The sequence below is a fragment of the Accipiter gentilis genome, chromosome 26 (assembly GCF_929443795.1).
Source record: "Accipiter gentilis chromosome 26, bAccGen1.1, whole genome shotgun sequence".
NCBI lineage: Eukaryota > Metazoa > Chordata > Aves > Accipitriformes > Accipitridae > Astur > Astur gentilis.
Window position 1 is genome coordinate 261,828 of NC_064905.1, and position 256,106 is coordinate 517,933.

The window sequence follows — 256,106 nt, forward strand, 5'->3', positions numbered from 1 at the left end:
TCCCCTAACAACTTGCCCATTGTTTATTTTGGCTGTACTGAGAACAGATCTGCTCTGCTCCAGCAACTCTTTCCTCCACCACAAGAAGGACACATGTTTCCTTCAGTCAGATGCTGCTGGGAGCACATTACCTTGTTCCTTGTGCCCTGAACAGGACCAAAAAGGGGAAGAGCAGAAAAACATTTTTCCCTCTTGTCTCCAGTGGGATCTCGTAATGAACTGAAAGTACTTTTGTTTCATTCTACCAGGAACATGAGGGCCACCCATAGACGATCTTGCTCATCAGGCCTTAGGCAGCTGCTGGCAGGGCTGACTCAACCCAGCCACTGTAAAAGCTGTATTTCATTTATTAAGGGAAGACATCAATCGACAGGGACTTTCAGACAGCATCTACTCCAAAAGCAACAGTGGCAATGTAATTTCCGAGGTCTGACAAAATTGTATTTTCATAAGTCAAGGGTCATTATACCCCTAACAACAGGCAAGATGGTACCTGTTAAATTTATTCCCACCAAGAACATCGGGCTTCTGCTGAGAACCTCATCCCTCAAAGATGCTGAGACCCTGTGCTCCCCAACGTCCAAGACAGACCAGCCAAAGGTGTCTCAGGTTGGCTACATATGGCAGGGAGAGCAGAAAGGGCCCAGCACTTCAGTGAGGAGCGATGACCATAGCCCAAGCAGGAGAAGAGAAAGCACCTGTCCCTTGCAGAGAGCAGCAGCCTAAATAAGTCACACTGAGTGTCACTTTATTAGTGAAAACAGGCTGCAGAAATCATGCCAGTGACAAACTACCCACAAGAAAAATGTCAAGTGCTTGATTTTTCCTTTTCCCTCTGACTATCAACCTGTCTGCATGGGCTGTTTTAGCTGTTGCTTGCTCCCACCCAAGGATTGAGCAGGGAGCACACTCACTCCTGCTTTACTACAGCAGAAGACTGGCTTTACTGGTCTTACACAGAATACCCCTGCTAGCCAGCTGTGGAGGGTTTGTCACACTGCCCGCACCCTCAGGAGAAACAGGCAATCTGCCCTGTAGTCAGTGCTGTGAAGGGACAGTAATAACGTCAGGCTCTGGATCAAAAGGGACTGCAGTTAAAAAGGAAAACCAACTCTTGAAGGGGAGTTTGCACTGCAGAGCTGCCATGTAGACAGCCTAGATAGACGCACAAGCTAGAGAGGGCTCCCATCAGCCTTAGCTAGGGCCTGCTATATGCATTTAAGGAATAAGTGCTATATGCACATGTGTTTTTTTCCCTCCCCATCTGAACAGCAAGAAACAACTGAGAGCAAGGGAAGGCCATACTTGTTCCTACCTCTCATTTAAAGAAGTGCTGAGAGATCCCCCTTGTATTGTGAACAGATCTAACTGATAATTGCCCTAGGAAGATAAAATTATGAGTCAAGTCAAGGAGAAATCTTATGCCACCTATCCAGGATTTCATTATTCAGGGCAGAAAAAAAGAGTTCTAGTCTCTAGCCCAGCACCAAAAATGATACCTGCCACTCTATTTCATCTTCAAGCACAAATCAAACCAAACAAAACCCAGACCTCTCTATCTTCAGGGCCAACAGCAGAAAATTATGAGAGCTCTAGAATTACTAGATGTCAGCTACCTTTCCCTAAGGAGTATAAGGGCTTTCCTTATACTGCCTCCTATGAACCAAGGAAAAGCTTCCCCTAGCTCTCCCAGGTAGCTGGCATTCAGCATTTGTCAGCCCCAGAGCCACACAGCATTGCCTGCTGCCTGAAGACAGACAAAACAATGCTAATGTAGGTAATCAATGCCTGCTTGAAGAGGTAAACCAACACTTCAGCAAAAAAAAACAGAAATAAAGGCATCTGTGAAGAGTCTGGGCTTTGCAGAGCTGAGATCAGGCAAAACTGCAGTAGAGCGAGTCCTGCTTCAGATTCCCACTTGCAAGACCCAGAGGCATTATTGGATGATGGCCGGAAGAAGCAGGGGCAGAGTGGTCCCCTCTCCATGCCACCCCCCAGCTCAGGTCCCAGCACAGCATCACTGCTGGGGTTGATGCAGGGCTGCAGCCAGCATGGACAAAGCCAGGCTAATTTGGCTTGATGGCCTAGGAGAAGCGGGGACTGCGAGAAGCCAGTTGTGAGGCTGACACTGGGGTGCACTGTGCAGTGTGGGCAGGGAACTGTGGGCACACTCCTCCATCACTGCCATATCCCTACCCTGCACACATGGGTCTTCATGCAACTGGAAACAGCTCCTAGCCAAATCTCATCCCTCTGATTGAATATTCAAGGAAGCACCCAAAGAGCTGAAAAAAAATTCAGCAAGACATTAAAATCATGAAAGATAAAGTTTCTTAGGGTATTATTTACCTCCAAGTTGATGGAAAGGCTATCCTGCTCATTTGGCCTCATTTGCCATATTCCCAAGGAGGTACATAAACTGCGCAATGCCCCACTTCACAGACTCACCGGGATTCCTCAGAGACAGCAGCCCTCTTTTCCACTACACTGACATCTGAAAATACACTTTTCCAATGCTAAAGACTTGCCTCTTTGTTTGGGGTTGGGAATGGGTTTCTTATTAGACAGAGGATCATACCCTTGCCCCCACCGTCTCCAGCCCACCCCAAGCCCAGACATTGAAGTAACACACCACAGACCTCTAAAATGGAGACCCCAATTTTAGGCTTACCCCAGGCATTAACAAAATCAGGACACATTACATGGCAAACGACTTGGGCAGCAGACCATCAATTTAAGCCATGGTTTAAGGGGTTTTACCTTAGAGGTAACTGAGTCTGGTGAACTGTAGAAACCAGGGCATGGCCCATCCCTGATTCTGCAGAAAACACCTGGGGAAACCTTGCCCAGGGTCTTCTTGCCTGTCCCGTGCACTGGCTGGTCTACCTGGGAGATGGCCAACCACCCATGCATGTGTGCATGCACATTTACAGACTCTGAGCATGGGTTTCTGGTGGCCAGCACCCAGACCCTCAGGTCCCTCACACCGTACATGGCTTTGCCGTACTGGGCATCAAGATCTCTTGCCCTACTGAGCAGCTGGTTCAGTCTGAGGTTCACCAGCTGGTCAAAAACACAGGCTTGGAATGGGGAGCACAATCACACAGAAGAAATGTGATTTAATAAGAGTATAGGACAGCCTGCAGTGATGAAACAAGATGCTTAGGCAGGCAAGTATATCTACCACTGTTTACATGCCACCGAACCCTTTTCTCCCTTTTCTTTCTGTTTTCCCATGCTTGTTCCTCCCCTGACCCCCCCCCCCTTTCCCTTCCTACATCTATTCCCCTAAACATCCTATATGAAATTTCATACATCCCCAGGTTCTGCTCTGCACCATCCCACCAACCCCAAATTCTCCTCCCTTTGCATCCCACCATAAGTCTTATATCACTATAGGCCATCATTGCCCTTAAGCTTCATGACCATTATGGGTTTGTGTGGCAGGGGTTTTGGTAGCGGGGGAGGGGCCGCAGGGGTGGCTCCTGAGAGAAGCTGATCGAAGCTCCCCCAGCTCCCAGTTGGACCTGCTGCTGGCCAAGGCCAAACCCATCAGCAGTGGTGGTAATGCCTCTGAGAGAAGGTATTAAGAAGGGGAATCCCCAGTGAGTTGGGGGAATGGAATGTGAGAGGAGCCCCTCTGCCAATACCAAGGTCAGTGAAGAAGGAGGGGGAAGAGGTGCGCCAGAGGAGGGGATGCCCCCGCAGCCTGCAGTGAGGCGGCAGGCTGTCACCCCCAACCCGTGGAGGTGAGCGGGGGAGCAGATGCCCCTGAAGATGGCCATGACTCTGTGGGAAAGCCCGCACTGGAGCAGTGCATGGCTGAAGATCGGCCCGTGGAAAGGACCCATGCCAGGGAAGTTTGTGAGGAAATGTAGCCCGCAGGAAGGACCCACGTTGGAGGAGTTGGTGAAGGTCTGTCTCCCACAGGAGGGACGGACCCCACAGCAGAGCAGGGGCCGAGTGCAGAGTCCTCCTCCCCCTGAGGAGGAAGGAGCAGCAGAGACAAGGGGTAAGTAACCCACCCCAGCCCCCGTCCCCCGTTCCCCTGTGGGGAAGAGAACAGGGAGTTGGGTGAAGCGGGAAGGCAGGAGGGCTGGGGGGAAGCTCTTCTCAGGTTGGGTTTTACTTCCTAATATCCTTGGTTTGATTTGATTGGTAGTCAATTAAATTGATTTTGTTTCTTCCCCAAGCTGAGCCTGTCTTTTGCCCATGACCGTAAGTGGGGAGTGATCCCTCCCTGTCCTTGTCTCAACCCAGGAGCCTTTCTTTATATTTCCTCCTCATCCCACCGGGGCCGGGGATGGGGTGGGGGAGGAGTGAGTGAGCAGCTGTGTGGTGCTTTGTTACTGGCTGGGCTGAAACCTGACAATGGCATTGCCAGGAAAGAGAGTTGCCTTCAGTAAGTCACCTTGGTGGGCTTTGCTGAGCAGGAAGAGGAGTGGGAACAGTTTATGTCAGGGTTGCTGCCTCCTGCCTGATCAGCCAAGCTCAGTTTTTGGAATTGAAATGCATACTGAACTAAGGACAAGGAGACAAGTGTGGCAGAGGATGCCACAGTGTTACAAGTCACCATAAGGTTGTTCCTGGTAGGGGCGAGCTCACTCCTGGGCACTGGAGAAAGGAAGCATCACTTGGTATGGGCAAAGCAGGGGTCAAGGTAAAGCCCACAACCCCCTCTGACTCCCATCGCCTCAGACAAGTCTGAATGCAGGAAGCCATGGGTTAGGCAAAACATGTCCCAAGGACACGGTGCTTGAATAGGGTCTCAGAAATCTGACTAGCTCTGGATGGATGCAGAAGAAATAGCTTGTAGCCAAAAAAGCAGATGCCAACAGAAGATACAGAAATGATTGTGGACAACTACAAAGTTGGACTATGCAGCTGGTGCCTTTCTTAGGCCAGTATATGTGAGCAAGGTTAAAACATGGGTAGGAGGGAAGGGTGTCTCACAAAATTAGGGGCATGTTAGCCCACAGAGCACATAAATGAGGCCAAGAGGCAATGCCTCGCTGAAAGAGAGGAAACAGGCATGGAAAATTCATTTTGCACTTCCAAAACCTTCAGTCTCTGTGGACAACTGTGCATGGAAAGAAGCAGGGCAGCTGAGGTGGCATGGGAGGCTTTCAAGGACACAGGCTACATCCAGGACTACTAGCTTCTGGCTCTGAAGAAGGAAAGGTTAAGTGGCCATGATGGACTTTTGGACATGCCACAGATAGCAAACCATCTTGGAATGGATAGCAAACCACAGGTTGTCAGGCACCTGTGCCTTGGAAGGACTTTGTCCCTAGCAGCACATGGGGAGCTCCATGAGGGAACTGAGGTGTACAACAAATGTCTTCAGAGCTTCTGTCCCTGGGTAGAGCACCAACCAGGATTGTCAGCTCAAGGTAGCACAGAAAACAGAAGTCTCAAGCTGGAGATGCAAAGCTCTCAGCCTCTGGTGAGAAGGGGAAGATGACCAGCATGCACGTTTAGGTGTCTTCATACTGACTGAAGGAGGTTGGACTGCAGGTGGAGGGAAATGGGAGGACCTGAGCATGCGTGGAAGAGAATGAATGTGGAATAAGCGTGGAGGTGGAGGACTAAGGGTGGCCTGTGGGGAATGGGAGGAGAATGGAGGAAATCTAAGGGTGCGTGGAGGGGGAGGGACCAAACCTAAGGGCTCAAGGGGCTGACCTGGACCCGCTACTGCAGTCGGAAGCCTCCTTTCCTGCCCCCAAATGCCCCTTCCCTGCTCCAGTGTCCCATTTTCTGCACCGAAACGCCCAAAGGACCTCACCACCCCTCGGGGCTCCGGTAACCCCGCCGGGCACCCAGACACCCAACACCGCCGAGACGTCCCCTCCCGCACTCTAGGGCTCCAGCTCACACCCACCCCCCTCCTCGGTCCTTTCCCCGCCCTGGCAGCCCCTCCCGTTCCCGCCCGCCGCCCTCCCGTCCGTCTGCTCGGCGGCCCGCCCCGCCCCGCCCCGGCCCCGCCCGGGCCCCTCCCCTCCCACCGCAGCCGCCGCTGGGTCCGGGCCTGGGGAGGCGGTGGGCCGGGGGGGCCGCGCAGGGGCGGGCGCCGGGGCCATGCTGGGCAAGGACTACATGCTGGCCATCGTCCTCGTCAACTGCGACGGTCAGCCGCACCGCCGGGGGGGGGGGGAGGCTGCGCTGCGGGGTGCGAGGCCGGGGCGGGGGTGCGGGGCCCGCGGGCTGAAGCGGCGGCCAAGTGGGGGCCGGGGCCGGGGCCGTGTGCGGGGCCCGCGGACTGAAGCGGCGGCCGCGCCCCGGCGCTGTCCGCGGTGCTGAACGCGGGCGGCGGCGGCCTGCGCCGGGGACGCCCGCCCGGCCCGCGCCGCCTCCCCGCCCCTCCCAAGGTCGCAGGGGTGCCGCCGTGTCCCCGCCTAGCCCCGCCCCGCCCTCCCGCCCGCCGGGGGTCCCGCGGGGCGCGGGGGTCGCAGCCGTGGACCGCCGCAGAGCGCCCGGCCCCCCCCGCCCCTCCGGCAGCACAGCCGCGGGGGGACGAGCACCCACGAGGGGTGCGCCGGGCCCTGCGGGTTTCGGGCTGCCGTTCTCGGGAGCAGAGCTCGCCGCTGCGCTGCACCACGGGCTCATTTCCGTGCCCTCTCCGGGGCTTGGGGCGCAGGGCGGAGGGGGTTAATCCGCCCCTCCTAGCTGCAACCCTCCAAGGGTGCTTTCCTCCTGCCCCGGGCCCTTCCTCCCCCGGCCGAGCTGGGAAGAAGCCGGTCTCGGGCACCCTGGGGTGTTGGCAGAGGGCTGGGCACCGCATGCTGGCAGGGGGAGCTCTGGGCTGGCAGCCCCGGGCCCTGCCTGGGGCACGCAGCAGGGTGCCTTCCTTGGCAGGCTCAGGCTGCCCGTATTCTGGTGCCCCCGCCGGGGCCACCCCACCCCTCCGGGGAGCAATGAGGCAGCTGCCCACACTGATCACCCGCCTGGGGTCCACCACTACCGTAGCCTCTCTGGCTTCTCGCCAAGCCTACCCTGGCCCCGTGCTTCTCTCCTGGGCTGCGTGCCCAGCCGCGCACCCAGAGGCAACCACAGGACCCTTTCACTGATGGGTGAAGCTGCTCACTTCTCAGGGCACCCTGCGGCTGGGGGGACCTTCCCCCCGCCCCTTGTCTCACACTTTCCATCTGCACAGACAACCTCTGGAGCGACCAGAGCCTGGAGACAGACCCCGACCTCCCGCCAGGCTGGAGGAAAATCCATGACTCTCTGGGCACCTACTACTGGCATGTGCCAACTGGAACGACGCAGTGGCAGCACCCCACACGCACCAACACCGGCCCAGGAGGGTGCACGGAGACTGATGGAGAGGAGACACTCCAGGGAATGGTAGGGGATGTGGGCGGGGGGGAAGGGGCTGTGTGCTGGTATTGGATCCCAGCCTGCTGGCAGGAGCCTGCTGAAGGGCCCTCTGGGCATCGCTGGTCCAGCCTCCCCTTGGAGCTGGCCTGTCTCTGTCACTCCAAAGTCCTGCTCAGCCCATTCCTGGCCAGGGTTAAGCTCCTTGAAAGGCTCCAGCAGGCCCCACACTGGCCTCCTCCTGGCTACATGGGATGCCCACTGCTGTCCTGGAAGGCAAGGGTCCTACCTGGTGCCTCCTGTCAGCCTCTCTGCTGCCCTCACCCCTTTCCTCTTCTCTCCCAGGACTGCCAGACCCCCGCGGCCAACCACGCGGCAAAGGACAGGCCCATTCCCAGCCCCATGGCTTCACTGTCCAAGAGGTAGGGTTGTCCATGTGCTGGCTTGTGGGGCACTGTTGACCCTTGACCACTGCTGGGTGCTGGGCCCCCAGTGCCCCCCACCAGAGCAGCCCCACACATTGAAGCCAGCAGGACCATGCTGGTCACCTCCATGGGATGCTTCCCAGCTGGTGGCATGGGAGTCTGCTGGTGGCGCTTCCCTGGGTGGCCCAGGTCTGTGCTGCTGAGTGGAAGCCGTCCCCTCACCAACCCATCCCTCTACAGGACCTCGCTGCCGTGGCACGGAGATGACTTTCAGCACAGCACAGAGCCTGGCTCCAAGGTACCGCACCCAGGGGCTTCACTGCGGCATTGTGGGCTGGTGCTGGCAGAGGGGGCAGGCAGCAGCTGGCAGGGACAGGGGTGGGAGCAAGAGCAGGGGTGACCACAGTGGCACGGCGAGGGGCATGGGATGGGTGTGGCTGTGCTATCTGGGCACCGAAGCCCTGTATGTCTCTGCTCAGTGCTTTGCCGTGCGCTCTTTGGGCTGGGTGGAGATCCCTGAGGAGGACCTGGCACCCGGCAAGAGCAGCATCGCCGTCAACAACTGCATCCAGCAACTCTCCAACAGCAAGGGCGAGGGCTCTGTGGAGAACCGGGGCAAGGTGAGAGCCTGGGATGGTGCTGCCAGGCAGGGTCCCAACCCAGGGCCACTGCTGCTGAGGCTGGCTGTCCCCACCGATGGGGACTATGCCTGGGGGAGAGGGCAGGGACCAGATCCTGTGGCAGAGTCAACTCTCTGCACAGGGCATCCATGCAGTGGTCCCAGCTGTGCGGCAGGTGGCTCTGAGAGGGCTGCCCCTTGGAGACAGCGCCAGGGGTGCCTGGGTGGGCTGTCGCCATGCTCAGGGCTGAGTAGGCTGGGGGGACCTGGGTGTCCCTACATGTGGGCTGGATGCTGGGGACGCCCAGGCCGTCTGCTAGGCTGAGGGAGCTGCTGACCCTCTGCAGGGCCAGGACCTGGTGATGATCCTGAAGAAGGACACCATGATCCTGGTGGACCCCCTCGACCGCAGCCTCATCCACCGCCAACCCATCCTCAACATCCGCGTCTGGGGTGTTGGCTGCAACAACGGCAGGTGCCGGGGGCCGGGGCAGAGCTGGGGGCTGGGGGGTGGCTCTGACTGCTGAGGGGCGAAGGCACCCCAGCAGTAACCTGTCCCCTCTCCTCCCTCCCCGACTGCTGCCGTGGCTGCAGGGACAGGTAAGTGGGTGAGGGATCAAGAGTCAGCGCAGAGATGGGGGGCTGCCTCAGCCAGGGTCTTACTCTGTTGCTTGTGGCCTTGCAGAGACTTCGCCTTCGTGGCCAGTGACAAGGACACCTGTGTCCTCAAGTGTCACGTCTTCCACTGCAACGTGCCCGCCAAGGGCATCGCCAAGGCCCTGCACGAGATGTGCTCCAAGGTGGGATGCAGGGGCCCTGGCGGGTGTGGGCACAGCCCAGGAGTCTCGGGGGCAAGGGGAGGCACTGGGGCCCCCGTCTCTTGCAGATTGTGGCTGAGCGAGCCATAGCGAGCAGTGGACTGCCACACGCTGCCACACTGGAGCCCGTGTCCACCGAGGACCTGCCGCTGCAAGGTACCGTCCCCCCGGCGCTGCCGGCTGCTTCCACTGCCCACGGTCCACCCTCAGGCAGTGGGATGCCCAGCAGCCAGCACCCTTTGGCCTGCCCAGCTGTGTCCCCGGGGTCCTCGGAGATGGGGGCAGGGGGGGAGGACGTAGTGGGGGTAAATGTGGCGGGGGACATGAGGGGGTCCTCCCCACCTCTCCTGTTCCGGCAGTGGATATCCTGGAAGCGGTGAGGCAGTCGATACAGACTTATGAGGCGCTGTACATCGGCAGCCTGCCTGTGCCCAGGGCCATGGGTAAGTGCCGCCAGCCCCGCCTCAGGTGGGGGATGCCCGAGAACCCTGCGCTGTGGGGCAGCCAAGCAGCCCGTGGGGCTGGCTGGCAGCACCCTGCCTGCAGCGTGCCCACAGCTGGGGCAGGGGCCGATGGGACGGGGTCTCCCGCTCCCCAGGGATGGACGTACTGAACGAGGCCATTGAGAAGCTGACGAGGGGCCCCGGGCGGGAGCGCTGGACGCCCTCCCTCATCCGCGTGTCTGACACGGCCATGAGGGTGCACCCCGCACAGGTGGGGAGGGGGACAGGGGGCTCCGGCCGAAGCAGGCACCCTGCTGCCGCTGCAGTGGGACAGGCTCCTCCTGTGGGGGGCCCAGCCTCCCAGCAGAGGGGACCTAGTGGGGGTGGCAGGGCCGCCTGGGCCACGGCCAGGGGTGGATGGGCCCACGGGGTCCCCGCAGGAGGACGAGGAGGAGGCGGCGGCGCACATCTGGGAGTGCCAGGTGCGCTACGTGACCTTCCTGGGGGTGGGCCGGGACGCCCACACCTTCGCGCTCATTGTGGACACGGGGCAACGCTTCCAGTGTGCGGCCTTCTGGTGCGAGCCCGACGCCGGCACCATCTCGGAGGCGGTGCAGGCAGCCTGCATGGTGAGTACTGCCGGCGTGGCCCTCGACACACACCCCCTCCCCCCGGCTTCCCGGCCCTCCGGGGGTGGCCGGAGGAGGTGAGGCCTGGCGTAGGGGGAGGGCGAAGCTGGGCCCCCGGGTGGGACGCCCGACCCTGGGGAGGGCAGCCGGGGCAGGAGGGAGCTGACCCCGCGGGGCCGCGCCCAGCCGCACGGCCGCGCCGTGTCCGGTCACGTCGGAGCCCACGGCCGCGCCGTGTCGCGTCCCACCCCGCGGCCGCGCCGCGCGTCAGCCCCGTGCCCCGCTCTGTCCCCTCGCGTCCCCGCAGGTGCAGTACCAGAAGTGCCTGGTGGCCGCCGCACCGGGGGCCAAGGCGAAGGCTGCCACAGCCGGCGGCGACGCTGCCGGCGGGGCGGCCAAGGCGAGCGGGGGCAGCGGAGGGGCGGCGGGGTCCGGTTCCCGCAAGCGGGGCCTCTTCTCCTTCCTGGAGGCCTTCCGCCTCAGGCGAGCCCTCCTCCACACCCCATAGGGGGCCGGGGCGGGGGCCGGGGCCGAGGGCCGGAGGTCCCGGCCCCGGCCCCCGGCCCCCGCCCCGGCCCCGGTCTCCCCTGCGGGGCGGGGACAGGGGAAGCACCGCCCCTTCCAGCACCGCCCCGCCCCGCCCCATCAGGCGGAAGGGGCGGGGCCGGGCGTGACGTGGCGGGATGGCGGAGCTCTACGTGAGGCCGGGTGAGGGGGCGCGAGCGAACTTCCGGGGCGGTGGGGAGTGGGGGGGCGGGTGCAGGGGCTCGGGGGGGGGGGGGGGAGCACTGGGGGGGGGCGCGGGGCGCGCCCCGTCCGGGCGAGGGGGCCCGGGAGGGCCATGCCGGGGGAGGGAGAGCCGCACCCTGGCGCAGGGGCCGGGGTCCCGCGTCCGGGGGCTGGGGGGCGTCCCCTCGCCCACCCCCCTCCCCCCACCCAGGGGTCTCACCGTGGCCTTTGCTGCCGCAGGGAACCAGGAGCGTGGCTGGAACGACCCCCCCCAGTTTTCCTACGGGCTGCAGGCGCAGGCCGGGGGGGCCAGGCGAACCCCGCTCACCCGCCGGGCCCCCCCTCCGGCTGCGGGGGCCCCCCCAGGTCAGCACCCGCAAAGCCTTCCCCGCCCAGCCGGGGGGGGTGGGGGGGGAGGACCAGCGGCAGCCCCCCGGGCTGCTGGCGCCCGCGGGGACCCCCTCCCCTCCTCCGCGGGCTCGGCCCCCCTTCCCGCTCGGGCCCGGTGGGACCCGCGGGCCGGCGCCGGGCTAACGCGGCTCTGCGCCGGCGCCTCTTCCCCACAGGTGCTCTTGCAGACCCGGCCGGAGCCCCCGCCGGCTCCCCGGCGCCGCCCCCCCGGGCGCTGGGGCCGCCCCCCCTCGGGGCCGTCGGCCCTGCCCCGCGGGCGGAGGGCGGGAGGCCGAGCGCCGCAGCCAGGCCGGAGGAGAGCGGCGTCCCCGCCGCCGCCGCGGTCCTCGCCCCGCTGCGGGAGGCCCTTGCCGCCTGCCGCCCCACGGTGCAGGTGAGGCCCCGGCCCCCGCCGCCAGCTCTGCCGCGGGCGCGGGAGGGGCAGCAAGGCGGGGCCTGCCTCTCGTGGGGCGAGGAGAGCCGCCCCTGGCCCCTGGGGGGACTCCCCGCTGCTCCAGCTCACAGCTCTGCTTCCAGAAACAAGTGTGCGACGACATCGGGCGGCGGCTGACGGTGCTGGGGGACGCCTGGGCTCAGGGAAAGCTGTCGGCCCCAGTGAGGAAGAGGATGGGCCTCCTGGTGCGAGGTGAGGGGCAACGGGGGGGGGGGGGGGGGGGGGGGGGCTGCCTGGGGGCCGGCGGCAGGCCGTCGGGCAAGGGAGCGCCGGCGGGAAGGCTGACCCCGCGCCACCGAGGGGGTCTGCTGTCCTGGCAGAGCTGCAGCAACAGCACTGGGATGTGGCTGACGAGATCCATCGCTCGCTCATGGTGGACCACGTGAACGAGGTGAGCCAGTGGCTGGTGGGCGTCAAGCGCCTGATCGCTGAGACGAGGAGCCTGCCTGCTGCAGAGTCGGCTGCGGTGACGGACGGCAGCACCGAGGACGGGCCTGGCCAGGAGGACCCCTGATGCCGGGGGCGGGGCTGCAGACTGCGAGCACAGCAGCCCAGGCCTGGGGCCACCGACAGGAGAAGAGCCCCTCCTGCCTGAGTGGGTCTGGGCATCTCCTTTGCCTCCCAATCCTCACCCAGGAAAAGGGGATTTTAATCATTGTGACATTTTAGTGGCGATTTACTTCATGACGTTTAATAAAACGGCAGTAACCTGCCTCTGGCTGTAGCCTGCTCTGGAGTTCTGGCACCAGATGGGTCCTGGTTCTCTCCCAGGAGCAGCAGGAGACGGGATGGCTGGGCAAGGCCACAGCAGTTTTGGGCTTGGCCAAGGGGCTCTGGCCCTGGCAGGGCATTCCCAGCACGCCAAGCATGAAGGGAAGGTATCTCCCTGGCAGCACTCCCAGCATCACCAGGGTCGAGGGGGCGGCAACACGTTTCCTTGCTGCACCAGTTGGCAGAGCCTGGCCCCCTCCAGCCTTGCCTTTGGCAGTGGGGGGGAACCCACGGCAGCAGGCACACGGCCCAGCTCCTGTACAGCAAGAAACAGCCCCCTGAGGAATTCTTGGTTGGCTGGGAAGGCCAACCTGCCACCAGCCCAGAGGAGCCTGGCAGGGCCAGGGTTTGTGCTGCAGCTGCAGCCTGTCCTGGCACAGTTCAGAGCAGAGTTTGGGACCCAAGAGACCCAGGTGGCCTCAGAGACAGGGAGATCCAGGGAGAAACGTCATGGTGCTAGTGAAGCTCACCAGGTCAGGTAAGGCCAGTGTGGTCACGCTTACCCCAGACAGCAATTGGACTGCTCTGTGCTGCTCCTTCCCGCATTCACAGAAGGGCCTCACCAGCCATGCCCCCCCATGGCTGGGGCAGGCTGGATGTGGCACCCCAAGCCTTGGAGCAGGCCTTGAGGCCCTGTGTTCACTGCCCCAGCCTCCAGCGTCCCAGTGCAGGAGGGAGAGATCCTCTGCACCCTCTTAAGGGCCCGTGGTGCTCCTCAGCTCCTTTTAGCTCCCCTCCCTGAGGCTCCGAGGACCCAGCTGAGCCCCAACATAGAGATGCACCTGGTCAGCACAGGGGGTTCATGGTGTTTATTGATCAAGCATGAGCTCCTAGGCAATTGCACCAGCCAGTTGTGCTAGAGCCTGAGGTGTCACACATCCATCCCCAGCATCAGCGAGGGCTGCAGCCAGCTGGTCACGGTGCCAGCAACTCCACGAGGCCCAGAAACAGGCCCAGCCATGGCCTGGAGACGGGGAGCTGGAAACTCAGATGTCCATCTCAAACTGGTCTTGATCTGCAAGGGTACGGAGGGATACAGGGCCAGGGTTAGGATGGGGCTACCTTGGGAGAAACAGGCAAAGGAACTGGAACTGGGGCTGAGCCGGGATCTCCCCTTGCCCTTGCAGCCAGGTGGGAGCCCCATGCCCCAGGCAGCGTGTAGGCAAGGGGCTGCCTGCCTGGGCTGCTCACCTGGCATGGCTTCTTCGCTCTCATTCCGCTCCTTGAGCTCCTCCAGCTTGACGAGGCTGGACTGGGCCAGGGATGTGACACCGGGGATCTGGGGCAGGCAGCAGGGAGGGGTCCTGGCCACGGGCGAATTCTTGCACTCCAGCAGGAACTTGCGGTCGTAGATGATGCGGGTACCTGCCAAAAGCAGGGGGCTGTCAGGCACTGCCAGCCCCTGGCCTCCCCCGTCTCCGAACACCACGGCCTGAGCCTGGAGCAGGGGGTGGAACCCAGCGCTTGGCCACAGCTTGGGGACACGGCTGGCTCTGGAGCCACTGTGGGACTTCCCACATGGCAGACTGTGACACCTGTCCTGCCCAGCAGCTCTTCCCCACATTGTTCCTCCCCTTGAAGCTCCTGGAGCTCTGCCAGGGCACAGCACAGCAGGTCCAGCCTCGATGAGGTGCCCTGCGGCAGCTGACACCACAGCCACCCCTGTGCTGTCTGGAAGGCAGGGCCAGCCCTGGGGCACTCGGCGCACAGCCCAAGCCCAACGGCCAGGTAGCAGGCAGGTCCCCAGCGCAGCCAGCCCAGAGGCAGCAAGCTTGGGGGTGGCTTCCTACAGCTATCAGAACAGCAAAAGCTGGGTGCCTCCCCATTGGCACCGAAGGGAGATGTACCCAGGGAACTGTTCCCATCAGCTCAGCCAATGAGCTGCCCGGCTGTGCCCTGCATGAGAACAACACGCTGGCTTCGATGGGACACCTCCTCTAGTGTGCCAGCCTGCTGGGTGTACAGCCTCAGGTCAGCGCGCAGCCGGGGCACACGCTGCCTCCCCAAGTGCCTGCCAGCGATCCCCAAGATCATGCCAGCCTGCACCCTGCTGCAACAGGTCCGGGCCTGCCTTCCCCTGTCTGGCTGTCTGCAGCTGAGCAGCGGTTCCCTGCCAGGCTCCAGCAGCGAGCACAGCCCAAGCGGCAGCGAGCCCAAAGCTCCTGCACCAGCCAGGCCCTTCCCAGCACCACAAACACATTATGCAACCCGTGCCTGCCAGGGCCCTGCCAGCACCGGGCCAGGCTCCCACACCCCAGATAAGCTTATCAGAGACACACAATGGAGCCAGCGCCCACAGGGTGGGTGCCTGCCGCTCAACCGAAACATGCCCAGGGCACACACTACCCTGAGGGCAGCCAGCAAAGGACCTGCTCCACAGCTGAACCAGGGGCTTTGGCGGGGGGCTGTAAGGGGGGCAAGAGGACAGGCCTAGGGTACCTCTGGAGGGAGCCGTGCTGCCCAGTACCTTTCCCCAGGGCTGGTGAACTCAGGCAGGAGCAGACTTCTTGCACTAGCCCCCTGCACCTGCACCAGCTCCAGCCAGCCGTGCCCAGGCATGACCTACCCCCGAAGGACCAGCACTGCATCCACCACCCCAGCAGCACAAGCACCAGGCACTGCTTCCACCTGCTCCCCTCGGTATCACGGGGCAATGACAGCCCTAACTTCTAGCAGTATCTTGCCACAAAGCTTTGGTGTTCCCTTTTCCACTCCAGCTCCAGGCTGCCAGGGAAGCCACCACCCTGTGGGCCTGCCTGGATCTGGTGCCCAGAGCAAGTGCCTGTGCTCCCAGGGACCAAGCTGCAAGGTGGAGAGCCCAGGAAGAGACCCACTCAGGAAGGAGCTGCCTAAACTAGGCAGGGATGGAGTGGCTGAGCCCACCGTTCCATTCAACAGACAAGCCCATCCCCATGCTGGGTCTTACCCCCTGGCGTGGTAGAGTAGACTGTGCTACCCGGTGTGGAGCTGTAGCCCTCCGGGATGAGGAGATGGTGGCTCCCCGGGATGGGGCAGGAGGGGGTGGTGGTGCCTGTTGTGGCCATGGAGCCCACAGGGGTGGGGTAGGGGAGGGGCAGGGGCAGGCCCTTAGGCCCCTCCCCTGCAACTCACCCCAAGAGCAAACACCTATTGTACTACAATACCATTTGTTTTCAATACAAATACTGTTAACACGAGTGTTTCTCCTTTGGCATTTCACTATCAGGCAGGGAGCAGCAGTTCAATGTTTTTTGCATTTCTTCCTCAAATACTAGAAAAAAATATCTGAATATATCATCCAGTAGCATTTCTGAGGTTTATCTGCCTGTAGTACTCAGATGTTGCTTGTGCACTTTGGGTTTTCAGTACTCCTTCCTCATGCCTTTCCTGGGGAAACTCTGCTGCTGCTGCATGTAAGGATTTGTCTGGAGAAGGTGGAGGAGTCTCCATCTGGTCCAAGAGACCACCAAAAGTGGTCTGTTAGATTGGACACTACATGCACTGTATGTAGTTACCTGCTTGAGGAATGGACCAAATATTCAGTGTAGTTACTGCATCACCACTGAGCTAAAGCAGAAATAAGCATAGTCCAAGTGCAGAAAGTGGAGAACTTCTGCACCTGGGTAGAAAATGAATGTTCATCTTAAGCAGTATGCAAAAATCCCCTTCCTCCTCACAGAAGGGACTTGAGGAGCTCTTACCAGATTTAAAGGGTAACAAGAAGCTTTGAATTGAATATAATACATTTTTCTCTAGTGGGAAGTGGTCTCTGCTTTCCGAAGATCTGCTTCTAGGCAGCTGGTCACAGCAAGTCAGGTGAAGAAACCCTGCATTTACCTACAAGCTACCTATTTACCTTCCACAAATCAAGGTGCCATCAATTGCCACATTGTCAGCTCAGCCCTTATTTCTAACCCCTGAACCAAACCTGACCTCTCAGGCAACCCACCTAGAAAAGAGTGCTGCAAGCAGCAGAACCAATCCAGCAGGAAAAAAAACTCCCAAAAGATGCACAACCATGTTCACACAAAAAAATAAAGGCTAACAACTGGCAGGGGGAAGGACTCGGCAGACCTTGTATCACAGATGACTGCAGATCAAAACCCTCCCCCAAACCCTGACTGCATCCACATGCTAATTACGTGACCCTGAAAAGATGCATCACTGGGCATGGCAGCAGCTACCGATGACAACAACATACAGCCTCTTCCAAAATTCTCACACACAACCTATAAATACTATTTGCCTTTTATTGAATATTCAGGTAAATATTTCACATTAATACAGGCTACATAAAGTAGAGCCACTATACGACATGAAATTTACTCAGCTTTTCCTTTTAAGTATGTAAACAATTATACATGTATTTACCACCCTAAAAGGTTGAAATCGTGTAATCAGCTAGTTCTCTGCTGCATACAAGGAGCATTCAGTAGTGTTTAGCCAAAAGCACTAGTTTTGTCTGATTTTTAAGTTCAAAATGGCTAAACTAACTGGAGAGCAGAATCAGTTTGTACAGGTAAATCAATTTGTTCTTATACAACGGGCAATCAAGTTTCCATTGTTACAGCCCACAGAAAATTGCTTAGTTAGGCACATTAAAAAAATCCCCAGGGTTCTTCAAGACCGTAAAGATTCCCAAACAAGGCTAAAAAAGGATAGACCCCCTTAAATCAGTTGACGTACTTGAGATGCATGTTTCCAATGTGAGGTGCCCAGGTGCCAGGCCAAATCTACAGCAAGAAATAAAAAGACAAGTCTATTATGAAAACAAATAGACGTTCCTTTAACAGAGCATTTAACCACTAGAGGGCAAGCTTAAGGCTTCCCCCTAAAACACAACCAGACTGTCCAAAGGCTGGGAAGCCCTCTTCAGCTCTGGCAAAGGTTTGACTGACAACCTGCAAGATGCTGAGTATGGATATAAACCCTCTCACTTACAGCGAAGTCAATTACCTGGCTGAGCAGTCTTGAAATGGTGCTTATTTTACCTGAATGGTTTGGTACAGATAGTGTAATATATTTTTTTATAAACACACACAAACCGTAGGGGAGAAGTCATGCAGACAATCTCAATTCCAGTATCAAAGAACTGAAAAAACCATCACCTATCCAAAAATGAAGAAAACCAAAACAAAGCACAACACCGTAAAAAGCCCCAGGTAAGCAAAAATGGAAAAAGGCAGCCACACTACCTGCTGAGCATCAGTACATTCTGTTGAGTTCTGGACAACTTTGATCATGGGATTCCAGGCAGGATCTGGAGTATGGAGCCCGTTAAAGAGGGGGCCTCCTGGGCCATCCGCTAGCTGAGGGTGTGAGGGTATTAGAGTGCCACCGTACATGGAAATCGGTAGGCCCTGAGGGAACAAGAGAAAGCAGTCAGTGAAGGCGGCAGTGGTTGTGAAGGATGACGGTAATACCTTGTTTGCCAAGATTGACAGAGGCAGTTCACATCCATACGTAACGTTCACCAACTGGCAAATATCTCAGCACTGTGAGGAAATGGGGCATCGCTGCACACCTAGGCAGAGTATGGAATATGGTCGCTCTTCAGAGCTTGAAGACTCAAGTCAGTTTACCCATTTTTCTGAAATTACACCTCACCAGTATGCAGCAGGCTCTGCACAACTCTTTCAGACGACCCCCATAAAGCCAGACACCGCAACTGTACAAAGTGATCTCAGTGCTCCTTCCTCTCACCTCTGCAGCACACGATAAATTTGGTGCAGGCTGGGCTGCAGCCAGGGGCTGCACTTCAGCAAAGCCCGTATACAGCTTGAACCTATAGGACTCCGAGTCGAAGATTTTCCATAGATTACTAATGGCCATCTAAAATATTCTTCCAGTTCAGAAAGAGCAAGTTACGGAGCAGCTTTTTGCAATTAAGAGATTTCTTCCCCATGTTTGAATGATTGCTGGTCTGCAATTTAGAAGACCCAAGAGCACATGCTACAGCTACTTCTGAAACATGCTGTGAGCAAGTCTGCTATTGAGCACACTGTCCTAGACGTTCACCCAGTGGTGGCTGAGCTCACTATGGCTTAGCTACATCCGTCTGCCTCAAGCTACTTTCCAGCATTAACATACAAGGCACAGGCTTACATGCGGTCCTCTCATCCTGCCACTTTCTGAAGAAAGGCATGTAGTATTCATGGGCACGATTTGTACTGAAAGCATTAAGCTGACCTTTACTCAGCCTCAAGAGCTGAGCAAGCCTTATGAAACGTTTCCGAGCGACTGAGCCTTTGAGAAAAGAAACACAGGAGAGCATGGAGGCATTCAGCTACTTGACAAGAGAACATCTGCAATCTACAAATTCTGGGTTTGTTTAAACGCACCACCAGGCTTGGACACCCTTTCTAGTCAGTACTGGGATAAAAGTAGGTTCAGGACTAGATGCAGCAAGCAACGGTGGAAGAGACATACACAGTGTAAACAGGCCAAACAGGAGACAGAACAAAGAAATTCCTTGGTCATTTTATAGACTAAATCCAACCCTCTGTAACTTACTTTAGAAAAATCCACAAAACTATTTGGCATAGGTTGGTGGAAAATATTTGAGGGAGCCACTATTCCAGAATCATCTCTCTCCATTGGCTGATGCTGAGAAAACGTGCCTGGGTCCGACAGCTGCTGATGCATTGGATGATTTCCCATGACAGGCTGAGACCAACCTGACAAACCTTCTGGAAAGGAAGAGATTGAAAATGGCTGATTACAATTCATTGAAGATACTCTGGAGTAGAATTCAGCAGCTGCACACATCCGCATACATCCAAAGGCTCCCCAAAAACACACAGCCGCAGAAGTATCCAAGGGCTCTGCTCTGAGCAAAGGCAGACCTTCCACAGCCTACACAAAGCAGGAAGATACCTACAGTTTTTAGGCTAATAACCCATTACAGACAATGCTAACACACAAGTCTTATCTGTAGCATCAAGGCCTCTCACAGAGAAGCTGCAGCAGGCAACACTATAAGGCCGGCTACACGCACACACACTTTCTTTCCCTCCAGCTCCCACATCCTCTCATATACCATGGGAACACAGAAAAAAGTTACACTTATGACAGGGGCAAAAATAGGTAAAATAGAGAGACTGGTGAGGCCAGGGAAGCTTGGCCAGGCACATGCTGTCTGCATGTATATTCATCTTGAACCTCCACACAAGTGTGGAGATAATGGGGACTACTAGTAACTGCAATTTTCAGGTGTCCACAGCAGAACAGCTAAGATCCAATAAACCTCCCAGCACCGTCTGTGAGCACAAACAAGCTTTTCCTGAAAAAACACAGTAATGCTGAGACACTAAGTTAACCAAAGTATGGAAGCCTTCACTGAAAAATAGAACAAATACAGGAGTACTAAACATTTGTCTTTAAAGTTACCAATGGAAACACTTTACACCTCAAATGCTGCAGCTCCTCCTTTCCACAGGAACCTCACACTAACAGGAAACTGAACATAAAACTTCAGCTGTTTCAAAGTCATTCTTTTGAAACTGGGGCCACCTGGAACAGAGGTTACCCCATACTATTCAAGAGTCATGAGGAGATCAGTGCAAAAATCAGCATCCACAACTATGTGTTTCTGGATGCATTAGCTCCACCACAACTAATATTTTAAAATGTTAATAGAAAGCAAGCTAGAAACTTGGATAGAGGAAGTTGTCCTTTTAGGCCAAGGGCCAGACTTGGAAATGGATGCCCTTAACATACAAAAGTTGTTTACTTTTAAAATTCTGTACCATTCAATAGACTTAATATGACATTTCTGAACTCTTCTCAGGGTTTACAAGTGTAAATTGACAGATAATCTAGGTTGGGTGAGAGCCACCTACATTAGGAGAGAAAAAAGCGGTGCTTTCATTGATGCGCACTCTCCCACCACTGACACCAGTTTTCCCTTCAGAATGTACTACATGAAAGTTGATTACAGACTGTGGAACTTTATTCCTCCTCCCCAACTTTCTTTTCAAATGTAGTACTTCCAAAAGGCCCTAGAAGTTTCTTTAGGCTACCCCAGGCTGTACAACAGACTTACCAGACACACTGTTAACTCCAAAAGACCAAATACCACTATGACCAACAGGAGCTGTGAAGTTGGTTCCCAAGGGTGTAGGAGTGACAGATCCTCCCTGTCGAATTCTAGCAAGCCTTTCTGTCCCGATGGGAGGGGGTACCTTTCGATCTTGATTGGCGTTACCCGTTTTTGGCTGGCCCAAGTTAGAAGGTGCAGAAGCAGCTGAAAGGGGTGAAGATGATCCTGAGGAAACTGATGGAATAGGAGATTCACCTGCTGAAGAGAATATTTCTCTTGTTTAATTACATGCAGCACACAAGCTAGCAAGCATAAATGCTAGCCACTTTATCCCCCCCAAGCAAATGATAAACAGGTTTTAAATGCTTTTTTTGGCAAGCATTCTTCAAGTCTTTCACAGAAATTCTGTTTATTTTAACTCTAAAATCAACATTATAAACACAAGTGCTTTCAGCCATCAGAATTCATGTGATATTCTCATGACATAGCAGTACATCTAAATTAATTACAAGAAAGAATAAGAAACATGGAAGAGTTTCAGGAAGAGGTGAAAACATCAGCCAAAATACCATAAATATCTAAACAGCCTGGTTTTGGTATCCATCACTTCCAGCAGAAGAGAAATTAGACAGCTTCCCAAAGCCACATGTGTAACATAAGAGCCTAAGTCCCACCAACTTCAGAAGTGTCACTGACTCTTCTTGGGAAATCCAACTTCCTTTGGGCACTCATTTAAACGTTTTGGTTCTTAAGCTCAGAGTGGCAATGAAGTTGCATGCAGTGACATGAAAAGCCTCTTCACTTAAAATTCTGAATCAAAGACCCATATTTTCTGTAAAGCTACTTCCATGTTCTTTCCATTAGGAGGAAAACCCACTGTTACCTCGGTTGATGCTTAAAGATTTTGGAACATTAAGTAACATGAAATAATTCCAGAATCCCAATTTAAAAAAAAAAGGCAAGTATAACTTCAAACCATGGCAAACATGATATTTTCACCTAATATTACACTCATACTATTTAGAGGGGAATCTTTAGCTTGGTGTAATCACCTCCACTCCCCCACAGCTTCATGCCCTCTCCTCTTGGAGCCTACGATGACTGGGGTTTTTTTTGCCCAAATATGCCTTTAGTAATGCTACCAGAACTAATGGCATTTTACATGGGAAAAACCCCACAAAATAGTACAGCTTGGGATTTGCACAGCATCCTCACAGCTGTTAAAAACAATTGGAAAGCATTTTGTGCATCACTGGGTAATTTCCCCTCAAGTTACAAATCTACTAAAGACAATAGCTATGAATTTATAGTTAACTAAGACAGACCCATGAAGTTCCTACATGAATTTGTTGCGCTTGTCCAAGGATGTGGTGAAAAATGCTGTCTGTTAAAGCTGGGAGTCCCAACAGGCGCTGGCCCTTGAAGGTAAACCCGTGCTCCTTGTATGTTTGCTGAAAAGCCTGTCAAAGGACCTGAAGAAGAAGTTGTAGAGCTGTTGGATGGATCTAGAGAGGGTAAGCCTGAAATAAACATAAATTTGATTAAATATCTCTCTTTGGGAACCTGCTTCAAAGCACCAGAGAGAGCTAATGCTCCAAGTATAATTAAAGCATCTCATCACCTTCAGGGGTATCTGCACATGGTAAGTTCATTTTACAGGTGCACGATTCTCCCTTAGAAACCAACAGAAGGCATTTCTGTACACTCTCTGTTTTGGCCTGAAGTTTTAACAAAAACAGGCATCCCTTCAGTCACTGAAAGGAAACGATCTTAGCAAGGAGGGCAAAGGAGGAAAGCTGGGAGTGGCAAGGATCTTTGCTTACAAAAAAGCCACGCAAGTCAAACAGGGATACAGGGCTCTGTGAAAGTCCCAGGGGAATCCGGCACCAGGGAAGCAGTTCGCTGCAGTATGGTTTTTGCTATCCTATAGGTACATTCACATATAGATTGGTCAGAGCATGCCGTGTCCGGAGCAACGGGGCTGACAATGCACAGCACAATAGGTGAGGGGGCTGCTTTCTACAGGGATGCGTGAGAGGAAGGGAGAGATGGAGAGAAAGTTCAAAGTCCCACAAAAATTATTAGCAAGGGAGAATTACAGTTTTTTAATAAGCCAAAGCTTTTAAGTACTTTTCCAAAATGTTATAAAAGGTCTTATCACACATTATTACCTGAAAGTAGAAATGGGCATGGCCATATATTCACCTGAGTTTTGGGTTTAGTTTCAAGGGCCTATTAAACAAGAGTACTTTCAAAACCATTTAAACATTTTGAAATGACCACAACCAGGACCAGCCTATATTGCTGCAGGGCAAGGTTGAAAGTTGTACCTACTTACACCACAGCAGTCGGCAAACAGCAGTGGTGACAGGCAAGAGCTTAGGTCATAGACTAGATGTGCACCTTTTGTTGCCTAGATACGTTCCTGAAAGCCAGGTCCTTTTCCCCCAATATTATCAACCAAGTCAACCTGATTTACTGCTTCCAGAAGTACCACATCCAACCTGCTCAAATTGACAGAAATGACTCACTGGATTTGAAGGAGGTATTTTTCTCATTAGCCCTACACCAAAGGTTAAAAAAGAGAAGTCTCCATTACAGACAAGGACAAATAAATCACCACCACCAACAGAACATGGGGTGCTCAGATGAGGAAACCTTGAGTGCCAGAGGACAAACTTTCAGGGTTTGTCACAGCACAAAGTGCAAGACTCTGTGGCTATGAGGAGGATGCTAATGTCTGTGCAGGCTGCCTGTAAATGCAGTTTGATTGATCTGTGTTTGTCTAGAGCTGCAGACTGGCCTCCAGCACAAAACCTAGCTGTAAGCAGATTGCAGTACCTCCAGCTGAGGGGCCCTCCCTGGGTATCCTCCATAGAGCTACTGATGGGACACTCTTGCTAACCCTCCATCCACAAAAGTCAACTCAGAGGTAGTCAAAAGGCCCCTATGGTGACTGATTCCACCACACACCAAAACCAAGTTTCCAGCTGCTGACACACCACTGAAGTTCCCAAGTCTCTGCTCTATACAGATGGGGTAACAGAGCTGCTGCTGCCCATGGGGACTGCTGGTTTCCTAAACGGAGAACAAAGCAGAGATTATGACAAAAATAGCCCTTCTACAGAAGAGAGATGCCTTTTGAAGGCTTCGTAGGATGGGTACACAGTTTTCAAAGTGCAATGACTGTACAGCCAAGACTATTTCAGCACTGTTGTGTATTTTCTACAGGCTGAAGGAAGTGTGACAGCCAGAGATGCACAAATTCAACAGAATAGTCAGTTTTCAGGTTGTAAAGAACACTTTTTATCATTAACTTGCCTTTCATAAAAGCGGATGAAAAAACACCTTTGCTCAATATTAAAAATGGCTTTTATGAACAATGACTTACAGAATCCAGATTTCAGGAATGAGCTTCCTATTTATGTACTTACCAACAAAACCAGGTTTTGTAATACTAAAGCCTTTTGCAATACCATACTTGGCAGTTACTTGGGCCATGAGTTCAAACTCTTCATCATGCTCTGAAAGCATAACTGAGCTTTCAAGACTGGTGTATCAATCTCATATGAACTCTGCTCAAAATTCAGTTTACCAAACCCCCAGGCACTTCTGAAGAAGCTGGTTACTGCAAAGGCGACCTCCACCTTTAGAGAAACAGCTGCAACTCGGTCACTCCATGTAAAACAGGGAGCCCAGCCATTTCATGCAATTTCATACTCTTGTGCTGCTTCCTAAGCTGGCACATTTCACATTTGTGATACCTTTTAATGCCATGTGAGCAAGGCCTCAAACCCCTTCTTAAAATGCAGAGGAAAGAAGTAACAAATAGACTTCTTTTGGTCTTCTCCACAGCCTCCCTAAATGGTTGGGCTAAGTCTGCCCTTAATCTGCAAGCTGCTGGGACAAGAGATCTGAAGACATAGGTGAGACAAAAGGCCATTTCCAGAACAGATCCACAGCTGGTAAGGAGATCTGAATGTGTACCTGTGCCTCAAAGGAACTGGTGAAATCAGAGAAAACCCAAACTGCAACTGAGCTTGCCCATGAACAGGAAAAGCAGAGTACCCAAACTCCACCCTGAAGTGACAACTTCTTAAGAAAAAGCTGGTTTAGTGCACAATCAAGTTATATTAAATCTCCACCAAATTAGCTTAGAGGTGATCACCAAGAGATGTTGATTTCTGGAAAAATTTGCCACAGCTCAACTGTTCAAGACAGGCACAAAAGACAAACCTCTGGTCCGTCAGGTATAGTCACAGCTGACATTAAAGGATCAGTGTCCACCTGCTCTGACGGCCATTACTACTCCCTCTCACCACACAAAGTGTACCAGTGAATTGCCAGGCAAGGCCCAGACTGTCCCTTGTCCATCGCACTGCTGTTGGCCAAAGCGTAAGCCAGCAGTGACCAACTCTTTTTTCCCCCCTTTTCAACATCTCATGAAACCTGCCACCAAACCCTATGCAAACAGCCAAGGTAGTCCCCAGTTCAACCCACCTCAGAGGCTAAGAGCAGAAAGGTCTGTTTCCCTGGGAAGAGCCAGTGAATAAGATGGGTGGACAGACCACAGGACCACACTTAGGCTCCAAGGGAAGGCATCAGAGAGGTCCTCAGCCTACCATTCCCGCTCCTTTCCTCACTATCACACCTTCAAAAGACCCCCTTCTCCCCATGCTCCCCTAACCTCCCCCTCCTCCTGTGTGACAGATTATTTAGATTCTTAAACAAAGGTGTTCAAAAGCTGTATTAAGTAGAATGATATTAAATGAATCAACTAAGGACCAGTCACCTCCTGCCAGGCAGAATTTTAGTGGCACATGTACCTATTTGCAGTTTTTCTTCACTTTGCAAGATCCTAATCAAATTCCAGCTCAGAAAAAAATGTGTTCTGTCCAAATATTTTTGTGCTTCAGTTAAGAACTTCATACTTACCTCCCCAAAGTCAGCCTCATGAGCTCTCCTTGGGTATCTACCTAGCTTTCTTAATTCAGGGAAGAAACAGGTTTAGACTACCTTTTAAATACTTACAGTCATTTAAGGAGATATAAAGGACCAAGAAATTTTTCCCAATGACAAACAGATGACCTTAGCATAAGGCAACAGCAAAATGTTTTGCTGCTATGGGAAGTCCCAGTCAGCCATCTTTGCATACACAGGATGCAATCATTAGAAAAATCAGCAGATCCCATTTGGCATAAGCTTCCTTCCCCAGGGATTATTCCAGCAACAGCCAACTCCGAGTTTAAAGCACTGCAGAGAAAAAGCTGAGCCAAAGTAAAGTGCCTCTAGAGTCTGCTGAGGAGGGTCTGGCAATTCTTTTATGAGCTGCCTATCTGACAAACAAGGTCCAGTTACTTTACTTTCCACAGCCTTAGTTACATCTGGTTCTGCTTACTGCCCTGGGACTGGATGTGGCACAAGAGCTCTAGGTATTCACTCTCTTTGCAGAGCTATACAGCCCTATTTAAACTATGAAGAAAACTACAATCATAGCAAACATCCCAGTTTTGTGGTTAAAGCTAGTCAGAGAGAAGTGTTCTGGTTTTCAGAAGTCCTACACATTTGTAAATCAACCAAGAGGAATGGGAATGCTGAAAATCTTTTTTCCTCACCACCACGTCTTCCAAATGCCCCCTCCTCCTTTAGTCTGAAAGTCAAAATCCAGCATTCAAGTCCTGAAGCATTAGCCCCAATATCTAACATACACTGCAGGGGTAAAGACAACTTCAAAGCAAGGCTCTCTAGCTACCCAGCTGCAAGGCACCATAAAGCCATTACAGCAAGAATGAAGGGGAGAACGGGGTGACACAAACTAGATCTCTTGTGAGTCCCTTCCAGCCAAATGGGTGCAGCTTGTTGCCTGCAACGCAGTTTGAACACTAAGATGGTAATAATCCTTTAGGCAGGGCACAGCAAGGGCAGGGACCTCACTGTAAGTGTTCCTAACCCATTTCAAATAAATGCAGATAAGCTTGAACTGCTATATTTAACAGCAGAAGGATTGTAACTTCCTAATAAAACACCATGCAGTAGCACACCCATTTCCCAAAGCACAACATAAGCTTATTAAAACCTCAGAGCCATATCAAGAGACAAAAAGTACAGTGAGTTTACCCTCACTGAGTCAAGCTGCAGTCTCAGCTAAAATATTGAACAACTGCATGCAGTCACTCCTGCAGCTGGAACCTGTCAAGAGTCCTGGCCCTGCTGCTTCAGGTTTGGTATCACCCGACCCCATGTTACAATCCAACCCAAAAGCTAAAATCAATGCTACTCTGAACTCTACAAACAGGTGGAAGCATTCCTGTGTCTTACAGAGGACAAGCAATGCAACATTTGCAATGTTCCCAACGCCTGACATCATAAAAGAACTGAAAAGAGGGAAAAAATGATCATCAACATTTTAAAGAGGCCTTGGAAAAAATAGGCCATCCTTATTACATCAGTATTCTCTAACTGTCATTTGTAAACTACTTCTCAATCAGTTTGAGATGATCAAAGCGTAACAGTTGGAGAAAGAATTCTGACCAGTGCATGATCTTAATGACTTACCTACAGGACTAGTCGAAACTCGTTGGGAAGGTGGCCTGAAACCAGGAGCCTTGGAGTTGTCAGGATGCACGTTTTCCACGTGTCCTAGCACAGAGTTATTCAGAAAGGTAGACTGAACAGTGAAAGATGGGTCAGCTGCTGCTCGGCTAGAGAGTGGACAGTCTCCCCATCCTTGGTTAGCTGGCACCTGGTTGCTATCAAAAAGACTACTAAAGTGATTGAAGAGTGTTGCTGGCCCAAAGGTCGGAGGCAATGATTTGTTTGTTGGGTTAATGTGCATCTGAGAACCGTTCATAACGTTCATGGCTGACGAAAGCTGCACTGCAGCAGGTGGACCTTGAGAAGGTGTTAAAGGAACTTGATTCGTAACAAAAATAGACTGAGGATCTTGATGGAGGTTTGCATTTGGTACCACTGAATAGAAAGAACCTCTGGACTGCATCCTGTGAGTAACTCGAGGTGCTGGTACAGCTACTTGAGGTAAGTTACTGTTGTCCTGATTATCTGCAACAACTGACCTGGGTGACACTAAGCTTAAAGGAGCAGTTTCTGAGCTGGATGAAAAAGGCATCGACATGGAAGGATTGATCTCTGACATGCTGGTTGGCAGTATTTCATCTTGGACATTATTTAGAGGTGCAGGGCTGCTCGACGGGCAAGTTTCGGTGACTCCTGAGTTGCTGCTAGCTGACATACTGCAACTACTTGCAACCGAAGATGGTGCACATGCGTTTGCAGCAGGCTGGTCTGGTGTTGACACCTTCTCTTTGGGTGCTGAGACAGCTGAGAAAGAGTCCGCTTTAAGTGCAGAATGCTGTGTCTGTGGAGCATTAGATGACAGAAATGCTGCGGGCACTTGCCCATTGTTTGGGGTGGCAGAGGAAGCTGAAGGCAGGGTGCTACAGGTGCTTGTCACAGTTGAGATGGCTGTTGCTGCAGCACTTGTCTTGGGAACGCAGGCAAACAACTGCTTTCTGACCGAAGAGGGAGTCCGATTACTGGTCACACACAGCGGTTGGGTAGAAGCAGCTACAGAAGAGACAGTAATGGGACAACTAGAAGTAGCTAGTCCGGGAGACTCCGTCTGTAAAATATTTCCATTCTGACTACCTACACGACTTGAACTATTATGCTTTGGAGAGCTGTTTGTGCTGCCCGGATTAACTGGTCTCACTGGGAATGGTCCCCAAGTGTTCGGTGAAGGTGAAAAAGTTCCTCCAAATTGGGCCATAGGTAAGCGAGGGTGCCGGATCTGTTGCATAGTTTGGGCAGCCAGCAAGGCAAAATGGGGGTGAGAATAAGCTAGAGGAAGAGACACCGGAAAAGATGAGCGCACGTTTGCTGGGACATTCTTGTTTAACTTGTTAGTAGGCTGGAAAGTAGATAGTGTTGATGACTGTGATGTGACTAGGGGTGGTGCTCCAAGAGGAAAGGAGTTCTTGTTTGAAGCAGTCGCAGTGCTGACTCCAGATGAAAAGTTTGCATGGATTGATTTAGTACTTGAAGCAGGTGTTCTTATATGAGTTTTAGGTATCAAGTCTTCCAGTTCCTTGGCAGGATCTTGAATAAGGGCATTGATGAGTTGCACTGCGTATCGTGTCGACTCTGTACCACCCCTAGATTAAGTACAAAAATATTTGTCTTTTGCAAAAAGAAACCCCACTTTGTACAACATTCCATATCCTCAATTTTATACTGATCTGCAAGTCTATTGCATGTTCACTCCAATAACTTATTTCTTGACTTTTGTGTATCTCAAGGATTATCTTTGAAGAAGTAGACCTTCAGCATATCTTGGCAGCAGTAGTATGTTCTATTCTAGTACCAAGAAGCTAAATACGTCCCGTCTTAAAAAGCAAACAAACTTCTTAATAAATGACATTGTGGACTAACTCAAGATTTTAATTTCTAGATACTGTACCTTATAGTGATCATTCTCTCTCCATTCTTATCTTTTTGCTTATCAACATCAATATGGGCACCAGTGACATCTTGAATTGCTGTGATGTTGCACCCACCTCTTCCCATTATTCTAGATACGACAGAAGCTGGGACAGATAATTTCTTTGACCTATATCACAAAGATCACAAATCTGTGAAATGTATTCAAACTTTAAAGGCATACAAAAATCCCTTGCTGCCTAACAGGTGGCTGAAGCAATATTCTTAAGTTTCAGGGCAACAAGTAGTTTTTCTGCTGATATTTTCTTCACCCTTTGAAGCCTCTCTAGAACTTCCCCACTTAGATTACTTATCATCCTCAGTACATAAAGGATTCTCCAGAAGCATTTATTCCACCACTGTTGTAACACAGGTAAATGTGCCTTACACTGCTTCAGAAACGCTTTTGGATTTTATCTTATCTTGTGTACCTTCAAACTGAGACAAATCCTGAGCTTATCAACCTAAACTTACATAAATAGCGCTGCTTCAAATATAAAAGCCCATGGCTTAGCTACTTTGATCGTTTATAGCAAGGAGAAGGTGGTTTTTCAATGTTTTCCCAGCAATCAGCTCTGTAATACCACTTACATTCACAACCCTTTTAGTATCTGTCTCTCTGAGACCTTGAGATCTGAAAGTTTATTGGTGACACAACAGTGGATGGCAGATGGTTAAATGGTGCAGTTCTGTGATTTAAGGAGCTGCTGGAAGCCACCATGAAGGCAGCACAGATTTTCAGAAGCAGACTTACTGTCAGGCCGAAACACTAACCCATGTGTTCAGCAAAACAAGTCAATTCAGGATTTTTCTAATTCACACGGTATTGGTGGGTCAGTGCAGGCATACAGTACTGGTAAGTCTCTGAACATGAGCTATGCTTGCATCCAGACCCCAGCCAAGGTCTTTCTGGGCCACCACTGTCCCCAGATTTTAAAGGTTGGCCCTCTTGAGCCCACACACCGCTTTCAAGCTTGCCAGTGATGTGCAATAGTTCAACACTGAACAATTAGAGAGGATTCAAAGGGGTTTCAGAAACCACTGTGATCACAGTGCAGGCGCCTCTGAACACTGTACAGATCACCACCACCCCGTGAAAAGGCTGCCAGCTTCACCTAGCTATTCCAGTCTTAGAAACTTTTAAGTAACTTGATCCTCAGGAAATTGTTTCCTACTCAATAGAACTTAAAGGAAACCCACTTTATTTTAAACACATTTAAATACATGGAAATGTTCTAAAACATCACCTCATTGCCAAGGTGTTTTTTCTTTTCCCCTGTCCTGCCAGGAGAGCATGCTACAATCCTCCCCATCCCCAAAACTCAGGTCCTTGGAGCATGCACCCAGCTCTCCTCCCAAGGCTGCTTCATGCTTTGGGCTTTCTTCCCCACTCCATCCCCCAGGCTCCTCTCTCAAGCTAGACATTCCAGTCACACCCTCCCCAAACCAGAGCTTCCATCATCACTTAACTTTCAAGACACGTGCACATTACTCACAGGGCTCCTAACTGTACCTTGGTCTGCTTCCACCTCAGCCCAGTAGGAACCCCGTGCCACCACCCGTGGAGGCATTCCTTCTCCAGGAGAGCTCACCCCAGCACCCAGGCCCCTGCCCACCCATCACCCACTGCCGTATCCCTCCCTACCCACTGAGCTCAATGGTTTTTACCTTGAGAAGTGCCCAAAACAGTACCTTTTTGCTCCCGAACAGCAGCGCCCTCCTCTCTGCAGCTGAAATTGCTCAATTGGTGTTGGCTGCAGAGTGTTGCTAGGGGGAGGGTCTTTCAAAACTCTGCCTACTTGCCTGTCAAGGGCAGAAGGGATGTTTTCATTGGTTACTTCTTTGATAGACATCCCTTCTTAGCCAGGGGATTACTCATGGGGAGAGGGGAGGAGAAGAATTCTTGTTGAGTCCAGGAGAGACTTTAGGAGAAGGCGGGCATGCAGCTCCCAGGCATTTTGCATACTCATCTAAAGTTGCCAAAAAGCTCTTTGGCAGGATACATGCTTCGATCAGTCAGGGCATAGTGAACACCAGTGCAGAATGCTTTATAGATGCATTCTTTATGACACAAGGCCTGATGCCTCAGGGATGAAGAAAGGTCGGATTTTGGATGCCATCTCTAGAACCCTACCATCTCCAGCAGAAGAGTAGACAATACCCAACCAATCAGTTGACTTGAGCCTATGACACTCAAGAGACCCAGGAGGAGAGATGGAGCAGCTCCAGGGTCAATGGTAGGGTCTGTGTGCAGCCCTGGAAAAGTCAGCTGTCTGTTTAATGGTTTCATGCCTGCATGACTCACCAAGTGGTGGGCAGTCTGCAACCATATATTTAGCAAGGCCATGTCACAGTGGAGAACCCCATTTGCGAACACAACAAAAGGCAGTCACTCAAACACCTCTCTAAGGCTTACATTTTCAGATAAAACTGCCTTTTTAACCTTTATTAAGGACAGTCTGTGGCTTCCACTAATCTGAATGCATTAAATCCTCCATACAATTACATTCTTTGCACATAGCCTAAAATTCTCTAAAATGAGCATATTTGGTCACTACCATTGCAGAACACAAAAGGAAGGCATTGCAAGTGCACCCAAAGCATCTGACAGTTGTATGTTCATGTTGTATTCCTTTTTGATAAAGAGAACAAAAAAAGGAAAGCCAGATGATCACTTCTAGTTTCAAGTAGTAGACATCATAAAGCTTACAGAAAAGATACTGGGGTGTTAATGGCCATATAATAAAACCCACTACATTTTCAATGGGAAAGTTTGCTTTACAGAAAAATCTTTAAATCTAATTGCATGTCTAGCACTCACTTCAAGATGACAAAATTTTCCATAGAATCAGCAATCAAGTTCACCGCCCAAAGCACAATGAAATTTAGCCTTTAAGAGATCATCCACCTCTCCTCTACTAATGTCCATCCTGCCTTTAGTTCATGTGCAAGCAATCATCTGCTGTAGGGCCTTTTCACTGCCATCTGCTCCCTCCCCCTTTTATCTTATCCCCACATCCTTTACTCCACTGAAGTCACAGGTAAAGAAAACCCTTGTGCCAAATAAAAAGTTCGTATCATATCGACATTTAGTTAGTGAGGAGTTACTATGAATTAGGACTGCAATTTGTTTTCACAGCACTGCAAGAGTAAGGGTGGTAGATTTTTTATAAATTAATTATACAATTAAATTAAATAAGCTCTCTGGACAGTCTATATTTGAGAATAATTTACAAGCTAGAAAGCTCACAGACAGTTTTTAAACATAGAATAGCAAGTCTTTACCTTCTAACCACTTCTTTCCAGCCTTCTTCTCTTTTCTGGCCTCTTTTTGGACTAGTCAGATTCAGCTTTACATTTGGAGAGGTCAGAGGCAGGGAAACAGGCTTATAAGTAGTTGACAAAGAATTTGAATGACCTTCACCATCAAGTCTGGAAACAGAAATGTACGGATTACAAATTACAGAATAAAATGACAGCATTACAGTATACATTTCTGCAGCTTAAAACTACTACCATGAACCATTTCCATTCTTATTTTCTACCTGGAACAACTTTTGGGTGACTTCATAGGTAGTTTTTTTTAACCTTTTAGTCCACAGCCTATACCCTTCCTCCAAAAAGTGTAGAGCTAAACTGAATGAAGTAATACCAGAAGCACTAAGGATATCAGATTAAAACAGTTTATAATAGGCAGTACACAGCCACTTAGGCACATCTTGATTACGTGTCTATACTGTGTTCTCCTTTTTAAATAGCTTTTTAAGAAAAGGTACTTTGGTAATAATGTCTCTTTCTTAGTAAGTACTTGAAAATGTGTTTTTCAGCTTTTGCTGTTTGAGATTCCCTGGAAAATGCTTCTACACCTCACCCCCTATTTTATGAATGGGTAACTGAGGTGCAGATATTTGAGCATATTTGTGTATTTGAATTCCAGTGACATCAGTTTGTGAGCAGGTGCCCAAGTATCGTTACCTGTACTAATACAGCTGTAGCAATAGTCTAGTGATACAAAGAACACAAAGTTTGGGGGGGGGGGGGGGGGGGGGCGGAGGGGGGGGCAGAGAGAGAGAGAGAGAGAGAGAACAGGCAATCTCTTGTTAGGCTAATTGATCCAGGTGGAGGTGAAAAAAAAGCAGCACTGGGAACTCACAAGTTCATCTGCAGCACTGAAACATTGGCAGCAATCTTCACAAGTCATTGAAAAACTAGCCTTGTGTGATTTGACCCAGAAAGTTTATGGCATAGCTAGTAATTTTACAGAGGACCTCATGCTTCAGCTGTCGTGCTAAGCATCACTCCTTCTCTTCACTATATGCAAGTTTTTACTCATTCATTTTATTCCCCATTCTTTATAGCATTTTCTGTTCATTGTGTCTTCTTGCAGGCAAACTGTTTGTTTATACTACACTTTATACAAACTTCAGAGATCTCTCCACATTTAAGTATCCCAAGCACACCGATCATATGAAAAGCAACATTTGGACGATATGCCTTTTAAAATGGCAGCATTTTCTCTCTTTACCTTAGTAAGTACTAGCTCTCTGATAATACACCTGCCCAAGGCATTTCAAAGTTCTATGGAGAATTTTAATTGTCCTCAGATAACTGTAAGATTGAGGCAAAGAGAACAAGAAAATGCATATGAAAGAAAAGAACAAAGTCCATTGTGGAATATCAATTCCAGAATAGACTTTAAAAGCTTTTTTCTGCTTTAACTGAAAATGTCTAGATTTGTTTTAAGAAAAGCATCATTATGAAGCCTGAGTTCAAGTTTCAATTACAGTAGCCTTGTCATTGGCATGTCTATAACTAAAAAGAAGAGGATTCAGGAGGAACAAATTTAGAAGTGATTTTCAGACAAAGTCTGCTTAGTGCAAAAGCCAAAGAGCACCTGCAGAAGTTAATATAATATACTAGCCTCATTTTGACATTTATATACTATCTTGTTTCTTAGGTGTACTTCATCTAACAGAAGCACTGCTTCTAACAAGGAATTAGAAGTATGTGTTTAGTTAGTCCTGCTGTAGTGAACTGCACAGGATTCCAAGGCTTTTGTAGGAGACCTTGGACGAAAGGTCCAAGGCAGAAACAATTTATGTTCATAAACCAGAATGTAGACAAAATCCAATTTCTGACATTCCTAATGGTAATCCAAAATCCACTCATTCTGCACCTATCTTTAATCTGGACTAAAAAGAAAAGAAAACAGAAAATCCCAACTCTCTTCCCACTCCCAGAGAAGTGCCTCAATCAGTCTAGCAACAGGCCTCTCGTTTGCTGCCCTTTTTGATCCCACAACATTTGCATTCCTATTGAAGCTGGGTTCTCAGTCAGTCAGGTGTCCTGTAGATCAAGCCCCATACCCTCTCCCCTCCCTTAATGTAGGAAAAGAAAAGAAGAAAAAAGAAAACTACAGCGGATCAGACTCATACTACTTATATGTAAAAATAAGCAAAGACCACAGATTCAGATGGGATCTAAACTATTTGATTTAGACCAATGACCTGTTAAGAAACTGGTGTTAGAAAAGTTATTAGCTCATTCCCTGGCAGCTGATATTCATATGGCTCCTGTACATTCACCAAGTTCTTTTGACTCTCACCTCTGGCTCGACAAGGTTAAATCAAACTGGCCATCAACCTGGCAGGTGAAATGCTCAGAGTCATCAACTTCTTCCCTCCTTAAAACAAAGAGATTGCAATACAAACGAGTTAACGACAAAATCATAAAATAACCAAGAGGTAATGAAATCACTTCTGTAAATAGATTTTAAGTGAAACTGGCACTTCCTTTTTAAATTCCCAGCATATTCACTTTAAAATCTATTCTAATAAAGTTGGCAACGCAACATGGATGCTTAAATGGCACAAAACTGGCTGTTTTGCTAAAGCAGTATTAAAAACTAGCCAGGAATGAAAAAAAAAAATCTTATCTTTACCATTTTAAAGAGATTACGTTCAATAAACTCGACAGCATTATTTAACAGCTACGCAAATAAAGCAAACTCAGTCTCTCAAGACTTTGGGAATGTACCAGCTCATATAAAGCTTAAGCTGCAGAAAATTTACATTGGCATAGGTAAAACCCTGTGAAACAATAGGGAAGCAATATGGCAGTCTCACCTCATCGGTGTTTTTGAAGCCGAGGTGCTTGTTTTTTCTTCCTGAGAGGGGATAAGCAATGAGGCATAGCGCCGCTCAGAGGAATTTGTATCCATTGTGAAGTTCAACTCTTGGCTTTTACCTCCACTGCTACTTTCGCTATTGCAATCTGTGCTATCCAAGTTATCTGAATCACTATTCCCACTTGCACCACCACCTCTTGGCTCTCCATTTATTTTATTTTTATCTGCTTTTTGCTGTGCTAGAGATATATGCTGATCTGGCAAAATTATCTGCATATTCTGAGGAGTCTCTTTTGTTTTATTTTTCTTATTTTTTCTATTTGTGCTGGGGGTAGTCACCACATTAGCTCTCTTCTTCCCAAAGGCATTTGTGAAAGTAGTTGAAGTCGCAGAAATTCCAATTGTAGTTGTAGTAGTTGCACTAGGAGGCTCTATAGGAACTTCTTGCTCCACTGAAAGAAAACCAGTTGATAGACAATCAAAAGCCACAAAATACAGAAATCAATGCCCTGACTGAAGACACTACAGCTGAAGTTATCCTCCTGGCTGAGCTATCAGACTATGTGCACCACATTCAGCTATAAATCTTCCAAGAGTGAAAGACTTTGGGGGGGGGAGGGGGGGGGCGAACAAAGAGGGGGGCAGAAGCAAACAAAGGAGTTTTGCCAGGAACTCTGACTGCAGAGGGAAGAACCAGGGCAGAAGCTATGTGACAACGTCACTGTACCAGAGAAGCCAGCTTTCAAACAGATTCCCTTATCTAGATGGTTAAAAAAAGGCACCCCCACAACTACACTGGACACAGAAACCATTGTTCTTTACCTTCATCGTCATTTTCTTCTTCATCATCATCCTCTTGCAGTTCCAGAGTTTCTTTAGGCTTGTTTTCTTCATCTTCTTCTTGTTTTCTTTTTTGTTCCTCTTTCTTCTTCTTTCTCTTTTCCTTTCTTTTCTCCCTTTTAGCTGCAAGAGCTTGTTTTCTGCTCTCCTCTCTTGACTATGTAGGAGAAAAGGATCCATATTTAAACATTTTCACACAGACTAAATTATAAGTATAATTCAGATCTTCCCTAGAAATCTGGGGGGAGGGAGCAAGAAGAGAGCACGATGAACTAGAACGATTTTGTCACATGCTGAATCATTACGCAGAAACTGGGCAGACCTTATGGAACAACAGGACTACTTGGTCCCAAAACTTCTAAGGAATGACAACAAAACAGCAACCAAAACAGAGGTGGTATAAAAATATAATTTTACTGGAAAACCAGCAAAATCTCTCATCATCTCAGTCCTTCCTCAAAAAAACATTTAATAACCTTATTAATATTTCTGCAGCAATGTTCACATCTTTGACTCAAAAAGATCTCCCATGGTATTTTACAGAAAAAGCTGCTATCGTTTCAGCCGCTTTTGTGTAATATATGGAATGAATCAAGCCAACTATGCAATGCTGTAGCTTTGCACAGCAACTTATAGGTGTTTAACAAGTCAGCAACCTGGAAAATTTAATAAGCTAATACAGAACTTGTTTGTCAAAAAGTTTAAAAGCCTCCATTAAGAGAGCCCACTAAAAAGTGCTTAAGAAGTGTCTGCATTACTTTGGGACACTTCACAGGATTCTCAGTGAGGGAGAAGTTGATTTTCCCCACTATCTGCTCATCTCCATATAGCTCATCAGGCAGTTTGTAGGCTCTCCTTTGTAACACTGAGTAGAAGTCCACAAAGTGCTTAGGGACTACATCTTACACAATATATAACATCGAGACTGAAGACCTCCCTTATTCACACATCATCTGTGCTGAAGTAATGCAAGACAGCTACTACCTAAGGTAACTATTGCCAAGTCCAAGCTTTCGTAAAAAGGACAACACAGTGGCTGAAGAAGTCGGTTCTAATTTGCCATCCTCAGTATATGATTCAGTTTTTGTATATTAGAGGAAGGAAAGCGCATACAGTCACAGCATGAAGAACTACTGCCCCAAGAAGCGCCAAACAGGAAACACAACCTATAGATTAATACATAGTTCAAACCATTACGCTATGACAGCAATTCTCTACTCACTTTTTCCAGGTCTAGCTCCTTCAGCAATATAGTTGCATTCTTATTTGCTTCTGCAGCCTGCTGGTCTTTAGCTTTCACAATTGTCTCCACACACTGGTGACACTTTTTCAACAGGTCCTAGAATGCAAACTTGTCTTATTACCTCCACAATAAACTGAAATTGAGGAGTGAAGCTTGGTCTACAAACATGAGATTAGCTTCCCTGTATTCACAAACATACAAACTATTTCAACAGAATAGGACTCTAAACGTTGATTTATTTTAAGTTCTGTATTAAAAAGGAGACATGCACAAATCTCCGAATCAAACGTACATGAGCAAACATGTACATGAGTTTTTGAACACTTAAGAATTTCTCATGCATATTTTCACTGAAAATAAGGGGCAGAGTCTTTTCCTGAAGTTAAACTCACCTTGTCAGTGATAGTCGCTATGTATCGCATGCATTCAATATCCGAAGGAAACTGGTTAACTTCTTTCACCAGGAACTGAACTACTTTCACGTGCCCCTAGAGTAGCAAAGAAAATTCTAATCTCTTGTATACAGTTGTCAACATTAGTCATAAAAACACAAGTTTGATATCTCTTAGTCCAATGCAAAAGACTAAAAAATAAGCAAGAACATTTCTAGTAAGCTGCTCTTTGGAAAGAAAGGTAGTTACTGTTTGCTCAGTGTTGACAGCATGTCTGCTGTTGTACATCGTGGTGGCAAAGACAAGCTCTCCCACAAGTAATTTTTTATTTTAAAATACAAGGACCAAGCCAGGCCCAAGAGCAGAGGCAGCTGTTCATATTTTTAGTAAAGACGACCCTCTTTAGACCCCATCTGTTACCCCAGCCCACTCTCTTTTGCCACTCACACCGCAGAGCTAACTTAGATTGTTCAATTACAACGTAAGTCTGATCAGGGAACTGAGCCACATGTTCCTCTGCTGCTAGATCCACTCATTGATGGGGTACACTGTGCAACCACACAGCAACTATCCAACTGTTGCCTCTCAAATTATTTGAAAGCAATAGAGGGACAGCAGTGGCAGGCTCAGTATTGCTGTTTGTTCAAAAAAAAGCGCTGTATACTTATTTGATATTTTGTTGATATTTGTTGGTATTTGTATCAAAGCAGCTACAGTTAATAAATTCCTCTGCTATAGCTATGCTTCTTGCATCCAACAACATAACTGATGAAGCCATCACAAAGTAATGTTCTTCCTGTCACAAAGAGAAGGCTGTGACAAAAGAGCCAACTACACAAAGCGTCCCACTGAATAACAAATTGGAACGGAGCAGGAGAAGCACAAAGTAATCAAGACAGATTATTACAGACTGGTATTTTGTTCATCTTAAAAGCAGGACTGAAACAAGCAGTAGAGTCTGCAGAAATTTAAAAGGGACTATGGTAATTTCAAGACAGTGAAATCTCAAACAGAGAAAGGTTTTTTTGTACAGTGTATAACTGGAAATAATAAAGTTAACATGGTTTATGCAACAAAGTTTTTCACCTCTCAAAAATGAGATCTGTGTGAAGTACACAGATATAATTACTTTAAAGCAGGCATTTTATCAAAATAGTAATTTTGCTGTGTTATATTTGATTCTTCCAAACCCAAGCATTCAGATTTAAAACCAAGTAAGAAACTGTTTTGAAAACATTTAGCATTGAAACATAAAATTAAATTGGTCTCCTACCTTGCGAAATGCTGACATGAGAGGTGTAATTTTCCGATTATCTGCAGCATCCACATCTGCTCCTGCTTGCACAAGCAACTGAACCACATCATAGTGACCACCATTAGCTGCCAACCAGAGAGGTGTGTTTCCTTTCTTGTTACGAACATCAATATGTGCTCCTCTAAAAAAGTACAAGTGTAATCAAGTGAAACAAGGTATGAATAAAGGTGGAAGTCGGGAAGTAAGATCATGAAAGATCAGAGTCCAATTGGATATATGATTTTAATTACTGGAATCTAGTGGCTAGGTAGAGAAATTCTGTCCCTGAAATCTGCTGTTGAAGTTGCAATGTAGTGATGCAGGAATTATTTAAACCTCCGTCCCAGAAACACTCACTTAATGTAGCCTACTGTGCCACAGCTATGCAACTAGCAACCATGGGTCCTTTAAATTATCATTAATGTGGTGACTACCTGTAGGACAAAGCAGCCCCTTGAGATTTTAGCAGCGCATAGGGTTATGTTTAAAGAGCTCAAGAGCTACTTCCAGGCTTTGCCCCCCAGGTGACAGTGGGAAAATGCTCATGTGGGAATTGCTGGATTAATACACAGCCAACAAAGCTGCCAAGCCAGACACTGTTTGCTTATCTCTGGTCCCAGCTGCCTGCTTAGCTTAATTAACACTGGCATAGCAGGATACTCCAGGATAACACTGGAGAGTAGGGAATAGATACAACATTCTACTTCCAAAGCTTCCCGCTCCCTTTGCTCTCAGGTGCATAAGGCAACGTAAACAAGGGCACCCTTGCCACAGAGGAATACAGCTACAGAACAAAGTTAACGCTAATGAGGAGAAATAATTTACCTATTAATCAGGAGCTCACAGAACTTGTAGTGACCCTTATCTGCTGCAATTGTTAAAGCTGTATCTCTTGAGGAAGGCACAGGTGGAGCATTAACATCTGCCCCTTTATCAAGGAGAACCCTTCCAACCTCTGCATACCCTCCTGAAGCCGCTTCCATCAGGGGTGTGAGACCAGTCTGTGCAAAGAGAAGGAGTTACACAGTGTGAAATTTGTACAATATACTTTGGATAAGACATAAATGATTTCTACACAGGGAAATAAAGATTTTTTTTATTTAGCTGCTTATATTTAGTTTAGGAGCCTAACTTCAAGCACTCTCTCTCAAAAAAACAAAGAAAACAACAAAAAAACCCCAATACCAAACCAAAACCCAAACAAAACAAAACCAAACCGAAATACTCTTGGGCTTCGATTTATACAAACCCAGGCAAACTGTTGACTAAGTACCACCAGACACCTGTCTCAAAAGCAAAAACAAAGTCTACAACAGGATCTCTAAAACAGAGGTTAGAACAGATCCAAATGAAGACACAAGTGTTTCTATGAAAATGCTCAGAAACTGGCTTAATAGATTTTCTCTAGCCTCCCTTAGCACTGAGACTGATCTGGGCCCAACTTAGTTGCCAGGCTAGACTGTTAAATAAACTTATACCAGCTGCTAACATGCCCAACTGACCATTTGAGAGCTGGCTTTTATCCATATCCCCTTTTCTCCAGCCACAGTCATTCCAGAAGCAGACGGGGTAGACAGACACAGCAATTATTTCAGCAGCCTTAGGAGTTACCAAAAATTCCTTTGTGCTGGGGAAATCAGTCTGGCTGTCTACACAAGCTTTAAGCTTGCTTTATGGCAGGAGACACAAAGCTGTCCCAGAGTACCAAAGGATGGGACCTGTGGAGCATTTCAGAGGCACAGAAAGTCACAGTACTGAAGCCATGGGTTCTACAGCAACGTAAAAGCTTTACAGTTTGATTGCACTACTTCTGTTGTAGACAAGATATCTGTTCTATATGAGAATCACTAAAAGCAATGCTATTCTCTTCCTGCCTAGACTTCACTCATGTAAAAATATATGTATCTATCTGTACTATCACGTCAAGCTTAAACCTGAAAAGTTTCTCAGTACTACAGAATGAGAGTCAAATCTAAGTTTCATTATGAACTCAGAAGGACCAGTCAGCTTTTCCCTAATGCAAAAAATTCATCAAAACTTTTATTTATTTTTTTTAAGCCAAACTTATTTCAGAACATTTAATACATCCTCTGATTAAATAAGTCCTCTGACCCTGAGAGGCTCAAAGTAAGAGGAAAATTTGAAGAAACTTTGACGACTCAGAAATCACCTGTTAGAAATAAGTCATAAGCAAAGGTGATTCACACACTTACCTTTGCCCTATGCTCAACATTGGCCTTCCTGTCCAAAAGCAGGCTGACCACCTCTGCTCGGCCCTGGAAGCAGGCCAGGGTGAGGGCTGTATTCCGGTTGGTCTCAATTTGGGCGTTAATATCAGAACCCATATCAAGCAACAGTTTCACGGCAGGTACATGACCATTCATAGCAGCCAGCATCAGAGGAGAAATACCTAGCTTACTCCCAGTCCTAAAGGGAAAGAAATAAACTGCAGTTCCCAGAACTGGAGGAATGCTCTGGGAAATGTATCTAAGAGGAACAAAACGTTTTACTGTAAGCCAGAAAGGAACATTTAACATGTAAATACAGACACTGACCTAAAATACTAGCATTTTTTAATTGATTAGGAGAAACCATCAGAGTAACTACATGCAATAGACAACTGCAATTTATAAACAAGGAAAATACATTTCAGCTTTTAGACATTCAGATGGCTGAAGCACACATAAGCTTTAAACTGCATATTCTAAAAATCAAGGCTGCATCTAATTCATTCAGAAAAACATGCTTCTAGTACAGCTACAGTTTGAAGTTTCTCTAGTAATAGAATATACGTTAAGTTTTCTTAAAATTAATAAAGAGGAGGCTTAAGAGACATAGCTGTGCAATTTTGTTCATCTTACTGCAAAAGACATCTTCAAACACATAGAGCTGCCCTGAGTGCTTTGGCTCATTCCTTTACTTGGTTCTGTTGGAAATAGTTTGACTTCTAGATCCCAGAATGGTGGAAAAGGGAAGGAATAGGTTAGCAAATTAGAATAATCCCTTAAAATTTAGGTATAAGGGAGATGAGGTTTGTGATAGTTAAAGGCAATTTAAGAACACTAAGATAACATGAACATAAAGGATAACATCAGTGTAGAAAGGCTGCAAGGTAGAGATTCCAGCCTATGCCTCAGTACATAGCCAACAATGGAGTGTGTGTGCTATAATGCCGTTCATATGGTGTACATAGTACATTACCTTGAATTAATTTCTGCCCCAGCATTGAGAAGAATCTTGATGATATTAACATAGCCACCAGATGCAGCAAGGCTTAATGGCGTATAATCAGACACATTCCTATGTTCTTTATTTGCTCCCCGGGCCAACAGCAAATCAACAACCTGAAAAGACATCATGGACATTAAAAGACGTATTGTGGCCTTCGCTATCATCCAGGAAGTGAAAGGATGTTATCACGTGTCCAAACCTTCCAGTATGCTACCAGTTTCCATCATCAATAGATAAGATTCTACATGAAAACCTCTATCCTCTTTTGCTTTGTTTTTGCGTATGTGCTGTACAGACTTAGCAACTGATGAATACATCAGTTAATCTGCGTGGGTTGTAGCAGTGCAGCACTTGTCTTCCAGAAAGATTATTTTACCTAATCAAAAATGCAAGGCTTTAAAGTGAAGCTCTTCCTGTGAATCTTAAGTTTGCAAACAAGGGCTCTATTCCACTCCCATAATGTCTCACACTACTTGAGCGTCTCTTTCAAACTCCCACAACTTTAATTCAAATGACACTTAAGCCAAGTTTGACCATCTGTATTATATGGTCTTTCCAACAAAACACACAGTAAAAATCAGACCAACTGATGTTAAGGAACAAGTATGAGGAAGGACTTCTCTCCTCTATCAGAAGCTGCTTAAGAGAAATAAAAGGGGGAAAAACTGAAACATTTGTGGTGATGTACTGCACTTTAGTGGGCCTCATTTTATTACTAACGTAGGCTAGGTGATTTTCAAATAAGCCAGAAAAAAGGCTGCCTCACAAGTTGCTAAGCCAGAAACAAAAGAGGTAGATTCTGGCATATGGGGAAAAAAATAAAGAGGAAGAACAAAATACTTAAGTAGTTCAGTAAGTAATGCTATCACAGGCCACATTGATCTCTCCTTTTATTTATGAGCAGCACTTTTACTGTTGAAGATCTGCAATTCAAAACTCAAAGTGGAAACTTTCCAATTTTGGCCAACTGTTTTAATCCTCAGAAGTTTCAAAACTTACCACTCCCATATCTGGCACAGAGCCCTTTGCCATCTCCATGCCATCTTCTAAGCTAGTATGCCCATGACTAAAGGAGGAAGGATTTAACAAATCTTATTTGGAGGGAAAAAAAAAAAAAAGAAAAAAAAGCTGACAGAAAACTGAAACGTCCTTAAAAGACTAGTATAATGTGCCCTGCATTGCATCTGCACTTACCAGCCCTGCACACTACCACTAAAACCAGGTACCACCAGCACAAAATTCTAGTTTGTCCTTGTGTGCCTGCACCAGCTGTTTTAGTTTTGAGAGCAGGGAGGATGCATAAGGGAACTGTTCAGTGAATGAAGTTTAATGAATAATTTCTCTACCTCCCTCACAAAAGTACCTATCTTGCAAGGATACATCGACAGAAGAATGACCACAAGTTAAGACAACCAGTAGCTAACAAAACTGGGATAGCCAAGGGAGAAAAAAAAAAAATTCCCTTTCCTCCTGGAATTAGCTACACTTATACGGGTTAAAAACCTTCCAGAAAAAGGATGATTTATTATACCATCAACAACAAAAAACCCCACTGTACAAAAAAACTATCTACAAAACCCATTCAAACCCATTGAGGACAAAAGTGTCCGTACTTCTTGGCGTCCACCGGAGCATGCCAATGAAAGTGGAGTATCCTTTGTGCGCTCAGACTGTGCTTCTATATCCCCACCTTTGTCTAGAAGAATTTCCACTACACCAACATGTCCAGCAGTTGCAGCCAGAATCAAAGGTGTAAAACCTAGTAACAAGAGATCATGTTAAAAGCAACCTTGAGGACCTCAAAACCATTATTAAGGAGCAGAAATGCACAAAAGGGTTAATTTACAATTACTTCTATTGATCAGTCATGTCTTCCTCAGACTGGGGGTTTCCTGGTATAGGCCACAATCTCAGAGCCTTTCCTAGCCCTCTTCTAACCCTGACCCATCTAGGCTCTGATTCCAGCCAAATATAATTAAAGGCTCTTCAAAAGAAATCTAAACAGTACTTGCACTTATCAGTTTTGAATAAGTTCCAACCAACTCATCTCTTTAGAGAAGTCACAGCTTTCCACTTAATTCCTATTTAATAAAGCTCCATCAAGTGAACACATCTGGACTGCGTATGTTGCTTATTTCCAGTGGTCAATGTGAATTCCAAGGAGAGAGGCATGGTGGTTTTGTTTTCTCACCTCTGAAAGATTTTGCTGAACTCTGTTATTGGGAACAATATGATATACAACCTGACAACTACTCCCCATTAGCTTTGTCAGCCAAGATTTGATATTTGCCCCCATCAGCTGCTCTATCTAATAAGCTAAGGTCTTTTGTAGAGGGTGAATCATAAGGACACATTTCACAAATCTGCGTAAGATACCACTCAGATACACTTCCTTTCAAAAATACAAGTAAGAAAGGCATGCAATGTTACTGGCTTTATACGGCCAGTATTTCTACATGAAATGCAAGAATGCAACTCTACATTTTTGCAAGCTTTGGTAATTTTCTGAAGCAAAGAATCGCAAATCCCAGTTTGAAATTTGCTGTTTCAAGTTGTAGTTCATAGTCAAACTGTTTTACTGTTTTAGCTTACCCTTCTTGTCTCTGTGTTCAATATTGGCACCACGTGCTATCAGTACAGATACAAGTTCTTCATGACCTCCTGCACATGCAAGGGTCAGAGCAGTGTCATGATTACTTTCAGTCTTCACAGTTGGGAAGAAAAAGAAGCAAGAAGCAGATATTCAGAAATTAAAAATACTTTAAGAGAACTTTAACATTTTTAAGACAGTACTAGATTATTTTTTTTTCCTTTCAGAACTTATCAGAAAGCAAACCAACTCAAAACCAATTGCAGTTAATCAATTACTCACATGTGCATCGATGTCAACTGAAGGATACATAGGGAGCACTGACTGTGAGGGCACATTGCTTGATGCCTGTGAACAAGGCTCAGGTGTAGGGGATTCGGTAGTGTGCGAGGAGCTGGTGGAGCCACTGGGCACTCTGCTATTCACAGCTGAAAAGTAACACTGTGTTATTAATCAACTCTTAGGAATGCCACATTTTATATGAAAAATCTTTGGTCCCGTAAAACTGCAACGGTCTAACATCAAAACAGTAATGGGGGGAAACAAATTAAGTGTTCCTGAAAACAAACAAGTTGGTGTCTTGCGCAAAGAAGCTTTCCAGCAGTTAAAAAGTGTAAGCATTGTCTCCAAACTGTGTTAAGTTAGAAAATAATTTTATGAATTAGTCTGTATGCATTACGAGTATGAATTATGAAGATATTAGTTATCCTTTTCAAGTTGTAACCTTCACTGTTAGAGTTCAATCATATGCTCAGTCTAAGCAGGCAAATGATTTATTGCTAAAACATAAACCTATGTTCAGAAATACAGTCTCATTCTGGAACTCAAAAGTTTTTCATGTAAAGGTTAGTGCACACCTAGTCTCCAGAGAAGGTTTTCAAAGCAAGATGACCGACAGCAACTTACGCCATTAATCACGTTTCAGAATTAAAACAACCCAGGAAGGGTGGAAGAGAAGCAGACAGGAGGGGGCAGTCAATAAAAATAAGAAAGCTGAAAACTGTCTATGCTCCCTAAAATTTATACTCATTGATCCACAGTCTGTAAAAGATTTCACCCTGAAGATCTAGCACAGTTCAGGGACACAAGGAATGCAACTTTATCTTCTTTTTTTAAAAAAATTAAATAAAAATAAAAAATTAAAAAATTTATAATTGAGAATCAGATATTATTAAACTAGTTTTAAATGAAGTTTTACCAGAACTAGCAGAGAAATATCCCTGCACATATATACCGCATGGCCAAGATCTCTGGCTGCCTTATTAACCAAATGAGAGTCCAAGGGGAGCCCAAACAAGTCTAAAGCTCGCCTGGGATTACTCAGCAGGAAGGTCTAACAAACCTGTGCACTACCTATAAGTGCACTTTAACTACTGTAAGCCATGCTAATACAGCAGCTGGATTTGACAAGTATTGTCACTGCTGGGTTGCCACATTTCTATACTGTGCAGCCTCGTTAGATGGAATACCTGGTTAGCTTTAATTATTCCAAAACACACAGTATTTTGTATTATTCCTAGAACAAGCAACCGATAGAAAACACTTACAACTGCAGGTAAGAAATAAGCAGCAGCATTCTGCTTTTGTCCAAGTGTTTCAAGCAACAAGGGAAGACAAAGGATAAACTCAAACCTGTGTACAACTCGAAGAGAAATTTTGCAAACCCTTCCCAGCTCAACCTTCCCGATTCCATTGACAAATCACATACCAGCAATTACTCATAGGAAAATGGTGCAGACAGAAAAGTCTTAGAAAAATCCTCAACATGACCACTAATACCCCTAATTCACCCTATAGAACTGCATATGTGCAAGAAAGGAAACAGACTGGAGCAAATTTAGATGGGTCACTTCAGTTGGGTTCTGGAAACACAGAGGGGAGGTGTGTGGGGGGGATGTATGCCACTGAAATTTTGGGAGGTGATGGTTTTCAGTTGTATTTTTTTAAATAAAGCATTCTCCTTGGCACATAGGCAAAAACCAGCATTAACATTTGGCTACCACATTTAAGCAACAAAGTACTGTATCTGAATTCAGAGTTGACTTTTGTTTCACATTACAACCTTCATGAGCAAACCAGGTTTGTATTAAAAGTTTCAAATATAAAAGCTCCCACACTTCATCTGCTTACTATGGATTCCCACTTATAGCAGCAGATCAGCATTAATTAATGCAATACAATTATTTTCTTGCTCAATGCACTGAAGTGCAAGATACTAACTAGATTTCTGATGATGATTATTCCTTCCAACATACAAGACACTGAATCACTCTGTTAAGGACTTTTATTAAATCAAACTGGTCCTTCCTCATGAAAGACACCGGCTCAATGCTTTCAGATCTTGCAACTATAGATACAGCTAAAAACACGTGCATGTGCTGTGCAAAGCAGGGGTGTGCAGAGGAACTCCACTTGAGCCAGTTTAAGGGTCCTTATGCAATATAAAACAGGTTCTACAAATTCTCTACATTTCAAAACAATGACTGAAGATATCCAAGTACTTCTTGCACACTTTAGACTTTCATCATGTGCTTGAAACATATGAGTGTGCGCTAAGCAGTTCACATGCACAGTAACAGCGATGTCAAATGTGAGAGGGAAGATCACAGGCAGCAGAAATGCAGATAAACCCTGTACTGATAGCCCAAACTCTTGCTTAAGATAAAATTTAACAAGCAGTCCTATAGCACCCAGTGATTAATCATCCCCTCTATAACTACTGAGTTTACAAAACTGCAGGATTTTTTAAAGTGTAATTTTCTTATTGTAGCTGGCAAGCTGGCCCAATGGACCATCAATGTAACTCATACTCTGTGGAGCAAAACACATCAGAGAACTTCTACCTCCAGTTTCATGGGGCTGATTTAGCTCCACCTAAGTTACACAACATCATATAGATTTTTAACTCAAAGATGACCTTGCAAAAATGGTTCCAACATAACTTCACATACATTTGTACGAAATTGGAATTAACTTGTACTTCCCCAAGTCTGTTTCCAGACTATCAATGTCAATCATGGGAGGTGGGACAGCTACTGCTCCTGCGAATCACATCCAGGGAGACACGGTCATCCTACTGACAGGACACAACAGGAGAGCCACCTCTCTGCTTCTGCCTCCTGCTACCAGGAGAAGCCCAACCGTGTCCTCAGGGATGGCTTCATCAGTCTGACACCAGCCCCAGGGAAGTCGAGCCCATCACTAGTCTTTAGCAGGTCATACTCACAGGGCCAGAAGCTAATGTGCATTCTCCCCAAGGAGGAATACCACCATACCCACTCCAGACTTTCATCTCAATAATTGGCATTAATGCCCCACAGCTTGGCAGTGGAGAGCAGCACTGGCACTGCCCTCTAAGGGGAAAGGCTAGCTGGAGGGCATAAAGGCAGCTGTGGGGGAGGATCACCTTCAGCATCTTTACGCCATGCCACAGGATTTTAACAGTCTAGAAAAATGTGTGGCTTCCACCCTTTGAGAAGACAAGGAGGAAAACTTTCCACCATGCAGATTACTTCCTACTTAACAGGCGTTTTGTCTTTTCACCAGGAAGGGTACTGATAAATACACTGATAGCCAGGCATTGACTGGAGTGGGGGTGTGGGGGTGTGTGTGTTTTAAAAAAAAAAAAAAAAAATCAAATTTCACAATGTGTACCTCAGATCTTTATAAAGTACCTATTTTGTGACATAGGTTTTGGACATTTCCATAGACTTCGATATTCAAAAGACTTGTATTTAAAAAAAAAAAACTCTACACAGGACAAAAATCCAGGTTCCTCACATTTTAAGAAAGGCTTGCAACTTTCCAAAGGAGCTTTCTTTGAATCAGTGTGAAGTTGAAGACAGGTCTCCAAAGACATGGGTGACTATTTTCCAAAGTTATGAAAAAATATCAGAGGAAACATGAGTAAGGCAAAAGGAAGCAGGAACTTGGTATTTTATCTAAGTATGACTCTGGAGGCATTAGCAGAACCTTGAGCAAGCAGCTCTGGATAGGATTGCAGCTGTAGTCCGAAGCTGCATCTTTCAGCTCCTGTTTCCTCAAAGGAACTGGGATTTTTCAGGACAAAGAAAACAATCTTTTCATGACTGAGCAGTCTTTCAGCCTGTCAGTGCAGCTTCTCAGTAACATGTCAGCTGCACAGAGGCTTTTGCACATTGGTAACTGACTCTCAAAGGAGTCACCATTTCACACTCCAGATTATCCTAGTAACCAGTTTTACTCTGAACAGCAATCCTAAACACAGTAACTCAGATGTCACCTTCCAAATCGTTACCTTAAAAGTACCATATTTCTGTATAACTGACCACAACCAGAATTTCAGAACCAACCAAGAGTTAATAAAGTTTGTCAAAACACACCTGGAATCTTAGTATACAAATGGGAGCTCGGGAAGAAAGTCAGACAGAAGCACACAGAGATGCCACCTCCTGACTTAAAATACCAGCCGAGTAGAACAAACAAGAATAAAAATATTCCAACTAGAGACAAAACCTAGCAACAAAGAAAAGGAAGTTCCTCATCTTGAATACCCTAAAACAGCAAAAAAGCCTCAATTCAGATACTGCCAACTAAGACATCTACTACAGTAAATGCATAATGTGAACTGAAATGACACTCCAACTATGCAAGACAAGATGCTTTAAGAAACCAAATGGGTACTGGGCAATGAAAATTAGATCCAAAACATCCTCTTCCATTGGAAAATGTGATCCAAAATAATTTATTGCTTTCCCACTCTAAACTGCACAATGTCTGTATCTCTTTTGTAAACCCAATTAAAATTTTGACTGTAACAAGTCACACCTTCAAAGATAGGATTAGTTGCAAGATTTTTGCTTCAGCACATCTAAAAAACTCCTTTACAAACAGAACATTCTGGAGTGGAAAGAACTGCTTCACTTTCAGGTTTTACCTGACTTTCCAAAGGTTACTCAGTTACTTCTGCATAGCTTTATGAAAAAGGGGACTCAGGTACACATCTACCAGTGACCGACTGCCAGCAAGACTTCCAGCACTTCACACCTTGACATCAACCATCTCGGCACCCATCAGCTGACAGATTATGCCAGCAGACTGGCAAGATAAATACTCCATTTATGTATGTTGTCACAATTAAGGTAGTCAGCAAAATAAAGATTTGAGGCTTTGCAGAAATGCAAGTTTTCCCTTACAACTGAGGCTTTGAATAATTTGCCTCTTACATCGCCACTGGTAAGAGCAACAGTAAAAGATGTTTCAGTGCAGAGGGCAAAAAGCCGATTTAACATTTCTCTTCTTCTGAAGTAGACCTAATACAAACTGGAATACTCAGCAGGAATAAAAATGTTGATATCTCTTCTAAACCAAGAGTCACTCACCACCATTACTGCAGCTCCGCCAGTGGTACCATGATCAAGGGAGACATCAGCACACCCGAGTGCAAGACACAACTTCTCTAAGAGACAGACTTCCCATGCACCAGGTAAAAGCCCCTTAACAATTTTATCTGGCATCTGTAGTACTCATGTAAAAATCAGTTCTCATAACCGTTTTTATTGCTCAAAATTTCTTTACAAAATTAAGGACTAATGGGCAAGTTTGTGGAAAAAGGTCAATTGCGGTTTAAATACAGATCAAAGAGTTTGGAGTATGAGTAGGTAGATTTACATTTTCTTTTTAAATGTACATAAATCTGAGACATAGTAGGATTATAATTTATGCTGGGGTGACTTTTACACAGTCTGGATTTTAAAAGTGAGCAAAATATCCAATTGTTTTCCAACATTTTGTTGCGGAGAGGGAAGTAAAACTAACTTACAAATTTCAGAAGAAAATATATTTCAATAAAAGCAACATCAATACATTTTTTCAGGAGCTTCCGGAATTGGGCAGCTAATGTTTCCCTGAGTTGCATTTCTGTAAATATAGTTTCTAATAGTTGTAGAAGAGCATGCTTTTTGTATCAATTTTTGAAATGAGTAAATCTCATTTCTTAGCAAAAAATGTCTTTAATTACTTAGCAAAAACAGTAAACAGTTTCAGAAAATGAATCAGTGTCTATTCATAGGGGTTTTTCAATTATCTTTAAGATAAAGTTTTTTTGGTTGTTTGCAATCTTTTCGCAAACGGCACAGTTCTCACAGTCAGCTGATGGCAGCAGTTTTTCATTTTGGGTGCACTGAATATTTTGGATGTAATACGCAGCTGCTAACCATGAAAGGGTATATACTACATGGCCTTGTGCTAGATATGTTAAACTGTCAGCAACAGGAACCACTCCAAAGATTAAGCCCTTGTTGATTATGTTTTCCACTAACCGTTCAAATTTTCCTCCTCACACCCTCCAGTACTAAATCTTGAGTAATAAAAATCAAGAATAATCCAATTGCATTTTTGTTTTGATGTTGGCTGAACACTCTGATGACCATCGTAGAGTGGGGGAAGCATGCCATACCAGAAAAGGGGGAACTAAGACCAATTCTTTATAATACAAGAGGATTTCTTTGAATTACACTGTATAGCTGAAGGGAGCTGGTACAACACACCCCACTATTCCACCAACTATGGTTTCCATGGGAGGTTGCAAGTTGCAGGTAGTCTTGACTTGCATGAGCTTGATGCAATTAACATTCTAAAAGTTCACAGGAAAGGCTAGGCAAAAGGTCTTACCAAACATTTTTACAACCTTGAAATGAACTGAAGAGGACAGTGCAGTGACTATGAAGAGGGTGTGGGAAGACAGGAAAATAAGGGCTGAAGGACAGACACAAGGTGCAAATAAAAGTTGAAAAACACTGAATTAAAAAAAACTACAGACCAAACAACACTGACTATATCCTACATACCTCCAGCAATCCTAGTCAAATCCATGAAACGAAGTCAACCAAAACAATACCTCTTTTTTCCACAAGGGGACTCACACAACCCAATGTGTGGGAACTTCCATTCCTCTTCACATCGTTATCAACAAATGGAAGTATGTTTGGATTTTTGCTTTTCATCCAGATAACAGGACACATTTTTGCCATATGTTATATCTAATAAGCAGATATTCCTGTACAACAACCAGGGTTTAGAGGGCATTCTGAAAACACAAGCCATTACAGAACTGAGCAGTTGTATGCGGATTCCAGGTTGTGTGTAAACCATAGCAGCACCTCGAGCAGCAAGGAGAGGGACACATTTGTCCATTCAAGCGACAATAATTTGGCTTTTTCTAGAGATGACTATTACACCGAAGAAAGTCACTGAGGTATAAGCCTGTACAGAAAATTCTAAAGAAGATATAAAACTGTCACGCTTTCAGGTTTCCTAATGGGCACTACTTATCACTCATGACAAGGCTTTTTAAAGAAGCACAGAAAAAGATGAGGCCAAAGGGGCTGAAACAGGTCTCCAGTACAGGAAGTTTTGCACTTTGGAAAAAAGATATTTAAAAGTCTCATGTTAGAATTGGAAGTCACTGTTAGGATTAATAGCACTAATCAGGAACTTTATTCTTAAGCAAGTATTCCCAAACTGGAAAACCCCAAGATGTTTTTGAAGGGAAGGAGAGAGAGGGAAACTGAGCACACAAATTAACGCAAAAATAGGTATATTTCTTAACCCACCTGCTATTAGGTCATCAAGAGTGTCGGTAAGCGTCTGTGCTGGAGTGGCAACCATTAATCCGTCTGGTTCTTGAACTAAGAGCCCCTGCCCAGCAATTTGCTGCTGCTGTCCTACATTGTGCTGATTCCCTAATGCTTTCTGAAGTTCAAGAGACTCTGTCCCATTATAACCTAAATTACCAGAAAAATTACATTGCGGTGCTGGCAAAGGCTGGATAGGGACAAACTCTATTTGTTCAGCAGGTGGTGGAGACTGTTGTTGCTCGTCATCTTTAGACAAGATTGTGTCAGCCTGAGGTAACCCTGAAATGTTATCCTCTGGCAGACCCTTATCAGCTTCCACTTCTGGGAAGACACCTGTAAGTGGGCACTGCTGCTGCAGGGGAAGTGGTGTGTCTGTCTGACCTTTGGTCTCCAAATATTCTTTGGTAAACTGCTGTTGGGTTTTCATCTGCAACTGCCTTTCCACCTTCTGCAGCTCCTTCAATATTTTCTTCTTCTTCTGTACTTGTTCTTCTCTGTTCTTTTTAAGTTCTTCAATCTTATCTTTATTTAAAGGTTCACCTTGAATTAATTCCAATGATTTAAGTTGTGCTTTTTCAATAGCACTAATTCTCTGTCCAAGTTCATTCAGCTTGCCTTCAGTCTCTTCTACTATGCATTCCAAAGGCTGGTATGGGTGAAAAGGTGGCAGTAGGTCCTTATCTGCTACCTGCAGGGAACTTGACTTCTGCTTGGATGCACCTAAGCACATGAAAAATGTTTGAAAAAATGCCATGCTGAAGATACCCCAAACCTCCCCTCGCACCCACCAAAAAAAAAAAAAAAAAAAAAAAAAAAAAAAAAATCTTTACAGCTAACACTGCACATCTGTCAAACCAAACCACAGAAAGGTAAACCCTACACTCCATGTTAAGACAAGAAAGGACAAAGCATATAGCTGGAATTTTCAATATTGATCCTAATATCCCTTTGGACACAGCTATTTTATTCTTAAGGAATAAGGAACATTTATGGTTTCTGACATACACGACAATGCATATCTGGGAAGTGAAATCAGCAAGAAGAGCAAGGCAATTTAAATAATTTAATGAGTTCCCAAAGTTGTTCTGGTGTGCAGAGCAATTAAACTATTTTCCAGAGGCTAACTTCCAACAGCAAGGTTACAAGCAAAACTAGTCTCTATTTGAGAGAAGACTAACTCTACAGTAAGATCAGTATTTTGAACTAGTATTTCTCTAAAGACTATAGCATTCCACCTTTACATTCCAAACAGAATCCTACCAGTGTAGAATTAATGTAAACAAATGTATTTTGAAGCTCTAGCATGTTTTTTAAAGTTCTGAGGCAAAACTAACAGTTTGCTTGCCTCCCTCTCTCCAGTAACAAATTAACAATTCTGCTCACTATTAAAAAATAATCTTCAACATGAATCTAGCAAGGAACACCAAGCCAGGACAGCACTTCTCTGAGTGCTCACTGCCATCAAACAACCCAAGGCTGCTTTCCTGAAAGCCAAGTCTGTGAAACGTCCAGTCAGATCTTAGGAATCTATTAAGTGCTGAAATTTTAATTATGATGTCAGTGTAAGAAACTTTAATTAAAAATATGGAAGGTTTTAGCCTGATCAAATAATTTTCTGCAATAACACTCATTCACTATACCCAAACAGTAATATATGTATATTTAAAAAAAGAAAAACCACCAAAAAAAATCCAAAACACCAGCCAACCAAAAAAAAAACCCTCAAATCCAAACCTTGAATATTTACAAAGCAGACTCATACAATTAATCATTAAAAAGGGAATTAAAACTTGTACACCAAAATACTAACTCACAAGTGACTTCATTTTGCATCGCTGTCAAAACAGGAGTCACATACACCTCACTCTGAAATGAATCTTTTTTTGAGGAACTAATTGAAAAAGCAAACAAATGTGAGAATTTTCTCTTAAAAGATAATTTTCTCTTATAAAGAGGAACAACAGATATTAAAATAGAATTGAACCAACTCTGTGCTGAATACCTTCACTAGACCCTCTGGAGTGAAAGCAAGCCATATCTAAATTTAAGGAAAACAGCAAAAATCTTAATGACCCCAGGAAATACCCCAGCATTCCACAAACACTGTGGACACCCTTCAGTAAGCCCTTTCTCCAGCTCAGTACTTTACACAGCTGCCTTGTACAGGTCAGTAGTTCCAGCGGAACACCTATTCCAACCACTACTGTTATTTTGTCTCTAAACCATAAGTGAGTCCCAAGACAATTTCTTGGAAGACAATAAAGAATTTGACTAAAGTTTACCAATAACTTGCTTTGTGCTAGCTGGTGGATATTTAGCTCAAGTCTGCTATAAGCTGCTGGCTATTTGGCTTTGTAGCATACTTGGGGTTTATACAGTTATCCTTTCATTTTAAAAAGTGTGACTTACAATGTAAGTTTTGCAGATTACACTTGAAAAATACATTTGCACTCACCAAAAATCTCTGAAATGCTTGTCTATATCTTTGTTAGAAACTAATAAAAGTCACTTAGTGTCTTTTGAAACTAAGTTGCTCCACTGTTGAAGTGGCAGAAACATTATAGTAACCTAACTGCAAATTAACCCTGCCTTTAAGACGTGACTAAGATGGGAACCCTTTGCACTGCTCTGTTTAATGTCATTCCATACACAGGTTACTGTATCTCATTTCCAACCTAACACAAAGCATTCCCACGATCTGGCAGCTCTGGACAGCTTCCATCACTCTGTGGGAGAGAAAAGCTGCAGTTCAAAGAGCCCCGAAATAATACAGTACCAATATTGTCACTCTCAATTAAGTCCCACCTGGGGAGACAACAAGCCTGTCATAGCAAAACTTTTCTACAAGCACAAGAGAAAGTAAAGAGCAGGATTACAGCCTCATATCAAGACCTGGACTGGGTAGAGGAGCCCAGGGCTGGTCTCACAACAGGCAGCACTCCCCAGACAGTGGCTCAGATCAGAAATGACCACGGAAAGTTGGGACAGTTTCTGAAGACAGGCATTAGGAAACCAGCAAGTGAAGAGCTGGGCTCTCAAGTTCCAGAAGAGGTACAGAGATTTACTTTAATCAGCTTCTAATTAGTTAACAGGGTCACTTTTCAGGTTCCAGATCACCCCCTTCCATGCCAGAAAACAGCTGCAACTGGTAATTTTGGGGATACTGGAAGAGGACAAGGGGCAGGAAGAAAGATCTGCTAAACATGACATGTACTCCTGAACAGCCATTTCAAACCAGAGGTGGAGAAGACACTGTTGGTAGCTTTGAATACATAAGCACTATAATATAATAATATTGGAAGTATTTAAAGTAGCCATTTCCTGTTTTATCCAAATCTCATCTATATTACAGTATCCTGAAAAATACTGTGCCCATTTTAGTAAATAATTATGAACAAGACACTACTTTATACTTTCACTTTTGAAATACAGTGCAGTGAGACTTAAAAATCCAATCATAGGCCTGATCATAATTACTTCAGCTTCCCACCCCCTCACTCCCTGCCACCCCTCCAGTTTATCTTTTTGGTGGAGCATCAATCTTCTACACAATCGACTTACTACAAAATTAATTATTAGCAATATTAAGTAGTCAATTTAGCCTGTAAAGCAACTGTATTGGCCACTTTTAGAAGACTTGTTTAGTATGAAATGAAGAGCCAAGATCAATGAAATCCAGATGTTGCTACACAAATACCACCTGCCATCAGGTAATCACAATTATAAGGAAAAAGAATTGCTTGGTTGACAGAAAACCCAGAGTGGTTATGGGCACACCAGAAAAGCCACAGAGTAAGGAAACGACCATTTCCCGATTTTGTGAACAGTAGCACCAATTGCTCTTTTACTTATATTTCCATATTCCCACAGGTTCTGGTCCCTAACCTGACCAACTCAGCCTTCACCACTATTCCTGCAAGGCACGCACATGTCTTCAGCAAGGTTTCTGACCCACACACACAACTTAGGGCAAGACCTACTCTGCACAAATACATCTTCCCATCCATTTCTCTGAATTCTTATTCTCTCCAGGAAATGAGTGCTAAATATTTCCTACAGAAATCTCCTGCACTTCTCCCGTACATTGTAGATAATCTCCTAAGTCCCTCAGTTGCAATAGTCCGTTCACCCAAATGAGCATCCCTCAAGCACCATTACTGGTCTCTTGAGCATCCACTAATATGCAGGGAGGAAACCATTACCAGTTTTTAATGTCTTCTGGCTGCAAGTAACATTTAAAGGTCCTAGATATCTAGACACTGTGAGCAAGAGTTTGGAAAAATAACCTTCATAGTTATAGTCCTCAGGTGGCTCTCCTAAGCAATTAAACACTTCTAATTTAAGTTTGCTTAAAACACATTCACTCTTTATAGGGTTGCTGCCTACAAACAAGTCTGATACCATATTTCATCCTGTGTGCTTATGGTTCTCAAGGAACTTGCTCTTCTAGCCCTGACTTCTAATCTATAGGATGTCATCTTCTCCCAAGGAAGAAGTAATTTATATGCCCTTTCACAATGAGTAGAGCAGCACAGATGAGATGCTGTCGGTCCAAAATAAACCTACCTAAAACTAGCTTATTGACCCCAATGACACTGTTATTAGATGTACCGTCTACAGTTGCTAAGACCCAAATGACAGCCTCGTACTTTAGAGCAGTAGCACAGACAGGTACTTGCACTGTCCTCTGCAAGTCTGAGGACTGAGATATTTACTCCAAGGAAGTCTCTGAGAAACATGAAGTAGATAAGTAATTTTCTAACCTAAACGAAGCCTAGTTCAGATCTTACCCTAGAAGCACTAACTGATGAATTAGCAAGGACAAACATTTGTTGTATTTTAAAGCAAGCAATGAAAGTTTAAGAAAAATCACTACTTTATTTTTAAGGCCTTTTCAGAAAATTAAAGAGACCAAAGGTTTGTTTTTACAAACCATTATACTCTTCAGGAAGTTTCTGTCAACACAACTTGCATTTCAGCTTAGTGGTTTTCATCTTAGCTACCACCTGAAACAGTTATATTATACTTTACTTTTTATTAGATGAAATTCTGGAACTTGTTGACAGCTCCTTAGAGTTGTTAAATGGGGAAGAAAAAAAAAAAAAGAAAGAAAAAAGAAAAAAAATAAGAAGAGTGGATCAGAATCAAAAAAGTTAAATTCTAAAAGATTTTTCCAGTATAAAAAAATTGGCAACAAGGAAAAAAGTCAACTGTGTGATACACATTTGTACATTGAAATACATCTCTGCTGGAAGCAATGCCTAGCATATAAAGCTGTATGAATCACCATGTCAACCTCATAGGTAATATTACCTAGAACTTAAAAACAAACAAACAAAAAACCACACCCAAAAACCCAAAACAAAAACAAAAAACACAAACAAAAAAAAACCCAAAACAACCAACCAAAAAAACCTAGATTCAGCCCGTTCCTCACTTCACAAAAGACAGATGTCAGGAAGCATAAATCTATACTAAGATCTTTATGCTTTGTTAACAGAATTGCTTTTCCACCGTTCTTGCACTTTAGGGTTTTTTTAAAAATCTGATTTCACCCAGAAATCGAGAATTAGATTTGCAGTCTGCAATTAAAATTCACCAGCCTCATCAACAGGAATAAGATTAATTCAATATTGAATTTTCATGAAAATTCGATATTTAACTGTAATTCAAAACAGTAAGAAATTCAGCTCTAAGAACCTGGGGAAACAATCAGTCAATCCATATACACACAAATGCAAAGTACAGTATTATATAATCTGGCTAAGTGGACAATAAAAAAAAAAGCCTACTTTTTCCAAGTAAATTCATCTGCTACATTGTTTTTAATACATACTCAGTTCTTCTTTAAAAAGAACAGGACAATTTGTGGAGGGCTGAATGATGAGATGAGTTTGTATTTTCACTACATTCCTCCTGTGAACCATGCAGTATTTCTGCCAATCTTTATCACTCCTGCAGCTGTTTCTATGGAAAACTTGCAGGGAAGAGGTGCAATGATATCCAACAGGCAATGGTTACATGGCTGAAACCAAGCCAAACTTTCTGACAGTCAAAAACATGAGTTACCTTCCAGTATTAGTTGTCTTCCCAAGTTTCCTCTGGTGGCTTGACACTATCTAACTGGAAAATTGCCAAGTTGTAATTAAATTAGTTGGTGGCAAGCAGGTGACTGAAGCTTCAAAGGAGCAGAATTTCAAAAATCACTGTGAAAATATTTTTATACGCTTGTGCTCTTAGGGACCTACGCGTGTCTTGATTTTAAATCATCTGCTTGCACTGCTAAAGATTTGCGTAAAAGAATAACAAGTCTGTAAGTCTACTAAGAAAGTACTAGTGAAGTTAGAAAGCCATGAGGCATGGACTGTTAAATTTCATTTGGTAACTCATCCTGGATAACTGGGTCAGCTGCTGAGCCAGGCAGAAAATAAGAGGAAGTGGCAAGAGTTAATGAGAAGATGTTGAAGCACATGAAACAATGAACAGGCAGCTGGACTGTGCACTAGAGAAGTCTGAAAGGAGTCAGAATGGAAAAGCAAGAATATCAGCTTGCCTTTTTAATACCTTCACTTCAATGAGAACAATATAATCTTTCTAGTTCTACTGTTAACTTGGCCCCTATTTCAATTAAATCACACAATGTACGAGATCTTTGCCAGTATATAACTCAGTATTAGGCATAAAAGTCAGATATTGGAGTATAAAATATTTATTGAATTTGTAGCTACTGAAGCTATGTAGAATTTGTTTTTCTTTCCTTTCTCCAAGCCATTAGAGTGTTAGATTTAGCACAGGGATACAGGGGATACCGTATATTGAAGGTCTAACTTAAAAAGTTTACGGCTTCCAAAAATCCTACTCAACTTTAAGGGAACTCTAGTCTCCTTCCCAGGGATCAAAGGCAGACGTAGGAGGCTTTCAACATGAATAACTTAAGTCTATTACATCTTCTGGAATTCTAAGAAAACACGCACCCCAAATAAGAAACACTGCAAGTTACTGCCCACTTAAAAACAACACTAGAGAAGTCTAATGACAGCATGTTGATAGGTTTTAAGCACTCAGTTAAGACCTATTAGTTCATTTGTAAGCACAATTTCAGATTAGCTATTGAAGTAAAACAAAGCTGGAGAAAAACTTACAAAATAACTGACACCTCAGCCTCCAAAAATAGACTATTTTAAATTTTGACATGTTTAAAAACACCTTACATAGTTCAAATATTTCAACTATGAAAACAATCTTGCTGCTTTCCATAGAGTTCCTGAGCATCCTCTTGTTGCACTAGTGCGTTGTTTTTCAATAATGTTCTAAAAACATGCCACGGGTTCAAGCCACTCTGCTCACCAGGCACACTCTGCGCAAGACTAAGGCAGAATCACAGACACTGCCAGGAGCTTCAGATCCCACTCTTACTAAACATTAGCTTGCATTTGCAAATTAGACAAGATTATCAACGGCAACACTATTACACCAGCTGATTTCCTGAAGAAATCCAACAGCATTCATTTTGACCATTTCACATGCTGGGCACCGAGACCCCTCGCCCCAGGGAACAAGATGCAGGGGCACTTGGAGCTGCATCATAGCCACTGTGCTTTACAACCTTTGCAGTATAAAGCAGGAGTGACCCTCTGCTCCTGCAGAAATAGCCCATTTGTTTTTTCTAGCCAAAAGGCTCTCCGTGTTGAGCTGCCACATCAGAATTGCCACTGGCTGCTGAGCAATTCTGACCACATTCAAATGAGGGCAGCAGCAAGTACAAAACACCAGGGAAGGAATCTCCTGCCTCTCTCCATGAAAGCCCAGAGCTCAACTTCACTGGGATTTCACTTTTACATGGACACAATAGACACATGCTAAACATAGTGCATTAAAAACGATCCTTCCTAAGCATGTAAGAGTTGAGGTCTGTTCAGTCCTGTGAACTAATTCCCCTGCTTCTTTCACCTGATTTTTCTTCAGCTCTTTAGGAGGTTACCATCTTTGTGTACTACTTTTATCTAAGTCTCTCTAGATCCACTGTCAGCTCTGAAATGTTTTTTTTCAGTTGCTAAACATTGATATTAAATCCTTTGCCAAATAATTATTCTAATGCCAACTATTCCATATGCCTTCTTTACTGAAGAATAATAATGTAAGTCAAAATTAGACCATAGATGCCTCTTGAAAAAACCTCACACATTATTTGAATCGTAACAGTAACATACAAGTGTATTGTAGTTTTACACTCGACTTGCCAAGAACTCTTCAGGAAACAAGTTGTTACTATGGCATTTCTTGCAAAACTAATACAGGCCCTTAAAAATCAGACTGCATTGAGGTTAAGAAGGCTAGGTGCTCCTCTCCTTCCTCCAAGTAGTTAAGAGTTTATACAAAAACTCAGAGGGCTACTTCTAACTGTGAAGGCAAGAAATGTGTCTTCCCCAGGATAAACTGTTTTGTTACATAAGAACTTACAACTGCTTCCCCTCCCCCCTCCCATGGACATAACGAACATGTCTTTATTCACACCCTCTTTTGCCCCTCGTCTCCTAAGAAGTCCAACAATGAAAGATCGGTATATTAAAGCCACGTGTGTATAACAAGTTAAGAATGGAAGTTCAGCAAAGAACACTAACTCTATCAAAGTTAAAGTAGCAGAGTGGTATCACTACAATCATCACACGGTGTTTACCACAAAAATACCATTTTTCCCCTAAGGATCTGAGATACACAACAGGTTTGCACACAAAGTTTTCAGGAATGCTTCATCAGCCCAATGACACATTTCAGATTACTACTTCTCTTGCAACGCATCACACATTAGTTCTGCTGACACGCGTGAAGCATGTCTTGAAACACTGAGAACTACTAGATCTCTCTGTGCCAGTTCCAACAACACAGTACTTCTAAAAACATGTCTAAAGTATGTGCTGACATTTGCATTAAGGTGTTGTGGTTTTTTTTAAATGAGAGCTATTTCTTAAACTACAATCAACTATTTGCTTTTCATAATTTGATTAAATAACATGAGACTTTAAACTTATAACTTTAGTTGATACTGAGTCAGAAGACTAATCTCTCATTGATTCCTATGCATCACAAAATGTACTTCCAGAACACTAACCCACTTCGCAATGCTAATAGTTATTTAATTGTAAGGGCATGCACATACTGGTATATAGCTTTTTGCTGTTTTATTTGAACCAGAAGTTGCATATTCTTTTCATTTGTTCGGTACTCATTTTTATGAAATCCAAAATATCAAGTGTTGCATATCCTAAGAAAATGATACAATAACTGCATTAGAGAAGTCACACACATGGCATATATGCATGGAGGGAGTCATGGCTGCACACTTAAATACCATTAGGTACACAATTTTTTTCCTTTCTTCATTTGTGCCCTTGGGGTTTTTTTGTTTGTTCGTTTTAGGAAGCACTGAGCACTTCCAGAATAAAGGAATTAAGTAAAGCTAGCTAATAGAGCTTTGGATACTATAATATTTAATATTCAAAACTGTACATCATTAGGAGCTGCAGTTTGTAACTTTCCACTTGAGAATCTGCTGCTCTTTCTGAGCTGACTTAGCAGACATGATGAATTTGTTACAGAACCCATAGCTAGAAACAAACTGCTAAATTCACCATTTAATGACTGCAAATAGTTTTAACCAGTCAGTTCAACCATGGTCAAAGCAAAAACCCTGATGTTATGATCACTTACAAGAGTACTATAACTAATACAAGAAAGATTCTCCTGTAAGTAGATCTGCATTGGCTTTTTACAGTGCTAACGTGTTTGCATTGCTACTGTAGGAACAGAAAAAAGTTGATTTATCAAGTTCATGGACAATAGTTTCAACTATTCTAGATAACCAATGTACAATATTTAAAAAGTAAACACCACACCTAGAGTTTATTCAAGTTTTTTATCAGTCTGCACTATGGCAGTTACCACCATCATTCTCTTCCAAAAAATTAGAATAAGCATAATTCTAATAAATTAGAATAAGCATAACAAAATTAGAATAACCAGTGTTACTTTACTGTAGAATACAAGAAAATAAGCAAAACCTATGCACTGCATAAAATACTTTGTTATACTTCATTAGAGGTGTTCAAGAATTGATGGAGTAGACTATACTATGCATAATCTCTAACAAAATTGTCCCCAGCCTATCAGTTTCCAAACTCCATATATTCTCCAAGTGGCTACATACTAACCTTTCACCACTCCCAAGAGAGGTGGCGAGTTCTCTTGAGGGGTTCTGTCAGGTTCCTGGGGGGGTACAACCATAGCAAGTGTATGCACCGGTACACGTGGAACCTTAAAACAAAGCCACAGACAGACACTCAGATAAAAAAAAAAACTTTTAAATGAACCAGATCTTAAAGTGTTAATACAAAGATACATTTCTACAGCAGACCTCCATTCCACGCTTCCCAAACTGTGTATGCTATGCTACCTCTTGCTATGACCTGTCCCATGCTATTTTATTGTGGATAATATGTCAAAGTTAACTATGTTACTCTTCACAAAATCCTGGGTTGTATAGGCTGGAAAACTTAATATCTTTAGGCTTTTAATCAACTAACTCCCCTGGAAAGCTACCTCTCCAAACCTGCAGAATTCTAAATTAACACAATATATTTTCTTTCATATAACAAACAAAATCAGCAACAACATTTGAGGGGTGCTGTCACAACAGTTTGGAACTGTTGAAACAAAATACTAAGCAAACGCAAACAAGAAAATAATATTCTTTTGAGATACCAGGTTTGGGACTATCCTAAGGAGCAGAAAAGAGAGCAAATTTCGTGCACTCTTCAGGATGCTGCAGACAGTACCAATCAACTTTCTCACTCTCTACCATTTTCAAATGCGTAGACTTTTTTTAATTCTTTCCACTGTTCATGTTCACATCTAAATTAACGTCAGAAGGTAACTACTAAGAAAATGCTTCTTTGCAACATTCATAGTGATATTTAAAAAAGAATTCCTTATTCCTTACCTGAGACTGATCCTGAGATGGAGGTGTGAGCTGAGACAAGTCTGCTGCAGGAACCGACAAAACATTGTTTGGGTAATCCAGCAAGTAAGAAACAACATTTGTATGTCCTCCTTTGGCGGCTTCAATGAGCATTGTTGAGCCATCCTGAAGTGAGATTTTTAGAAATAAAAAGCCAGAAGATTAATTTTGCTACCTGGTGTAGCACATAAGATATGAATTAGACCATTTAAAAATGCACATTTACTAATCCATTAAATCACCTACATGATTCTTTCAGTACCTATGATAAATGCATAGTTTTAAATGAATACCTTGAGCCGATGAGTAGGATCTGCACCATGAGCCAGAAGGAGCTCAACAACTGCCAGGTGGCCTCCGGCACATGCCAGTGACACCACCGTGTGGTCATTATTAGCTGTAGCCCTGTTAACATTGGCACCTATAAAGAGAAGATCTCAGAATTAAACACAAGGAAATTATTTTAAAAAGAAAGTATCAACAAGTACAGTATTTTCTGGAACAGAGGTAAACTTTCCTACTCTTCCTAATTCATACACACTTCTAGGGTAAAAGCAAGGGATTTTGAATAACTGATGGCTTCTACACATCACCCTCTTCATCTTGTAAAGTTACAAGGCAGTACTAACAGTAACAGTGGGCCTCATAAGTGGTAAGAGAGGGGGAACACAGTGTACAAAGCACAACTTTTAAATTTTCATCCTAAGCACTTATCAGTGTCCCTACATGGTGCAGTTTTTACTGTTTCAGACAGTACTTGAGGATGTGTGTTTTCTGAAGGAGGAAGTGCTTTTCTTAAGAAACTGAAAATATTTGCTGTACTTCAGTTCTATTTATTAATTTGTACAACAGAGTAGGAAAAGTAAGTAGCAAAATTTTTTGATTCCTTGTATCATGAACTAAACGAAATTCAAAAACCCTTAACCATTTGACAAATGCTTACATATACACAACCAGATTAGTTTTGAAGAAGGATCACAAACATTCAGTAAAGTGCCATTTTAAGTTTTTTAATTAGTTATTTAAACTAGTATTTTACCTTTGCTAATAAGGAATTGCACAGTGCATAAATGACCAGCTCGTGCAGCCTTCATAAGTGGGGTTCTCCCGCCTTCAGATTCATGTTCCTATTGTAAAGGAGAAATAACAGATGTATAAATGGGCAAATATTATATCACTGTTTCAGCTTTTGGACCATCTCGTGATGGGACCAGAATTACCTGTCTCAGTAGCAGATCTATCTTATAAGCTGACTGGAATCAATATAAACTGACTGGAATCAATTTTCCTGTTAACTTAAATACTGAGTCACACTGTCAAAAAGCATTAAGACTGCATCCATACTGTTATCACACAAGGAAGTTTCCCTACTTACATAGCCCTTTTTATTTTAGTGTTCAAATGCATAACATACTTGAGAACAGTAACATCTTGTTTCCTCCTCAAAAAGGAAAGACCATTTAACAGAAATATCATCCAGCATCAAGCAGTATACAAATAACTAGGAACTGATGTGCAATAGTTCTGAGAGCTGTCACACACTGCATGCCAGACCTTTAAAACTGCAGTGACGTCTGAAGTGCAGACAACATTTTTAAAACACACTGAAGAGGATCAGCAACAAAAATGAGACAAATCACTGCAGATCACAAAAAGTCTCTGAATAAGAGGACTGGAGAATAAAGTAGAAAGAAGACAAAAGGATGATACAAACCAACAAAAAGGAAATGAGTGACAAGAACAATTTTCTAATTTAAAAAGTTTCTGAATATTAGAAGGATGTGGCTGAATACAACTGCACTAGAGAAGTTACAGAACTAGAAAATTTGCCTGCTATGTAGACATATCAATACCACAAAGAATGCTGACTAGAATGTATCAACCCTCCCACAGCAACAAGGGGAGAGAACATAATCTTCCAGGGAGTGTTTGTATTTACGCTCTGAATATTCAGGCTGATCAATAATATACTTGGACCATGGGCTTTTTTAATTAAATATCTGGGAAGCCAAGCTCTAAATTCACTATGTACTTCTGGAATTGCATGTATATCTGACAGTGAAAGTTAACATTTAGTACTGACTGTGGATGAAACTGTTATTTACAAATATAAAAGGACAAGAATAGATTTGACAGAACAAATCAACTCCTTCCCATAGTTTCAGTATTCCTGAAAACTCTGCATATGCCCACTGTCATATAGCTTGCTTTGGTTGCAAGCTGCACCGTACAGTTAGCTTTCTGTTCATACCCTCAGTGAAAAAGTGTCTTGACTGGATCTCCTGTTGGAGACAGACCCCATGCAGAAAACACAAACCAATCCTTTGCTGTAACAAGGGTTACACTACCCCTCTCCTGTGAGCTTTGGAAAGAGCAGAAACGCTCTGCTCCTCCGCCTTCATAAGAACTTTGTATTATTGTACACCGCTTTAACACATGTTTAAACACCACATTAGCGCTCTGATTTCTTTGCTTACTTGGTAGTATGATGCGTAAGTGCACACATGCAGATAGGAAGCCTTACTACTTACAGACCTACTAAAGTCACCTTTTTTTTATTTTTTCAATAAGTAGTTTCCACTCCCAGGGCAAATGACTGCTTAGCTGTCGATAAATATATGCATACTTTTGGATTGTCTGCATGTCAGAAATATCTGCAGGACACGTAAAACTAATTATGTTAGTATGTGGCCCTGTGATGTGCAAGACTTAGTAGCGTGCCCTTGAGCTCTGATGCTTACTCTGGTATTTGACATAGTTTTTCCTTCCTCAGCCACTGCCAATAGATCATAAAAAGCCAGATGCTGCTGTTTGCCTTATGCACAGTAAACCCCTGGTATTGCTAGCAAATCACTCTCAAAGCAGGTATGGATGCAAAGAACTATTGAACATCGCTCCACTCACTGAGCAGGACCAGAAACAATTTAATACACCTTCCTAAATCCCCACTGATGCAACAACAAAAGATGACAAGAAGCAAAATTTATTTTAGGTCATCTTAGCTATATTTAAGATAGATGAAAGACATCCTATATTGCCTTCAAATGTATCATTTTAGATAACTAGCAGTAAGATATCATTATTTGTAACATTCTCTATTCCTAGCAGATCACTGTTGAAGTCTTAAACACAGATGTCAGGAGGCTTCCTCATTTAAATGCAATGCAGTGATTCTGCCCAGTTTAACCAACTGTCACTTCATCAAGCAGGCAGAACTTGATCCTCAACTATTATGCACTTCAAATTCTTGCAGTACTGTACACATCATCAGTTCAGCCATACTAAACCATTTGTATGCCCACCTGCTGTAGATCTTCAAAAGTTATTACATTTTGATGGTATTTTTCACACCGGAATATAGAAATGCTTATTTTATTTTAAGATGAAATTAGTTCTATGACTTCAGCACTCTACTTACCCCTAATAAAGGCTAACAGCATCAGCTCAAGCTTTAAACGTAAAACATCTAGAACAAGCCAAAACAAGAAGCTGAGCCACTGTAGTACCTTCGTCTACTCACATCCTTTCTTTTACCTAGAATAGCCATAAATTTCAAAGACTTTTCTTCTTAGCTGTAGTAGATAATCAAAATCAGGACAGACAACATGAAAGCTGACCAAAAGCATCCCCCCCATCAGCTTTCCAATACGCTTCTTCCTTGTATTAATATGAAGTACATGCAAATGCTTATTTTCTAAGAACAAAAACTAGCAAGGAGTACTCATCTCCAAAGACATATTTTCCCCAGCTATCTGCACTATAGACCTCATCACAGTATTGTGTCTCTCTTCACTGCTCCAATCCTGAGAAATACTGCAGTTAGTATGATAAGAAAGAGGTATAAAGGAGAACATCTATGCCACCTTTGACTAGAAAAGCCAGTCTCTAAACACTTGAGTAATGTGCTCTCCTGCTAGTTCTGCTTGAATAGAAAGAAAGTCCGAGAAGAATTTTCTGTAGGTTTGGGTACCAGATGGAGAGGAAGGGGAAAGCAAGAGTATTACCCAAATCAGGTAAGAGTTTACATTATCTAAACTTTTTCCACTGGGACTCAAAAAGGAGATGCGAATCCAGTCATCAATAATTATTTCCTTTCTAGACAAATGAATACTTCAGACAGCAGAGCAAAAGCAGTGTCATCAGAAGCATCTAATGACAATCATTGATATTTTTTATTCTTGACTTTTGAGTTCTCTGTTTCATCCAATTCCAAGATCAGTTACATAAGGGCTTTCCTGCCCCCATTATTCTCCTTGATTCACAAGTATTCATGGTTGGCAAGTATTCACTAGGATATTTTTCTCGAGTTTCCAATGTCATCTGTTATTTAAAAGTTCTAGAACAAAATTTGCATTTTCAAAGTAAAGGTCCAACTGCTCTCTTCAACAAGCCTCTCTCATCCATGACAACAGTGAATATTTAACAGAAATCTAAATGTTATTCTAAGCAAAATGATTTAGACAAAGTTTTTGATACCAGACAATACAGTTCTTAATACTATGCCACTTTGCTCATTTTCAAGATTGAACTCCTATCAAGAGATACAGTATTCTAGCAGTTACCAACCTAATTGTCCCAGATAACCTTCCTGAGATATGTAGCAAACCAGTATTTCAGAAGCACCTAAAAACTCAACTAGGCCTCTAGTTTAAAGTAAATATCTGAAAACGGAAGACCTTACAGGAAGCTAGGTATGTACTAACAGGTTTAACATAGCTACTTGTGCTAATAAACTCAACTTGCTGCATTTGTGATGGTTGAGATACTGTTTTTTCAAAATAGGGCTTTAGAAAACTCAACAGAAGGGAAAATGCAGGACAAAGATGACATGTCTAGCCTACACAGCGAGTCTTTGTATTTTTCAAGAAATTTAGATGCCTTAAAGCCATGCTTATTGTTAGCATGTATCCTGAGGCTGCAGCTTACAAGCATCAAAGGCCAACCTCACCTGATGCTTGCCCGGCTCTATGCCCTCCAAAATAGTCTTCTTTAAGTCCTCCTGTTTGTCCTGTGAAAGAAAAAGAAGAACTCACGGCTCTTGTTCTACAAATAGATATTGTTCTTGGTCATGAAGACCTGGAATATGAACTTAAATGGATCAGATCCACCAGCTGAAAACTCTGTTTTGCTGGAATTAGGCAAGCAAGCACAAAGGTAAGACCAAGCAATGCAGCTCTCCTACCACAAGCCATTCAGATTCATAAAGAGAGCACAAAGGTCATACAAAGCATCTCATTAAATACAGATGACTTTTTGTTCACTACTGGCAAAAGAGAGGATTTCATTGTACTTTGCAGCATCCAGAGACTGCAACACAACATCCAAAGGTGTTAACTACAAAAATTAGCTTCACATGTCCTACAACCTTTTGCTTTATTTGTAGAAGACTGAGGGCCAAGTCTAAAAAGACCTGAAATCCCTGACCGTCCCCTGATGGTTCAAGAAACAGTACTGAAAAACATGCCAGCCTCTCAGATTCCTCACTATAACAACAACATAGCTATCTCCAAGCATGGTTTCACTCAAATCCATAAAGTATTGACTACTTTTGTAGATGTTTAAGTGCTGCCTTATGCACACATGACTGTCATACAGATAAAGGAAAGCGAGTTTCTAATTAAGGAGCCATGTTAGTGTGAGGGATGTTATCAGCTGAAGGCAAAGCAATGATCCATGCAATGACAAAAACTTTTCTGTCTAAAAATATTTTGTCATAGGGGAAGAATCAAGATGTAGCTTGGCATGCCTGTTTGGTTCTGGGTGGTTTGGTTTTTTTTGCAACTGGAGTTATGTGTACGCCAGGTAGCCAGTTTTAGTCTTTGAAGAAAAGCCATGCATGGAATTTTAACAAGTATAAAGAGCTTTGGGGAGAGCTTGACAGTGTAAAATGAGAAGAATGCAAGGATGAAGCTGCCCTGAGGGGTCCTCCTCTGTCTCTCAACTTCAGCATAAAAGCACCCAACTCCAGCACTAGATCAACTCTCCTGTGCAGCAGAGACTCATGTACAGCTGCAAGGCAGCCCAGATTAGAAAATGCCAATTTAAAACTCTTTTCTGTACATCCCAGTTGAGAAAACCTGGGATCTTCTCAGTGTCCAAAAAAGAAGAATCTCTCTTTTGTTTTCAGCTACACTGAAACAGACAAAGATGCAACTACCTTGTCAAGAGCAGTCTCACTTTCAAAAAGGAGACTGGAATCTCCAGTGTACAACATTTCATCAAGGTCTGATTCTACATTAAAAGGGAACAGGCATACAAACAGACACTTTTAGTTTACAGAAAGGTATACAGCTTAAAAGCAGGGTATTTCCTCTTATTAAATATCACCAGTACTCTTTGTGAGCTTTACAGTCCTTAACCTAGCTCCTGTGAGAACATAGATGCAATACGCATGTCTTACCTTACACAAGCTTTGAGACAAAGGCAACTTCTAGTAAAGACGCAAAGAAGAAGAAGAAGAAGAAGAAGAAGAAGAAGAAGAAGAAGAAGAAGAAGAAGAAGAAGAAGAAGAAGAAAAAAAAGAGAACTCTTACAGGAAAAACAAACATCTCCTCTCACCTTTGAGATTAGACAAATCCTTGCCATACAGGTAGATAGCTGTATTACTGAAGTGCTGGTCATTTTTTCCTGAAGCTATTAAACCATACCACCACTTAGAAAAAATGCTTTTTATCAAATCATACTTCAGAGTTCTAACCTCCAAAATTTTACACCTATTAATCACAAAATCTTTTGTCCCCATAAAGAAGTTTATAAACAAGTAAAATGCACATTCGGTCCAGTGGCAGGAGTTCAGACTAGGACCCTGAAAGTCTCTAGTCCTGCAGGCAATAAAGGAACTAGAATGAAACTAAGGCACAGATGGGATCACAGGCTGAAGTCTTCAGATGTGCCACATATTAAGTCATACATATACTTGGCAAAGCAAGCTGATTTCAAAATGCATACATTAACGAGGAAAGGTGTAGGCCTGCCAAGCTCGTTTTGCTACAGATTTTGACAGGCAAACTTTGTCTCTGTAAGGACATGGAAGAGACATATCCCTTAAAGAAGAGGATCAGAAAAGCATGAGAGTAATTGGTAACAAGCCAGACTTCATAAACGATTAGTCACAAGAAGATACAAATTCATCAAAATACCATACACGATTGAGCAGCTCTCCAGCAGACGGAAACAGATAAGCATTTACTCTGACACTGTTCATTTCTACTGTAACTTGCCGCTGCAGAGTTTTAAGGAAAAATTAACCACAAACCAAAGAAAGTTCACCTTAGCCATCATTTTCTTTTTGTTCTCCTGGTTCTTATAAAGCCATATTCCTTAATGAATTTAACAGGAGCTCTCAAGATTTTCACTGGTTCTTGAACTGAATTACATATTTGATATCTAGGGCAGAGGATCAGTCCCTGAAAAGCAAGAGTTCCCATTTTCTACTTGCAAGAACAACAGCTTTTTTGTGCTGAGTTGTAGTGGTAATAATCGCTCCCCATTCAGACAAAACTCTACTGGGAACTAGAATCACTTGTAACATAATGATCATAAAATGGTTTGGGTTGGATGGGACCTTCAAAGACCATCTAGACCAGCCCCCTGCCATAGGCAGGGACATCTTTCACTAGACCAGGTTGCTCAAAGCCCCATCCAACCTGGCCTTGAATGGGGCATCCACAGCCTCTCCGGGCAACCTGTTCCAGTGCCTCACCACCCTCATCGTAAAACATGCTCAAACTTTAGCTCAAGGTTCTATTTTGAGATTGAGGAAACCTCAACTGGACATGAGCAACACACAAGAATCAGTTCATTAGAGTGAGCTGGGTAACTTCAGCAAAGTTGTAAGACTTCACTTTTCAATGAGCACAATACAGGAAACCCCCCTGACAAAAACATCTCCTGCCCTCTACCCATTTGGCTAACCCAGCATGAAAGAGGCTCATCTTCACACCTGGAGTCTCAAAGTGTGCACCTCAAATCACACTCAGTTCTGACCTCCTGGCAATTGAAGAGAGACCTGAGAAGCCAAGAAAGATTTGAGCTCTTAAAGTAGATCATATGCTTTCCAAATCACGGAATAAAGGCTCTGAACTGGGAAGAAATGGGAGAACTGATTGCAACAGATCTTGACAGCCACTGTTTATTTTTCCTTTAACTTAAGAGCATTTGGGGAAGAAAGATCAACTTTCTTTCCTCAATCTAGAATCAGGGAGAAGAAAAAAAAAAAACCTCATAAACTATGCTCCTTGACTTCCTGGTCTGCAATAAAACAGAATATGCAGGTGGCTCACAAAACAATAAAGTAACAACAGCAAAATCCAGTAGGGGCTACATCTCTACAGGTAAATAAAACGGGGCCAGGAGACAAGCTTAGACATGAGATACACTGGTCATTCAGATGCTTATTCCTTTGCAGCCTCCCAGGCACAGTGCTGGCCCTCTCAAGAACCACAGGGGAGAAGGTCACCAGGGACTGTTTCCAGTGGGCAGCATGGAAAGAAAATGTGACATCAAGTTAGTCTCTACTTATCTCCAAATCCTCAAACCCTCAAGAGCCCCTTCAAGATCTCATCCCACAACCCAGGGGTGTCCAATATATGCTCCCAGTATTGCATTATGAAAACACCACTCTGATGGGCTGCAACGTCACCACTGACATTCTTACGGACACAGGAGCACAACCCCAGGCTGGATAACCTGCCAGACCCAGTGCTACACAGCAGGTATGCATTCAGTGGGTGCCATTTGTCCTTGCCATCACAGAAGAGCCCTCAGCCCTGTTTTATTTTCCTGTTTAAGACATAACCAGTATTTTCCACAAAAAGGACCGTTCCACAGGAGGGTAAGATGTTGTATGTAAGATGTATCACAGTGACTGTGATATAAACCTCAGGTATAAAGAATGCTTCTGGAAAACAATGAAACATCAGTGAAAGCAATCCCAGGTAAAACTGAAGCTGCAGGATGAAAAGGGAAAGAAAAGCAACTGGAGACGTACTTTCATTTGCTATGTCTGAACACTAGGAGAGCAAAATTAACTAGACAAAGACAGACCAACCAGAGGTTTAAGTCCAGTTCTGCATTCAGTTCCCTACTCCACCACAGACTCCCTGGGACAACTTGGTGAAATCATCTAACCTCATTTAAATTATTCTTCTAGATTTCAATTTTCATTAGTAATCTCCCACAGTACTGCCAAAGAAGCTTTTTCATACTCCAGCAGTAAAGCAACACACTTCAGAAACCTTTCTCAGAACAATTAGAGAGATAACAAAACAGCTTACAACTTCTAATAAAGAAAAACAACACAGATGTTTGAAAGGAAACTACTCCAAACCCAAGGCACCTGCTGTAAGCATCACTGCAGTTTTGCAGTTATTTCCACATTTACTGACAATCAGAATTCAAAACTGGTAGATTTATATGGCAGGTCTCCCTTTCATGTGCAATTTTCCTTGCTTCCTTACTATATTTTTCTTGACAGCTCCACATTTTGATTGGCAATACAAGAAAATGCAGTAAAATAAAACCTTACTTTAGAAAGGCATGAGATTTTTCTCAGCAATACTGATCAGAACTCAATGCTAAAGGCCACAAGCACTGCTCACCTTAGTGATGAGAGGAGAAAAATAAAAATGACACAACTCTAGTAGTTTGAAGTGACATTAAAGCACCAACCCCTGCATGTTTTTTAAAGTTTATGCATAGCACTTTGTTTGTTTGTTTGAGGCTTTGCTCCTCACTGTGAGATACTTCATGGATTATATGTTTTTATAACCAAGTACTTTATTTTTTTAATAATCAATAAAACCCCCAAAACCTATCCTGCCTCTACTAAAGTGGCTGATGCTCAGTACCCAACACTGAATTGAGCAAAGTGCAGCAGGTGTGCCAAAAAACCCCACAAACACATACGCACTGCCTGCCCCCCCGCCAATAACATGATCTTCCTCCCTGGTAGGAACATATGATGCAGAACTTTACTGCAGAAGAATTAATAAGGCCTAAAAAAAAATATATTCACAAAGAGGAGTGGAAGTATTAGTAATTCACAATTACAGCATTCATTTATTTATATTTGTAAATATAAACTTAAAAAAATAAAACACTTCATTTAAGAGTGAAATTTAAGTAACTTCATTAGGATGTTGATTTACCAGGTTCAATGATAAACTCTTCTGGCATTCTTATTATCTTAAAGGAACAAAACCCCCTAAAATATCCAATGAAAACTCCAACCCCCTCCCCAAAACAAAAAAAAACCCACACAAGCAGAGAGTGTGGAAAAAGAGAATAGTGGAAGAAAAAAGAAAAAGGCAATGAAAAGAACAATCTTCTCTGCTTATGCCATATTAGAGATAAGGCTCCTAAACTCCTTTAGAAGATTAACATATCAATTGCTTTTTACTGCTTAAAAGCCAAACAAACATTATATCCCTGTAGCCGATGAAGAAGCAGTTTTAGGTCTCCCACCACATAACATGAAAAAAGTCAAGACAATTATGTAAACAACTTAGTTATGATTAAATGCATTACAGAAAATAAACTCTGTGAAAGCAATATGCTAAAACCAAGAGTTACAAGAAAGAAAAGAGATCATATTATGCTCTTCATTTAAAAGGCACTGCTTTGGGTTTTTTTGTAGTGGTGGTTTAAAAAGTTAAGAGACTCACAGTGTTCAGAAACTAACACTAAAATAAGGAAGCAGTAGCTCCTAGTACTAAAACATTTTAAATTCAGAGCAGCAGAGCAGGTAAACTCTAATCCACAAGAGTCTGGGAATACTAAAATAGCATAATGAATAAAGACAACACAGAAATATATCCTGCTAAACAATTAAACTTATGGATTATACTGAAATGAAGTTAATAAACTGTCACAAGTATAAGCTATAGCTAAAACATTTCACTTATCGGATGAAGGATTACTCAATAAGAATTTTTATTTTTTAGACCAAACAGAATATGCAGGTTTTTAAAAAAGTTTTTCATGCCTCTTTTCACACACATATGAATCTCAATTGCTAGAACAGTCTTCCTGCTCTATAAGCATAGAATGTACTTTCCCCATAAGATGCAGCAGAATTCTTACCAAATCAGCACCAGCTTGAAGCAACACATCTGCAACATCAGTATGTCCATTTTCACAGGCATAGGTCAAAGCTGTATCTCCTGTTGCTGTGGTGGCATGAACATTAGCTCCTGGAAACACAACATTATTTTTTTCTTATTGGACATCTCCTTATCAAGTATTTCATATAAGATAAACACAAAAATCAGGGCACTTTATCTGTAACAACAGCTATATCCTACTGACCAACAGCTTCCACAACCCAAGGGCATTGCTCTCATAGTAAAAAATGCTTTTGTAGTAAAAATATTCTGAGCAGAGGGGATAAGCCAAGGCTTGGAAAAAGCATGACTGGCAATCTAAGCACTTAAACCTATACGCTCACATATTCCTACGTTCCCTCTACAGCAATGAAGATTTCAGTTGTTACAACAAATAAAAGTGAATCCAGACAGTTGTCTAGACTATCCATTTGACAGGGAGCTGCATGCCAAGGAAAACCAGACAAAATGCATGTTATTGAATTAGTATTAATATTACAAGACCATACACCTCTACAAATTTCTTTTCTTCCCTGCTCTTTAAAATTGTTTGCTTTAAAACCTTTTTGTTGAAATAATTTCACTATCTTTATATATGCCAGTTACATGAAAACTATGCATGATTCTTGCTACGTAATGCATTATTCTTCAAAAGAAATGCCAATATGATTAGCCATTTCCTTATTTTCAAAGTGTGAGATATATTTAGAGACTCCCTGATACCAAAACAAGGCTCCTCAATTAACTTTCTACATTATCAGAAGTGAAGTGCAAGCAGCATTCCAAGTGAGCTGATGATGGGTGTCACATGCTGGTATCACTACACAAAGAGACACAGTTGTTACTGTCCCTTGATGAGCAGGGAGCATTACTTTCTAGAATTACAAATCCAGACAATTTTATGCTTATTCTTAGAAAGGACAAACAAATAAATCACCTCACATAACAAGGAAGATTTCCAAAGTGCAACTCCTTTTTATTTATTTATTATTTTAAGCAGTATTACTACACTTTAGTCTCTACCAACTGTAAACTGACAGATAAACATTGAAGTGTCATTTCCTCCAACTCCATCAAGATTTAACTTTTACTACTGTATAATGTAGTAGTAAAACTCATTCATCACAGAAATTCAGCAAATTCCAGAATCTGTCTTGCACACTGTTTCCCAGGGCACAATTCCTAAAATATTTGTTATTCAGGGAGACTGACTGCAGATAAACAGGCTTAGTCAAAGCAGGAGTAGCAAAAAACCAAGCATTATCTGTGTTAACATTTTGTCCTAAATCCAGTTAGCTGGAAACAATGTTCATAATGAACATTGATGTTTTTTAGATATGCAACAGATCCGGTGCTCCATGAGGCACTTCCCTCTGTTAACAGTATCAAACAATATTAAGGTGTAACATAAACTATTTTTCTTCTTGCTAAGGTATCTGAGAATATAGTTTCTTGTTACAACACTGCTACCATGTAGCCCAGATATCTTCTAAATCATCATTTGCACTGTACACTTACCTGCTGCCAGCAAGTATTTCACCAATTCAAGATGACCCTCTTGAGCAGCTTCCATCAAAGGCGTTGAGCAACCAAGTTCTATATCAGCTCCTGCCTTAATGAGGAAATCAGCTACTTCAGAAAACCCTCCACAACATGCCAGAGTAAGAGCTGTTTCCTGCGTTTCTTCTGTCTGTGCATTTATATTTGCCCCTAGGAAACAAAATAGCTGTTATTTTAACTGACTAGACACAGGGTAGGAAGGTGAATGCTCATCACCTCCACAGTTTGGGTGTTTTAGCTTTGCTCTATAGTTACAGCAACAAGCGGTGACAGCCACACACTCTAGCAGAGGCGTTTGCACAGAATACCTAGTGGCAAATGGTCAACTCTGCATTCTTCATAAAGAACGCTCAAAAAATGACAGTAATCTCACCTTGTGCCAGTAACAAGGCTACCATCTCTTCATGGCCTTCCCGGGCAGCTTCCATTAGAGGAGTATAACCTTCATCATTAACTTCCTCCAGGTTAGCTCCCCTTTCTATCAGAAGAGCTGCCAACTCCACATGTCCACCACAAGCAGCCAGAGTGAGTGGAGATTCAAATGAATCCGCAGGCATATTCACTTGAGCACCACTGTCTAAAAGCAAGCGTGCCACTTCCACATGTCCATCCTATAAAACAAAGGTCAATACAAAAATCAGGAATAGTTGAAGTCACCTGATGCTGTAGTTGCAACCACTATCATACTACATCTGAAAATGATCCTATAAAAGACAGGGTCTTTTGACTTAGGATGGTTCAGTTTATGACATAGTTATGGTAATACTTGGATTAAACGGACATTTAGGTTTCCATCTACATCTAAGTTAGGTTTAAATGCATGAGGAAAAAAGAGCTAGATATATGTTGGGTTTGGGGTTTTTTTTCTTTCTTTCTTGGGGAAGTAGGGAAACAGTTATGGGATAAGACTTTCTTAAATATCCAGCAAAACATCTGGGACACAAAAGTAACAGAGATAACAAACAAGTACCATAATAATAAACCCACTCCATAACTAAACCCCAAAACAAGCACTGAAAAAAATATATTCTTTTTCTTTGTAGTTGATTCATGGTTTCTACAGACTAAAAAAAGCTCCAACTGGCAGTTTCTAGACCTTGGGAAAGATACCTGCAGAGAAACTGAAGTGGGTTACAATGAGGTAGGTTACAGGAAGAGGGAAGACTTGAATAAATCTTAAAGGAGACTGAAAAGTGCCTTGGGGCAAAGCAATCTTTGCCATAGAGGAAAAGAGAATTGGGATCACCAGAGCAGTCTGTTTGAGCCCTTACCAAACAAAGCATATAAATGCAGCTGTCAGCCTATCAAGAAACTATTACTAAACTCCTCAAAGTTCCTTGAAAGAGACCAAGTACCAAAAAAAAAAAATCCATGTTTAACCTAAGGTGTTGTTTGTAGAGAGTCACAATACCTCTGAAAAGGGGAAAACGTAAAGAAGTTTTGGCATTAGGAAAGAAGAAACACTCACATGGTTTCCCCCTCCTACATAACTTAAGAAACTGGGACCCAAACTTGTGGAATAATTTGGAGAATAGATCTTGGAAAAGTGAAACAGATTACAAACTACACCTAATGAAGGGCAAAGGTTCGAGTCATACAAAGAGCGCTCAGTGAGATACAGAAAGTGTGACGGTCTAATCAGAGGACATTTCTTCAGCATATACAATTAATAGGATAACTTAAGGATGGAAAGGGAACTCCAAGTAAAAGACTTGAACTGAAGCATGCTCTTTCTATCTCTCAGTGGAGAGAAAACCACTTGCTGCCTTGCATACTGCAGGTATTAGGTATTAGGTGCATCACCTTGGTCACTCCATTTGCTATCCAAAGAAATGTGGGGTTCTTCCAGAAGGAGGAAACTGTCAGCCAGCTTTAATGATGTAGAACACTGTGTCCTGACACAGTGGTTCTCCTAGGATTTGACAGTTAAGCTGGATTAATTCTTTAAATTAGCCCAAATGCACACTGACAGATTTTGCTAAAAGAACTAAAGAATACTTCTTCCTGAGGAAGACATAAAAAGGGCCAATTTCAGCAGCAAGTAGCAGATGTTTTTATGTTGTCCTTGGAAGGAAATCTAAATAAAAAGTTGGGCAATATTAAAGGGAGGAAAAAACCCAAAACCAAACCAAACAAACAAAAAACCACGCCCCACCGCCCCCCCACACACACACATTAGAAGACCTCCCTGCCCAAAGTTAAAGACAGAGTTGTCCAGGCTAGGGCACTAATACCTAATGGTGATTCAGAAAGTTATAAAGCTAAGAAGAATTCCACTAATTCCCCAAATTAAAGAACTTATGTATTAAGAAAAGCAACCTCAAGCAACCTACCAGTTCCTCATTCCGATCTCACCAGAACTGTCAGGCAGTAACTCAAACAGCTAACACAGAGCTATAGAAAAGGGGGCAAGAGGGATATCAAACACACAACTCCTGTCAACATTTGTCTTAAATTGACCAGGAAGCAGGTATTAAGTAACCTGAGATTGACAGCAATCAAGTCTGTAAATTAGAGACAGGCTGCTGTTCTCCAAGAAGCTGACTAAGAGCCAACAACCACCTCGCCTAACTAAAGGCATTATCCTAGGTGTGGCACTCCATCTGGACCAAAACATACTAAAACTCAGAGGCACTTACAATATAACTGGTGATCAAAGACCAGATGTCTCAGCTTCCTGTATCTGCAGTATTCATTAGTTGGAAAACAGTGAAGACTGGGAAAAGTCACAATAATTTGGTTGAATGGTTCCCTTCTGCAAGGGTGCAGCCGAAAGATAAGGAGGAACAAACTCCATCATTCAACTTGGAGTTGGAACTTCAAAGGATCAATTTCCTCTCTGTTGCTTTTAAAGGTCAACATACACTCTGTAATGCAAACTAGTTTGAAACATCCAAGAGCTAAAAACGTGCAGGCAACCCACACAACTTTATCTTCCCCAAGCGAGATACTTCATAGCCTCCAAGTCAACCCAGTGCTCAGACTGTATCACCATGAAAGGAGAAAAAAAAAAAAAAGAGAAAAAAGAAAGACTAAACCTATACAGAACAGTGGGCTGATTAAAGCATTTAGTTTGCAGTCATGCTGCAATCTCCTTTAGGTGACAACATACACCCACTGCAAATGCATCCTTCTGAATTCCTTACTGGCACTAGGCTCTGATACAGGGAAGACTATTCAAGGATACTATTACCATCTCACTATCGGAAGACTTCAACAGCTTGAGACATTATAATCTGACCTTGGTCACTTGCATGATCACCTCACAACTGCACTAAAAGAACACTTGATCCTGCAGCTCTCAAGACTGTAGGAACATTGCAGCCTATCTTCTGAGGATTATAGGCTACTGGAAGCAAATGAAGTTTTCCACTATTTGCTGTGCTTCCTATGAAAACAAGGTCCCTGTTCTTTCTTCAAAGAAGGTCTCCAGCTTGAAGAACAGATAAAAGGTCACCTAAGGTCTGGACAAAAATGGCTGCAGACATACTTTGACACAATAGCAAACTCTTTATTAAGAGGAAGATCTTGGAAAGGAAGGTTGTTCCTCAATGGCTGCTTTGAAATGACATGAGCTGTCCAAGAACTAAGAACTAAACTACTTCTGACCTACCATTTTATTTTCAAAGAAAAACCTCACAGCACCATTTACAAAAGCCTAGAAGAGCGTAAACCATCTCCACATGCAAAACACTTCCTGCAGTGGTGAAAGGACAAGTGTAATGCATTAGTCATCGAGCTCAGTGCACTTCTAGTAGGCTCATACCATGATGACCTGAAAGACCTTGTTTACAAAGTCAAAGGTGGAAAACTAACTCTTACACTGCAAAGAAACAGTGACTTGGGCTCAACCCACCACTTTACTGCACTGCAGATCAGTTGCACCTACACTTCATGTTGGGAGCATATAAAACAACACATCACACCCCCAAAAATTAGAATAATTTTTTCCCCTGTAACCAATAAGGCTGAAAAGCTGGTCACCTTTGGTAACTATAGTAAAGGCTTTCTTACTATAAAAAGTAACACACACTCACTTGCAGACCCAAACCAGCTTGTTAACAAAGGCTCACTTTATTTTGTTATCTTTTATTCATCTCTCATTGAAAAGAGAGCAGTACAAATAAAGGCTGTTTACCATGCAGGCCTCCATTAGCGCCGTGTGCATCTCATCTGTTTTATGTTCTTGATCAGCTCCAGCTTCAAGCAAAAAACGAACCATATCTAAATGGCCTTCAAATGAAACAGATCAAAATAAAGAAGCATTTAATATTGTAAACTTTTAGTAGTACAGACAATACATTTAATGAAATAAATTTCTATTTTCATAGTTCGCTATTACAATTTTTAGAAGTTATAATTTGCAAACCTGCTCTTTTTAAAGTACTCTAAAAAATACCAATGCAAAACAAGACAGCCAGACTTTAGACAGTCTTTCCCGAAGATACTGCCCAACCATGAGATGAAAACAGACCCCTCTAATTCAAGTTTACACAACAGGAACCTTTCCTTGTGTCTTCAAGCTATAAAAGACTGTACTTATTCCTTATTCAACTGTATAGAGATGTATCATTTAAGTGTTCCAAGGCAGCATACAATTGGGGGGCATTATCTTTTAGAGAAAGGCCCATGTAGATCTGAACTAAACTTTAAGCTTTTTAGTAAAAGCATTTACAGACATATTTCTGAGAACTAAGATACATGTATTATGTCATCTGACACTATTTTTAAAAGCTTCCACTGAACTTCACCAATACTTGTTTTCAACTCTATTATGACTTCTGTCATTTTAGAATTTGTCCCTTACAAGTTCTACATCTTAACCTCTTGACGAGCATCCTCTTCCAAGACAAGACTTAGTTTTACATAAACTGATAGGAAAACAACATAGCTCAACCATCTTGCCAAAGATAATGCAGAAAATTTCTAGTCAATGAAGGTCTTACATTACATCACTCTCACAAGAAACAAGAATGCTCCTCCAACACATCCAGGAGTACCATTATTGAAATTTCTCTGTAAGGAACTACTATATGCTGCAGGAAATCCATGACAAATCCAGATGCAAGTTTTCAGATGGGTTATACATAGTATGTATCCTCCAATTCTAACCAGAGGCAAAACCTGAAGTTACTATGACAATAATCTGCATCATTAAAGCTTCTTTTATGAGAAAAACAATTGTTGGAAATTTTATGAAGGTTTTCAAAAGAAAAAAAAACAACCTTGGAAGCACACTGGATTAGCACTGCACTAAGTTACTTTATATATAAACTTTAAATAGCAAAATAAATTAAGTCAAAAGTTAATACTTAACAACTTATAGACATCCTCCAAAATTACACTAAATGAAAAGTATCTAGTAATAATGCTAGCATTTGCACCCCATCAGGTATTCCAGGAAGATTTGTTCTAACTTCACATTTTCCTAACAGCTAATAGAGATGTTTTCAGAACTTGCAGATAGTTAGAAAGGGGAATCTGAATGAAATAGGGAATGTGGTAGTGAGGGAAGAGGAGAGTGGCAGTGTGTCAAAGCACAAGTTTGGATGCAACCAGTCACAAGTTTTCACCTGCAACATGTTGAATACACATCCACCACATCTGAACACAAGTAGACAGGATTAATACCACTACACCACGGATGAGCATTTCCTGACATCGAGTTTAAAACCAAGATCCAGTATTCCAAAACTCTTAAGAAAATATTCGAAGTACAGCTGGAAGCTTTAGTTAGATAAATCCTAGCAAATAAATTCAAACAAAAATACAAAACAAGGCAAGAGACAATACCTTTATAGCATGCAAGTGTAAGGGCACTTTCTTTGAACTCGTTGGAGTGAGTGTTGATTCCTGCACCATATTCCAGCAATACTCTTGCAACCTCAACATGACCTGCACTGGCTGCTTCCATTAAGGGGGTATGCCCATTCTCATTGTGGTCTTCTATATTAGCACCGGCTTTCAGTAGCACCTTCACTATGTCAACAAAGCCCCCAGCACAAGCATAAGTGAGAGCTGTGTTCCCTGCAGAGAAGAAGTAGTTTAACATGAAAGGCCTTTTCATCATCCACTCCTAATACAGGAAAGAAAATTAGTTTTAACATCTCTGAACAAAATCAAGTACATCACTAGCAGCAGCTTTTTACCTCACAGCAATGTTACTCCAGCCAATAATTTCAGGCTGGGTATAAAAATCGCAACACAGCTATCATGTGAAAGAGTTTTAATGCTAAGCCAATATTACAAATCAGGATTTTTTTCTTTTATAATTATGTTTCCTACTTCAGCCCACAGAGAGAGACCAAATACACACACACACACACACAAAAACATCAATGAGTAATTTTCATGCTCACTGTGAGTTTGGGCAGAGGGGAGTTTGGGTTTTTTTGCCTGAGACTGTATCCTTGAAAAACTTTTACGGGCTAAATGAAAATAAATTTACAATTTAAAACTCCAGTACATACAGACAATTACGTATGGCTCATGTTTTAAATGCTACTGTTAATTTTAAGCTAAGTTCTGCTTAATATGGCTAAACATCAAGATAAAAAGTACATTTCATAGTTCAGACACCTGACTTCTTTAAAATTTGAACAAAGTTTAAATTCCATCTTAATATTAGCAGAATCCAACTGCAGGTTAATACTCTTAGCAAGGTTAGTTAAGCTGTGGTCAAGCATCAGCAGTGTAGACAACATTCGATGCTCAAAGAATTGCACCTCCACTTTGGTAAAATAACAACAGACTGAAATAAGTGGTCTTGACCAGATGTGTCCCATGGTCTTCTTACTGGCTAATTCTGGATTATACAGATAAGAAAAACTAAACTTCATGTATTTTTCTGGTCATCTAACACCACAGTGGTTTTCACGGGAAGAGTGCTTTCCATTACAGTTTATATTTAAAACAATCTTTAATAATGGCCAGGTAAGACTCTAAACACATCCTCTATGTATCTGGCCTATTCTTAATAGTTCTTGTCATGTTTTCTTGTGAATGAAACTATCAGACAAAAACACAGATGTTCAGAACAGCTGCACATCTTATATGCCAATCTTATTAATTCTTCATGTTCCTGCTTCCCAGTTACCTGTTGAAGATTGTGCGTTGACGTCTGCACAATGAACAAGGAGAAGTTTAACAATATCTACATAGCCTCCACTGGCAGCTGCCATTAAGGGAGTTATGTCTCCTTTATTCCCTCGATCTTCAACATTTGCATGCATTGCTAGTAGCACCTAGAGAAAAAAGTTCACTTTAATAAATAAATTATAACACAGACTTTTAGTTTGCTTTTTGTTCAGTGGGGCTTGTGAGAATGATTCCCCAGCCAGCCATGACATTCCCTTGCAGTAATACCCCCAATGGTGAAGCACAATGGCACTCCCCAGGGCCATTTATAATTACTACCTGCACTGTGCTCTGCTTCAGAAAGTGCTGATTTTCTACATTTGTTCATATCTGCTAAAATCAACATTAAGTTACAGTGCAATACTGACATTTTCAAAAGTCACAGGGCAATGCACTAAGCAGAATGACAGCAGAGAAACTGTAAACTTGCATTAGTGACCACATCACACATTGCGTCAAGCTTACAGGTAAACAGTTTTCTCTCTGTACTCTTGCCTGGCACCAAAACATGAAGCTGGCCACTTTGAGAACTATCACCTAAATATCTTCAAGCACAAATTCTGCCCTTAGATACATAAGTATAAAAGCCAAAATTTAACAAATTAATGCATTGTTTTTACAGATGTGATTTTAAAAAAAAAGATTGAGTGAGAGAGACATGAGCTTTTAGAAGGTAACCACTTGTAGTGTTTGATTTTGCTGCTATTTTAGATCCTCTTGCAATGTCTACTTGGCAGAACAGCTCGACTGCATCTAGACCAATGCCAGAAAAACAGATACATCATAAAACGCAAGACACATTCCTCAGATGAGTCCCTTAAACCTAAAGGCATATATGATGGCATTTTTCCATTAAAAAGACAAATGATAACTAGAAGCCCACAATAAACTGTATTAACTGATACTCTGTTTAGAGTATAAAAAATTATTATAATCAGAATAGCTAAAATGTTTACCTACCAAAGCAGCCCCTTAGACAGTGCTTCACAAAGGTTTAGTTGTGATTACATTTGTTACTTACTTGTGCCAATTCATAATATCCTGCTGAACAGGCCAAGCAAAGGAGACTCTCCCCTTCTTCAGTATGTTCATTTACACTTCTTCCTTCATCCAACAGCTTCCGGACAGCATTTACATCCCCATCTGAGCATGCTTCTGCCAAACTGCGACTGGAAAATCAGTTACCACAGAATAAGCTCAGAACAAATCTGCCATAGATGGGTAGCTTTCCTATGCAAGGAAGAAGTCTCCACTTAGAGACTCACATTAGTACTAAGCCTTGCTAGAAAAATATACCTCACAGATTTAAGAAAAAAATATATCCATAAACATTATTTCCATAGGTACAACAGAGATAAAGAACTTGCTTATGTCTAAATTAGCTCTTGTCCTCATCAGTTGCTAACTCACATAAGCCTCATACAGACTAGATGCAAAGAAGAGTGCTCAAAAGCAGGTAACTTGTGGTATTTGCAAGACACAGAAGTAAACCCCACTGATGCTATTCACACTTCGGTGGAACACCAGACACACAGAGGCTATGATCATGACAAACTACTGACTATAGGTACCAAGGCTAATTTCTAGTAGACATAAAGCCAAAAAGTAAACAGCCTAGTATCAGAGAGACCACTAATACTGAGTACTGCAACAAGACAAACTTCCAACCATTGTCTCTGCTGTAGTGGGACTTACTTCTCTACACTAGCCAAAAGATTTTTTTTCTTTTAATTCAAAACACCAGTTTCTTAATTTAAGCAGCCATTTCAAAGAAAAATCCTTGCCTTACCTAATGACATCTTAAAGGAAGAAAGGAGAAGAGCCTTACAAAAGTTTACTGTGTTTCCTTTCATGTACTGTTAAAAGCATACTACAGAAGTTTTCAGATGGATGAAATAAGCCAGTTGAACTGCACGTTTTTTAAACAGCAATAACACCACAAATCCTACATGGAATACTACTAACTCATCCTTAAAAAAAAACATAAAAGGTAATTACAAGCTAAGAGTTAAAAGGAAAAGACAAGACAAACCTTGAGTTCTTGGCATCTCAAAGTGCTATAATCACTATAAAGTCTATAATCACTACTTTAAACATCATTAACCTCTGAAGTAGAAGAGAATAGCTATTTCCCCCAAGACCTAGGAAAGCACACTAATCAAATCTTGATAAAGATGAGCTGAGCTTCAATTTCAAACCAAGTCACCTGTCCTTTAAATCTTTTTCTGTACAAAAAGACTAACAGCAAAGACAACTGTTAAAGCACTGCTAAAACGAAGTGTAAACAAGTGCAAGTCATGCTCAGTACCAACTCAGTTACACTTCTCCAACTGATGATATAATTTTATTTAGAAAATACATGCAAGGAATCATGGTCCCTCCTCAGCCACTGGGAACCAAACCATAATTAATGCCCTAGTGTGAGGGGGAAGGGAGGAAGAGCTTTTTGTGGTAACAGCAGTGGACTGTATGTGATGCATTCCTATCAGTATATTAATTTGCAAGATATGGAAGCTTGTTGCTTAAAACAAAAACTAGTACACTCAGATTCATTAAAAACTTCAAACTTCTACTCTTCTTCTGTAAAAGACAGAAGTTCACTCAAGAAATTCACTCACAATGAAGAAAATATCCATTTGAGCACAAAGTTCCCTCAGGAAGGCATGCAAGTCTCAATTTTCAACTGTTCAAAGACTGTAACGGTTAAAACATGTTAAGTCCCTATTTTAAAAGGAACTCATTTGCCATATACCCCAAAATGAAATAAACTGTGGTAGCAGCTGCTAGATAAAAGCTGAGATCTGACTGAAAGAGAATATCCAGTATCTGATCACTTACATTTGCATTGTAATCACTAATTATTGTAAGCCAAAAAAATGGTATTTTTGGTAAAGTGTATTATTTGACTACATAGTCAAATTCATATACTGAAGCAAAGGGATCCCACTAAAAGGCTGCAGGACTATCAAACCTGCCACCTTCTCCTGGGAGGTAGTAAGGGACAGCTGTGTGCTCATAGCACAAGCAGTCAAAAGAGCCTTGCTGCAACCCACATGTAACCAGGCATTTACAGCTTGGGCTCCCGTGTTCAGCTGGCAGGAGAGTGGGGATTCATGTACTTTTGCAGACACATAGTCTAGCCTTTAGAAACGGGGGCCACTCAACACCATAACCTGTGAGACAAATCCTGAAGCAGGTCCCATCATTCTCAGAAAATGACCTTAAGCCACCTCATATAATACAGAACTGCTGTGAAACCAAACATGCTCTGGGAAAAAGCTATTAAAAACAAGACTTGTAGTTGATTCTAGTAGACCCAGGCACCTCAGGGGGTCTCCCATTTTGCCCTCTGCTAAGGTTCACTTTGAGGTACTTCCAACACATTTTGTAAAAGTGACAAGAATGACACTGGGATGTTCTTCCAAATTAAGCACAAGATGCTGTTGACCTTTGCTCTAAGGGTGCATTGCTGGCTTATGTTCCACTTGTTGTCCACCAGAAAACTCAGGTCTTTTTCTCAAATGTTGACTTCCAGCCATTTGGCCCTCCCCATCCATATCAATGCAGGATGATATGGATGGGGAGATATTCGTCCCCAGGTGCAAGACTTTGCATTTCCCTTTGCTGAATTTCATGAGATTCATGCTGGCCCCCTTCTCCAGGTTGTCAAGGTCCCTCTGAATGGCAGCACAACCATCTGGTCCACCAACCACTGCTTTCAGTTTTGTATCATCTGCAAACCTGCTGAAGACGTACTCTGTACCATCACACGGGTCACTGATGAAGACATTAAACAGTACTAGCCCCAGTATCATCCCCTGAAGTACAACACTAGCAACTTGCTTTCACCTGAACATCGTGCTACTAACAACTCTGAGCCTAGTAGTTCAGACAGTTTTCAATCCACCTCACTGGTCTGTACTTCATCAGCCTGTCCCACAGGATGCTGTGGGATACAGCATGAATACTTGCTGAAGTCAAGATAAACAGCGGCCACTGCTCTCCTCTCACCTACCAATGCAGCCATCTCATCATAGAAGGCTATCAGGTCGGGTTTGATCTCCCCTTTGTAAAACCATGCTGACTACTTCCCATCACAATTTTGTACTTACTATGCTAGGAAATGGCTTCCAGGAGGATTTGCACCATCACCTTTTCAGGGACTGACTTGAGTCTGACCTGCCTATAAGTCCCTTGGATCCTCTTTCTCGCCCTTCTTGAGCACAGGGGTGACATTTGCTTTCTTCTAGTCCTCAGGAACCTCCCTCATTCCTCATGACCTTTCAAATAAATTGAGACTGGCCTCACAGTGACAACAGCCAGCTCCTTCAGTACTCATGGGTGCATCCTATCAGGTCCCATGAACTTGTCCACTGGATTATGTCCAACCTGTTTAAATGCTCCCTGACCTGGTACCAACCAAGGGCAAGCCATCCTCGGTCCAGACCTTCCCACTCATCTCAGGGGCCTGGGATTCCTGAAAGCAAATCACACCAGTAAAGCCCAAAGTAAGTGCAGCATTCGCTACCTCCTCCTATTCTGTGTCCCCGTCACTAGGTCCCCTGCCATATTCTGAGGCAGGCCCACATCTTCCCTCATCTTCCTTTTGCAGCTGATATACTCACACTAGTAGATCTTACTGCCTTTCATGCCCTTTGCCAGATTCAACTCCAGGTGGGCTTTGGCCTTCCTAATCACAACCCTGTATGCTTGGACATTGTCTCTACATTCCCCATGGGCCACCTGGCCTGCTTCCACCTCTTGTATGCTTCCTTTTTATGGTCAAGCATGCTTCCCCAGCTTATTTTCATCTCTCCATGTTCTGATTCACAAGTAATTTCTCTAGCTTGTTAGGAAATGAAACTATATTTGTTCTGTATTTGTATTTACATTTTGAGTACTGACTCACGACTCCCTCCTTTACTGTAAGCACTTTGTTTTGCAAATCCCAAGTCTGAATTTCACGAAGATATCCATATGAAAGAAAACTTAAGACTTTCAATTTTTGATCCTAGATCTTAAGTTCAACAGTATATGCAGTCACACCATCCCAACAGTTTAGGAACTATTTGCCTAGTAGAGTAGAAAATATTGTCAGAGTAGAAAATATTTCAGGACCCCTAAAGATGGTTTGGAATTACCAACATAGAAGAAAGCTTTTGATGCCATAGGACAAATCTTCAGTTTTGTCATCATGGGAGTTAAATGCCATCCTCATTAATTATCAGTTACAAAAAGTTATCGGATAACACAGTTTTCATTTTCCCCTAAGTTCCTGAGCAAGATCCTGGGACAAACTGCTGCCCTGTAAGTATTAGCATTCTCTTCCAACTTTTAATACAATTAACTAGATTCATTAGTTTCCAAAGTATGCTGAGGCAGTAATTAGAGAACTATCACCAACTCTTCTACATGTACGAATTTAACCTGTTTTTGGGGGGGGAAAAAAAAAATCAACTGTCTAGTTGTCTAGTACATAGAAAGAGCAGCAGGCTAGAAAGTAACTTTTTTTGTACTTTTCTCTTACACTTTGAAGCCAATAACCTGATAGGACAGTAGTTACACCTTCAGATTCAATAACTGCTTCTGCTAGTAGTAGAGCAGATACACTACCAAGTACTAACTATAAAATTAACTGAATTTGAAATTAAAAATACAAACTTGCATTCTATAGTTGGGGGACTAGGGGTGGGGAGTGATCAATACATACTTGTCCACTTGTCCTGCATTGTGATTGTTCTCTGCTCTCATCCGTGTCAATGCAGCAGCAGCTTCATCCAGTGCACAGCTGACAGAGGACGTCAATCTTCGGAGAACCTCAGGATCTGCGAAGGCTTTACCATCGGCAGTGGACAATTTACCAATTCCTTCAGTGTATGTTCGTTCATCAGTCAAGTTAGTATGAAAGTCACACAAAAGAAATGCAAAGACACTATTTTAGATTTCAGCCACATGCACTATTAGTTAAAAATCATTTGCAAACATGCCAGAAAATCAGCTACTTAAAAGTAACTGTTAACGTTTGCTTAAGACCTGAACATTTAATTAACTATAATACAGCAGTAAGAAAACTATTTTTCAACCGGCAGCTTCATTACCTGTCCCAAATTCCCAACTCATACCTTTGAATAATAAAATACAACATTTTAAAAAAAAAAATCTTGGGGGGAATAAGGATAAGTCCAGGGGTCAAGCCCCAAACCAGAAGTTTGGGAAACAGGGATTATTCTACAGGCTTGGCTTAATATTTTCTGAATGTGAAGAATTTTCTAATTTAAAATGTAAAGTTATTACCTCTTTCCCACCCAACTTCACCCAAAATGAAGTGGACCTAGCTCTAATATATCTTTTCTTTTTTAAAAGTAGGAAAAAAACTTTAGAAAGTTATTAGCTTAAATTCCCAATAATTTAACATTCTAAGCACAGCTCTAGCTACAGACACTAAAATTACAAAACAAAATTTCAAATATTTATGTATACTTGAAATCAATGCCCCCTCTACACTAACATTACACAGCAGAAATGCTTAGACTCAAGGAACTTTTGTAACAGGTTCTTTTATCAAAACAGTTTCTTTGCTGCAAGACTAAAGCTGAAGGCCAATACAGAACAGCACCATAAGAAGGTGTTTATCCCACTCATTTACATGGCTGATATAAAATTATGGTACAGCTGTGTAGTTTTACTCCATACAGTTCAGCACAGCCTATTTTACATATGCAAACAGCACTGCACAGTTGCCTCTGCGGTATAGGCAGGGCTTATATTTGCATATACAAATGTGCAAATAGTGTAAGGAAATGCACTGATGAATAGTACCCCCCCCCCCCCCCAATCAATTTCACATGCTACAGAAAAAAAATGGTTACTGGTTTATAGATTAGCTACCTTCAGCAGTGATGTATCAGTAACTTTTCAATTCCTTAGCTGTTAAACAGGGTCAAATTAGATATAAAGCTCTGAAAATAACACAACTTTTACCTCAAAAGATTTGCTATTTGGTATGTGCATATCTCTGCAAGACTGATTCACATCATGTCTCCCACAACCCAGCCTGTAATTATGACAGAATAACTACTGAAATCATACTCTGAAAGTTTCAAACATTTGCCTTCAGACAATGTATTTCCCCAGTTTGAGAGCATCCAATTTGCTTCTCGTTAATGTAAGAATCAATACTTACCAAATTTCTCCACCCTGAAAACATTTTAGGCCAGCATACCCCAGGCACACTGTGTTACATTACCCATCATCACTGCTGCAGTCCTGGTAAAGTGTTGGCTTACAGTATTCAAACTCAGTGTTGCTGGAAATGATGAGAGTCCCTATCCTGTCATCAAGGCAGACGCCCACGATGGGGTGCAGAAGTTTACTTGGCCGACTGAAACTGAGCACGGGCTATGAAGGTTGAGATGAGCTGCTTAAGCAACCTGGTCAGATCCAAGCGTACTACCTCCCTGGCTCCAACAACCTACCTCTGGATCACTTCAGCAGTGTCAAAAGGCTATGAAAAACAATTTATTATGAATTACCCACTCTGCAGCAAAATGAGAAATTACAACTAGATCTGTCTACACCGTACCCATCTGGTCTTCAAAGACTGTCTAGTGCACTGCAGAGCAATCAGAGCAGAGAAACATAGTGCCATGGACTCTTGACTCCACGTACTTCAAGAGGCTATCAGCCACATGCCCCCTTCCACTGCCAAACTGTTGAGGCCATAACCCTTCTAGTCACTGCTGTTAAATATAGTGAGGCTTTAAACAAGCCTCAAACACCACAGCTCGCACCCCACATTAACGTAAACTGAATTTGTTGTTGGTTTAAAAGGGGATGTAAGTCATGTTCGGCTCTGCAGTTGTAGCAGGTGGGACAGCAGGAGACAGTCACTGCGAAACTGCACCAGGGTATTGATTTAGTACTAAACACACTGAGAAAGTGATAGTTTTTACATAGATCTGCTTCCCAGGACAGGTCACAGAGTTAACTACACAGATGTTTACACTAGCTATTTCTGGTGGCAGTGCTGGCTTACACAAGCTTGCAGAGTACATGAAAGCACTGCCTAAGGAAAGAAAGGGAATTAAGTCTTCACAGCTCAGCACTGAGGCCTCATCTAGGACCGCTGCAACCAAAGCTGAACACTGCAGTAAACAAAGTAGAAAAGTACTTGAGAGAAATCCATGGGATTTAGAAAAGTGGCCCAAGTCTAAAAAAGCGTAGATTTAGCTTACAAGGAGCAGCACAACAACAGTTTCCCTCCACTTAGACGGGTGTCATGAAGGAGCTGGTAAACAGCTCTACTCCCAGCAAAAGAAGAGAGAAATAAAAAGTCCAGTAAAAAAAAAAAACAAAAAAAAAAAAAAAAACAAACCACCCTCAAAACCCCAAAACAAACAAACAAAACCAAAATGACCTGGCTGTCTCAAACTAAGCTGGATATCTCAATCATTTCAAATCATTAAGGTCGTAGATCAGACAGGTTACCTAGACAAGCAGAACCTACACTTGACTATTCTCTCCATTTTTAAAGTTTGTATGTTGAAGCATTCATACACGGGATTTCTGAAGGCAAGAGAAATCACACCATGGATTTAAGTTCTGTATCCTGTAAAGACAAACAAACTCCAACTGCTGCAGAGCTCCTGTTCCAAAGTATCTGTTTTCATGGATTACTGCTGCTGGTGTCTGGGAGGACTTACCAACCACAGATGACTGGCTCCCCCTTCTAGCTAGTAAAAGCACGCTTACAGCTCACTATAGTTTCCTACTTTGTTCAAAAAAAGGTGCTATAACCACAGCAAGCACTTTCAGAGGGTAAGCTGAAGATGCCTTTTATTTACCTCACCAGCTAGGACTCAACCCAGGTGCCATCCCCAGCTGTTAATTTCATACTTTTTTATATATTGCACATGCCAAAACTAATCAACAGCCACAGAAGACATCAGAGCAGGCATTTGTTAGGCTGGATGGAGTAAAAGGGAGACAGACTACAAGAATTACCACTGCAGACACCCATTCATTTATTTCTCTTCTGCAAGTTTACAGTACCATCTAAATAATTGTTCAGTTTTTACTTCACTGTGATTTAGGATGACTATGCCAGAATCTTATTGCTGTAACACTCACTTATCTTTTAATTTCTAATTTAATTGGTTTTGTCCATTTCATAAGTATTTGCTCTTGTGTCACTCTCCCAGGTGTTTAAGACACCTCAGACACAGGGCCAGAAACAACCTGATCTACCTGCAGGTGCTGGGCTAAAACTCTTCTTGTCTCCTCCCATCCAACGAATACTGAAAGCATCCTGAAGACCATTCTCCACGTTTACTCCAATTCATCCTTCTTGCACACAAGTGATCACAATTTCTCACATTATTACAGTGTCACTAGCATGTTACTGATGACCGATCTGACACTACCTGAACTGGCATTCTCGTTTTCTACACAGTAATGGCACATTTTCAGGAATACAAGCCATCACAGAGGTTGTTTAACATCATCTTTTCATGGACTCATCACTGTTGCAGGATAAGTCTGAAAAGAGAATATGGGAGCCACTGAGGACTGTTTTTTATTGAGAACAGTCCATAGTCATTAACCATATCGAGATGGTGATGTTCCCAACGCAAAGTTACAGCTTACCAGTCAAATTATGAAGAGCATGTTCATAAGTAAACCAAAAGGAAGTACTTCCATACAACATGAGCTGCCATGCAAAGACCAAAAAGGTGAATTTAAAAATAGATAGGTTCACAGAAGGCAAAGGCTTTACAGTAATACTAAGAACAGTGGCCCTGGGAAGTCACTATTTAAGGACATTCCTGAACAAGAGACTACTGGAAGGATAGAGAGAGGAGAGACTATCACTTGTACTGCAATTTTACTGCTTTTCCCTCAAGTGTCCACAGCTAGCCCACTGCAGGACACAGGGAGCTAGACACATCTTCAGTCTGCCTTTATGGGGCAGTTCTTTAGCTGAGCGCCTTCTGCTGAAGCCACATACCAGTGTGTTCACAAACCCTGGCAGCGACAAGGCCAGTAGCATTATCTAACAACTAAAAAGAGAGCTCTTAACTAAACCTGGGAACAGGTTGTCTAGAGGAGTTGTGGATTCCCCATCCCTGGAAGTGTTCAAGGCCAGGGTGGATGGGGCTTAGAGCAACCCGACCTAGTGAAAGACATCCCTGCCCACGGCAGGGGGGTTAGACCAGATGATTTTTAAAGGTCACTTCCAACCCAAAACCTATTCTATGATTCTATAGTCTCCTCTGACTGGAAATAGATGACCTAGCTCCTCCCCATCCAACACGTCAACACACAGACTGTAGATCTCTAAATTAGAGAGAAAAGCATGAATTCCAAGATCTGCAAGCAGCTTAGTCCTTCTACTGAGCAACAAACCACCAATTCTATGGTACACAGATTCGGGCTGCACCTGAGAAGGATATTTCCACCAGTTTAAACAAGTCAACAATTCAACTGTTTAACAGGGATTAAATGCCCAGTACAACTGACTACTATATAACTAGGTTGAATCTGGAGCAGATGGCTTTTTTTTTTCCCTATAGCTACTGTGGCACACAGCATGACTGAACTTAGTGGCAGGTAATGCCAGATATTCCTCAAGTTAGTGCCACACTACTGAACTATTTAAATTACCCTGAAGTTGATTACAGAGGTGTATTAGAACAAGATCACCTTTCAAGGGAAAAACTTGCTCATCAGATACACACCTACGCACCTATAACGAACACTCCGATTTGAAGCATGGGCTTCCTTGTTGACTTTAAGACACATCAGGATATTCCTACCATGTAACTACCAAGGTTACAGTTGTAGGATAAGCTGAAATGAGCTGGTAACATCTCAGTGTGATCTTCCTCAGTTTAACGAGTCAAAGATACAGATACCACCTCAGAAAAAAACAGAATACAACCAGGGTTGTGTCTTTGGAAGACCCAAAAGAGCACAACCTTATACCGCTGGTGTGATTTTGCCATGAGGAATTAGAGATTACATTCTCTGAAAACCATGTCTGTGTATTTTCACAATTTGAACACAGAAGTTGAAAGCCATGAATACATCTTAAGGAACCAACATGAATAACCTAGGCCAAAGTTGTTTCAAATTCACTGCAGTAAAGGAACAAGTCAGAAACCCACACTTGAGCAACCATTCCCTTCACTTCTATTTCAAGAAAAGGAACATTCTCACAGGAGCATCAGTTGCTCTACCCTCCCTAAGGACAAAGAAAATACTTAAGCATAGTTTCTAGCTAGTAGCTCATAATTATCACCACTTAAAATAACTGTAGGCTTTGTACCAGATTGATTTCTTTTTAATGTAAGTCCCTTATACCACACACAACTGGTGTCAGCATATGCTTTGACCAAAGGAGATTGCTCCAAAGAGATCAACATATCTAAGCCTAAGAGGTAATGTCCAATAACCCTCATAAAAAACTGCAGAATCAGTGATGATTATGTTCCTTCCCAGTCAGTTCCATCACACCATATGTTCTAACATACACTTGAGGCCATTCATCTGCTAATGTGTCCAATTTATGATCTCATGTTCATCACAAAGTCTAACTCAACTTAAGCTCACATGGAATCATCTGCGGGTCCCAGAAGCTTAAAGGGATTCTCCATTTTCCTTGAGGTCTTGTATCACTTGTCCCCCAAAGGCAGGTTCTGATGGAAATGTGGACAGCTTTGAAAGCCCAAAAGAAGAATTAAATGAGAATTCTGGCCCAGAAATGTGTCTCTTTTTATTTTTAATATGGCAAGAACCTGCTTTAATCAGCATGGCGTGAAAGTAGCACCTCAAACAAGGTAAAGTGGGTTCAAGCAAGGAGAGAGGGGACTTCGGTTTAGCTTATTTGAATCCCCATTCAGAGGAATCGAGAAGTTCTACACTGTCAAAAGCAACTGCCACAGTCTTATGCCAACAAGCAGTAACTCTACCAGAAAAGTATTAATACTAGCACATCACACAGGTGCTACTGCAAGACAAGGCAGCAACATGAAGGACTGAGCACACTCTTTTCTGGAAGGTCTCAGGTGACTTAACTCAAATTCTCAACACAGGTACAGCTCCCCTAGCAGCATACCAGAGGAATTCGGTTCAGGCATGTTAGAAGTAGAACCTAAGGGAAGATTTCCTAAAGAAGAGATTTCTCAGGATCTTTTAATCCACATGCTATAAGTTTATTTCTGTTAATACTTCGGAGCAATGCAGCATCTGCAGAAAATTATCACCTACTATTTTCTGTAAATTCTAGCAGTGGCGGAAGCAAGCAGAGATGATATCAGCCATCTACCAAACAGCAGGCTGCTGCTCTCTGCAATGTCGTAACTTCCTGCTTCATGTATTTTAACAGAAAGTGATTTTTGTAATTCCCCATATAACTAACAAAAGTGTATGCTTCACCCCTCTCCGATGATGTCAAAATATTTTCCCAAACACTAAGTTCATATTACATCATTTACAGAGCCAATAAACCAAAGTATAGTGTTGTCAGCACACTCACCAAGACCCACGCTGATCTTCTGGCAAACCCAGGAAAACACTGAATCAGCTCTAAGCTGCTGCCCATGTTTAATGTCTAAGCAAGGTTTGCAAAATTCTAGTTGCCTTCAATAAGTAACTTGTTAGCAGCCAGGTGGTGAAGCAACTGGAATTGGCAAGCACAGCACAGACACCAAGAGCACACTCATTGACAAGACCTGTGCTCGCTCCAGGTCAGGCTTCAACAACTGCATGATGCTCCCAGCACAGCCACTGCCAGTTAGAAAGACACAGGCATAGAAGCACTGAACACAGTTTTGTCTCACCATTTTTCTAATAGACTCCAGCTACACCAAAAAGAGCTGGGTCCCACTGATTACATGACCACACAGCAATGGAAAGGGAGACAGACTTTAGTCTTGCAAAAGAGATTTCAGCAAGGACGCAACACAAATTATTTCAGCCCATCTAAAGAGTGGATTGTGCTGGCTCTGTTTTCTTGTAAAAAACAGTCCAAAGACAAACAAATCAAATGGAATAGCCATTTTCAAGTATCACTGTTTCTGCATCAAGGTATCTAATTTACAACATCAGAATGAGGGACATAATATATATTTACAATTTTTTAAATATATTTTAAATATTTAAATGTGTTTTATTGTATGCTGATTGCTCAGACTAAAGTCCTCAAGGAAGAAACCACACGTTGAGTAGTGCTTTTTGTATATAGGACTTAGAAAAATATTAATAATTCATTCTAGTGTAGTAATCTTTCTAAAATTCAAATACTTTTAAAAACATTAAGATAAAGTGGTGTTAAAAACTGTAATTCACACTAAGCTAAAGAACATTAGAGTGACAAGGGAAAGTTTACTTGTTGTATAAGGAAAATAACTGTTTTAAGTCAGAGTACAGACTGAGCTACGCCATTGGGATTTTTGGGTAAGCCATTTGGACTTTAAAACAAATTTCTTCATTAAAGCAGTTAAAGTTTTAAACCCTCTTTATTAAGTTAAGCATGCCATACTTAAATTTCTGTATGATTCTGGTGAGCCTTTGAAGAATTCACACAATGTTTACAGACCCTAATCGCATCTAATGCGGTACCCAGGACCATGTGCCTTCGAAGGGAGACCTTCAGAAGCTTGTAATCCGAGGATACACACAGAAGGGTTGCACTGAAATCTGCAGAGATTTTGCATCTGGGATATCCATATCTCAAAAAACAAACAAACAAAAAACCAAAACAAAAAACCAGAAAGAACAAACAAACAAAACCAAAACAAACAAAACCCCAAACAACCCAAAACCCAAAAAACCAAACACAAAATAAACAAACAAAAAACCCCAAACCCAACCAACCCAACTAGTTACTTCAGACACTATACTTTGCCTTACCTGCCTACATTTCATTGCTAACATTATTTGTATAATGACATAAATCCTGTTCAGGAATAGCTGATTCTCCTTCGCCTTTCAAAAACCCCACATTTTGACATCAATTTCATAGCACACAAGTCCTCTCCTGACATACCTTCCCTTAAGAAACACATTGGTAGCAAATTACCTTTTATCATAATATTTTTTTACCTCATCTTTTACATCATTCAGAAGAAAGATGAACTTGGAATGGAAATGCTCTTTCAAAGTTTTTGAATTCTTACTCCTGACATTTAAAATGCCATATACTTCCATATTGCAACAAACTGGCTTATAATCTTACCATATCATCCCAATCCAAGAACACTTTGATTATGGTCTGGCACATCCTCAGAAAGATATCTAAGCCACTTGGCCAATACCCTTTCTAATCGCTACATAACATTATCACACATTACTGTGCCACTATGTATGAGATTACCCATTAGTGCTTAAATAAGCATGCAATTTCATAGATAACATGAATCTCTTTAAACACCAGTAATTATTTTGAAGAAGAAAAGATCATGACCTAAATTGGTTGGGTCCCCCTTCCTGCTCCAGATTCTTCCTAAATCAGTCCTTCTGTACTGTATAATACTGAAACTCAAAGACAGGAAACCTTAATCCCTATTTAACAGGAAGGGTTATTTCCAGAAGACAGATGTGAATGCACATCAAAAGAGACAAAATTATGGTGACACATTTTGGTCATGTTTTCAAAGGCCTGAGCAATCCTCATTCAGACTAACCTAGTTCCCTAGCCCATCTTCAGCAGCCAGTAGCAGGAAAAAAAATATCATTATATACCTGCTCTCTCTGCTTCTATACATTACCCCATGCGTTTAAATTGTAGCTCAGTTGACCATTACTAAACTTCTTGCTAAAATGCACAATGCTTTCTCAAATACAGCCAGGCTGGATTATTCAAGCTGACTAAATGGCATATATGCTGAATTTAGAGATCTAGTTTTTGTGCTTACAGTCCCCTTTTTATTAGGGCAAAATAAAGTACCCGAGTGATTTGTCTTACAACTAGCCATATGATAACTGAAAGATTCTTCCTTTCCAACAAATACAGATCTGTAAAGGCTCTACAACAGCACTTTCCAAAGTTTTTGAACCTCAGCTAGTGCCACCCAGTAACATTTCTGGAAGGCTAATATAATTCTTTATTACCATGCTGATCAAAAAACAACCTCTCTAAAGGCAGTGCCATTCCCTTGGAAGCAGTGCTTGAGATCTATGCAACCACCACAGTGCTTGAGACCACACCTACTGCCCTGGCCTGCTCTGTGATACTCACAACACAAATAACTCCTATTGTACAGCACGGTCAGCTTGCCTAAGCAGGCTGCAGCTTGATAGCTTTCTCAACAGATGATTTATCACCTTATAAAACCAAATAGAAAACCCAGGATAGGAGAATGTCCCTTCTAACTGTATTCTGCTGTATTTACCAGATTTCAACTCAATGACATTCCCAGATTGAGATGGTAACCCTGAAGTTTACTCAGTTTACTTGTTGCCACAGAGGTTCAGTTCCTTGGCTGTTTTCTGTTGGTTTTAGTTGTAAGCCTATCAAAGTGTGAAAGTTCAGGGTACTGCAAAGCCAATGTAATATATCAAAAACAGGGCTTGTCTTCTGCCCCAAAATCTCTAAGATAAAATCCAATTAATAAATATTTAAACTCCCCTCCCTACCCCAAAGTCATGATAACTCAAAATCATGCATCAGTAAGATGCCAGCTTCTAGTTAAGATATAAAAATCTTCAAGCACCAAGTCTTCCATTGGCTATCCCCTCCCCACTTGCAAGGGCCAAATTTTGGGGGGAACTCAAATTATAGGTGACTTCAACATGAGGTCATGTTCATTTCCTCAGCATAAAATGTACCACCCAGAAGGTATTCTTTCACACAGAACTAGATTTAAAGTCTTACATTTTCCCAACACCTTACTGAGATTAAAAAAAAAGCTCAGCACTTTTGCTGGAAACAGATCATATAAAAGGTAAATGAAGCGTCTTTCTGACATGACATGGTGGGTGAGTAGACCATCACTATTACACTCAAAAAAAAAAAATCTCACTCCAGAAACCATTTAGAACAGACTAAGCTGTTACTGTCTCATGGGATACCTCCAAACAAAAAACATACAGGCAAAAAAATCATGCAGAGGTGTTACCCAATCGCCTCATGTGCAGCAAAAGCTAGCCATGAGCCTTCCTAATACTTCTGTCCTTTACACTGATATATTTGCAGAGCAGTAACAGCACCACTTAGCACAGTTGTTCAATCCAGTAACTCCTATCGTATGCCTGGAAATCCCATACATCTACAGAAAAACTTCAAACTTTCCCAAGCAGAGTACCTGTAGAGAAGAAAGAATAGTATTCCCCATGGACAGTACCAGCAAACAGAGGATGATAAACTCAGCATAACTTAGACACTTGGTGCCAAATTGACAGCAGAAAGGCTCAGCTTAACTCCTTGAGTAAGACCCTTGCCATCTTCCAAATCACAATAAAAGAATTATCCTGCAAATAGTTCTGCTGGCTTAATGTGACACCAGGAGCTGACACCGGTGGCAGAAAGAAAGCATTCATTACTGTGCAAAGGAAACTTGATGTTGTGCCTAACTTCAGACCCAAAAGGATGTAACAACCAGACAATTAATGGCAGCGCTACTATTTAAAATCCTGGGACATCTGAAACATGCCCTCAAGATTGCAAAAAGCCTGTAAAAATAGACAAATTTGGTTTGACTGGGGAAGGAGAGGAGGAAGGTGGCAAATTCCAAATCCCTTAGGAGAGAAAACCTGCCAGGGAAAGACAAGAACATCTCTTGATAGCAACCACGGACTGAGAATAAACTTTTTGAATATGTAATGGTGAACTATTTAGACCACAACTAAGTAAACCTTGTAGAAGTTTTACACCACCACCACCCCCCAATGGTATTTTCTGCTTAGCTTGATCCCCCTGAAAAATGTGTTTGGTCCTTTGAAAGTTCTCATTTAGAAGACATTTTCATGTAGATATAGCCTACAGCCTCTTTTTCAGAAAAGCATTAACCAGAATGCTTCTCCATTTTTCAGTTGGTCATTCCAACACTATTAGTCCCAGGCAGGGAGTAGCAGAGATTTGATATGGTAGGGTTTATTTTAGCTTTGTTTTCTAAAACACTAAAAAAACCTACGTTGAGGCTTTCAGTCTTTTCAAAGTCAAGCACACGCCTTTGTAATCTTCACCACTGAGTATCAAAATTATAGTTTGATCTTAGCTCCAGTGCACAGAAAACTTACTGTACCCTTAACATCCCTGTTGTAACTATGCTGAACACAAGAATTTATCCTTTTATATACATTCGATACAAACTTTCACTATAAAATTGTATTATTTTTTTTCCCCTGTAGCACCAAGTGCATGGCACAAACCAAATTCACTGGCTACAATTTTATTTTTATTCTCCTCAATTAGTATTTGGACATGCTAAATAGAACTCATTTAGCATGAAATTAAGAGGTACAGCTGGGGGGGGGAGGAGGGGGGAGTAATTAGCATTTTACAATATTTCATGTGTCACCATCACAGTTCCTCACAAACTTTCAGAGCAGCCAAGTTTTCAACTTCTACAGATCAGATTCCTGACAGCAAACCATCACATCCAAAAATGACATTTTCAATGCTATCTGAAAAATCATGTTCAGATCATCTGCTAAGCATGTTCTGGCAAAAGCAGAAATATAATTTTATTCTCCTGGGTTGTATTTCATGGTCTTAACCTCAAAATATCCCTTTATTCACAAATCCCCACTCCTAAAAACAACAGGAACTCACCCACTTGAGAAGTATCCACAAGTGAAAGGGGATGTCTGGAAAAAAACTGAAAGGCCAACACAACATACACATGCCATTGGAGAAAACTACCCTTAATTCCAGCTTCTAAGTTTTCACTTGCTTGACACTGCAAACTCTTAATATTATATTGGCATTTACATGTATTTCAATATAGTTGTCAGAACAGGAGCCAGAAATCTCCATGACATTTCCCTCTGCTTTCCAGTATGGCAACTGTAGCAACAAGATTTTCTTTCTTCAGACTCAAAAGCTAGGAAGTACTTCTCCAGCTACAATTAGTTCATAGTGTTATTTTGGTAACATTTTGATGACAAGATCCCTTTCTGGGATCATCTGCTTTTACATCAGTGTGCTCAGATATCTCAAAATACGAAAACTAATTTTCTATATTGCAGTGCAAACATGAATTCTTATTTAACTAGTCAATACTCATTAACATTTACATTTGAGAGTTTCTCCATTAGGGTTCAGTTTAGTCTCATGCTACTTCAATACTAGGTTACCTAGTCAGGTAATGCACAACATTAGCCAGCAACTTCCACTTTCACTAAAGCTTGGAAGCCCCGTAATCAAATTCGGCAAGAAAAAAAACCCAGCTCTACATAGACTTACATATATTTCTGGTAAAATCCCAATCTCCCCAAATAGTCTGCAATTTCATTTAATTCCTCTCCACCAACCCAATCCACCCATTTCCTTTCTTTTCAGAATGCAAGAAAAAATACAGATATTTGACAGATATGGAATACCACACATATTTTAAAATACTACAGTAAAAGATTGGTTCAGACCTTGTGACAGAGTTTTGTTACCATATGAGAGTTCACATAGGAAAGAAAAACACCAGAAAAGTTACCCATCTATCTACTTCCTCATACTCTTCATCTTATTTAAATTCCTGACCATGACACACTTTACTACAGCATAACTCTAAATTTTTCTATCCGTTTGATTTTTTCAAGCTTTCAGTAGGCATCCTTTTTCTCCCATTGTAAGAAAACTGAGTTACCTTTTCTAAAGCTGAAATGACATGAGGTCTTCTGTGCCGATCTAACATTTGGCCACTGCCAGAAAGATGACTCAGTGCTCCTCTTCTCTCTGGGTTTCCCCAGGCACTCCCACCAACCCCACTGCACTCACACTTGGGAAAAGAAGAGGGAGCTTTCTATCAGCACAGCACAATGAATTTGAACAGTAAAGAGTCTTTCTAGCCACCACCAAAACTGGCAAGAGGAGAGACCACTGTGCAGCCAGGAACAGGAGATTCCTGCCTGATGGTGACAGCAAATAGTCACTAAACCACCTCAGTCACCTCACATACCTCCCCCCTGTGCCACTCACTCAGAATGTCCAAATTTTTATCTTTCCTAATCAAATATCTTTATAAAGAAACCCAACCTTTCCATTTTTCAAGATTTTGTTTCTATTAAATCTCTAGCAAAGAAACATTTGCCTTACTACAAGGTGACAAGTTCCCACATACAATTCTCAATGCTTCTGACTCCTTACAGGAACAGGACTTTCAGACACATTCATCACGTATGTGCATAAAATGATGGTGATCACACAACCAAATGCACTTTGATCCCATACGTACTACATATAGTTAATATGGAAGCATCATAAATTACTCCTGCATCATAGTTACAGATGTACTTCTTCATCAGCAAATGGCTTTTTCACCCATCTCACTGCAGATAAGCATCTGGGAGAGGTATCTGCCTCTTTGATTACCTCGTGCTTTAAAGAAACAACAACAATTTTGACAAAAGCAATAACACAGTAAAAAAACCTACCAGCTCTGCCACAGTTATCATTTAAACAGCAATTCAATGGCTGAATTGCTTTAAAGCAAACCAAAGCTCAGAGGAGAACATGAGGGCTTGTAGTTCAACACAAAGCCTGAAGAATTATATTCAAGTACAGGAAAGTGTTCATATTTCCTCTAGCAGAGAAGCAAAAACTTAACACAATTATGAACTGAACAGACATTAATATTGAACTTGTCCAGATTGATCTGGAGTGTTCACTCATTCTCCCCTCCTTTTTGGGGGGTTTTGGGGGTTGTTTGGCTGGTTGGTTTTGAAGTATCTTTGGAAGAATTAAGCCTTGGTCCAAAATCTAGTCAGTACACTCCCCACACCTATGAAATACTATAACCAGTCATGGCAAAAACCTACTTGGTATGCACTGAAAGTTACTACACATGTGAACAACTGGATTGAAGTTCTTACTCTCTAACTACCACTAATAGCTAGGCTTCAATCAATATGTAACTGCTAGTTTATCTCATCTTTGGTTCCACAGCACCCCTGCTGGCCACAGCATCTGCTCAGCTAGCATATTTAAGAGGCAACAAGATGAAGAAGCATCTTCTGCAACCCTATGATTTTGTACTGGAAAACGTTGTTGTTTAGTGTCTTCAAGGAACCTTTTTTATTAAAAAAAAACCAAACCAAACACAAAAGTGTAGGGCAAAAGAGATGCAGCTAAACTAGATCTTTTCAATGTGTGGCAATAGAGATTCCTACAAAAGAAGTTAATTGACACTATCTGTGTTTTGGCTTGCAAGACCTATCAAATGCAAGTACAGACAGTTGAATGTGGTCTTGGAGGAGAAAGCTTCTGTTTACTCATTATGAGTTAAGAGCAAAGGTAGAAGACCAGCCCAGAAAAGAAAAAAAAAAAGAAAAGAAAAGAGAAAAAAACCCAAACAAAAACACTAAAAACCTGACCAATGTGCATAGGGACTGCTAGGTAAGAACCGCAATAGGAAAGAGTCAAAGCAATTATTCATCAAGAAACTGATCTAACCCTGGGACAGCTGCAACCCAGTAACTACAAGTGATGTAAGGCACAAGTCAAGCCAGGGATGATCCCAGCAGCACAAACTACTCTTTTTCTAGATTTTCTCAGGCTGTAAAGATCTAATGTCTACTAGGCATCTATATTGGAATATTTAGGAAAAAAAAATTCTGCATCCTATAGAAAAGTCACAGCACCCTGCCTGTCTTCCCTCAGTATGTGCACTAGTTCTAGTTAGTGCAGTATTGTACAACAAAATCTGACAGCAACTCAGGTATTTTTACTAAACAAGTCACAGGTTAACAGCTAGTTCTATCACCTCCAGTAAATTGCTAGGGTTGGTTCTTGTTTGTTTGAGGTTTTTTAATTAAAAAAAAGAAGCACTTTTACCCACGGCAACTACGGCCTCCTTTCTAACTTGTTTTTGATTGTAAGAAAATGTATGGTCTTGCATTTGAGAGGAATATTCAAAACACAATGCTAACTTTAATACAAATTATAAAGGACAATGATGGGATTAAGCACTAATTTATAAACATCTACATTACTCTGGATGTGAATTTGTTTTGGTGCTTCTCTAGGATTAAATGGGAGGTACTGTTACAGTTAAATAGGAGCTTATGACTTCTTTTTGTTTGTTTTAATGACCAAGTCAGGGATTTTTTTTAGGGTTTTTTTTTCACCCTTAACATAGATAAGAGCCAGTGATACACATCCAGAAAGATTTGCCATGGCAGCAAAATCACAGTGAATTACTTGGGTGCCTGATTCCTTTTTCATTGCCAGTCTTCTCTTCCCTCCCTCGTTACCTCCTCCTGCAACATCTTTTCCAGGGCCACAGCACCAGCAAGCATGCAAGCACATTTACGCACTTAAAAAGATTGCTCTTCTGGTTGTATCACGCTTGCCAGTATTACTGTGATTAGCTAAGGGAAAACTTCAGCCACAAGCTGAATTGTTTGCCTGGCTTTGTTTAGCTTTTAAATGGACACAGGCTCAAATGGCAGACTCAGCACATTTCCCCTAGAGACAGGCAGTCACCTGCTCACACCCTGTCAAATGAAGCGTGAGGGCACACACACATACCAGCACACTCAACTGGATTGTAATGACAGTATATGGTGCTAAACGAACATGCAAGAATTCGTATCATCTACTGAGTGCCCCAGCAAGAATCAAAGGAGCTAGGCTCCAAATTCAGAGCTCTGGACATCAACTCTGATGCTCCTGTATTTCAAAGAAGCATCCAGGCTAGAGACTGAGAAAAAAGAATCAGATTGCCTCTGGTTGCTTATACAAAGTAGTATTGAAACCCCAAGTCACTTGTGGGGAATTTATTTCCTTTAAGTTGAGATTGTAGTGCTTACAGTATTTACCCATACAGCTGTAAAGGCAGTGACTTTGTAAATTATCCAGAAGCAGAAATCATGACCTCTGTGAGGAAATCTTCAAAATAAATTCTTTACTTCATGCCATAAAATATGGAAAAATTTCCAAGGTTGATTCCATTATTTTACAGAAAAATACCAAGGCTGACAGTAGGCAATAATTCTTTAATTCCTGGTTCTTCCTCTCATGCCTTACCAGAGAGAAAAACTAATGTTTCCTCATTTAAAGTCTGACAGTCGGTTGCCTGCAAGAATCTGAAAGATAGACCTCAAAGAGCTAAGACTGCTACTGAAACATGAAAAGGAGGAACATGGCAATGGTACCATCCACTGTGGGAGGGTAAGGAGCAAAGAAAAACCCCACATATCCCTGAGAAACACCAAGAAAAGAAAAAAATTCATTCATGCTGAAGAAGGTGCACAAAATTCCTATTCTTGACTTCTAGCATTCTAAGCCAAATATTTTAAGTCTCACCTACTTTTGGGCTTCTGACCTTTGAAAACAAGTTACCTCACAGACACTCTTGCCTATTTGGTGATAGAAGGAGAAGAGTGGAATTACTTTCTGCTTTCCGCGTAACCTAAGGCTTATGGAAGAAAAGTATCATACCCCTATGGAGCCTAACACCAAGATATGACCCCCATGCACAACAGAGATGCAGGAAAAAGAGAACTCAGATAACCTTTGAATGCTATTTAAAGGCAAACATCCCACTTGAACTCTTTTCTCCAAATTTCTAGCATTTAGTGGGAAACCAACTCCAAATGGGCTGCAGTTGCTTTCCTGAATCAGAAAACGGCTCTGGCTCAGTACAGTACTCAGTGACTAACTGGGTTCAAAAAAAACTTGAAAATACTTCTACATTTTCAAGCAAAGAGCTAAGAGTATAAACTTTGAGGACCAGTAACATCATCAACTTAACTCAGAAGCCCATGGACTTTTAGCCCCCAGTTTATGCCAATTATGTATAGCAAAGCAAACCAAAATACTCAAGTATTTTCAGAGGCTGACCGAGTGTGCGACTTCTTTTAAAAAAAACCCAAACCACTACCTTAATGGTGTATAGCACAGACTAGTGTATAAGTTCATGTTTCATACTGAACCTTTGAGAAACTGTCCATAAAACCTCTCCTGTACCTAGGAGGATCCACAGCCTTTCAGTGTACTGTCATTACATACAGGCTGCCTAAGAAAACATCCTGAAAATAAGATCTCTGGGAATGCCACAGTAGATTACAGAGTATAAAACAACTAAAAATCAGGATGTTACAGTCTTCAGAAAGGAAATAAGGAATTTATTTTACTATGACCCAACCTGAAGAAAGAACACACTAATGCATTAGAAAAAACACATCCCTCTACAAGAACAGTCCAGGGGACTCATACCATCACATCTTTTTATTCTTTTGCAGCATCCTCCTACAGTTAAAAAACAAAAAGGGAAGAGGGGACAGGTGCATCAAGAGATGCACTTTCACCTAGGTCCATGTCTCTGAAGCTATGCTTCTTCAGATGAAGTTTTTGTCCATCAGAGGTCACAGAATCCAATGTGTGGCAGGCACCACAGAGCACAAGTTTTACTGAGCTTCTTCAGAGCACAATGCAGAGAGAAATTGTAACAAGCATTAATCCAATGGACAGCTTCTGGATGGAGTTGCTTCAAATAGCGAGTATGGAAAAGTCCAGACAATTATGATTTTACTAAAGCAAACCTCTTCCATCATTTATCTCCAGGTCTTTGCTCCTATCTGCATAAAGACTAAAATAAAGTTGTTTTATCTCTTATTCTGCCTCTACAGTTCAGGACAATCAGGCACTGAGTGTGCTCACTGTAAGAGAAGGCTAATAGCCAAAAGCACAGCCACATTGCAAGTTTCCCCTCTTTTCATTAACCAAATTTTCCTACATGCTCCTTTCCCAATAGAGACTTCGAAAACATGTTGCATGCTTGTTTTTGGCAATACAAGTCAAAGCCAACTGGAAGTCAGGCCAGGTTGGTTAGAATATTCTTGCTTACCGTGGCCTTCCTCTGTTACTCAAAAGCCATGTAATTCTTTGAAAGCAAAGACAGAATTTCAGCCTTTATAGCGATTCAGATTCATGAAGGTTTTTTAAAGGACATACCCAAACAGGAGTGTCAGCAAATACATAATATACACACACACACAGAGGAATAATCAACGGCACAAATACAGAATAATTTGTTCAGGTAACAATTCTTCAGCAAAGTATTGGTAGATTTAAAGTCAAATTCAACTTGCAAACCAACATGTCTCCTGCAAAAGGCAGACAACAAACTTGGATGTATAAATAAAAGCACAGCTTGCAGTACAGTTGAAATAACACTCCTACTCTCCATGCATCAATAGAGCTCAACTTAAGTAATATGACTAATTTGGGGCAACAAGCTATGAAGAACAGAGATCACATACAGAGACTCCAGAGGAGAACAAGAGAAGATGAAAGTCTAAATAACATCACTTAAGAGCAAAGAAAGATTTGATGTTATTTAGCTTAAATTAAAAAAAAAAATTAAAATAAAAAAAACACACACCACACTACAACACTAACTGAGGAAGACAACAGTCTGCAAGTCAGTTCTAAGGATGGGCTGCATTGAAAAAGGGAACACTGAACTTGGATACAATGCATAAAACAAGCAGCCAAAGCAAGACCACTAAAACAACACTAATTGCTTTATTACGACAATTTTCTTCCTTCCCTCGTGAAGCTCTTCCAAAGCAGCATAGTGCCCCTTTTGCCCCCAAGTTACGCATTTCAGCATGTAACACTACGGACTGATACTCAGAAAAACCTTCTCATCCCAAGGACTGCAGTTGGCTTGGCATGCTGTGGAGCTTCCAGCACTGGAGATAGTTTGTCTAACCAGTTCTTAAAGCCACGTGTCAGGAATGACACAAGCATAGCTGAATTTGCCTGGGGAGAAGGAAGAGAAGGTAAATCTAGATGTACTGAGATTTCTTTCAGCCCTATTTTTCAAAAAGTTTTAAGAAGCTGTACAGAATTTGAGGAAAAGGTGATGGCTAAATGACTGGTTAGTAATTGCTGTTTTAGAGATAATGCTTTGTTACACAGGGAAAAAAAAAGTCGTCAAGAGAACTGCACTGTGCCTTTCGTTCCCACAGCAAGTATTTTCTTGATGGATACGAGGATAAATTTGTGCCATGCAATAATGTTGGGGTTTTTTTTTTAAGTTTCCTAGGACGTGTTGAATCCTCAAGTATTTAAATACCTCATATTCACAAAGAATATAAACTCAATTTTTGTGTATGATGCTTAATGTACTACAGCTTGTTTTCAATCAAGAAATTTAAGTTCTTACCTTTCAAAATAAGGTCTTTAAAAAGGCAGAAAATAATTTATAATAGGCAATGAAGGTGCTCATGCCCCACTGCAAAAAAAGCCACCTGCTTCCATAAGTCGAATCAAAGATGAGTGGCAGTATATTTTACATAATTTTATTTTTGATTCATCTGGTGAAAACTAGCTTGACTTTCTAGAAATAAGCAGAATTTGATTATTTATGTTATGCATATACTATATTATCGTTTATTTTGCTAGAAACTCATTTATTGTAATTACTTCCTAAATATACAATAGTAATATTTTGTCAAAGGTAAGTTACCAATTGAAAAAAGCAACAGATTCACCTGTTATACCATATACTGTAAAGCATTAATTAAAACAGTATAATCTGTTGCTTCTGAAACTTTAAAAAACCGACTATTTAATACCATTATAAAACTGATAGAAGAACAATGTATCGTAGGTCCACCAACAAGAGCTCAGTTAATTCCTCTCATGTGCCCTGAGACATTCCTCCCAGCACACGAACTAGACAGTTTAAGCAACTCCTACATAAACAGGTAGCAAGCAGCCCTGCTTCCAATATAATTATGTTACATTGCACAGTATACTTCCAATCAGCCCCAGAAGGGGTGGCTGCACACTGAGACTACCAACCTGACTTACCAGTCTGTCTAGTATGGAGCTAAGTGGCTGGCACTAGTTACTGCCACCACACTTTGCCATTAAGTTACAGAACATCAAAAAAATTGAAATCTGAGTGGGGAGATTCAGCTCTGATCTTCTGCACACTATGAAGCATTCACTTAATACTCAAACTCTGTTCTGAACACTTCTAAACTCTGGTTTTATCATCATGTGCTAAGGAAACTACATGACTGACATGCAGAAAATGATAAAAAATGCAAACCTAAAACCCAATTCTGTGTAACTGAGTTTTTTTAATAAACTATTAATGGAGTCTTCTTGCAGGAGATACAAGCAAGAAACACGGGTTTTTCTACCTTCTCAGTCCTTCCTCACACTCCTGACGCACTTAGGGAGAAGAGTTACATTTTGATGAACCCAAACTTGCAAGCATAGTAACTGCTTCATTTCACAAGGTTAACATCTATGCTCCCCTCTTACACAGGCATCACAAAGGAAGAATCTTACCAGTAGCCATCTGTTTAGAGGAAAAGCATGGACATGAATGAAACAGAACAACACAGAAAAAAATACTATACCACACTTAAACAAGATACATTTTGTGGTAAGACACTTGGGTCAACAGCAATTTTTACCAGATATAAGCTTTAAGCGACCTGTGGTTTGAGCTAGTGTTCTAACTTTTTTTCTGTACCTGATTAATATCAGAGACCCGCATAACCAGCTTACCTGCAACATTGCTAAGCAAGATCTTTATTTACCAACTCTAGCACAAATCTCAAGACAACTAAAACAAAAGCTTGCTTCGATGTACTGTCAACAAACAAGTGTCTTACTGTTTGTCCCACAATGGACCCCTTGTACCTTGTAAGGGGTACCAGCTCCCCAGTACAGACCACAGTGCTACACAGCCAGCTCTAAGCTGATGGCCAGCAGTAGCACAAAGCCCAGTGTAAGCTTCTGCACCCCACTGCAAAGCCTGAATGTGATTATTTTCTCTTTGATGGGTGAAGGAAGCATACTTGTAAACAAAAGAAAAAAGTAGGATCTCCTCTTGGTATAGGCTAAATTCCATCTCAATTCAGGCATTACGTAGGACTGTCAATAAACCACTGCTGCTTTTCTCCTGTCCAGACCCTCCCTGCTTTCCTTCTATGGCTGAGGCTACTCCAAGCACTAATATAACAAGAAATCCTGAAAAAAAACACTGAATGGAAAGAAGTTTTTAATCAGTAATATCCCCATATTGGAACAGGAGAGCAAAGGGGATTTTATCTTGCAGAAGAATCCAACTTGCATGAAAAATAAAATATGACAGAAGTAAAACAGAAAGCAGAAGTAGATATCCAGGACTTTGCAAAAATCATGTTAAAAGGAGACTTGCAGAAGTTGTTTACAGTACAGTCATGAAGCACTGGCTTGATTAACTATGATTACCTCTGAGATATATAGATAGATATAAACATATATATATAAATATGCAGACAACTTAAGAAATTGAGGAGTACCCTGGCCAATTTTAATAATTCACAATTAAAACTTGTAACTTTGTCTCATCTCTTCCCACTCCCCATCCCCACTGAAGAAAAGTTAAAAATCTCAGAATATATTTTGGTCAAAGAATTCCAAAAGCATAGTGTTCAGATCTGGTAAGATAATTTAGCTGCCTCATACCTAAAAGCATCAATTCAAGTGTTACGACAATGAAACTGTTCTTCACAGCAAAACCCAACTGAAAAAGAGCCAAAGAATATGAAGCTAGTACATTTAATACACTTTCAAAGTATAGAAGTTAATTTGACTAAGAGCAGGATTAGACTAGACTTCTTCTAATCTAAAAGCCTACTAGATTAGAGAAAAATATTTAAATCATGCAAAACCTCAGAAAAACATAATATTAGTAATTCAATTACATGCACAAAATTCAGACAGTTTATCCAACTTACTCAAAAGCACAACACATCTGTACATTTCACATACCATATATTCCTTCCCACTCTGAATCTTTAGGTGGTGAAGAAAGAAAATGAGCAAGTCACTAATGTGCCAGTATCAAAAAAGGCAAAAGTTTTCCAGTTAACAAGACAGTGGTGATTTTAGCAGTAGTACAGCTTTGATCTCTAAAGAAAGGCCTAGAATGAAGCCTATTCAAACTTTCTTAATGAAAACTGTTACTCTTATTTGATTTGTATACTGTGTCCATGTAACACCAACTATTTCAGATCAGATCAAATTAGGGTGAAAAGCCTTTCTTGGTTTTTTAAAAAAAAAAGTATCAGTCAAAACAGTTGGACTAAGGTAAGACTTCTGCCATGTTGAAGGTGGCTAAACAACTTCAAATTTGATATTGCTACGTTTTTACAATATAGTTCCATCTTTGTTCAAATTCCAGCAATTGTGTCTCAAATTCCCCCCAATAAAGGCCCTATTTTTCTTTTTTATTCAAAAACACCGATACAGACCTAGAAATGTATTTGTTACATTCCACAAGCACAGGGGTGCAGCCATTAAACTGACAAACATGAATTGTCTGTTTTCTGCAGCCCTCAACTTTCAGTTTGAAGTGGAGCTTGAATAACTCTTCAGAGATTAAGTTTCTAATGGATTAGATGCCCACCTCCATTTAAATCACAACTAAGTTACTCGTCATCCCTAAGAAATGAAACACCAGGTCCACACATGAATCTTACTGATCATAAACAACATAATCAAAGAATTTATCTAGCCCAGTCTCTGCCACTTTCCAAGGGGTCTCTCTCATGCAGGATGAAAGCAAGCTGTGCATCTTTTGAACTGTTCTTTTAGACCACAGCTCACTCCCCAGTAGTGCTGGATCACAGGTCTATCTTGTCACATTCAAGTCCTCTAATGTTGGGGGAAACAAATACAGTACACTTTATTTTATCTTAATAATAAAAAACCCAAGCCCTTGCTGTTAGTGAATAATGAATGGTTTGGTCACATCACACACACACACAAAAAAAAGCATGTTTGGTCAACAGTTTGGCAACTGAGTAAATATAGAGATACACATACACACAGTGGAAAGCATTCAATTTTACAATTGCTGAATCTCACTCTATCCTTTCAGTTTATTCTAAAGCAGGCAGATTTTATCTGGGCCCATTCATATTTTGACCTGTGTTCTGTATTTCCACTAAGTAGGTGATTACTTCCACTTTTTGCCTTCCCCAGTTCCAGAATACACAACCCATTTCCCCCCAACACCTCATCCTACCAGCTTTCCAAAGAGCAGTATCAGACCCTCATGCCTGAATCAGGTACTACAATTCACCAGGTATTAAAAGACACTTGTTACTAAAACTAGATTTCTCTTTCACCATTTATACTGCATTTAATCCTACAAAGTGTCAAATACACCAAACCATCTATGTGAAGGTCTCTAGTCACCTTTAATCCTGTATTTCAACAGAAAAGAAGGATGTATGTAACTCTGCTCCCTGTTTGAACATAAGGATGGACTACTCGCATCCATTTCATTAAGCAAACCATGGCTGAACATGGTTCCTCTCCAAAATACCCTGATTTTCCTCACAAGTCTCCTTATAAACAACAGTGGGACTTCTGAAGAACTCACTGCTAACAAAACTCCTCCCTGTCTAGATACTCAACAGGAACACCAAGTGCTCCAATGCTAGACAAAGAATTTCTTCACCACTTTCTTCTGCCTCTATTTTTTGATGCTTCATTGTCAAAGTGCTTCAACATTCATATTGAGAAGGAACATGCTCAAAAGCTCTGCTGGTAAGGTTACAGGTACCCAAGCTACTTCAAGGTAAAAACCAGTTCAGTAACATTCTACGTCACTTCCCAGAAAACTCAGCAAAACCATGCTGCAACACTATGAACAGGGTTCTTTTAACTGCAGGGATTAACATTTTGATGTTTTACAACTTTCTGTGTAATTCTGAGTTTTGAGTGCTAAATACACCAAACCAGCATCTGGGATGTTTATGTGACCACATGCTTCAACCAACACCTTTCTCCAGCCTCTTTAAGAAACAACCTGTACTCCAGAAAGAGGACTGCACTACAAAAGTTATTTCCCCTTCCTGATGCCTATAACAGGCGGGACCAGAAAATGAAAGAGCTTTAACCTGTTAAACTTTCCCCAAGTCTTTGGAGGCAAGTTTGCCCTTTTAAGAACCCACGGAGGAACCTGCCAAGAAGAGCAAGAGCTCTGAAGGCTGTAACCGTTCATTCACAGCAGCAAAGAGATCTCGTCCTCCAGCAGTCAACTACTGTCCCTAAAAAGGAAATTTAATAGGCAACCTTACTGAAGATCCACAGAAGAACCACGATTCTTCAGAGCTGGAATATTATTTTAAGAAATCAAGTCCCCTAATTAGCAGTGGAGCTGAATGTTTCTAGTGCAGAACATGAATCCACTGTCAGAATGCTAAGAATCTGTTTAATTAGTCTGAAAAATAGAAACATCTCTGAACAGTATGGTTCTCTTTCCATAGGCTGTTTTACCTATAAATCCCTTCTTTGCTACTAGGAGTCAAACTGAAGGAAGGTATACAAAAGACTTGGTTTGTTTAGGATAACTTCCCAAAGAACAGGATTCAATTGTTTTAATTTATCTTCCATTTCTGAAGATGAAAACAACTCATTTATGATGTTCACAGAACAGTGAAGTCTCTCCTTCAGAATGTAAAATTAGTTTTTTTGTGAAATAATACAATTGCTGACAGTTGTTTAAAGATAGTTGTTCATTAACAAAGTGCCTGCGCTTTGCTTAAACAGACTACAGAAGGAAGTACAGTTGTCCAAACTAAAGCTAATCAGCCAGGTTTTCAGAGGACCTAGTAAACATAAGGAATCTAACCACTGTGTGCACATGTACGTATGTATGTCTGTGTATACTTGCTGCTATGTTACGAGGGGCGAGGCACAACCCTCTTGCTAGAAACTCTGCTTAAGGCTGTCATCCTCAGCATCCAAAACCACAAAATATTTTAAGTCCTCTTGGAAACAGAATAAACAAGCTGAATTGGAAAAAAAAAAAAAATTATCCAGCACTCTTATGATGGGTAAATATAATGTATAGAAACATTTTTAAGCAGTTCAACTAACCACTGGCCTCCACAGTTGCATATACAGGCCTAACCAGCTCTCAAATCAAGACAGCTACCTAAAAACAAAACTCCCACGTATCTTAAAGAGTGCAATGGTTGAAAACCACTTCTGCATAAGTAATTTGAAGATCACCATCCCATCTGGATGTAGTTGCTAGAACTTACCTGCCAGAATTAATGAACAGCATGTCCATGTGAGATCTGAGCATTAAAGGATTCATGAAGAATGAGCAAAACTAGTTTTGCAAGTCATACTCATTAAGATCCTAATGACACAGGCACAAACCCTACATGTGAGAAACCCTAAGAAATCCGAGACACTAAATGCAAGACCGATTTTCCTCTAGATTGTAAGTTAGGGTCAAGCCTCCCACAGGAGAGGGGATCATGACAACAAAGGCCAAGCTACCCTGGAAACCACATCAGCCAAGGCCATAGCTAAACTACTTGTTTGAGCAATAGTTCTTCCATCTACTTTTGCAAGCTATCCTTAACACTGGGGACTAACATAACAAGAGAAATCACTTGCTTTTGCCAAACTACAAAACAATAAAAAGTCCCAACACTAGGCCACTTTGTTGCCATGATGTAAACCTAGAAGCTCACTTAAGGTTAGTTAGAAAGGGTATTTTCAGCCAAACCAGCCAGAGAAATCCAGTGAAGATATTCGAACACCTCCCAGAAACACTAGCTTCTTTTTCAATCAGTTTCAAATTACAGCTTTTAATAATAAACTACCAGATTCTCAGTGTCTCCTTTAGGATAGCCTAAGTATATTTTTAGTGTTCAAATTCACAGTGGGAAAGACAAGTACTGGTTAACTAGAGGACTTTCTTAACAGTATTTTCAGTCTTTTGATCTCACACATTCATCAACTGGCATTAATTTTGTGCAGTCTTTTTAGAGAGGGAGATGGAGCCCCCAAACAAAAGCACTCTTTTCTTGATTTGCTCTTCTTTCTAGATTCCTTCTATTCTGTCCAGTTTCTACATCGCTACTCCAAGCACTCAGGGAATTAAAGCATGGAAACCTCAGCTTAAAAACAAATCATCTAATCCCAGGGCCAAGTGGCCAACTACTGCTTAGAAATCTAAAGAAAGCATTCTCACAGGCATTTCAAGAAGCAATGGTATCTCCTAGATTTGTTAAATACCGTAAAATCATTTTGAACACTGCAACCCTAGATGTAAGCACATACATCAGAGACTGAGTGCCCTCATTAACACTAGCCATCAGACATCTCCACTGACAATTTATAAAGCTAGCAGTAAGTTTTAGAACACACCAGTCACCAGGTACATGAGAGAAACTGAAACTGATTTTCATTTTTAAAAGTGCTTAAAAAAGGATCAGATTATTCAAATTCTCTTAGTGTCCAGATGTATCCCAGAAATAGTCTATCTTCCCTGCAAAGCAAAGTTTGGTCCCCAAGAGTTATATCAGGTTAGAATAATTTTAGGGGACCACCTTTAATTAGCCTGCTGCTGCAACTTTCTGCTGACAAAAGGTATGCGATGTTCTAAGTTGGATTTTTTTTCAAATTCAAAGAGAGGCCAAAGCCTGAGTCCCTTTCCCCTGCTTTGCTTCCTCAGAATGCAGTTCTCCTTTAAGACTCTACATAGCTTTACATCTAAACACCTGCAAATAAATGCTATTTTATCTAGCTCTTAAATGTGTTCAAAGCTAAAGTCTGAAAACTCCAGTTTCAGCACACTACTACTAGTCTGAGTATGCGCCCATAATGATCAAACAGGCAGGGTTTTGTTTCAAGGTAGGGTTTTTACATCTTTTTGTCCTTGGAATTCTGAAACTGACAATTTTCAAATCCATTGTAAACACCCCAGTCACAAACCTTCCCTATAAGAGTAACAAATGTAGTAGCATTATGTTCATCTAGTCTGGTTCTGAAACATGAACATTAAATATGTGTTTCCCAACAGTCATATCTCAGAAACACAGAATGGAAAAATATTTTTGTGAAAGTAAAACCAGAGAAACAAGTATTTCACCTGTAAATTTCTGGAGTAATGAATTAATAATTATATATTGACCAAAGCAGCAGAAAAAAAATGTCATTTTAGCATGTCTACTTCCTTCCACTCTCTCCCCTTTAATCCTCCCTCTGGTAACACATGTTGTCTCATCTGATCAATGAAATACCACTTAATTCAAATTAACTCTTCTAACTTTCTATGTACAGAAAGAGTGGACCTAGCAACCCTCAAGAGCTGTAAGAAATATGAGCTTGTTTTCCATGTTCTGCTCCCCATCATCATGATAACTTTACAGACTTGTCAGTGTTTCACCAGGGTCAAAATTTACAGGTTGCCAGATCTGTATGCAAGTTAAGTTCAGAAAATAACTATATAAAGAAAGTACCTGCTGCCTCCAGTAAGGCTTCTAGTCTTGCTTGTGTTTCTGGATCCACAGTCCTCAAGTCTGCACCTTCTGCAGCACTCGATAAGAATAACTCCGACGTGGTTTTAAGCACTGGATTATCAAGATCTTCTTGGTCCAAAATAAATGATTCAACCTGTTTGCCAAGTTAGAAAAAGAATTTTACCATTTTTGAAGTTTTATACTAAACCTATAATATTAGGAAAAACACAAAATAATTTAACTGTACTATCATAATCATGTTTTAACTGTATAGATTATAGGATACAACTGTAAAAATCATGCAATCAATGTGCTGAAAAGGTAGTTGAAATCACAAAAGAAAAAACTCTACATGAAAAACAGCTTAATGTAAAAATTACAACTAACAAGATCTTAAAACTACAGCAAGGGCAACTCAGATTAAACATTGAAAAAATGTTACCTATTTGGACAGTTAACCACCAAAACAGACTGCCACAAGAGGCTGTAGCATCTTTGTCACCAGAAGTCTGTCTACCTTGTTATTAAAAAAAGCTGTCAGTAATGACTTTGGTATAGCTGAACCTATCTGAGAGCCAGGGAGAGATTGAATGGTTTCCCAAGATGTCTTTCAGTTCTATTTTAAAACTAATTTCAACTAACTTAGAACAAGGATTTTGTTTGGTTTGAGTAGAAACACAATAGTTCACTAAAACTCAAAACCAAAACATCTGTTTCCAAGCTGGCACTTAGTCTTACCTCAGTCATTAATGTTTTCTAGACAAGAACAGATACGTGGAACAATTAAGCAGCCAGGTATTCCAACTGAGCAGCAATAAAGCTGTCCCACCAGTGGCCTGCATGATCTCCAAATACAAGCTCATAGAATTACTCAACATAACACACTGTAGTTTTATGACAGCTTGCCAGAGTAAACAAGGAGAATACCTGACTCGTACTCTAAAGAGCAGAACTACATTTCAGAATCTGTCCCAACTTCAGACATAATCTCCTCTATTTTCAGTAATATTTTAAGATAAACCCCCCACAATTTCATAATTAGACCATATCTATTCAACACTATCAGTGCCTTAAATACACCATAGAAATGAGATATGCTCATTATACAACCATTGCTGCCCTTTCCCACTTCATGCCCCATTCTCAACTTCCTTTCTGCTTTCCCCTAATACTTTCCCCTATCTTTCTCACATCAGCAGTAAACTATCATCATATTCAGCCCTATCGCACAACACCTTAAGAAAGGGATAGTTTATACTTTAAAAAAAAAAATAAAATCATGCCATCTGCAAATTCATTAAGTGCCCCATTGTGTGAAAAATGTTAACAAGAGTCTAAAGATCTACATTGAGCACCGCTATTCAAGAGCAACTTGTGTTAGTTTCTTCCCCTTTTTGATAAGTAAATGTTCTGTAACATTATTCCCTGGTGTCCAAGAGAGTCCGTGGGTGTCCAGGGAAATGCAGTGCTAACGTATGAATACAATGGGCATCAGGGAGAAAGAGCTAGCTACAGGCACAAATACTAAAAGCTAAGACAGCAGGCTATGATTTAGAACTCAAAGCAGCAAGATTTCTAGATTAGTCCAGACGAGGGTCCTAAAATAAGAGAACTGTCACCAGGAGAGAGTTGAACATTAAACAAGCAGAAAATTAGTGACCTAAACGAGTGATACACATTTTTACTACAAATGAAGAAGAGCTATTTACAACTCACAGCAAAATGTATCCCTACAGTAAGATCCTCTCTGCAGAACTCAGATTCCAGGTTATGTCTATCTATCCAGCCAGTTTAAGGACTCCCTGCTGGCATAAGCTCTGATGCAAAACTGACTTCTGGAAAAGTTCACCCTTATCTACAGGAGTACTTCAGGGTATTTCATTTTCTCCCCCAAGACTACACAAGGCAATCTGCCTCACCAATGTGCTAGAAATATTATTGCAACAACATTTGTGTGACATGGTGACTGGCAGAAAAATCTCACTGTGTGCATAAGTGACTATTCATTATATACAGCTGAGAACTACATACAAGAAATTTTATTACATGCTAATGGACTTTTTCTTTTTCAGTTACACTACTAAATTTAACAGCAGTCCTCTCTTTTGAAGACATACCAAAAGGGGTAAAAGTGCTACCTACCACTGAAGTAACTGCACTTATGAGCAACAAACACTGCAGAAACATGCAAAGTGGCTTCTGGCAAGCCTTAACTTTCAGCCTCAAGGAACAGCCTGACAACACCCAGGCAAAGGTAAGCACATCAGCCTTGCATCAACCTTCCAGAAGCTGTCCCACTGCAAGTTTTAAAACTTAATTTTTTTGACGCTTAGGTAAAGATATGGACCATCTTCTCCCTGACTACTGCCACCCCAAGCTCACTTGTATATATTGACAGGACATTACCTGCAACAATACACCTCTTGAACCTAAATCAGTGTTAATTCACCATTCACAAATACTCTATCAACTTGCAAGAACTTCTCTCTCTCCCCCCAACAGGAAGTAAATTTTGCTTACAAGAACCTCTAAAAAAGTCTGTCTTTTTAACATTGATTATGCAAATACTACTTATTAAAGTGAATTACAGATACAGCTTTTACTTAGGGTACAAGCTGGCTAGTACTGGTGCAGTCTGTTCTTTTCACCACTCTTTTCAACTCTTACTGCCTTTCAGCTCTTCTTTAGGTTTGCAACTGTACTTCCGAAACCTCACACATTTAAAGTCTTACACAAAAATCTTGCTTCATATACAGTATTTTCATCTTAGTTTTATATCACAGCAAGAAAAGGCAGCTGCTTTTATTATTTCTGCACATGTTGAGCATCAATTTTTAGTTTTTGTTTTGATTTTTAGTAAGAGCTTAATAACATACCCACAATACAAATATAACTTGAGTGTGAAAATACTGAAAATCCATATGCAAAAATTTAAAATAGCTGTACCATTGCCAGTCTCCCAGAACAAGTTTCAATGCATTTTCAAGTCAGAATGTCTGACATTTCTGTAAATCAATGCGGTTTCTCACACATGAAGATGAAGCTAGAGAGGATGAACCTTATCACTAATAGCAGAGTAAGAAATTACCTAATCAACCAGATCTCTCCTGTGAATGGAAGTGACCTGCGATGATCACATATTAGTAAATTTTAATTTTTTAAAAAAAATCAAATTACCCCAAATAGATCAAACAAATTTTAATTTTTAAACAAACAAAAAAAAATTTGCAAAAAACCCAAAAAACAACACAAGCAAACAAAAAAACCAAACAGATTTCATGTTAGCATTCCTGGAAGACTCAATACACTGCTCATGTGGCAAAATTTAGGCACTCTGCTCTATCCTAATTAGATCTGCAGCAAAGTGATAGAGTAACCAGTCACTGTGCTATTTTTGGATTATTTTGCGAGCTGCTTTGGGCAATTAATAAGCATCTTACTTGGTAAGGCTTATTAGGAACACATGGATTCAAGACATTATTCTAACTGCCAGAACAATTGCAACTAGGAATAATTCCCAGTCAAAACCCAAAAAAGCTGCTAGCTGCATGGGACCTGAGTACAGGGTGCTGAACATCAGCGCACTTCACTATATCATCGTGTTTCACACTCATCCACAGGAATGATGGACCTTTCCTGAAGTTCTGCCAAGGACTGCAGCAGCCTCACAGCTCTGCAGATCCAGTTACACCACTGGTTCCTCCCTCCATAGCAGCTACATTCACAGCTATTTGGACCCAACTACATCAGTATTTATATGTTAATACCATGATTGAGTTTACCTCAGGTCAGGGGTATGTAAAGGCATAAAAGACTTTGCAAGCACTAACATCACAACTAACACCAGCAATTCTTGCAAGATGGGCAATGATATACGGGGTTAGAAACACATTTCTAATATTAAGTCTAAACTTTTTCCTACATTGCACTCCTGCAAAAAAAGCACTTTACCCAGAATAGCCTGAACCTGCTCACAAAGAGCCTGTTACTGACACAGGCTACAGACGATGGAAAAGCTTCCGGTTGTAGCTGTACCAGCACCATTCTCTCCTCCTCCCCTTACTGCAAGCAAGGGCAGCAGCAGAGACAGCTCATTCTACCTTCTCCTTCCATTCATGCCAAACTAGTACTTCTGGGAAGACTATTTTCACAAAAATTGTTGATAGGAAAGAGAAAGCTGCTATTAAATCCTTTCCTTGAACTTGCATTTTCCAGATACACCCCCGAAGTTAGGAACACTTTTCTGGGGTAACAATACTCCTTGCTCTGTGTTTGTGGTGTGTCTACAAATACTGAGGACCCAAGCCCTTGACTAGGACTCCTGAACTCCTATCTATTACGCAAATAAACAACTACCTGATTTTCTCTTTTGTGTTAGGTAACCCTTCCTAATTATTTCTATAACAATTCCATTTGGACATGTGTCTAAATACATCTGAATATATGCAGAGGGACCTTAGCTTACTTAAGGCTAATATAGGCCTGTAGATCAGGCTGAAAGTTCATGCCTACAAAGTTGAAATAGATCATCTATATTTAAACTATTTTCATTCCATAATTAACAAGATGTGCAATAGTCTGTTAGCATCACACTAGGAAGATACTGTGGTTTTGTCTGATAAACCCAACCTCCGACAATTTATGTTGTCATGTCCTTTATTACACTGAACGCCAATATCTGATTACTACTTGTAATCATGCTCTAAAAGTTTTGGGGAATACTGACAGGACATCAGATACCATAATACTAAGTTAAGACTTATTTGTATTTCAAATTTGACATCAAACCTCTTTAAACTGTACATATAAAGAACGTCAGCTTCAAAACTATTAAACGTAATTATTCCAAGGAGAAAGTAAAGTGAAAGACTTTGTCACTGACATGGCACTCTTAGGAGCTTCCTGTGACAAGTGCACCACTACACCCCTTACATAGACTCTTCAAGTCAGCAAGGCTGGCTGGCTTTGGTTTACCTTAAGATGTACTTTTCAACACTCCCCCTCATTCCCCACCCCAGCCATGCCAGTCAAACATTTTTGCACCTACTTAAGATATCTTCCTAGCATTATTATTTCAGTTTCAAGCGATGGCATAAAGGAAAAGGAAAAACCACACACAAATGCAGGTATTTGCACACCTTTCAGTGGAACCTCAGTACACTACCCTTTCTTGGCACTTCAAAGCTAGAGAAACAAACATTTCAGAGATGTACTTCAGAGTCAGTACACAGGAAAAACATATAATCAATCTAAACAACAAGTCAGACATAATTAATGACATAAGACCATACCCACTCTGTTAGCCTTGAACTTTAATTTCTGAAGACAGTTTCTTCAATAAAAAAAAGTTTCAGCCCAAGAAGACAGAAGCCGCTAAGATCTGTGAACCACCAAGGGATCATCTTCCAGTGCCAGCCCTACAGATCTCGTGATTACAAAGTACCCTAACAACCCAGGGGAGTTACAGGGTGCCTGGGGACACTGCCACCTCAATGGAGAAAGCATACAGCATCTGAAACATCATTTCCAGTCACTGCTCATCTTGGAACAAGTCAGGCAGCTATCAGACACTTTCCTGGGCTGATTTAACACATCAAAAAGGGAGAAAACTCGGGGCAGGGGCAGGCAGGGAGCAAATAACTTTCTACCAATTTACTGAATTTCACGTACTTACAAAGGGGTCTGATAAGCTGGAACACCATTCTTCCGCGAACAGCAAGCCATTAGATCAGATCAGCTCCCTATGAGGCTACAAACCCAACTGCCCCCCACATTTAAGTGGAGCTGTTAGTACCTGCACCCCACCTTAGCTTAGCAGTCTACAACAGTTTTGTAGGCAGTAAATTAAACTGGGAGGGTGAGGGAGAGGAGGGGTGCAAATCTATTTAGCTCCAATTACAATAGGAAGTTGACTAACTTGAGGCAGGATTATCTAAAGGACAGCCTTTATTCCAATATATATTAAGCAATTATCAGATAATGAAACAAGCAGCTACAGGATCTGGGCTGTGATAAGTTCATTTCAAAACACAGGTTCATTTTGCAAACACTGCTATAGATACAACGTAAATAAAGATGGACACAGTTTTATGCTTTGTCACTGGAGACGAGGAAAGTGCCTCTCACACACACACACACACTGTGGTCCAGAAGTCTGACATTCGTGTATGAAACTGTGCCATGTGTTCTTGATGTGTTAGCACACACTCAAACTGATCTCAGCATTAACTTAAGCTGACTAGAATGGTGGGGGAGACAACCAGCCATGAGAGGCCTGACATTTGTATGGCAGCTCCTCTCTGCTCAGTCGAGCCCCATCAAAGGATCTCTCAAGCCTAGCACCCCAAGTCACTAGTCAAATCTCAAAATTATGGCTAGTATTTGAAACATGCAGATAAAACAACAATAAATCAGAATTAACATTTTATGGGACTACTCTTCCATGCCAGAGATTGTTGATCCTGGGTTTTCAATTTTCTTGCACCAATACTAAACGCATAAGCAGGCATTCATGAGCAAGCATCTGTCAGATGCTTCACATAAATTTAACCACTTACCTAATTTCTCTCTTAAGCAATCAACTGATACTAGATATCCTTATGCCAATTCAAGTAGTTTTGAATACTACAAACTCCACCTTATCACATGCCTCTGGACAGAGCTGTCCGATTTATGGTTCTTCCACAAACAAGAAATCTCCAATTCACTTTTATTAAAACACTGTTCCATAATGACAAGCCCAAGACATCACTGCACCCCCCAGTTAACCTTCAAAAAAAATAAGCCACAAAACACACAGGTTGAGTCCTCTTGGTACAAGAGGCTGGCAACACTAAAAAGTTTCTCTGTATAGCAGAAAAGAAAGCATTACTCGTTTCAGTCACTATTGGGGAAAAAAAAAAGAAAAAAACCAACAAAATGCCATCACAAAACTGTCAAAAACCAGCCTGCAGCCATCACGTATTCAACGTCTGATAAACAAAAATAATTATGACTAAGTTTTCCTGATGTACAAGAGAATCTTTTGCAGCAAGAAGCTGCCATTTACAGAAATGGAACGGACAATTGAAATATATTCAAAATTCACATGAATCCCAGAAAATCAAGTGCCTGTTCTTGACATATACAGTCTTCATACTGAAGAAAACCATTGAATGTAGACCAGTAAACCTTACTCAAATAAACAAGCCCCACTTACACTAAGCACTCCTTATTTTCACATATTATATCTCAGTCCACTCTGAATCATGCTTTCAGTGCTCCATCTTCTCCATGTGCTTTAAGATTCCCTCATGCCCCACTTTATCTAATAATCCTGCAGAAATAGACCCTCTTCTTTCCTCACCTCAAACCAAGGAACAGCAGGCATAACTCAATATTCTGATTTATTAGAATATAAACCAGGATTGTTGCATCAATTTAGCCAGGGCTTCCAGGGTGGGATCCTTGCTCAAGTATTAAATCCCAGGCATGAAAACAAAGCAAAAGAAACTTCAAAACAGGAGATGAACAAATGCATTTATTTGTTGATGTAAAAGCTCACACCCACACAAGATGGCAAGTATTCTAAACCACCTTGTTGGGAGTGACCTTTTAACACCTCTTGTCAATCCAAAGGGACACAGTGCTTAAAGTCATACAAGTGGATCCGACGAATATAGCCCATTCTAGTAATTCAATGATCTGTTCTCAGGCCAAGCTATATGTCTGAGAGGAGTCTCAGCATTTAAAGTGAATAATTAACTTCAAGTTATCTAGAAGCTTATACCAAACTGAAAATCATACCAGACTTTCTGTTATTCTTAGAGCCGAGGCTAGTGGTAGCTATTTTTTCAAGGCTTGTATAAACAGGTTTGTCCGTGCTCTACTACTGCAAAACCAGCAGAAACCATAATGTAACTACTGATCCATCAGTTTGCCATTGAAAAGAAACTATCATGATGAATAACATAGCAGAGATGCCTAAAATACAATCCACTGAAAACTCAAGATGTAGCAGTAAAAGGGCTTTAAAATGTAATTATTTTAGAAAAACAATGAAAATATGTACATCCCTATAAGGTATTGAGTTTACCCTACCTAACAAATCCTAAATGTTAAGCATCCACTTCACAGACTCCCTTTTCCCCTGGCTACCTGGCCACACTGTGGACGAACACATGCTCCAAACAGATGATGCTCTGAAGCCACCATGATCGAGGAACATGGCTCCAAAGTAGAACATTCAGCCGTGAAAGCTGATCTCCTCTTTTCCCTTGGTTTGAAATACGACTGATTTACTACCTACCCACCATGTGACGCCATTACTTTTATTCATGATTTTGGAAAGGGAAGAGTTCAACAGGGTTAGGGATTTTCCTAGAAGAAAATCTTAGTTAATTAGTAATCTCTGTGTTTTACTAACAGCAAATGAGAATAACTTATGGACCTAGCTGAAACTTAATGCCTATGAAACGTTAAAACAACCAGAGAAGTGCTTTTCAGTTGGCCCACTGATCATCAGCCAGTGAAACATCCTTTTTTTTTGCTTGACAGATGGAGAATAATTTTTCCTGCAGGATGGATATACAGTTAGGTAACTTTCAAAACTTCCCCTGGTCAGAAAAGCCAGCCACACACGTTCCTTCTCACTTACCATCAGCATTCTGACAAACACAACGTAGCAACTCAACCCTGAGTAAGTAACCCCTCTGAGTCTAGGACACTTTTCCTTCAGATTCTGGGATGCTTTGGAAGAGCTAAAGACGAAAAGTAGTTTTTAAAAAACATAGAATCTGTACAACTCCCTCTTAGAAGCAAAAGGCAAAAATGAGTAAGTGGTCTCATCTCCTGAAAAGCAATTAAGAAGCAACAGGATCCAGCACAGGACCAATTCTATCATTTATGTTTCACAGTAATAAGTGTTTTCTATAAGCATTTGAACAGAAGATGCACTTGAACAGAAGATGCACAATACTGCCAAAATTAAGAAAAAATCTAGTATTTTATAAAACTTCCAAACAATTGATGTTACCTAAGAAAATATTCTTAAGCAATGAGTTGCAAGAGTAAAAGGAAGACATTATCCTCTGATAGGAGGCATTTCCATAAATTTCACTTGTTCAGCATTCCTCCAAAAATAGGCAAAATGAAACCTCTGCACCTACACAACAAAGAGGGAGAGCTAGTTGTCAGCGGGGGGGAACAAACAACAAAACCAAACCAAAAAAACCCACAGAAACTATCTATTGGAGGTATACCAAACAGAGCTCAGACAAGCATATCATCCTAACAAAATGAACCCTTAAATCCAAATATTAGTTCTCCTGTACCCATTTTTTTCCTCTTATTCAGAGGCAGCACAGTTTTAGAACACAGACCGCAGTAACAAGGTTGCTACAAAAACCAGTATTTATATAATTTGAAAGTTAAAACTAATCTTCAGCTTATCATAGAAGACCAAGGTCATATGAGGTATCAGTGAGAAAGTTTCTATTTAAGATAACCTCTGAGGCCAGGCACTTTTCAAAAACTTCCTAAATTTACAAAAGTACTTGAATAAATCACTGATTTCTGAAGTTTTGCTTACAGTATCAGTATCCCATTCCTCACATGGACATTCCCATTAGGGAGATAAGCTTTACACAAGGACTTTAGATGGTATTTGCATGGTTCATGGGCTGCTATTAGGAAAGAAAGTATCCACAGAAGGAAAATTAAAGCACCCTACTGAAGACTTGAGGCTCCAGAGCTTAACACCAAGTTCCACAAATAGTCCTCAAACAAGATGTAGAAGTTATTGTTCTTGCTTCATAAACTTTTAAGTGGAAAACAAATCTAAAAAAGGTTCCTTTTTCCATATAAGTCAGACTTGCCTCTGTTTTAAATCCAAGAGCCACTTTTACCCCCAACAACAGCTTAATACTTCTAAGGAATCTTCATATATGTTACAAGAACTCAAAATGACCTACTAAGATCAAAGCTATGCAGCCTCCTCACCTGCAGGGTCTAAACCTCAGTTTTGAACTCCTTCAACAAACACGTCAATTCAGCAATGTCGCTGCTCCCAGTTTTAAAGGCCAGGCCACATGTGCACACAGAAAAACGAGTGCATTTACATTCCCCTTCCCTCCAGACCTACCCTTCTTTTAAGTGAATGTCACAGGGATGGTTTGAGCTCTAAGCACAGGACAATGTTGGAACAATATCATCCAGCTGTCCTTACAGCTGTATTTCAGGATCCTCTGAAAGGAGGAAAGGAGAGAGGAGAGCATCCCAACATCAAGCCCACAGGGGGACAGCTGGGTAGCCCCAATTTAAATCGGAACACAAGAACTCATGATTCACCAGCTGTAGTCTTGCCTTGCATTAATGCTCAAATGAACCCTTTCCCCCTCCCCTAACTAGTCGACTGCTGAAACCTATGTGCAAATTTGTAACTAAATATAGATGTTCTGCTAAATTTGGTAAATCTCTCCTTACCAAGGGGTTGCACCACATATTTATATAATTATACAGTAGTATTTCACATCTTTACTGTCTACACCTATCATTAGAAAACGGTTACTGACATTTATTTTAGGTCATGTGCTCAACTGGGTCAAGCTGCACTGAAGGGAGACTAGAGTTCTGCAAGTAACTTTAGAAATCAGTTTGTTTTAAAGTGTTACTGAATAGTAAGTATTAACTGTAACTAGACAGACTGTTTCCAGCTACCAGTTAGTCTGAAGGCCAGACCTTCAAACTTACTGAGATATCTACCAAGATTTTTCCAAGAATTAAATGCCTAATCAGGCTGGGAATGAATGAACACCCGACTAAGCAATCTGCATCCTTAAGCATCATCTCAATACTTTTGGAAACCTGAACCCATTATCCCTCACTGTTTTCTAATCAGTGAATAATTCTTGAAGAAAATTTTCCATTTCGCTCCACCTCTTACTTCCTCAACTTTGAAAGTGCTAGTCAACATAAGAAAAACATCAACTGCTAAACTGAAATTTAGGGTTTTCAGAGGAAAGGCTTTTCTGCCTAATATTACCTACCTGAATTTGCATCAATTTTTTTAATTTCTAGTCCTTATGGTCGAGAAAATGCTGCCATTTACATTATTTCAAACCTAATACAGAAAACTAAAATATATAAGCATTAAATTGACCTCAGAAGTCAAAGATATATTGCATATACTATTTAAGAAGCAGTGCCATGTTAAGAAGGTTCACTAACATAGCAACGACTTTAACAGACTACACTGCCAATTTAGAACAAACTACCTAAGTATTTACTCTGAATTCAAAACCCTGTTTAAAAATTAAGAGGCCTCAGATGGGGGGGGGGGGGGAGATTAAGCTCCAGCCAAAATCTCCAAGTACTGAACTGATCTGGAGTGCATGTCATTTGACTATTAATTCTACTCATTGTAGGAGGTAGGTTATGTCTGATTCTTAATTATGCTTTATGTAAATATCCCCAGAGGCTTATGCAATAGGTATAGGCTTAAGTAAGGCAAGCTGGTGTAGGCAAGCAGTCTGCTCTGGAGAGGGAAGCTGAAAGCTGAGTTGACTCCATAGCCAAGGGGTGGGTGAGCTCTAGTTGCCATTGAAGGCCTCCAAACCCCTGAATTACAGAATGCAAGAGAATTGCTACATTTAAATGCTCACCACCAAAAGCCACTTACTGAACTGAGCTCCAAGATCCTCTGGTACTTTTGTCAGCACATCTGGCTTCTCCTACTTGATTTACAACAGATCAGCAAACTGCACAATCCTGCGAGCACTAACACTTGCCATATTTATCACTTGCTTCAACTCTCTATTTCTATAGCCCAGCTTTCCACCACGATGGTTTTTGATAAGAACCTGCATGCTCTGTGGCCAGAAGCCCTCAACCACCAAGGACCCTATGGACTTCACATACATGCACTATTAATCACCGCCCTGCCAGCACACCTTCACCTTGACCTACAGGCTTCACAACTAGTATGGAGGAGGCTGTTTAATACTCATGCCTTTGGCACCACTAAGTGCCAGCAAAATTCACAAGGAGTGGTAGTAACATACTTAAAATTACACCAAAAGCTCACTCTAAACAAGTTGCATGCTGTGTCCAAACCCTGATCAAGCTTAGAAGGCAACCAAGCAACTATTTACACCAAGGTCAAAGCCACCTCATCCCTCAGACTGCAGCCAATGGCCAAAGTTTCTCTGAATGCCCAGGAGAACCATGGCTTCCCCTCTGTTTTACAGAGAAATAGCACAAAGCCTTCTGGCCTTGTCCTTCCATGCCCAAAGGCATGCTTCAGCTTGCAACTGTTTCTATTTGCATGTGATAATTTTAACTGGTAATTCTAGAAAATATTCTCTACAGCCGTATTTAAATTTTACCTTGCAGACCTGATACAACCCATTTATACAGGATCCACTTCAGCCCCTGGTTTCCCACCCAGCATTCTGGTGACTACTGTAAGTGGACACTGAGCTAGGAAACCAGAAAGCTTTGATTTTTCTCTCAGTTCTGCAAGGCAGAATAAATGTGGCACACACTCTTCACTGTCTTCACCTGTAAAATGGGAACAGTACTCCCACTGTAAAGTACTTGAAGATCTGATGTAAGAAATGCAATATATTTTCAAAAAAAGTTAAGCTAAAATATATTGTTCTTTTCATTCTCTAGATAAATACTTCATTATACTCTTCGTCCTGTGCTTCCCTGATTATCTTCTTTTCTACCTAATTTACCATTTTGACTAATCTAATTATTTTAGCATATTAAATTCAGACTAATGCAAGGATACGAAACCTAAATACCACTGCAGAGCCTACAGAACATTGTACCATTGTTTTTATGACTTCAAAAGTAGAGAAAAAAAGTACAGATCAAAACAGCATGGCAAACACTCACTTTACTTTAATTCTCCCTTCTAGTTCTCACTAATTCCACTCACTGGTAATAGCTGAAGGCATACACCCAAATCAGTGACTCATGGCACAAGACCACAGTCCAGTCACTGGGTTTTCAAAGCAGTGCTGTTGAAGAATTGCAATGTTTCATCCAAGGAGTATAATTGCCTTTTCTTTGTTAATAGAAATAAAAAAATAATTAAAAAAAAAAAAAAAAACCACAACAAAAACCAACACTGAGAACAGGTGCTTCTTTAGTTTTCATACATACAGAAAAAAAAATTGGAAAAAAAAAAAAATCACTATTGGTCCTCCCAACCCTACCCTGTAGTCAGCAAGGCAGCACAGATGTGAGGCACATCCTTCCCACCCATGCTTCTTCCCCAAGTTACTCTCCACTACCAGAAACACAGGACAGAAGGAACTCCCCAGGCAATTTCAACTTCGAGATCAGCCCAACTCCTCTACATGTGTTCTGGAAATCTCCAAGTGTTTTAATTCAACTTTTTTTTTTATTATATATTTTAAACAAGAAAGCTTTTCCCAGGTTTTTCAAACGAGTAATTTTACTTTAGCAGCTGTTTGGAAACCTTTATTTTTTTGACCTCAATGCCAACCTCACAGACACATTATTTATAATAGGCTGTCTTTCTTAATACTTGCTATTAGTCAAAAGACCAATGGAGTGCTTAGTAAACACCTTAGCTGTTCAATCTTCACATCCTTTAAATAATGGGGCGGGTTCAAAAGGGCTAAGCTTTCAAAGCAGCTCTGCTCATCCTTTAAAGAGTCACAAACACTCTGATACAGCCCACTTCTCATCATTTTCCACACTGCTTTGTATCTTCAAAGATACATAAATATGTGACATGAAAGACATCCTAGAGAGCAGAAACTCATAAATTACTTGCGTCCTATTCTATCTACAGCAGGCCTTCCAGCTCCCCAAAACAGGTATGTACTTGAACATGTAATCCCCTATCATCGTATGTTCAGGATACCAATCACGCAAGGAATGTTCACATACAAGTGCTCATGTGCCTGATCATTAGATTTTTAGTTTAGTTAAACGTCCTGCTCTTAACACAGTTTTTAACTTTGGTTAGGTGGTCACAAGCAAAGTGCAAATGTGAGCCTGCATCAGTTTAATCACTTTTTTATTCAGATAAGACAAGTCTGTTCAGGTGTCAGGAGGGCCGGACAAAAGAGGATCATCAACGGAAGGCAAAAAATTTAGACATGGGAGGATGAATGCAGGCTCCCCTCCTTCCATTTCTTCAGAAGAAACATGGACATGCACCGAAGCACCCACTTGTGGCCCCAATGAAAAAATGGTACGTATCGCCCTGGCTACCATCTTCTTCCTCCTGCAGGAGCACACAGAAGTACAAAACACTGGAACTGCAACAAGCTTGCAAGTGCTAGCCACCTTCTCCTGCTTTCCACTAAGACTACATAAGGGCTGCGATGGCGGCTGTGATCTCAAGTCTTCTTTCTAAAAGAGGCAACTAAGGAAATAAGATTCACCCTTTGGTGTAGGATGAGTGGGCAGTAGCAACAGATAAAAGCCTTCATTTACCTTCTCTCCCTAGGCTACATAAAGCAGCATTAGATGCAAGTTTACAGGCCCAACAATGCTCCATTTGGTTTGGGATAAGGCTCCAGTCCCTCCCCCACACCCTTCCCTTAAAACTCTCTGCAGGTTTGGAAGATCAAAGGAAGACACCTCCATTACCCTCGTCCATTTTGTTGGCTAAGAAATATTTCTACCGCATAAAAGCATGTATATATGTATCCCTATATATCTCTCTCAGGAATTTAGCAGAGTCTGGGAATCCCGTATGCTTCCTCCCGAGTCCAGGGCAGCGATACCGGGGCCGTAGGCTTTACTTTGTTCTCCGCTGGGTGGAAGGTCTCGCCTGCCCCTCCAAACCTGGTTCAAAGTGGAAACCACTCCGCGAGGTCAGGAGGCAGCAGCACGGGAGACATCTTTCCCCCACCCACCGCCCGCAGAGAGGCAGCGGCGAGCAGAGGGCCCGGCCGCCCCAGGAGGGTGCCGGCGGGGCGCCCGGCCCCCTTTTTCCGGGGCCCGCCGGGAGGCGCGGCAGTGCCAAGACGCCCTCCCCCCCCCCCCGCCGCCCCCTCCCTCCTTCCCCCCCGCCCCGGCCTTAGCAGAAGGGCCCCGGGCCGCCCTGCCCGTGCGGGGCTGCCGGGACCCCGCCCCCGCGGCTCCGGTGCGGCCGCTCACGCCCATGGCGGCGGGGAGGCCCGGGCCCGCGCGGGGGGGGGGGGGGGGAGGGGGGCGTGGTGCGGCCCGCGACCCCCGCGCCCGGTCGGGGAGGCGCCGAGCGCCCGGCTGGCGGCGGCGGGCCCGGCGCGGCGAGGGGCAGGGCGGGCGAGCAGGCGGGCAGGCGGGCGCCGGCCCCGGCCGCCGGCCGGGCCTGTCAGGAAGCGGCGGAGGGGAGGGGAAGGGAGGGCCGGGCCCACCAGCGGGATCGCTCACCTCGGACACCTCGTCCTCGTCGCTGCCGGAGCCGCCGCCGCCGCCCCCGCTCCGCAGCACGGCGGCCGCCAGCTTGAAGTCGAGGGCGGCCTCGCCGGCCGCGGGCGCGCCGGGGCCTCCCGGCCCGCCGGGCCCGGCCTCCCCGAAGAGGCGCACGGCCCGCAAGCCCAGCGGGGAGGGCCCGGCCGCGGCGGGCGGCTCGGCGGCGGGCGGCGCGCGGGGAGCGACCGAGTCGATCTCCTCGTCGCCGACAGGGGCGGCGGTGCCGTCCGTGAGCATCGCGCTGATCCGGGGCCGCCGCCGCTCGCAGAGCCCAGCCGTCTCCGTTCCCTCACGGCACCGCAGCAGCGCCACTAACTTCTCACACCCTACCCGGCCGCGGGCGCCGCGCCGCCCACCCGCCGCTCCGCCCGAGCCCATTGGGCGCGCTCGGCCGACGACGGCGCGCTATTGGGCGCAGCGCCCGCCACTCCGGGCCGCGTCACGCGCTCCCAGCATGCTGCCCTGAGAGCGCACGCCGAGGCGGTTAGAGCCCGCCGCCCCGCCCCGTTCCCCCGGCCTCGCTTCCTGAACTTCCCGGGAGCTGATTGGTCGCCTGGAACATCAGTCACGCGCCGTGCCAGAGCTGCGGTCGCCGACGGGGCGAGCGCGCTGTCGGTCAAAGCGAATCTGGGAACCGCGGACTCCGGTTGGCCGGCGGGCGCATCGCTCGCGGCGCACGGCGTCTGGCGCCGTCCGATTGGCTCCTGCCGTGCCCCGGGCCCGCCCCTCCCCTTCGAACCCCTCTGAAGGTCTCCGTCAGCGCGAGAGAACGTCACACGCCCGCTCGTCCTGAGCGGCGATTGGAGCCGCGCTCTGCCCGTCGCGGCGAACGGCCCGCCCCCCTCCCTTCCCGCCCTCCCGTCCCGAGCGCGGCCCGCCGTAGGCTGAGCGCGCCGTCACTCCGCCGCCCTTGCCTCCCCGCCCGCCGTGACGACACCGGCGCGGCCACGTGGCCTCTGTCAGCGCCGCCGGCCGGGCCCGCGGCTGCCCGCGGGAGGGGCGGAGCCGGCGGCGGGCGGGGGGAGGCGGTGCCGCTCGTTGTCCCCGGCCGCGGCGGGCGCGGGCCGCCGTCAGAGGGCGAGGGGTGCCGGAGGGGGGGAGCCCGCCGGCGGGCTGGGTGGGGCCGGCCCCCGAAAAAGCGTTGTGGGGTGCGGGGGGGACCCCGGGACGGGCCGCCGCGGGTGCCTCGTCCCTGGCGGGGGGAGGGAGCTCCAGGCCGGGCCGGACGGGGCCCTGAGCCACCCGGCCTCGCGGGAGACGCCCCCGGCCGCGGCGGGACGCCGGCCCGACTGGTCTGCGAAGGTCTCTTCGGACCTAGACCTGGCCGAGGTTCGACGGCGCCCTGCGTCTGCCGAGCCGGGCGGGAGCCGGCGGGCGGGAGCCGGCGGGCGGGAGCCGGCGGGCGGGAGCCGGCGGGCGGGAGCCGGCGGGCGGGAGCCGGCGGGCGGGAGCCGGCGGGCGGGCCCCAGCCGCGGCCTCCTCGCCTCGCCCTGTCCCGGCTGCCATCCTAGTTCACGGAGATGTTGATCTCTGGTCCCTGGCGATGCATCAGCTCAGACTAGAGGGAGAAGCGAGAGGTGGACGAGGCTGGCAGCGCGCCCGGCCCGTGCTCCCACCGCGCCGCCGGCTGCAGCCCCGCTGGGCATCTCGGTCCTTAGCCCTGGCCCGGCTCAGCCCCCACACCAAAGCATCCCCAGCGACGGCTGTGGACGAGCGTAGCGCCCAGGACGTCACCCACCTCCTCACCGTTGCTTTCCTCCTCCTTCCGCTTCCCGGTCTGTTTCCCCTCTGCCTCCTTCCTGGCCGTTTCGGGCAGGAGGCTGTCCAGCCAGCTCAGGTCGCGCAGGGAGAAGACACGCTCCAGTCCCTTCCGGATCCCCACCAGCGCCAGCAGCTGGGGCCAGGGCGAAGCATGGATCAGCATCGCGCAGCGCTTGGGGCTGGGGGCCAGGCAACAGGCAGCGTGGTGCCTCTCGCACTCCCTCCGTCCCCCCACTAAATGTCAGGGAGGTGGCATGTCACCTCTCCTGGCTTGGGCCCAGGGGATATGTTTGCACAATGCCTGCAAAGCTGTGGCGGCCCCAACCCAGGAGGTGAAGGCTGGCGGCCAAGGCGTGTTGTGGCCCTGCAGGGACCCCACCAGCTCTCGGGCGTCTGAGCAGCCACCTACGCTGCCCGCCAGGGCAGCACCTGCACCCTTGCCCAAGGCAAGCACCAGGGCTCCAACGACGCTCAGGGCATGTGTGGGCAGCACCCAGCCTGGCACCGAAGCAGTGCCACTCAATGAAAAGGGGCATCATACCATTACTGGGAAAATAATAGCGGCCATGGTGGACTTCAGGACCCAGAGCAGGGCCAGGCACAGCAGCTGGATGATGGTGAAGAGGTGCACTCTGCGCAGAGGCACGTGGCGGAGGTAGGCGAGGTCTGGCTGGTGCTTGGCTGGCATCAGGAGCAGCCGCACACGGTCTGTGAGCTGTAGCAAGAGGATGGCATGTGGGTCACACACCTCCAGCTTTCAGGCAGCTCTCACCCACCTCCCTCTTGGGACCGGGGCTGGCAGGATGGGTTTTCGCCATTGTTTTTGCAGTTCAGTCTTCCTGCTGTCTGCCGTGACTGCCAGCATGATGCCTGGGTGGGTGAATTTGTCTGCAAGACTAGGGGTCTTGGTACCAGCATCAAGCCATGCCAGGGGAGTGCTTTCCAGGCAGACATCTAGAAAGGGCTCAGGCTTGTCTTAAAGGGTTAATTGAGCAATAACAACCCCTTGATCCCTCTCCCTGCATGCAGGAAACTGCTGCTGCCTTTGCCACAGCACAACCCCAGATTCCCCAAGCGGAGGGAGGGGTGGAAGGGGTTTCCCAGCCTGTCATCCAGAGCAGGGTAATTGCAAGGAAAATGTACTGTTTAGAGGAAAAAAAGGGGTAGGTATTTCTGGAGTGGGGATTTTTTACCCCTCTGTGGGTTTCTCAGGAGAGGAACAGAGCTGGCACATCAGCAGCAATGCCAGGACCAAAGGACCAGCAGGTCCCAGCTCTGCCTGGAGCTCCCAGATGGGGACATCCCTGCGGCTTTGAGAGCAAGTCTGGGTTATCTACTGGTCCCCTCCACTTCTCCCAAGCCACCTGATCCATCAGTGCAGAAGTCACTTGTGCTCCTCAGCATCCCAGGCACCTCCCTTTCCCTTTTTGCTGCCCCAGGAAGGTCCCTGTGTCCCTCCTTGCCCTGGGCCTGGCGGGGAACCAACCCACGTACCAGGCTGCACATCATGCAGAGATAAAATCCAGGCTCTGCTGCGCAGTGAGAGCTGGTATTGAGCAAGCCCCCTCATTGCCAAAACAGACCCCACCAGCACCCCCAGCGTAGCCCCCCTCACCTGGATGCTGTTCAGTGCCGCCACCCCCATGTGCAGAAAGACCCCATACAGCACCGGCATCGGGATGTGCTGCAAAACAACGGGGCAAGGGGTCAGCAGGGTGCAATTCCCCGAGGGGACTGCACTTGCTGAACATCCTCTCCTGTGTAAAAGCCTGCACATGTGGCTGCAGCATTTGCTTCCTTCATTTCCAACATCCCAGTTTAATTTCATGGCTTTTTGCTTATCTTTTGGCTTCAAGGGCTTTAAAGCCCAGACGTGCTCCTGGCTATGCTGCTCCTGCAGGGACATTGCAGTCTTCAGAGAGGGGAAACATGCACCAAGATCCTTGCCTGTTTTCCAGCCCATGGTAGGAGCAATCCAGGCTGGAGATGGAGAACACAACACCAAGACACTTGGAGATACAGCTTATGGCTATAAATGCAGGGGGGTTCCTGCCTCCCTGGCACATCGCTTTCCTTTTTACCTCCTCTGCAACTGTGATCTAGCTCCTAATCTCTGTGTTGCTCAGCATGGTTTGGTTTTCTCCGAAGCCTAGGCAGGCAAGGAGGGAGAAAGGGGTCATTTGCTGCTCCCCCTGGATTCCACCAAGGACACAGGGACTGGCCAGGGCTGGGTTGGCTTCCCTGGCATTACACAAGGGCCGTTTGAGAGGAAGCATCAACCCACATGCCTGAGGCAGGAGGTAACTGCTAGTCCTGGGGCTGCCGCAGGTGTGGCAGGGGGGGTTATAAGGGGAGATGCATCCTTGCATGAAGGACCAAGCCAGACTCATCCTGGGGCCGGGGAGGCAAGAAGATTTGCTCTGGGCGAGGCTCCCAAATCCCACAGACACCACTCACTGACCTGCATCTCGCCACCTGCTGCAAAGGGAGAGGGAGGACCAGGCAGGCTTGGTCTCTGGTTTCTCCACCACAAAATCACAGAATGGTTTGGGTTGGAAGGGACCTTCACAGACCATCCAGTCCAACCCCTCACCATGGGCAGGGACATCTTCCACTAGACCAGGTTGCTCAAAGCCCCATCCAACCTGACCTTGAACCCTTCCAGGGATGGGGCAGCCACAACCTCTGTGAGCAACCTGTCCCAGTGCCTCACCACCCTCATTGTACAATATTTCTTCCTTTTGTCCAATCTAACCCTGCCCTCCTGCAGTTTAGAACTGTTGCCCCTTGTCCTGTCACGGCAGGCCCTGGTAAAAAGTCTCTCTCCATCTTTCTTATAAGCCCCCTTTAGGTATTGAAAGGCTGTAAGAAGGTCTCCCCAGAACCTTCTCTTCTCCAGACTGAGCAACTCCAACTCTCTCAGCCTCTCTCCATAGCAGAGCTGTTCCAGCCCTCGGACCATTTTGGTGGCCTCCTCTGGCCCTGCTCTCACCGATCCATGTCTGTCTTGTGCTGGGGACCCCAGAGCTGGAGGCAGTGCCCCAGGGGAGTCTCAGGAGAGCAGAGCAGAGGGGAACAATCCCCTCCGTTGCCCTGCTGGCCACCCTGCCTGTGATGCAGCCCAGGAGACGCTTGGCTTTCCGGGCTGCGAGCGCACATTGCCAGCTCATGTCCCATCTGTCACCCCCCAGTATCCCCAAGTCCTTCTCAGCAGGGCTGTTCTCAGTCCCTTCATACCCCAGCCTGTATTGATACTGGGGGTTGACCCCACCCAGCTGCAGGACCTTGCACCTGGCCTTGTTGAACCTCGTGATGTTCACATGGGTCCATGTCCTCCAAGGTCCCTCTGGATGACATCCCTTCCCTTGGGCGTGTCAACCACACCACTCAGCTTGGTATCCACTGTAGATGTGCACTCAATCCCACTGTCTATGTCACTGATGAAGATATTACGTAGTATTGATCCCAGCAGGGACCCTGGAGGGACGCCACTCGTTACTGGTTTCCACTTGGACATTGAGGCACTGACTGTAACTTTTTGGATGTGGCCATCCAGCCAATTCCTTATCCATATAACAGTCCATCCATCGATCCCATATCTTTCCAATTTGAAGCCAAGAATGTTGTGGGGGGCAGTATCAAAGGCTTTACAAGGCCATCCTCAGAGGTGAGGGCAGAGGTGGAGGAAAAAGGACCTCCTGCCTGCCCCCATGTAATCCAGATGTGGCCAGGGTACCCTGGTGGGGCTCTGCCTAATGTGGCAGCAGCGGCAGGCGAGAGCCAACATCAGCCAGCCTCCGCTCCCCACGTGGTGGTGTGGAGGGTAGTGGTGGGGTGTGTTTGGAGACTGCAGGGGACCCCGATGCCCACAGGGAAGGTGGCCAGCTGACACAAGGCAGCAGTGTGCTGGTGTGCCAGCCCTCCTGCGGCACTCGAGCCAAACACTTTGCCCAGCCCCTTCCCACACAGCGCAGATCCCTACCTGCCGGCCAGGCTTCCTGTGATGGATTGATGGGATAAGGGACAGCGGGGTTAGGAACCCTCCAGCCTTACGGGATATGGCCGCACCCCCGCCTTGGAAAAGAGGCCAAACCCAGCAGCCAGGCTCCCTACCTTGAGAACGGGTGCCATGAACACAGAGACTCCCGTCAGGATGAAGACGGCCAGGCCAGTCAGCCTCTGCTCCCTGTGGGCAGCAGCACAAGTGTTGTGGGTGCCATAGGGTCCTTTGGGAGCCCGCAGCCCCTGCCTGCCCTCCTGGACCCTGGGGTCTCTGCTTTTTTCAGCTTTGATGGCCACGGGGACTGGTGGCATGCCCGGGGAGACACAAGCAGCCGCAAAGCCGGATCTGCCAGCCAGCATGGGCATGGCCCTGCTGCCTCCTGGCTCTGCAGCGGGGGCTCCCCCAGAGCAGGCCCCAGGCTCGTTGCGTACCTGATGCCCAGGAACTCGGGGTGCTCGCCGGGGGCCGAGGTTGCACTCTCCTTCCTCAGGCTCTCCATGTGTGCAAGGGAGATGACAGTGGCTGAGACATACCAGGGGAGGCCGGTGGCGGAGGTGACGACCATCAGGAGGGAGACGCAGAGGAGGTCCAGGTGAAAGCCTGCTCCTTTCTGCAGTGGGAGAGGCAGCGGGCCTGGGGGCAAGCCATCTCCCCCGGAAGCATCAGAGGGGCAGCAGTGGGGTCGTCGCATCTTGCCAGCCAGTTCGGGGTGCCACTTTCCCCTGGCTGCCCGCCCCCCCCCCCGGCCCATGGGGTCCGGCCAGGACCTGGGTCCTCCTGGTAGGCTGGGTCATGCCTATCCCCTGTGCCCCACTCACCTGCAGCTTGTACTCCCTGCGGTTAAGGATGACAGCTGTGATCTGTTGGTCCATGAAAATGAGGATGGTGACAAGGACAGCGGGCACCACGGACACCAGGCAGACCCACCACGGATTGGCTCCAAAGGGGAAGACGATCCAGCCCCGCACTGGGTTCGTGGGCTGCAGAGAGCAGAAGGGTCATGACAGCTGCCACCTGCCTGTGGGGTCTGCGCCACAGCCAGGTGACAGGACCAGGCCTGGGTGCCCAGGCTGGAGCCCTCTGGGCACGCAGGGATGCTCCACCTGGGGAAAGGAAGAGCATCCTCTCTCGTCCTGGGGATGCTTCTGGGAAGTATGACCCACCAGCACCCATGAGGACACCCTGGCTGTGGCAGAGCAGGGGGTTGCTCCTGGGCAGCGCAAGCCAGGAGCCGGGCACATGCCCCCAGGAGCGGGTGGAAGAGGTGGCACTGGGCGTTGATGATGGCAACACCAAGGAGATGGCAGCGAGCACGGGCTGCTCTGAGGTGCTGCCAGCCCCGCTCCACACCCAGGGCGGGGAGCCCAAGCCCAGACTTGAGCCTGTGGCTCTCGCTCCGGTGTGAGCTGTACCATGACGTGGTTAGTCCAGGGCCGAGCCAGGTTATTTACAGAGTGTGGGATCGGCTGTGGTTCAACCCCTTCTTGTTTGCTGGGGTGCAGCCTGCATCCCTGTAGGCCTGTACCCAGCGGTGGGAAGGACAGCAGCAGCACGGCAGGATGGCCACTGTGCGGGGCACAGACCCGCTCCCTGACAGCGCCATGCCCACCCCACCGGCACCTTCAGCTCACTGGGGACAAGGAGCTTGGGGGTCTCCAGGCCCAGGGCGGCATCGACGGCACAGGAGGCGACGGTGGCCAGGATGATGGCGAAGTCGCTTACCAGCTTCCGCACCTGCAGATGGAGAGGACTTGTCCTGGGCTGGCCGGGGTGGGGGCCTGCCCCAGGAACACCCCCAGAGCCATCCCCACATCACCAGGACAGGTGGCCATGCAGCCAGGGTAGCCAAAGGATACTCACCCCTGCAGGGAAGTAGCGGCTGCTCCTGAAGCGCTTGAATGCAGTGCAGGAGAGGAAAGTGCCCCCAAAGAGCAGGAAGGAGACAAGGGTGACGTCAGGCACATACTGACAGCTGGTCCCCAGGAGGTGCCCGCCTCGACCCAGGCACTGGGTCCTGCTCAGCCCAGCCGGGGCGGCAGGAGGCTGTGGAGACAGGGCAGGGAGCGAGGAGGGGTCACGCATGGACACCTCGGGCCCACCCCAGCCCCTCGCCCAACTGCCTGGGAGCAGGGACTGTACCTGCAGGGGGGCCAGGGGCGAGAGGAGCGGCGTGTCATTCCCTGTGGAGCTGTGACCTGCAAGGGGATGGGGGGTCAGGGTGCCAGCACCATGGGGATGCTCCATCAGGGATGACTGGGACTGCACTGCCATCGGAGCAGCTCCCCAGGCTCTCCCCAAGGGCTCAGGGTGGTAGATGGTGCCCCATGGGACCACTGAGGCCCCGGCACCAGCAGATGCCCAGGGAGCACCAAGGGGGGATGCCCCTGTGAAGGGCTTGGCTAAAGCACCAGCCACTCAGAGGCATCAGCAGCCCCAGGCCATGCCCAGCACTGATATTTTTGGTACACAGTGTAGGTCTCATTTGCAGGATCAGTGTGGACACCTCTTCAGGCCCCAAGAACCACCCTGTGATTTACAGACCAGGCTGGAAACGGCAGCACAAACCCACCCAGGTGCCCACGTCCAACCCCTGCCATCCTCCATCCTGGAGCCACAGGAGCTGGACCCAGGCTCTCCTTGTTCCTGGCGCTGCCCTGCCCAGTGCCTGGGCAGTGCCGGAAGGCAGAGATGGATGGACAGATGGCATGGAGAGGAGTGGAGGAAGGTGCTGATGTGGCCGGGCAGGTGAGGATGGGATTGAGCAGCCTCCTCCTCCTCCAGCGCCTTCTGCCATCTAGTCAGGCAGCCGGGTCCCAGTGGGCTCCCAGTGTGGCAGCCTCCTGTTTCCCACCAGCCGCACAGCTGCTTGGTCTCACCGGGGCTGGACAAGTTGCAGACACAACTGTAGGAGGTGACATTGTCCAGCCGGTACTGCCAGTTGATGGGGAAGGCATCCGCCAGGCTCAGCATCTTCTTCAGGGAGTCATAGATGAATATCAAGCTGATGAGGGCACAGAAGCCTTCCTCGGTGAAGCGGGTGAAGTACTGCACCAGGTGGCTGGCCTCGGTGGCCACCAAGACCACGCCAAAAAAGGCCACCCAGAGCCCAATCCAGAGGCGAAACTCCAAGTAGTCCAGGCTGTGGTCCCTGGTGGGAAGAATGACCCAAAGCCTCAGCAATGACACCCGGCTGGCATGATGGGGGCCCACGCCCCAGCCAGGGGATGGTGGCCCAAGGTACCGTCCCTGGCAGGGTACTTACTGGCTGAAGGAGAAGAGGAGGCGCTCGAAGACCAGCATGGGGCCAGTGCTGCTCAGGATGGTCAGGGGCTGGCCAGAAAAGAGGCAGAAGATGGAGCCGGCAAAGGCCGTGCCCAGGAAGCTCTCCAGCACCCCCTGAAATGCAGGGAAGGGGTGCCAGGTGCCAGCCACGTGGCAGGGATGGGGGTCCCAGGCCTGTCCCCCACAGCAGCACAGCTGCAGGCAGCTGCCCACACCTCCCTCCACTGCAGGGTGCAGGGTCAGTGCTCAGGGACCACAGAGGCCAGGAAAGGATGCAGGATTCGGGTGATGCTCAGGATGCCCCAGGGGCACCACTGGTTCCCCGGGCACTGGTGGGAGGTGGGCATCCAGGAGACCCACGGGCTGGGCTGAGTGGGGTTGGTGTGGGACACCCCGCGGCTGCACCGACCTGCATGTTGGCAGTCGCATCCCCCAGCATGCCCCCAAAAGTGATGGCGTTGGTGACTGTCGCCAGGTAGATGTAGAGCACTGCCGAGAGGCACTGGGGGTGCAGGGCGTCAGAGAAGTCGCTGCCATACCATGGTGCCTTCCTCCGGATGTCTCGCAGCAGCCCCCCAAAAAGCCTGGGGCAGTGGATGGAGATCTCAGAGTAGCCTCTGCCAGCCAGCCATCACCCCCTGAGAGCTGCAAGGCAGGGGACAGTCCCTTCCCCAGAAGACACCAGCCCAAAGTGGTTTGGACGTGGTAGCCCCATGTCCTGGGGAGAGCCAGCACCCTGCCCCGAATTCAACATCCTGCTGCACGTCTCACCACCCTTGTCCTTCCCGGCACCCACCTGCCTGTCCTCTCCAGCTCCTCCCTGGAGCACGGGTGCCTCAGGCTGGCTCTGTCCCCAGCTGCTGCCATGTTCCCATTGCTGTGGGACTGCTGACCCGGCAGGTGCATGGTGGTCCTGTGGCACACCAGAACCTGAGCCAACAGGCTTCAGGTTGGAGCCCTCAGGACCCAGCTGCGTCTAGGGGATGTTATGAGGGGACAGGGAGAATGGAGAGGGGACAGGGGTGCAAGCAGAGCTGGGAGGATCTCCTGTATCCCCTGATAATGAGGAGGAGGAGAAAGGTCAGGAGGAGGAGAGATGGGGAGATTGGACTAGGTGATCTTCAAAGGTCTCTTCCAACCCAAACATGATCTCCTCCAGCAAGCACTGGAGCCAGCCCTAGCAGGACCAGTTTTGTTGGAGGAGTCAGGCAGAGCCAGAGGTGTCCTGCTCGGAGGATGAGTTTTACATCCGAGTGCTGAAACCCAGCGTTCCTAGCAGCTCCTGCAGGAAGGACACGTGGGGTGGTTTTGCCATCCCCTGCCAAGTGGGACAGCAGGACCAACAGCAGTGGGGAGCAGAGCTGTTGTCATCAGCTGGAGCTGCAGAGAGGCTTGGCTGGGAGGACCCCACTGGCAAAGGCTGGCTCCTGGGTGGCTTCATCCCCCATGGAGATGGAGATTTCAGTGTCACAGACAGAGGTCTCCACCTGCAGAGGGGCTGGCAGAGGCTGTGGGTGCCCTCCCTCCAGCCTACCTCCTGTGTGGAGACAGCAGACAGCTCAGCGGAGGAATTCGGGCACTGGGGTCCCATTTCCTAGGAGGAAGCACAGTCAGCTCATCCAGGAACACCTCCATCCCTGCAATGAGGTCCTCTCGGTGCTCAGCCTGCCGGGCAACCCTTTGGAAGAGCTGCGGGGAGATGCCATGGTTTAGCCACCACATCCCTGCATTCAGCCACTTGGAGCCTTCTTCCCAGCCTGCAGCCATCACCGAGAAAGGCACCCACCCACTTCGGTGCAACGGGTGCACCTACATCCTACAGATCCACCCTAAACCTTTGTTTTCTTATCCTGGGCAAGGGAGGCCACCTGCTTGCCCTATCCTTTGCCTCCTCTGCTGCAGCCTGCAGAGGAGAAGAGCCCCAGTGTCCTCAGCCCAGGCCTCAGCCCAGGCCCATCCCACCCATGGGTGCTACACCAGGCTCACCTCATCCACCAGCAGCGTGGCCATGGCCCTGCCAACCTCATGGTAAGCTTTCACATTGACTCGGGGACCCAGCAGAATGAAGAGGAACCTGCAGGTGAGACAGCGCATCTCCTGAGCAGCCCTCTCTTCGCCGAGGGATGCTTCTCCCAGGGGAGAACATGGTGCTGTGGGGATGCTGGGGTCAGCAGATGGGTAGGCTTGAGGGGGCTGCTGCCACCCTAAGGGGTGGCCACCCTAAGCAGGGGGTGGGAGGCAGGAGACAAGACATGTGTCTGCTGCCCACTGCATGGAAACCCCACGGGAGACCATGGGACCACCAGGACTCTGGCTGGATCACAGGGTCTGCAGAAGCCTGGGCTGGGGGCAGGGGGACTACAGGTCTTGGGGGCAGAGAAAGAGGCATCCTCGGCTGGGGATGTCTGTGGGGTCACGTTCTCAGCTGGGGGTATCTGTGGGGTCAAGCTCTGGGATGGGGATGTCTGTGGGGTCAAGGTCTGACTGGGGCTATCATGGGGTCATGCTCATGGGAATGTTGCTTGCAGGCAGGATGCAGGACCATTAGCATCAGGAAGGAGAACTTGCCAGCTGCACGGGCAGCAGGTTTGATAGGACTACGGGGACATGGGAGGAGATCGGAAAGAGGGCTCAGAGTTGTTGAAGAGCTATGTCTAAAATCCCACACCTCAAAGGGTGCTGCAAAATATGAAGGTCTCCAGAGGGACAGCCCATCCAAATATTTAACCAAACCCTCCACTTCTTTCCAAAACTGGCAAAAACAGTTACAGTCCTGGTACCCCAAGGGTGTGGAGCAGTGCCAGTCATCGCACCCCGACCAAACCTGCAGAGAAGGGGTAGGGAAACTCCTTCGACAGCACGAGCTGGGCTGAAGGTGGCTTGACAGAACCTGCTCCAGCCCTGATGTGTGGCATCAGTGCTGGAGGCCTCCCAGAGCCTTTTCTGAGGGGTTGGGAGGTGATGGTAGCCACCTGGGATTGCTTTCACCTAGGCATCTTCATCAAGGCAATGAGAAAACCTTAGGATCCTAGAGATGGACCTGGGTGGGAGATAGCCTCAAGACGGTGGCTGCACCCACGGGACAGCCCAGGGTGGTCAGCAAAGGGGATGGCACCACAGGCAAAGGGATGGGTAGGGACAAGCTCTCCTTCCCCTCCTGTTTGGGGGAGGAAAATACAGAGCAAGGGGTTGTCGTGAGCCTCTCGAGACCCACGGGGGCTCCCCAGCGACCCGCCACCCATCTCCCACCAAGGAGAGAGCATGAGGTGGATGGCTGTCCTGCTCCACCCAGCTCGGGGAGGATGGGTGCTCTGGGCAGAGTGACCAGGAGGTGGCAATGTCCCTCCTGATCCCAGCCTGCCTCCTCCGCACACTCCCTAAGGTAGTCCCCAGCTCAAGGGACACACCGACCGTTTCCCCTTATGGCTTCAGATGATGCATTCCTCAACCTCCTGCCCTGCTCCTTTCCTCCTGTGCCAACAGTGCCACAAGAGCCACCCCACCGCTTAGGAGAGCATCATGGGCAGCAGGAGGGCAAGAGGCTCCTGCAAACCTGTGTCCCTTCCTAGCTGCAAGCCCCCATGCTCCCAGGCAGTAAGTGGAGGTCATCCAGACCCTCATAAGGAGGAGAGTGAATGCAGAGCCCAGGTGGGGATAACCCAGGGGATGTCCCCCCCAGGTTCCCCAACAGATGCTCCACTCCAATCTCAGCCCATCATGGGATACTCCTAAGGAGCTGGGAAAAGCAGGAGGGGAAGCAGTGAGCCAGGGTTCTGGGACTGCATGTGACATTGGGTGCTGCACCCTTTGCTTTTGCCAAGCAAAACCCTGTCCTGTGCAGTAGGGAGCGGGAGACAGGGATGAAGGGGGGCACAGGGCCATCAGCCGTGTTCCATTTACCTGCTGGGGAGAGCAACTTCAGCCAGCGAGCCAAGGGCCACCCCTTGCCTGAGGCGGATGAAGGCAGTGAAGGGTTTCTCCAGGAATTCAACTTCACCTACAGCAATGTGGGCTGCTTCGGCCCCCAGTGGGACCTTCTTCTTAAATCGATTTCTCAGCTGAAAGGAAAGGGATGCAGCAGCTTGGCACTTGGGATGCAGCAGCTGCTCTGAGCCCAGCTCCGTCCTGCCTTACCTGCTCCTTAAGAGGTGTTTCGGAGAGCTGGGCTCCGGGCTCAGACCAGATTTTGGCCTTCCCTGCAAAGAAAGGGGGAAAGCAGCAAGATACATGTGCAACTGAGCAGCTAGCACGGGTCTTGCCCCAGGCTGGTGGCAGCGGAGAGATGCCCAGTGGGACAGCCATGTTGCCACCCATGGCCAGGCACCGTGCCTACCTCGGCAGGAAGAGAGGCTGAGCTCGGCAAGGAGCTGCAGCAGGGATTTGGTGGGCTGGTGCCGTGGCTGGCGGAGCAGGAGGGCTGCCAGGCGCTCCCTCAGCTCAGGTTGCAGCTCTGCTTCCTCAGGCTGCCCAGAAAGTGCCTTGTCTGCAATAGGGATGGGGACAGCCCTGAGTCCCTCTATTGTCCTGCCCGGTGGGAGGCTGCCCCGGGAAAAGCCCACTTTGCTGGAGCAGCAGACAGCCACCCCAGGTACCTGGCTATCATGCATCAGTGCTTTTATACAGGGACATCCTGGTGGCCTGGTCCCTCTCTGGTGACCAGCCTGTCCCAGGAGGTGACCTTTGCATTCCCCGCGTACCGATTATTTCCTTGAAACTGGGGGCATCCAGATCCAGGAGCATTGTCCCCTTCTGCAGGCACGTCCTCAGCTGGAAGAGGCTGTGCAGGGGGAGGGCTGGGACATGGGGTGCACTCCAGCGCTCCCCGCCATCCTCCACCTTCTCCTCAAACTTTATCCACCTGCCCGGGGAGATGTGCAGGGTCAGCAGCAGGGTAGTCCTATACCAGGCAGTGGGAGCTAGAGCTTGAGTCCATCTCTGAGTGTGGCATGGGGCTGCCAGCGGGGAGGGGGGAAGTTGGGAGCTCAGAGGGTGCTGCAGTAGGCTTATGGAGCAGGGGCAGGTGGGCAGCCTCAGTGGTCACATCCCCATTCCTGCTGTCCACACCTCGCTCTGATCTCCTGATCAGGGGGATTTCACCACTTATGGGATCACAGAATTGTTTGGGTTGGAAGGGACCTTCACAGACCATCCAGTCCAACCCCTCACCATGGGCAGGGACATCTTCCACTAGACCAGGTTGCTCAAAGCCCCATCCAACCTGACCTTGAACCCTTCCAGGGATGGGGCAGCCACAACCTCTGTGAGCAACCTGTCCCAGTGCCTCACCACCCTCATTGTACAATATTTCTTCCTTTTGTCCAATCTAACCCTGCCCTCCTGCAGTTTAGAACTGTTGCCCCTTGTCCTGTCACGGCAGGCCCTGGTAAAAAGTCTCTCTCCATCTTTCTTATAAGCCCCCTTTAGGTATTGAAAGGCTGTAAGAAGGTCTCCCCAGAACCTTCTCTTCTCCAGACTGAGCAACTCCAACTCTCTCAGCCTCTCTCCATAGCAGAGCTGTTCCAGCCCTCGGACCATTTTGGTGGCCTCCTCTGGCCCTGCTCTCACCGATCCATGTCTGTCTTGTGCTGGGGACCCCAGAGCTGGAGGCAGTGCCCCAGGGGAGTCTCAGGAGAGCAGAGCAGAGGGGAACAATCCCCTCCGTTGCCCTGCTGGCCACCCTGCCTGTGATGCAGCCCAGGAGACGCTTGGCTTTCCGGGCTGCGAGCGCACATTGCCAGCTCATGTCCCATCTGTCACCCCCCAGTACCCCCAAGTCCTTCTTGGCAGGGCTACTCCCAACCCACCCATCCCCAGGCTGTGCTGGCACTGGGGGTTGCCCTGCCATTGGCAGCACATGCCAGAGTCAAAACAGAAGTGTCTTGAGCTGTTTGCCATGCTCAGGCCCTGCCAAATATTTTAATGCCGGGAGCAGACAGAGCTTCCCTTTGTCCCCGTGGGTGGGCGCACTGCTGCGGGGTGGCTCGGCGTGCTGCACGGGAAAAGCATGCCCCAGCATAGCAGGCTCCTGCTGATGAGCAGCCGTGCCAGGGAGAAGAGGGCTGGGTGCTGGGGAGAGACGTCACAGCCACAGCCTGCTGGCTTTGCCCCTCCCAGACCCTCCGACCCTGGCAGCAGACCTATTGCTGCCCCCAGACCCCTGTGGCCCATGTCACTGTGCCCCTGCCAAGCCGTGGAGGGGTGACGTGGGGCGTGGGGACATCCCAACCATGCTCCTGCCCCACACCAGCACCCAGCTGGCCCCGGCTCCTCTCCGTTGGGCCCCATCATCCCCAGACAAGCCTGCCCTGACTTATCCCCCAGTTGCCTGCGGGGCAAAAGCATCAAAGCACCATCCCAGCCCCAGCACAGCCACTGGAGCCTTGGCGAGGCCGCAAAGGCAGGAGCAGAAGCAAGGGTGCTGTGCCCGTGCAGGGTCACTGCTTGCGCCCTGCCTGACACTCTGCTCTCTCCCATGAAACGAGCCACCCTAAGCAAGGCAGAAGCACTGCAGGCACCGGCGAGGGCAGAGGGCAGCGAGCAGCCCTGCTTTGGGGCTGAGGTTGAGGAACCACCAGCCTTAGGAGATGCCGTGGGCTCCATCAGAGCTGGGCTTGGGCTTCCCAAAGTGTTGCCAGGCAGCTTGGCCATTGCAGGCATACCTACCTGGCCGTCTCTCTCCACTCCATCCCTTCTGGGGTGCTGAGTAGCTGGTTGAGCTGGATGAAGAGCAGTGGGCAGGTGGCATCCCCCCATTCCTCCTGCTGCAGGGCGGCACTGGCTTGCTCGGCTGCTGGGGCCATGCTGGAAGGGAAAATGCTGTGGCTGAAAGCCTGATAGGGAGCTTCAGGGTTGCTCCCCTCCGGTTTGGGCTGTGAGAGGGCATCTGCTGCCTGGAGAGCCATGCTGGCTGCCCCAGGCATGTGGGCTCACATGGCCACCAGCACTGGCAGCCACAGGCGTGGGGTCCCCTCCGGAGCTGCCGGCACTCGCAGGTTCCCACTCATCCCACACCTTATAAAAGCTATGAACCAGTTTAAACTGGCCACAAACCAATACACGGGAGCCAAGCCCAAAACAATGATCTCAAAACAGCAGGGCCAGCCCTGTGGGTCCCAGCGTGGCCAGCTCCTGCTACCCACAGCTGCCCACCACAGACCAGGGGACTCTCCTGCCTCCTTCCAGTGACCCGTGTGGACAAAGCTGCACTGGTGCTCTCAGGGGAGCAGTGTGTCCCCAAGCCCTCCCGCATCCCACAATGCTTTGGTGAGGGGGTGGCAAGGCCGACCCCGGGCAGCCGGTGGCAGTGTTGGTGCCTGCGCCAGTGTGCCTGTGCCCACTGCAGAAGGGGTGGCACGGCCCGTGGCAGGTCTTCCTGAGAAAAGCGATGTGGGGACATGCTCTGGGGAAGGATGTGTCACCGCTGAGGAAATCCAGAGTGGGGCAAGAGGATGCTGCCAGTGGTGGGAGTCATGGCAAGGGCCAGGAGTGCATCAGGGCTGCTGCTGTCCTGGTGTGTGGAGGGTGCCTGCATGAGCTGCAGCAGGTGAGCGGATGTTGCAGCGTGCGGAGGGAGGAAGGATGTGGGCACAGCCGCATCACCCTGCCGGGCTTGGGGAGATGGCACAACCAGCACAGTGCTGCCAGAGGAGAGCAGCGCCCCATGCTTGCTCTGCCTGTGGCATGCCCACCACCGCCGTCACTGGGCCCAGCTCCCTTGGCTCCATGCAAACAAACAGCCGGGTTGTGTGCAGTGCAAACACGGTGGCAGGCAACACAAACACCCAGCCAGCACGGGCGGGTTTGTGCTGGAACCCACTGGCCCCGGGGCAGGATTCAGCCCCAGGAGTGGGCACAGGTCCAGGCACCACCGCAGCAGAAGTCACGTTTCGGCGGAGTGTGGGTGGGCACACACTGGTCCCTGGGATGCTGGTACCTGCCTCGCAGAGTATGGGCTGGGGGGGGCACCCATCCTCATCAACCCCACTATCTCAAAGTACAACCAAACCTCACCCGTGCCCATCCCTTGCCCCATAGCTGACTCCCAGGCCTCCTTCCAGACCCACAACCAGCTTCACTCCAGCACCAGCAGCTGCCCAATGGGGCCTGCCTCATCCTGCCCCCCTTTAGTGCAGGCAGGAGGGTTGAAGGCAGCAGCCTGTGGCATGGTGGGGTCAAAGGTATGCCAGGGCACCTCGGGTGTCAAGGCATCCCCTGGCCATGCAGTACTAGGTTCAGCTTAGGCCACCCCTGGTTCCTTGGAGACCCCCAGCTCCTCCAGAAGAGGGGTGGGGTGGGGAGAGGATGGGGGGGGGGGGGACCCGGGAAGCAGTTGGGTCTGAGGTCAATGTGGGGATCCTGCTTTGCTGGGGTGTGATTCCAGGGGTGCACATGGTATGTGTGTGGGGATCACACAGCTTGTGGGGTTGCATGCATGGGGGGTGTCACATGGCATGGGGGGAGCACATGGTGGGGGGCTGACATGGTGTGGGAGGGGATCGCATGGTATGGCAGGGGGTCACACAGCAGGAGGGCAGGCAGTGGGTGGGGGTCAGATAGTGGGGGGGGGCCTATCTGGCCAGCTGTCCCTTGGCTCTGCCATGCCTGCCCTCCCCCAGCTTCAGGGCTGCCATGGGTTCCTCCACCCCAGTCCCCCTCACCCCAGTCCCCCTCACCCATGTGGAGGCCTGGGGACTTGGCGGTGGCCTTGGTGGGCTGCCCTGTGCCCCAGCCCTACCCTGCACTCCATCCTCCTGTCCCCACAGTACTGTTACAGTGCTCCCTAGGGCCATCCTCCTGGGGGAACAATGCTGCCCATGGGGCTAGATCCTGGCACCCGCCTCTTCCTCAGCCTTTGCATCCCCAGCCATGCTCCCCGTGCCCCCCCAGCCACACTCCCTGTGCCTGCTAGGCAGTTTGCTCCGCAATACCAGTGTGTGCCCAAGGCAGGTGCCACTGTGCGTGGGGGGTGCCCTTGGCCAAGGTGGAGACCATGGGGAGACCCCCCCAGGCAGCAGGACTCATGGATGAGGAGAGCCGGAGAGGCCCCGGGGCACCCAAACCTTCCTGGGGGATCACCCCCCCTCCGGTGGGGGCCACCCCAGCCTGGGATGGTGCACGGCTGGCAATGGGGTGCCAGCAGGGAGGCTGTGGATGGCTGCAGGAGGTGGGCAGGAGATGGCTGCAGAGGCTGTGGGAGGCAGAGCCAAGGGAGGCAGAGGCAGGCAGAGGGGAACAGGCAGCAGAAGGCAGGGAGGCAGAGGCAGGGAGACAGGCAGCAGGAAGCAGCGGGAGGCAGAGGCAGGGAGGCAGCCAGGATCGGCAGCCTGCAACCCCCCACCCTTGCCCACTGCCAGCCCTCTGTGCCAACAGCCTCCCTGGCAGCTGACGTGAGCCGGTACCTCCCTCTCCCGAGGTGCCAGATCAGCCAGCAAACGCTGCCCACACATGCTGCCGGCGCATGCCCAGCCTCGGGGACACGGCAGAGAACTGGCAGGGGGGAAAATCTTACCCCCATGGGACCTACTGGGGAGCCACTGCACAGGGCTCCCCAGGGATGCAGCCCCTCGGCTGGGCCACCACTGACCTGCCTCAGTCTGCTGCCAAAGTCTTTTGGCTGCTGATGGCCGGAGGAGGCGGAAGGAAAAACATCCAGCAAACAATTGCAAAAGTCAAGTCTGAGCAAGAAGGAGGGTGGGCGGGGGGGGGGGGGGGGGGAGGTGGGTTGCCAAATCCGGTGGTATTCCTTGGAGATGCCGACAACAATGGCAAGAATATTTAATCACACCTTGCTGAACCCAAACCGGCAGCGAGGCTGGGGGCTCAGGTCCTTGAAGAACTGGCAAGGGCCCGCGGCCAACCTGAACGTGAGCTGGGACAAAATGCTGCACTCGCCTGGCACTGGTGTCAGCAGTGTTTTCTGGGCTGTCACCTGGGCTGAGGATGAGGCCAAACACAACAAGAGGTCACCAGCATGATGAAAGGGACAGAGAAGTGCTGGCACCCCCAAATGCAATGGCCACGGACTGGGATGGAGGAGACAAGGACAGCGGCTGACTAGGAGAGGATTGCGAGATGAAGCTGTGACCGAACCGCTTGGGCTGTCCATTGGGGCACAAAGGTGGCCTCGTGGACAAAAAGGGTCTCTGCCACCATCTCAGTCTGCCACTGCCAGCCCTCTCCCATCGCCAGTGCAGGGTGGCACATGGCTGGAAGTGTGTCCCCTGTCGGGGTGGCACCCCATCAGCAAGGCCAAGAGGAGGTTTTAGCTCCGCACCATGAGGTCCTGCCTCCTGCCCGATGCTCTTCTTGTGGGGTGCTCCTCCTAAACCCCCCCCGGGCCGCCGCTGGCACTGCTCCCACCAGCCAGTGGATGCCCTGTGGCAGCGTACCAGGGTGCCCTCCGTGATCGCCCTCTTCTTCCCTTGTCAATCAAGTTTCCCATCTACTGTCCCTGAGCCATCTCCTCGCCTTCCCAGCGTCAGCGCAGCCCTTAAGGGGTCATCAGCTTCCCCGGGCCCCCCGCCACGGAGCCCAGCGCCGGGTGACCCGGGCTGGGGACAGGGGGGTGCTACCGGTGCGGCGGGTGCTGATGAGGCCGGGGGGTCCCTCCCCCCCCGGCCCCCGTTCCCCCCCCGCCCCCGCGGCGGCCGGGGAAGCCCTTCCCGGGGGCGGGACGGCCGGGCGGCCCCGCCCCGCCGCCTTCTACCCGCCGCGGGGCCGCGTCGCCTGGAGAGCGGTCGCCGGTGCGGGACCGAGCGGAGCGGAGCGGGGCTCGGGCAGCGGCTGGGACGCGGGTGCCCGCGGGTCATGGACGGGCGGGCGGTGCTGATCCACGCGCTGCTGGCGGCGGGTACGGACACGCGTGGGGAGGGTCCCGGGCGCGGGCAGCGCGGGCTCAGCGCCGGCCACGCGTGGGGGGTCCTGGGCGAGGCGGGCGCGGCCCCCGGTCCCGGGTGGGAGGTCCTGGGCACGGGCGACGCGGCCCCGGGCACGGGGGCACGGGTGGGGGCGGACGGGGAAATCAGCCTCCGTCCCGGGCACGCGTGGGGAGTCCCGGGCATGGGCAACGCGGCTCCGGTCCCGGGCACGCGTGGGGCGTCTCGGGCAGGGTCGGCCCGCCTTGCCTGACCGTGCCTTCTCCCCGCAGTGTGCTCGGCGGCGGCGGGCGGGCTAGGCCGGGACGAGCTGCACAACGAGGTGCTGCACAAGGGCGGCGGCGGCGGCGGAGGGGCGCCGGTCCCGGCCACGGTCGCGCTGCTCGGCGGCAGCCCGGAGAAGGAGGGCGGCGGAGCGGCCTCGGGGGACGACCTCAGCGAGCTGCCGAGAGGTACGGGCGGGCGGAGCCGCCGCCGGGGCGCTTGGGGTGGCTGTGGGTGCCGGGGCGGTCCGGCGGGGCGGGCTGGGGGCGGCTGGGCCCGGCGTGGCGGGGGAGGGGAGCGGAGGGACCGGGCTGGGCTCGGCTCGGCTCAGCCCCGCGGCTGCCCCGGCAGCAGCTCCGGCTCCGCGTCGGAGCGAGCTGTGGGGGAGCCCCCGGGACCCGAGCAGCCCGGGGCCGGCCCGCGGGGCAGCAGCGCGGAGCAGCCGGGCTTTGGCAGCCCGTCGCCTTGCGCCAGCGGCTGGCTGTGTCCCTGGAGTCCCTGGCTCGGGGGTCCGCAGGGCTCCCGGGCCCCCGACTCCTTGGCCAGCCGGAGGGCAGAGCCCTTCTGGGGGACGCGGCAGCCCCTGCCCGCAGGTGCGCAGCCCCGGCCGGTGGCCCGTGCCGCCTTCCAGGCGGTGGCCGCCGGCGAGGGGATGGCCGTGACTCACCCGCCGCCTACACACGGCTGCTCCTCATACCTAGGCAGGGTTAGTCAGCCGGCGGTCCCCGCTACGGGGGCGTTGGGGACACTGCCGCTCTGTTAGGCTCGCTGGGCACTCGTGCTTGGCTCCTTTCCCCCGGTTCGGGACCCGAGAGCGTCCCGGGGACTCTCGTGGGGGTGAGACGGGGAGGGCCCACCGCAGGCTGAGGAAGGGTGACCTGTACCTGTGCCTTGCACGTGTGATGTGCTGAGATCAGAAGCAGCGCGCTCTGCCCCGTACGGTCCATACCCCCTTTTTTTTCCCCGTGTTTTTCCTCGCTTTCCGGCTGTGCTACCAGGCTGTGACAAAAAACCTGCAAAACCAGCCTGACCCCCTTACATCCAAGGGGTCGTGGCCCCCGTGAAACACTGTTACCCTTCCTGCTGGGAGGGAGATGCTCCAGCCTGCTCCTCTGTGCACATCCCCCCGAGGAGGGGACTTGGTCCTAGAGCAAGCAATCTGGCAGGCGTGGGCTGACCCTTGTCTGCAGGACAGGCTGAGAGTATGGGGGATATTTGGTTACTGAGGCGGCAGCCTCTCGGAGCACTTTCTCGATGCCTCGAGCTGAGCTATGGTCAGAAAAATCTTCTGCGTTGAAGGCACCTTCCTCTGCGCTGCAGCACCCACGGTGCCTGAGCTGGGGAAGAGCGGCAGCATCCCCCAGCCCATCAGGGCTGGACCAGTTTTTCCTACCAGCAAGACCTTCCAAATCTTCTCTGGCTGTTCTAAGGGACAGAGCCCTGGGGAGGAGGGGTGGTAACAGTGGAGGTGGCTTGGAGGGGTCAGCGGCACTGTGAGTCTGCTGGCTGCAGCCGGGAGATAACCCGCAGGGGAAGGGACAGCCTCTGCTGCCAGCCCAGGGCAGAGCCCCAGGCCTCACCCGGATCTGGGGGTTTCTCCAAGCCGCAGAGTTTCCTGGAGTATCAGTTTTCTCCAGGCGTATTGTGAAGGATGTTGAAATAGCTACATAGCTCTGCTAGGTGTGCAGCCAGTGTGCCGCAGCACGAGAGGCGCTGGGTACGTCAGGAAGTGGCTGAGAAGGAATTAGTCAGGTTACAACTCGCCACGTTGGACTCAGCCGCCCTCTCATCCCTGAGCAGCGTAGGGCTTAGTTCATATTTCCCCAGGCTTTCTGGAATTATTAAGCACTGTGGTTTTGAGGGGAGCTGAAAAGTCCCTCTTGGAGCTGTGAGCATTCTCTAGCATCTCAGCACCTTGCAAGATCAAGCTGGAGGCTGATTTTTTTTTTTTGGCATCTGCACATTAAAACTATTAAAACTATTCCAGTAGTGTTGCTGGTTTCGGTCCCTGTCCAGGCAAGGAGCTCACTGCGCTGGTTCCCACTAACCCAGCAAGGAGCTGGCCTTGCACCAAAAGCCACCGGTCCCTGCACCGCAATTAAAACATACCTTTGTAATTCATGGGAACGCTGCCCTTGCCATCTCTTTGGCTCTGTAAAACCAAAAATTAAGCCAGGCTTGCTCTCTTAATCCTGTTCCGGGTGTGCAAGGCATCCTTGTACCCACAGGAAGGAGAGTCCCTCACAGCCATGAATAGGGTCTTACAAAAGACCATGCTCATTAGGGAAATAGAAGCCTGATAAAGGGGCAATTAGCAATTTTCTGTGTTCAGTGGAAACTGGTACATATAATAGCAACATTTGAGATGCGTAAAGCTCTGTTTCCCCCCCCACACACCCTGATTCCTTTCTTTCCTTGAGAATTGTTCTTATGAATTGGAAAGGACGTGATATTTGTGAGAAGCTGGAAAAAAAAAAAAAAAAAAAAAAGGAAAAAACCCCCTCTGCTCGGGGGCAGATTGCTGCACAAAAGGCTGCGGAGTGCCAGGGCTGAGCTGGCTGCAGTAGCCTGGGGTTTGTGGCTCTGCCTTCTCTTTGGCTGATGCACGGAGGTGATCTGACTGCTGTTTTCTCCTTCCCAAATTGTTTTCCAGTTGCTTTCCTGTCAAAGCCTCAAGGCCTGGTTACTCCCAAGAAAAAAGGGAACGGGAATAAAAGAAGAAAAGGCAAAGGCCTGGGGAAGAAGAGAGACCCGTGCCTGCGGAAGTACAAGGATTTCTGTATTCACGGTGAATGCAAATACATCCGAGAGCTGGGAGCTCCCTCCTGCATGTGAGTTGCTGGCGTGTGCCTGTGCCCGGGGGAGCCTTAGTCATGGTTCCTTCAATTCTCCAGGCCAGGCAGAGGAAGAGCAGAGGAGATATTTTTAGTGCATGTTCCCTGTCTGTGTGGGGACGACTCTGACTTGGCCTCTTCCTTGTGCTGTTTGAGCAATGTCCATCCCCCACCAAAATCCACCATGGATTTAGACCAGCATCCCCTGCCAGTGTGGTGAGCTCCAGCTGATCTGCTGTGCGGAGACCTGCAGCCTGGGTTCAGAAGACGGTGAGCAGGAGCTGGGGTCTTGCAGCCAAGGTCTTCCGCAGGGCTGGTATGCAAGACCCCATCCTGACTCTGTAACCCTGCATCCCCCCATCCCTCACTGCTGCCAGCCTTTGCTGAGAGCTTGGGGTTCCCACAGCTGTCAGGATGTACTGGTGCAGGCAGGAGGAGCATCTCTGCTGTGGCACCAGCAAGGCAGATTAGAGGTAGTGCCTTTGGGGGCAGCCTGCCAAAGCCATGCCCAAGCTGTCCTTTGGCCCAGATGAAGGACAGGGCTATGTACCCCTGCTCTCCCACTCCCCTGGGATGCAGGTAGAGAGCAGGGACTAGATAAGGCAAGTGGAGGAGAAAGCGTTTGCCTGCTACTGGGGCACCTGGATCCAGCACTGCTACTGTGGTAAATACCCAGGGGTGCATATTTGATCCCTGCTGACGTGGGCAGGAGTTGAGCTGGCAGATATATAAGAGGCTTTGTTTTTTGCTATCAATCCTCTGAGCCACCCAGCCCTGTGGCTGGAGCCTGAGGAAGATAATAGCTCCCCGGCTTATGGTGCCCACAAGATCTCGCGCCCTGCAATCTGCAGGGGTCAGGCTCCACATAGCTCCTTGAACCGCTTAGTTTCTCTCTGCCTGGAAGCTGTCATGAAGTTGGGCCCTTGTACAGGGGGCTCGGGACTGCCAGCTAGAGGAGATCTCTGCTGGCTCAGCTTGGGCTGGTGACCCAGCGTGATGTGGGGTGCAGCAGCCCCTGCCTGCAACTGGGACAGCCAGGTGTCCCCTGCCCAACCTCCTGCCCTTCCCAGATCCCTGGGTCTGGGAGAGGACCTGGGACATGGACAAGCAGGAGGGGTCCAGGGGCCGGCTTGGGCTCTCCACCCTGCTGGCATATCCCTGGGTGACATCTCTCCGGAGCCATCGTGGTTTTTAGGAACAGCGACCAACTGCCCCTGTCCCCTCTGATAATGAGGCCTCACGTTGGCTGGTGTCACTCGGTTGTGGCTGCTTTTGGTGGCTGGCTGCCCGTGTCGCAGGGTCTCCTGGATTGTGGCTTCCTTGGGCTGGTCCCCGGGGTGTGGGTGGGGTGAGGATGCTGCCACGTTGGGTCCTGCACCTCTGCCTTGTGCTCAGCTTTGCTGCCGTGGTGGGGAGGTCACGCTGGCACGTGGTGGTGTTGTGAGCTGGGCAGGAGGGCTGGGCTGAGACCCCGTCCTGTAGATAAGCCTGAGGGTCAGTGGCACTGGATATGGAGAAATATAAATATCTGGTCGCATCAGTGCGCTTTGACTCATGGGGAGGGTTGGCAGCCTCGCAGCTCTGCTGGAGAGAGTTATTTCTGTTATGTGAGTAACCTCCTGAGTCTGCAGGGAACTGGCACCTCTCTGGCTGGCAGGGTGTGCAGGGACATCCTGCTCCGAGGGAAGTGCTGCGCTCCAGTCCAGCTGCCTCTCTGCTCCCTTGCATGGGTCTTCCCACTTCCAGAGGTGGCCCGGGCAGCCTGGCTCTGCCTGGGGACAATTGGGAAGAGCACAGACCCTGGTGCCTTCTATTGGAGGAAGCTCAGCTGGGGGAAGCTCAAACTTTCTAGGAGTCTTCACTTGGTGCTTAGGGCAGAAGAAATTTAATTTCCAGTATCAGGGAAGTGATGGTGACACCAGACCCTCCAGGTCAGGGGAGGGGGAGCAAGGGGAATGGGCAGGGTGCTGGCTAAGGCTGAGCAAAGAGGCAGCTCTTTTCCATGTGGTTGTGAGGGACCCAATGACCTTCCGCACTTGGTCACCACCAACATTTAAGACTTTTTTCTTCTCGCCCAGATGCCAGCCAGGATATCATGGAGAGAGATGCCACGGCCTCTCGCTGCCTGTGGAGCACCCCCCCAGCACATACGACCACACCACGGCACTGGCCGTCGTTGCTGTCGTCCTGTCCTCCCTGTGTCTTGTCATCATCGCAGCCCTGCTGATGCTCAGGTGAGTGGGATGGGGCTGAGCCATTGGATCCGCATCCCCAGAAAGACCACAGGGGAGGGTAGCAGGGGCTTCTCCATGCTCTGAGCATCTCTGCTTGGCTTCACAGGTGTCACAAGAGGGGTGTCTACGATGTAGAAAACGAAGAGAAAATCAAGCTGGGCATCACTGTGAATCACTGAGGATGCCGGGTGCTGGCAAGGTGAGCCCCTGGGTGGGCATGGGGCAGCAGTGGGCCTGGTGGGTGTCTGGGGGCTCTGCTTGTTCACGCTGGCTGGGACCATTACGTGGACCCTGTGCCAGAGGCAGGCAGGAGCTGAAGGCAGTTTGAGCCTGGAGAAGCAGTTCGCTGGATTTGGGCTGAGAGCCTGGGCTGCCCCATGGGGCTCCAAGCCCTCTTTGTGCCCCTTCCTGCTCAAGACCCTGTCCCTTGACACCCCCAGCCACCACCACCTCCTCCTTTCTAACTTTAAGTCCCTGCTTTACCCTGTCGCAGTGGGGAAGCTGCTTCTGCCCCCCCCCCCCCCCCCCCACTTGTTCTGCTCCCTCTCTGACCCTCTGAGTCACTTCCCCTCCTTAGATATTGCCTCTATTTATATATATATATATATATAAAAAAAAAAAAACCTTCCTTTTCACTCCCACTCTGCTTATTACTTGCATCAGTGTAAAGCCTTGCAGTTGGGCATGCAGGGATCTTGCTGCTGGCCCCATGCGATGTAACTCTGGCTGGGTGGTGGGGTGTGCTCTGCCCCAGGGGTGGCCACATGGCTGTGGCCGGGTGCTGGAAAGCTTGCAGACTTCCTCTGGTCTGGTCCAAACCCTGATGTTGGATGTGCCCATACATATTACAGCTACTTCTTTTTTTAAAAAAAAGAAAAGTTTTGTTCTTTGTGAGGATGAAGTAATGCCTTCAAAGAATTTCTGTAACGTTGGTAATAGTGTTGGGGGTGGGATTTTTAGCTGTTTATAGGAGTTGAATTTTGGGGAAGGGGATTCAGCACAGGGTTTTCAACACTGTCCCCTCTGCCCTGGGGATTATTGGGGTGGATGTGTCCAGGGGGAAAAGTGCTGTGGTCCCTGGAACATGGTGGACATGGGGTGGGATGCTTAGCCACTGCTCCCACGGCATCCTGGCTCCCAACCTCCCGGGTCCAGCCCTGCAAGGCAGTGAGTGGCTCCTGCTGCTGGGCCTTCGGTAGCCATGAGGGCTCTCCTGGCAGGCTGGGTGGGATGGGCACCTTGGCCCTGCTGTGCAGGAACCGCTCCATGGGCAGAACGACCCAGGGCTGTATTGTGAGCTCTCCTGCTGCTGTCTTGCAGGGGTCGGCACTAATGCACTTCTACCTCCTGGAAGAGGCGAAAGCCGCGGAGCCAGCGCCGTCCCTGGGAGCCCACAGCATGGTGGGAACTTGCTGGAGCAGCAGAACAGCACCCGCTTCAGGGCTGGTTGGGCAGCAGTGTCACTGCAGGGAGCTTTGTGGCCATCTCTGGGATGGAGGGGGCTCAGGAGAGGCCCTCGCTGACCAGGTGCCTGTGTGGAGGCAGGAAGGACTGGCCAGCTGGCAGAGGGACTCTCCAGCAGCTCTCCGTCCACTGCGGTGCATGCCAAGGAACAAACTGTGAAAGATGAGGAGACCGGGCTCAGGGCTTTCCAGGCACAGGAGGGGTGGGAGGGTAACAGCTATTTAACAAGATATTTTTCATTTTAAATTATATATTTATTTTAGATAAACTGTACATAGTATTTATATTTATTGTAGGTCTGGCCCTGCATCCTTCATGTAGATCAAGATGACAGGGTCAGACCTCCCTTATTTTTTAAGTGCAATGTAATATTCTAATAAATAACACTTTGTTACAAACACTTGGGTTGTTAATTTAATGACGGAGGTGGAAAGGAGTCAGACATCCGAAGGCTGCACGTAGCAACATGCCCTTGCTAGTGGGGTATTGCAAACAGTGGCAGAGATCCTGAGTGCATGGTGGGGGTTGCTGGATCAGCTTGTGCCATCCTTGGGACGTGGCAGAGCAGCGTGGTGTAAGGGGCTGGTGGCAGGATCTGTCCTGCAGGAGCCTGCAGCCAGGCTAGCCCCATCTGTGTTTCTTTGGAGATCTGCATCTCTGCCAGCTGATGCCCTGGGAGGGATGGGATGTTTGGGTGTCTGCTCATCAAGCAAAGCTGCCTCTGGTATGAGTGAAGCCACTCTGGCCACTGATCAATCAAAATGGGCCTGATTCCTGGTTTTAAGCCAGCATTTGGCTAAAAAATCAAGAGGTGGACTCACACCTCCCTTGCAGGGGATCCCAGCAGTTCCTGGGGTGGCTGCAAGGCTCCTGGGGCTGGGGTCATTCCAGCGAGCACCATTTCAGATGGTTGTTCAGGACTGATTCCTGACTTTGCAGTAAAAATAACCCCCAAACCACTTCTTTCCTCTTCCCTGATCTTCCCCATGGGGAGCTGAGATCAGGGTGAGATGCTGGCTCTAGTAGAGAGCCTTGAAGCAGAGAGAAAGGGCTTCCCCCCTGCAGGAAAGCTGCTTTCCTCCAGCCCATTTCCCTTGAGCAGATTTCAAACTTCAATTTTCAAAGGGGAGTGCTAAGCTACTGCTTTCCGCTCCTGCTCCTACAATGTGTGCTAAAGCTGGGCAGTGAGCAGTCTGCAGAGTTTTTTGGCTTAATTTAGCCAAAACTTAGCTCTGGTAAATTAGGAAATAAGCTTTATGCTTACTGGGGGAGGGGTTGCTTCGGAAGTGAGTGTGTAGGTTTATCCCCCTTGTGCAGCCGTAAGTGTTGTGGGAGCAAAACCTGGGGAGTGGGAAGGGGGGAATGCAGCAATACTTTGGCTTTCCAGTGTTTCCTGAGATAGAAGGGCTAAAGTACATGGCTACAGGAGATGGGAAGTGGGTGGGTGACAACAGGCACCCTCATGTGTTATCACCTGGAGAGCAAGAGCCCCAGCAGCTGCAGTGGCTTGAGTCCCAGAGCCAGGGAAACAAGTTACTGGCTCTGCTTTGTGCAACCTGAACCTTAATGCTGTGGGAGTGCCAGTTTAATCAGGCTCCAAACTTTGGCCTTTTTCAATGTCTATTAAGCAAATAATGCCTGCAGCTGCTGTGCAGGAGCCGTTCTGCTCCGGGTCACCTGGCTGTGTCCCTGCCTTACTGTGCTGCTGCTGCTCCCCTTCCCAGAGCCCCTCTCCCTTCTTCAACCCTGCCGCTTTTCTGGTGGGCAGCTCCACATGCCTGGGCCTCCATGCCACCCTGGCAGGCACTGGGAATAGCTCTGCTGGAAGGCTTTTCTGCAGACAGCTGGAGCTTCTGCCCAGAGCCCAGCTGCCCTCTTCCTTCCCTGCAAGGATGTGTTCTGGTCCACTTTGTTCCTCTGCAGGCCAGCAGTGCAGGCTGGGCTGCCTTGCAGGTGGCAATTTAACAGGCCAGGAGATCGGACACATACTTTGGAGATGTAGGGAGTGGGAAGCTGGCTGGATCTGTGGGCTGGCCCCTTCTGCCCTGCAGGGCTGGGAAAGGCTGACAGATGCTCTTTTCCTGGCTAAGGCAAACAGGAAGCCCCCAGGGAAGCTCCCCCATCCAGCTGCGCTTGTGGCCACAAAACAGGAGGTGCCCCAGAGCCTAGCTGGGGCATACGGGGCTCTGCCCTGCCCAGGATGCCCACATACTGCAGGGGGAGGCCGGGGTGCTCACCTATTGGTCCCTGCAGGAACAGGGTGCCAGGAAAGCAGTCTCCACCTGGACAGGAGAGGGCCGCCGCAGCAGCCGGCCAAGCTGAGCACTGGCAGGGGTCCTGGGGAAGGCAGGCAGTGGCCTCCAGCAGCCCCAGCTCAGCAGCCTGGCCTTTCACCCCCACTCCAGGCACAGACCCAGGAGCACAAACACGTCACCAGCTGCAGCGTTTCCTGACCGCCACGGTGCCAAGCCCGCTTGCTGCCTGTCTGGCCCTGGTTGTAACACCCGTTACTGCTTTTTGGCTCATCCCTGGTGCTCCCGCTCTGGGGACCCTCTCCCGGGGCCGGCTGGGCCCCCGTGCCGGTGCTGGTGGGTGGCAGGGAGGTGGCCGGGGTGGCTGCTAGACTCCCAAGCCCTGGCAGGGCTCCGCCAGCTTGGCCGGGGGTGGGGCAGGGCTGTGGCAGCGGAGCAGACACGTCCCCCCCGCCACGGCCGGGTACTGCTGGGCTCCGGGGGCACCTCCCGACTGCCCCGGGGAACTAACCAGCCCCCGGGCCCACAGGGCACGGCCAGGCCCGCTGGTCTCTCCCCTGGCTTCGCCCTTGGCGCCGTCCCCCGAACAGGGGCCGCGTCCGGCCCCCCAGCGCGGCCCCTGCCTCCCGCTGAGGCGGCCGGGCCAGGGATACCCACGCGGGACCGGCCCGAGGCGGAGGCCTCATACCCCACACCCCAACCAGGTGCCCCCGCCCCGTGAGGGGACCCCCAGCCCAGCCGGACGTCCCCACCGTGCGAGCAGACCCCGGGGCACGGGCATGAGCACGGCCCCACCAAGGCCTCTCGAACCCACGGCGCTGCGCGCCGCACTGAGGGGACCCGCACCCCTCTCCCGCGCATGCGCAGCAGGAGGCGGTGCCGGCTCTCCCCCACCGCGCAGGCGCCCTGTGGAGACAAGATGGCGGCGCCCGTAGACCTGGAGCTGAAGAAGGTACAAGCCTCTCTGCGGCGGGTAGTGCGTGTGTGTGTCTCTCTCCCCCCTCTTCCTCCGTGTCCCGGGCGGCGCCTGCCCGGTCCTCTCCTCCCCTGCAGGCCGGGGCCGGTTCGGCCCCCACCGTCCGGTCTCAGCGGCGTAGGGCTGGCGGGACGCGGCCTGTCAGGGCCGCCTCTCATAGCCGCTCCTCTCCACCCCCCCCCCCCCCCCCCCCCCAGGCCTTCACCGAGCTGCAGGCCAAGGTGATAGACACACAGCAGAAGGTGAAGCTGGCCGACATCCAGATCGAGCAGCTGAGCAAGACGAAGAAGCACGCCCACCTCACCGACACGGAGGTCATGATGCTGGTGGATGAGACCCGCATGTACGAGGGCGTGGGGAGGATGTGAGTACCGGCCCGGCCTGTGTTGGATGGCGGGGGCTTCCTTGCTGTGCCGAGAGCGGCTGGCTGGCTCTCTGCCTGGGTGTCCCTGGCTTCTGTAGCTGAGTGGGGTAGTGATTGCGGCCCCGTGCACAGGGAGACCCCCCAGCCTTCCTGTGTAGGAGGCCTTTAGGCTCCTGCCCTGGCCAGGAGACTCTTCCCTTTACAAAGAACATGCCAGCTTTCTCTCAGCATGTTCATTTGTTTCGGTTTTCTCATTGTCTTTCATTTTTAATTCCAGCCATCTGCCTGGGAATGCAGTGAGACTTACTGGGTTTTATCTCTTAGGGTTAGCTCCTGGCTGCCTTGAAGAAGACCTGTTATAAATGTTATTGGCTTTGTGTGGTTTTGCTTGCTGGCTCTGCTCCTGGCTGTGATGGTCTCATCTGGCATCTCTGTGAAGTTTGTAATGTAGACTAGCAGAGCAGCATTGTAATGATAAACAGCATTTGTGAGAATACCCTCACAAATCTATTCAGCTTCAGTCATTTCCACTGTAGTTGACATCAGGCTCCTTGAAAAACCCCAGTGCACAGTTCATGTGTTCAGGGCTTTGCTTGCACAAATGTTCTACAGAAATGCACTTTGCAGTAGCATGCCAGGGTATGGATCTAACAGGTTTTGCCCGGATTTTTTTAAACCCTTGGAAGTGAGCGTAAAGCTCATATGGGTAGTCCCAGTGCACTCATAAAGATGTGCTTCCATGTGTTGGATGGCTGTGAGAAGAAACACCTTAAACCATAAGTATGTGTTTTGATTAACTTCCACAACACACTTCTGTTTGACTTCAGCAGCCTCTAGAAGACCATACAAAGTGGTTTCAGATCTGAAACACATGCTTAGTTGATAAATATCACACTAGACTTTGGTGTTTCTGATTTGAGAGTACTGTGATGTTTCTCTTGTGTCTCTTGCAAGTTGGGTAACAGTGATGACTCTGCTGAGCTTGGGATGTGGTTTTGCAAAACACTGAATCTGCTCTGACTACTGCCAAAAGGGGTGATTGTATCGACCTCTTCTCCACCCTGTGTTTACCCCACCTTCTTTGTGTCAAAGTGGATGATCACAGGGCCAAGTGGTGAGCCAGGTCAGACTACAAGTGCCCTGACCATGCAATCTCCAGATCAAGTTGTAGGGAGGTGACAGGATTGGGAAGCCAGGAATGGTGTGTAGTTTGCCCTTTGCTGTGAGTTTTCAGGTGAAGTTGTACCCAGGCTAATGGAGGTGTTCAGTGTGACAGACTCCTCTTCTTTGCCCCCAGTAAATAAACTTCTTCATGTAGGTGAATTAAATGTTGGGTTTCTGTGGGGGTGCTAGTGGCTGGCACCTTAAAAGGAGATAGGTTTTGTTCCCTCGCAAGAGGCGACTGATTTGACCTGGGCAGGCTGTAGGCGTAGCAAACACTTGTGTTTAGAGTAGTCATGAGACGAGTCATAAGGGTTTTTTCTGTTTGATTTTGTCACAGAGCAGACAGATGAAGAGTAGAAGAGAATTCTGGAGTCATCAATGTTTTAAAGCTTTTTTAAAATCCAAAAGTACAGAATACTTCTCCTATATGGAGAATTCCCTCAGGATACTTTAAAAATATGAGTGTATTGATCTTTATCATAAAGTAATCCTGCTTGTGAATCAGATGTGGGTAGCAGATGGTGTTTTGGTGCTGGCTGAAATATATTTTCCTGCATTCTGCTTCTGCCTCCCACTTAGGAGTAAGAGATGCTTACCTTCTTTGTGTCCTAAACCATTTACACTTTCTCTGTGTGTGCAGCTGTGGGAGTGGCAGTCTTCTGGGGAGTCTTCTTTTGCTTACCTTTCCACGACCAGAGAGGGTGGCTTAGGCATGGCGGGCAGCATTTGTTCCTCAGGGGTGGCAGAGGCGCCATCAGAAAACTATTTGCATTATGCTATTTATTTAAAAGCTGAACTTTTCATGGGCTTTGTTGTACTAGTCGCTATGCAAATATAGATTAAGAGAGTGTTCTTCTTCTGAATACTACTCATTCACTCATGTTTTTTCAATTTTTTTTTTTTTTTTTTTTTTTTTTTTTTTTTTTGATTCCTGCCTTAGCTTGATATGGAATTTCTGTGAACTCTGCCTGTTCTGGCCATGGGGCTGAAGACTGCCTTGCCAATTGGCAGTAATGCTCTGGTGCGATCTGTGTCACTCCCTAGTGTGGAGATCGTGCATCAAGGACATGAGGCGCTTCCTGGAGCCCACTCCAGCCCCTAGTAGAGAATTTATTGCTGAAATCTGGGCTTTTAGCAAAGCAGACTAAAGCAGCCCTTGAGAAGGAGTTAAAATCCAAGGGCAGTCTGGCATCTTGTGTTCCACTGCAGACCGAAGGAGGTGGTCATTATGGTTCTTCTGGACATGTAAGCCATGTTCTGTGAAGTGGAATTGCAGATTTTTTTTAATTTGTTGGCTTCATTGGCTTGCACAGATGTGGGAGTTCAGCCACCAAAGGGTTATTTATGATGTCTCAATTTCTTTTGCATAGTCTAGCATGCAAATGTTAGAGCTCTAGCGGGTTTCAGTTATCCAGAAAGGGTGGATGTCTGCATCACTGTTACCTCTGATTATTGGTGCTCTTCTGACAGCTTGCTTGAATAGCTAAGTTCTTTGAAGTAAGTTTTGTGCTTCTATTCCTGTGCTCAATTACTTTTGTTTTTTTCTTTTATTCTTCTTTAATCCATTTAAGCTGCTACTTAGAGTCTGGCTTTTAATAGACTTTCTCTTTTTTTTCTCCAGCTTTGGTGGTCTGGGGTGTGTGCAGGGGGCTACTACGTATGCTTCTGTAGGATAAGATACTCCAGGTGTTCGTGGAATTTGAGGGCTTGAGGAACTGTGGTGATGTGCTGCATCCTGGGAGGAAGTCTGCCTAGTTCGGTACTTGCTTCTGCACTACTTGGAAAGCAGTTGGGCAGTTTGTGTTCTTTTGTGTTCTCTGAACCCCTATCTTGAGCCTCCTTCCTTTCCGAGAGGCTTTCCTTGCACTGCTGGTGAATGTGAAAGTCCCATTTGTTGTTTCTCAACTTGGTTGTTTTAGGGTGGGTTTTTTTTTTTGTTGTGGGGTTTGTGTTTTTTTTTAAATTGTAGTCTGTATAGCATGTGGAGGCCTTACTGGCCTCCACGTGTGGAGCTCAATTTACATTTGCTGTAGGTATTTTTGGTTTGACACAAGAAGTGTCAGTGCCACATAGTATGAGATGATGAATTGCTGTGTACTGTACATATCCATGAGGCGGGGATATCATCTGAGTGGTGGCATCTTGCCAAATACATTTCAATTCTGTTACTTCATACTCTTTTGAAAGGTCTGTTACGTAGCCTGAGACAACTACCACTATCCTGGACTACTTCTTAAGCTATTTGTGAACTGATACCATCCTATTGCTTTGAGAGCTATGCTGAAAGTTTAAGCTTCAGAATTCTGTCTGAATATTTCAAACCTTTCCCTTTACATTCTTTTAACCCATAACCTGGACAAGATTCTTATTTACAGAAGAAAAAATGTTCGGCACTTGCGCTAGGCACAGTGGGGAGAGCACTGCAGTTTTTCATGCCACGCCAAAGTAGATAGTCAGTTTTGGGTTGATATTGCTTTATCATCAGTTTACTTCTACAACAAATGGAAGAACACGTACAAAAATAAAATATAAGAAAGTAAAAATCAAGCAAATACTGTAACACAACTTTATGATCAAGGTTTTCTGCAAGTGTGGTATATTATTACAGCTGTCCCTATAAAATGACTTTGTGCGAGTATAGTACTTTATGGGGACAGCTGTAATAATATGATTTTGACTTTTTTTTTTAGCAGTTCAGATTTTTAGTGGCTGAACCATATACAAGTGAAACCTGAAAGAGGATTAAATGTTCTTGATCGCTCCTGGGATTTAAATGTATTCCTGTGTTTCTTGGTTTTGTTTGAAAGTGAGACATCACAGATCATTGTAAGCTCTTTCCTGAACCCCTGAAGACAGCAATCGCTACCACACATCACTTGATATAGCTGCAGTAGCTGCATTTTTACTTTCCATGTGTGTTTGAGATTGGTGTTCAATTCTACCAGCACACATCACTGCAGAGTATGGTAGCTGTACCGTGCTTCCTGCTCACGTTTCAAAAAACTCACGAAGAACTGAAGGACATGCAAGGCTTAGTTTTTATGGTTCAGTTACTAACTATAGGCTGGTCTGTGAAATCCGAGTGGCTTCTCTATCGCCCATCTCCTTGGGTAAGGCTTTGTGCGGAGTTCAGCACTGAAGCCCAGCTGCTGAGAAGCTGACAGGTGCTGCAATACTTAAATGCATCCCAGGGACAAGCATGTTGCTATCAGCTTCTGGTCAATATGTGGTGTATAAACTTGAAGGTCCTCTGTCTAGCTATTGAAAAAGGGAAGATTTTATTTTCAATCAGGCACTGAATTGCAATGAAACCAAAATTTATGTCCAGCTGCTTGCTACTTGACCACTGTTTATGCTGTATGTTGAACAAGACAAGGTTGTTGGGAGATGGTGCGTGAGGAATCAAAGCTACGTGGTGTGACACATGTGCATAAGCCATAAGGTTTTCCATCACCCTGTTGTTTTTTATTTCAGGTTTTTCTCGATTTTGAACTACTCACTTTTGTTGCAGCCTGAACAATGTTCTTCACAGTGTTATGTGTGAGTGGGCCTCTAAAAGCTTGCAAGATCTTTTCAGAGTTGTTACAGAAAGCAAAAATCAAAATGATGCACTCGGGGGTAATGCAGTAGTAGTCTGTACAGGTGCTTTTGACTTGAGCAGGGAAATAAGGAGCAGCAGTTTGTTGTCATCCTCTTCCTGGCACCGCTGGTCAGTGGGCTTCGTGATTAGCTGCTGACAATAGTGGGATACTGGGAGTCTGGACTCCTAGATTCTGTTCCAGATCAGAAAGGGAGCTTGTTCTCTTGGGCACAGGCTCCTTTTCCAATGACATCTTCTGATTCCTCAAACACGCTCCCCCCCTGCCCTTCCCCCACTTAGTTCTTGATCTTATTCCTGCTGCCCTGGGCTGCTCATTTGTAATCTCCTGGGTGTCTTGGTCCAGTTATAGCTCTTTTGCCCTGCTGCTCTACATAATTTCTCCATGCAATACTGAAACTTCAGAGAAGAGATTTCCATGGCTTGCATGCAAGATGTGTATCTGCCCCGTTCTAGGAAACAGCTGCATTTCTTTAAAAAATCAGCTTTAGACAGAGAACTGGTGTAGAATGGACGCATCTGATAAGTCAGTGTTTGTCAAATGTATAAGCAGTAGAAAAAAGGGTCTTACAGTAAAAATAATAGCTAATTAAAAACCCCAGGTGTTTAATTTAGCCCTACTTGAAATAAATCTGTTAGTTATAGTCCCCCCACCTACTCCATGCTCATTGTGATAGAAGATTAGTGATACAGCTTTTATTTGATGCTTGTCTCCCTTGCCTGGAGACATTAACTCTTTAGGAACATTTTTCTATTGGGACTAGGAGTATGACATTCAAACAAATATGTTCTATTTGTCTTTTCTTTATCGCTAACTTTTTCCCTGCCTGTTGTCTAGACAACACAGAGGAAGGAGCTACCTGAGTAAACATAAAGGAGATGAAATCTAAACTGAGAAGATAAGGGTCAGAACAGAGACAAGCTACTTGTGCAGACTGCCGTTGTTGCTAGAAGAGGCAGTTTGATCTGCTGTGATCCAGAGGCAACGTGCTGTCATATAAATGCCAGAGACTTCAAGAAGTCTTGCACTTGCAGCAGTTTGGAGGTCAGACTGTTGTGGGGAGTGAGGGCCATAGTAAGGCACCTTTGTTTTGTCCCTACCTACAGAAAGAGGAAATCTGGAATCTCTTGCAAGTGCAACCAATCTGTTGCTTCAGTGGTGCGGAGTTCTCTTTGGATACCTGCTAGACAAGTATTAAATGTTTTGGGGAGCTTGAACTGCTCCTGCTCTTGTGGCTTGCTGTGCCAAACAACTTTGCAAAAAAAATTATGGAACATGACTGTCTTATTTCTGAAGTTCTTCAAGCACTTAAAATGTCACTCTGATATTCTGAAACAGCAAGGAACTTCCATTTACTTTAATATTTAGGGGATTTAAAGTACTGTATTTTGAGTCTTTTCTGCCATTTGCTAAAGGAAATGTTGGAATCAAGGGTTAGAGTTCCTGGGGAAATGCTGAGTGCTAGAGCACTTTTAGCATATAGGGCTGTTTCTCTGGTTTAGGGTGGGCAGTTAAATTTGGCTTTCCTGTGGCAGAGGAGAATGGCCAAATCACTGGACCAAAGTAGTACTGGGAGGATCCCTTTTGTATCCCTGTCTTGCTTGGGGATGCCCTTCCAGGTGTGGTATCAATGGATACCTAGTCAGAGGGGCAGGGTGTGACAAGGTACCCAATGCTTGGGGCTCACAGCTGTTGGGTAGAGATGCCCAGAGTCAGTCTCTGGTCTTATATGCGTATGTCAACATAATATATAAATTCTACGTGGAACAGCCTTCATACAAATGAAAAATCTAGGTCTGAGCATCCTCTGACCTAGCTGCCTCTTCAAAGCCTGGAAGGAGGAGGGTTTAATTCATGACCTCTATATTAAAACACTGAAGTAAAATATGAGGAAACCAATCCTGTGGGATGAGATCACTGTTTTACACAAGTTTAATACAGAGACGCAAGAACCAAAGTGCTGAACTCGGGAATGCTACAACTGCTGTCTTGAATTTTTATTTTTGTTTTCTCCAAAACTATTTGCTGAACTAACAGAATGTTTCAGCCAGTTAAAAAAAAAAAAAAATTAAAAAAATCAGGCTTTCTGGGAAGAAACGATTTTCCAAAGCAACGTCCAGCCTTTTTGGTCCACAAATGCTGATTCTAAAAAGTTTATTCTTACTGATTAGGAAACAACAGTGTGATTCTTTTAGTGCTAGCAAATTTAACTCCAGCATCCAGAAATATCTCTGTATTAGTGTTATGCTTGAATTCTTTTGACTCGGTTGTCTTTACATCCACTTCTGTGATGTTTGCTGTATTGCTTTCTTTGATGCTTTGTTGTAGCGGGATTTGCGATGTGCAGAAGCCAAGGCTGTGCTGTTTAACAACCACAAGCCGATAGTTGGGTCTTCCTCCTCACTTGGCATTTCAAAGGTTTCTTCCTGGGCAAGGCGCAAAGCTTTTTTTTTTCTTTTTTTTTTTCTTGCAACCATGGATGGATTTGCTTTTCAAAAGAGATGTACCCTGGTTTTTCTAGTTTTCCTGTGTACATTCTTGGTGAAGGGCTGCTCCTGAGAAGGGTAAATATAAGTTTGCCTGTCAGAGTATAGCAGTATCTCCGTGTTACTTCATTTACTACTGCAAAGTTCACCTTTCTGATCACACAAGATTTACCAATAGAAAAAAACCTTTTTTTAAACAGAAATTTCTTTAGGATTAGTTGACCAGGATGTTCACAGAAGCATTTGCTTGTTTGTGTTTTCCTAGATGTGTGTTTATTTGATGTTGTGGGGTTTGTTTTGGGGTTTGTTTGGTTGTGTTTTTTTTTTTTTTTCTTTTAATTTAATGTTCTTCCTTAGGAATTTGTGGGGAATTCTTAAAAATATAGGAGACTTTAGAAATGGATTTTGACTTCCCATTACTGGAAAAATTGTTTCTGTTTTCTGCTGCTTGCAACTTTCAAATATGTTACAACGTAGACTGCGAAATATCTATTTGAAGTGCACCTGCTAGTAGGCTGTCACGTGGGTTTCCTTTGCTTAAACAAGCTACAGGTTATTGTTGCTATGTAGTAAAAAATTACATTAAAGCAAAATTAGAAGGTAAAACCACTGAACCAGGGATATAGTGAGAAAAAACTACTTATGGAGATTTCACCTCCATGAACTGCAGTCATGTTTGCAGTGTTTTCCCCACATGGTTTGAATCTCAAATGTTACGAATTCCTGTATGATAGAGGAGCCATTTGCTTTCTATTTTGTTTTGTTTTGTTTTTAAAATCCACTTATGTCAATTGAGCCTTCAAAAAGAATTGATCATGTTCTTTAAAAGCAGAACACAGTACTGTTTTATTATTTTGGGTTGTGCTATTTTTAATACACACTGAAAGGTATATTCCTGCTTTCTTGTTTTAAAGAACCAAGCATGAACAATGGTATAAATCTACCATCTAGTTAAGTGTCTGGCAATGCAGAAACTGCTGTTTGCAAGCTGTGTTACTATCTTGGCTTGAGGTAATGTAATATGCTGTAGCTATTGACAGATCCAAAAAAAAAAAAAAGTGAAAATTCTATGTAAACATGGCCTGAAGTGCAGAACAAACACCACTGGCCCTCAGCAGGGCGGGATGGACATGTTGGGCTAGTCCGTGGAGAGGTTACAGGAAGCAAACAGTGTGGCACTTTTTGTTCTTGTCCTTTAGCTCCTTAAAGTAAATAGGTTTATGGCTTACAAATGTTCATCTGAGTAAAAGTTACCCTTGTTGTGGCCTACATAAGACTCAGTTTGGACTGCTTCCAGTGCCGCTAATCCTGGTCTCTATGCGTTCTCCAGTGCTGTCGGGCTGAGTTTGCACAGGTTCTGCTGCCCATGAGAGATGCTGCCAGTGTGCTTCAACCCATGTCTCCTTCCCAAACAGCTCCTGGTGCATATCCGCCTCTCTGAGTGCAGTAGTAAAATGACATGTGAACTATAAACTGCTGCTCCTGGAATGTATTCATATATAATCCTCCCAATATAAGCTGCAGGATTTGTTTTGCTTTAAGGTATGTGCTGCTTTGGCAGGGGGAGGGGGAATAGTTAGGCTTAGCTATATTGAGAGTGACCCAATGAGACGACTGACCACTAAAATAAAAGCAAACATAGGAAAAGCTTTAACTCATCTGTTCCAACTCCATCTGTTTCTGAACAAGCTCTAGTTAAGGCATATGATCTGTTGAATGGGAAATTCAAAATCAGACTGAAAAATGTGAAACCCTTAGACATGAAGGGTGGCAACACAAACTATAATTAGTCATGATTTTCCTTTTTTTTAATATTGCTTCCTTGTCTTGTTTGGAACTGGGTAATTCATCTAAGATGACTAAAATTGGAATTTGCTATAAGCAGTGCCTGTTATGAACTGCATAGGGAATCATTTACAGAAACATAAGCAGACCCTAGGAGAGTGGAAGGGGACTACTGGGTGCTTGCAATTGTGCACAGCCAGCTCCTGTTCAATCAAGCTAGATTGCTTGGGATCAGCTCATGGGAAGCCTCTCTTCCATTGGCTTTGAATAGTACTTAAAATGCAGTAATCCCCTACTGAGTCTGCTCAAAGCTTGAATAGCAGTGCAAGTTCAGAATTAAAAAGTGTCTTTAAATAGATAAGGGCATGACTGGGCTTAGCCTAACTTTTCTCATGGAGTAGTCTAATGAAAATGTTTGGTTTCAAGGAGCAGGATATTCCATGTAAATGACTGTGCTGTGTTACAGCACAGCATGTTAGTTTTCTTAGAAATAGAATAAACATGTTAAAATAATGTTACGGCTTTGTACAAAGTTTTTAGTTTTCTTTTCAGTATCTTAAGTTTTTGTAGAGAGTTTCCCAAATGTAATGGGAAACGTAAAGCTGAAATTATAATAACACTTTGTGTGAGCTGGGACCCAGGCTGAATGGACTTTTAGATCTGCCATTCATCATTGCTCTGGCAAAATAGCACTGGAGCATTGCTACCTGTAAAATTGTCTCTCTCTGAAATTAGGCAGAGGGATGTATGTCAGTATTGGGCGCGGAAAAGCTAAGGCTTCCCTAGTACACTGCGCAGGTTCTTGGAGTGATCTACGTGGACCCAAGTGGGAACATTTGCTTTGCAGACTGGCAGGATGGAGCCCTGTGGACTGCTGTGTGGCTCCTTCCTGCCTGGTTTTAATACTTTAATACAAACAGCCTCTTGCACTGGCAAGCTGTGCAGGAGAAACACCTGAATCATGTTCCCTAACCAGAAAGGGAAGAGGAGAGTGTGCTCGTGTCTGGGACAGATGCCTGCCACTGAAAGCTTCTGTAAGGGTTGCAGTTGCAAGTAATTGAACATAGGGGTTCTTAATGGAAAACATTAACTATAAGCATCGCTGGTACTCCACCTTTAATAACTTCAGTGACTTGTATGTCATAATGAAGAGTGGCGTGTTCTGAACAAATATCTCCATAACCTCATTCGTTAAGAGATGAATCTTTCATTATCTAATAGGTCTTAAAGTCAAATAAACAGTACATTTTGGTGCAGACAGACTGAGTTATGGAATTACTTACACTGTACGAACATCACTTTGTGGGTGTGTACATGTGACACAAAGGAGCAGACAGATGATGAAGTTGACAGCACTGCTGACCAGCCTGACTAGAGCCTGAAGACCACTTTGACCAGGGCATAGGGAGTGCTGTATAAATACTGAACAAATGGGCACCATATCTAGATATTTATAATTGGAAAGGGGTAAGAGGTCCCTTCAGAAGGAGACAACTAATGAGTCTCAGAGAGAGTGTATAAACCACTTTCTCTGCCTTAGGGAAACAAAAATCCCAATGTGGAGCTAGCAGAGGGAGGAAAATAGAAACAAGTGGGAATATTTAGTGAGGTTTCTCTTTCAGTTCCCTTGTGCTCTATTTTTGTTCCTCATATTACACTTGAGAACCAGCAGTCACCGGGACACCAGAGCATGTAGGTACAGCCGATTTGCAAACACTTCCCTCTGTTATAGAGCTACTCTTGTTGGCAGCCCACGTTTGAACATTGCTGTCCTCGAGGACTGTGCTCCTCTGTAGCTTTCTTTTGTAAATTTCTTTGGTTTTTAACCTTTGTCTACGGACATTGGAAAAATTGCTAAGTATCCAAAATCCTGCTCTGTTTTTACTAGCCATTCCCTTTGAAAGGGGTAGCCAACTGAGATATGGTGAACTTGCTTGTTCTGAGCCAGATACTTCTGGTGTTATTTAACAACAGTGAAAAAGTTCCTGTGTGAAGAGGTGATTGTTACTAAGCTTTGTAATTGCCACTGTGGTGCTGAATATTTTTTTGAATCATTGTTTCATGTTTGATAGTGTAGGTGGTGTGTTTGACAGATCTATTAGTGTGTGCTGTGAAGCTTCACTGAGAAGAGGTGGACATGAGTGAACTCACTTATCTAGAAGAGGATTTGGTTTGCTGCTTGTCTTCTGTGGACTATCAATACTTAAAAGCGATCCCAGTTCAATGTGCAAACTCCCGGAGCTTGGAGCCTCCCATGGACTCCGGCAGAGCGGTCTGCGGATGTAGCTCTTTGGTGCTGATCTACGCCAAGGGGTTGGTGTTAGTCATGTCATCTGCCAAGCTCAGTGTCATGGAGCAGAAGGTTATTCCTCAGCTCTGTGATGCGGTGACTGTAAGGTGGGGCCAGTTCTCAGCTGGTGGTGTACCTCCAGGCAGTGAATGAAAGTTCATGTATTTGAAAGGCTTGTTCACAAACTCACTCCGGGAAGAACTAAGTCCTCAGAACCTCCTGTCATTCTTTCATGAGCTTAAAAATTCATAAATAAAATAATCACGTTTAACTAAAAGTAGGCAGCAGAATGATACTGCCCTTTGTCTCTAGCTAGGTGAGAAAAAAAAATAATCATCAAGTTGGTGTTTTACTTCGGGTAATTGGAAGAATGAAATCCAGATTAAGTTTAAACTCCAGTTTATTACAAGTGCCCTCCAGCACCTCTTACCTAGTGAGCAGAACAACCTTCTGCTTTTTCCAAGTGCTGCCGTAAACCACATTATTTCCTTAGGTAAAAGCTTTGGCCAAGATCTCCATAATGCGTGTATCCCAAGCTAGAAGCTAAAACACTGATGAGTTTTTTGAGTCCTCCTTTTGCTGGAAAGTGAAGCCACAGGTTTAAATAGTTAACTGTGGATGTGGATTTATAGTTTCAACTTTGGAAGAACTGGCCTTTGACAGCTTACATGGCAGCACCCGCATGCTTTAGGCTGAGGGCTTGATGGTCTTGCAGCACGAGTTAAAATGGGCAGCTTGAAGCCAGTACTGGTGAAGACCTGAAGGATGTTGCTGGCCAAGTCACGGACATTTGATCTGCTTCTGAGCCAGCGTGTGAATGGACACAGGTTCCAGCCCACTATTTTATGGCAAATAAAATCGGTGTGGTTGTATTTGTGCCCAGCTGCCTGCATAAGTCTTGTCAGTGCTAACTTTGGCCATCCAATTTTAATTTGCTGTCGCATGTCTGCCAGAGCATTGCCAGAGGGTGGGAGGGAGGTTATTTTCCCCAATGACTGCTGTTGACATTTGCAGAATAGAAGTGAAGTCAGCCGCTTGTTTTTTCAAGGGTTTTAGTGCCCGTAGTGTTTCTCAGCCAAGCAGGATTGCTCAGCGCCTGTAGCCCAGCAGGGACCTTCCCAGCTGCAGCATGGGGAAAATTGATCAAGCTGCATTGCTGTTTAACTTTGTTTCTTAGACCAGGGGCATCAGTGAAACCAAAATGGCCCATCTTGCTATACAGTTTGGGGAAGCAAATGAAGAGGTATTCTGTTCTTCTTTGCTGCCCCCACAAAAAAAGGAAATAGTTAAGGAAACGTTCATATACACACACAAGCTCAGAGAAGCTGTGATGTGGGAAAGGACTGATGGCTTTGTTTACTGAGGGCATCTTGCAGCTTTGATTTTTCACTAATGGCAGCTACTGCAGAAGCGAGGCAAAATTTTAGTCTTCACCCCAAAATCTACAGGGGGTGTGTGTGAAGGCTAATGTTTGTTTCTTCTGGTGTTGCAGGCTCAAGGTAAGAGTGTCAGAATGACTTGGTTGCTGGTGGTCCTGGAAAGTAGCTCCTCTCTCGGTGGATCCAGGCTCTGCAGCTAATAGCAATGTAAATAACTTCTCTTTCCTAGAAGGGTGGTCGTGGACTTGATTTTCACAAGGCAGCAAAACCTGCATGTTATTTCATAGGCTGGTGTCTGCTGGACCTGGAAACGTTACCACTGGGTGAAAGTGGATTGTGGGGGCACCTAATGGAAAGGGGGGGCATTGAGGGGACAAAGAGAGTATGAGTGAACCGTGTTGTAAAGAACAGGAGCAGATACAGAACAAAGATGATGCCAGTAATAAGAGTGAGCTGAGACTGGGAAGAAACGAGGAGAAATTTGAGAAAATTGCAAAGTAAAAGATAGAGTGGAAGTTACTGTAAGAAAGAGGAGATGAAGCGGAACAAGGGAGAAGTGGGAGAAGGAGGAGGAAGTGATTGCTGAGTGCAGTTAATAGCAGCACTGAAGAGAGTTTTAATTTGAAGCCTGTTATAATTAACCGCAGTTCTGCTCCCATGCATTTCAGGAATGCATGTGGCAGGTAGTTTTCCTTTTGGCTGTTGTGTTGCTGATGCAAAGTATGCTGGTTTCAAGCCAAGTGGCAGATCCGCATTTGTGTTTACCAGGCCCTGAGCAAACACGTTAATAATGTCATTTGTCATGGGACATGGCACTACAAACTGATTTCAGATTTTTCTGTAGCAGACGGGGAATGCTCTCTTATACTGCCCTGTCTAAAGCTGCTCATTTTAACTGTTCAAGCATGAGTGCTTGTCACCTGACAGGAAGACATTGACCCTAGTTGGTGCTGGAGGGAGACCTTGACCTCATTGGTATGACCCGTAGAGGCTCCTTCTAAATCCCCTGGGGGACTTTCTAAGTAGGGAAGGGGAAAATCTGTGGCCTGTACATTCTTTATGTCTGGAAGGGTGAAAAACAACCATGAAGGGTTCCTAAAATCCATTTGAACTTAGTTGTCCTTTACCTCTTTGTGGGATGCCAGTGCCATGTACTGGAGAGCTGCTTTGGATGCTGGTGCTGCATCAGAAGCTCCTCTGAGCAAGTCAGGCAGCTTTTTGCATGCTGGTGAGCAGGATTGCTGTGACTGAGATGTTATAGATGCACCTTTCAAATCTCTTTGGCAATTAAAAACTAGAACAATTTCAGTTAAAAATGACCACTTCCCATGCCACAGAAAAACCCTCTGAATGGAGAAAACATGGGAGTTCAGAGGTCAGTGAGGGGGTGTGTTAAAGCCAAGCTCTGAGCAGTGGGAGATGTGAAAGTTCAAATAAAGGCAGGTATACCATAGCTCTGTGTTTCTGGTGGAAGCACCTGGCTCTATATCATCAAATCACGGAAGGGTTTGGGTTGGAAGGGACCTTCACAGACCACCCAGTCTAACCCCCCACCATGGGCAGGGACATCTTCCACTAGACCAGGTTGCTCAAAGCCCCGTCCAACCTGACCTCGAACACTTCCAATGATGGGGCATCCACGACTCCTCTGGGCAACCTGTCCCAGTGTCTCACCACCCTCATCGTAAGACATTTCTTCTTTATGTTCAATCTAACCCTGCCCTCTTGCAGTTTAAAACCATTGCCCCTTGTCCTGTCATGACAGGCCCTGGTAAAACGTCTCTCTCCATCATTCTTATAACCCCCTTTTATATATTGAAAGGCTGCAGTAAGGTCTCCCTGGAGCATTCTTTTCCCCAGCTGAACAACCCCAACTCTCTCAGCCTTTCTCTGTAGAAAACTTTGTTTTTATTGTGCAGGTTTGTTTAGCTTGTGAGCACTAAAATGATAATGAATGACTTTTATCCATTGAAAGAGGCTTCCTTGACTATATGCCATCAACTGATCTAGATCCCTTTGAACGGAACATGATGATAGACTCCCCTTGCTAGCTGTGTGTAAGAACTGTTTTCAAATCATTCAAGGACACTGAATGATAGAGGGAGATCTGTGTGCATCCATTTTCTTCCTCTCAAATCATGCCTGAGATTTGTGAGCAAGCCTTTGAAACCAGCCCCATGGTTTGTGTGAGCTATCATAGCAATTTCTTCTGCCTCTGTCCAGAACGCATGGGTTGAGGATGAATACTTTGCAGAGCTCAATGTAGTTTAACTCGGTGTGCAGCTAGGTGTACAACAGATGTAAAAAATACCCAACAGTTGTCTGTCTCTTTTTCTCTTGTAGGTTTATTCTTCAGTCTAAAGGAGTGATTCATAATCAGCTCTTAGAAAAACAGAGAATAGCTGAAGAGAAAATTAAGGAATTAGAGGTAAGTTTTTTTGGCAGGTAATGATGATTAAAGTAGAACATTGAAGGTCAACAACATGCTGTTTGCTACATCCCGTGTTCTTGTCTGGTACTTTTCACTCTGAAGGATTGTAACTAGGTGAAGGATAGTGCCTGTTACAAGTAACCTACAAGCAATTCATGTCTCTTGGTTTCTTTGCTAGATCTACAACCCCAGCAGGGATTGATTGTTTGCTCTGTGTCCTGATAAGAAAACTGGGATTCAAATGACATTGGTAGGAGCAAGGTTTAAAACCAGCAAAAGGAAGTTTGTGTGGTTATTTGCAGCAGATAGGTGATGTGAAATTTTGCTAGTGCTGTGGATATTAAGAGTTTACACTGGCTCAGGACAATTGCACAAATTCACGGAAGAGAAATCCATTGAGAATGACCGAATATGTAGAAATGGCATCCTGCTCAGGAAGTCCCTGAGCTAAAAATGTCCTGAGGCTGGGAAAGTATGAGGAGGAAGTACTGTATTTGCCTGCCCTGTCCTTACACTCTGCCCTAGGCATCTACTTGTGGCTGCTGTTGAAGACCTGAGCTAGGGGGAGATGGGACTTTGTTTTGACGATGTGGTCAGAGCACTGCTGTGTTCTTATGTTTATCTGGTTGGAGTATTCAAGGCAGAGAAGAATATCTAGGAAATATGAAGTAGTGCCTGCGCAAGTTCCAGTGTTCAAACAAGTTATCTAGTGAATCTTGACTATCTTCTAGTGGCTACATGTACAGCTTGCAGTTCTTTGGAGATGTTCAAAATGTACTTTTCCAAGGCAGTTGGTGTATTTTTTTTTTTTCTTAATGCCCCTAAAATGTAATTAATACAAAACCCTGTTCCTTGGTTTTTGGGGAATGACAGAGAAAGCAGTTGAGTTGTGTCAAGCTGCTTATCTCATCTGTTAGTGTTTTGGAGAAAGTGAGTGTGGAGACCAGCTAAGAAGGGACAAGCAGGAATAGGAAGTCAGTGCTCAAACCTACTCAAATCTGTGCAGTTCTGTCTCTGTTGTCTTGTACTTACATTAAAGCAGAAGTAGAGGTTGTATTCTTTTTAATTCCTTCCTAAAACTCAGCTTGCCTGGGGAGCTGTAGGGCAAGCACATCACCATATGTTGTGTTGCCTGGAGTGTTTTCTGTGCCAGATACTGAGGGCTTTTGTGTTTCTGGCGATGAGAATGTTTTCTGCACAGGGAAAACAAGTACTCCGTAGATAGGCTATATGTTAAAGGTAGTGTTAATGCAGACAAGGCACAGTTAATTTTTTTATGGTTATGTGATAAAAGTGATTGTATCTTGACTACTCTGGGGCCATCTCAGGTGCTAATGGATTTGTCCAAAGACCCCTGTGACTAGGGTTGGAGAACTTCATAGCAGCACATCTGGATTTGGAAGTGATTGGAGTGTGGTTGACAGCCTCTGTTTACAAACTGCCCATTGGGTTCCTTACTGCCACGTCCATCAGGCTGCGGTCAGCTTTTTGGCTACTGTGCCCTTCAGCTGTGCATCTCAGTTTCTTCCTGTTCCTGGTGGGGAATGATCTTACCTCCTGAACTTTCCAATTGCTGAGTTCAGCAGAATGGATGGAATTCCCCCCAGATTTTAACCTTTACCATTCTTGCACAAAGCCTCAGAGCTGGCTGCTTTGCAAATGTGTTTTTCTGCTTCATAGCTCCCTGTTGCTTGAGTCTCTGGTTAGGGCCACTGAACTGAAGTTCCCAGCAATAGTGACTGTCTCAAAAGGTGGTGGGAGTGGAAGGTTGGTTGCCACATGGGTTGGTTTTTCTTTTTAACCATCGATAGTAGGGCTCAGATTGCCAAAACTTTTAACAGTTTGTTTAAGTGAACATTCAAGTCCATCTTTTAACTACTCTGCTTCCAGCTGGCTGGCAGTTTTGTGAAGAGGATTTTCTTTGGGCTTGGGATTCCCCATGGAAGAAGACAAGCTCTTAGACTGACAACTGCTGGAAACTGAGATTTCAGGGGAAATACCTGAGTCCAAGTCAGGGAGCACTTATCACAGGAGTAGGGGATTTTGCTGTCTTGAAAACAAGTTGTGACAGAAGCAGGAAAGAATGTGAAACTTTGTGACCTTGTGCTTCCACTGCATCATTGTAAATTAAATATCAAACTAAGATAGATTAAAACTTCCCTCCATCCATTACTAAAACTGGAAGGATTTTAAAACTTAGGTTTATATTTTACATTGTTAACTACCTTATTGCTTACTCACATTTCTTACTTTGCATAGTTGAATCAAGCTGCTCAGAGCAATCTTCCAGTATCCATATGGTGTGTCTGATCTGGTTACTCATGTAGCGTCAGCTTGAGACAACTATGCCTTGCTATTATGACGCTATGGCCAAGGTATTGTGAAACGTGTATTTTTGATACAAGCCTGAATTTGAGAAATGCTCTCACCACTAGCTTGGTGCTGTTTGCAGAGGAGCACAGCACAGAGGGCTGGGTTCACTGCTGAGCTCTCCTGTAAATCTCTGACCTCCTGAGTGCTGACTATTCATGAAAATGTGGGCTTTAACCTGCTTCAGAGATGTGAGCTGGCTTTCCTGATATTCACAGCTGTCAGAGTGGACTTTGAAAATAGTGACATGTTTTGCATCTGGTTTGAAAGCTTCTTTTCTCCCTCCTCTGATAGTCTCCAGTGCAATGCATGATTGCAGGTATTCACTTTCCCTCACTCCCCTCTCTTGGGTTCCTCCACTGTTGAAGCAGTGCATTGCCTTTTTCAAGGCAGCATCACAAAATTGATGTGATACTGCTAGTTTGGTCCTCCCTGCTGCTGATCGTGTGGCAAAGCAGCAGGCAGAACCAGACCTGTATTTGTACAGGGCTGTGAAAATAAGTCTTGGCTGGAATATGCATTGGAAGTACTTAGCTAGAGGAACTGTGTTCTGAAAACACCAAAGGAGTACGAATGTGTACAAGGGGGCAAATGCATAGCCTGTCAGTTACTCTGCAGAAAAAGCAAGGTAGCTTTACCCTTCTTGTTAAAGCTAAGGTATGAATGTGAATGTAAGTATGTACATACGTAGCATTCTCAACTTCATAACTTGTATATAATCCTTTGGAATCCAAATAGACTGCCCAGGCTTCCTGGCAAAATACACATGTCTGCTTAAAGGCTGTGCCAGTGAGGCTTACAAAAACCTGCTTGAATCTTGCAGAGATTGATGGCATAGGCTCACTCACATACTGGCATGGGAATTGTCCTGCTTAGCAGTAGTGATTGGATTTTTCCAGTACTGATACTATCAAATTCTTGTTGTGTTTCACAGTACGAGGGGTATGTGTTAAATCTATTTTGAAAACATTCTAAAGGGATGAGCACAGACTCTTTTTAGCTCAGCAATGTTTGTGCAGTATTAGGAGAAAAACCAAGTAATGTTTTTCTTCCCTTGTTTTTAAGGAAACATGATATGTGAGGGGTGGAACAATGCTTTGTTTCAGGAAATGTTATCCGTTTCCATTGTAAGGCTAGATGGATTCTGTTTTTAAATGTGGCATTTTAAAAAGAACAAACTCTATGATGTATAAAGACATGGAAAATTGATTCTTCGTTAGGGGTGGAGAAAGCGATTATCGCTGTGTGTTTTCTCTGATAATATCTGATAGTCCCCTTCTCTCCTGCTATATTCAGCATGTTTAGTTGTCAGGCGTTGTCAGACTAAATTGCTAAAAATAACAAATAAGGGGGAGGCTCTGCTGGGCAGCTCTGTCTACTGTGTGCCGCTGAATTTAGCTCCTTTGTGAAAAGGGCAAAAGCAACCTGCAGCTTTCTGGTTGAATTGGATTTCGGTTTTAAACTCTGACCACAACATTGTTGCATGCTTGTTTCCCAGCAGTTCTTTCACATGTGTATGGGAGACTGAACATTTACTGCTGTGGAGGTAAAAGGTTGGTTGGTTTCTTCTCTGCCTGGAGTAGAAAATACAATCGGGAAAGCTATACCCAAGTGCTTGATTTCTAATTCGGAAATTCTTCATGTGGTCCCTAAAATGCCATGTTCAATTGCCCTATCCCACACAGAAAACTTCTTTGCTCTCGTTCATGGTGGAGAAGCGAACGGTGTGCTCTCAAACACCACTGTGCTCCATGTTTAAAGGCTTAGATGGTGTTACAGGTCTCCTTCCTGGTAAAGTTAAAAAGTGTCTGCATTCCGATGCCTTATGGTGACCAGATGTCAGAGGTAACAACAGACTTCTTCCCTGGTGCTGCCTGGACACAAACTTGCTTGTGCTGCAGCTTCCATTTCTCTAATCTTCTTTCTCTAGGAGCTTTAAAATGGCTTTGCTGCAGCCCTGAGGCATAATGGTGGTGCCCCCCTTCTTGATGAGTCCACCAGGGCGTCTCTGATGGTTGCCACAACAGTGTTTTTGTACCCTGTGGGAACAAAGATTTAAACAGGCGTGGTGTGGCTGGGGAGAAGTGCCAGAGCCTGGGAGTTCATGTTCTCCAAGCAGGTATGGGTCAGATGGACCCGCTCAGCGTGGCTGCGTGCCTCTGAAGTGCTCCAGCAGCAGCTCTCTGGACGACCCTTCATTTTTTACACTGAAACTGTCAGCATGGAGGCTAATTCTGAGGGTGGCTTTAATGATGTGAAAACAAGTCTCTTGAGATTTGTGGTGCACTTCACAGACCACTAAGCGACCATCAGAAGGTAACAATTGTTAGGCTGTTCCCAAGTTAGACCAATTTCTGCCTGGGATTTACAGCGTAGAAGATCTCATCCCATGGTTGGCTTGGGATAGGCCAGTGCCCAGGAATGTGCGGTGGGCTTTTTAAATAAAACAGGGGAAAATAAGGAATGCTCCTGTTTGCTTCGGAGAGGGGAAGCCTCAAGAATAGCCCTCTGTGCTTTAGCCTGGAGCAGATTTTACTTTGCATGAGCGTGCTGTTCTCTCATTCCATCGCTGGCATACATGCACGTACCGAGGACATGATTTTAAACACATGTTGTCACAGAAGCTGCCCCTTGTTTCTAAGTGTGTGCATAGACAAGGTCAGTCCCTGGCTTGGTTTCAGCACTGTTGGCATTATGGCCTGGTCTGCTCTAAGGAAGGCTGGTGTGCTTCTGTCACTGTTGTTCGTACAGGAGCCAAGCCAGAACCATCCATGCAACCTGAAGGCTTGGCTGCAGTCATGATTTGCAAGCATGTACAAAACTCCTCTGGCACATATCGTTTGCAGGTTTGGGGCATTACTGGGGAGTAGATTGATTTTTCTTTTCTTAATTTACTTGTCCTGGAAGGTGGTGTGTTGTGGCATTGGTTTTTTTGTGGGTGATTTGTTTTTTGGTTTTGGGTTTTGTTTGGTTTTTTTAGCTATTTGTTTCCCCTTCTCCCCAACCCCACCCCAACTTTACTGTATCTGATGTTTGGGAATTCAGAGTCATGATAATCTCCTCCTCTTGCCCCTGAATTACACCTTGGAGTTTCATTAAGTCTCCCTGGCCATCTATGAGTCAGGAGTCCAGATGTTCTCTGCAGTCAGGAGAAAGACAATAAATGCTTCCAGAGGTGATCATCTCCCTCTGCTTGCTGTAGAGGGAGGCTGCACACCTGATGTGGGGAGAGGTGGAATACGGAAGTGAACTTAACATGTAGGATTAACGTTTGGGCTTGCATGGACCTTTTAGGAGGAAGCTGTGGGAGCTCCACAAATTATGGAGATCAGTCTGAAGGTAAGCTGCAGAGCCTCATCAGGCACCCTGTGAGAGCCAGGCCAGGTGATAGCCTTCATCTTGCATGGCTTTGGGTGTCTGAGGCAGGTGCAGGTTTCTGGGCACGGACATTTGGACTGGGTGATGTTCCTGGGAAATGCGTTTCATCTTGACTCTGTTGGCTTCTGTCATCCAGGCCTGAGTCTGTGCCTTCACTGAGGGCTTGCTCCTGCTTTTCAGGCTGCAAAGCTGGAAGCTTGGCTTGCTTTTTGAAGGACATGGGTGGTCCAGCTGTCTGCCTAAGCTTGCTGACACTCCTGTAGAGCACGGCCTGCATGGGCAGAGCTGTCAGCAATGTCTAGCCTCCACAGAGATGCTTGTTTTGAAGAAGAGAATAGCTGAAGCCTTCCCCCCGCCCCTGTAGGTCTCACTGTCTTAGAGGGAGGAGAATCTGTGTTCTCATTCCTGAATTTTTGAATGAAAAATACTCTGAGCAATGAGAAAAATAGGCTTTAAAATAATAAAACGGTGTGAAGGTTGAGAGTGTAAGGGACACAGAGCTAACACTATCAGGACAAAATCATTCTTTATGGAGAAGCCCTCTGACATTGGGCTGGGGCCATACAAATTCAAGGTAAATACTGGAGGAACTGGGGCATAGCTAATGTTGCTCTAATTCTTTCTGTCCCCTAAACTGACGCTGCTGATGGTAACATGAATAACAGGCCTTATTCCTTGCTTTCAAGGCTGTGATGAATCACTGACTTAACATTTCTTTATGTTTAAAGCCTCGCAGTCTGTCTTATTGTCATTTGTCAAAAGTGAGGATAGCGAAAGGATTGTATTCTTACAGTCTAACTTAACATGCAGTTTATGCTGTTTCTCTTTTATCCAAATCGCATCATCTCTCATCCCACATAAATGAAAGTTGATTGTGTGCAGCAAGCACCTTGCAGCTTTAAAAGGGAACAAATGCTCTTCAGTAATCGCATGAAAGGAGGTGTACTATTTTTAATACTGGTTCTGCTTCCTATGGTAGATTTGTTAGATAAAGATCAAATAAGAATAAGTTCTGCTTTGAAAATTGCGTAAGAAGCTTGTCCTGTGTTAAACAGTGCACAAGTCACTGGTTGCAAAACATGACGTTATAATCTTAGAGGCATAGAAAGAAGAAATCATCACATTTAAGAGGGGATTCCCAGCTCTCTGAAAGGATCTTCCACTGGTTTAGATCTGGGATTTTTGTGAAGAGTGCTTGTGCATGATGCTGATTTTGGTGGAATGACATTTATAACATCACGTGTTGTTTGGGTATGCATTTGCGAGGCTGAATCTTTCATTTGGAGCAATCATTCACCACAATAAGTTTTCAAACTCTCAGATTTTTGCAAGCAACTGTTCAATTAGTAATTCTTTGTTAGTCTTCCCTGCACTGCAGACTGCAAAGTAAGCACACAAACTAGCTGAGAGGGCAAAGGCTTCATGAAGGGAGAACTGGAATTTGATGACTCTTTATTTTCACTGTTCCTACCTTTATTTTTAGGTGGATAATTGTACATTTTAAAAGCAGAATAATTAACATGAGTGTTGATTTATTCCTTTTAAATAGTTTAGAAGCTAGTTATAGAGATGCTTTCAAAATACAGGTAGCCCAGAACTCGGTTTAGGATTTTTTTTGAGGGGTTTGCTCTGATTTAAAAAAAAAAAAAAAAATCTAATGGAAAAAGCTTTTCAAGCAAACTTTGCCTGTATGCTCACATTCCTTTGTAATTCAGGGGAAAGTGAAATACATTATGCATTAATAAAAAACCCACTTCTGCTGTGTCTAAATTGTTTTGTCCATCCAGGAGCTTACATTTAGTCATCTTGGTCTGAAAATGTTGCTTGTTTCCTCTGATTAGCATTAAACTGCTTTTATGATTACACTGAAATCATTTTAACACAAAGTTGGTAGATAAGTCTGTCTTTGTCATTTTAAACCAGGGTCTGATTCATTGTCAAAGCTCTCCTTTGTGCTTATGGCTGCAGAAGTATCCAAAGCAACGAGCCGAGCTGGATGCAAGTCCCTCTCCAAATTCCTCCTTGCATGAGTAATAGTTAGTCACAAAACCAGTGCCGCTGTCCTTGCCTTAGTCACCAGGCCCATGCAGTCGCTCCTTGCTGTCCTTTATGCTAGGCAGCTCTGGGGAGGGGGATTATCTGTGCCCTGTAAACCTCCATCCTGCCCCCATCTCCTCCATCTTGCCTGGGGAGAACAGGAAACAATTATTTGGAAAGCGTGCTCCTGCATGTAGGAGACCTGACCCAGCCCTGAGTCAGCTTTACAAAGCCACACCTTGCTCACCAGGTATGCGGGGAGGCTGTCAGGACTTCCTGCTGGCCCCGCTGCTTCAGTTGCTCCTCTCATCCTTCTGTAAATGTGTTCCTAGAGGGGATGTGGCTGCTTTCTGCCTGCGAGGCAGCCGAGTTCAAGGGTGTCTGAATTAGGGGGCGATGCTGGTTAGTTGTGTTTACCTCATCTTTTTGTTGCTGATTTTTTGAGTCTTTGAAACTTATGGAAGTAATTTTTCTTTTAAAATGGCCTTGTTTGGCTGGGACTGCAAGAGGTGAAAGGTGTGGTATGATTTTGCACAAGTCATATTGCTGGGAGTTATTCTGATGAGCCGTACTGGCTCTATAGGACCATAGAAACCAAAGCACTGAATTAGGGACCTTACCACATTTTGCAAGAGGCAGTTTGGTGAGGGACACTTCCACCAAAGCAAAATGTGGGGATTTTCAGAATCTGGGTGAGTTTCCCCTCCCCAAGTTCTCTGTGTTTGACCCGACTCTGCTGTTGTAAGTCTGGTTAAGGTGCGGTATCTGACCTGAAGCAATGTACCTCTGAAAACTGCTCTAAATGGGTAATTTTGCCAGGAAGGGGTGTCCCTAAAGGAATCCTCTGGGTTGATAATATATTTCTGCTGCCACCTACTGAAAGGTTGCCAGTCGGCTTGCTTTTGTAGTAGTTAACATCAGGCAGCAGTTCAGTGGAATAGTTGGTTACTTCCCAGTCGCAGAGAGCAACAGCTGTCTCCACCTCTACTGAAAATGTCATCCTGTGGCTGAGATAACAGGTAAGTGCATTGTGATCCCATCGGGACTGGGGCTTGGGGACAGAAAGGCTGCTATGCAGGCAGGTTTTCCTGCCCCTTATGTTGCACCTTCTTCTCTTGAAGGTGGCCTCCTTTGGTGTACCAAGTGTGGAAAGCACTGGGTGCTTTTCAAAATTAGCTTTTCCAGTGTATGTTTTTCAGGGTTTCAAGGCACTACGATAATGATGGTAGAAGGCCTGCTAGTTGAGCTGTGGGTAGGATCGATACACAATGAAGGTTGGTTTGCACCAGCAGTTCTTTAAGGAGGTGCTTATAAACATCATTCTGAGCTGGCAAGTGGGCTCGTAAGCTTGATGTCTTGTCTTCTCCACTCTAATCCAGATGGTTTTGAAGTGACCAAGGGTCCCCGTTACCTTGTGGAAAGAATGGCTAAGGGAAAACCCAGGGATCTGAATCATCACTTCTCCTCTTAGGTAAATGGCATCATCGTGCTTCTGTCAGCAGCTGTCATCAGAAACCAGCTGGGCTCCCTTCCTATTGCAGTTCATTCATTCTTGAGCAAACTCTGGGCAACTTCCTGAGAGCAATAACTCTGCTTGGAAAGTCTTGAAGTATATCTAAATATTTGGTGGTTGCTGTAGCATGGTAATTCCCAATATGTACATGTGCCACAGTCTTGCACTGGGTGAGGATCAGTGCTGGGTGGACCCATCAGGGCGTAGGACTGCCAGCAGACCCACCCTGCCCCATCACTGGTGCCCACTATTTCAGTTTCTCCCAAAGTAGAAGCAACAGGGTGCTGTTCAGCAGGTCCACCTCCTTCCCATGGATGGGTTCCAAGTGAAATCCTGTTAAACAGAGCGCACGTCCTAGGCACATCATTTTCTGTGATCTCAGGCTGACCAAAATGTTTACCTTGCCCATGGTGCATGCATTGGCAGCTTAGTGCGCTGTTCTCCGGCAAGGTGGGTTTGGGCAATTCCAACCACCCTAATAGCAGCAGTGGCCTCAAGAGCAAGGGCAGCTCACCGTGCTGCTGCTGCCTGGCCCCCAGCATGCGGGCAGCACAGCTTGCTTTCCTCTCGGGAAAGATCCTTCCCCAGACAAGCGTGTGCTCCCAGCTCTATCTCAGGATCTGCTGATCACTTTCCCAAACAGTGTGCACACAGAGTCCTTGAGGAATGCCAAAAATGACCTAGGTTAACTTTGGGAGATACAGAAACTCTCAGCTAGCAGGTTTATTGAGACGGTGTCACAAGATGAGTTGTATCAGGGCTCCTATTTGAGGCACTGCATCATGCCTGAAGACTCTGCAGCATTCCTCGACGAAAGCCTTCTAAGTGCAAGAGTGGGATGCCAGCATCTGGCAGCTGGTAGCCAAGCATGCTGTGAGCTGTGGGGAGGGAGGTGTTCTCTGGGAAGGAACCTGCCAGCTTGTTTCATCCTCACAAAGTTGTATGTAAAACAAGTTTGTAGAAAAACAGTTTAAAAAAAAAAAAAAAAAGGCAGACATATGAAGGCATGTTCCAATACCAGATCCTTAAATTTCCATGGAAACATTTTTATTTGGGTTTAAGCATATTTGTGTTTGCAGGTCAGGGGTTGAAGCTCTTTTTCTCTTGCTGAGGTGAAGAGAGAGAAGTGGAATTTGAAGAGCAAAAGGAGTAGACGTTGAATGAGAAACCACTACGTAAAACAGGAAACTCACCTGTGAGCGCGAGGCATAGTGCAGCATGAATAAACCATGGCTGCTGTGTATTGGTTTCCTGCTGAGAGCAGAAGTGTTGTTTTGGCTTTTGGAGTTGAGTGTGCACACTGAAATGCTGTGCTGAACTACCAGCTCTAGACAAGGCTCTGCAACACATGGGTCTGGCCAGTGGCTGACCAGCTCTCTCTGAAGGCAGAGGTGTCTGAATCACAGTGCTGGGGGAAGTATGTTGCTTTGATCTTCAAAAGCCCATCCAAGAGGAGCTGATTAATAGTTTTTTCTTGCTGTGGAATCTGTGGATGCTGGCTTTTTAATCTGCCAGGAATGTAAGGTCTGGGTGCGTCATCGTGCTTCTCCAGCAAAGCATTGGCCTCACTAGCAGCATGATGCAATGGGAACAGAGGTGGGAGGCTCGAGCAGGAGGTGACTTCCCGCCGTGTCAAAAGGCCATGGGCCACCTCTGTTAACCACAACTCCTTTTCTTCTTTGGGGTGTGAACTGTAATTGTATTTGCATTGAATCTAGTATTTCCGCAGCTGCTGCCAAAAGCAAATAGTGCAGAGCTGGTCAAGGAGCAAGTGTTGCCTGTGTCAGGGAGCGAAGTGCAAGGGAGAGCTGTGGTATGGGATAATGACAGGGCGAGTATTTACCGTGTTGCTTTTGCTATAACCACCAGCACCAGGGCACAGGCTCGCTGCTCTGGTGCATGTTGGTAAGAAGCGTGCACAGTGAGGGATGGCTTGTGAGTGCTGCCATACGTTGCCTCTGGCTGGGGCCAGTCAAGCTGGCGTTTCCAAGAGCTTGCACTTCATATGCCAGCGAAGCAAAGAGGCAGCTGCCCAGAGCCATTGCCTGCAGCTGCCCAAGAGTGGAGCATGTTGGTAGCAGGCATTGCAGCCCGCCATCCTTGCTGGGTTACAGGGTCTGGCGTAAGGCAGCTGCCCTGTCCTCCTTGCAGGCAGTGCTGGGGTTGCAGTGCCCTCCCTGCCCGGCCATGTGGTTCCTTCTGCGGGGCTGTTGGCTCCACAGCCGCCCTTCCTCCTGGGAAGGGTTCCCAGGATATTGATGCGCCTTGCCCGTCAGATGGGGCTGTGTGAGCAGCCAGTCCCGTTTTTGGCTGCATCTCTGATCACATGGGAGACGGTGCTTGTACTCTACATAGCTGTACTGACACCCCACACAGGTTAGCCCCTTGCCCCACACACCTGGTTTAGGAAGGCTGCAGGAAGGCTTGGAAGTGGGGAAGGCTTCTGAGAGCAGGGAGGGGAGAGTAAGGGCCAGGCTTGGTGGCACCATCTGTGGTCAGATGCAGCAGAGCCTTAGAGCCCAGCTTCAGAGCCCCTGGCAGGTGCTGGGAGGTCCAGCTGGTGGGGTTGGCTCTGCTGCCCAAGGAAGAATTCTTGGCCATCTCTTCTCACCCTCCATCTCAGTGCCAGGCAGCCATTAGCATGGCAAACCTACTTTCAGAAAGCAGATTTAGGTAAGAACGTTTCCTTTTGGGCTAGTTTTCAGACAGATGATCAGGGCTGTGCTTTGTATCGCTCCCAAGCTTGGCAACCCTTTCTGGCCAGGGAAGCTGACTGTTGTTGCCAGCAGGGTTAGCTTAAAGGAATTATGAAGCTACAGGCTGGGAGGAATTGACTGCGATGGCTTTGGGGGGGCATCATCTGCAGTTTTGCACCCTATCAGCTGTTCTGCACGTGGCCCAGACCTTGCTAGCCTGTTGCAGTAGCCATGGGTTGGTCTCATGTCCCAGTGCAGGTGGCAGTGCCCTTCCTGTGCAGGGACAGAGTGGGGCAGGAGGGGGATTGAGGGGCTGTCACTGCAAATAAGGAGTTGGATGAGAACTGGTGAGTGGCATGTAGTGGGAACAAGCCAGGAGGGTGCAAGAGCTTGTCCTGTACTGGAGCAGGGCAGCTCGCTTGATTTCACAGTGCATGCGAAGCGTGCTGCCCGTCTGGAAATCTGTAGCTGCAAATCGTGCTACCTTCCCACATGCCTTCAGACACCTTCAAGGTGGCCTTCGGCTCCCCTTCCTCGCTTCTGCAGTGGAGAGGCTTCTTGCACACTGTTGGGACCTGCAACCAGTGTGGGAGTTACTGTGCATGGATCATGGAAACAAAGCGGCATTTCTGAAACCTCTGAAAACCACCGGGCAGTGGAGGCTGGTGGGTGTGTATGCTCCCTGCCCTGACCGAGCAGGCATTCAGAAGCTGTCTGTGCCTCTTAAGTAAGTTTCAATAATGCTCAAGAAGTGTATTTTGCAGTGTGGTAAATAAATCTCTAGCAAGTGGATGTGGCAATTGCAAACCAGGGGGAGGAACTGGCCTCTCACTGCAGCCAGAGCCATCATCTGACAAAGCTGTCTCTTCCTGCTGTACTGTCTGTATTTCCTCCTTCACTGCCTTGCCACACTCTTCTCGTAACTGCTGGGGAGATGCCAGCACCTCGTGGCACTGCCTGGCCGCACTGCAGAGCGTGGCCCTGTTTGTAAGCTGTGAGTTTGGGCTTTTCTGGGAGCTGAGTGGCATGCGTCACCTTCACCCCATTGCCTTCCCAAAGCAAGTTTCCTTTCTCAGTCCTACCCTGAGACTCTGTGACTCAGGCAGTGGTATCTCTTGCTGTTTTGGGTAACCACCTTGTCTGGCCAGAGGCCTGCAGCAGCTGGTGGGTGGGTGAGGGCAGTTTACGGCACTGCTGGTGTGGGGAGGGGGTAGGAGCTCTGAATCTGCAGCTCATAGGTTGTGCAAGCCTCTGAAGTCAGTGGCTTGCTGTGCAGGGCCAGGGTGCTGCAATGTACCGTTGAGCTCCTGACTGGCAAGCACTGGAGTTACTGGTATAAAAGTAATATCAGAGGCTGCAGAGAGCAGCAGCCTTTGATTTCATGAGGGACTAAAACCAGCAGTACATTTCTGGCATTGCACTGGAAATGTGCTGCTAGCTGCACTTGCTTTGGCACAGGCAACAGAGAATTAACATTTGGAGTGGCAAACACACCTTCACAGGAAAATATATGCAGCTAATTGGGTGATGAGCTAAAACCTAGTAGCCATGGGGTTGGCCTAAAATGTGAGGTCACAGGACATAGGGTTAACTAGGGCTGCAAGTCAACATCAAGTGCAAATGAAAGCATGTGAGTTCAGGGAAGTTTGGAGGAGGGGTTTGAGAGGTTGTGGTACTGTTCCTCCCACAGGGAGCAGATACCACCAGCCTGGCAGATCTGGCTGGACTGGAACAGCCTCCAGGGTGACTTAAGAGCTGCGCTGTCAGACCGTCTCTGGGCTCTCACAGAGCTGGTGTGACTAGGCAGCGTGTGTGTCAGCCGGCTTGCTCACAGTGCTGCTCCCTGGGAAGGCGCACCAGGGAGAGACGGAGTTTCCTGTCTAGACCCCAGTAATCGCGGTGAGGAGGGGTTTGCACGCAAGCTCCTGCTCTTTCTCCTGTGATTACCGAAGCAGAAACCAGGCCACAGCTCCTCAGGAAGGAACACCTCGCTTCTTCCACGTGTCTCGGAAAATGCAGCGACTGTCTGCTCCTCCCTCCCCCTTGATTTGGGCTGTTAGTTGGAGTGGGAGCCAGATGCCATGCTGGCTCTGGTATTGCCTGCTGCCGACCTGCAGGAGAGCTCAGGATGGTTGCAGCCCCCCAGCTGTGGGTGCAGGTTTCCCTTGATGCCCAAGGGATGCTCCTTGAGCCCAGGGGTGAGTCACCCTGGAGGCTTCTCTTGGAAGGAAGGAGTAAAAGCGTCAGGGCCAGCCCAGAACCTCTTGCCCCAGAAACTACATGACTGAGGAGAGTGATTGAGAGAAACACAAATTCCCTGAATCCTCACCTGCCTGGGACTGCAGGTGATGCTTAAGTAAAGAAATGGCATTAAACCATGTCCCTTTGCCATGAGCTGTGTAGCTCCAGCACCCCTGCTCCCCCAGGGCGGGCAGAGCATGCCACTGCACAGGAGTGGGTAGCATGGATCTGTGTGGGCCATGACAGCCATGAACACTCCTGCGCTGCGTCAGGTCACGTTAGTGCTCAGGGTCCCTTGTCCTCGGGGAAGTGGGGCCCAAATGGTTGCCAGCACGGCTCTAACAGGATGTTTTTGAAATCCTACTGTGTTAGGGGAACAGAGCTGTTGTTTGCAGCCCACCAGCTCCCTCGCTGCATGTGGAGGCTTCCCTGTGCAGCGGCTGGCCTGCCTGGCTCTCCTGAGGTTGCTGCTGGGGCCAGCCTGCCCATGGAGAGCTGTTCTCTGGAAATGTCTCTTGCTGCGTGGTGAACATGAGGGGGAGTGGAGAGGACAGAAAGCCAGAACCATTTCATAGACTAGTTTAATTGCAGTAAAAAAAAATATGTTTTAGTAATAACCGAATGCATAGAAGTCAGCTCTGCTGATGCTACTCTCCTCCAGTCAGCGGAGCGAGGTGGAGCTTGGACCCACACAGGTTTTCTGGGACCTGTCTCCCCTCGCAGCCTTCAGATTCAGTTCCCTAGATGTGAAATCCCTCGACGTCTGTCCGGGCAGAGTGAGAACAGCGCGGTGGTGGCAGAAGTACTGCTCGTGCGTCAGCAAGTTGTTGGCAGTGGGAATCTGTGCTGTGCCTCCTCTCCCAGCAGTTTCCTGAAAAGCAGCTCTTGTAAGTGAGAGGGATCCCACGTGCCTGGGGCACTGCGTGAGAGGGACAAGGAGCCCTTTGCCATACCCACAGCCCTAGCTGTCGCTAACAACCTTTACTGTTTTAAATAAAAGCCCTTCAGTATTTAGAAACGGGGCTGGAAGAGATGTCCTCATGGCATGGGCATTTCAGCTGAGTGTACAGAAGTGTTACTGCAGGTCTGCTGCGGGGGGACAGATGGGGAATGATGGCAGCAGGACTGTCCCATGTGCTAATGAATTTTCTTTCAGTGTTATGGGTCCCAGCTCCCCATGGGCTTGCAGGAGTCAGGGGGAGGCTGTCAGGAGAGCATCAACTTTGCAGTTCCTGCCTGTCACTGGCTGGCAGGGGCTGTGTCCTCTGGCTCACACACAAGCAACCTGCAGCCTGCGCCCCATGGCAGGAGGGTGCTGCTTGGCGGAGGCCAGCACGTGCTTTTGCTGCAGCCTGTGCCTATAGGTGCTGCCCTGCTTCAGCCAGCTGGCAGCTGGGGAGCACCCCAGAACAGCATGTGTTTTTACCCTTTCTTACAGCCCCCCTGCACAGCTGAGCAGTGTTGAGGACATCCACTGCCATCCCCCTTTAGCTGTCCTTGGATTTGGTGGGCTTTGCAGGTCATTCATGCCATACTGGGCTTCTCTGCCTGTGGCTGGAGACATGATTAGTGGAGCGTATGGCAAGATGCTCTAGGCTGAGGCCTGGTCTCCTGTAATTTAATAATAATCCTGCAAATGCTAATTGGTACCTTGCTTGGCCTGGAGACTGAGCTCGATCGAGCTCCTCAGGCCTGTGGGAAGGTGCTCAGTGCGTGGCTGTAGCCGCTGTAGGGTAGTGGGAGCATTGTGCCGCAGCGGTCCTCTGCAGGCTTTGCTGAGAAGAGGACCTTGTGTGAGGACAGCAAGCCCCATGCCAGCGTGTAGCAGGTACCACCTGTGGACCCCTATGTGTGCCCCCGAGGGCTTTCCCCATGGTCATTCACAAGCCCAGCACTGGGGAGCCTCCCCAAGGGTCCCCCCAGCCTGTAACGAACTGCAGGTGGAGCGGTGCTCTGCCTGCTGATGCCAAAGGTCTGCATCCAGCAGCGTGGGCTGCCTGCCCTCACACAGCAATGCCTTCTGCTGGCCTGATGTCCACCAGAGACTGTTGTGTCTGTTGTTTGGAAACCCAGAGAAAATAGTCAAAAGAGCCAAGCGCTGATTTTTCCAGTCACCTAGGAGCACGCAGACTAGCAGGAAAAAACGCTGCATGCTGAATTCCTATCTTGGGATGCACAGCTTCAGGTTGCTTCCCTGCCAAGCCTAGCCTAATTAAAGATGATTAAGGAAACACACGTATTTGGTGATGATGCCAGGGAATTTCTGATAGAAAGGAGAGTCTGGGTTTAGAAAACTGGCCCAGCTGGGAAAAAGAGCCTTTTTTTACCCAAGCGTGAAAGGATTTTGCTGTTGTCTCCATAAGGAGGCCTCAGCATGTTAATTCCTCTCTAGGCTGCAAGTGTTACAGTATCCGATTTCCTTTTCGTTCCTTGCTACAGTTAATGTATCCCACTTTTTGCTGCTCTGCTGTTGCAACAGCGCAGGCAGCTCTGAGGAGAAGCTTTCAGAGGGAACAAAATTCAAAGTCTGTGTAAACGTTGCCTAGGCTAAATATTAACCCTTTCAGAATGCCTCTGGAAATGAATAACCTCTGTCCTCGCTTCGGGAAACCTGCAGGGTCATGTGTGCCCTCAGCAGGCTGCTCGCAGCTCTGCCATGGGCAGTGCTTGGCCCCAGCATCCTGGCACGTGCTGTCAGTGCCAAGGTGGACCTTAACTCCCCTCTGGGTTTTCTGCCTTGCAGCAGAAGAAGTCGTACCTGGAGCGGAGTGTGAAGGAAGCAGAAGATAACATCCGGGAAATGCTGATGGCCCGAAGGGCACAGTAGCTGTGCAGTTCCCCCTGGGCCTCCTGCAATGCCTTATGGGTGGTTTTGGGCAGCCCTGCCTGTGTGCTGCTCACCGCCGCCCAGCTACACAAGCTCTGTTCTGTGGTGGTTTCAATAAAATTCTGCTGCGAAGCCTGAGGTCATTTCCTCTGCCTGCCGCCTCGGTGTCTTGCAGCAGCTGCTCTCCCTGTGGGGATTTGACAGAGAAAGGAGATGGTGGTGGGATTTGGGGTGAGGGCCCTTTGGGGAATCCTGCTTCACTTTAAAGCAGATGTAGCCCTCACCCTCCAGAAAGACCCCATGCACTGCTCGGCGCTGGGAACAGGGGAAGGCTCGCTGTGTTGTTCTTCTGGAGCAGGGCTGGCAAGGCTCTGGTGGGGGAAAAGGGAGGCTGGCAGGGCAGAGCAGGGCCGGCCATCCCAGGCACCTCCAGGTCCATGACGGGTGGTCATTTACTCTGTCTCAGCGGTGACAGGCCCTGGTTCCCTCCTTGTACTCACGGGCCTGGCAGAGCCCCAGCGCGGCAGCGAGCTGGTGGAGGGCCAGTGCCACCCTGTGCTTCGTGCTTGCAGTGCACCAGCCCAGCCTCCTCCTTCCCCTACTCCTGGCTTTGGCGCTTTTCCGAAACGGAGCTTTCAGGGACATCTCCTCTCCCGCCACCAGCTCCTTGGGACTTTGGCACTGGGCAGGTCCCATTACTGACCCCCCCGTGCTCTTGCCCCATAGACACATGGGCACTGTCACACTCTGAGCTGGCCCTTTGCTCCCCAGTGCTCCACAGCCTCCCAGGCCACGTCACCTGCTCACTGGCCAGTCTGGCTTCATCTTCACCGGTGATCACACACCTGCACCGGCCGCAGTCGCTGACCCATGGACACAGGGGCCTGTGGACTGATCCCCCCCAGTGCACTCACACCCTGCCCACACACGTGCACACTCAGCATGGAGCCCTCACCCAGGACAGAGTTTAAGAGGAATTTAAGAAGATTAGACAGACTGCGCTGATCAGGCGCTGGACAAGTGTACCGACCAGCTGGTCGTTTATGCCCAACTGGTCCTTTCATCCCCATACCTCACTGGTTTTCCACACTTGTTCCTCCCCAAATCACCTACACCTCTGCCTTCAGGGCCTCCACTAAATGTCCCATAGCAAGTCCTGTGCAATCCCAAACAGCTTTTCCCTGCATCCGATCATGTGTCGCACCTACCAGGCATCAACCACTTATTCCAAAAGGTGATCTGGACAGCTGCTCTTGGTCACTTATGGGGCTGGATGTAGCTTGGATGTGGGGCTGAGGCACTGTGGGGACAGCCCTGGGGAAGGCCCTGGGCAGGGATCTGTGCCTTGAGTGTCCCAGGGTTGAGTTCCTGCCTGCCACTGTGCCCATGTGCTGCTCCAGGCTTGTGGAAGAGCCTGTGAGGGGCTGACAGACCCTCTGATGGGCCTGGGGGTGGCCTGGCTGGGTACTGCTTGGGCTCCTGTCCTGCTGGGTCTCGCTGAGCTCCTGTGTGAATGTACAAAGGTGCTTCACCCTGTAACTGACCAAAAGCTGCCACGCCTGCTGCTTCCCAACCTTGGCTCTGGTGCTTGCTGGCGTCTGCCAGCTGCTGTCCTTGGTAGCATCCAGCAAAGGTGTCCACCCATATTGGTCCTGGGGCAGGGTGCTGGTCTAGCCTGGGCAGGGGGTGGATCAGCCTGCAGCTGGGCTTAGCAGCTGGGGACTTCCCTGCTGCAGGGGCTGCCTTGCACCAGGCTGGGCTGGGCTGAGCGTCACCCCCAGCCTGGCCTGGCCCCAGCACGGGGAAGGTGGTGTCCAGGCTTACTGGGGGACTGGCAGAGCCCTCACTTCTCCAGCACCTCGAGCCTGATTTCCACCCACCCCTAGTGCCAGGCAGCTGGCACGCCACATGGTGCCTGGTGGCTGGAACCTGGGGAAGCCCTTCCCAATGGAGCGTGGGAGATGTGGCATCCCCAAGGACAGGCACTGTGGCACCGGGGGCAGGGTGCTGCAGGGTTGTGTGCTGCTGTAGCCACACAAGCACAGGATCGCAGCCACTTTGTTGGTGTTTGTGATGGTGCCGAGCAGGAGGCAGAGAGCAGCAAACCCAGGTCCTCCTGGGGTCTGGGGGCAAATGGCCCCCAAGCAGCTCCAGCTCCTACCCGAGGCAGAGCAAGAACCGGCCTGCAGCTGTGAGGTGACGGCGCAGGGCTGGGGGCTCCCCTCACTGGGCAATGCCATTTCTGGGGAAGCAGCCAAGGCCAGGTTGGGTCAGCTGACCACTGTGCTGAGATGAGGGGCTGGAGGGAGGGGAAAAGGGGACAGCCAGGGGCACAGGCGTGGGGCAGCTGAACACTCCACTTTTATCCCCCTGCCAAGGTGGGGTGAGCCAGGGACCACCCTTCTGAGCCCTGACAGGGAGGCGACCGTGACCGGGAAGGTGACAGAGACTGTTCCCGGGGCAGGGAGCCTCTGGGAGCCTGTCAGCGGACCTGAGCTTAGGGCTGCAGCCTGCAGGGGCCATCATCAACCCAACCAAATTGTCTTGCCCCAGACCAGAGCCCCAAAAGCTGCATTTCTAAGAGCCAAGCAGAGGTGTACAGAATGGTGGCAGGCACCTGGTCAGGGGGGGAACTCTCAGACAAAAAAAGCACAGAGGAACCCAGTGAGGTGCTTTGTGAGGCCTGAGCAAGCCTGGCAGTTTGCAGCTAAGCCCTGCCCCTATACGGGTTCCCTCAGGCCTGGATGCTGGACCTAAGCACACACCGGAGCCAAGGCAGCAGAGCTGCTGCCTCGGCTGCAGCACAGGAAGAGCCTTAGGGTCCAGACAAGCACAACCCTTATTTAGCTCAGCTTGGGCCACCCTTCCCTCTCCTGGCACCTGCTGCCAGGTCTCAGCAAGGCTGGATGCAGCATACACAACTGAGGGATGGCGAGCGCAGAGCCCTTTGAGGCCCTGCTGCAAAAGGGTACAAGATCACTAGGTGATCTTCAGGCAATACAAAGCAAAGGCGGTGTGCACCAGTCCACCAGGATCAGTTTTGCTCCCAAGGCAGGGAGAGCAGCAGGGAACTGGGGCAGTGGGCAGCTGGGTGGGAACCATCCCCCATGGTGACCAGCAGCAGGTTTCCCCACTTTTCTGCAGGCAAAAGCTTTTTATCCCTCTTCTGGCCAGGCATGCCATGAAACAGCTTCAGCTATAAATCCTCAGCACTAAATTAATCCATGGCCTTGTTTCTTCTTACCTATTAATTTACCCCCCGCAAGCCTATGCTCTGCGGCAGGGAGATGATGGATCACTGCTCAAAGCCCTTGAGCAGGATCAGTCCTCCCTCAGGAACTGCTGGCGCACGCACACAGCAGCTCAGCATGTGCTTCCCCCAGCTCCCTGCTGTCCCAGGAGCTGCTGGGGAGGCCCCCAGCCCTGAGTAAGCAGAGGGATGAAAACCCAAGCAAACTGCCCTGTGTGGGATGAAGGGGCTGGTGGTGTCAGACACCAGCATGCCACCCTCCCCACTCCAGCTGGCTTCACTGCGCTTTCACACCAGCTTATGCACCAGGTTGCTGCAGAAAATCCCCCAAGTGCTGGTGACAGCTGGGCCAGACACCCCCAGCCCAGGCCCCAGCAAGGGGCTGAGGCACGAACTTCCGCAGCGAAGCCGCTTGAAGCCAAGTCCATCATTGCTGCTGCAGAGTCAGCACATGCGGGAGGCTGAGAACAGACAGCGACGGGGCAAGCACACCCTCTACGGGACAGATTTATTGAAACAGTTAGGACCTAGCAAAGAAAATCAACTGTTGGCTTTAATTATTGCGTACATCTTCATTTCTAGGACTAGGAAAATTTCAACTGATAAATATACATTTCATCAGAATGCCTTTGGCTGAAATATACCATTAGCACATTCTTCAAAGTTACAACAAAAGTCTTAGAAATGTTAAAAAGGGATTTTTCCTTTACTAAAATAAAGGAGTGCACCCCCCACCCCAACAAGGCGCTAGGACTGACAGACGGGATCTCTTGGCTGTGCAAAGCAGAGCATTGATTACAGTAACAGAAAGAAGTCAGGACAGGAGTGGGGAGCCTGCATAGCACTCAGTGAGAGGTATGGGAGGCAGCTGCAGTGGAGTCAGGTCAGCATGTCCCAGAGGCAGCAGCAGCAGAGCGCAGTCCAGCACGCTGTCAGGCAGGCACTCTCGCCCGTGTCATCTCTCCGCCGCTCCTCCACGACGTACACTGCGGGGACAGGAGAGCTCGGTCAGTCAGAGAGCAGCACAGCAACACCTGCAGCGGCCGACTACATCTGCCGCCCTCACCACAGCCAGCCCCGGCCCAGCCGTGGTGCCCCTCTTTACCACAGTGCTCACTTTGGGTGGCCCATGCTTGCTGGAGACAATCTGGGGCATGGGGGAGCACTTGCAGGAGGAGAGGTCCCAAGCTCCCCTCGGCCCATGATTTCATCACTGCAGTAAGCACCCTGCAAGGACCCGCTGCCCCCTACCACCACTGCAGCACCCCTCAGACAGGAAGGGTCCGCAGGGGAAGCACTTCTTTCCACAGCCAGGCCCAGGCTGCTAGGACTGCGCAAAATTATGGTCTCGCCGCAAGCAGCTGGTGCAGGCCAGCCAGGACCAGGCTTTCATTATGTCATGTACAGTTACTGAGAAAGGAAACAGGGCTCAGCCTGGAAGGCATCTGTTCCGAGCGAGCTTCCCTCCTGTGAGCACTGGTGCCTAAGCTTCCCTGCCTGCCCCCCTGCCTCCCCCTGGCCTCTGACAACCCCCAGCCAGCAGGAGGTCCCCAGAGCAGAGTGCCCACGGGTGCCCCGGCGTCCCCAGCTGAAGCCAATGCCCCTCCAGGCCCAGCACAGCCGCCCTTCCCAGGGGGGAGGTCCCCAGCCCAGGCAACAGTGCTGGAGGGGGCCCCACGCTCCTACAGCACTTGGGGTGCTGGGGAGGGAGCATGTGCAAGGAGGGTGGTGGGTTCAGACATGGCTCCCACCCAGCTGCTCACTTGCTGCCCCTCCTCAGCAGGGCAAGATGGGAAAAGAGGATGAGGAGGCTCATGGGTCATATAAAGGCAGACAGATCGCTCACCTATTACCATCATGGGCAAAACAGGTGCAACTTGGGGAAAAATTAATTTTTCACTGACTAAAATAGATTTGGGTAGTGAGGAACAAAGACAAACACTAAAACACCACCTTCCCTTCTGCCTCCTCCACCTCCCCTCCAGCAACATAGAGGGATGGGGAATGGGGGCTGCAGTGCGTACACAGCAGCTCCTCTCTGCCACTCCCGCCAGGAAGGCGAGCTGCGTGACTGTGTGTGCCAACAGGGGGGTGACACCTGTGGGCTGGGGGTTGCTCCCTGCAACCTTGGCAGAGCCTATGCCCCCCCCCCCCCCCCAGCAATCTGTGGTCTGGGTGCATTAATCTTTGGAGGGATCATTAGGCACCTGGGGATGGAGAAGGCAGCTCAAGGCTCCCAGCAAACAGTGCTGAGACCAGTGGGAGCAGCTACCCTGGACCAGACTGGGCCCTGCTGGAGGCTGTCGCAGAACTCCCAGCTGGCCTGAGCTCCAACACAGCATGGCCTTCAGGCACCAGGGTCCTTGCCAGGAGAACCTGCTCCAGCAAGGGTCCTCTCCATGGGCTGCAGGTCCTTCTGGAAACATCTACCTGCTCCATGTCCTCTACAGGTTGCAGCAAATACACAGAGCACCTCCTCTTCCAACCTACTTCTGTTTCTTACTCTTTTGTTCCCTCCTCTCTCTTTGGCATTTTCTGCCCTTTCTTAAATATGTTAGAATCATAGAATCATTTAGATTGGAAAAGACCTTCAAGATCAGAGTCCAACCATTAACCATACCCACTAAACCATGTCCTGAAGTGCCCTGTCCACTCGCTTTTTAAAATATCTCCAGGGATGGTGACTCAACCACTTCCCTGGGAAGCACATTCCAATGTTTGACAACCCTCTCAGTAAAAAAAAAAAATTTTCCTAATATCTAACCTAAATCTCCCTTGCCTCAACTTGAGGCCATTTCCTCTTGTCCTATTTCCAGCCACCTGACAGAAGAGACCAACACCCACCTCACTACAACCTCCTTTCAGGTAGCTGTAGAGAGCAGTAAGGTCTCCCCTCAGCCTCCTCTTTTCTAGACTAAACAGCCCCAGTTCCCCCAGCCGCTCCTCATAAGACTTGTGCTCCAGGCCCCTCACCAACTTGGTTGCTCTCCTCTGAACACGCTCAAGCAACTCAATGTCTTTCCTGAACACATTACTCTCACAGAGGCACCACCAGCTTTGCCGACATGCTCAGCAGTGTCCCGTGGTAAGTCTGTTGCAGAGCCTTGCCAGCTGCAGGAGGAGAAAGAGGTAAGCTCCCAGGGGCAGGAGGTGGTCTCAAGGTGAGATTCAGCTACTGTGTATGAATGGCCATGGGGAGGTGGGTACAGACAAATCCTGGGAAGAGCTGAGGTCAGGGGCAGAGCAGTGTCCCTCCTGCCTCTCAAGGCTGGAGAAAGCTCATTCTGCATTTTGGGCATTGGGCAGAAGGTGCTTCTGCACCAGCCAGCACTTCTTGGTGGTAGGAAGAGCTCGCTCTTCTCAGGCAGCAGGCCCCACAGAAATAGCAGGGATCAGCTCTGGCTGACCGACCTACCCAATTATAAAGCCACCTGGTCACTGCAAGGAGAGCGAGTGGGAGGAGGCTGTGGCAGAGCTGGGATGCATCACCTTCAGAGCCTCCCTCTCATGGCCTCTGCTGCTGAGGCCAAGGAACACTGACAGTGCTGGTTTCCAGAGGACTCCAGGATCAGCAACCAGCTGACTTGGAAAACAAGCAGGTGGGTTCCTTGCTGTTGGGTTGCTTCTGTGCACAATCAAAAAACCAGAGTTTTAGCACAGTGAAGATGACAAGAACCTGTCTGCTGCCAGGTCTGGCCAGGCCACAGGCAGGAGAGGCTGGATAGGCACCCAGAGCAGAGTTCTCCACGAGATGCCAGCTTCCATAGCTGCAAGCGCACTTGCAGTTTGTCTGCTTGTTGTCTGTTTAGAGTGGCACTGCTAAGTCAGTTTTCTTAACTAAGTAGCTGTTCCCTGACACTACTGCAGCACTATCATGCACAAAACTGCCTCCTCCCCTAGGAAGTCAGCACAGGGATCAGGCCTTGCTTCAGCAAGATGTATCCATCATGCATGCTAGGGGACTTCCACCTCTGCCTGCTCAGCATGCAAGGCACAGCCAGCTCTTAACCAGGCTAGAAGGCAGCAATCCTCAGACACTTCACCTGCCAAGGGGCCGATGCCCAGATCACACCCCCAAATGCTCAGGGTATTGCCTCATGGACAGAAAGCATTTAAGCTCTGCCCCTCGAGGGCTGCCCAGAGGCTCCCAGCAGGCTGTTGCGATTTATTGCACACTACCCGCTGACTGAAAGCACAGGAGGGAGCCCCAGGTTTGGATGGAGCTCTCCCAGCAGTCTCCCACCCGAGGCCAGCGTGCTGCGTGCTCTTTCTGCCAGCCCCTGAAGCCCATTTGTGACAGATGAGCAGATTACCTTTGGTTCCTCCTCACTGAACTTGGGCTATCACCCCCAGAACTGCAGCAGATTGCAGGCAGGCACATGACCTTCCTTCCTTAAAGCTTTCTTGGATCTGTTATGGTCTGTGTGGGAACCGTGCCCTCACACAGGAGTCTGACCCAGGCATGCAGCTAGTGCTCTAAGTCAAGTGGCTGAACACATGGTGTTGACAGGCAGAGGCCTGGGCAGGAGACAGCTCATGTCATCAGCCTGGTCCTCCCTGAGCTTTGTGCTCAGAAAAATGTTCCCCCCCCACCCCCCGCCCTTCACTGCTTCAGTTCTCTCAAGAGTGATGGGTGGAAGATGATGTGCTCTGGCTTACATGATACAAAAATCCTGCCACCATCAGGGTAGGGCAGAGAGACCAATAGCCCAGTAATCCCCCTCAAACATATGCCCTCAGGTACAGCCTGTACCCCAGCCTCAGGCAGCCTCCCTCTTGCCAACCGAATAACACACAGAAGAGGCACCTGCTGTGCAGGCACAGCCCAGCTCCAGAGGAGCCACTGCATGGCGCTGGCAAAGCACCACTGTCCATCCTCCCCTCCAGGGCTTTGCAGCTGCCTGTGGGCATTCAGTCACAGCGTATGGTGCCCTTGCTCCAGGAACATCAGGGTGGAAGCACATCTCTTCTCCAGGCAGCCCCAAAAGGAGGTGGCAGCATGCAGCAGTGCTGTGACAGGCTGCGCTGGAGCAGGAGACGTGCCACGTGCTCTCCTCCTCCAGCAGCTGCTGGCCCTGCCTGCCCCTGCAGAGCCAAAGCAGGCAGGCAGGAACAGACCAGGACCTGATGGAAACCTGGCTCCCATGCACAGACCAGGGCCCTGCAGGCTGCTGGGCAGTGCTGCAGTAGTGGGGGAGGCTGCACGACCTCCTCCCCAGAGCCTGTGGACAGGGCAGGGCTGCGCCCACAGCCAGCAGCCCAGCCATGCTGGCAAGGACCACAGAACAAGGTCAATGACTTGTGAGCCCAGCACCCTGGACTCCTCCTGTGATCCAAGAGACCCTGTTTCATCCCTTTGAAAGGGTGGACCACAGACCCATCTGTCCCAAGGCAGACAGGACTTTGGTCAGGCCCCTCCCTCCTTCCTGCCCACAGCCCCAAACTGGGGCACGGAAAACCATGCACGGAAGCCTTGCAAAGGCTTCATGTTCAAAAGCATGAAGACTTGCGAGTGTTTGACCTTATAGAGCATTATATCAGTATCTGTCTATTCACTGCCTGTTCTCCCTGGTGAGGTGACCCAAGTCCACTTGTTCCCATATACCTCCGTGCAGTGCAAGCTGTCATCAAGCGGCTGGTCAGGTCCCCGGAGCAGTGGGCTATAGTGGGTCACCGACTGCTCAGCAGCGGGAAAGAAGGGAGCTGTGCCCTGCTGTCCATGGGAGAAGCTGGCTTAGCAAAGCTGCCCACACTGTTTTGCCTTCCTTCCCTGACTGGCATTGCTGGGAGCAGCTGGACACCCTGACATTTGAACCTTTTACCCTCCTCAGCTGAGCAGCATTCTGCCCCGCAGCAGACAGAGCTGCCCTTCTATCTGGCTTAACGGACAGAGCTGTGACAAGAGGCGAGCCCTGGCGCCACACAACACCTTTGTGCAAACCCAGTCATATGACCAAGCTGTTCGGGAGGAAGAGCAGCAGGGCAGAGCTGCACAGAACAAGTTCAGCTTGCAAGGACTAAAGGAGGCACTGGTGTGTTTCAGGCTGGGAAAAACCTTTGGGCTTTTTTTCCCTGGTGGATCCAGGAGCTCTGAGGAAGCAGCTAACTCTTTGGTGCCTTTGTTTCCTCTGAGAAGGTCCAGTTACAATGAGCAAAGGCAAAACACATACCAAATGCTCCAAGAGTCCTGTATAAGACAATGACATGCAGTTGTTCAGCAGGGCAGAGAGCACACCCAACAGGCAGAGATGACCAAGAGCTCCGCAGCAGAATGGGGTACTGGCCATGCTCTCTTGCCTATGTTCAGGTGGAAGAGGATGTTGGTTGGCTCCTGCCATCCCTCAGGGTGAAGAGACAAGGGTGCTTTTCCCATGGCTGCTCGGGAAGCTTCCAAACCAGCTCCCTGTGCTGGAGCCCTGATGCAGCTCTGGTTTCTAACGGTCTGCCAGCTGCCATTCAAGCTGTCCTGCTTTGGAGCCACAGAGAGCTGAATTGCTGCTGCCAGAGCATTGCCATACCCAAAACTGAGAGCCACAGTGCCCTGTGACATGCGGATCTGCACAGCAGAAGGGGGCTGGGAGAATGTTTAGGGAAGCACTGGTTCCTTGTGGTTTGGAGACAGCAGGGTGACTCTAACCTCTGGAAAACACCACCAAGAAGAGATACCACAGAGTCTGCTCCAGAGCAAAGTCCTTGCAGCTTCAGACTGAGTGAAACCCAGGGGAATTGTGACACCCTTCCCTGCCCCAGAAAAAGCTCTGCAGCATGTGACACTCCCAAATGTGGTAGACAGCGTAAGGTTACACTGCTTTGGGGGTGCCTCACATACCCTCAGCTCCCTTGCTGGAGCAGCTGAGATGGATTGAGTTCTCAGGCTGACAACACCTGGCCTGAGGGTGGGTACCCTCTCCTCTGAGCACTAAGGGGAGCACTTCACACCGAGCACAGGCAGACCTAGCTAGCCAGCTGCTCTGGCCAGCCTCCAGCAGGCATCTGCTGACCAGAGGAGACCATGTCACTGCAATGCAAACCATGGGCTGGAGGGCAGTTACCAGTTTTGGCCACCCCAGTCAAGCCCATCTTCACCCTGGTTGAAGGCAGCTGCATCCATAGCTGCAGCCAAAACACCATCCAGGGAAGAGGTCTAACACTGCTGCCTTTTACTGGTAGAGTTAAAGCAATGTTGCTTTCTGGTAGCTCAGCGCTAAGCTAAGGAGTAATGCCTGAGCATGCAGAAGACACGAGCTGTCAAATGATACACTAACATTGACAAGTCCTCCATGGTAGCACACAAACCAGTAAAGCGTTAGTCAGCAACTTGCAAAGAAGTCAGTGAAATCGAGTCTAACTGCATACTCTGTTGGAGGATGGGTCTGCATAACCTTCCCCACCCCAAAGCAGAGTTGAAATGGATGCTGCTCTGTGCAATTTATAGTAAGCTGTCCGTGACTGCAGGCATACAAGAAGAATTTGCCTGAAGTATTTATGATTAATCCATCAGAAGTTTTAAACTACAGCCAAGTGTCGAGGACATACTGACAAAGCATGTTCAAAGCATGTACAAAGTGCTGTTATGAAACACTTGCTGAAATATTAAACAAAATGGCTTTCCCAAATTTGGGCCTGTGCAATGGGAGATTGGCACTTTCACTACACGGCTGCTCAGCTGACTCGCATCGGATGCTGCCTCTCAGCACAAGTGGGTCACAGCAGCAGCAGGCATCGCTGCTCCCTGCCAGCCAGCACCTTCAGCTGCCTGCATGGCACGGCTGGTGGCAGCTTGTACTAGAAAGGTCTGCACTAAACTAGCTGATACCCAGGCACAACTGCCCACTAACAACTCAGGGCAGGACTGGGACAGAAGGTACAGCGAGGGACAGCAGCTATGCCAAGACCTTTCCAGGACTCACCATGGGTTTGGGGGGTAAGCCTTTCTGTTGGAAGTGGTGAAACAGCACTGGAAAGAGCCACATCCTTTCACTCTGTTCTGCTAAAAGCTGGAAGTCGTTTAAACGAGCAGCACATTGTGGCACAAGTACCATCCTGCAGAAACCCTTTGAGAAAAACCTGTGGTTTTCCCCATGCAGGGAGTTACAGGACCTTACCAAACCCATTCACCTTCCAAGTCCAAGGAAAGCCCCAAAGATGACCATTTGAAATACGCATTAGAGAGGTCGCTGCCTTCCACTGCAGAGTTCCTCTCCCAGAGAGAGCAGGAGTCTCAAGAGGGCAGCTCTGCCAGAGCCAGCTCTTGAGAGCTGGTGTCAACTGCTGCTGCAGTTTGAGAGGAAATACAGTCACCACTGAAAGTTTTCAGACTTTGAAGGCATCTGGGCAATACTCTAAATAAAAACAACCACCTCTCCCTTACAGTTTGAGATTAATGATTACTTCTTTTGAAGCTTATCAATGCTTCAGAATTTGTAGCTCTGTCACTGTCACCAGACAAATTGCCAGAGAAACTGTAAACACAGCCACACAGCATTAATGCTGAAAAGCTTTTCTCATCAAATAGTTGGGTGTGGGGCTTATACAGGAGAGGGTAAGAGCAGAACAGGTGAAGGTTGGTCAACTATTCACTTGCAGCTACCAAAGTGCATAGGGTAAAAAACAGTTCAAAGGCAGGCTAGATAAACTATTCCCAGCCAAGCCTCTCATCAAGCTGGAAACATCCTATACCAATCCTTTCATTTTGGACACTGTGCAACTGAACATCAGCTTCAAAGCACTAACACAAACACAGACATGGAAGTACCCAAGGAAATCAAGAGTGAGCAGTAACACCTTTATTTACTCTTCCCAGCCTATGCATTAGCACTACTTTAAATGCAGAGGATCCCCTGTAAACAGCACAGCAAGAGACAGCATAACAAAACCCTAAGCATCTTACTCAGACCTCTTAAAATGATTTTGTTACAGCACATTACTGATGCAAGCCACCCAACGTCTTCCCAGCTCACTTCATCCAGCAGCTTTCCATTAACAGAGATCAGGTTTTCTACTGGAATAGCTTTGCCAACAAAACCCCAGCCCAAAATATGTCAATTAAGGGAACTCCTGGTTTTGTATGCTTCTTGACAGAAGCCTGAATGCCTCCAAGCTAAAGCCACCCGGTTTGCTGTAGCAAGCCTTACTGGGGACTTTACTAGCTGCTTTGTGCCTCTCTTTTGTCCAACATCAGGCACTCCAAAGATCTCTTACGGCATGCTGGAGTCTTTGCCACTATGAGCAGAAGCCCATTAGCACTTTGGGACTGGTGGTCTGATAGAGAAGAGAAACAAGGGCGATTTCTCTCAGAGGCACTAGACAGCATTCAGTTTTAGGCTCAAGTTTTGATGCTTCCATTGTTTATTCTAAAACAGGATGGGAGAAGGTGTAAGCTGAGCACACCCTCCCATCTTCTAATCAGCCTTAAAGAGTGTAGATCACAATGAATCATTCTTACCCCTAAAATGGTAGCACTCCCTGTAATCACGGAGTACCAGCCTACACAAGCCAGTGCAAATAACTCCCACTATTTTTAAAACAAATATTACAATACCTTGTTATTTCATGTACAGTCTGCCTTATCTTAAGCATACACATTTTGTTTCTTCTCATACCTAATTGATATGTTAATCATTAGCTCCATGAGAGACAGGCATGAGCAGTACTTTTCACCTGGTTTGATACAAGGTAAAGTCATGACCTGAGACTGTAGTGCTCCTTATTGCACTGCTTTACTGGGTCTACAAGGATTGCAGCACAAGGATACCAGCTTTGATGTTAGAACCAGCCCACCCTGTCCCAGGGCCTAGGTACAGACATCACCGTTAAGGTACTGATGTACCTACACGGGGACCCACTCCCCAGAAAGCAGGCAGCAACGGCGCCCGAGAGCACTCAAGCTCTGCAAGCCATCCCAGAAGTCTTGCTGGATGTCACTGGGGGCCCTGGCCCTTGTCTAGGTATTTCAGGTATGACATCCAGGCAGACAGACAGCAAGCAAAAGCTCACTTCAGGCAAGCCAAGGGGCAGGCTCAGCCAAGAAGTCAGCCGCCTGGGGAGAAGTGAGGTGCACGCACCCCCAGGGTCAGCCCAGCCTAGCACTAGCCAGCTGCAGGGACTCCTTCCTCTTCCTAAGGTGAGAGGGCCAGGAGCATGAGAAAAGCAGTAAGTCTTGAAGTTTACTACTTCTTTCACTCCAGCTGTGTGCTGGCACACAGACCCACTTTGCATGCAAACAAGTTAGTTACACTCCTAGCTGCTCTAAACTATTAGGCAAGGCCTGGAAAACACAGGAGGAAGCAGCAACAAGCAGTTTACCAACTACTGCTAATGCAGACCAAAAACTTTGCCCGTGGTATCTGAACGGCTGTTTGCCATTGTAACAACTGTTCAGAGCAGAAGTATTAATTAATACACAGTCTTCTCATCTGGGAGGAAGCACACAGCAGAGAAGGGACCAATAAGCCTTTTCCCACATATGAATAAAGTGGTTTTTAATCACAAGCCACTTCTGCACCAAGAACTTTGTTTTTACTTGTACAGCCAGCAGACAAGAAGTCTTGCTTAAAACTGCACACCACCATTTTAATAGTAACTTCTTACAGGGTTAAATGCTGCTGGCAGCAGATTGCTAAGTCAAGTCAGTCTGTGCATCCGGTTCTACCTTCAAAACCTTCTTACCCAAGTCCTTTGAAAGTCTTTCCATTCAGGATGGAGGCCAGAGAAGGGAAAGTCAGCACAAGGGCATTGGTGGCAGCCAAGGGATGTAGAGGTGACAGCGGCTAGAAATCAAGTGTTTCTGAGACACTCTTTGGGGTGCACAGTCTAGGTCTGCAGACCCAACTGCAGGAGGAAAGAACACCCAACCCTGACTGCCCAGACAGCCACGTGTCCTGGAGTAAATCCCACATAGGCAGCCAGTGTGGAAGAAGAGATTGCATGACTGGGGAACAGGGACCCTAGGACTTCAACTAAAACTTTCATACTAGCTGCCAACAAGCCACCTCTCTGCCCCTGGCCTCCTCCCTTACCCCCACAAGACCTCCAGGGCAGAGCCTGGGCACAGATGAGATCTAATTCCCTTGGCAAGAAAGGCATTTAATTACTTTCCCCTCTCTGGGGATATTTGCTCATGCTTAATAGCTTCATGCCTGTCACATCACATTCCTGCCCCCCCAACAAATTCCTACCCCCCAACTCCTTCCTGCCAAGAGGCTTTTGTTGTACGCACAGTCTCTACCAACACCATATTCAGATTTCAGGAAATACCTTAGCACACTCCTGAAACAGACACCAGTCAGAGCCAGATGGAAATACAGTAGTCTACTTCCAAGCAAAAATCTTCCAAAGTTGCAAACACTCAGAGCAAGTTTCACAATCCCCAGCTCCAAACACAAACAGCTCTATTGCCAGAGCCACCCAAGCAAAAGTAAAGTATCAAGGAAGCAAACTGCTAGTGAGTACATGTAGTTTCACCTGCAAATCCCTTCTGCCACCAGACAGCTGCTCCTGACCCATCCCAGATTTCATCCTGGACTCAAGCAGAAGCAACTGATCTACAACTACCTACTCTGGTATCAGACCTGCCCTGTTTCGTGGCTGTGTGACTATGTCCAGCAGGTTAGGAAAATTCCTTTCAGTTCCTGCAAGTCTCAGAAGCTCTTACGGTCACCCTAGAGAGCTGTTTCAGCTTTCAGTGAGCTGAACACACAACACATTTCAGGGAAATTACTGTGCAGGCATGCCAAGTGAGCACTTTCCAGAGCCAATGCTGCACTGGCCACGTTTCACACAAAGGTAAAGTTGTTCCCCTCTCGCACACTGCATGTGCTCCAAGCATGGGTTATGTCTGACCATAAGCCATGCAGAAGATTTTCTTGCAGCTCAGGGCTGGGAAAGAGGTGAGTTTCCTCACCTGAGCACACAGGGATGGGATTCAGAGATCTTTGAGATAATGGAATTGATACTAATCAGCATCTGTGGAGTATAGATGTGCCCAGGAAGGATTTAACATCTCTAAAACGCAGGGCTACAGGCACTCCTCATAGGAGAAAAGTGTACCTTATGTAGTAAGTACTCAAGTCTCTGAAGGATGTCAGCAGGCATTGGCCAGCTCTCTGAAGCACTATAAACCCCATCACACAGGTTCTAAAGTGTACAGGTCATAAGAAACCAGCTTCCCCCCAGCTCAAAAGTACAGTAATTAAGGGCTTCAGACCCTTCAGTTTTCTTCTAGACTGCAACAGATGCAGAGACATCTCCCAAAACTACAGAATTTGAGAACTTCCTCTTTTTTTTTTTTTAATCAGTGAAATCTTAATTTAACGTTAAAGCAAGGAGGCATTTTCCAAGTCAACTGCAGGGCTAAGAACGGCACATTCATCAGCTTGAGTCAGTGTTTTCATTGAAAATCAGCATCAGTCCTAGAATTAAGCAAGATGTGACTTGAAGGGATTTACACAGCACAAGCTCGGACTTACAAGGGTCTTGCAAGAGTGTCCTGGGTGACAGACATGAGGGACAAAGTCCAGTTTTAGACTCTCCTTGAGTAGTGCCCCCAGGGCTTGAGTACCACAATCTGTGCAGCGCTTGCAGAGCTGGAAAACAGCTTTACACAATTTGCTTCTCACCTGGGCTAGGTGCTCAGCAGATGAGGACTGTCCAGAACAGCAGTCTCATTTAATTTGGTCCACTACAGAGCCAGCCTTAGCCTCATTTAGCCAGTTTGTCTCAAGCATGTTTTCAGACACAGGGCCTGAATTTGGAAATACTTTTCTTTGCTTCAGGCTTTTCTCAGATTATCCCCTCCTTCAGGGTGAAAAGCAGCAAAGGTGAGTCAGAGATCAGCCCCCAGGACAGCATTTTGCCAGCAAACAGCCCCCACTGTTTGTGCAGTCAGCTGACACAAGCCAGGGACAGAGGGAGGTATGATACAGCAATCTTGGGGGAGAGAGAACACCAGGTTTTAATGCACACTACAGTATGAGAAGCAAATAAGAGGACAACTGCCAAGTGGGATTTTTTTTATTATTTTTTTTTTTTTTTGGCAGGACACCAGCTGTCTGGAGTTGCAGGTCCTGAAGGTACAGTAACAGTTAAATTAAATGCTCTGACAGACTGCTTGGAAAGGGTCAATACACCCAGAAAGCCTCCTGGAATTGCTACATGCTGCCCTCCAAATAAACTTCTGGGGAAGGCTCAGCTTGACACAGTTTGAAAAGCGAGGGGGCAACCACTGAAAGGCACCAGAGAGCCCAACCAGAGCAATTAGAAACCCCTCCTTTCCATGCTGAGACCCACGAAGAGGAAAAATCCACCCCTCTAGCAGAAGGCAGTGACTGTATCTAGGTGACCTGTTTATTCTTGCAGCTGGACAAACATTAGGAGGCAGGCAGCATCACTGTGACTATTACTCTTGCCACAGCCCGCTTTGCTACAAGTAATCAACTTCCAGAAACAAGATTTCCACCCTGTGTGTACAATAGGTCAAACGCAATACTGAGCTTTGTTTGCCTTCAGTTGGAAGGAAGGCTGCTGACGGAGCCTAGTTCCCTTTGGCACAGCACAGAATAGCCTCATCCATTACGTTGTTATGTATCAATGAGGTGGGGGGCGGGGAGAAATTAAGCTGCACAAATTGCTCACATCAGCTAGTGCTTTCAAAATTAGTATGTCACTTTGTACTTTGGCTCATTCCACTTCTTTTTAAAGCATGCCATTATCAACAGCATTACATTTTACCTCTAATTTACATAGACAAGAAAGTACCTGCTGACCAGTCAGCAGATACTGTGGTTTCCTTCTGCCAGCTGATACCGAATTACTCTATAATGAAATTACTGAGGGGGAAATCAGATTTTTCTGGAATGAGGTATTTTCTTCCTCCTAAGCAAGCCCATGCTGCTCAAGGCAGCCTTGCTCCTTATGCCACGCTCCACGCAGGCACTGTGCTCCTACTGCTGTGTGTTTCTCAGCTTTGTTCGGGCGCAGATGAATTCCCTGTAGCTACCCAAAGCATTGTGTGACACCAAATGGCAGATCTATGGTATTCCAGGAACACATGCCTGGACAGACTTCATGTGGACAGACATGAAGACAGCCCTCGGTTTTTACAGCAGAAAAGATGCAGACAGAAATCAGCACAAGTCAGTTCACAGGGCTAGGAAGCTGAAGCAGATAGCTTAAGGACAACTTCCCTCAGGCTTAGCATATAACTTACCACCTCTAAAGGTAAAGGTCAAGTTGTTTACTTCTAATGAACAACTGCCAAGTCAGTTATTAGCCCTTGCAAGAGGCAAAAAGTGTTTTTTCTTTGGAGACACTACTATCAGTAGCCTGTACAAGCCCAAAAGCCAGCTATCAAAAAACCCAAAACAAAAAACTGACACCATAGCCATGAGGTCTTCCGTGACACCTCAGCAAGTCACCTAGCCTCTCTGGCTCACTGCTCTTCCACCTGCAGAAGGAACATACGTTTCAAGGCCTTTCACGCCCAACAGTGTTGAGGTAGCTAGGGTGACTCTGAGGGGTTGCAAGCTTGCATAGGCTGGACTCCATCCACTCAGGGAGAAGGGACAAAGGACCACCAGTTGCCATTATTAGCTGAAGACTCCCTCTTCTACAATGCTGTAATACATGGGAGCCATATGTCCAACACCACCAAGTCTTAATGCATAAACTGCAAGCTGATTTCTGCAACCGTCATCATGGCTAACTAACCCTACACAGACAGTCTAGAGTGGAATATACTTGTTCTTGTTCTGCACTGTTCTGGACTGCACCTTCATCCAACAAGCCTTTATATATGTCCCCCTCTTCAATGTCATATTGAAAAGATAACAACATCCTCCCTCTCTCACCTATTTCTAGCAGAGTCATTGCTCACTTAACAGTAATAACTTTCTCTTTCCAGCCTAGATGTTACCTACCCTCACCAAGCATGACCCCAACAAAAGGGAACAAACTCTCCGGTCTGGACTTACAGCTCCCACCTCCCGAGGATGTGGAGGAATGGGTGCTGTGGCTGGGAGAAGCACGGCTGCAGCACACACGCCAGGTACAGGCGATGTAACTCATGCCAGTGCTGCTCAGCCTGAAGAGTCGTTCAACAGCAGCCTTTGAAACAAGGCTTAGTGGTTCACAAGCTCTTCTGCAGCGTGGGTGACAAAACCAGTCCCAAGTTTAAGCTGTTTCCCTATTAAAAAGAAAGCTATAGCTGAGATGTAATACATGAGTTTTTTTCCTCTCCAAGGGCCAATTGGACAGGCTATGTCCATTGCTACTCCAGACAGGCCACAAAGTGTTAAGGTTAAAAAACACTGTCACCATGAAATGCTATCTTACCAGCAGATTTTGATAGCTCAACAGTAATTATTTCCATCTGCATGATCCACTCAAGACCAAAATATGATGCATAATTACTTCCACACATTAGCACACCGGCTGCGATCCACAACTTAAGAGCCCACTTTGCAGGTTGTCTACACAGTAAAATAACTTAAAGCATAAAATGTAAAGTATAGCAAATTTCCTAGCTTTCAGCATGAACACATGTTTGTTCACAAATACTAATGTGTTACTTGGAGTAGCTTAATTCATTAGATTAAGCTAAGTCATCCTCTCTGAAAGGAAAGCATCCACACAGTAGCTCTTCCCAGATAACTGCTTGGAAACACCACAAGAACTGACAAGCCACATTAAATCATGCCAGACTGGCTAGGCAGACTGTAATGACTTGATTAAATTTAGATGTCAATTTTTTTATATTAGAGGTTCAGCCACACCAGCAGATAGATAGCATTAGTATAACAGATTTTTAAAAAATTAGCTTTTTTAGGGACATCTGTTCTATATTAGACACTCCTGGAGGTGATCATTAAACAAAGCCTTACTGAAAGCTCTCTCAGAATACTTCTGTTAAAGTGTCATAGGACAAAGATCAGGTTCCAGTTTGACGGACTGTCCAAAAAGGAGCAAGGGGGAGACAAGGTATTTAACAGAAGGAGAATCAAGAAAAAGGAAAAGCTTTTGCAAACAAACACAAAATTATAGCCCTGACTTCATTTTACACACATTAATAAATGTTTTTTATACATTTATTTACATCCACTTCAGCAAAAGCAATGCAAATTGGAGGCTCCTAAGGTGGGTTCAGAGACTGCACATGCTACAGGAAGGCAGTTCAAAGACAGGACTTACCAGAATATCTTTTGTTTGTGGGTTAGGGCGCTACTTCTGCAGAACTGCAGTTGTGTTCACTTAGGTTTAACAACAAAACCATGCCTCCTGCAGCATAAGCCTGGTCTCTCAGTGAAAGACACACTCAAACACTCAGCTACTTGTTTTCTGCATTTTCCCAGCCTACACCTTTGTGCTGGTCCACGGGTTTGTGAGCAGAGCAGAGGACATTCAGTGTCATCACTTCCCTGATCCAGTCTGATATGAGATCCTTTAAGCCTCCAAGGCAGCAGATCGGGCTCAAAGACAGACTGCCCAAAGCAGCAGACCCACTCTCCCTTCAGCTTCTGCTAGCACATCCCTTTTCATGGCTATAGCAGCAAAGTGACACTTGCACTAACCAAAGATGTTCTACATGGAAGACTAGGAATTCCCTCCCTGCCCCCCCCCCCCCCCCCCCAGAAATGCCTGTTAACCACCCTAAAACTATGTGCATTTCCCAGGGAAAACCCTGATTACACTTTGAGTCCATGTGGTGATAGTGGTGGGGAGCATCACCATGCTGCTGCCTCCTTCTCAAAGGCAGACCCTTGAGGTTTTCACTCTTTTACAGAGGAAGCTGAACTCATGACTTGCACTCATTGACATTCTTATTCACTCAGACCAATTGTTCGCTGCTTGTATTTGGGTCCTGTGGCCAGACCCGCACCAGAACATTCCTGACATCTTACATCAGCTATAAATCCAGGGATGCTACTATATACATTGGTCCAGTAGTCCAGCATTTTAGCCAAGAAGACTGGAAAAAAAAAGTTCTTGAAAATGTCCTCTCCACAGTTCAGCCTGTCCACCCATCTATGTCAAGTATCCTTTGGATTCATTACAGTGAAAAACTCTTGCTGGGAACTTCTGAAGTTCCAGCTTCCCAAAAAATGAGGGCTTTGAAAAGGCCTTTGTTGCAGTGTGCTGCAGAGTCAGAGTAACATGAAGTGGTAGAGGGGCACAGCAGGCAGTTATCTCAAAATGCAGCGAATGCATATAGACCTCGGCATATGCCGAGCAGGCCCCAAGCGCAAGCGCACATTGTCCCAAGCCACGGCAACAACAGTATGTGGAGAATGACCTTAACGTGCAATGGCCAAAGACAGCTTGCATAGTGGCAAAGGGCTTGGGGGAATTGTCTGAGTCCTGACAATTTTCTAAGCGATGTCAGCTTCAATACCCACTTTATCAGCCGGTCTTTACAGCAGTAGTATCTGCAGTGCTACTGCCTTGCATAGCTGTAAAGCACTGACTTAGGTTTTGATTTGGGGTACATATTAGTCTCATTTCTTTCCACCCAAGGTCAGTCTGTCCATGACCATGCCAGACATACCCAGCACATAAAACCCCTGAGTTTCCTTTCCCTCCTGAGAGCAGCTTCCACCTAAAGCACAGTGCCTGGACAGCACCTCTACAGCAGTGCTCCTCACACTCCCTCCTGCAGAACAGGCCCTTTGGTAGGTCTGGCCACATCCTCTGCCACCCCAAGCCAGCCAGAACAGCTATAGGTACTTAAGATTCTTCTCAACAGCTCAGGTCTGTTTGTGATATTCACTGGAAGAGACGCAATGATAGTTTCTGGCTTTGCAGCCTGGATGAGTATCTTTATCACTGAAGAAGCCTGAAAGAAGGCACTGGAGTTGGCATGACAGCATAAGCCCCCGTGCTGATGGTGAAGGGGTGAGTACACCCCCATGATGTACAAGCAGAGATATTGGAACCAAAGCCTGTGAAACACTGACAAGAATAAACCTGGTCTCTAGGCAAGTGTCCTTACCAGCAAGCCAAAGAGTTACCAAAAAACCCCAAGCTAAACCCTCCTCTTTCTAATGGGGAAAAGGCACAGACCACACCCAACCTCACCAGAATCCCAGAGCTATTGAGTTGGAAGGGACCTCTGGAGATCACCTTGTCCAACCCCCCCTGCTCAAGCGGGGTCAGCTAGAGCAGGCTGCCCAGGACTACTGTCCAGTCAGGTTTTGAGTTTCTCCACAGATGGAGACTCTACAACCTCTCTGGGAAACCTGTGCCAGTGTTTGATCACTCCCACAGTAGAAGTGTCTTCTTGTGTTCAGAAGGAACCTGCTGTGTTTCAGTTTGTGCTCATTGCATCCGGTCCGGTCACCAGACACTACTGAGAAGAGTCTGGCTTTTCTTCATTCCCTCCCACGAGGTATCTATACACATGGATAGGCCCCCTTGAGTCTTCTCCAGGCTGAACAGTCACACCTCTCTCAGCTTCTCCTCATATAAAGATGCTTTGGTCCTTTAATCATCTTCTTGGCCCTCCTCTGACAATTCGAGCCTGCACCAAGCCCCATGAGAGCTATGGGTGCCAGAGTAAACCAGCATTCCATACTGAGGGGACGTGGCACACAGATGGACCAGCTAGCTGCCAAGATAAGTTACACTGTTCTCCTTCCCTTCCCCAGAAATCTGTTTTTCCACAGAACGATAATAGCTTCAGAAAAAAAACAAAAGCCCAGGAATTATTCCAATGGCACTATCAGGTCACTTGGACACATATTGATGGGCTCAAGAAAACTGATGCACATTAAGTTAGTTAGGAACTGTACATCTGAATATTACAAGCTTCAACTGTGCAGCCTTCAGTTGAAGCTTATCAACCAAAAGACAGGCAGAATGAGAGTTGTGGCAAATTTAAAGCCAGCAAAAAGCATGTGTAACAACCTCAGCATAAGGATTCCCTTGAGGGATCAGCATTAAGGATGTTCAGCAGTACCATCCAACAGCCAGAGAACTGTTAGAGACACAACAGAAAAATAAAGCAGGAAAACAGCCTATAAACAGAATTGCTACTGCAAACAAGTCTCCACCTCCCCCAGCCTCATTAGAGCCAGATTCTGATAACCGTATTACTTCAAGGTCAACATGTACTCATGCATTTGCAAGCCAGAAAGGGTCACGATTACAATGCACCACAGCTGCTATGAATACCTGTGTTTTTAGGCCCATCTGCATACACTGGTCCTGGAGGCGGAGGTGCGTTTTGCCATCCATATTGGGGATAACCTTGATAACCTGGCTGGCCTGGCTGGTATGGCCCAGTAGGTCCAGGAGGATAGCCTGGGTATGGGCCAGGAGGACCACCCGGTTGTTGTGCATAGGGTGGGTACGGGGCAGTTGGACCCGGGCCAGGGTAAGGTGGAGGATTTTCGTAGTTCATGTGGGATGCAGAATCTGTCCTGCAGAAGAAGGAAAACAGAAGAGAACTGGTTTGCTTTTGTCTGCTTCATCTATGACCATATAGACCCATTTCAGACTGCTCTCCAGAGGGCCCTACATTAAGTGTGAGAAACAGACCTCAAAATACCTGGTCAAGCAGTGAGTTTATTTTTAACCCTTTGCCAGGGGCAAAGACTGAGTTGAAGAGATTTCTTTTAAGTGACATGAGTTTAGCTCAGCAGCAGTGACTTGCTGCTTTCCAGTCACGCATCAGCTATTCACCCTGAGACATTTAACAGTCTTGCAACAGCAAAGCAAAATCCTCTGCTTCCACTCATGATTAAATTGCTTTTAGGAGAGATTTAGAAGTGATTACTTCATGTTTCTGTCAATGTTAAAAAAGAAAAGCATGCAGAAATGCAGACTGTTCCAGACATGTTCGATAGCCTTGACAGGAGAGTGAACACAAAGGTCCGTTACGCTTCTGCTAATTGTTACAAGCATCTAGACCAGTACTCTGGAGCAAGACTATATGAATAATTTCCTGATGACACTGTAACCCAGCACATTGCGTATTCTTCCAGTAATATGCAATTGAATCATTAAGCAGCCACAAGCAATCAGGACGTTGGGCTCAGTCTCAATCAAAAAGGAACACTAAAGACACCTCAGAGAGTTGATGTTCATAAAACCTAACATATTACTCATCATACAGCCATCAAGACTGTCACAATAATGCAACTTTAATTAACCTCTAAGCAGCATGACTAAGCAAACCATTTCTTACATTAGGTTTCTGAAGCTTCTCCCTGTTTGAGAAACAGAAGTGTCCTTAATACCATGTGTTCAGGAACCATCCTGACTGAAGTAGCTGTACTCTGCTATTTCCTTTTACCATTACGGGGTGCAGAAGGGTCACCATTTTCCCTTTGCTACACACCTCCTCCCACACACCACAGGCTTCAGGGAGAAATACCAGGAGCATAATTTGCCTCCACTGAGGCTCACTGCTGCCGGCATGGAGCAGGAGAGGCTGGCAAGCAGGATCCTCTTTGGACAGTGCTGAAAGGGCAAGCAGCTGGGCCAGACTGACCTGGATGCTCAGTACTGTGCACCCACTCTTGGGGACATGCAGATTTTGAGTCCAGAGGAGACCATTAGCACATCTAGACTGAGCTCTGGCATGACGCAGATTAAAGAATTTCACCTTTGTAACTCTATAGCGAGCCCAGAGCAGTCATCTGCCAGGCAGAAGCCAAGTGAGTCAAGCCTCTGGGGCTATGTTTAGCTGCTGCAGTCCCTGACAGTGTTGAAGTGATCTTGGTTTGTTTATGGCTTGCTATTTCATCACCTCAGAGAGCGCTGACTGTCCCTCCCCAGGGAAGGATCCCTAGGCTCTCCACTTATTTACACATTACTCCTGCCCAAACGTCGCTAGCACAACGCTCGCTGCTGTACAGGCACCACGGGGCTCTCCCATGCACACAGCCCCATCCCACCCTCGCAGTAACAGCCAGTCTGATCCCACACAATGCCCAGGAGAGCATTGCCAACTTGAAATGACTCCAGAGGTGCAGTCCAAGGGAACAGGGCTGCTGTCCCTCCCACGATGACACTGAGAAGCCCTTCAGTCTCGGCAGGCTGGGTCTTCCCCGGCCTCACCAGCCTGCAGTTGTCATTCACCTGAATTCATTCTAACGCTCCTCTTGCTGTGCAAGCCAGGCACAGTCCCAGTTAATTGTTAAGGCAGTGCTGCTAACTTTCAAACGATATTTCTTTATGTCTTTGACAAGAATGTTAACTGTTTAACCAATGCCAGGGATTAGAGGAATTTTTTTTTTCCAGTGCCAGGCCAGCCAGACTGCTTAACTGCTCATTTGAAAGTGGACAAGAACAACACACATTTAACTTGAGGCTCTTTAACCACTGTGCTGCACTGCAATGCCTATACCGAGTCTGCAGCAAGGAAATTCTCCCTTCAGAGAGCCAGTGGAAGGCAGGCAGCAAGCCCTACAACTCACTTCAATGCAACTAAACAATCAGGACATAATGGGTCACTAATGTTCATCTAACCCAGAAAATCATCCCAAAATAGCAGCCAAAAGCAAGTTCCCAGGGAAGAACAAGGCCAGAGCAAATGCGTTTGTATACCTACATACTGTTGCACATAGCAGGGTAACCATTTGGTGCCCAAGCCAGACAGGGCCCAGGCAACCAGCAGAACCCTGTGAACTCTCCTAGAGTTTGCCGAGTCTCCCTGAGCCGGCATACAGCTGCAGTGCCCGCTCCTGGCATGAGGGGATGCAAAGCTCTGCTGCATGCTTTGTGGAAAACTGCCTCCTGCCCCATGGGGGTGACTGCAGGAGGTAGGGATCAGCAGCCACCCTCCTGAATTCAGGGATTCACCAAACCAGGGAGGAGGCTTGTGGGAACACTCTGCCCAGAGCCAAAGAGCCCCAGCCCATTGTCTGCTCTTTGGGCAGGAGCCAGCCCCTCCACCCACCTTCCCCTTCTCTGAGTCCCTCCAGGTCTGTTCTAGGCTGTAAGTTGGCATCCTAGATATATATATACGTATATACACACAAGGCATATATACACACACACACCAGGCATTCAAAGGCAACAAACTGCATATCATGTTTTTTGTTCGTAAACCTTAAGAACCCCCAGGGCTCAGCTTGCTTTGGTGATCATTCCCAAGCTCCAGCAAACAGTCGCATGCATTACTTCAGTTTTCCAAAGCCCTCCTACCTAAAAGGACAGTCAGCTCAGCCCACCCTTTCCAGTAAAATTCAGTGAAGTCTGGTCTTGCCTTCTGTCCCTTCATACTCATCAATTCATTTATCTACATTTGATATCATTGCCATTTTAGTATTATAGCAAGGCTTAAAAGATGTGTCAATTCTTCTGTTGGCTGTGAACTCAAATCCAGGCAGTAGATAACAAACTCAGCCATCACACTGCTCCCTTGCCACAGGGACTTGTGCTGGGACCCCTGGGGGCCATCCTCCACTGTCAGGTCTAGCCATTCGCACCCTTCCCTGTTCCCTTCAGTACCCAAGCAGGGAGCCTGCCCACTATCCTGTGGCTGCCTGGTTTCTATAAGAGCAGCCAGTGTGGGACCATACCAAAAGGTCTTCAGGGAGCTGGTACAACTGCCGGTGGAAGTACACAGGTAGAAAAGCATCTCTGCAGAAAGGTCTGAGATTGGTATCGACTGTACAAGGCTGTACCTGGTCAAGCTTAGAAAACACTGAAAGAGTGCGGGTAAGATGAGAGCCTGGCTAAAACCAACAGCCATGGGGGATGACTAAAGAAAACTGCACATCAGCAGCTCTGCAGAAAAATCTGAGAAACCAGACAGGAGTTAAAGATCCAAGTCTGCCAATGGCTTGAACAAACAGGGAAATGGTGGCATAGGAAATGAGAAATACCAGTGCTCTTTGTCTGTTTAACAGCTCAGTGTTAGCCATGTCAAAGCAGTTTTTGAAGAGGAGGAGGTTTGGAGTGGAGCTAGTAACTGAGCTTCTGCCTGTTAATGCTGGAGAGGGACTAAGGAGAAAACTGAAGTCTACCGAAAGCTAGACAGATGCCTGGTCAGATACCACAGAAGAACAACAGAACAGTAGAAAAGATGAAGAATGAGATTAAGGGCATATTCCACCAGGACAAAGGTTACTTTTCCCCTCACAACTGAGGGTGAAGTAACACAACTGAGATTAGGCAAGAAGTAAAATAGAGCATTCAGCAAAAACAGTTTCAGCAGCAACTGTACTGGAGATTTATCTGTGATGAATGAGAAAACTTCTGGAGAATTTATCAAGGCATTCAGCAAACCCAGGAAGTGGTTGTGGAAACCAGGTCCTCTGGAGGTCTGAAGGATTACTTCTGTCCACTCCCTCCCAGCTCCACCTCAGCTGTGCACATCAGCCTTCTCGCAATGGTCTTTGTCCCCAGTTACATTCTCGGAAAGAATTTTTCCTTGTCCCCAACTTCCACTGTCAGTTACTGCCACGCATATACCCTTCCCTACTTGCCCTTTTTGAACTGTGTTACAACATTTAGGTTTTCCTCATTCTCACGAACTCATACATGAATTTACATGCTTACTAGCCCTATTTACTCACCTGGGTATGTGTTTGCAAGGCAGAGCCTTGAATCACTAAGCAGATACTTTTCAGAGACATACTTGAGCTCCTAGTCAAACACATTACCAAGCTTTGCTGTGGGTTCTCACCCCAACTAGTAATTCCATGTGAGCTGCAACTAAGACCAATTCTTATTAGCTTGCATCAGGGCTCACATCTGTGGGTTTCCCAATGAGCACCTCTCGAAGACAAAGCTTGAAAGAAAGAAGCCAATGCATCAGTAAAGCCCTTTGTTTTTCACGGCACTGCAGGAGGTCCATCAGGAAGAGCCGGTACATCACTGCACAGTCTCACCCGATGTGAAACTTCCATTTAGCACTAAACCCAGCAAATGATTGATTGTCACTAAGCATTTGCCCCATCTGTTGCTCATTAATGATAAGAAATTACTAGTCCATCTGAACAGAATTACAAAACATGTTCCTATTCTTTCCTCTCCCCACCCCACCATTAATACTTTTGCTAAGAGGTAAACTCATTAATATCTCGTTAATAATCATTAAGTTTCCTTAAGCTATCTTTGAACTCCTTTGTTGCACACTGCTGAACAAACATAATTTCCCCTACCCTAACAGAAGGATTTTATTTTTAAACAAGCAGCTTCCCATACCCAAAAAGCTACACTGTCTCCCATAAGGTCTGCAAAAAAGAAATTGCTGAAGTAGGAGTATGCACACAATATATCATATAGAGAATACATATGGCACTATACATACACATGACACACACAGAGATCAATTAAGAACCACCATCCTATGTGAGAACGTAAGTGCCCCTACATCTGTAACCTGTCTTTGACTAAGGTTTAGCAAAAGGTGCAAGTACATAACTATGAGGCTTTGTATACACTGTATATATTTTATTATTTTTTAACCTGTCCATTTTGGCAACTAATACACCTCAGAGAAACAAATTTCATTATGAAGTGTTGAAAATACCTACTCCTTTCTGATTGCTTTAAACTTACTGCCTCATACAAGGTCAGCATACCAATGCAGCTATTACAGAACTAGTCACTGCTCCTGACTCTCCTCTTCCAGCACACTCATGAATTTATTATCTTTTTTCCTCCATATATCTCTCCCGAGCTGAGGACTCTCTGCTTCTACAAAGCCTGTCCTATTCCTTGGTCATTCCTGCCACCCATTGCTGTTCCTTTAGTTTTACCATTTGTTTGAGAGGGAGCATGCAGGCTCCATGAAGTTCTGCTGCAGTCTTCTACCTTCCGTCCCCCTCCTAGTCCATTCCAAGGACAGCTCTTGCCATATGTCAAGCCAAACACAGAGCTCAAGCTGCACTGTACTAATTGTAACTGCAAGATCCTTCCAAGTGGGAATAGTTTATGTAGAGCCTGTCACTGCACATGTACAGCTAGGACCGTTGTCCTCCTCACACACATTGCTCACTTAAGTACCAATGCAGAGTCTCTTCCACCATTTCACTGACCAGGTATTAGACTCTTCCACAAGTGTCTGAAAACAGCCTTAGTTTTCTCCGAAAACAAAGACGGAAAAGTCTCATTAACCACAAGCTGCCACCTATTTACCCCTTTTTACAGATCAGCACATGGTGGATTGTGAATCCAGTGAGATCTACCTTTATACCCCATCTGTGTTTAGGAATCACTGGGAAGTATTACCCTCCAGCCCCCAAACTAGAAAAAAAGAAATCTGTAGCCTCACTTAGATATCCAAGCGTCATCTCACTTTGCAAGAGCGATCCTGCAGCACAGCATAAGGGCCTGAACAGGTAGGACTTTCGGTCAGAAGATAACATGATGCAGGAAAACCACCACAAATGAAGAGAACAAGGGAAAGTGTGATGGAAGGAAAGTTCTTCTGTTAGCACAAGGGGTTCCCAAACAAAGAGCCTTCATGCCTTGCCAGATGACCCAGTTTCACCCTCTTCCCTCCTCCAAAAGGCCCCTTACAAGGCTGGTGCTCCCAAGCATCAATTCTGAGGTCAGCATAATTCTGGTCTTCAAAGGGACTGGAGACTAGTATGAAACTGCTTCTACCTGTTAGCACCGATGACACCTTGTTATCTTGGCAAAATTGAAAAGAACATGCATAAAACAACCACCTGCATTTTTACACAGTAGGTGTTCACAGCTCCTAATCCACCTGCAAAGAAATACCAATCCCTACAGACAGCTGCCAGCAAGTCAGATCCTTCAAATGCAATCTCCTATGCAAATGAATCAATGAAAAAGCTGTGTATGTGGGGGGAGATAATAATCTAATCTGAGTACTGAAACAGGGTTAAACGCCTTCTGTTGCATCAGGAACAGCGCAAGAAATAGCCCTCTGAAAACAAATGGGGGATTAATAAAGTAAAAAACCCAAAGCAGATCAGCAGTCTGGAACACCTAGACAACCTCCCCCCTGCAAAAAAAAAAAAAAAAAAAAAGAAGCAAATTTTAGGAATTTAAAGGCAAGAAGTTGTTTATTTTTAGGACAGCAGAAAAAGCACTGCACCTTTTATGCTGCTCTACTCGGGAGGAATCACATTTTGGGCATGTCAGATATTGATTCAGCTGGCCTTTGCACGGATGAAGATGGAGAACACAGTGAGAGGCACAGATCCTGAGAAGGGCAACCAGGGCACTCTGATGTAACCCATCCCTTCCAATGCCTGCAGCACTAGGAAGTAGTTTTCCAATACAGAGCTCTAATGGAAAGTACATTTAACATCAACAATCCAGCTCCTGGCAACCAGCCTACCACTGAAATTACATTTCATATGAACAGTATCCAAATGAAAAAAAAAGCACAAGCGGCTTTTAAATGGCACTGGTGCTGTGTTTCCCTCTTACCAGCTTCTTTGCAAGCTCCATTTACTGATTGCATGAAAGGTACGTTAAGGATAAACTGTAAGAGATTCCCTTCTTGCTTGGTTCGCTTCCAGAAAGCCCTCCGAGGTTTACCCACCCACTTCACCAGGCAGCACTATCAGCCTTGCGTAATAGCTGAAAGAAAACTGCACAAGAAATGCACCCACCTTTTTCTGACAAAAGCTGCTCAAAACTGTTTTACTTCCCAAAACGCAGGTGTAGGCAAAACTGAAAAAAAAAAAAAAAAGCCCAGCCTTGTGCTGTCAAAGGAAATGCTAGAAAACACTGATTTGTTCAAACCCACTTCCATAAGAGGTCTCCGGGCCTAGGGGATAGTCCGTGATCATTAGGAAGATGTCCATTTCCTCACCTTTGAGTGGCTGCCAGGCACTTCCTGCACAAAAAAACTCAGCTGTTGATCCCAGTGGCTGAAGCCACCAGATCAGGCAGCTCTGTGGAGTGAACAGCAGTGGTTTGGATGAACAGGCATTCAACCTTCCAAGTTCCTGAGCCACTTATTTCATCCTCCTAGTACCCTCCAAGCCCTCTGGAGGCCTGAAGTCTGCCCATCTGTGCAAATGGAGAGTGCACCTAATGTGCAAGGCTGACACTTGAGTCCCTACAAACTGTCCCACCTCTCCAGTCCCATTGTCTGTCCTGCCTTCTTGACAAAACCATAATTGATATGCATGTTTCCAGGTGATTTTGGTTCCAAAAAACAGGGGTTTGATCAGCTCTAAAGGACCTGTAGTCATGTTGACAGTGTCTGCCTCGGACGCAATGTCCTTTGTAGAGCTTCGCAGTCACATTATCTGTCCTTGCTGCTCTGTCTCCACAGGACTCTCTAACAATGCAGCCTCACGCCCACACAGGTTTGAATGCCAGGATTTTCCTTCTGCAGACAAGCTTCAATGTCTTGTTAATCGTTACGAACATACAAAACCTCTTCAGAAATACTACTGATAACTTATTGTCTAGTTTTCCTGCTTGCAATATGCTGTCCACCTACATGTTCTGCATGGCAGAAGTATGAAGCTGAAATAGCTACCTATGTAGTTCCTACAATAAAGGGGTTAGTAGAAAAAATATCCAATGCTCTGGTACTGTTATTACATGAACTGCAGCCTTATGGGGAAAAATTTTCAGATTTTTCAGACACCTGATAAAAGGTTTTAAGAACATACAATTTAACACCAGATAACAATGACAACACTGGGAAGTACCACAGCCTAGCCCCTCCAGTGTTGTAAGGCAAGGCACTTGCCGCTGACACACCAGCTGAGACTCTGCCCAGTTACAGGAGTTACATGAAAAACCAAAAGCCTTTAAACAGAAATGACTGCAGATATGGGCACTAACACCCTGGTTTCAGGTTCTGAATGCTTTTGCGTGCTCTGCTCTTGTTCAAGTCTTTGTACAGTGTGCTACATTAGATATCTCCAAAAATACATAAATATATTTTGTTCTTAAAAAGATGTATTAAGACAGTTTTAAGGTGCAACGAATAGCAAAACCAAAAATCAACGAAAACATCTGATCGTCAAGTTAAACTAGAGACTGCAAATAATAGTTAAAGAAAGAAGCTTTGTTGGTCCAACTGAGAAGAGAATATGAAACAAACAGTATGAGTAGCAAGAAAATTAAGAAGCACAGATAATACATTCATATGTGTTATTCAGATGGTGTTCTGGCAGCATCCCAGCAATGAAAGAGCAGTAGCCTTTCACAATAACCTCCCCAGCTCTGATACAGTGAGGGATTTAGTGGAAGATACTACCCAGACTGCATGATGACTTTCTACCATGTCAAGCAGGAAACACACTGAAGGGCAGCATACAACTTCTAAGAGACAGTAAAGTCAGTGTATGCAGACAGAAATACATGCATTTCTACAGCTAAGATCCCATTACACAGAAAGGGATTTTCATGACAGGCTGGAAAATGGAATGAGACTGAGATTATTTTTTTTCCCCTCACGTTTTCTCACTTTTTCTGCTTTTCCACATCCTACATGCAGTTGTAATGTGATGCTTTACTTTGCCTGTAGGGCATATGCATGAATCCTCTTTAGTGGCTGCTTGTCACAGGGCACATGCAATTACCTCTGATACCAGTTGTCACAAAAACAAAAAAGCCTTTGCCTTACTCTGACAGAGTTTGAAAAGCTATTACAGTTCAGGACACTGCTCTCAATAGCTCGTACGACCAAATAATGCCTCAACAAGACATTATAATGCTAGCGTGGAAATATATCTTTCTGATATGCAAGTGAAAGAAACAGCAGCTTTTGTTTAGTAGTGGCGGTGCCTGGTGTAAGGAATACACTAGACTAGATGTTTCCACATAGGTGCATTCTCCGAAGCCCCCTGCAACCCTGATGGGCTGTGGGCAGGCACTGAAGCACAGCACAGCTCCTTCTCCAAGAAAGCAGTGCGGTGGCAGCAGGAATGCGCACATGCACTTCCACATCAGCAGGTCCCAGCTGGGAAAGGCTCCCTGGGATATGACTGTGGAGGGCGGCACAGCACACACCTGCCCTGTGGCACAGGTGCGAGGTCAAGCGCTTCATCCCAAAGTCTGGAAGGAAGGCAATCTCTCCCATCCCGGGGCAAGCGGCCTTGGAGGCTCCCAGGCCGCCTTGTGGGAAGCCAAGCTGCAGGTGGCAGGATGCCAGACCTGGCAATACTGACCGTCTGCTTAAATGACTCCGGCTTCTTGCTGTCTTCCCCTATTCCCAGAAATGACAGAGTACTATTTTCTACTGATTGAGCCATACAGTTTCAGTGGTTTCAGTTCAGAAGCAGGAAGTTGAGAAAGACATAATACACAACTGAGGGAGTAGAAAACGTCAGTATCGAAGGCAGGCATTTGAACCCTGCTCACTCAAGTCTGCAGCTCCCAGCATAAGTTTTCATGGCCCCCTGCTAAGCCGACAGGGAGATCACAAACAGGTAACAGGAGAAATGCAGTCCTGTTTGTTGAAAATCCAGAGTTACACAAGCTTGCTCTGCCCTCCTAGAAAAAATTAAGTAACATATTAATCTGATCATGCACAGAACTACCTAAAAACAGGTAGCTCCTCTGTTTACCATAAACACAGCCCTCCGTGTAATTCTCCATCATCTCAGCACAATGCTACCCGCAGGAACACCGCTGCTTACGCTTACAGGAACATCTCCATTTTTTTGAGCAGCAAGCCACTGCCAATTTTAAACATAATATGAACCTGGGAGGACACATGGCAGCAAAACACTGGAGCCCTCTCCTCTAACTGACCCTGGGGTACCACCTCGCAGGATCTGCTCAGCCCATGTCAGAGCCACTCGTTTACAGGACAGTCTCTTCTCCTCTTTGACCTCTGCAGCGAGGACACCCACCAGCCTCTGCAGATTATCAGTTACTGCTCTCAAATCGTGAGGGGAATGACAAATCAGTATTTTAAGAAAGATAGCCTTTGTAGCACATCAGTAAGAGGCAGAGTGTAACAGACTTGGTGCTGAAGAAGTTTCAGTACTTGGTAAAAATGCTGTTCTGTGCAGTGCAGATCATTATCCAATATGCATGCTAATTCCTGACCATCCCCAAAAAGCACTGAAATATGATCACTAAAATGTACCAAGTCTTAGCATTTTCTGCCTCCTCCTCAGTCTATCTGATATAGTAATAGTATTCTTATCACCCAATGTTTCTAGGAACAGTCAGTCTTTTTATTAAAGTAACTGATGCAGTTGAAAGAAAAATACCCGTTTTCTGGCACAGCAGCACTTCCCACACCTTGTATCTCATCACTATATTTACCATAGCACAAAGGAGGAGGCAGCTGCTCCGCGCAGTCATTTTCACTCACCCACACTTACTACCTTACCAAGACTTACCCTATTCAGACAATCAGGTTGAACCTTCGGCTCACACAGGTCTCGTAGCAAAGGTGAAAGCACCAAAAGCAAAAAGCACTTTTTTTTTTTTTTCCTTTCAGATAGAGCTAAACATGAATCTGGGATGACTGGGACAAATCTTGGCACTGCCCTGGACAGAGAAGGTCTCCCCACTACTATTGGAAGGGGCTGCCAGATCCGTGTGGCAGGAGGAAAGGAGGCAAGTACTCTCCTTCCCTTATTCTCCTATTTCACCATGACATCTAATTATCCAAATGAGGTCTTCAACAGCTACAGGAAATATAAATCCAGGACAAACATAATGGCTTTTAAACACATGATGCAGCATTATTATTTTTACTCAGAGCGTGCTAGCATGCCCCTTGCTCTACACTAAATAAGCCCATTAGTATTAAATATGCCCATCTGCTTTGAGCACAGATGCCTGCCTACCTCTTCTGCCCCCATGTTGCATAAACAAGCGCAGCGGAGCAGCACTGTTCTCCCTGATGTATAGGGCAGGACTGTAAAACCCCACAGCACCCCAGAGCCACCTTGCTCTCTCCAACGAAAGCCTGAAAGAGTTTAAAGCAACGTTTTGACAACAACTGCATCGTTAGAGCTGTCAGACAGGGAGAGACAGCCCCTGGTCCTGGTCAGCAGCACCGAAGCCCAGGCCTGCCTGGGGGGCTTCACTGGCGACCCACCCTCCGGCTCCAGAACAGCATCCACCCGACCTGACACTCAGAGACCCCTGACACCCGAGCAGCCACCCCGCAGCTGGCCTGCCAGAGGTGGGACGGGTCCCTCTCTTCACCCTGAGACGCCTTACTCCTCATCCTCCTCAGAGCAGCAACCCTGACCAGCACACTCCCTTCCCTGCAGCAAGGGCCTCGCGCCCGCGTGCCAGTCCCACCCCACAACTCGGCCCTCCTCCCCGCAGCGCCCAGGCTCTCTCCCGTCCGCACGACGCCCTCCTCGGCCACCAGCCCTCGCTACGCAGCTGGGGCAGCTCAGCCCAGCAGCAGGCTCACGGCTTCCCCCGACACAGGCTGGGGCACGGGCTGCTCCCGGCCCCACACCCGGCTCCCACAGCCCCTCGCCCCACGCACCCGCCCCACGGGGGCTCCCAGCCCCACACCTGGCTCTAACTGCCCCTCAGCCTCCGCACACCCCCACGGGGTCCCCGGCCCCGCACCCGGCTGCCACAGCCACTCACGCCACACACACCCACCAGGTCCCCAGCCCCGCACCCGGCTCTCACAGCCCCTCACGCACACCCGCGGGGGCTCCCGGCCCCGCTCCCAGCTCTGCCGGCCCCGCTCCCAGCTCTGCCGGCCCATCACAGAGTCCTCCCCCCGCCCGGTACCTCAGGCGCTCCCCGTCTCGCGCCGCTGGCGGCACCTCCTGCGTGCTCCGCGGCGGGCGGTGACGTCAGGCAGCGAGGGCGGAGCCCCCACCCCCGGCTGAGCGGCGCCCGGCGTGGAGGGAGGAGGAGGGGGCGGGCGCGTCACGAGCCACGCGCCCCTCCTCGGGGGCGTGGCCGCGCGGGGGGGCGTGGCGGCGGCCCGAGAGGAGGAGGAGAAGGAGTCGGCGGGAGGGGGTGGGGACCGAGGCGGGCGCGCGTCTGAGGGGCGAGAAGCGGGAAGGGGTCTGTCCGGGGGGGGGCGGGGTCGCTGTCCGCAGGGCAGCCGCGGGGGCCTGCCCAAAACTAAGGCAGGCGAGGTCCTAAAAGGTGAATTGAACCAAAACAGGAACGCGCGGCTGAGTAAGAGCAGAAGCAGGGGAGGGGAAGCGCAGCCGCTGCGCGGGGATGGCGTCAGGGTGGACGCGGGGGGGTGGGCTCGTCCCCCTGGAATTACACGGGGACTCGGCCTCAGCCCTCGCCGGGGCCGCTGCGGGTGCAGGCGGGGCAGGCAGCAGCAAAAGGCTGGCCGGGGTCGATGCCGCCAGCAGCGGGGCCGGGGGAGCCCCATCCCCCTCAGGGAGACCCCCGGGGCCTGGGCCGGGACCCGCAGCCCCGCAAGGCCTCCGGTCCCCTTCCCCTTCTCCGTGGGACACGCGGGCCGGTGCCTGGGGTCTTCGCACAGCGCCGTGTCACCTTCTGCTGATCACGGGCCACGCGTGCCGGAAAAGGCCCAAGCACAGAGAGGAGGAACGCGATGGCGGGGGGTCGGCCTGGATAAAATCGGTCAGGGGTGCAGGTCAGCCATCCGAGTTACCGGCCCTGCCGTCCGCATGCGACCGTGGCTCACGGCGGTGACCGGTGGTGAGGGGTCGGCCGTTGCCACCCGCAGTGACGCTGTGCCTGGCGGGCGCGAGCTGGGGCTGGGGGCTGCGGTGGCACCTGCGGCCAGGGGTCGGTGGTGGGCCACGGGGGGTGGAGGGGCATGATCCTGCTCCTCTGCTGCCCTGCGTGCTAAAATCGGCTTCCTTTTCCCCTTCATCGATTAGTAGATCTAATCAGGCCGGTTTAATACTTGGTCCCTAATGAGGCTCAGCCAGGAAGATTATTTACATGAGTTATATGACATGCTGTGTTCTTGGGCAAGAGAAAAACAAGATGCACGGCTACCACTGCTCTGCACGAAGAACCCAGCACCCCAAGTGCATCCTAAATGAAACCTTTTCATTGATGGGAGGTGTGGGAGGCACCAGAGAGCCCTTTCCAGGCAGCCATCTGCTCCGGCAGAGGCTGCGGTTCCCTGGATGCAGGGATTGGATAGCCAACCCACCGTTCCCCAGCCTCATCTGCCCCAACCACGCTGCCCTCCTCACAGCTGGCAGAGCCTCCCAGGAGGCAGTTTACTCCGCTAAATGGGAGAAAACTAACATAACATAACAAAACAAAACAATCCTCTGGATCATTTTGTGCCATGCCAGTGATTCCCAGTGACTCGTGCAAAGGGCATGAGGAACGGGAAAGCTGGTGCAAAGGGGGCCAAGGGGAAGGCACCACACACATGGACGTGAGGAGGGGCTGCTGCTCCGCTGGTCTGGAAGCTGCAGACCAATTCCCTCACGAGCAGCTTGCTTTGTCCTACGATATTATTTGCATATGCATTTGTAAATGATACTGCCTGGCCAGGTACCTTGCAGCAGTCTCAATATGCTTTGTTCCGCTGGTTAACATTAAACTTGCCTTGGTCCTTTATTCTAGTGCCAGTGGGCACACACCGTTGTCTTGTTAAGCATTAACTGAGAAAGCTGCTTGAAAAACATTGCTTGGCTTCATTAAAATCTTAAAATGACACTTGACACTTAAATCTCCTTATCACCCACTTTGCACCTATTTAAAATATTAATGCAGTCCAGGCTTTATCGCTCTTATTACCCCTCCAGCAGAAATTATATATTAACTTCTAGGTGCAGATATCTTTACTGTACCCTGGAAATGAGGCTAGGGTGTAATGCTGTACAGCAAGTTGGAATTTAGCTCCTACAAAGAGAAGACAAGCCAATTCTCCCCGGGATGAGAAGAGGCAGGTCTCCTGCTGAGCAAGGACACGTGGAGGGTATATTCACCCAGTTTCCATCAGGTGTGTTAGCACATCCCCAGAAGTTAACGGAGAGGTGGTGGGAGCATCTTGGAGGTGTTACACATGTAGAACCTATGGGTTCACATGAGCTCCCATGCAGGCTTCACTACACACTTGTGATGTGGCCAGTACTGAGTCGCAGCTGAGGGCAGGAAACTTCTGCGATGCACTAATGTGATTGTTTGAAAATGTTGTCCAAAATGCTGGAAGGCAGATTGGCTTTTGCACCTACGAAACCAGTCCCCTTTGCGATTTTCTTTTACCAGTGATTTTTCTCCCTTGCTTCCTCGTGTTCCCTAATATGACCTACCGTTATTAGCAGTTGTGGGAAAGGAGGTGTGAATCCTGTTTACTGGGAAACCTGTGCTGCCTGGAAACTTTGGTTTAGCAACATTTATCTCCCCTAGCCCTCCCCATGCCTCGCAAACTCAGTGGCTCTATAATCACAGCTTTTGTCTTTGGTGTTTACTTTTTTTCATTCTGATTGCCTGAAAGACACAAACCAGAGGGAAGGATTTGACCTTGCAGAGGATGAATGCAGAAGCTGGACCCACACAGCATGTCAAGCTGCAGACAAGAGGTGAACTGTAAAAAGGGGAACAGCAGAGTGCAAGACCATTTCCTAGAGGACTTGCCGTGGTTGTTTGCCCCCATTCTTGCTGTGTTTTGCACCTCTTTCCACACAGTCATTTGGCTAAACCTGTTGCAAAAGCCTTGTGAAACACCCCACTGTCTTTCAAGACAGTTATGTGAGACTACAGGTTGCAGGCAGGGCAGGGCAGTTTTGCTGGCTATTGGTTTTGGCAGAGGTGTCTGCAGGGCAGAAGGGATCAGGGAGGAGACATCCTCGTCCTTTTCTCTGTGACAGTGCCAGCTGAAGACATCCCAGTCCATCCCCACACTCCCACCAGCCTGCATGTTCATTCCTACCACATGCCAGCACCTCAGCACAAAAATACCCTTTAGGACCTTGTGGGCAGATCCAGGATTAATAAAACATCTCAAAATGAAAATGCTGCCTAGGAGGATAAAGTCAGTGGATCTGCACTCTGTGTGCTGAAGTCCCAAGGCCTGCTGGGACAAAGGTCTTTCTTACCCATCACCTGTACTATCAGGAAATTTTTCTGACTTGCTTGATAAAAATTAGCAGTTTAAAAGTTCAGGTCCATAGTTTCTTTCAGGGACACAGATGGCTTTAGAAGAAGGTATTTGTCTGCCCTGCCAGCAGCTGTGCCCGGGTGTCTGATCCAAATCAAATGAGCAGTGCTGGATCTGGGAGCAGATGGGGCTGGTACTCCTGACGGCAAACCATGGTCCTGTGAGCAGAGAAGCGGCAGCAATGCAGGCTGCAACACCCACATGCGAAGTGGGTCACTGCAGCGCTGGCTGGTCCAGCCTGAGTCACACCCTCCTGGCATGATGCTGTTGAACAGATACAATGTCCCTTCATATCTTGCCAGCCTCAACTGGGTGAATCTAAGCCCTGCACTCTAAAAACTGGCTCTGCAACAGAGAAGTGGTGGTTGTTCATCCCTCCTTCTTCAGGATGGGTTCTGATGTGCCTCCCACTGACTTATGAAACCCTCCAACTGCTCCTTGTCTCAGTTGCCCTGTCTGGTGGGTAAATGGAGTATTAATGGCAGCATCTCCCTTCCCCTCTTCAAAGGGCTTGGAAGCACCACATGCTAGAGCAGTGCAGAAGGCTGTTGCATTGCTTGCTGTGCCCTGACCCCATGAAGATCGTCCTGAAGTTGCTCTGCTCTTCTGCTTGCATGTCCCAGGGCTCCGTGTCCTTCCCCAGCTGCTGTCTGGGTCTCCCTGAAGACTTGGGTCTCTGCGCTCCGTCACGCTCAGTGTCTTTTGATCTCTGCCTGCTTCGTGCTCATCTCTCACTCTCACCCAATAAAGTAAGATTTATGCTGGAAGATAAGATAGGAAGGCTGTTATACTTGGGTATGTGAAAATAAAACATCACCAAGGGCCAGGCTGATCACTAATGGAAAGAGAGCAGATCACCTGGCAAGGCCCTAGGCTCAAGAACTCCCATGTGAAGGTGCCTATTGCAGGAGAAGATAGAGCCGTAGCTCTTCTCCTGCTATACCAGGGTGAGAGAGGCTTGGGGTGTATCTCAATACATGAATGCGCCCTGCACTCCAAAGTGGCTGGTAAAAGTAGAGCATTTTGTGCCTCAGTTTTCCTAACTGCAAAAAAAGGCTGAGCACAGGCCACCCCTGAAAGTGCAGATTTCAACTCACCATCATTTGTAAATGAGGTGAACAAACTCAAAGCTGGGTGCTGTTGAAAGGACAACATCATTTGTACAGGAGAAAGCATGCAGCAGAGCCACAGGATTGAGTTCAAAAGGCAGATGTGATCACTTTGCTCTCCAGCTGGTGTATTCCCAAGGGCTGTCACTGAGGGGTTTGGGCAGACAAACCCTGGTTGGTCTCAAGGGGATCATTTAGTCTATTGCTCCTACAGCCATCAGAGCTGAGGGAGCTGATAAGGAAATACCCATTACCTCCTTGACTGAGTGCTCTGCAGCACCTGAGGCAGGGCACATTTCAGTTCTGCTGACTCTGCTCCAGAGGCGTTTAATCCATGGGAAACCAAGACAGCAGCAGCAATAAACCAACAACAATACATCATTCCTGAGCTGGCCTGACTGCAATTCAGCAGAAGAGATCGATGGAGGCTTGGCAAAGCAGATGTGGGCTGTGGAAATTGTACCTTTGTTTAGGCCACAGGGCCCCTGTGTGGTTTTCTCCAGGAGCCCTGAGCAATGCCAGGGAGCCCTGCTGGCTGCATGGGACTGTGGGGAGACATGGAGCACAGCAGCACGGCAAGCCTTGGATGCAAAGGAGTAGAGAAGGCATGGGGATGGTCTGAAAGTGATCTTTGTAGAGCCAGAGCAGCTCCCAACCAAATAGCTAGGAGAATTCACCTGTGGACACAGGATTTGCAAACCTGTCATATTTGGAGTACATGGTGCCCACTTCTGAGCTCTGCAGAACATACTGGCTGCTGGGAGGCCAGACAGCAAATGCCATAATGCCTGTAGAGGGGCATTGTCCCCGAGAGGTGCTATTTTAAGAGGGGCCTCACAGACGGGATAACCTGTTCTTGCCGTAGTCGAGGCTCTCATGGCAGGGCCATGTGGATCTAGCCCTCCAAAGGGCCAGGATTTTGATCTCCCATCAGGATCCCGTTTCATTACACTGATGCTGGCCCCTGCACAGCTAAGAGGCTGCAGGCAGAGGCCTGGTGTTTGGAGGATGTTAGGGCAGACCAGCACTGCTGTTACTATAAACAGGATCTGCTTAACTGAACTGGTGCAAAAGAGCTTCAAAGCAGCCATAAATCAGCCTCAGAGCAACCCCAGCTGGGTCTGGACCCTTGGGCAGACTCCTGCTGCCTCCTTGCACCGTAGGAGTGAGGAGCAGGGGCTGGACATGACCCACTCCTCATTCCAAAGACACCTACCTGCATGGCCAGGAGGCTGGGGCAGTGCTTGGGGTGGCCTGGATAGGTCAACTGCAGCCACTGTAAAGAGTGTGATGTGCATGGAGGAAGGCATGTGTCCATGCAGACGCAATGCTCCAAGCCCAGGCAAGTCTCTGGAGAGGAGGTGGTGCAAGATGAGACTGAGCACAGGAGACTTCAGTGTGGGTTTTACCAGGGTCCTGCATGATGGCTGAAAAGGGGGAAGAGATGAGATTTCACAGTGGGAATTATATCTTGATGGTTGCAGTTTTATGCTGTTAGTAGGCAAACAACCACCCTTCAGAGCAGAGCAGCGGCAGGTACCCTGTGGTATCCAGGAGCCAAGGGCTCTTGGAAGGCAGACAGAAGAGCATTAGAAAGAAGGCACTCATAACAGTGCCTTGTGCTTCCTACAAAGCATTTTATCCCAAGAATGCCAAGTGCTTTGCAAGATCCTAAATAATTAAGCCTCAGAGCAGTACCACGCAAGACAGAAGTACCTTCCTCCCTCCTAAAATTCATCTGTCTGGGATGGCTCACAGTAGTGTGCCAATGGGCAGTGACCCAATGGGCAGAGCAGGAAAAGGAAAATTGTCCCAAGCCCCCCAGCTCAACATGCTGGGGGGCTCAGAGTAAATACTGAGCTGGGATTTCCCTGGGATGCCCCCAGTTCTGCAGGGACATTTGGTGGGATACTCAACCGTTACCAGGGTAGGAGGCAGTCCTCTCTGGACTTTAATTTTATTCAGTGTTTCTCTGTGGAATTATTATGGGTTTTGGCCCTGGTCCTGGAGGAACTGGGCATGACACATACCTGGAGAACAGACCTCCTCTGTCCAAGGGCTCTAAACGTTGCATGCATGAGTCACTTTGAGCCCTGTGACTGGTGTTGGAAGCTCTCTCTGCTGCTAACTCAAGCAATACCATACTTCGCAGGACATCCATGCGATCTGCCTACAGCCCTTCTGCCATAACTGGCCCATGGCCAACCCTGACCCACAGGACCTGCTGAAATCAGACCCTTGCAGAATTGTACCCCGGCCGCTGGCAGGGCCCTTCCCTTGCACCTGCAAATCTCATTCGCACACTATTTATATCCCATGGGACAGCACGTAGGCACTGCTCTCTTAACAGAGGGCTATGCCAGCCCATTTTCAGCCAGCTCCCCTATTGCTGTGGACTGACCTTACTTCCAGATGCCTCAGCAACAATTTAGCAAGCCCATGTCTATCTTTGTGGGTGTTCTGGTTTGCTTCCAATACTGGCTTTCCACCTCCCAGCTGTAGGACCAAGTCACTTTGTCTGGGCTGGAGAGACATGGTATGGCCACTCCTGCTGCTTAAGACACTGGTACAGAAAGGCAATGGGGGGAGGGAGTCGAAGGCTGAAATCACTCTAGGAAGTATTGTGAGTAGCAGCTGAGCCTAGGGAAAATCCCAGTTGTAGAAAAGGCTCCATCTGAGTGACCTTCACTGCCAGCTGAGATTGTTTAGATGTGGAGGAGCTGGCTTGGGCTCTGGGAGGCTGTGCCAGAGGGATCGGCTGCTCCCCAAGCAGCAAACACTCCATTGAGCCCAGTTGCATGGCCTGGGTGCCTGGCCTCTCCTCTCCAAAAGAGCAGATGGGGAATCTACTTCTTTCCTCCACTTACTGTGGGAGTCCCTCTCCCCGCTGCTCATGGCTACCCCTGGAGAGGACCCTGTGGTTCCCAGGCCCCTTAGAGTGCCCAGTCCCCACTTCTGACACAAGACTGGGAGGTTTCCTGTGGAAAGCCCGCCTTGTGCAGCTCTGTTCCCTGTTCTTACACCTGCATTTCTCTCTGCTGGGATGCTTTATCCCTCACAGGGCCTGTCCTGGGTTGTACAGCCCCTTGTCCCACCTGGATTAATGGGATGACTCTTGAGTCCTTGAACCTGTGCAGGGAGAGAGGGTCTACCAGCTGAAGCCAACAGTAGCAGCAAAGACCTCTGCTTTATGCTGAAGGACTGTCCCCAGCAGCAAAGGGGACTGGGGTGATGGTTTGTACCGAAGTCCCTACAAGGTCCCTGCTGTAGTTCAGTTAGTGGAGACAGGGCCAAAATTTTCCTCCTCGGTGGTAGGTGTTGGGGTTATGGTCACAGGCACCCATGGACTGGCACAGCCAGGCTGATGTGGCCCCAGCGTCCCCAAAGCTGGCTAGAGTGCTGCTCACTACCTCGCTCAGCAAGCCAAACCCTGCAGCTCATCAGAATAGGTTTTGGAGCCTGTGGACTGTCCTTCCAGGGGCATTAATTCAGATCTGTGTTTGCTGGGAGCTCTGGAGCCGTCTCCCAAGGGGGTCTTGACATTAAAGCATCCTCACAAAGAAAGCAAACCATGTCTCCTCTGTTGTGGGACATGTGTAAGCCCTTGGTCCCATCCAGGGGCCGGTTGTGATGTCCTAGAGCCCCAAACCCAAGCACAGCTTTGGTTAAGCCTTTTGGTTGAGGTTTATCAGGCTGACCAGGCCTGCACTACTATAGGGAAGCTTGAAGAGGGCTGCAGGGCTGGGTAGATTGGTTTTTAGTTGTTCTGTGCCTGTTGTGAGCTCTCTGCCCTGTTGGGTGTGCTAATGGCCACAGTGGTGCAGGTGTCCTAGCATGGATGAGGCTGAGCAACCTTTGCAAGAGGTGCTGGAGCCACTGGCATAGCTCAGCTCAGTGCACAGCCTTGTAGCTGCCACTGGTAGCATCCCTGTGTCATAGAATCATAGGTTCATAGAATCATAGAATTGTTTAAGTTGGAAGAGACCTTTAAGATCAATGAGTCCAACTGTTAACCCAACACCACCATGCCCACTAAACCGTGTCCTGAAACCATGTCCCCTCCCAGGGGGGGACATCTGCTGCTCGAGTCCTGTGACTCCACAGCCGGGCTGGCTCTGGCATTTGAACTTCCCAAGAAGGAATTTAGGTCTCCAGTCCTCACAACATCACGCAGCCCCAGGACCTCTCCTGCCCCTGGCTGCCGGAGAAACCCTTTGCCCCACCCGGGACAGGTGAGGGCGGGGCGGGGGTGGTGGTGGTGGAACAGGCTTGTTCTGCAGCGCAATGCACTGGCACCCTCTAATGACACAGTTACGTATATTCAGTGAGTGCCTGGGTTGCTTGCCACAGTCCTTCCTACCATGCTGGCACTGACTGTTGCACTGCTCACAGGTATTTTGGAGGCTTCAGTGGGGCAGGGCCGCAAGCCGGGTTCCCCGTTCTTCTGCCCCGCTCTGCTTCAAATCTGCACCCTCAGCTCCCTGCGCTGCAATTGCCCTGGGTGTAAACAGGGACCATGTGAGACAGCAAGAAGGGTTTGTGTTTGTGCATTGCTTCTGCCAGGTGCAGTGTCAGTGAGGACACTGTTCCCATCCCTCTCAGCTCCAGGAGCAAAGCCAGCTGTGGTTGCCCCTACACAACTGGAACAGGAGAGCTGGTGAGCCTGCTGCCAGGTTGTGTAACCCCAGCATTTGGCCATGCTACCTCAGGAAGCCCCTTTGCTCTGACTCATCCTACCCCAGAGACACCAGGAGACTTTGCCAGCTTGCCTCCCGTAGGCTCCAATGTCTGCTTCCCAGCCCACTTTGGACAAAGCCAGAGTGTGTGGCTGGAATGGGATCGTTCAACTTCATCCCAAATGATGCTGAACCTAATGAGAAACTGAGCTGCACAATAACCACAGCATTTGTCTGCTTGGTAACATCGTGCTTTGGCCAACAATCTGGGTGGCCCGCGTGGCTTTGGAGACGCACAGCAGGACACTGTGCCCTGTGTGGCAGATCAGGGGGAAGCTGGGCTCCTCTGCCAGCTGCCCCAGCCTTGCTGAGCCCCTACAGCATGGCTCTGAAAGCCCGGTGGAGTTAAATTCAGTGCAGCAGAGTTTGGCCTTGCTCAGCAAGATTGGTTCAGCCATGCTCAGCAAGGTGCCAAGACCTGATGGCAGAGCCTGCCACAATGCCAGGCAGCAGCTCTCTTGGCACAGGGTGGACAAATACAGCCAGCTCTTCCCTGGATGTTGTGTTAGGCTGAGAAAAGGCTTTGGTGCCCTGGATTTGAGTTTGGACATCTGGACTAACAGGGCATGTCCCAGTGCTGTCCTGACAGTCTTGTGGCCAAAGCCAGCATGTTTTTACCTCTCTCCATTGGGAGAGAAGGAGAGGATCTGAGGAATGGTCTTGGCAAAATCAGGATTGTGCATCCTTGTACAAACAGGTCAACAAGACTCTTGAACAGTGAATCAACAGTATGAGCAGGGCCAGGGCCAAGTGCTCCAAGGGATGCCTTTGCCTCCTGTCACTGAGACACAGGCAGCAGAGTACAGGGGAGCAAGCTCTGGTCCATGTCCCCGTGCACGCCTCCAACAGCTCCAGTGGGAGCTGCCCAGCACTATTGTCCTCCCAGGAAATGTCCCTGGAAACCTTTCCCTGCAAGGGTGGATGGCTGTTGTTGGGGAAGCCTTTGGGGACTGTATACAAACCAGGAAGATAGGGATAGGGTGGGATGGGAATGGGGATGAGATAGGAATGGAATGGGTATGGGTATGGGATGGGGATAGGAATAGAGATGAGGATGTGAAAGGAGCGGGGTGGAATGGGAATGGGATGGGAATGATGTGGATGGGATGGGGGTCGGGATTGAGGTGGGGTTTAGATGGGGTGGGGAAGGGCATGAGATAAAGATGGGGAGTGGGAATAAGATGGGGAGGAAAGGGGAAGGGGTGGGATAGAGTGGGGAGGGGAAGGAGTGGGATAGGAGGGGAAGGAATGGGGCTGAGATAGAGATGGGGAGAGGAAAGGGATGGGAAAGAGTCATGTCTTGTTCAGAGAAGCACAGGTTCTAATGGCAGATCACACTAGCTCAGCCACACTGGACACAAGCAGCCTTGGAAAGCACTGAATGCCTTTCTCTTCTGTTGTTATCCCAAGGGACTGTGCTGCTCAGCTAGCTAACTATACCAGCAGGTTTTTATTTTACATTTATTTTCCTAATGGCTTGGGTGGCCTGAAAACTTGAGCAGTGAGTTGTGACTGCTCAATATTGGGTAAAAAACCCCACACAATGGATGTGCACTGCAGTGTGGCACCAGGGATGAGTCACTGAAATTGCAATTAGGAAAGAAAATAACAGTGGGTTTACAAGCTTCTTTCCAGGAGCATTGCATTTTGCCTGAATTACAGTGATGTTTTAGACTGGTTTATGAGACTTTGTAAAAAATGTAAAAAAATGTAAAAAAATACATAGAAATGGAAGAAGTGGTAACTGATATAAAACAGTTTAACAATTAAGGGAGGAAGAAAAAACGGCACCAATTTTTACAGTGACAGCATAGGTGCTTTAGGAGGGACATGTGGGAGTGAGCAGAGGAAACTATAGCAAAACCCAGGGATGTGGGACAGTGGAGTTGTGCTCTGATGTGGAGTCCAAGGTGATGCAGGTAACCTGGGCAGAAAGGGTACACAGGGAAGGAATCCCCAAGAGTGATGGGAGTCCCACGAATGTTCCCTTCTTAGCTATCCAACTCTCAGCACCTTGCTGGAGGGAACCTCCGCAGAGCGCAGCAACCAAGGAAGATGCAGTGCGGCAGGGAGTCCCAGAAAGCAAAAGTCAATCTTTTGATTATCTTACAGTAGCTTTATTCTATCTTTCTAGAATGGCACGTACTGCTTTGCAATGAGCAGGGGTGTAAAGCACTAAGCAAAGCAGCTCTGTTGCGAATGGGCACATATATAATCTTTATGGCCTTGCACTAGCATCAGGTTTCAGCAAGTCCTGGCTATGAGGCTGAATGCAGCCCTCCAGTCCACATGGTGCCAGACAGACTTCTGACCCCTGCAGTTGCTGTCACCTCTTTAGCAAGCTGCCCCAGCGCTGGAGGAAAGGCCAGCAGTTCCCAAAGGGCTCAGCAGGGCTCGGACATGGGAAGCCTGTGTGCATTCATTGAGCTTGGCTTCACTTGGAGATCAGCAACTCCACAAGAAGCTCTGCAAAACCTGGGGCCCTAGGGATTCAAATCATCACCTCCACCCCAGCAGAGACACACACTAGGACCAGGGCGGAAGCAAGCTGCTCCTCACTTGTCCCCAGGCAGGCAGCAGGCATCAGCCAGCTCTTGCCTGTGGGCTCCGAACAATCCTCAAATTCATCTTCCTGGATTTACATGTTTTTAGTTATTTTATTTAAACACAGAGGTGTTCCAAGGTGGAGACCAGACAGCTGCTGCTGCCACTAGGAAGCAGAGTCCTGCCTGCCTGCTGTGATCACTCTTCTGCACTGCCTCCATCCCCAAAGCGACAGGACACAATACTAGGAGGGAGCCATCAGCACAGGTGCCATTTTGCTGTGCCCTGATGCTCCTGGGCAGCCATCCGGCAAGCCATCTGGTCCAGCCTCCAAGGACAGACTTCCCAGCTCACACTGTCCCTGGGAAATCCTGGCAGGAGGCTTCTGGGGTGCTGGCATTTCTTCCCTCTAGTTTCCCCTCCTTTACTGGGGCCTCCCTTCTCCTGGAGCAGCTCGTCTGGCAGCCACCATGCCCATGCCACCGATGGCAAGCAAAGCAGCACGTCCATGGGTTGTGCTTGGTGCCAGTGACAACATGTGATGGGACGTCTGCCAGCTACTGGCTATTTTGAGTCCAAGATCTCATTAGTCCTTTCTGTCCCAGGACTCCTAGATGTGCTAGACCTGAACCCTTCTTGTAGCACGGTTTGTATCTCCACCATTAAGACCATAGGAAGAAGCAGATGCTAGTTAGTGCTCTCTGTCACCGGAGACACTGTTCTGGTGGTGGCATCCAGCAGCTTTAACCCCAGTGGGAAAAGTCCCTCAGTACTAGTTAATATGCAGTGTGGCTATTCCCAAATACTTTGTTCCATCCCTTGGGAAGGTCATGTCCCCGGAAAGGCCAGGCACCAGAGCTCCCTGGCTTCTGGGGCATAGTGACAGTCTCCTGCCCTTTAATGCCAGCTGCTGCCTTGTCAGACTGTCCCCAGCCTGTTCCCTGACTGACTACAGTCATGCTCCACTCAGGCAGCCGCAGATAGTCTGCAGCCCCAGTAGCACAGGGGACCTGTAGCTCTGGGCAATGATGGGAACGACCACATCAGTTAATCTGAGGAGACTGAGCCTGGCTTGTGGCTGTCCCTGCCACATCTGCTGGTGGGTGAGCATGGCATGGGAACTTGGGGGCCTCCCTGAGCGTGGATGTTTGAGCCTTGTAATCGTCCTGTTGAAGGAGATTGCTGAGCTTTGCTGCTTGCCAGGAATTGCAGAGTTGAAGATCAATTATTTACATACCTGACACCCATTATGCAGGGTTATGTGCCCTATAAAACAGCAGCATGGCATGCATCCTGATCTCCAATGACGTGCCTGTCTCAGAGTGGCAAAACCACAGGGCAAGCTGTGAAATGGGATGTCTGTGCAGCGCTTCACCCTGATGTGCAACCTTAGGCTAATCAGACTAATCTCAGTCTGCCTAATTACACCTTATCCTTGTCTTGAGATCCCAGGAATGTGCTCCACAAGAGCACTTGATAGCTTTGACTGCAGGGCAACACCAATTCGCTAATTTTAGGAGCACATCCCAGTTTGTAAGGATCTCTGTGGTGCCTGCTTTTGAACACCTCCTTCTGAAGACAGCCAGACCCAAGCTGGGGAGCGGCAGGCATGGCTGCAGGACATGACGGAGTGATAAGCAGAGCAAAAATGCTCAGTCTCTTCAGATTAATTGACACAAGTGAAGACTCAGTCCTGGTCAACTTGGGGTAAGATGTCTGAAAACAGCTGCCTTTTGGCTCCAGGAGGAGAAAATATGGAGGGTCCACAGATGGCTAGACAGGTTTGGACTAAAAATACCCTGTCTGGCTGCTGAGGACTGATGGAGGGTGATGTTGGAGTCTCAGATGACTCATCCTGAAGGTCAGGACAGGGTGAGACAGGGACTGTAAACTTCAGGATCCTAGGGGAGGGAGGAGGGTGAAAAGCAAGCTCACAGTCCTGGACTTTAGGAGATCAGACTTTGGCCTCTTCATAGATCTGCTTGGAAGTGTCCCATGGGATAAGGCCCTGGAGGGAAGATGAGGACAGGAAAGCTGGTTGATACTCAAGGATCACCTCCTCCAAGCTCAAGAGCTGTCAATACCGACAAGCAGGAATGCAGGCAAAAATGCCAGGAGGCTTGCATGGATGAACAAGGAGCACCTGGCCAAACTCAAACACAAAAAGGAAACATACAGAGGGTGGAAGCAAGGATGGGTAACCTGGGAGTAATACAGAGACACTGTCCAAGAACAAGTTGAGGTTAGGCAAGCTAAAGCCCAGCTGGAATTTAATCTGGTAAGGGATGTCAAAGGCAGCAAGAAGGGCTTCTGTAAGTGTGTAGATGACAAAAGGAAGACTAGGGAAAATACAGGCCGACTGCTGAAGGAGATGGGGGCCTGGTTATACAGGACATGGGAAAGGCTGAGGTACGGAATGCCTTCTTTGCCTCAGCCTTTACTAGCACAAATGGCCTTCAGTAATCCCCGGGGCCAGAGACCAGGAGGAAAGTCTGGAGCAAGGCAGACGTACCCTTGGTGGAAGAGGATCATCAGCTCAGGAGATAAACTGGACAGGAGATAAGTCCATGGGCCCTGATGGGATACACCCATGAGTGCTGAGGGAGCGGCAAATGTCACTGCAAGGCCACTCTTGATAATCTTTGATCCATCATGGCAATTAGAAGTACCCAAAGCCTGCAGGAAAGTAAATGTCACTCCTATCTTTAAGAGGGGCAAGAAGGAGGACCCAGGGAACTACAGGCTGCTCAGCCTCACCTCCATGCCTGGAACGGGAGCAGCTAATCCTGGAAAACCTTTCCAGGCACACGAAGAACAAGAAAATATCAGGAGTAGTCAGCATGACTTCACCATGTGTACGGCCACACTTGGAGTACTGTCTAGTGCTGGGCTTCCCAGCAGAAAAAGAGACATGGACATACTGGATAGAGTCCAGTGAAGAGCTGCAAAGATGGTGAAGGGACTGGAGCATCTCTCATGAGGAAAGGCTGAGAGATCTGGGACTGTTCAGCCTGGAAAAGGGAAGGCTCAGGGGGATCTCATCAATGTATATGAATACCTGAAGGGAGTGTGGAAAGAGAACGAGAGCCAGGCTCTTTTCAGGGGTGACCAGTGACAGGACAAGAGACGATGGGCACAAACTGAAGGATAGGAGGTTCCCTCTGAAGAACAGGAAACAATTTTTCACTGTGAGGGTGACTGAGCACTGGCACAGGTTGCCCAGGGAGGCTGTGGAGTCTCCTTCCTTGGAGATATTCAAAAGCTGTCTGGACAAAGTCATGGGCAATGGGCTCTGCGTGTCCCTGATTGAGCAGGGGGTTGGACCAGATGACCTACAGAGGTCCCTGCCAACCCCAACCACTCTGTAGTTGTGTGATTCTGTGACTTGGCACAGAAATGTCAGGGTGAGCTTTGTGGCAGGTAGGACAAAGTGTGCTGGTGGAGCCGGCACTGCTGGGTGTCCATCCAAAGGTTGCGAGCTTGCAGACAGATGACCTGCACAGGTTCCCTGCTAACCTGTGCTGACTGCACTGGAGGGGGGACAGTCGCAGAGCTGCTCACTTTGCTGGTTTTGGTGCTGAGCCAGGACATGCATGTGTGTTTCTTATGTTGGACTATGAGCATTCACCAATGTCCTGTGTTTGGCTGGGATAGAGTTAATTTTCACATGAAGTTAGGAGGGGGCACAGTCAGAACAGCTGACCCAAACTAGCCAAGGAGATATTTGATACCATATGATGTCATGCTTAGTCTATAACTTCGGGAGCTGTTGGGGAGGGGAGGGAGGATCATGGCTCGGGAACAGGCTGAGCATCAGGTTGCGGGTGGTGAGCAATTGCATTGTGCATCACTCACTTTATACGTTCTATTATTATTATTATTATTATTATTTCATCTCTCCTTGTGTCATCCTATTAAACTGTTCTTATCTCAACCCACAAGATACAACCGTTTTCTTCTGATTCTCTTCTCCATCCCACTGGGGGCAGGGAGGAGTGAGCGAGTAGCTGTGTGGTGCTTAGTTGCCGGCTGGGCTTAAACCACGACAACCATAAGGGCACCAAGGTGTATGGTGTGACCTGTCTCTGTTGCCTGGCTGATACTTGGATGGCGAACATCTGGGCTGAGCTCACCCAGGTAAAAACAAGTTGAGCGCGTGACAGTTTTTGGAATAAGCTGATATATTGTATGGGCCAGGAGAAATGATAAGTACTTAAATATCTGCTTTAGTCTATATTTAAACAGCCACACAGCTACTTTGAATTTTCAAAAATGCTGTGTGCTGAGCAGCTCCTGTGAGATACAGACTGTTTGTTGAGCTGGCTGAAATACAAATTAAAGAGGTCAGCTTCGGGCAACTTTATTTCACAGTCCTGGGGCTGGTATTTAACACACACATTTTATGTGAGCATCTCATCTGAGTGCCAGGAACAGCGTACACAGAAAGGAAGCACTGTCAGCCTTGCCCCTAATTTACAAGGCTTTCAGCTGGGCAAGTCCTTCCTGCAGAATGAAAGCTTTTGGCAAAGCGGAGTTTTAACTAGACGTGAAGGGTCACTCCTCCTTTTGCTGTCAAACCAACCCATAGTAATGCGCAACCCATAGGTGACAGCTCTGCACCTTCCTGAGCAGTGCCTCAGGTGGCCCCCTGCCACCGAGGGGGTTGTGCTGGGTGTTGGTGAGACAATTTCCCTGTAGGGATTGATATGAGAGAGGAGGGATGCTCAGAAGGATTTGGACCATGCAGTTTAAACACATGGGTGCAGGGTTTGGACCATGCAGTTTAAACATGTGGGTGCAGCCCATGCACGGTGGCGAGTGGAGAGGCTAGTGGGTTGCTGTGCGGTGGCTACAGCCCCTCTGCCCCAGAGCAGGAGGGAACCCCTGGGATGCTGCATCCCACCGGCATGCCTCTGACATCTGCCTGGGGTCCGCAGGGTCCAAGACCGTGGGGATATTCCCCCTTAAACTCACTTTTACTTTGCAGTTCCCCATTTCTACCCATCTCATGGAACAGAGCAGAAAGAGCCAGTGTAAGCATGTCCCTTGCTGAGGGAGCAAGGCAGCACAACCTGGTGGTTAAAAATGCATGTTTCATGTTTAAGTGCTCAGGCTGGATTTTGATCCCGTTGTGGGCACAGGACACATTTTCTGTTATATTGCCCTCATCCCCCACAGTGGTCAAAGCTATTGTACAGGCATCTCTCATGCTTTTTTCTGAAGAAAAATTAATGGCTCTGTAAGATATTTTATAGAAATAAACAGAACAGTGAGTTGCAAAAGGACCTTCAGGAAAAGCAGTCTTATAAAACCTGGTTTCCTGCAGAGTCTCTGAGGGCTTGTACTGCAGTTGAGCTTTCACTGCAGTTTTTTCATACTGGAGGAGCAAGTTTAGGTTTCGTTCTCCTGCCTGGCCACCATTTTTCATGCAGTGTAGGGGAACTTAATTATCCTGATACCTCTCACATCCTTATTTTTACTAAAATTGGTTGAAATACAAATATTAATGGGGAAAGAAGGGGGCTGTGAGAGTACCCATTCCGAGCATTCTCAGCTGAGGCAGCTTTCTGCTGTTGGACGGTGCCGTGGAGGATGAGCTAGCACGTGGGCAGCAAACTAGGCCAAGCGCTCAGCTCCCGGGGCTGTCCTGGCCCGCAGCAGAAATGAAATCAGGGACATGCTGATGGTTTTGCTGCAGAACCTGGCAATGAAGCAGGACATGAAGCACCTGTGAGTGCATGGGAGCTAGCAGAGCAGGAACTGTCCTAGCACTGGTGCAGATGTCCCAGAGGAGATCCCAGGGGATGTTGAGCAGAGAGAGGGGGGAATCCCGGCAATGACATAGGGGAATTACCACCAGAGGGCACTTAAATATTGCTCTTGCTGAACAAATGGTGTTTCCTAGCAAGAGGCCAGCTCTGGACTGCCTGACAATGCACACCCAAGCCTGACTCATTCCTGGCACAGAGAGCAAAGGAAAGCACTCAAAAGGCATTTGAGAAATCATGCATGAAAGGGAATTTACTAGCAAGATGCAGAGGATTGAACATTTCTTCCAGATTTTTTCAGACAGGTCTGCCAGTGGGTTTCCACCATGCCTAGTCTGGCAAGGTGAGCAGTGCACCACTAAACTTTGACCTGTGTGGTACCCACAGGGCTTGGCACCGAGGAAAGGAGATTTGTTTACACCTCCATCCTGCTCACTATGAATATGTCCTGTCTGCCACTCATCATGACTGCTGAGGAGAAAAGAGTCATAGCCATGGCAGGGATCCTGGCTTGGCACCTTCTGTGATGCTCACCTGGGGTGCATCTGTGGCCTGCTTTTTATTCCTGAGCTGGGCAGGGATAGAAATATTATCTGTCTTCTAGGAGAAATTGCAGGGAATGGGTAAGGAAGGAATTGAGTAGGATTTCAAACTCAATGCTCAGAGCTCTTCAATACCCATGAAGTATGGGTGCCAAATAAAGTCTGCAGATATGAGGACAGCCATGTGCTGCAGGTGGAGAATGACATTACAAGGATGAAAGAGAAAAACTTTCACCCTCATTTTGAAAGCAAGCCAGAGCACCCTGTTCATCACCCACATTTGTCTCAGGGAGGCACCCTGGGGCTCAGTAGTGGGAAGTGATGATTTGGCTGGGGTCACAGTGCAGCTGCAGGTCTTGGTGCCATGCTTGGAGATCTGCTCTGAGCACAGAGAACTTCATGAGGACCCTGGGGCTAAAGCAACAAAAGCTGAAAGTGCTACAGGTGTAGGTGATGGAGAACTGAAGGGAATGTGGTCTCTAGAGAGAAAAAGAAGACTGCAGACAACAGAAAGCAGATGCTGTGTTGGAAATGCTATTATTTGACTACCTCAAATATATGGAGAAAATGGGTTTAACTGCACTGTGAGAAGAGAGACCCCAAGGCCTTGCAGGAGCACCTTTGTGCACTGAGAATTTCACCTAGGTGGGCCCAGGGTGCTGGGAGGACAGGAGCAAGGCTTGCTTTGCAATGTGGTATCTCCCAGCACCTCCTGGGATCATCTGCCCAGTGATTCTCCTGCCTTTGAAGTGGCCAGAAGCCTGGGGAGGACCAGCAGCTCATCCTAGGTTTTGCAGCAGCATTTCCCAAGATGCATAATTGTGAACCCTTCTGGCTATGGGAATTGCTTCCAAGGGACATGGGACAGCAGCTTGTGAGGAGCCACATGTGTGCTGCAGCACATAGGCACTTTTGTCTGGATGGGATATGGGAAGAGTGGGTGACAGTATGGGGGGCCATGTGGGGTCCCCATCTCTGGGGTTCTCCCACTACGACCTGCCAAGCAAGTGCGCTCCTCACTCTAGCTGGAGCTATCGATCGGCTTTGCCAGGACTAGGTTCCTTCATGTTCTTAGGTTTGGCTGATTTCTTGCAATTAGCATTAATGAGTGTCTCTTTTGACAGTGCCTTGTCTCTGCTTCCCTGTGTCTTGTCCTTGACACATGATGCTAGGTGCTTCCCATTTTGTCCTGTGGCACCATGGAGGTCTTGGCAGCAGTCGGAGAGTTATTTTGGGGCTGCAACTTGTTGTCCTGGAGGGCCTGCCCATAGGGGTTTCAGCTGGGGCGGGGGGGCCCTGTTGCATCTCAGCTTTCCTGAAGGCTCCCTGATTTCTTCTGCTCTGCAAAGCCATGGTGCTGGCTGTGCTGTTCCACTGACCAGGTAGTTGTGGCTGGGGTAGCGAGAGCAATGTTACAGGATCTCCTTGACTGCTGCTGGCAGAATGGGACCGTGGGGGGCACTGCTGGGCAGCCCTGCACTTTCCCAGCCCCCTTGAGCCATCCTGAGCCCTCTCATGGGGCTGGAGCAATCAGGGCAGGCTGGTGGGAGCAGGATGGCTGTGACTGCCTGCCCCTGCTCCTGGCTCCACGGGAAAGCCCCGTGCAGGTCCTCAGGAGGTTAAATCCTGCTGGGAATTGGTGCAAGAGTGGTCTCAGCAGAGAGTCACATTCACTGAAGCAGTCTTACCCTCTGGAAGAGCATAAGCTAGGATGGCAGTGAGAGGCACAGGATGGTCTTAAGAGAGATCCCCTACTTCCCTGTGAGCAAGCCCAGCAGAAATAGAGAGGAACCCCCAACAGGGAAGGATGTGAAAAAAGCAACACGCAAATAATATATACTTGAGCATTGGCTCTGCAGAGGTTTTTGGATAAGGGGAATATAAGAAACCCTCAAATGATGCCCCAGATGACTTGAGCAACTCAACAGGGAAAGCTGATTCACAAAGTGATGTGCCTTTGGAAAACTCCACCCCTCATCTCAGCCACTCCCTTCACTCTCGTCTTGTGTTACGTTTGCAGCCTACCCCAGCTCTGGATATCTGCCATTTGGATGGCACATGAGGAGAGGAGGACAGGACAGGTCTATCCAGCCCCAATGGGATATTGCATTGTCATGGCCTCAGCACCACGAGCAGTTGGCCACCCTGGTCCCCACCCGCACAGAAGCATTCAGACTCTGTGTGCAAACCTGGGCAAACTGTGAGTGTGGCTCTGGTGCCACACGATGGCACAGGCTGGAAAAGACAGCCACATCAGCAGTTAAATCATTACAGCAAAGTCTAACAGAGTCTCAGCTCTGGAGTCCTCCAGTGCAGCTCCTGGTAAATCGGTTTTCCTACATTTTCCCAAAAGTTCCTGTATTAGACTGCCAGGAGAAAGAGGGGCTGAACCGAAGACTTTTGTGAATACCAGTGCAACCATTAAAGAATTGTCTACTAAACCTGCAGTATTTTATAGTTGATTAATCTAAAAGGCTGCATAGGAAAGTATTATCACCTCCTCCCCAGGCTTGGAACCTGATTGCATCAAACATAAATCTTGTAAATGAACTTGCACTTTTCTCTGGGAATTATTTAAATAGATGAGCATTTTATTTAATCTCACAACCATTAAATGTGTTAGGTCTAGCTGGAAGATCTGGGCAGAAATAAAGGGCATCACACTTGGGATGGGTCCATTTTGCTGTGGGAGTGAGGGTTGAAGTGATTGCACTATTTGTGGTCTCCAAGCACCAGTGAAAAACCTCTGTGCCAGCCAAAAACTGTTGGGAAGCAAAAGGGAGGCCCTGTTCCTGCTGGGAGGTGTTGATGAGCCAAGCACAGGGATGTCATGGTAATGAAGTTTCATTTGGATTTTGTTGGGTTTAGACACAACTTCGGTGGATCTTTGCACACAGATGCATGTGTTGATGCATGTGTGCAGCCAGGACTGCCCAGGAACTGCTAAAATCCCCAATCCTTTGTGCTTCAGCTGGATTAGAGCCCTGAAAGTTTTTATATGTATTTTTTCAATACTCACAATAGTGTGGTTTGGTGTCTAGTAAATAGCTGTTTAACAGCAGAACACACAGCAGTCAGCTTCACTTATCCTTTAGAGATGTTGAAACTGGAGAAAAAGATTTAAAAGGCAGAAAAAAGAAAAGGATTAAAGAAAAGATGAAAGGAGGCAGAGTCAGACCAGACACAAGCACCTCAAGAGAGTCAAATCCAGCTGCTCACGCTCAGGAGTGCAGCTGGGAGCAGAGGTAAGGGCAGGGAAGCCTGCAGGTTGTCAGGGGTCAGAGACCAGGATGGGCCGAGCCTCACGGGGCATCTCTTTCCCACCTCTGAAGTTTCGGGTTGCCTCCATTTCCTCTTACCTCCCAACCCAGGCTGAGCATCTTGCAGGTCTCCTTTCTTTTCCTCTCCAAATTCTCCTTGAGCACCCAGTGGCCGAGGTTAGAAAAGCTGGTTTTGCACATGGTTTGCTCAGGATTAGCTACTACAGTGCGTGGAAAAACTGGCTTTTTTCCTCATTTCAAAGCTATTTAAGCCAAATGGTCCCATGTGGACTTTAGGTGAAAATCACCACACTGTTTTTAGTAGGAAATCAGCTTTCCTAGAGTAGAAAGAGAAGCATTTTGTAGCCAAAGTTCTTGGTTAGATGCTGGGACATGGCAGGAGGACTGCACTCTGTGTCCTGGGAAGATGGTCTTCCTCCAGCCTAGTGGAAGGACAGTCCCCTTAGACCTGGGACAGCCCTTAGGCTATGGTGAAGGAAAGGTGCTGAGCAAAAGTTTGGCTGAGCCATGAAATAGAGGTGTGTGGAGGCGGCAGGGCAGCACACCCCATGGCAGAGCCTGCTGCACTTGACTGACACCAGTGGGTGCCCCCTCCTGGCATGGCAGCTCCCAGACCACCCCAAATGTGGGCTGCTGTCGGAGGGGTGGCAGCATGCCTGCATTTCTCTGCTGTAAATAATTACTACTAATATTCTACTTGAGATCAAAGCCCACATGCTGGACATGCACAGGAAGCAATGAGTTATTCCCTTCAAAATAGAAATGTCATTAAAAAAAATTGTAGCTAACTCTGCTTTGCCGAAATGAGCAGGTCTTTTGAGAGCTCACATATGTGAATGATCCAAGAGGTCTCTGCTGTTACGCTGCTCAGCAGATGGTTTACATTTTTCTGAATCATCGATTCCCATTTTGTGTCGAGGATCTGTCTGGGCAGAATTACCTTAGGGTGCACAACTGAAAGGCCAAAAAGCCAGTTCTGCTCTGACTGAACCAGGGGACTTGACCCAGCTCTGCACCACAGAGAAGCCCAGCAGGAGTGTGGTTGTCACTGCACTGTCTTCCCCATCCTCGTCTTCCTCAGGCACCACTCTCCTGAGAGACTGAGAGCTGCCCTGGTGCATCCAGCTTCACCCAGTAACAGCAATTTGGGTGCCCTCATTCAGGTGCAGCCATCCTGGCTCCACAGGCAATGTCTGTCTGTCTAGCTGCCCATCGCCAGGGCTCGGGCTGCATATTTTCCAACAACCCACAAGGGAGAGCCTGGGTCAGTGGTGAGCGCATAGGGCTGGGCCACCCGTTCTGCTCACAGTTCTCTCTTTCAGTAGGGGCTGGACAACTGGGAGACACATAGGCCACCAGTTCTTCAGTCCGAGGTTCATTTCCTCCTCCCCAGAGGCGCTTGGATAGCATGTGGGGTCTCCTGAGAAGATCAGAGTTGTTGGCTATTTAAGCCATATACCTGGCATCCTACTAGCCATTGTGGGCAAAATGAGGGCAGAAGACCATGTTGCTTGTAGGGAATGAGGCTGCATGAAGGACAGCATTGCTCAGGAGACCCTGCCCAGCATGCTCCCAGTTCAGTGGCACTGGGAGCTGAGTGGTGTGAGAGCAGGCCTTGAGTTGGAGCTGAGAAAGTCTCTTTCCTGCCTGTTCCTCTTGGCATCTCCTGCTGTGGCCAAGAGAGGTGCCAGGGTTGTGCCAACATATTGGCAACAAGGTCTGATGGCCTCAAGACTGGCAAATGTCCTGGGATAGGCAGTGGTGTTGCCAGATATTCCCACCAGCAGTCCCGCATCTAATGGCTGTGTGCCCACAGCTGTTTCAGGAGGTTGGACTGGGTAATCCCTCCCACTCCGCAAAAGCCACGGCTGGGCTGCTCTTCCAGCCAGGGGCTGCAGAGGCCATGCCAGGGATCCTTGTGTTCTAGCACTCTCTGCACTTGAATAGGGACATCATGGCCCAAGGTGGCACACGGGTGGTTCCCTGGCTGTGACACCAGCACAACTCAAGGGCAGGTGCCCTGACTCCAAACAGGGTCCTTCACTCACTGAGAGACTTTCTGGTGCTGCTCCCATCTGTAGCTCAACTTTCCCAGGTGTCCTTTGCTGTTGCCTCAATGATAGTGCTTCAGAAGCTTCTCTAGGTTCCTGAATGTTTAGGACTTGGTAGAGCTGCAGATTTTTAAAACCAAAAGGTCATTTCTAAGGGACCTTCATCCCATCTCTGGCTTCAGAAAGGGTGTAGAAACACCTGCCCACACCTTCCACATGACAGTGCTGAGTTGCAGGGCTCTGCTCTCAATTTCAAGGTCTTGCGTGACTGTCAGTCCAACATCACTTGCTTAGCCATATCTTAGGCATGTCCTCAGTGCTATCATCTTCAGGCCACTCTCTCTTTCTATGCTTTTATGCAAGAGTCATCTGCTACCAGAAACCTCTTCTATGCAGGTGCCTGTAGAGATGCTCAGGGCAGATTGTCTCTCTGCACTAAAGACATCATGCTGCTTAAGCTCCCCAGTGTATCACAGGTACCATACCTTGAATGGTATTTATGGAAGGGCTGCAAGCTTTCATTAAAATAATAGAAAAGCCATGAATTTATTTTTTGCTGCCAGTAGGCATGCAAGGGGGTAACAAAGTGCAATAATAGTTTTCTATGTAAAGCAAATTAAATTGGTATTTAGTTTACTAATTACTAATTACTGAATAATTATTTGCTATTGCTGTATCCACTGTTACTAACTCCATCACAGAGAAGCAGAGGCTTGCTGAGAAATCATAGAACTGCAGGCTAAAAATGAACTAAGGGAAATCCATCACAGAAAATGCAATGATTAGGGGCACTTAGTGCCATGGGGCATCAGGAGGGCCAAGAGGAGAAGCAGGGCCAGAGGACACCAAAGCTGGGCACAAGGATTCCCTACACCCCTGCTGCTCTCTATGATGGGACTCACAGCTCATCCTGCACATGATGTTACTTTCAGTGTGCTTAGACATAGTGTTTGGCCAAATGTGTCTGCAGTACCTTTGAATCGCACTTCCACCAAAGATTTTGTCTGCAGGGTTTTTGGTACATGGGAGGAGCCATGATGGGGAGAGCCCTACGCTGGAAGATACCTGGGTGCCAAGCCCCCATTGCTCAGGCAGGGATGCTCCTCGGTGCTGGTTCTGGCACTGTGCAGTGCTGGGCTCAGCCGCTCCTGCCAGGCATCACCATGACTCAGCCCGAACATAGGATCTCCCAAAGAGCAGTAGGGGCTCACCTGTCTCCAGCAACCCCTGCTTCACCCTCCACTAAACTCTCAAACTCCCTTCTTGCAGCCACTGGTCAAAGCAACAGGTCAATCACAAAGTCTTTGGGGCATCAGCATCTGCTATGAGCCAGAACAAACACTAATAGGGTGGGGGGACACCACCAACCAGAGGGAAAGCTGTTGCTGCTAGAGGTGATTTTTGTCAAGGAGTGTCATGATCTTCCACCTGAATGGTATTATCTTGGGATAGGTTTACTGACTGGCAAAGCGAGGGGAAGCATGAGCATCACTAGCTGGTGGAGATAAATCTGATCTCTGTCACTCAGGAAAGCTTCAAAGAGCCTCTAACACCAGCGACTGCTCACTCTCAGGGTAAAGCAGCTCCTCCTGTGCTTAGAGGGAGCCCAGCAACCACATCAGGCCACCAACTACTCTTGTTACTGTCGGGAGGCCATTCTGCCCCTCTGCCGGTGCAGCAGTGCAAAGTGTTGCGAGGTGCTTTTTCACTGTCATTCCTGGAAGAGACGCTTGCAGCGGGTTGATTTTCACAACCAAGGTGAACAGCCTCAACTGGAAATGCTTTGCAGGATGCAAACTGTAGTGAAGGTTACAGCTGTAGTTACTGTTCGTCTCACCTGGCAGGGTAGGGAGAGAGCACTTTGAAGGATCTCCTGCTTTCAGTTTTAGTACAATTCAGTTCTTCTTGTCAATCCTCAAAGCATTTGCTCCTCCCTCCAGGCAGCCTGGGTGTGATGGGTGCAGGCTAGCTCAAGGAGACACTTCTGGGAGGGAGAGCAAAGGGAGACACAGGGAAACCAAGCGTCTGTTGTAGAGACAGTAGGGCTAGGCTGGGCTTTGCCATTCAAAACCAGCCCCTTCCTCTTTCCCTCTGTGTTTACTGCTCTCTCAGGGTATCCTTGTAGGGGGTCAAGCTCTTCCAGGCATCCATCGGCATTGAGAGCTCAGTGTAAGTGCTAACAGGCTTTTGCTGCACTGCAACACAAACACAGCTTCCCACGGCAGCGTCTGCCTGACGGCTGCCCAGGAGCAGGCAGCTGCCTCCAAACGCCCTGGTCAAACTCGAGCAGCCAGAGACGTTTGTGCACCGGCTTGTCTGGGAGGTGCAGAGCAATGGCTCACCAGCAGTCATGCTACTTTCCTCCTTGCCTGACAGCAGAAATCACCATCCGTCTTTGCCATGCCTTTGATTCCCAGGCCAACTTAAATGCTGGGTGAGTTATAAAATAAAATACAGTAGGAGACAAGACTCTCTCACTGCTCCTGTGGGTGGCTACAACAAATGATCAGGTTGATTTCCCATCTGAACAACTATTTGATGTCATCATCAGTATTGCTTCTCCTTTTTAAGCTCCTCTCTTTCCCCACTTTTAGCATCTCCATATTTTAGACTTGGAGAAACAAATCTAGGGTGAAATAATTCAAATTATGGCTTTACAGTTACCATGCTCTGCTGGGTAAGCTGTTTGGACATGGATCAAGTTCATGTCTATGCCTCCTCATTGCAATGATGCATTTCTTGAACTCAAGAGCAGTGTCTACTCCAAACACCTATTTGGCAGTACTGGGAAGCTATCAGTTGGCTTTCCAGTCACCTTTCACATGAGCAGTGGTGGTGACAGCAAAAGTACCTGCTCTGGTTTCTTATGTCAGAAAATGCCACACTGTGGCACTTCTTTCTTCTTGAATAACCTACTTTAGCCCATTTCCAGAAAAGACAGTGGGTTCTCTGCAGTGCCAAACAAGCCAGCATGGGTTTGGTTGGAAGCCATCATGTGAGGCAAAGCCAGTTCAAGATGCTCCATATCTCATTGGAGTGTTGCCCCATCAGTTACAAACAAATGCAAGCATTTACTAAAACCACAAGTTTGTGATCATTGTTTTTGTCCAATGTTTCAGTTTTGTTTGTGTTTTAACTATTAAAATGAGAAGAGGAGCCACCAGAGGCTGCGGGATTGGAGCTGCAGGCACATATCTGGAGCAGGCTGGGCCATCTATCTTGCTCTCTCCCAGCCTCTGTATTAAAGCATTG

At 47.0% G+C, this 256,106-nt stretch overlaps 7 protein-coding genes across 25 annotated transcripts; 4 read left to right on the plus strand and 3 right to left on the minus strand.

Moving 5' to 3' along the window:
* The first annotated feature begins 5,989 nt into the window (after positions 1 to 5,989).
* APBB3 (amyloid beta precursor protein binding family B member 3) lies at positions 5,990 to 10,864 on the plus strand. 2 transcript variants are annotated; one of them, XM_049829800.1, is made up of 12 exons: positions 5,990 to 6,127; positions 7,154 to 7,347; positions 7,663 to 7,739; positions 7,983 to 8,040; positions 8,222 to 8,362; positions 8,709 to 8,836; positions 9,047 to 9,161; positions 9,248 to 9,335; positions 9,539 to 9,622; positions 9,778 to 9,893; positions 10,063 to 10,251; positions 10,559 to 10,864. In XM_049829800.1, the coding sequence occupies exons 1-12, from the start codon at positions 6,079 to 6,081 to the stop codon at positions 10,757 to 10,759; spliced, it is 1,440 nt and encodes a 479-aa protein (XP_049685757.1). In that variant the 5' UTR covers positions 5,990 to 6,078; the 3' UTR covers positions 10,760 to 10,864. The 2 variants fall into 2 exon arrangements, with proteins under 2 accessions (XP_049685757.1, XP_049685758.1); XM_049829801.1 differs by lacking the exon at positions 10,063 to 10,251.
* Positions 10,824 to 12,548, plus strand: SRA1 (steroid receptor RNA activator 1). The gene is made up of 5 exons (XM_049829802.1): positions 10,824 to 10,959; positions 11,221 to 11,346; positions 11,547 to 11,764; positions 11,908 to 12,016; positions 12,145 to 12,548. Exons 1-5 carry the CDS (start codon positions 10,935 to 10,937, stop codon positions 12,336 to 12,338), a joined length of 672 nt encoding a protein of 223 aa, XP_049685759.1. The 5' UTR covers positions 10,824 to 10,934; the 3' UTR covers positions 12,339 to 12,548.
* Positions 12,549 to 13,478: 930 nt separating this feature from the next.
* Positions 13,479 to 132,515, minus strand: ANKHD1 (ankyrin repeat and KH domain containing 1). 17 transcript variants are annotated; one of them, XM_049830083.1, is made up of 39 exons: positions 132,083 to 132,515; positions 116,702 to 116,855; positions 88,968 to 89,124; positions 84,279 to 84,426; positions 83,217 to 83,364; positions 81,914 to 82,147; positions 80,259 to 80,353; positions 76,494 to 76,731; positions 76,079 to 76,270; positions 74,541 to 74,650; positions 68,407 to 68,466; positions 64,498 to 64,585; positions 63,752 to 63,879; positions 63,441 to 63,584; positions 62,653 to 62,755; positions 52,421 to 53,164; positions 45,111 to 45,256; positions 44,831 to 44,942; positions 43,852 to 43,997; positions 42,209 to 42,351; positions 41,221 to 41,434; positions 39,833 to 40,008; positions 38,987 to 39,149; positions 37,714 to 37,809; positions 37,301 to 37,417; positions 36,061 to 36,235; positions 35,237 to 35,690; positions 34,717 to 34,794; positions 32,397 to 32,543; positions 30,804 to 30,914; positions 29,092 to 29,241; positions 27,171 to 28,786; positions 21,941 to 22,087; positions 20,619 to 20,873; positions 19,088 to 19,263; positions 17,770 to 17,934; positions 17,261 to 17,307; positions 13,787 to 13,960; positions 13,479 to 13,610 (listed from the first exon to the last, which is right to left on the minus strand). In XM_049830083.1, the coding sequence occupies exons 1-38, from the start codon at positions 132,500 to 132,502 to the stop codon at positions 13,807 to 13,809; spliced, it is 8,151 nt and encodes a 2,716-aa protein (XP_049686040.1). In that variant the 5' UTR covers positions 132,503 to 132,515; the 3' UTR covers positions 13,479 to 13,610; positions 13,787 to 13,806. The 17 variants fall into 17 exon arrangements, with proteins under 17 accessions (XP_049686040.1, XP_049686039.1, XP_049686038.1 ...); XM_049830082.1 differs by having other exon boundaries at positions 20,619 to 20,870; positions 21,956 to 22,135; XM_049830081.1 differs by having other exon boundaries at positions 21,956 to 22,135.
* A 1,263-nt stretch (positions 132,516 to 133,778) lies between these two features.
* On the minus strand, positions 133,779 to 148,072 carry SLC4A9 (solute carrier family 4 member 9). The gene is made up of 21 exons (XM_049829644.1): positions 147,834 to 148,072; positions 145,868 to 146,028; positions 145,504 to 145,653; positions 145,305 to 145,366; positions 145,071 to 145,228; positions 143,157 to 143,244; positions 142,705 to 142,859; positions 141,967 to 142,083; positions 141,580 to 141,754; positions 141,151 to 141,284; positions 140,749 to 141,036; positions 140,357 to 140,393; positions 140,289 to 140,302; positions 139,749 to 139,947; positions 139,509 to 139,622; positions 138,707 to 138,868; positions 138,320 to 138,498; positions 137,999 to 138,071; positions 135,501 to 135,569; positions 134,427 to 134,600; positions 133,779 to 134,018 (listed from the first exon to the last, which is right to left on the minus strand). Exons 1-21 carry the CDS (start codon positions 148,070 to 148,072, stop codon positions 133,779 to 133,781), a joined length of 2,988 nt encoding a protein of 995 aa, XP_049685601.1.
* Positions 148,073 to 151,909: 3,837 nt separating this feature from the next.
* On the plus strand, positions 151,910 to 159,238 carry HBEGF (heparin binding EGF like growth factor). The gene is made up of 6 exons (XM_049830096.1): positions 151,910 to 152,019; positions 152,317 to 152,496; positions 154,962 to 155,139; positions 157,221 to 157,376; positions 157,483 to 157,575; positions 158,697 to 159,238. The coding sequence occupies exons 1-5, from the start codon at positions 151,977 to 151,979 to the stop codon at positions 157,553 to 157,555; spliced, it is 630 nt and encodes a 209-aa protein (XP_049686053.1). The 5' UTR covers positions 151,910 to 151,976; the 3' UTR covers positions 157,556 to 157,575; positions 158,697 to 159,238.
* Positions 159,239 to 161,956: 2,718 nt separating this feature from the next.
* Positions 161,957 to 194,766, plus strand: PFDN1 (prefoldin subunit 1). Of its 2 annotated transcripts, none has more exons than XM_049829689.1 (4): positions 161,957 to 162,044; positions 162,266 to 162,432; positions 177,479 to 177,563; positions 194,545 to 194,766. In XM_049829689.1, exons 1-4 carry the CDS (start codon positions 162,012 to 162,014, stop codon positions 194,626 to 194,628), a joined length of 369 nt encoding a protein of 122 aa, XP_049685646.1. In that variant the 5' UTR covers positions 161,957 to 162,011; the 3' UTR covers positions 194,629 to 194,766. The 2 variants fall into 2 exon arrangements, with proteins under 2 accessions (XP_049685646.1, XP_049685648.1); XM_049829691.1 differs by having other exon boundaries at positions 161,984 to 162,074.
* A 3,644-nt stretch (positions 194,767 to 198,410) lies between these two features.
* Positions 198,411 to 228,813, minus strand: CYSTM1 (cysteine rich transmembrane module containing 1). Its single transcript, XM_049829688.1, has 3 exons — positions 228,580 to 228,813; positions 217,043 to 217,290; positions 198,411 to 198,864 (listed from the first exon to the last, which is right to left on the minus strand). Exons 1-3 carry the CDS (start codon positions 228,738 to 228,740, stop codon positions 198,758 to 198,760), a joined length of 516 nt encoding a protein of 171 aa, XP_049685645.1. The 5' UTR covers positions 228,741 to 228,813; the 3' UTR covers positions 198,411 to 198,757.
* Between the last annotated feature and the right edge of the window lie 27,293 nt (positions 228,814 to 256,106).

Coding starts and splice junctions, on each gene's coding strand:
- ANKHD1 (XM_049830079.1), bottom strand. CDS start 132,502: ATGGGCTCGGGCGGAGCGGCGGGTGGGCGGCGCGGCGCCCGCGGCCGG. Junction 64,586..68,406: donor TAGAGCCGGGCAAGCATCAG/GTGAGGTTGGCC, acceptor CCTTTACAATAG/GAACATGAATCTGAAGGCGG. Junction 29,242..30,803: donor TGCTGTTCGGGAGCAAAAAG/GTACTGTTTTGG, acceptor TTTGTGATATAG/GTCAAAGAAATTATCTGTCC.
- SRA1 (XM_049829802.1), top strand. CDS start 10,935: ATGGCGGAGCTCTACGTGAGGCCGG. Junction 11,347..11,546: donor GGCTGCGGGGGCCCCCCCAG/GTCAGCACCCGC, acceptor TCTTCCCCACAG/GTGCTCTTGCAGACCCGGCC. Junction 12,017..12,144: donor GATGGGCCTCCTGGTGCGAG/GTGAGGGGCAAC, acceptor CTGTCCTGGCAG/AGCTGCAGCAACAGCACTGG.
- APBB3 (XM_049829800.1), top strand. CDS start 6,079: ATGCTGGGCAAGGACTACATGCTGGCCATCGTCCTCGTCAACTGCGAC. Junction 7,348..7,662: donor AGGAGACACTCCAGGGAATG/GTAGGGGATGTG, acceptor CTTCTCTCCCAG/GACTGCCAGACCCCCGCGGC. Junction 9,894..10,062: donor TGAGGGTGCACCCCGCACAG/GTGGGGAGGGGG, acceptor GGGTCCCCGCAG/GAGGACGAGGAGGAGGCGGC.
- PFDN1 (XM_049829691.1), top strand. CDS start 162,012: ATGGCGGCGCCCGTAGACCTGGAGCTGAAGAAGGTACAAGCCTCTCTG. Junction 162,433..177,478: donor TACGAGGGCGTGGGGAGGAT/GTGAGTACCGGC, acceptor TTTCTCTTGTAG/GTTTATTCTTCAGTCTAAAG. Junction 177,564..194,544: donor AGAAAATTAAGGAATTAGAG/GTAAGTTTTTTT, acceptor TCTGCCTTGCAG/CAGAAGAAGTCGTACCTGGA.
- CYSTM1 (XM_049829688.1), bottom strand. CDS start 228,740: ATGCAGTTGTTGTCAAAACGTTGCTTTAAACTCTTTCAGGCTTTCGTT. Junction 217,291..228,579: donor GCAACATGGGGGCAGAAGAG/GTAGGCAGGCAT, acceptor CTTCTTCTGCAG/GACAGATTCTGCATCCCACA. Junction 198,865..217,042: donor AGATGGGCCTAAAAACACAG/GTATTCATAGCA, acceptor CTGTCCCCGCAG/TGTACGTCGTGGAGGAGCGG.
- HBEGF (XM_049830096.1), top strand. CDS start 151,977: ATGGACGGGCGGGCGGTGCTGATCCACGCGCTGCTGGCGGCGG. Junction 152,020..152,316: donor CCACGCGCTGCTGGCGGCGG/GTACGGACACGC, acceptor TTCTCCCCGCAG/TGTGCTCGGCGGCGGCGGGC. Junction 155,140..157,220: donor CTGGGAGCTCCCTCCTGCAT/GTGAGTTGCTGG, acceptor CTTCTCGCCCAG/ATGCCAGCCAGGATATCATG.
- SLC4A9 (XM_049829644.1), bottom strand. CDS start 148,072: ATGGCTCTCCAGGCAGCAGATGCCCTCTCACAGCCCAAACCGGAGGGG. Junction 145,367..145,503: donor CAGCCTCTCTTCCTGCCGAG/GTAGGCACGGTG, acceptor CTTTCTTTGCAG/GGAAGGCCAAAATCTGGTCT. Junction 140,394..140,748: donor CCCGGTGAGACCAAGCAGCT/GTGCGGCTGGTG, acceptor TGGGGCCTGAAG/AGGTGTCCACACTGATCCTG.